Below are 276405 nucleotides of genomic sequence, written 5' to 3' on the forward strand. Positions count from 1 at the left end.
AAAAGTGGTTCCAAAGATCCAAACACTGCCTGCTTTGCTCTCCACACCAGCTCTTGTCACCTCCCCTTTGGGACAGGACTGCCCCAAGGACAGGGACACTCGGGCCAGACCTCCCCAGCTGCAGCTTCCCCTTGACACAAACCAGCCCCAGAAAACTGAACCATGCACTGCTTTCCCCATGTGGATCCTGTAATTAAATCCCATGCAAAACGAAGCAATTACCAAAAAAAAGGCACCGTGTGAGTACAGATAATTATCAGCGTGGAGGCTCCCCAGGTAGCTGGCACAGAGGCTGTGGCAGCTGCCTGCCCTGCCTGGTGCCCACCCCCAGGGATGCTCCTGCTGCCAGGGAGGGGTGGCATGGCCTGGGCACCCCTCTGGCTTTGGGTGGCTCTCACTTCCAGAGCTCCCTGTGGATCCCTGTGGCTCCAGCTGGACCCACCAGTGGGCACAGGGTGCTGTGGGGAAGGAAATGATGCTTGGGGACATGAAGGAATAGCCACAGCTTGGAGTAAAAGCACAGATATCTAATTGAGATTTCCTTGAAACCCACTGGAAATAATTAAAATTGACTTCTAATACTTTACAAACTAATTAGGAGTATTGGACTGGATAACTACATTGAAGTATAAGTGGCATTTAATTGGGATAAACTGAATCATAATTGGAAATAAATGCAGCCCAAAACGATAAACAGCTTGGTAGGAGAGGTTATGGGCAGCTTGTTTCAGTCCAGGGAGTGTGGTGCTGGCTCAGAGGCTGTCCAAGGCACTGGGACATCTCATCTGCTGAGATAGAAGGGACCCAAAAAGAGCCCCAAAGTTTAACCCCAAGCCCTGTACAGACACCCCAACAATCCCTGAGAGCACTGTCCAAACCCTCCTGGAGCTCTGGCAGTCTCTGTGCCCATTCCTGGGCAGCCTGGGCAGTGCTCAGCATCCTCTGGGGGATGAACCTTTCCCAAAATCCAACCTAAACCCCCCTGGCCCAGCTCTAGCCATTCCCTGGATCCCATCCCTCTCATGGGGAGCAGAAGTTGGAGCTGCAGAGCCTGATGAGGTCTGACCTCAGTTCTCTCCAGCTGAACACATTCAGTGCCCTGTACTCCTCATGTGGCCCCTCCAGACCCGTCCCCATCTTTGTAGCCTCCTTTGGGGATTCCTAAATGTGATCTGTGCTGGCATCTCTGCTGGCACTCCCCGAGCAGACACAGAGCCAGGGACCCCCATGCCAGGGCTGCCAGAGGCACTGGGTGCAATCAGAACCATTACAGCCACGCCAGAGGTGCTGCTCCCTCTCCAGAATCCCCAAACTCCATTCCCAGAGCCTGATGTGTGTGAGCAGCCCCCAGCCCGTGCCTGCTGGTTTATTTATCTGAGCTTTAATAACATCACCCTTTCAGTGGTATCAAACAGCCTCGAGCTTCTCATTCCCCTCAATGAGCTGGGAACAAATGAAGTGGGTGCAGAGCTGCCGGCCCTTTGTTCTCCCTCATCTGCTCCACTCATTACTTTGAGGAGCCCTATTTTCTTCTTCTTTACTGCTTTCTTCTCTCGAACAATGGGCTCTGAATGTATTCAAGTAACTCTTTTATCATTCACTTCTGCGCAGATCTTTAAGTTCTCCACCTGAACAGTTGGTATTTCTATTTATGAAAACTTTCTTGCTGACTGCTGAAATTGGGATTTTACTCTTGAAACGACTGGTTAGCTCAATTATGGCCTGTTTCGTTCCCCCCATTTAGATTTAATAGCTACAATTTATAAACGCCAGCCTTCCCTCTTGTTTCCTCATCCCCCACACACAGTCAACAAAGCCAGGAGCCTTCTGATCTCCCTCTGAAGGGGATTCAAGGTGGCCAGGCCATTTTTTGTACACTTTTTGCCCTATTAAAAGAAAACACAAAACAAATTCTGAAAACTCTCAACGCATTCCCTCCCTTTTCATCATTTTCCCAGCAGCAGACCTCACAAAGTGCTTTATGGGATGCAGGAAAGCCCTCACCAGCCTGGGAGCCCCTCGGTTCCCTGGTAATTTAGAGGATGCTCCTTTTCACATGGTTGTTTGTTCTTCCAAGCCTGGCTCAAAATATTAAAAAGCTGAATGGCTTTTTCTTCTCTCATTCATTTTGACAGCTCCTCTGAAGATTGTTCTGCTCCTCTTTTGTTCCTGGAAGTTTTCCCTCACTGGTAATTGTTTGCACTTGTGGCTGGACAGTGCCTGAGTCCAAAACATCCTGCCCTGCTTTTGGAAAATCACCATTTTACAGGCTGTGCTGATGGCAGGCACTGGGTGCCCTGGGTGGCAGTGACAGAGAGTGGGTGCTGGGTGTCCTAGGTGGCAGTGACAGCGGGTACTGGGTGTCCTATGTGCTAGTGACAGGGGTGCTGGGTGCCCTGGGTGGCACTGGCAGTGGGTGCTGGGTGTCTTAGGTGGCAGTGGCAGTGGGTGCTGGGTGTCCTAGGTGGCAGTAACAGCGGGTGCTGGGTGCCCTGGGTGGCAGTGAGAGTGGGTGCTGGGTATCTTAGGTGGCAGTGGCAGTGGGTGCTGGGTGTCCTAGGTGCTGGTGACAGGGGGTGCTGGGTGCCCTGGGTGGCAGTGACAGTGGGTGCTGGATGTCCTAGGTGCTGGTGACAGGGGGTGCTGGGTGCCCTGCCTGCCCAGGGTACTAGTGGTGGCACATGCTGGCTGCCACAAGTGCCCTGGGTGACATTTCCAGAGGATGGTGTGTGCCCTGGGTGCCCTGGGTGTTGGTCACAGGGGGTACAGGGTGTTCTACGTGCCCTGATGGCAGTTGCAGTGATGATGGCAGTGCTTGGTGGCATCACTGGGTTTGCCCAGCAAAGGGGCACGTGGAGCCATGGCTGGAGTTCACCACAGCATTCCCACCTCAGGGCCCCTGGAGCACTGAGAGGAGCTCCAGGGCTGCTCATCCTGGCTCGTGGGCCAGCCCAGCTCCTCAGCTGGAAATAATGCTCTGGTGAGCTCCAGCCCATCTGTTATCCCTCTCCTTTGCTTACAGAGCCCGGGTTCTTTATGGTTTATTAATATTTATTTGGTCTGTTTGAAACCTAAGCCTTTTGCAGGAGACTTGGGATACATCTACAAGGATTTTATCTCCCAGCTCAGGTGCTGCTGCACCATCAGAGGGCAAATGGGGTGTGGCAAAGGGATTCCCCTTGGAGGTGGTGGCTGCTGCTGAAACCCAAGTCCATGGGATCTGCTCCTGCAACAAGGTCACATACCACACCCCACCTCTCCCCAGGGTCTTCTCAGTGCAGGTCTGCTTGCCACCACCCATGCCCTTCCATTTTTAGGCATCTATTCTGGATAAAACCTCAGGGACAGCAAGGGGCATCTACCAGGACACAGAGGGAACAGCATGTGGCAGAGTGACGAGACCCTGACCCACAGCAGAGCGAGCCCTCTTTAGAAAGAGCCTGTCAGTGCCCTGGAAAAGTCAGGGATGGGAAAGGAGATTAATAAAGGAGCTTTTCCATGAGTTTGATAAGCATTAACACGCTGCAGGCTTGAGGTGAGCGGCGCAGACGTCGGCTATAACGAGCTGAGTGGCCTCTCAGGAGACTACAGGAAATCAAGTTTAACATCAATTTTTAACTCTTGCTCTGCATTATTTAATAAGTGGTTTGAAACCTGCCTGGCATCACGAGAGGTTGGAACTCGTTCCCGTGCTGGGAGGAGGAAAAAATAATATTTTGTTTTGCAATTAAAGGAGAGTTCCCTCGGCCACAGAGGCGGCATTGATCGGGGTTTATAAAGAGCCCCTGGCAAAGCTTTTCTGCTCCTTTAATGAGATCGAGCAAAGGTGGAAGATGCAGGAGCTAATCTGAATCAGGGCACCCTGTGCCTGTGCCCTTGGCTGGTGCACACACCTGGAGAGGTTTGGAACAGCCAAAAAATGTGTCCTGTCCTGTCTGGTGCCAGAAGCAGCCACTGCTCTGTGCTTCACCTTCACAGGACTGGGACAAATCACACTTGTTAATTTTCTTCTGCCAAGCTGTTACAACATCACCCAGAACTGCTCTCTGAATCACCATGTTGGGGTGTTTGAGCTGTATTTTCCCTGGCTGGTGGCTTTTCCCTGGAAGGAATGCCTGGCTCTTTGCTGTCTGCAGATCTTCATTGCAAGAACCCCACCTGGAGAGTGCAGCAGTTCACAAAGCTGCTGAGTTGACCCCAAACCAGGGGGGTTTTGGCAAAGAGGCATCTTCCTGCTGCATCAGAGCAGGGATGGTGAGAGGAATCATGTGCAGCATCACTGCTGTCCCCAGAAAGGTGGGGTGTCTGTGTCTCCCCATCAGCAGGCAGGACACAGGCTCTTCTCCAGCTCCTGCTCATGAAGGGTTTGACTTTTCAAAGCTCTCCAGGTATTTCCCAGTTGGAATAAAGCTCACCTTTAACATTTTATGGAGGCATCAAGCCGTTCATGCTTCTCTATCCCTGTTTTAAGGGAAGTTTTATTAGGTCAGCCCATGGATTTTTCAGTTAAAATAATTGGTGTTTTACACCATGAGCATCAATACAAATGTAAACACAAGCAGGAATGGCAGTGATGCATGTCCTGTGTTTGGCTCCCTGGGCTGAGCTGGACTCAGGTTCTCCAAGGAGTGACAGAGGAGTGTAGAACAGGTCTGATCAGCTCTCCATGGATCTTCACCCCCAAAGCTCACCCTGTGCTGATCCTGGAGCTCTCCTCTCCCTGCTGGGACCTGTGAGGTGTGACAAGACCCATCCTGGTGGCAGGAGATGCTCTGAACTGAGGGGACAGGATGGGTACAGCAACTACTCTCAGGTTGGGAGGGCTGAGTAGCTCTTCCATCTTCAGCTGGATAATAGCTTCCAGCAGCTTCTGGAAGCACAATTCCAGCTGGAATGTCACACCAGGACATGGCATTCACTTGTACTGCTGCATCCCTCCCTACCTGGGCAAGTGAACTCACACCAGGCTCTCTGGCAGTAGGGGAGGGAGGCTCTATATGCTATTCCATACTTCCTCCTCCATTTAGATGGATTAATTGACCTTTAAAAATGTGCCCAGAAAATAAATGACCTAATAAAATGAATTATCCTCTTCCACAGTGCTCGAAATCCACTGTAACTTGAGAGGAGACTAATGAAACATTGAAAGCATTGAAGAAACGACTAATGAAAGAAATAACCCTAATAAAGAATAATTGATTAGTCATTTGAAAGCACTGCAAAGGGTGGGGTGAAGGCTCAGCTGGGCCACAGGCCAGAGTGGTGTGGACTGGCTGGGAGACCCATTTTCCCCCCATTTCTGCTCCTCTGGTGACAGGCAGGAAGGTGGGAGCTGCTGCTGAGGCAGGTGTGGGACCTGAGTGACACCAGCACGTGCTCATCTCAAATCATCCTTCCTTGCAAAAAATAAGGGGTTAAAGAAAAGCTGGATGAGACTTCTGGAACTGCTGCCACTTCTTTAATCGTAGTTTCCAAGAATTTAGCAAATTGAGCATGGAAGAGGGAAGCTGGCACTGCTGCCACAGGGAGTGACTTTGTGCTTGGGTTTTGGCACCACAGAGCCCTTATCTCACTGACCTAAGCCTGTGCCTTAATTTTTACGAGCTCCACAGCGAGGCTGCTGGAGCAGAACGACAGCAGTATATCCCAGTTCAGTGAGGGGATATTGTTCCCAGGATGGGAAATAAAAGTGGAAGTGTCCACAGTGAATTTACAGCTGGCGATAAGCAGGGTTTCACCAACAGTCCCCCTGCAAATTCTGTTTATTGCCAACTTCTCACTGCCTGGAGCTGCCTCCAGGACAGAACAATTCAGAGACACTGCAATTGGCTCCCATCAACCTGCCCTGTGCTGCCTGGGAATGCTCCTGCTGCCCCTCCCAGCCTCCTGCTGCTCCTCCTGATGCTCATCCCTCTGGAGCAGTAACAGGACCAAGGAGCCTCTCCCTGAATGCCATCTAGCTCTTGGTAACCCAGCTGGGTCGGGGGCAGAGGAGCATCTCCCTGTCCTGACTCCCTGTGAGTGGCACCTGACACTGCCTTCTCCTCGCTCAGGAGATTCCAGAATTGTGGGAGGGGACGGGGCTGCAGGCTCAGCTCGGACTTAAACAACCCCATTGGCCCTCATGGAAACCCAGAGCACTGGGGATATTTCTGTGCCTGCTCTGGGGTGCCCTGACCCCCAGGGCAGCACTGACTCTGACCCTCATCCATGGAGAAAGTTTCCCAGACTTCAGGAGAGACTGGAACCCACAAAAGTGTGCAATAGATCATAGAGAGCAGTGCAGGTGTGTCACTGGGTGAGAAATTGAGGGTTTGGGATTTTTAGGATGTTGTGGATGGAAGCAAGGTGGAGGGCACAGGGTGCTGTCCTGGGTTTCTTCTTCTTGCTGCTTCTTCCTCCTTCTCCATGGGTTTGGGTGGCATTTTGTAAATGGGCAGAAAAGTCTGCATTGCAGCTCTGTGGGATCAATTCTTGGGTTAAAAGGGAAAATAATCCAGGTGTCAGCTCTTAATTGGATAGTTTAGTCTTAAAAGACCTTGTACCAAGAGATTGTTGACCATTTTTGCGGTGCTTTTCCAGTATGCTGAGCCCGGTGTGGACAGCCTGCAAAACTCTAGGTAAGATAATAATAAACAAGAACTTGAAGACCAAAAAAATCCTGTGGGTCTCCTTTTCCTGACACAGAACTGCTCCAGGAGGGTCTCACCCAACAGGGGAGCCCCCTGGGAAGGCCCAGGAGCAGAGAAACCAACAGTCCTGGCTGAGCCACCCCTGCCACACTCCCACTGGCAGAGCCCTCGGTGTTACCAGCACAGACTGCCAAAGCACGGATGCATATTTACATATTTTTTTAAGCAGTCATTAGAAATTCTGCAAAAGAAGGTCCCTATGAAGTGCTCATTAATAATCCCCCGGCCTGCAGGTTGGTGATGCAGTTGTTTGCACTAGCAGCCATGTTCCACAATCCCACCAGGATGTTCTCCCGCGATGGTGCCATCCATAACTCTGTATTAAAAGTGTCACATGCAGCGTGCTCTCGTTCCTCAAACCTGCTCCTTCTGTTTGTTTATTTGTTCTTCTAGCACAAAACAATTCAACCTCCACAGTTATTTTAAGCAAATCAGGTTTCACTCAGCGTTTCATTTCCATTTTAAAAGATGTCCTTGCAGGAGCTGCAGGGGGTGCGGGCTTTTCCAGCAAATCCATCCATCCTGGTTGAACTGTTTTTGCAAAGGTGTTATTAACACTGGCTCAACAGGATGCCCTCTCTCCCAAAAGATGCCAAATGTGGCAAAAAATGGGGGCATGGGAGCAACCAAGCCAGGGAGTGGAGCCCTCACTGGAACACAGCTCATCATTTCCTCAGCCTGATTTTCTTCTCCTTGTCCCAATCACGACTGCCAGATTAGCTGGAGGTGAAAGGAATATTAAAACTTTAATAAAGTCGTCAAGACTGAGCCACGTCTGGGCTCCGTCCTTGTCTGAGTGTTACCTTTGGTTGGGATTTAAATTTTTATAAAGGAAGTGAGATCTGGACAGAGCTGGGAGGAAGAAATCAGGCTCTCATGTAGTTACTGGTATCCCAAAAGGGAGGTGCAGCAGCACGAGTGAACTCTGTACTGGAGGTGGGAATGCAGCTGGGTCTATCCGGGGATGCTTCTCTGGAAGAAAAGGCTTTGCCCTCTGCCCTAAAGAGTCCACAAATCCCTGTAAATCTATAATTTCATCAGTCAGAGCTTCTGCTGGGAAGATCCATGGCCTGTCTGCACCAGGCCCCTGAGAATTGGCCACAGAAGGCGTCGGGAAGCAGCTCCAGCTGCCGGATCAGTGTCCATAACTTCAGTTCTTGCCATTGATTTTCCTCCTGCATGCTTGGCACATGATGTATCGGGCTAATAAAAGCTAAGTGGGAGCTACTGCTCATTCCACAGAGCCCCAGTGCTGGTATCCCTCAACATCCTTATCCCCAGCTCCTGATGTCTCCAAAGTGACTCACTGACATCTCCTGCATCCTCCGCCCAGGGCTGGTGAGAGGTATCACAGTGCCAGTGATGGTGACCCTGGGATCTCTCACAAGGTGCAGTGGCTCCCCAAAGCTGTTATTAGAATTGAAGGTCCTCACACCCTGCTTAGAACCAAATCCTGGCCTTCTCCAGAGGGAAGGGAGCACTTCTCCTGCAGGTCTGGGATGTGCTGGGGGGTTTGGGATGCAGCAGCTCCAGGTACTCAAGGTGCTGAGCTCTGCACCCAAACACCCTTCCCTAATTCCCCTCCACATCCCTGTTTGTGCAGCCCTGGATGCTCCAGGCCAGTGATTAATCACGTGCTGAGTCCCAAATCACAACAAGCAAAAATTGAACCGTAGCTCAAAACCAGCACTGAGGTCATGGCTTGAGGTATTGAAGAACTGTCTTATGAGGCACCATAAATCCTAATCTGGGTTTGTTAGAGCTTTATTAGGAGGGAACCCTCTTGGCTGGGGTGCTGTGGCTTTGCTGCTGCCCATGTGCCTGCTTTGGCTTCCCTGAGAGCAGGAGAATTCCTCAGCCCTTCAGAGAGAGCACCAAGCCCTCTCCACATGGCCTCAAGAGGAGACTCCTCATATTTCACACAGAAACTCATCTTCAAATCTCAGCATGACGAGAGCACTTGGCACTAATGAAATGAAAAATGTTTCTGTTAAGCAGAGAAGCTGTTAGGACAGCTTGAAGTATTGTGCTCCTCTGTCAACTCCAAAGTGGACCAATTTTCCACGAGGTTCTTACATATATTTGTTCTTAACCTTAAGAATATGATTGCAGGGATAATAACTCAATCCTGCGAGCAGGAGGGAGAGCAAACAAAGAGCTGCCCCACTGTTTGCCTTGGGAAGGAAGAGCCCAGAGCTGCAGCTCTCTTTGCCCTGGGCATCTCCTGAATTCAGCCCTGAAATGGCCTCTTTGGGGGTCCCTGGCTGCAGCCCCCCTTGGCTGATTCTCTGGGGAGAAAAGAGTGTGTTCTCTGTCCTGGAGTGAGTAATGCCAGGAGTGTAGGCACAGTGACAGAGCCTCACTAGAAATGAAACAAGATCATCCAGCAGGTAGAGCGTAGGTAGGGAGCTCCAATTCATCACCACTGAAATGACATTCCAATGCAAATTCCCCAGCTCTGTTGGCAATTCTTAATTGGCCAGTCTATCAAAACAGGTATCAGTGCTGTTCCATCCCAGGGATGTGATACTTCCCTCCAGCTCTCAGAAGTGGCTTTATGTGTTTTCCAAATTGTTCTTCGGCTTTGAAAAACCTAATGTAGCCTGAACAGCTGAAATGAAGGGCTGCAAACAGAGTGCTGGCTCCGTGCAGGATCCAAATCCCTGAGCAGCAGCATCCTCGTGGCTGGGGAGCAATAGCACAGAGCAAGGGTTATAAATTACCCAGGATCTCCTGCTTCTATTTTTTCCCCCCTTTTTTTAACAAAAAAAGTGAATTTATGAACACAGACTTTGAATTATTACCCCAAAAAGGCACATTAGGTATTTTACAGCATATTTCATGTAGTTTCTCATCTAAAAAAGGCAGACAGGCAGAGGAGTGTAAAGAACAAACTGTTCCTCACTAATAAAGTGTCGCCAAAGATAATCGGCAATTTCCTTTCACTGTAGAGCCTGTTCATGGCTGGATATTTATAGTTCCTTGTCCCAAGCTGGGCCCCTCTGTGGTCCCCCAGTTCCAGCCACCACCAGGCCCCCAACCCCACTGGCTGCACTTGTGGGGGGGAATCTTCCTTTCTCCCAAGCTTCTCCAGGGTGACAAAAATCTCTATTAAGCCCTTCAGCAGAGCCTAAAGCCTGTGGATCTGCCTGACATTATGATATAGCTCGGAACAGCTCAAAATCCACCCTCGCAAAGTCCACGGGAGTAAGAGGATTAGAAGTGATGGGAAATTAAATGCCAGTTTCTCCAGAAGATGAGCGGAGGAGGCTCTGCTGGTGCCCTCCTGGTTCTCAGAGATGCTGGTTGACAAAAATGTCCTACCTGGGAGAAGAAGCCAGCGTTGATTCCCTGAACTGTCCCCTCCCTCTTGCCCTTGGGTCTGTCCCAGCTGAGCCTGGCTGGGTTTTGCCTCTCCCAGAGATGTGGCCCTGGCATTTGGCTTTGCCTGCCCAGCCCAAGCTGCTCCTTCAGTATGAAGGGACAAGGTTTGCCTAAAAACATGTGGCTGAGGCAGCAAATGTAAATTGGATGAATCCATCTGCCATGAACCACTTGACCTGGAGAAGAGTTATGGTGGCTTTGGGAGCTGTTGGGGAGAGGAGAAACATTGGGCAGATCGGTTGGAGCAAATGGTAACGAGGATTTATGGGGTCTGCTGGTGGCAGGAGTTTATCTGGGCTCCTACAAAGTGCTCCTGAGAGAGGGGTATGGATGTGTAACTCAACAGGATGGCAGAGGCCACCAGGAGTGTCGCTCAGCCCATCCTGGACACAAGCATTAAACTGGCCTCAACAAGAAATTAATGAAGGTACAAGGCTCCACAGTGGCTTCTCCACGGGAAAGCTGCTCATTTTGGGGTTCTTTGGAGCACACACAGCACACAGGCACCAACTGGGCTGGCTGCAGCTGCCAGCACTGGCGTTTCCTTCTGCTCCTCCGAATCGTGGTGGCTGGAATCCGCCTCCCCATATGTGGCAGCTTCCCAAAACTGTGCAATTAAACAAGTGGCTGGAAACGAAGCAGGAGAAGGGGCAGCTCTGCTGTGGATGCGGAAAGGAAACAAATGTTTTCATATAAAGGGAGTTTACACTGCGTATAAATCTGAATGCCAGAAGCTTAATACATTGTGGACAGAAGCTGTTCCATCATTCCAGGGCTATTAAATTTTTTAATCAAACGCTTTAGCTATTAAACTGCTGAGGGTTGGCAAGGGCTGGCTCTTCCTGTAGGATAAACCCACCGCGGTCCAAACAAATACAAAATTAATTCCAGGTGCCAAAGGAATGGAGGAGTCAATATAACAATTATATTTCCTGGGGCCTGGCTGGTCCCATCCCACTTGCTGGGAGGTGACCTGAGGATTGGGGGCCTGGGTGTCTGTCCAAAGCCACGCAGGGAGCATGTGGCAGACCTTTGCAAGGACTGGGGCTCTCCTGCCCTGCCCTGCCCTGCCCTGACTCCTCCCAGCAGAGCACCTGGGCTCTCTGAGGGGGTGCTAACCACGGCTGTGGCCCAAGTGTCACATCTGGGAGGTCTCACACCAGGAGGACAAGAGCTTCTCCTGGACTGTCACAGACCAGTGGAGGAGCTGCTGGTGCTGGCTGCTCTTATCTGCAGCTTTGCCCTTGCCAGCTGTGCTGCACAGCTGGATGCCCTGCTAGCCCTAACAAAGATATGCCTGTGAAAGTCCATTTTCCTTGTCCAGCAGAGTTCCAGCAAGGCTAGTGCCACAGGACAGCCCATGCTGAGCCTGTCTGGCTCGGGAGTTCTGCTGAGGAGCTGAGAGCAAGGGCACTGACACGCTGCCATGGAAAGAACCAACACAGAGCAAGCAATGGGAAAGAAAATATCTGTAGCCTGGTGGTTAAAGCTGGTTTTAAGGGTACAGAGAAAATTCGTGGCGGGTGAGAAATGTAGAGGTTCACCTTGATTAAGTCACCTGAAACACGGTGGCTTGCTGGACTCCTGCTCTGGAATCTGGGCTGGTCATTACTCCTTGTGACACTGCCCACGTTTCCTGAGCTGAAAAGGTGCTGGGAACAGCTCTCCCACCTTGAGATGTGCCTGCCTGGCCTCTCTGCTGTGTGGCTGAGGCAGGAGCGTGCTCGTCATCCCAGTGTCTTTTTTCCCAAAATAACCCGTAACTGATGGCACAGCAAAGTTTCAGGGAAGGAGGCAGCAGGTAATTATGAATTCCTGCCTGGACCTTGGCTTCTTCCCTCACATACTGATACCCTTGTAGGTTTTCCCTCAGGCAGAGCTGTAGCTGTGGATTCTCTCTTTATCCCTCTAAACACATAATCCACCCCAAACCCCGCTGGTTCCTTGCAGCTCATCCTGACAAGGCAGCACTGCATGTGCCTAATAACCCATTCTTTTAAAAAACATTTGATTTTATCCCTTCTAATTGTTTTTCCCTGCAATCTTGAGGGAAAAAAAAAAAAAAAAACATGTAAATCTGACAGGTTTCAAGCCTAAGAAGCTGGATCCCTGAGCTCCCCAAGTTCAGGTTGTGCAGGTGTGGGATGGGTAGGTGGGCAGATGGATGGACATGGACAGAGCTGAGCTGTGGGGCACACTGGCCTTGCCCTATCTCCTGATGGCTCCATGGGCTCCAAGCCTGCCTGGGTGCCCCAGCAGCCCCAGAACTGCTGGTGTGGTGCAGCAAAGACATGTCTGGGAGGTGACTGGTGATGGCCAAAGTTACTTGCTCACAGCAGCTACAGGAAAAGCAGGAGCCCAGGGCTGGCATTCCCCCACCAGAGCCAGCTGCACACCACTCCCATCAGATCCCTGACTTCTTTTTTTCCTTGCTGACCCCAAAATATATGTCATTCTGTGTCTTTTCACACACATACACACAAAACCCCCAAAAGTTTTTGTCCTGGATTTCCAGGCTTTGAAATAAGTCTGGAGAAGATGAAACCTTATTTTAAGGAGTTGCTTTCTCTACCCTGAACCTTTCTGCAGCTGCTCAACTGCTAAGTTTTAAGTTGTGGTCCTGTGGATCCAATACTTCCCTTGGCCATGCTGGAGAGCCCTGCAGGTGCTGTCACATCCTGATGGTGCCACGTGGCACCTTCCCATCCCTTGTGCCTGCCCCTTTGGGGCTGACATGGTCACCACTTTCATTATCCTGTACAATTCAGCTTAAAAAATACAGAATGTTATCAAATTAGAGTAACAGCCAAGAATAGACGGAGGCACTTAGCTGGGAAATGGAAGCATGAGCGTGGAGCACAGACAGGCCCTGCAGGAAATTGAGCTGAGTTTCAATCACTGTAATGACACCTTGTCCAGCCACACAGGGAGAACTGGAGCTGGAGACTGGAGCAGCCAGCAAACAAAGATCAGCTCTGAAAAATGGCCCTTGCTTATGGGCAGGAGGAGGGATTACCTGGGGAATGCAGGCGAGGGAGTTGAGGTGTGGTATTTTCTGGGGTCTCCGTTGTTGGAAGGAAAGATGAATCTGACTCCATGTTTTTAGAACTAATTTATTATTTTATGATACTGGATTATATTTAAGAATACTATACTAAAACTATACTAAAGAATAGAGAAAAGATACTTACAGAAGGTTTAACAAAATACTAATGAAAAACTCGTGACTCTCTCCTCAGAGTCTGACATAGTTTGACAGCGATTGGTCATTAAGTTAAAACAATTCACATTAAACCAATGAAATAATGACCAGTTGGTAAACAATGTCTAAGCCACATTCCAAAGCAGAAAAACACAGGAGAAGCGAATCAGATAAATATTGTTTTCATTTTTCTCTGAGGCTTCCTAGCTTCCTAGAAGAAAAAATCTTGGCAGAGGGTTTTTTCAGAAAATATGACGATGACCTTGAGGATCTTGGACTTCCAGCAGCTTTCCTTGTCCTTTTTCCTGCATGCACAGACATTGCCAGTTCTCAGCACCCCCCAAAGAAAGGTTGCTCAAGCATCAATGTTTTACCATTCATGGAGCAGCCTTGAGAGCATGGACCACCTCCAGAACCAGGCAGATTCCTGCAGGATGTGTCTCAGGAGCCCTGAGATGGGGGAGAACAGAGTGTGATTATCCTGGAGTGGGAACATCCAGTGGGCTTTGGGATCATGCAGCTCTTGGGTCTGAGCAGCTGCTGCAGCACAAGGGGTGATGCCCTCAGCTCTGGGGATTAAATGGGGGAAGGTTCAGAACACCTTGAGCTGGTGTCACCACTGCACAGGTGACACTGGCTGCTGTTCATGGCTCAGGAAATCAGGGCACTGTGTAATCAGTGTGTGCAAGGAGGGTGATGTGGTTACTGCCTATCAGAGATCTTTGGCTGAGCTGAGGTGTTTCACATGGCTTTAGGGACAGGGGAGTATTTTTCTTTTAAATAACAGCACCTACATGTTTAATTTAGGTAGCACAATAACCATAAACCCTAGAAAGCAATTCTTCCTTTTAATAATTCATCTCCTCAAGTTTTACTGTGATTGATCAAAGATATTAAATTTAATAAGAAAATTTATCAAGGTTATCTGATGTCAAAATAAAAGAGCACCAGGGCTGTGTTCCCTGGCTGGGGGACTTTGTGCATGTCCACACATTGTATATTCAGGCATCACATGGGGGAGAGGGAAAACTGAGGTCAAGCTGCTGCAGCTTCTTGGAAGAATCCTTCAGGAATGTCTCCTTGGGAGAATCCTTCAACTCTAGCTCCAGCTTCTCACCCAGTTCCCAGTGGAGGGGCTGAACCACATCCCTTCTGCCTGCAGACTCTGATCCTGGTGTTATTTTTGCATCAAGGTCAGACCCCTGCATGGTGCCACAGCCCTGCCAGTGTGAAAGTGCCTGCAGATCCAGCAAGGAAGGGAATGCCTCAGGAAATGACAGGGGGAAAGGGCTGACACTGCTGGGGATGCTCACAGGATAAGGCCAGCAAGGAGCAGTCAGGAGCTCACCGAGGGCAGAGCCACAGCCCAGGCTCTCCCCTGGCACTCAGAACTGGATGAGCAGGAGAGCAGGAGCAGAAATCAGGATCCGTAATTAATGTCCCCAAGCACTGGCACTGACACCAGGAGTTTGCATCCATCACCCAGCACTGGTGGTGATTACCATAATTTTGCCTTCAGTGCTGTAGGTGTGACTCGATTACGGAAGGGAAACCCCGCGACTTTAATGCAGTTATCAATCTGAATTACACCGGGCAGTTTCAATCATGTAGCTCATTCCAGGAGCCTTTCCATGCTGGCTTTGGCATCATCATCCTTCCTGCACTTCTAAAAACAGCCCAAAAGGAAGAAACAAGCAGAGTCCATGTTTGCCTGCACACCAGCCCAAGGCAGGAAGGGACAGGTTGGGTGACACTGGCGGTGTCCCCATGCTGGGCAGAGCAGCTCCCTGCTGCACTCCTGCCTGCACACTCAGCCCTGACCAGGAATTATTCTGGTCATGAAGAGGCCAAATTACTTTTTATATTTCTTGTTAATGCTTCATCATCTCCTCTAGCTGAAGGATAAGCTCCCTTTATGAACGAGGTTCAAGACCCATCAAGAATTGTTCAGACAGGTCAAGCAGGAACTGATGTATTCAAATAATGACTGTAAAAAATGTCCATTATCTGTAAATTAAAGCTGGGATGGCCACAACTCCTCTCACCCCTCTGCTCAGGAGCAGTTCTCTTTTGGAAAGTCACATCTTCCAGTCCAGGAGTGAACAAAACCCAGCCTTAATTTGCCTTGCTACAATATTGAATTACCATTACAGCGCTGAATAAATAAAGAATGTGGTTTCTGGAAATTCCCATAGATCACCATAAAATGCCTCATTATTGTCGATGTGGCTTATGACAGGGGCTATTAACAGGGAATGGAATCAATAATGAGAGGGAGTGCAGGGAACAGGCTGTGATGGGAACCCCACAGAGAAAGGTGGGTTTTAGGGGCAGGCAGGGGTGGGTGGGTGACGAGTGGGTGCCTGGGGGCTTCCCTGCTTTGCCACCCTACAATTCCAATCCCTAAAACCTCACAGACAGCACCATCCATTGCTGGCAAGTGTCAGGTGACAGCAGGCTTTGGGCAAAGCTGTTTTTCCAGATGCAGGAGGGGGAATTTGAGGGGAGCTCCTGGGCACCTTTGCCAGCTCACCCAGATAAAGCCACAGCATGGCCCAAGGCTTCCCAGATGCAAGATGTTTTCTAGGGAAGCAGGCCTGCCAGCCAGAGAGGTGGAATCATTAATTTCAAAGTCTAAAGCACATTCTGCTAATCAGGATTACAAAGAGCAGGGATAAAGAAGCCAGCAACAACTCTGTCCTCTAAGTGCTGAATTTGCCCTTGGACACAAAGAACAAATTGATAATTATTGTTCTAATTCTTTTCCCTGAAGGCCTGGCTAGAGAATTAAAGCCTTGAGCTTTCTAGAGACTGAATACCCCAGTTTGTAATTTGCTGCTTCCCAAAGCACATTGTCCTGTGGCTTCCTGCTTGCTCCACCCTCGGCTCCATCAGCTCCCACCACCCTCACTCCTGTTAAGGGGTCACAGGTAGCCCCTTCTAATTTTTCTGTGTTGTAATGAATAAATAAACTCAGCTGGTGTTCCAGACCATGTGGAGACGAAGGGTGAGCACAAAACCTGGCTGCAGCAGGATAGGCACTGCAAGGGCAGGATGCTGGTGACCAGGGAAGGGCTGGTGTCACCAACAGGCAACATTCTTGTTCCATTCCTTAAAAATCTCACTTTGAGAGCCATTTCCAGGCCCACCATTCTTGCAGAGGGGGGAATCAGGTGCATAAAACTCATCCAACTCAGAGGGGCTTGGCATTCTCTGGGGTGCTAACTGCACCTTAGGGTGCTTGGGTAGGGTGTGGCACTCCCTTCCTCTGCCCAGGACACTTCTTACACCAGCAGAGGGAAGTGCTGCTGAAATGTGATTGCTTTTCATGTTGAAAGGGAAGCTCCAAAGTGAGAATTAAGACTGGCTTAAAACCCCTGGAACACAAACACTGAGGTGGCAAAGCATCCATGGCTGAGCAACAGCAGGGACAGCCCCATCCATCTCCAGGCTCAGCCCCTAAAACTCAATTGGGGGTGTTAAAAGACAGTAGATTTGAATGATATGCAGAGTCCAATATTATTTAAAGCCTCATAAGTCAGTAATAACACTTTAAAATCCTTCCTAAATCTTGCCAGTAGCCGGGGCAGGTTGGTTTGGGGCTGGGAGAGGATGAGCTGCTTTTGTTGTGCTGTGAATAGGGATGGAAGGGAGTTGAGAGCATGGGCAGTGACTGGTAGCACTGGGGTGGGGAAGAGAGACAAATCTGAGATGTTGTGGACTGTGGGGAGCTGCTGGTTGGAGGTCTGATGGCTCAACCTGGATGCTGCAACCTTCCCAGAGAGAGGTCCCACAAGAGACAAATTTCTAGGGGTCTCAGGCAGTTCTTCAGCTGCAGGGTAACCTCAGCAAGGGGCAGGCAGTTCAGCTCTTAACAGTGATTTCAGCTCTAAGTGATTTCAGCTCTGCCTTGAAAGGTGTACCCTGGCCAACACAGGGACAAAGAGACAGGAGCACCATGTGGTTGTTCCAAAGAGGTTGCCTTATTCCAGCACCCTGCAAAGGATGCCCGTGATGGCAGCTCCCCCCTGAACAGGGCAGAAACTGGGGGTTTTATGGGGAAAGCAGGGGTGGTACAAAGGGGGAAAACCCAACCAGTCCCAACAAATCTACATGTGGTTCCAAAGCATGCTGGGAATTCACCATGACCAGGAGGATTTCTCCATCCAGGAGAGTTTGAGAAGATCTTTTCATAGCCCATTCCAGGGATACCTCTCCAAGGGACAGGGCTGGCATACCCATCTGTCTCCACAGTGGACAGCTCCTGGTCTGTGTGGGACGGGCTGTGCTGGCACTGGCAGCAGATGCTGATGTGCAGCACTGACATGTCCCAGCTCCTTGGCACCCTCTGCCAGAAGCACATCCAGCTCGGTGTTCCCACCGGCTATGACCGTGCCCTTGTGCTGAGCATGGCCTCACGGGGACAAACTCATTTTCCTCTGGGCTTCGGAGCGCTGCCACCGCCGGGCCCATCACGGCGGTGCCGCGCCGCGACCTGGCTATTTATAGCCTGGAAAGGATGTCAAGCGCCTCGGAGACAAGGGACAGCATCTGGGGATGGAAACAATACGAGTGCATTATGTGGCCTCCCTGGCAGCCAAAGCTGTCTCTTCTCCAGGGGACTGAGGGCAGCAGCTCCTCGTGCTGTGCCCGCGGGCGCTGCGGTGCCGCTGAGGAGCGGCACGCCCGGCGCAGGACACGGCACAGAGCCAGGCGGCTGTCAGGATCCTCACCGCCGCCACTCGCTCGTCACAACGTGGGCTGGAGATGGGAGATCTGTTTTTCCTGGTTAATAAGGTTTATTTTTGTTCTGAATGAATAATACATGATTAGTGTCAAAATAAATTACAGTCCTTCCATTATAAACCACTTTGCTGTTCTGTATCTTCTCCTCTCCCTGTCTTTCTGTTTCTTTCAACTATCTTTCTTTCTCTCTGGCTTCTTCTCTCTCTTTAAAGCTCCCTCTTCCTCTTGTCACCGTCATACCATTCATTTCACAGCAGCAGAACAGAATATAAATGCACTGCCTTAGGGCTCGTCGAAGTTAAGCGCATGTTGCGTGAGGAAGCACTGATTGGCCTAAATTATGTAACAGCAACCCGAAGCTGCTGGGGATTCACTCCTTTGATAGAAACAATAACAATTTCAAGATTTAAATGCCTGCATTTTCCAGCTGCACTGGGGTCCCAGGCTGAGGGAGCGAGTAGGGCTGGGTGCTCTCTCCCACGTGGAGCCCGCCCAGGGGCTGGATCCCCTGGGGTTGGAAGTTCAAGCACACATGTGGCTCTGATGGCATCCTTGAAGCATCCCTGCATCTGCCCTTGGATAGATGAGTTAAATTCCAGGATGGTTTGGTTTGGAATTGACCTTAAAGATCATCCACCCCCCTGACACAGGCAGGGATACCTTCCACTCAACCAGGGTGCTCCAAGCCCTGTCCATCCAGGCCTTGGACACTTCCAGGGCTGGGGCAACCACAGCTTCTCTGGGCTTCCTGTACCAGGGCCTCTTCACCCTCACAGGGAAGAATTTAATCCATTTCTTCCCCTCCTTCAGTTTGAAGCCATTCCCCCTTGTCCTGTGACTCCAGGCTCCTGTAAACAGTGTCTCTCTGTCTTTCCTGTAGTCTCCCACCAGGCACTGGAGGCACTGCTGCCACTTGCATCCCCACAGCCCTTCACACCACCTGGGGTACAGAAAGTGTCTGGAGCTGAGGGGACACACCTCCCCTCCCTGGAGCACACCCTCACCCACCAGCAAGGATGTCCCAAAGCTGTTTGGCCACTTTTGCCAAGGCCATCACCTGCCCGTGCACCAGCACCACTGAGGCAGGAGGGAGCTGCTGACTCTCCCCGGGCAGAGCCAGGGCATGGAAGACTTCAGTCAGAGTCTGCTCACTTGGGCAGCTCTGAGATGTATAATTTAACAGAGGATATTCCATTGCAGACTCCTTGCTAAGATGCCTGGAGCAGGTGACTCAGGTACTGCAGGCTCTGAGGTGGGATTGTTGCATTTCCCACCTGTCACTGAAGAGCCAAGTGGCCGTATTTTTCTTTATTCCCATCATTACAAAAAAGAAGCAGCTTCATAAAATATTTATATTTCTAAAAATAATTGATTTCCTTTTAAGATCCTTGAAGCGAAACCTTAGGGTGTTATAAGAGCTGTCCAGGTCACATTCCAAAGAGAACAAACCATAATGAAACTGCTGGCACAGCCACTTCAGAGGGAGGACCGACGGCTTTATTTAATTACTTTATACAATCCAGGCTCTATTTCTCAGCCTCAAACAATGAGAAATGATCAGAATCTCTGCAAGGACCCACAGCTCTAAGCTCCTGTAGCTCCAGATTGAGCTGCTGAGGCACATGGGGCTTCAGCAGCTTGGAGAGGGTGGGAGAAGGGGAAAGGCAGCTTGAGAATTTGGGAGTCCAAGGGCACCTGGGAACCTCAGGCTGGCTAGGGGAAGCAATGAGGTGGGAACACCCACAAGTTAACTTGTTCCAGGAAGGAAAAAAAAAACCAAAAAAAATCCTTTGGGTGCTCTGAAGTTTCTTCGGAGCAGTTTTCTCACCTTTGGGGGCTGACTGACACATGGCTGGGCAGAAGGTGCTGATCACAGCTTCTGTGAGAGCAGCACAACACACAAACACTGTATTACAGAGATTTTCTCTGCAAAGGGGGGGCTTGCACAGGTTGGCCTCACCTTGCTTTGCCCACACCAACCTGCCCAGAAAAGCCCTGTCCCAGTGAGGGTAATCCATGCCTGCTCTATGCGGAAAACCATGGGATTCTTAAGGCTGCAAAGGTAAAATGGGATGGGAGCAGGCTCAGTAAGGCTGAGGCCCAGCCTCTCGCTCCATCATTTTACCATGAATTTCCTTTCACCTGAAGGTTTTCCAAACAAACACTCGCTCGCACCCCAGGGCAGCTGCCCTTGGTCTTTTGTTCTCTATAAAATGAGGCACACTGTGACCTTTCCCAAAGGGGAAAGACAATCTCAGTTTGATAAATTCCTGGGAACAATGCGCATCTCATTCCGGTTTATTACCCTTGTCAGAAGGTTACAGAAACGCTCGCTCAGATTATGGTGCTTAACCCACTGCCAGCCCCAGCCATAAATCCCAGCCTCTGCCTCTGCTGGTACCTGGGGCAGGGTTTGGGCATCAGATGGATCTTTGGAGCATTGGGGGGCCTGAGCCAGTGGGTCAGAAACCACTGCTGGTTTAACCTCACTCATCCCAATAAATCTCCTTTAGGGCATGAAGATATCAGAGCTGACTGGTTTTTTTACAGGCATGGTATTTCTGCCTTCCTGAGGTACAAACCCAGCCAGGGAAACATCTCCCAGGTTGATTTGTGCCAACAGCTGAGTCATTTAACTGGTGGGATTTATACAGGCAGGGACAAATTGGACACCTGCGCTGAGAAAGCGGAGTTCAAGCCAAAATAAAAATCAGCCCCCAATTGTTCGGAGGTGGCTCCGCTATTATCCATCAAGGGCATTGTCTTCGGGGAGACAATTCCTGCTCTGAGTTCGTCCCCACATCGTCTGTCACAAATTCATGTCCATTGTTCGAGATGACGACATGTACATAATAATCCTGTGAGTTCCAGCGCGTTCCAGCTCTGCTGTTTAAGCAGCAGCAGCCGGTGAGGGATGAAGGTTTAACACACGGATGTTATCTAATGTAAAGCTCTTGCTGCTGTGCAATCCTGAGGCAGATGGCTCCCAAGCTGCAGAGGGCTGTGCTCCTGAATGGCTCTTTTTGAGGATGGCTGCACTGGGGTGTTGGGCAGGAGATGAAAGGTGTCAAGGACTCCTCAGAAAAAATAAAATGTCAGGGCAGAGAGTGGTGGCCACAGGCTCTGATTTCCCCTGCAGAATGGGCTGAGCAGGCTGGAGGATCCTGTGTGGAGCAGGAGGTGCTGGTGAGGGGCAAGATGGGGTCTCTGAGGTCTTGTGCTTCCAACCCACAATGGCTCCAGCCTGCAGTCCCCATACCAGGGCTTCTTGCTTTCCTTTTAATCAAACTTCAAACCCAGGGTAACAACTTAAACATCCGCAAAGGAAGCAGCCAAGGGAGACATAAGGGCTTGTTTGATCTTCTTCTGAAAGGAGAGTAGGAATCAATTCCTAACAGAAAATGCATAAGGACAGTGCTGGAAGGAAAAGCCAGAGCAGAGCTGGGTCCAGTCACACTGGGTGGGTTTGTGCTCCCAGGACACGTTTGGCAACTTGAGGGCATCAGCCAAGAGGGTGGCATGACCAGGATGGGGGTTCAGCACTCATTTCTCCTTGGATTGCACGTGCAGGCAGGGAAAGCTGTGAGGATGAGGCCAAGTTCCCCTGCTGGGGTGGGGGGCCCTACCGGCTGGCAGGCATGTCCATGTCCCAGCCTTCCAAAGGCTGCCTCAGCAGGAGCTGGGGCTGTGTGGAGAAGGAGGAGAAGGAACAGGGGGAGGAGGAAAAGTAGGAGGAGAAGGTGGAGGAGGGTAAACCCATGAAATTCTCGCTGGCAGAGGGGCACTGCAGGGCTGGCAGGGAAGCAGAGCCAGCTCCCCTGGCTGGCCTGAGCACATCCCCTGGGAGCTCCTCGCCGGCACTCCCGTCTCTACCAGCTCGAGCCTCCAGTACTGCCTGGGGTGGTGCTTTTCAGTGCCAGGATTTAGAAGAATGAAATCTAAAAGCTGGCAAGAGACATGAAGGGAAGTCGCTGCCTCCAACAATAACGGCATATTTCAGTAGCTGAATTGAGTGTGACCCTTCCCATGCAGCAGGTCAGCAAACAAAGCAGGGGATTAATTGCTGCTGTCGATACATATCTTAGCAGCATCCAAACATTTATAACTGTGAGTTAGTGCTGTGGTCACACTGCTGGAGCTGGCGTGTCCAGGCCTGGCACTGGCAGCTTCTCCTGATGCTCTCGGGGACGTCGTCTGGGTCACTCCACTCTGCTTCCAGCCCCATGCTGCACTGTGCTCCGGTCTACTTCCAGAGCCAGACATGCTCCAAACAGGGTTTCCCCAAGCTGTTTTTGGCCTTGGATGATTCTCCCTTCTCTCTGCATGCCCACAGCCCACAGCACCTCAGTGGCTGTCCCTGTGTCACCCTGCTAATGACAAGGCTTTCAGAAGGGGGTGGATAATTATCACAGCACGCTGTTTCTCACGTTCTCCTCGGCTGGCAAACTCTGCCAGCAGCCTCAGCCGCTACGTCAGAAGCAGGAAAAGAGCAGAGATGGCTCAGCTGTGTGCTCCGAGTGGAGTTGTGGGCTGGGGAGCAAGGACACTCCAGAGAGCACGGAGGGGAGACGGGGGCTGAGCTGGCAGAGCCAGGCTCTGCTCCACTGGCAGCCCATCCCCATCCCTGTCACCATCACTGCAAGCTGGCCTCAGCAGGGACAGGGACAGCAGGGAGCCTCAGGATGGGTCTACATCCTGGAGAGAGGCTGCAGGCTTCAGGAACACAGTACTGCTTTCCTTTGTTATTTTAATTCTGCACCTCAGATCGTATCACTAATAGAGCCTAACAGTATTGAACTGGAAATGCTGTTTAATTATTTTTCAAAAATAGACCAGGAAGGGCAGTAAATGGAAATACCAGTGAACACGAGCACAGTGCCAGTCTCACAGCAACAAATGGGGCCCAGCTCTCAGGGCAAGTCAGCTGTGACTCCATCGAGCCACTCAACTGCAAATTATTCCTGTCCTCTCGTGACCATCGTCAAGAAATCACAAGCCCTTCTGCTCCTGAAAGAGCTCATAGGCAGCTAGAATGACCTGTTTGTATTCATGTATTCAACATGGGGATTATTAATTAATATGCTTTATTGGTTTTGTTAAAAGCACCTGGGCTAATTTTAGGGGGGATTTCAGCAATATCAGTGCATTAAAGGCAAATAACCTGGAACTAAGGGATTGGTTTTGTGAATGTGGATATTAATGCCTCTCCTGGAGCAGTGCTGTGGTGGGGAGGGGAGGCATTAATGGTCCCATTACGCAGTGTTACACAAATGGCATGTTGCCCTCATGGAGGGGATTTAATGGCTTGGTGCAATAACAGGCTAAAAGCTGGCGAGGGTAAGATAATGGACTGTAAAAAATATATGTTTATTGACACTTTTCTTCATTGTTTGGATTTCTGCAGGGTGAATCTCCTCAGTGTGCCACGCAATGCTGCATGGGAAGATGCTGGAACAGGATGAGACTCTCCTCCAGGGGCTGGGCCAGGTGCAAGGGGCCTGGCATGAGGCCCCTCTGAGGTGCACTTGCCAGGCATGATCCAGCTGGGAAGCCATGGCAAACTCCCCCACGTAGCCCTGAGTGGTGCAATGAGCCCCAACTAAAATCAGATGGATGCACTCCACAAACTGGGGGACACAGCTCAGCCCCCCACACCTGCACGTGAGGGATGATTGCCCATCTCCAAAGGAAGGGCAGGTCCTGATCCCATTTTCCTTTCCCCTGCACACCCAGGGAGGTAGGCAGCAGCCCCCGCCCTGTTGGCAGCCAAAATCTGGCTGGCTCCTCCCTGCAAGCACGAACTGACACTGAGGAGAGGCAGCTTCAGAAACTTGTGCATTGAGTGTTCCAGCACAGGCTTAAAACACCAACTGAGTGAAGAGGCTGTGACACCGCTGGCTCCAGGTCCTCAAAGCCACTTGATCATCTCCTTGCCAAAACACAGAGCCTCCCAAATCACAGCCCTGTGGGCGAGGAGATAAAATCCCCGCTAAAGACGTCACCATCTGGAACTGTCTCATCTCTCCTGCACAATGAGATGTCACCACTTGGCCTCTGAAGCCCAAGATGCATTTTCTAGACTTATCCAGAAGGAAGTTTTGTTAAAGTCCCAGTGCCTGGGCTGCACTCCCAGGCATATTTCCTAACCCACCCATGGTGTCTTCCACCACTGAGGTCCAACTGCAGATAAGGTGTGTTTGTCTTGACCTTCTGAACATGGGCTTACAAGGGGTAGAAATCACTTGGCTGCTTCCCCAAGCAAGAAAACGCTCTCCCAGGGCTCCCCTGGTCCTGACAGCTCTGGTCCCAGGGCTGGCAGCTCTGGTGGGGTATCAGAGCTGTCTGGAGCTGTGCAGTGTGATACAAACCAAGGGGTGGGAGATGTCTGTGGAGACCCAGACCGTCAGTGATACGGCACTTGTGATGATTGCTCTGCCTGGAATCTCATGCATAGGTAATTATTACTCTCCTAATTCCATTATTCACAGTTGTGATAGGTGGTTTCACCTCTATTTCTCTCTCTCACACAAAACCCCTTATTAGCATTCCCTGCAGTGAGAGTATTCCCCACCCTGCAGCCAAAACAAGCCAGGAGCAGGCACAAGATCACCGTGTCACTGTTGCCCTTCTGTGGCTCCCATCTCAAATCCCTGCTTTGGGCCCAAAATTGGTGTCATTGGGGGTGGTGCAGGGCCAAGGCACAGCTGTGGGACACGTGTCCCTTCCCAGGGAAGCAGCAGCTCCCCTCCACCTGTCACTGCTCCCTGCTCCAGACCACACCAAGCCATTCGATTTGGAGTGTTTGATCTGCTTCCAAAAAAATGTAAAAAAAGGAAAACTTCCACTTAGCCTTTCTTATGATCCATAAAACCCTGCTGGAGGCTGAGACAGCTGCTGATATAAAAAAGTTACATTAGGGAAGAAGAACTTAATGTGGCTGCATGGGATGCCTGGGACTATGGATGTCTGGGCTGCTGCTGCTGGAATAGAACACTACTGCTGCTGCTGCCACCCCCAGATGTGCTCCCAGAATGTCATGTGCCAGCAGGGCTGGGTGTCTTGGGACTGCAAAGGTACCCATGGGTTTCTGATTCCCTGGCTGGGATGTCCAGTGCTGTCAGCATGGTGAGTGCAGAATCACAGACTCACAGAATAATTTATTTTGGAAAAAGCCTCCAAGACCATTAAGTCTTTGCCCCAGCTGGAAGAGAAGGGGCAAATAATGGCTGTGTGGAGGCTGAAGGAGAATCCTGCCACCCACCTGGAGGTGAGGCTGGGCAAGGCTACATGCAGATCAAAAAATGTCCCTGCAGCCCTCCCCATCCAAACTGGGGAAGTCAGCAGTCCCCAGACCCATATCCATGATCCATCCCGTTGTTTTGCCTCCTGGCAACTGCAGAGGGGGAGGCATAAGGTGGGAGGAAGGGGTGAGTGGAAGACTAATTGCAGCTACACCTGGGGACCTTGGGCACTGCAGGTATTTCAGACAGAAAAAAAGTAATTTTCAACAGCAAATTGGTAACTGGCTCCTTAATGTCAGCCTTCAGCTCCAGAAAGAGCAGCGACCTGTGGTATTGCCTCAGCACGGTGTGAGCAGCACAAGCTCATGCAGCAGGGCAGGACCAGGACCAGGACCAGGACCAGGACCAGGACCAGGACCAGGACCAGGACCAGGACCAGGACAGGGTCCTGTCATTACTGTAGCCTCAGTGATGATGCTCGCAGGGGGCTAGAGGAGGCCTTGATGCAACAGTTTAACAGCAGTGTTTAAGAAGAGGAGTTGCCATGGCAACTGCTACCCGGGATTTCGTGTCCTGGTACCGGAGGTGTTGGCGCTGCGTGTGCCCCGCAGTCACACTTTCCTGCCCTGAGCCAGCCCGCGGTGCCCGCTGCGCTCCGTGGGCACCCCCGCGGGGCTGCCCTGGGCTCAGCGCTCCGGATGCTCCCGCAGCCCAGCCCGCAGCCAGGCTGCCGCTCACGGCCGCAGCTCCGAGCACGCCAGGCTCTTGCCCGAGCTCTGCAAACAGTTCCTTGCCCTCCCAGCTCCCCAGATGAGCACGGCAGGATGGAGTTTACACTCTTCAGAACACGGTTTTCCACCCTAAAGCAGCGTGTGAAGGTGTGCAGGTGCCCAGCTGCTGCCCTCAGCACAGGGCATGTGGTGACACAAAGGCAATGGGTTATTCCCCATTTGGAATTACCTTGTGAGCTGTGTTAACAGCTCAGCTGCTAACTAAGACTAGATCTCTGGTAGTAATAAAAGCAGTCCCTTGGTGGGTGGGTTTTGGCATTTCATCTCGATTCCAAAATGAATAATTTATACAAGGCTTTATTGGAGCCCAGAGTTATACAATAAATGTTCCATGCAAACACGCTCACATATTTCAATGTTAGTATCTCTCCAGTGAATTTGCCTGGCAGGCCAAGCCAGGCTGGGATTGCCACATTGCTTATTTACGTAAAATATCATAATCTCACTTTTATTTGCATTTCTGAAGTGCCATTAGGGTGATTTGGAACATATGAGCCCAGCCAGACGATTGCAGCTGCAGCTCCTGGGCCAGGGTAGGAATGACTTTCAGGCCTCTGTGGCCAAGAGTAGGAGTGGGTTTTGGCAAGCTGGTGCTGCAGGGAGGCAGAACCCACGGGGTGAACGTCAGGGCACAGGGGATGAGAGCATTTGGGGGTTTTTAGGGGTGGTGTGTTTGCATGGGCTGAGCAGATGGAGATGGGAACAGTGTGTGTCACTGGGGGCTGCTGCCTGAGCCTCCTCCTGTCCTGTTTTGGGGAATGAAGCCTCACAGGCAGGTTAAATCAAAGGCAGTTCTTGAAAGAGAAGGGTGGCAGCTTTCAGCAGCCATGGGCTGCAACCCACCCCTCCCCAAACCAACTCTTGAGGGATTTCTTCCTTTCTCAGTGAGGTGAAATAGAACCCATTTCCAATGATTTCATTGCTGAAAACCCAGTTGTAGCCTCCAGAGACTAATTACTTTCTCCCTGCATTTGCATCGTTTACATTCAAGTCAATTTAAGGGATGTGTCATGTTTTGGAAGAAGATGAGAAACTCAGAGGCAAAAATCTTCTCAGAAGCAAAGGGCTCAGGAGGAAGATGTGGGAACAGGCATGTTGTGATTGCAGCCATTCTGTGAGGGCTTCCACCCTCCCTCCCGTCAGGACAGGGGCAGGGGAGAAGGAGGAGGGTGAGTCCATCCCTGAGCCGAGCCCTTGAGTGGTTCCAGCCACAGAGGAGGATTCTCCAGCGGGAGCGGGGGCGTGCGGCGTGTGCTCCCCCGCATGCCTCGGCAGGAGCTGACAAGCACCAGCCTGGCGGTGCGGTGCCTGTCTGATCCCAGCTGTCTGGCTCCCGCATGGAGCTGCTCTCACAGCACAGAGGCAGCTTTGAGACAGGCAGAGATGATTTCCAAGTTGCTGCTCTGTGCTCTGCTGCCCTCAGACATGCTGGCTGCTGCCGGGGCTCTGTGACATTCCCTGTGAGCCCGGGGTCTCGTCTGAGCTCAGGGATGTGCAGCCACAGGGTGATGGGGAGGAGGGGATGGTCCCCAGCCAGGACAGCTATGGCCATGACCTCTGCTCCATTCTGCTCCAAGGCAGGATTCTCCAGGTGTCTGTGCCTGCCATTTAAACCTCCAAACTTCTTCTGTTGTCATCTGTTTTTCTTCTGTCTCTGTAAATTCTACCTGCCGATGATCCAGCTCAGAGCTTTTCTTGCTCGTGGAGTGAGGGCTCTGCAGAGGGAAAGTGGCAGAATTGTCTCCTACTGTGCCCAGCTGGGTGACCAGCAGCCCCCTGGGACACTGCAGCTCTGCTCCTCCTGGCTATTGTGGCTCTGGGGAATGGGAACTTCAAATGTCATGGGTGAGCTGGATGGGACAGATTCCAATGAAAAGCAGAAAGGGTTGTTTGAGAAAATTAATTGAATTTATTTGACAAATACTTGCAGATCCAGGGAGCAAGTGCACACATACCTGGAAGAATTGCTTCAAAGAAAGCCTATTGTGCTGCTGTCGCTTGTTCTGCTCCTTTTTCTTTTTTTTTTTTTCCTCTTGGAACTGCTCTGAGCTGGAGAGCCGGTGACAGAGGAGTGCATTTCATCCACAGCCAACCCAGCAGCACATGGCCTATTCCGGAGGATCTCCACAGGCCATCATTGTCTGGCCCTGCCGCTGTCTGGGCAAATTTAGCACATAGCCAGTGGGCTGCTTTAACAGGAGTGCTGCGATTTCAGGAGAGCTGAAAATTTATATTCCCCTGTAATTGCCACAGCACACCTTAGTGCTGCTGCTGTAGCAGGAAAATGGTTCTCCCCAGTGCACCGGGGACTCAGCAGAGGTGCTGGCACAAACAGGATAATGAATGCTAAGGTACCTCGCATGTCGCACAGACTGAGCTTAAATATTGAAGGAGCAGCATTCCTGAAAGAGCCACGTCCCCTCCTTGGAGAGGGGCAGGATGTTATCTTAAACCTAGGGAGCATTTTGCCCTCTGCACACTGGGATTTGCACTGAGACCTCATGACAGTGATAATGAGATTTGAGAGTTTGGAACACATCTTAATGCACTGTGTCCCTCATATCTCTTGTCTAAGTAAAATGAGTTTGAATTTTTCATTTTAATTGCAGACTTGTGATCTGGAATAGGCATTCTTGTACTGAAAAGCATCCGCTTTTAGATCCACTCCTTGGGGCATACAATGACACAGGCACCCCGTGTCAGGCACTGCCTGTCAGAGCACAGCTGGATCCCTGTGGTGGGCATAGCTCTGCAGGCACTCCAGCCAGGCAGAACAGCTCAGGAAAGCCTCATGGCTCAGGAATGGCTCCCCTTCTCTGGACAGGCAGATTCAAGCAGGGTTTTTTATGTCATGACTGACTACTGAGTTTGGAACAGCATTCTCAGAGCCCAACCGACCCCAGTGCAGATGAATCACAGAATCCCAGGATGGTTTGGGTTGGAAGCTCATCTTGTTCCAACACCCTGATGTATGTAGCGACACCATCCACCCATCCACATGACCACACTGCTCCCAGCCCCATCCAACCTCGCCTTGGACACTTCCAGGGATCCAGGGGCAGCCACAGCTTCTCAGGAAAACTTGTGCCAGGGCCTCACCACCCCCACAGGGAAAAATTTTTCCAATTATCCCATCTAACTCTGCTCTCTATCAATGTGAAGCCATTCCCCCATGTCCTGTCTCTCCAGGCCCTTGTAAATAGTCTCTCTCCATCTTTCTTGTCAGCTCCCTTCAGGTACTGGAAGGCCACAATTAGGTCACTCCAAAGCCTTTTCCAGGCTGAACAATCCCAATTCTCTCAGCCTTTCCTCCGAGGAGAGGTGCTCCATCCCCAGTGGGGAGTGGTAAAACTGCTGCAGGCTGAATGGCACCAAGCCTGGGGATTCCCTATCCTAGGCCAACCCCTGACCAGCTGTACAGTGTTGGTCAGCTCCTCATATCCCTTGGGATCACACTTCCCTGGCCTCAAAAGCAAGCTCAGGGGTTTGGCTGTTGCTGCTGCCCTGTGAGAGTCCTTAATGTCGTTGCTGTACTGGAATAAGAAGTTATCTCTAACCCTGTAGGGATTTGGCAAAGATGCTGGCACGAAAATAGTTTGTAATGAGCTTTAAGACATATTAATGAAGAGAAGTATAATTATTATTACCAAGTTCAATTACAGCCCTTGGATTACAAATATTCTCCCACAATCCCTCAGGAAAGCAATGCATCTTGTCTCCGCAATTAAATAAACTGAGTGTCAAGGGGAGGGAAGAGGATTAAACTACAGAAGAAAGAATTGCTTCAACTTGACTGTGGTGGCCCCTCTCCTCCTCCCGCCCAGCTCTCCCTGCTTTGAGGAGAAGAATCCTCACTCAGCACAGCCCAATGGTGATAAAATATTCCTTGAGAAACTGGTGGTTGGCTTCCTTCCAAAGACTCCGGCATCTGTAATATAGTAGTTGCCATGCTAGTGGAATCTAATAAACTCTTGTCTGCAGTATTTCTGGAAGTGCACACCTGTACAGTTCTACTGCCCAAAGATGCAACCTAGGCACTTCCTCAGGGTTTTTTCCTTCCGTGGTTACTGAGTGTGGAGACAAAACCGAGGGATGTGCCTGTTCCCCGTGCAGGAGTGTGACCAAAGAGCCCTGAGAACCGCGGAGCTGCAAACGCAGAGATCGCCGCGGGTCATGCGGGGAAGCTGCACACAGAGCGAGGGAAGCTCGACCTTGGCAACACAGCAGGAACATCAGCAATGGTAAAAACAATGATGTCCCCAGGGAGCAGTGAGATGCAGGGGCTGCTCCAGCCTGCTGCCTTGTTGGCTGGAGCAGTTTGTCTCTGGAGAGCTTAGAAGGAGGAGGAGCCAGTGTTCAGCTGTGTGTGAGCAACAAGGGGCACTGCACTGCTTTCCCTTGCTGGAAGAAATCCATTACAGAGAGGATCACCCTGCCATGGATGCTGGCTGGCACAGTGCCAGGCTCACTTCCAGGGACAGAGCAGCTCTGCTGGCTCTGATGCTGGTGGATAAGAGCCTGACAGTGTCTGGAAGGTGGAATGGGCAATCTGCAGGTGGGACAGGAGGTCTGGGAAGAGGGACAGGAGGTCTGGGAAGAGGGACAGGAGGTCTGGGAGGAGAGACAGGAGGTCTGGGAAGAGGGACAGGAGGTCTGAGAGGTGGGACAGTAAGGTGCACAGTTGACAGTGCTGCTGTCTCTGGCCCCTGGAACAGTGCAGGCTGCTCCAAGCTGGCCAGAGCAAGGGTCAGTGCTTTCTCTCTCTCCCCCCTGCTAAAATCTATCCTGGAACACTTCTGATACCAGAATGCACCAAGTTAAGCACAAGAGCAGAAGCCTCTGGTGACGTGGCTGAGTTTTGGCAGGACCTAGACAAACAATGACAAACATTGGCATATGGATGGTCATGGAAACCGTGCCAGTAGTGCACAGGTAAGTTACCTACCACCTTCCTGGGCACTGCTTATGAACTTGGTTTACTTCTTTTCCTATTAAACAGGATAACAAAAGCACAGCCACACAGTGTAGGAGTTTCTCCTTAAACAGTGCTATTATCTGCAGAGGAAGCAGGGCCAACGCTTGTTTTGATTCCCTCAGAACCCTCTCTCTGAATGGGTTTCTTGTGCACCTGATTGTTGTTCAATCTCTCCTACCCAACCCGGTGTACACACGGTTCCAGGGCTTGCTTTTGATCACGTTGGCTGCAGGACACTTGTTCCTCCTGTGAACCCTGCTCCTTTGTTCCTGTGAGTGTGCCACCCATGGGGAAACCTTTGTCCAAATAATCTCAGATTCCCTGAAGAGCGAGAGCTGCCAGCTTTGCTTTCTAGTTGAAATGACAGCAAGGAACATACAGATTTATTCTTCTATTCACTGGTGGCTTTCTATTCGTGTGTCCTCGGATCAAATCAAAGTGTCAAAACAACATCCTCGGCACTCCAGCGGCAGCTCCTGCCCACCAGACGGACATGTGAGGAGCAGGTATTTTTAGCAGAAAAGAATAACCAGCAAGGGGTCATGTAGTGAAGAAAATAACCCAAGACAATGGTAAGAAGAAACCAAGGCATTTCTACTGGAATCTGGGAGGATTGGTATTACACCAGTCACCCCTCTTCCCCAGGAAGAAGAGAAAGGGACAGGAAGATGTGGCAGTCAAGCTCCTGGCTCTGTGACAGTGTTATTAGAACACTCTGAGCCCTAAACCCTCTTCCTGGGTGTTTTTTAATTCTGACTCTGTGTTAAGCATTAAGCACTATCAGTGCATGCAGAAAAGAGCCCTAGAAATGTGCTGCTTGAGCAGGAGTGCCCAGCTGAAATCTTTCTCTGCTTACATGATTAATCTGTCTCTGAAGAGCAGCTATTACACACTGGGACGGTGTCTGGACAGTTGTGTGACATCTTCTGTGAAGGATGCAAGTAGTGTGGATGACAAAGGCACAAAGCCGGCCCTGTGGAGAGGTGGGAGATGACTCAGAGCTGTGGCATCGTGTAATGGAGCTGCTCCTGGAAAACCTGCTTCAAAAGAGTCGGGACACAGGAGATCAGCAGCGGTGCTTGATGGAGGCAATACCTGATGTAGGAAGTACTTAAGCAGATTGTAATGAGGATGTGGGTTCATTACCGGAGCCTCCCAGGGCTGATAAGGGAATCGCTCCTGTTGCACTGCAGTCCCCAGATGGAAGGAATGCGTAAGAGCGCGCCGCACTGGGCCACTGGAGCCGCTGTCCTAGCGTGATTCCTACCCATGGAACAATATTGCTTGCTGTTGCATGAACAGAACATGTCTCCTCTGATTGTTTTTTCCTGCTCTTTTGAAGATAGATGCTGTCTGAGGATCCCCAGTGGTAGAAGGTCCTCTCTGAGGTGCAGTTACAGCTCTTTATATGTAACCTCTGGCACTAAGAACCAGTGGTAAAAAGAAATAAATCCAAATGGGGATATTTTGGCACAGTTTGCTCTGTTTCTGAAAGAAGTCGTGAGAGTGGACAAGAGACTGACCTCAATAGCATGTTCCATGGCCCTGCTCCAGGGTGTTTCAGCTGTAATTATCCCTTTTTAATGCAGGGAGCCACCAAACTGTGATGAGATTCCTGCAGTGGCTTAAACTCCCCCTCCTGCAGGATACCAGGGAAAGAGACACCTCTTCAGGAAAATGCTGATAGCTTCTTGCTCTGCTAAGAAAATGTTACCTGGTCTAGCTGCCTTCTCCATCTCAGGTGCTCATCCATGGGCATGTGCCTTTGCTTGGATCAGCTCTGTCCTGGGAGATTTCCTCTGCCCAGAAATTGACAACTCTTATATGCCAAGAATTAAATTGTTGAAGGGTTTTAAACTTTATGTATTGAATTATTGCAAGACAAGTGACAGAAAGTGAGCAAGAGTTAATTATGTGACAGGGAGAGAAAGTGCCACTGTGCAGCAATCCTTTCAAAGGCAAACAGAAATATTTATAGACTCAGGATGGCACAACTTGCTGTGCTCTGACTCGAGATGTGCTACTGATTCATGGGGCAGCACTTTGGGATGGGGCTCTGATGTGGGCCACAGCTCTGCTGAAAGGTAGGTCTCACCTCAAGCTGTGTTCAGAGGCAAGTGCTAATGAGAGAAAATCTGGTAGGATATTGTCAAATCAGAGTTTAAAAACATCCTGGTAATGTCCTCTTTTCAGTCCCTTGGTGGATTTCCCTTTCATCATGGCTGGCAGAGTGGCTGTGAGTGGTCACTGAGGTGACCCCTGCCCACACCACACCGCCAGCTCTGCGGGGACAGTGCCCTGGCCCCTCCAGATTTGGGGCACATGCACAGCTTGTGCAGGTGCTCATTTCTCGGGTGATTTCCCACCACACCATGATACTTCTGCTCCATTCTGCCTTCCAAGCAGAGCTGCAAAGTACAGAAGCTGGGAGAGGAGACAAACATGAATCAAACCCAATGAACATCTGCAAGCAGCCACCCCACAGTCACCCTCCTGTAGGACACTCCCTGCCCTCCTTCACTGCTCCCAAGGGTTACCCTGGGCAGAGCCACCCTTGGTGGGCACAGCCTTGGCTGTGTGCCCTCCACAGCCTCGGGCCTGGCCCGGGATACTGTCGCTATTTTCAGGGACTGACTAATCCTGACGGGAGCAGGAAGAATCTGCTGTTACCTGCAGAGGACAGAGGGAAGGAGATAATTCATTCCCATCCCCAAAGCAATCCCTGCAGGCAGGTTTTGAGTCAGATTTCCAATCATGTGCCTTTGTGACCACCAAGAAGGCTTAAAAGAAATCTTTATATTTTTAGCAGTAACATAATAGTGGTGGAAATTTAATAAAATTCACCATCAAATATTTATCCCATTACATTGGCTTAAGTAATTTAAGATGCTGAAATCAACATGGTGGGTTTATATTTAATGAGCCTTGTGTAAAACAGCCACTTCCATCCTTGTCAGGTGTGTAGAGAAGACACTTGCATTCACTCAAAGAATTTTTATCTCCCCAAAGATATGGTGTTAAATAATGTACAACACTCACCAAAATGTTACCTGTCACTGGTGGAAAATCAGGCTGGGGCTCAGTGAGCCTGATGTTTGCTGGCATGTAGGACAGTGGAAGGGCATTTTTAAACTATTATTATTTTAAATCTAACTAAGCAAATTATGCTGAGAGCAGCTTGGGCTCAGCTTTTGGATGAAGTTCAGCCTTGCTGAGTATGGTGTTTCCAGCCTGTCCCTCTGACAGCTGGGCAGGGTGGCAATGCCAGGACCAGGCTCAGATACCTGCAGGCAGGGGAGCTAGAGGAAACAGAGAGAAGCTGTTTGTTCCTGAGATGCCCTGTTCCAGCTGGGAGCAGCACACTCAGAGCTGCAGAACACAACTGCTCCAGCTCCCTGGGGTGCCTAGCAAAGCAATCAGGAAATATCCGGGCATCTCTCCCATGGAGACAGGCTGGGAGAACTGGGGATATCCAGCCTGGAGAACAGGAAGTTCTGGGGAGACCTTAGAACCCCTTGCAGCACCTAAAGGGGCTCCAGGAGAGCTGTAGAGGACAATGGATAAGGGCATGGAGTGATGGGACAAGGGGGCATGGCTTTAAACTAAAAGAGGGGAAATATAGATTTGATGTTAGGGAGAAATTCTTCCGTGGGAGGGTGGTGATGCACTGGCACAAGTTTCTCAGAGAAGCAGTGGCTGCCCCATCTCTGGAAGTGTCCAAGGCCAGGTTGGACAAGGTTTGGAGCAGCCTGGGATAGTGGAAGGTGTCCCTGTCCATGGCAAGGGGTCGGAACGGGATAAGCCTTAACGTCCCTCACACCCATCAGGGAGACCGAGCCATCCTGTGTCCCTGATTTGGGCTCCCGGCAGGAGGGCAGACAGGCTTGGTGGGGGCTGAGCCTCTCCCACGAGAACGGAGAGAACTCCTTGTCCCTCCCACATCCTTTATCTCGCCACGTTTCCCCGTATCTCCCCGTGTCGCCCACCCTGCGTGTCCTGCCGTGTCCCCCATGTCCCCCGTGTCCCCGAGTCCACGAGCGGCGCGGCCACACCGCCGGTCTCACACTGACCCCCAGCGTCGGGCGGCGGCTGAGCCCGAGCTGCTGCCCCGGCCGGGAAGTTCGATGGGAATGGAACCCTAATTAATCCCTAATTAGAGCCTGTAGCAAAGCGACTTAACAAAGCGGGAAGCGGAGGGGCGGGAGCGCCTGTTCCCACGGCTACAGTTACTGCAGCCGTTAAATTGAGCCAGGAAAAGGTTTCTGTAGCTGATGCTTTTAACAGCCCGGCCAAGTTGCCAGCAAATCATTAAAATCCTTGTAATCAGTCTCCTGGAGCAAAGGTAAGGATTCGGACCCAGTGAGACGCTTTGTGCTGGGAGAGATTTACTTGTGGTTTGTGAAACACTTTAAAAATCAATATGACAGGAGCAAGAGGGGCTTAGGGAGGGCAGGAGACCTGGGGCAGGTAGAATTCACTGGCAGTGTTTGGAGGTGCCTTGGGAAGGATTTGCCAGGTAAACATTAGAGATGGTGACAAAAAGTGCATCAGTAGCAGGAGGACAACAGCATGAGCAGCAGGGCTCCAGGAAGGGGTTGGGGCAGAGTGCTGGCAGGGCTCCAGCTGTACCTATCCCAGTCCCAAACAGTCCCTCAGACAGGTACTGCAGTCCCCCAGGCTGGGCTGGGTTCTCTGCACTCGCTGTTCTCTGATGTTCCTTATGGTTTGTTGTTAACGAATGTCACAGGTTTCCTCTTTGTTGCTCTTTCTCACAAAGCCCACGTACAGCTCCGTTGTGTTAATTAATTTCTTCAGATACTGCCTTTCCATGTTTGGTCCTTGATAAAACACTTGCTAGAAATCCAAAATAAGACTCAAAGAGATTTCTCACATGGCAAGCATAAAGTTTCATTATGTACTGTAAATTGCCTGTGATTTCTGTGTCAAGGCTCACCAGCTCCTGATGTGAGCACTCCTCTGTGATGGAAATAAGGGGTTTATTCCATGTGAGTGGTGCAAAGGTCCTCAGGTCAGCAGCTGCATGCAGATCCTTGTGAATTTCAGTTCTAGATGGGGTATCAACTCCCAGAGTATTTCCCAGGACACAGTGCCTCTGGGAGCCCAAAATAGCAGTTCACAGAATCATCGTTTGGCTTAGAAGGGGCCTTGAAGATTATCCAGTTCTAACTCCCTGCCATGGGCAGGGACACCTTCCTTAGAACAGGTTACTCAGAGCCCCATCCAGCCTCAATGCTCACCAAGATTACCTGAGCTGGCACACCATGTGATGGAAGGGAACAGCAGCTAAACATTTTTTCTTCAAATCTTCAACACAAGACCAATTCTTCCTGCTGAGGAGGCAGAGGAGGCAGCCAGAAGGATGCAACAGGGAGCAAGGCTCCTGGTCCTGGTTACTGGAAGTGGATCTTCCTCTTGCTTTCTCCACAGAAGAATTCAGCCACTTGAACCCCACCCACCTTTTCTGTGGCAGGAAAAGACCAGCCAGCACTCCTGATGGATGGCTGTTCAGTATGACAGACCTCACATTCAACAGTTAACAGCCAGCATGTTTACAGGCAACATTTTTTTTGGCTGCTGTCCCTGGCATGTCAGTCATGTTTAGCCAAATGAACTAGGAGGATTATAACAGACAGGGACACTGGTGCAAGTGACAGGCGTAGAGACAAGTGCTGCAAGAAGCTCATTTGCACATCAAGTTTCACAGCCCGGCTCTCCCTTCCTGCTCCATAAGCTCATCAGCTGCTGCAGAGCCGCCAGTTTTCACAGGAATGATGGAGCTCAAAAAACCCGCTTTTTATTTTTACTTCCCTGCCTGCTTAGACAATAGATTTTAACATAAACAATTTTTTAATATGGAGAATAAGCCCCCTTTTATGTGGAAATGTGGGTTTAATGTAAATAGCTTGTGCTGCTCTGATTCTCTCAGAGGGCTGTTGGCTGTTGGCAGTCCCCCTGTTGCCTTTCAAGTCACTTGGGAGTCACTGCTGCTGAGATGGGGATGGATCTCAGAGGGATCCACAGTCTCTCCTGGTGCTTCCTGCGCTATGTGACAGTTTTTATCTCAGCCGTATTTCAGAATATGCAGTAACATCTGAAGCTGTGAAATTGTCACTACCTGCCCCCAAAATAACATGGTTAAAGGAGGGAATAGGGAGAGTGTGACATGAGAGCTCTGGACAGAGCCCTGCTATCCCAGCTTCATCTAAACTGCTGTGTCCCTTGTACCCTGTGTCCAAGGCCACCCCACAGAGCCTCATGTGCTTGTAGTTGTGTACCTCACCCCATGCCAGGTCACCGAAGGCCATGGGACTGCTCAAGGCTTTTCCACCCCCTTCTCAGTGCTCAGTCACATCAGCTTTCCAAAGCAGCATAAAACCCCAGAACCATACAGTGTTGTGAAAAGTATTTATTAGAATTAGATTTTCTTTACTATTTTCAGTTTGTTGTGGAAATTAAAACAAGAACCACGTTTTCCAGCTGCAGAAATGTTGCTTTTCAGCCAGCTTTAGTCTGCGGCTGTTTACAAGACAGTATAAGTTTTCACTGCCTAATAAAAACAATCATCTGTATTCCATGGCTGCAAGCAACAACACTGTGAGAGAGTGGAGCAAGTCAAGGAGGCTTTGGAGAAGAATAAGAATTATCTCACCTGGAGAACAAAGCACAGACGGACCCTGAGCACTGAGGGAAATTGCACAACAATGTGCAGGCGAGTCTCCAAACCTGCATGGTTTAACTGGGGGATTTTATACTTTTGAGAAAAAATGTATTTCTTGACTATCCCCATAGGTACAGCCTTGCCACTTATTTCTGCGATTTAAATTGTTGCTTCTGTTTTTTAAAGCCAGGCTGAACGGGCAAGCATTTAATCAGCCAAGTTGGATGGAGGAGCACAGGTACCACTGAGACTCGTGGGACAACTCTGCAATGAGCAAGAACATTAAAGGCTGCTATAAAGAAACAAGTTCCTGTGCCCTCAGATGGACAGAATTATAAAAATCCCCACAGCATCCCCAAAGCACTGAATTAACTGGAGAAGGAGCCGTGTTTAATGTGATGGATGGAGCCCGCGGGCCCCATCGTGGGGACGTGGCCGTCAGGGCACGGGTACCTGCCATCGCTCCCTGCAGCACCTCCCCGGGAACATCAGACAGGATAATTACGTACTTAAATCTGGGTGCTTTACAACACAGAAATTCATCTGCTACCCTCAGAGTCCTTGAAGTTAAAGAGGGATTTGAGTTACTGACATAATTTGTTCCCCGAGGGCTGTGGAAAGCAGAGAGAAGAACATCTGAATAATAACTCTTCGACCACGTCTTGAATGGGAGCGAGTGCTGCTCCAGAGTGAGACACAATGGGAAGCAAATGATTTCAAATGTTTATAAGCTACATAGCTCCCAGGCAGGATGGGGCTGGGTTTTTCCCCAAGCAGCTGGGAGGGAGGTCCTTCAGAAACTGCAATTGCAGCCTTCCAATACTTGAAGGAAACTCATAGGTAAGATGAGGCAAGACTATTTACCAAACCATGTAGTGACAGGACAAGGAGGAATGGGTTTAAACTGATAGAGAATAGGTTTAGATTCGATATTAGGAAGAAATTCTTGGCCGTGAGGGTGGTGAAGCCCTGGCACAGGTTGCCCAGAGAAGCTGTGGCTGCCCTATCCCTGGAAATGCTCAAGGCCAGGCTGCATGGGTCTTGGAGCATCTGGGATAGTGGAAGGTCCCTGCCATGGCAGGCAGTGGGACTTGGTGATCTTCAAGGTCGCTTCCAACCCACCCCATTGTGTGACCTGTGACGACCTGCTTTGTGCTCTCTTTGCCAAAGGTTCCGTTAAGGTGATGCTGTCTGTGGCGGAAGCGAGGGGCTGCTGTGTGTGACGGGCTGTGGCATGTGAGGGGCTGCTGTGTGTGAGGGGGTCGGCGTGCGAGGGCCGTGGCTCCCCGCCCTCAATTGGTGGGATGAGGCTGCCCTTCGCCCGGAGTCCTTTGTCGGTGCCCGGAGCCCTTTGCTCGGTGCCCGGAGCCCGCGCTCGCCCCGGGGTTCCTGAACGGAGCTCCACAAGATGGCGAGCGCGGGCCTGCGCGCGGCCCAAGATGGCGGCGGGCGGCGCGGCGCGGGGTCGGAGGCGCTCGGACACCCGCGGCCCCGCTCGCCCGGCCCGGCCACGGCCACGACAGCGGGCCCGGAGCTCCGCGGAGGTGGCCCCGGCAGCCGACCCCGCACAGCCCGCGGGGGAAACAGCCGACACGGCGAGCCCGGTAGGAGGACGGGGCCGGGTGGGATGGTGTGGAAGGGAAAGGCCGCGGGGCTGAGCGGTCACAGAGCGGGGGGGGGATCGCAGGTGATTATTAACAGCTACAATCTGAGCATCATCATGTGGGAATTATCAGGATAATTGAAGTAAATTTATTGCCGTTTCCTCTCCTCCCACGACGTTGTTTGTGCCGCTGCAGAAATACAGAGCAGATTTAGCCGCTTGCCGTGCTGGGTGCTGACGGGCCTGGCACAGTAATTCCCATTAGCATCATCCTTAAGAAAAATAAGAACATGGTGATTGACCTCTTACGGTGCTAGTTTATTCTCTGAGCCAAGTGTTTTTTTCTTGCTGGTGATGGACTGTACATTGTGGTTTATGTAAGCTGTCTGCTCCTCTTTTCCTCTCTTTACATGTACTTTATACTAATTACTTGTCTTAGAAGGTTTGGATCAAAATGCCACTTTTGTGATGGAGCCCTTCTGTTCCTTTGCAAGTAAAGAGAGGAGGTGATTTTATTCTTCTTTATTTCAAGTGAGCTTTACGATCTTGTCTTTTTTTTTTCTAACAGCGTTCATCACATGGAGCTGCTGAAGGACAACCTGCAAAGAGGATGAAATATGAAGAAAGCAATCTAAAATCAGAGCTAGAGGGACTCACATGTGAAAGTGGAAACCTTGCTACTCTGGGGGAAACACCTAAAACATCTGATGAGGATGGAGGTTCAGAAGATCCAAGAGACAGCAGTGTAATCCAAGAGGAAAAAGATGAAAGCATTCCAGAGACTGATGAAGGGAAGCAGGAGAAGGAGCATGGTGTTTCTCTGGAGACACACACAGTGAAATCCAGCAGCGCCCCATTAAAAATGGGTGGATATCTGCACCACTATCACGTGTTCAGTGAAGAGGAGAGCAGCTGTGGGAGCTTTGACGGGGCCACCTCGGAGGATGCAGAGCACCCGCGGAGGCCGATGCTCCTGGAGCACAGCAGTGGCCTCTCGGATGAGGACAGCAACCAGCCCATGCCAGTGCACCGCTTCTTTGGAGATGTTGAACTGGTGAGATGATGAGTTTGTTCCTGCTTTAGACCCAGCCCTGGTCTGCTTAAAATTTGCTTCAAAACTCTTGGTGAATTTGGCCAGTATTATTGGGCCCTGTACCCCAGATAAAACTGTCTCCATCAGAGATGAAATTATTTGCCCAGCTAAATTAACTTCAGGTGTAAAATCTTTCTTATTTATACTTTTTAGTCCAGTTCCATGAGATAGGTATTTTTACTGATAACTACATTATGGAGACACATAATTGTTGGCAAAATGGATTTTTGCTGGTCTTTGATTCTTAGCAGAATAATAGAACACCTTGGGTTGGAGGGATCTTAGAAATCACCCAGTCCAGCCCTGCTGCATTGGGGTTGTTTCCAGGTTTCTGTCTACCTCAGCTTTTGAACTGACCCAAGGGCCAGAGCTTTACATTTGAATCCCTTTAACAAGCATAACTTTGGGGCAAGTGATGCTGCCACCTTTTAGGTGTTTCTTGTGGTATTTAGTGGGGATTTGTTTAGGGAGCCCTTCACCCTTTGCCAATCCTCCTCATACCAGTGGAAGGAATGCCAGCCCTGAGGCTGCCCATGGATCTGCTTTGGGCAGACTCCCCTCAAAGCCCCACAGCTTTAGCTTCGTGCCACTGCTGCCAAGCTGAGGGTTGGTTCCTGTGTCAGCTGAGGGAGGATGGGAGCTGGTGGAGGTAGGAGTTCTGCCTCCACAGACTTTCCTTGTTGATTTGATCTTTTCCCTCCAGCACCTCCCAGAAGTTGTGCTCCCGAGTGTGACGAGGAGCAGGCGAGAAGCCAGGAAGCTCCATTTCATTGCAAAGGAAGATGATGAAGAGGAGGAGGAAGAGGATGATGTCTAACAACAGACTGTGAACAAATTAAACCCTTCTTCTTTCTCTTTGTAACCACATGGCAGTGGCTGTGGCAGTAACATGACGTGTCTGCTTGCCTTTTCTCAGGGAGAGAACTGGGAGAGTTTGTTTTGCTGGAGTTGGCAGATACAGTATTCCAGTGATTATCTGGGGCAAATACTGAATTTTCAGTGGTTTGGAAATAAAGTATAATTGGGCACTTTACCACTGATATTTAAGAAAAAAACCCAGGGAATATGAAAGTTCTTATGGCTTTTTTGTAAATTTGAGCCTCTATCTTAAGAAAGTATTTGGTTTCACACCTTTTTTTTGCAAAATAGTTAAGAAAATGATGCTGGAGCAAGGTTCTTTTTAATTCTGAAATGTCTGTGGCATCCAGGTAATAAAGAAGCAAACTGACTCCCTGGTACAAAGAAGGTCAAAGGTCTTCCTTGTGTGGGTTGTTTACATCTAACCCAGGACCAATTAAACCTCTAAAATGCAGTTCTGCTGGCAAAATGAAATGCAGGCTGTCAGAATGGATTCAGTGTGCTCATCTCTGCAAGTTCAGCCCCCTTGCATTGCGCGTCAGCTCCCCAAACACCCACCCTGTGGTGCTGCCTCCTCCCTCCACCTGCTGCTCTAAGTGTTGTCCTTCGTTGGTTTCCAGCAGGGATTTTGGAAACAAATGATTTGGTGGTGATACACAACAAATACCGTCCCTTGGATTTGATGGACAGGGGAAGATTGCTGAGGCTGTGGGGCAGCCCCCTCTGCATGTTTAAGAAAAAAAAAGGAGCAACCTCAGCCAATTCCAGAAACTGTTAATTCACCCAGTGTTTGTGGGAATATTTCTTTGAAAGTGTGATTATGCAATAAGCTTCTATATATTTATTGTTATAGCTCCTTCTATGTTTCTAAAAATAGAGAGAAAATGTTATCAGCAGATGGTTTAAATAAATATTAATTTCTACAGCTAGAGCTTGTTAAACATTCAAAAGTTGTAAGGCAAACAAATTGCATATGCATGGCAGGGTAATGCATTCCCATTTCCATTCCAGCTGATGCATTGTTTCTGTCAAAGATATTTTTTGGCTCCTTTTCACTCTAATTCTGTAACACGGAAAAATCCAGATTTTTTAATTGCATATTCATAGTTCCAGCCCAGCTCTGTGTTGCAGCAGCTCCTCCCAGCATTCCTTCAGTGCTGTGTTTGCTGCTGGTTCTTTCTAGCAAACACAGTTTCACACACAGACATTCATTTCCCTTGCAAAATGCATTTTTGGTTTGGAAGACACGTGCCACACAGGTGACACTGGGTTTGTCACCAGAATCCTGCCAGTGCTGCCCTCCCCAGTGTCAAACCATGCAGGAAGGGAAGCTGGAAGGATCAATTGCATGCAGTGGAATTAGAAATCCTGTGTTAAAAATGCACCTCCTTGCTTTTCAGACTGCACTGTTTGGGAGGGGACTGAGTTTGTTGTTTAAAGTAAATCAATACTCTACGTAGCAAAGCTTCCAAAACCCAGTAACTTGGGGCTCAGGCAGAAATATAATTTCCACACAATTTCATGGGCACTAACTGGTCCAGGACCAACAATATGAGGGAAAATAGAATTTCTAGTTATTTACAGAGCAGTAAGTAGCTGGTGCTCAATTCATAAACACATTTCCCTTCATGCTCTATCACACCTGATTAATGTCTCATGAACCTTCATGTACTCACACACACACAGATGCGGGGGCATTTTTTTATTTAAAATGTTCACATGATTTACATTGACAATCCCAAAAGTTCAGTTGCTATCAGCTGGTATTAAAAAAAAAAATTCAAGTAAAAAATTGAACTATTCCTGATTTGTTGCCTGAGGTAGGAAATGTTTTACCAAAGCAATATTCTCCAAGGCAGTGAGTAAACATTAGTGTAAACATGATCATTATAGCTGCCCTTTCTGGTGGTGCATCAAGTGAAACTCAAGCTGGAGGCAGAAAGTGTTAGAAAGGAGAGGGAAATCAGCAGGGAAGATGGCAAAAAAAATGGAAAAAGCAAAAAAAAAAATCTCATGGCCTTGCTCTTCTTTCTAGGAGATGCACATCTGAAGCAATGGCAAAGGGGCAGGTGGGGATGAGGGCAGGAGTTTGGCACAGGTGAAGTGGCAGCTCTGCTGCTGAATCACCTCCTTTGGCATTCCTGAAGCTACCTGCAAAAGGCACAGAGAAAACATGATCTTAAATCCCTCTTTGTTTGGCTTAGTCTCCAGAGGAATAGGAGTTTATGAGCCCCTGCAGGTTAGTTTGTAAAAAATGTTTTCTCCAAGTTTCATTTCTGTGTACTGTGAATTTTGGGCCAACACTGGCCTGAGATGGCAGGGTAGAATCAGAGTCAGCCTCTGGCTCATTTTGTACCTTTATCCCACTTGATTTGAGCTTGATTTAAGGGAAGCTTGTAAGGAGTGGGAAGGCAGGAGAAGATAATTAAATGGGATATTGGAGTGTGCTTTGTGAGGCTCTGGTTGGGTTACCCAGCCAGTTTTGTGCCAGGGATTCTCAAATAGTTCTTATTTAAGAAATTGGAGCTATTTAAAAACAACAGACTGACATGATTGAAAAAAGCAGCAGGTCCCTTCCAGAGACAGCACTAGGAAATCTCATGGGTTTGCTTCCTCTTTCTGTAAATTCTGGTTTTGTCACAGCTGAGGTTATGATTGGTTTTCTTATGGCAAGCAATATGTACGAGTTTTAAATTATCCAGAGTAAACAGCAGCTGATAGAAGTATTCCCAGTTCACTTCTCTCCCGTCTCGTGTTTTGACAGCTTCTGCCAGTTCTGGGACAACAGCACGTTTCTTCTCAATTCTTGGGGACACAAAAGAGAAGACAATATTGCCATCAGGAGTTTTTTCAGAATAATCAAGCCTCCATCTTCCTTTCAGAGCCAGGCAGAACTGGAATTCTTTCTCCATTACTAGGCATACAATTTTTTTCCCCCAAGGAAATTAGTTTAGCAAATCTTGTTTGCTTCACACCAACATTTGATATGGTTCAGAGGGGATTTTGCTGGAGAGGAGAATTCACACAGATAGTGCAGTGAGGAGGGGTTTGCTTCCATACACAGAAAATCTGCACAGAAGCAAAGCAGCTAATGAGAGGCAGCATCTCGTCTGTCTTCAAGGTTTTCTCACAGCACCTGCAGCATCCCAGCACCTTTTCTCACCACGTATTCACAGCAGAGCTGACTGCACAGCAGGGGAAAGGGACTAAGGCTGAACCTTTCTGGTGAAGCTGAAGGCCACAAAGCAGGTAGGTCTAGATTAACAGTTTGTACATACATGTGGTCGAGATTCCAGGTGCTGAAGAGGATCCTGCTTTCCCTGTTGCTGTAGGGGTTGATGGAATGCTTACACGGGCAGTCATCTCTGTCAAATGGTCCCTGTGAAAGGTGTCACACTTGTCACCCCAACCTGGTCCTGCCACATGCCAGTGAACCAGAGACATCCTGCACCCACATCCCCCCCAGCCTAACACTACACCCAGGAAGCTGTTTCCTTCCTCTGATGCTGAGGGAGGAATGGGATCAAACTGATAAAAGGGGAAGTTTAAGTCAGGTGTACAGAAGAAATTCACTGTGAGGGTGGGGAGGCTCTGGCACAGGTTGCCCAGAGAAGCTGTGGCTGCCCCATCCCTGGAAGTGTCTAAGGCCAGGTTGGAGGGGGCTGGGAGCAAACTGGGCTAGTGGAATGTGCCCCTGCCCATGGCAGGGGTGGAATGAGATGATCTTTAAGGTCCCTTCCCACCCAAACCGTTCTGTGATTCTTCAGGAAGGCTGCAGGTACCTGACAGGAGAACCACCCCTCTGCAGTGCACAGGCGTACTGCCTCCTCCTCCTCCCTTCTGTCAAAGTAGCACCCGTTGTACTTCACAGATTTCAGTTTATCTGCCATCAGGTCGATTATCCCTCTGTAGGCATCTCGTGCTGCAGGATGAACATTTGAAATAAAACCAGTAACCTAGAGGGGGGGAAACCCAGCAATCACTCCTCTGTTCCTGTGGCAGCCTGAGGCTCTTTTCTACAGTCACAACTGTAGAAATACTTTATATTCCTGCAGCTACAGAATTACTGTTACAGCTTGACATAAGTTACTTCAACAGAAACTTTTACCTCTCTCATGTAGCCCCGCATTCTGCTCTCACAGCTATGCCGCAGGTAGCTGGATTTGTTCTTGAACCGAGACTCCAGCCCTGGAGGGAATGAGATTATTTTGTACCTCAGCACAGCTCCTGCCCAGCTGGGAGTTCATGCTGGCTTTCCACTACCTCAGGTTGCACAGGTTTTTTAATTTCCCATTTTTATTTTACTGGTTCTTAAACCCTGCTCTTAAGCCCTTAAAAGGATGCTGAAGAGCATCTACTGAGAGAGCAGGAGCTGGTATTGTTATGTTTCTTGTTACTCTGTATATGTGGAACACCAAGAAATTGTGAAAGGAAAGCAATTGATGGGGAAGAACTGCAGTAATAGCTTGGAAATGGGAAGGGAGACTTGTAGATTGTAAAGAGAACATGAAGCTGGCAGAGATGTTGCAATTATCCATATACTATTAGCAAATCATTAGAACATCGTAAATGCAGATTTATATTAATGGAGGAAATGCATTCCAGAGCTATCTTTATTAAACCAGTAGGGAACGCCATTTAAAAAAAAACATTTTAGCTTTGATACTAATCTACTAACACATTTAGCTTTAGATAGTAAATGTGCATGTACTTTAAAGAAACCTAAAGACACGTGCTAATGGAAGAGATAACTAAAGCCCTGACCCAGCACCCAATTCCACCAGCCAGAAGAGCTCCCAAACTTTGCTTTAAAAGCAACAAATCTGACAGAAGTGATTTTTCAGAGCAGAGTAAGACCCGGGAGTCCCGTAGCAGCTTCCTACGGCAACAAACGCACCTTCAAACCATTTCTTGTCGTCTTCCTTGTCCTCGGCCAGGATGTTTTCACTCAGGTTGTGGATGAGATCCGCCAGCAGCTTCTGCCTGTGGGGAGCTCGCTCGTCGGTCAGCAGCCTCCGCGCAGCTTCCACCACAGCGCCCTGCTGGCTGCAGAACGCGGCCAGGAGCCGCTCGATGTCGCTGGCACCTGGGGCAGGTGAGGCGGCACCGGCTGAGCCCCCGCTGCCGGCGCTGCCCCCGCGCCCCCCGCCCGGCCCTGCACTCACAGCCCTGCCAGCTCTCCCCGGGGCCCAGCAGCACCAGCTCCGTCTGCGGCGGCAGCGCTCGGAAGTAGCTCTCGGTCAGCTCCGTGCCGTCCTCGTAGAGGCAGAGGCGGCTGCCTGCCAAGGGAAGCTGCCCCACGGGCGGGTGAGACCCCGGTTCCGGGGGGGATCCCTGCTCCGGGCGGGTGAGACCCCGGCTCCGGGCGGCCCCGACCGCAGCGGCTGCAGCTCCGCACGCGTCTCGGCGGGCAGCTCCAGCCCCGGCCCGGAGCTGCGGCACCCGCTAGTCCCGGTCCCGTCCAGCATCGGCAGATCCGCCCCGCATCTGTAAGCAGCATCCCAGCCTGGTATCGTCCCGTCCCGCACCTGCAGCAGCCGGCAGCCCTTCCTCAGCAACCCGCGCAAGCTCCCGGCCGCCACCCCGAACTTCTGCGGGCTGCCGCACCCGCGCAGGCGGAAGGGCCGCAGCGGCTCCGCCATGGCCGGGCCGGGCTGGTGCCGCTCCCCGGCCGGGGCCGGTGTCGGTGTCGGGGCCGGGGCCGGGGCCGGGGCCGCCCCGCGCAGGCGCCCCGGGGCCGGCAGGGCGGTCGCGCCTGCGCGGCGGGGCCGCGTTGCCATGAGAGCGGCGATGGCGCCGCGCTGAGCCAGGTGGGGCCCGGCCCGGCGCTTCCCCCCGTGCTCCTCTTTCCCTCCGCCCCGGGGACCTGCCAGGTCCTGCCAGGCTCCCCCGTGCTTTGTCCGCCGCCCGGCCTGGCTGTCCTCCCGGAGCGGTGCGGCCGTGACCCTTCCGGGCCTGCGCCGCCTGCGGGGTTGGGGCCAGCGAGGGGAGGGAGGGACGGGGCCGGTGTTGGTGCCATAACGCGGCCCGGGGTGGGCAGCCGTGCTCCCGGGGCTTGTGTCCCCGCCAGTAGCCGCGGTGGGTGCGTGGCTTTCCCAAAAAGACTAAACTGACCTTGTGATTTGCTTTTTGTTCGTCTGACTCCAATGCCCAGAGCATGGTGCAGCTACAGGTTTGATACAGGTTGCTCCTGTATGCATTTGGAACTCTTGGTTTCAAGGTCCATCTTGGGTTAGCAGGTTTAATTTATTGGCAGATTGCTCTGCAAATTATCTAAATCCTCTTTTTGCTCAGCACTAATCAAACCTGTGCCTAAAGAACATTTATGGTGCCAATGTTAATATATTTGCACTCATCATCTACTGACTCAACTGACCTCAGGATGCAATTCTTTGACTGTAGGGCCTCGGTGGGTTTTTGTCACCCTTCCAGGGATGAGTTTAAGCTTGAAGGCCGTGGCTGTGACCAGCTCATCTGCCCAGGATGCCACACAAGATCGGTTTCACGGTGGTCAGCTCGTCAGGACACGAGGATGGGTTCAGTGCTCGGGAGCTGATGGTTCATGCACCGACAGTGAACGGGTGGCGCTCGCCCAGGTACTCTGAGGGGATGGCCTTGGAGCACTGAATTTCTGAAGTACCAGGTTAAAACGAGTGGCAGATGTACCATGCATGGTCAGAGCAGTTTACAGTATCCCAAACCAAACTGATAAAGCAAAAAAAGTTACTTTAATCCCATGGAATTGGGGGAAAAAAAGCACCTCTGTTAACACCTAAAGGCACTACATTGTATTTAAATAAAGTTCTGGAAAATGAAAATGGGAACTGGTTTTGTTCTTGGCAGTCTTTGAGTTTGCAACTGCTCTGGCTTAGTATGAAAAATCCATTTGACTTGGGACATCTTCTAAACTTGTGTGGGGCACCTGAAGATATTCATGCAGTAAAGGGAAGGGAAAAGTGTTTCCACTCTTGGGATTCTTACAATATTTGTAACTTTGGCTTGCAATTAACAGCTTTAAAGTTCCATAATGAGATGTTGCTCAAGTTGGAAGTGAAATCTGCTTTAAAATGATGATTGAATTCAGAAACTGTGTCTCTTTCAGGCTCTGTCAGTACCCCCAGGAAATCACCCTGCAGCTGGTGGAGAGGTGTCGGATCCGGAAGCTGCAGCTGCTCGCTCACCAGTACATGATTGCAAGCAAAATTGAGTTCTACATCAGTGAAAGTCTGCCTGAATACTTTGCTCCCTATCAGTCAGAGAGGTTTCAGAGACTTGGGTGAGACAGAAAGTTCTGAATCACTTTAATGTCTTAATCAGAAAAGCTTCAGGGGAAAATAATAGTGTGGGTTGTGTGTGATGTGGTCATGCTGTGTGAGCAGCTGGGAGATCCTGGACTTGTGTAGATCTTGACAAAGCTGGAGATGCAGGTGAATTGCCTTGCCAAGTGACAGCACACAGTTATTTCAGTTGTGAGGTTATGAGGAAGGTTTCATAGTTGTTTCAGTTATGAGGGAGTTTTAAACCTGAGGGTCAGAAATCCACCTGTGTGTTTGGATGTATCCTCTACTCATGTGTTATGTTTTCCCTCCCAGTTATGTCCCTCTCTCAGACAATGAGAAGACTGATTTCAGAGCTCGAGAGTTGAAATCTGTGTACATGGATGCAGTTGGCCAGTACCTGAAGCTGATTTTCCATAAAAATTATGTCAATAAATACAACTTGTATGGGCAGGTGAGTTAGAAGTCCTTAGCTGGTAGCCTAGGTGACACTTCCATAATAAAGAACAGGCACAGAAATCTGCTCCCTTGATTTATGGAAGCAAAAAATGTTGGTTGAAAGGTCCTGTGTTTATTTAAGTTTGTTTTAAAGCACAAAACACAAATAATAGGTTAGAAGAGAGTTGGTATCAGGTGGATGCACCTCGTCCAGAGCAAACAAGTCAAGGGCACATTCTGTCACTCTTGTTTGTGCTGAGGTTTAGCCCACACAGCAGGGTCTGTGCTGGGGACAAGGAACTCCCTCTGAGAGCAGCTTTGGGGTCACAAAGCCACTCTGAGTGTTTTGGAGGACCTGTTGTGACATTAAGTGAAGATGTTGCACAGCCACCATGGTGCAGACACACAAACACCTGCCTCAGTTCTGCTGGGACTTCTTTCAGACCATGGGGTTGTAGATTTGGTGATACATCTTCAATGGAGCAGGAGGCACATTTAGCACTCAGTGCTTCTCTCTGCTTCCATATCACCCTCCTGACTACAGGCCCTGGTTTTTGTTTCAAGAAAAGAGGAATGAGATTACACATTTCTATTTTCTGTAAATTTCTGCAGGTTGCCCTGGTAGCTGTGAACATCATTGGGGATCCAGCAGACTATGGCATTGACAGCATGAGCAGTGTAAGTCCAAAGCATCCCTGTCCTTTTACTGATGCTCCATTTCTTCAAGTACTGGTTCCTGGAGTAATGGGATGAACTTTTCTTGTGCCAATTCGTCAGCAGAGCTGTGTTACATTAATTTAATTTTAATGTTCTCTTAAAGCAAGAGAGTTGAGCCTAATATGGCAATAAGAAATTTAAAATATAATCAGTTTGGACATTTTCATTGTCTCCAGGTTGTCTTGCTTCAATGTGCCCCAAAACATAAGTGCTTTATGTTGCAAAACTGATGTTGGTTGTGGCAAGTCAGAATTCTGTCTTGAGCACACACCTGATATTGGTGAATGCACATTTAGATTTTCTTTTTCCACCCTTCCAAAGCCTTCCAGAGAGAAGCTGATAGATCACTACTTGGGAATTAAATTGGATGACCCTGCCTTAGATGGAACTTACCTTGGGTAAGTTTGTTCTTTGCATATACCCTGGTAAAACCTGTGCTTGGTGTAAAGCAGTGGTTGATCTCTGTGTTTTGTTAATTCCCTGCTAATGAAAAGACAAACCTGCCTTATTGTGGTTTACTTTATTCATTTTGTGCCTTCAGGAAACGTGACTCCATTTCACCTCTGGACGATTTGGCCTTTGACATGTACCAGGATCCAGAAGTGGCTCAGATAATCCGGAGGCTGGATGAGAAGAAGAGGGAAGCTGTGCGTCTCGAGTGCTATGACCATGCCAAGAAGCTCAAACAGGCCATTGCAGACTTGCAGAAGGTGATATTGGGAGATCTTTGACGCCTAAGTGGAGCAAAGCCCCAGTGGCCCATCAGGGCCTTGCTGTTTGTGTGGAATTGTAATGATTTTTGATATATTTCCCAAAAGATTAATTATAAAATCAATAGCTTGATTGAGTACTTTGTCTGGAAGCAATGAAACAAGTAGAGAAGGGTGATTCCAAGAAGTGCTCAGTAAAATGATTCCAAGAAATGTTCAGTGAGATGATTCCAAGGTGATTTGTACCAATCCTAGGTGGGCGAGCGCCTCGGCCGGTACGAGGTGGAGAAGCGTTACGCCGTGGAGAAGGAGGATTATGACCTTGCCAAGAAGAAGAAGGAGCAGATGGATGAGTACAGGCTGAAGGTGTACCAGCAGCTGGAGCTGCACGACCTCCTGGATGCACAGCTGCTGGTGGGTGCTGTTAGTCCAAACTCAGGAGGGTGTTCTAAATAGAAATGGCAGAGCAGCCAAACTTCATTCACAGGTTAATGGAAATTTTGAGATTTACTAAAACATTTCAGTTTTCTCTTTGGATTGTGGAATTCTCCAACCTAAGACTGACAATGTGGTGTTTTATGAACATGCTTGCTTCTCCATAAATCCCATTAAACTGTTGAGGTCTCAAGAAAATAGCATTAGAATCCTGAATGTTTTGCATAATTTCAAGACTACCTGATGCAGATGAATAAGGTACTTTCTTGTACTTTGGAGAGGTAGAGGAGGCTTAGAGTGGTATCAAGGCTAACCGTACAGAATCCATGTGATTTTTTTATATCCATACAGTTATGTAATGTGCTCAGAAGAGGAAATTTTATAATCTCTCCACACATACACCTACACAGAATTATTTTCTGACTGTTTCATAAAGCTGCATCCAGTGGGAATGATGACACACCTGTGAGACAGGTTCAATGTTTACTTGGAATCACCAGAAGCCCATTGACAGAGTTGTAGCTATACTGAGAGATTTTAGCACATTTTTAGCCTTGCTGTAAAAATCTTCTCCCCTTTCTCAGATCCGAAAATCTGTGTTGCCCTTGGGATCTGTAAGTGGCACTGAGAGCCCCCGGAGCTCCCCTCCTGAGCCTGCAGACCCACCCCAAGGAGAGCCCCCGAGGGCAGAGCCTGTGCTGGAAGGGCAGTTGGTGGATCCCACTTCTTCTGAGCCTGTTGTTCTCTACCAGTCCCCTCTTTCTTCTCAGACTCAGCCCACAACCTTGAAGGAAGCGTTTTCCAAGGAAAATGTGAGTAGTGTTCCCTCTGTTACTACAGAAACCTGTCAGAGCAAACAATCTGATGTCCAACCTTCCAAATAATGTGGTTATTCTCATGGTTAACTGGGGTGTGATGCTGCTTTGATGTGAGAAAATTGCGCTGAGGTGAATCCAATTAGTGATAAAACCACATCTGAGTCATTTCCAGAAAAACAAATTTTATCTTTTCTGCTAGGCTGAAATTTTACCTTATGATGAGAGACCTCTCCCAACCATCTGCAAGCAAATGGATGAAGCTGTTGCCTATGTTGAGCCAGAGGTGACTGAGGAGGATGTGGGTGATGCTCCAAGGACTGGCAATGCTGGGGAGCCTGAACAACTCACACAGAAGGCACTGAGGGAAGCCAGCCCTGTTGTGGAAGTTTTTGGAGAGACTTTGGTAAAAAACAGTAAAACAAACCCAAGACCAGTAAAACAAACCCATGGGTTATTGTGCTCTGTGTTAAGAGGATTTTTATGTGTTTAGAGCTGCTATTTTGAAACCTGAGCTTAAAAATTGACCTTGGCTCTATGAATGCCTGTTTACAGCATTTTTACCAATTTGTAGCTTTGATGATTGATTAGTTGATGTGCTTATAAACAGACAGGATGCAGCAGACTGCTTTAGGGTATGGACCCAGAACACCCATAACTTGCCACTGTCTTTTGGAGGGAGAGAAACCCTCCCTGTGCCTGGAAGGGCTCTATGAGCCTGACCTGTTAATCCCATTTCACTCATCTCATTTCAAAATGTGTGCTTTTAATAAAGCCAGATTCCTGTGGGGAGCACCTGGGGACTTCATGCTTCAATTCATATGTTCTGTTGAGGCTGGTTCTTTATAAAAGTGTTAAATATGAATTGAAATATCTGTAGAGACCTTTTAAGAGTTAGATTGTTCTGTGCTCAGGTTTCAGGAGCATATTCCAGAACTTGGTCATATCGAGAAGAGGCTTTACTGGCTGTGTATGAGAAGCTGATGGAGGTGTCAGTGGACACTCCAAAGGAGGATTTAAGGAACATGCTGAGGGCTGCTGTTTTCCTTGTGAGGAAGGCCATCAAAGACACTGTATCTTCAGTAAGTTGGGATGAGTTTGGTACTCCAGTGAAGAGCTGGCAGCCAAAATTGCAGAACCTTGGGGTTAGGATACTTTGAACAAATAGTTTATAAAGCTACTGTTGAATAAAAAAACCTAAAAATCAAAACAAAGCCCCTCAAAACTCCCATAACAACTGGGCAATGTCTGTCATTGAACAGATGGAGAAAACTGCCCTGGGCTGAGCCATGAGCTGATGCAGTAAATGAGCAGTGAGGTTGAGCCTTTTTCTTTGTTAAATCTGAAATACAACAATGAAATAACTGCTAGTTTCTAGCTCAAAGTACTGCGCTCAGCTGAAGGACACTTGGGCATCAAATAAAACTTAAATAAGAAGAAAAGAAGAAAATTGAGCTGGTACTCTTTATGAAACAATTTCTGAAGCCTTTCACCTAAGTCCTAATAACAGGTTTTCTGGAAGGCAGTTTTCTGAAGTAGCTTCCATCAAGGGTGCTACTGTAATTCCAAGTTAAGAATAGATTTTACTGCATTGTCTGAAAACAGGGGGCTCTGTGTTGGTTGTGCTCAGTGATTCCTTTTTCTTTTTAACTTAGGTTTTTCAGGCTTCCCTGAAACTTCTAAAAATGATCATTACCCAATATATACCAAAACACAAACTGGGGAAGCTAGAAACTTCTCATTGTGTGGAAACAACCCTGCCACATTTGCTTTCTAGAACAGGAGACTCTTCATCCCGTCTTCGTCTTCTGGCTTCAACCTTCATCCAGGTGGGTGTTTCCCTTCAAATTATGGAGCTCCTAGGTGAGAAACACCTGATCAGAATGGACTGTGAGACCAGGGTTGGCTGCTGTGAAGTGTTATAGCTTATCACAGAAATTTATCACAGAATAACTGGAATTTGAAGGGCTCTCTGGACATCATCCAGTCCAACCCCCTGCCAAATCAGGGTCACCTGGAGCAGTCTGGGGGTGCCTGTTGCTGCTGCAGCTGTGACTCTTGTGTTCTTTGCTGCAAGTGACCTACAGAGATGAGAAAGCTCTGCTTTGCAGAGACAGGTAATTGTCCTTATCCAGTGTGCTCACTAACTCTGTGTGTTTCTAGGAAATGGCACTGTGTCCTGAAGTAAAACCTCTCCAGATTATTCCAGTGCACCTGGTTAAAACATTAAAACCAAACTCCCCAACACACCTGGCAATGAGTTATGTGGAACTGGTGGAATCTCTCTTGGGAGCCATGGGGACTGAAAGCTCTGGGTTTACCGTCACCAATGTCATGAAGGTAAGAGGTGAGGTTACAGCACAGGGAGGATTTTCTGATGGTTTTCTGGGGGCTTGTCTGGCTTTTTTTGAGTGCTTGAGAATTCCTGAAGAGGTATATTCCCGTGATCAACAGTGCTGGTAATTTTAGAGCAGGTTGGACAGGGCTTGGAGCGACCTGGTCTAGTAGGAAGTGTCCCTGCCCATGGTATGGGGTGGAATGAGATGAGCTTTAAGATCCATTTCAACCCAAACCATTCTGGGATTCTATGAAGTAAGATGTTAATATCTGGAAAAAAGAACCAATGAGTTTAAAAGTGTTTGCAACAGCCTGTCTTGTAGGAGGATTTCTCCTGCTGCAGAAGACTCTTGGAATAATAAACCAATCCTTAAAAATGTGAGAAAAGAGAGACAATAATTTTTTAATCATTATTTCCAGTTTGCCACGGGAGCTCTGGAGCACAGGGCTCAAGAGGTGCGTGAGGTGGTGCTGAGGATCATCTTTGCCATGTACAGGGAGCACAGGGCAGCTGTGCTGGAGTATTTCCCTCTGGACGACGCCGGCGCCCGCAGGACCGTGCGCTACAAAACTCTCTTTGAGGGCTTTGCCAAAATCGATGGGAAACCTTCTGAAAGTGAAGTGAGGGTATGTAAGGAGAGGCAGAACCTACAGGGCTACTTCAGGCATGGTGGACTGTATTTGTGGGGTTCCCAGACGAAGGAAGGAATGATGAATCTGATTCCATGTTCTCAGAAGGCTCATTTATTAGTTCATAATACTATATTGTATTAAAGAAAACTATACTAAACTATACTAAAGAATACAGAAAGGATACTTAGAGAAGGCTAAAAAGATAATAATGAAAAACATGTGACTCTCCAGAGCCCTGACACAGCTTGACCATGATTGGTCAATAAATCAAAACAATTCACATGAAAACAATGAAACAACCACCTGTGGGTGAACAATCTCCAAACACATTCCAAAGCAGCAAAACACAGGAGAAGCAATGAGATAATATTGTTTTCCTTTTTCTCTGAGGCTTCTCAGCTTCCCAGGATGTAAATCCTAGGCAAAGGGATTTTTCCAGAAAATATGACTGCCACAATGGTGTTAGGCTGAGTGCTGTCCTGATTTCATGGCTGGATTGGAAAGAGCAGGGTAGCACAGTGTAGTATCGCATGAACTCTCTCCCCCAGCCAATTCCCAAGGGCATTGCACCACAGAGTTTATTCCTCCAGTGGGGAAAGACTCCCCTATGGCCCTCTGCCTCCTTCCAGGTGTGTGGTTAGTGTTCCTTACATGGAGAGCTGAGTGTATTCCCAGTGCTCACTCCTGGGAAGAAAGCCAACAAGGAATGCTGAGATGGACAAGCAGTATGGAAAATGCACAAATGCTGTTTTCTGCTGTCAGTCCTTGGGAACAGTAAGCCCAAAAGCTGTGCCAAATGTTCCTTTCAGGTAGTGCAGAGGAACTTGGGAAGAGGGAGGTGTCACTGTATCACACCCATCACTTAACCAAGCAGCACATTTCCTCTCCTGCATCAACCATGAGTTCTGTGCTGATGTGTTTTGCAATCTCTTGTGTATGAGGGATGGTTCCAAAGCTTTTGGAACTGACAGAGTATTTATTTCCTGCCAGGCACAGAGAAAAGCAGCAACAGAAGTAGAGAAACAGACAAAGGAAGAAATGAAAGTTCTCAAAAGCCACCCAGGAGCTCTCAAATTAGTGTTACAGGCAGAGATTGAAGCTGAAGAGGTGAGCATGTTTCAGTTTAAGGTTGTTTTAATCCTTTGCTCCTTGGATATCATGGAGATATCCATGATATGATAATGAGCATTGGTGTTGTCTTATTAAAAAGAGTGAGAAACTCTAGACATACCCTGAGTGACTTTTCTCCTCAGCAGCCCAGCTTAAAACCTGGGGTGTTGTTCTTCCTAAAATAGTGTAAAATTTGGATTCTTTATTATAATACAACAATAATACCTTTATAATACATTAATATATAATATATCTTTATAATATAATATATATATAATACCTTTATAATAAGGCAATAATACCTTTATAATATAAAATAATACCTTAATACAAGAGATTTGCCCTAGAACCAGAAGCACGAATGTTGTAGTGCATTGGCTGTGCTGCTAAATTTTAAATTCCAGACAGAAATCAGAATATAGTGTGTTCCCTTTCTCTCTGGAAGGCAAATTTCTGAGTTAAAATTTTTTGTTTGATAGGAGAAAGAATCTTCTTTTCAGAAGACAGAGAATCAAGGTAGGTGGTTTCAAATAAGAGTTAAGAAATGTAGATTAATTAAAATGTGATCTTGGTTTAATAGTTCTCTCCTTACAGGTTACCAAGTATATGAAGCTTCAGCAGCAAAGATTCAGGAGGAACTTTCCTCTGTTGCAAATTACCTGGATAAGTAAGTGAGATGAGCCTCTAATCACCTTAAGCCCTTGGTGTCCCCTGTGAGCTCCTAACAGTAATAACATTTTTCCAGTAGATCAAAGCTAATTCCTTCAGCAGTGAAACAATAAAGACTAAAATATCTTCTAACAGATTTGAAATGATCACCAGGCAATCCTTTGTGCTTTTCTTTGAAGTTCTTGGATAGTGTGACTTCATACTTTTTTTACTGAGTATTTGCCTGTGGGCTAAGAAATAGCCACAGTTTAATGTTCAGCTGCCAGTGTGAAATAGGGGGGAAATATGGGGTGGCTTTGCTGGGTGTTGTAGGGGGAGGGCGTAGAAGAAGCCCTTGGAAATTCTGGAGCCAGGAAAGCCAGTTTTGATGAGGTGCTCTCAGAACTTCTGTAGAATTAATCATTCTCTAAGAAAAAATGCTCTATAGTTGTATTTACCCTAAATTACAAGCCAGTACCTGCCCCATCCTAAGCTCAGCTCTACACAGGGGAAAGAAACTCTTCAAGATATTGGATGCTTTTGAGAACAGCTTGGAACAGAAGGAACAGGGCTCATCTATTTCTCTCTGATGTCACTGATGTTTGTATTTTTCCCCCAGCTTGTGTATTTTTTGTGGTGAAAGGAACGAGTCCTTCACTGAGGAAGGGTTGGATCTGCATTACTGGAAGCACTGCCCCATGTTAACCCGCTGTGAGCACTGCAAACAGGTCAGACTGAAATTCCAGAGCTGCTAAATCATGGACTGCTGTGATTCTGGTTTAGAGGCACTGCAAGATTTAACACATGGGCAGGTGAATTCTGAACACACCCAAGTGTGTTTTGGGTAGTGCTTTTGGCAAAGAGCACCAATAGAAAATGAGTTAATTGAATTTCCCTTTGTCATTTTGGAAGGTGAGGCTGAGGTGATGAATCCCATCTCTGCTTGCTCAGCACAAACCTTGCTGGCTGTGTTGCAGATGCTGGAGATCTGCAGCCTGACAGAGCACCTGCTGACTGACTGTGACAAAAGGGACAGCTTTGGGAGGTGCCCACGCTGCAGAGAGGCTGTGCCCAGGGATGAGCTGGCCAGACACATAAAGAGCAGGATTTGCAATCGTGAGTAGCTCCAAACAGGGAGGTGGAACATCAGAGGTTCAGATTGCAAACACCAGGGATCTTTGGCAAGTCAGGCTGCTTGTATTTCAGACTTAGGGATCTGAGTAAATCTTCAGGAGGGAAAAGATTTGGGATAAATGCCTGAGTTTTCTGGTGCTTGGCCTCTGTGAGTGTGTGTTGGGAGGGTGAGTGAGAAGGCTGGGAAATCTCTTCCATATCCCTGTAGATTAAGCACTGTCCCAGCACAGAAAGGACATGGCCCTGTTGGAGTGAGTGCAGAGGAGGCACTGAGTTGATCAGAGGGTTGGGTCACCTCTGCTGTGGGGAAAGGCTGAGAGAATTGGGATTGCCTGGAGAAGAAAAGGCTTTGAGGTGACCTAATTGTGGCCTTCCAGTGGGAGCTGAAGGGGCTACAAGATAGGTGGAGAGGGGCTGTTTAGAAGGGCCTGGAGTGACAGGACAAGGGGAAGCAGGGTGATCTTTAAGGTTCCTTCCAATCCATGTGATTCTGGATTCTGAGATTCCTTTTGATCTTGTTTTGATGAAGATGATTAAACACAGGGCTTCTTTGGGAGCAGTGAATGGTAACAGGGAAGGAGTTGGGTTAGACATGGGGTAGTTTTATGCTACTTACTCAGCAGATTCTCTTCTTGTGTCTGAAATTAGCCTCTCTTTTCAATTCTTATATTAATTTTCAAACAATTTCAGCTGCCAAACCAGAACATGTGGCAAACCACTGCCCTTTGTGCCATGAGAACTTTCCTCCTGGAGAAGAGGTGAGGCCACCCTTCACATTGGGCAGATTTTGTTATGGGTTGGTTTAATGTGATGGACCTTTCAGCATATATTAAAATAATGGAGATAATAATTTCTATTTCATAGCAAGGAGCTCATACTTTGAAAAAGCAGATGAAAGTGCTGTTGATATAAAGTCTGTACACAATTAATGCTAATTTTGCTGGAGTTGTGCTATCATTGCTTTTTTAATTGCCTTCAGGCCTGGAGATCTCACCTGATGAGCAGAGATGGCTGCAAAATGAACCAGAGGAGGACATCCCTACTGAACAAAACCATTCTGGTGCAGCCTGGTAAGACATCAGTTAATGATAATAACATTTGTACTTTTTACTGTGTTGCCTTTGCTTAAGGAAAGTGTTAGATCCCCAAGAGCTGGTCTGTGCAGCTCCTGGTTTGCATTTGGGTGAGCTAAGTGATGGTTCTTGTGCTGGAGCAGTGTGCCTGGGGAGCAAATTCCCAAAATCATACAATCACAGTCATGTTCAGAGGAGGACACAAGCTCAGCTGGTGGGGAAAGCTGGTAGATTTGATAAATTGATCAGTTCAGGGATTTTTTTCTGCAGAACAGGATGACCATGAATAGAAGAATCAGCTGAAGAGTGTTCTGGAAAGCTCCTGAATGCTGACACAGGGAACCAGAGCCTGATTTAGCTTTTAGTGTCCAATCAAAGGTTGCTAATCTGATCCTAATTACAGGGTGAACTGAACAGTGAGTGCTTTGCACTGCATTTCCTTTCCAGTCCAGACTCAGGAACCTGACAGATTTATCATTGTGCAGCTTTTTCACCATCAAAGAGACATTGATGATGTCAGGTGGTGTTTTTTTCAACAGTTGCCTTTATGAAGAACATGGAAAGTCCTTTTATTTCCAGAACACAGAAGTTAAACTGCCTGCATCACCAGAACTTTTGGCCAGTAACATCCAAACCTTTCCTACTTCAGACTTTGGAGTTTTCTAGGCAGCTGTGTGTTGAGTTCACATGCTCTGAGCTGTGCTCTGCTCCTGTCTGCATGTCACTATCCCAGGTTCCTGGAAAGAGCTGTGGAATTGCCCATCCCAGCTGACCTGAGTGAATCATGGGGTTTAAACTCAGCACTTTCCAGTGTTAAACTGGTTCCCCAGTCCTGTCTGTCCTTAGATTTGCTGTTTGTACTGACTAATGAGATACCAGTAGCTTCGTAGTTTGTTGGTGCTTAGAATTTGGAAACAGAAGCAAATCCTGGCAGGATAAGCTCTGATTACAGAGCTATTTCCTAGAGGTAGGAAAGGAGCCCTGACCATTCAGTCTGACACTGCTGGTGTGGAGCCTGCTGAGGCTCAGTGCCTGCCAGCTGCTGATTGCTTCAGTCACTCAGACTTAACAGGTCTTGGGAATCAAAACAGTGGATTAAATTCACTCCTGGGACTAGATGTGCTTGTAATAATGATCTCTATTTTTCTCTTTGCAGCCAAAGCAGTTGGCCACTATGTAAGGAGACCAGGTCCTTCAGGAGCAAGGTTTCAATCTCCTTCAATAGGAAGCAAGATCAGAACTCGAGGGGGCCCAAATAAAAACACTGGCAAAACATACTCAAAGCGATGACAGGACAAGTATTTCTTCCTTTATCTGAATAACTGGGCACATGGCTTTTCTGAGCTACTTAAAAATTGTAGGCAGCTTGTATCATCTTTTATGTGGGTTGTTTTTAGCCTTGAGCAGTGCCTGGTGTGATCCCCACGGCGTTGCTGTCACTGCAGCACTGGGCTTTGCTTTGCTAGGAATGCTCATGTTGGAAATACCAAATGTTCTGGGACAAAAACATTATTTTGACAGAAAACTGTGGTCTCCTTTGCAGTCCCATGTAAGTAATTTAATGGGTTCAAAGACATTAATTATGTCAGGGGAGAGAAGTCTCTTTCATGGTGCTCAAGGAACAGGAACCACACATGGGGGAAGCCTGACCTTGTGTGTGTGTCAGATTTAGGGTTCTGAAGGCAGCAGAGCTGTACTCAAAGCACTGCTCAATCCCAGAAATTTGCACCAAATGGGTTACCTGGATGTTTTCCTGGTTGTGCCACTGTGCAGGAGGTGACAGGACATTGTGGCCTCTCTCACTGTGCACCAAGTGCCTTAGGAGCCCACTTGGCAGGAGGGTTAAACTAAATCCTCCCAAATCTGTATCCCTAAGAAATGACCCCTTACAGAGATGAAAAAATTATCTTGGTTGGGTCCTGAAGAGCTTGAATTAGTAAATTTAGCCCTTTTTGCCTGCTTTAGTGCACTTTCAGCTCAAATACTGAGCTCCTCTGGTTAGATATTGATTAAAATAACTATCCACAGACTGGAGCACATGTCTTGAACAGCTTCAGAGAGATAAAGTCTATTAAGACCAAGGCATGAAGCTTTGTACCAAAGCAGCCATTCTCACATCTCTAACATTCTCTCTTTAACATTTCAGCTGTTGCTTTCCAGTGTGGAATTGGTACCATGGGCATGGGAATGAGTGGTCATGATAATATGAGGGGAAATTTGGGGGTTTTTGCTCCCATGGAGTGACTTTGTGGTGGTGTTTTATTTATAGAGCTGATTTTGTAATACAGTTTTTCTAGTTTGCCTGCAGCTTGCATACCAGCTTATGGATTTTCCAGGTAGATCAGTGTGCTTGGATTTCAAAATTCTTTGTATAAATTGTTTCTCTAACTCTTCCAAATACATATTTCAATATTTATACACACATTAGGAACATATATAGGTATTTTTATTTTCCCTTTAGTGACATGGATTCCTATTTGAGGGCCTGATTCTCTATGCTAAATAAATAATAAATATCTCAAAATAGCCATTGATCTTGCTCAGAAGTGTAAGGATGAAAACTACTCTATGGTACAATAAGGAAATAACTTAGTAGTGATAAAATAGCAGTTTTTTAGAATGTGAAAGGACCCTTTTGGAGTACAGTAGTACCACCAGTGTCATGTTTAAAGGTGGATTTACTGGGGTTGCTCCTTAATTAACAAACTGGATTTACTGCAGTGGCAAAATAAACACTGGAGTGAAAAACGCCATGAGGTTTGGTGCTGTGCCACCAAGTCTTGAGCAAAATATTCTAGAGAAAATCCACTGCAGAGGTGTGGGTCTGGGCAGTGAAAGAAGGTCTGCAGAGCATTGGACTGGAGCCTGGATTTGGCTACAATGGGGCCTCAGTAGGAAAGCAAGGAAGGAGTGTGGTCCTGAGTGATCTCTGTCATTTGAGCTGTGCCTGAGTGTCAGCTGAGGTGTTTTCATGTGTCACTGCCCAGATGGTTCTAGAGCAGCCCCTGTCCATGTGTACAGGAGTTGATCTCATCCCAAAAGACCTCTTGGTGTTCCGCTACCCCAAGAGAGCAATTTATACTGATTGCATGTTCCTAAGTGCTGGATGAGCAAATCACATATTGAAATCTGGGAGATTTTATCAGGAAAATGAGTCACTTCTGTTAAATGTCAGCTATTTTTATTGCACATATTTAATAAATTACTTTAGCCAATCTGGAGGGAATGTCTGCATTTTCCACCCGCAACAATGGAACTGGGTACAGAGGGGGGTGAGGCTTTGGTTCCTGCAGCACCTGTGGTACCTGTGAGCCCTGTACCTGTGTGAGCCCTGTACCTGTGTGTGCCCTGTACCTGTGTGTGCTGAATATGTGTGAGCTGCACATGTGTGAGCTGTGACTAGATCTGTGTGACTGATACCAGGGTGTGCTGCACATGTGTGAGCTGTGACTGGACCTGTGACTTGTACGTGTGTGAGCTTTACCGGTGTAAGCTGTGCCTGGACCTGTGCGGCACCGCTGGGGCAGACGCGCGGCTCAGCAGTATGCGGTCCCGTGTTTTGCCCTTGTTTAAGGTATCACTGCTCCTGGATGCAGTGGTCCCATCCCGCCGCATTCCGCTGCTGCGTTCCCGCCGTGGGTTCAGGTGGCGGCGGGACCCTCCCCGAGGGCGGGACCGTGCCGAGGGCGGCCCTTGGACGGCGGCGGCGGCTGCGGGCGGGGTGTCTGCGCGATGGCGGCGGCGGCGGAGCCGTGGCCGGAGCTGGAGGCGGCGGCGCGGGAGCGGCGGCGGGAGCTGTCGCTGGCGGGCGCGGCGGTGGCCGAGCGGGTGGCGGCGGGCGGCGGGCGGCTGCCGGAGGCGCTGCTGGCGCTGCCGCTGCTGCAGTCGCTGGAGCTGAGCGGCTGCGCGGCGCTGCGGGAGCTCGGCCCGGGCGTGGCGGCCGCGCTGCCCGCGCTGCACACGCTGGTGCTGAGCCGCAACGGGCTGGGCCCGGCCGGGCTGGGCGCGGGGCTGGGTGGGCCCCTGCCCGCTCTCCGCCTGCTCGACCTGTCCGGGAACGGACTGGAGGCGCTGCCTGCCGCGCTCGGCGGGACGGGCGGCGGCGCGGGGGACGCAGTCCCGGCCTTCCCGCAGCTGCGCAGCCTCAACCTGAGCGCGAACCGGCTGCGGGAGCTGGGCCCGGGGCTCGCCCGCGCCGCGCCGCAGCTGCAGGAGCTGCTGCTGTCTGGGAACCGGCTGCGGGCGCTGCCCGGAGGGCTCCTGCCCCCCGAGGGGCCGCCCGCGTCCTTCCCGCTGCTCAGCCGGCTGGACGCGGCCGACAACGAGGTGGCCGAGCTGGGCGCGGACATCGCGGCGCTGCCGGCGCTCAAGGTGGGAGCCGAGCCCGCCGCCCCGCACGGGTCCCCCGGCACAGCTCTGACCGCCCCGTCTCTGTCTCCTCCAGAGCCTGGACGTGGCCAACAACCAGCTGCGGGAGCTGCCCGCCGCGCTGGCCGACTGCCCCCGCCTGAAGGAGGCCAACTTCAGGGGCAACCAGCTGAGGGACAAGCGGCTGGAGAAGATGGTCAATGGGTGCCAGACGAAGGCTATTCTGGAGTACCTACGGGCCGGTGGCCGTGGGAAGGGGAAGGCTGAGAGTGGCAGAGACGACGTCAGGAAGAAGAAGAGGGAGAAGCAGCAGAAGAAGGACAGTGGGGATGGGGAGCAGGATGAGGTGGAAGAGGCGAGCAAGCTGCTGGTGAAGGTTCTGCACGTCTCTGAGAACCCTGCGCCTTTGGTGGTCAAAGTGAGCCCGGGTGTCAAAGATGTGCGAGCCTTCATCGTGTGCTGTGTGCTGAAAGGAGTGAACTTAAAGCCGGGAAATGCTCTCAAGAGGTTCCTGACCATGCAGGTAACAGCTGCAGCCTCATGGTACTCATTTGGAGTGGGAATATTGCTGGCAGAGTTGGAAATAGACTCTTCTAGGCCTTTTTCAGCAGATGAGTTTGTGAAACTTAAGGTGAGCTCCTCACCCAGCAGGTGTGAGGGTACAGGGTGAGTTGTCCCTGCCAGCAGCACATGCCCAGTCAGTCTGAAATCAGCAGAACTGGTTTTTGGGAAGGACCCATGAGAGCTCAGGTATTGCTCAGGTATTGTTTTGGGAAGGACCCATGAGAGCTCAGGTATTGTGAGGGCAATGGACACACTCAGATTTGTGTTGTGACTGTAACAGCAGCTTGTTAGTGCTGTGGAACCTGTTAAAAGCTAAAAATAACCTTGTATCCCTGTGTAGAGATCCCCTGGATTGGCTCCAGCTTCCCTGGTCTGTTAAAACCATGTTACACACCCAGCTTCCTGACTGAGGTATCCTGCCCACAGACCTGTCCCTGGGCTTGCTGCTTACCTGTCCCTTAGGTGGCAGGTGGGAGCTGCTTTCAGGTTACAAGGCTTGAGTGTTTGGGATTGCTTTCTGACTTAGAATTTGTTTTCCCTGTAGTGAAACATGTCACCTTTGCTTTGCTACCTTTGCATTTGGGCTGTAATGGAGATACAGATGAAGGGAAGGGCTCTGCTTTAGTCACTTGGCTGGTAGTGCTCGCAGCGTTAAAGTTGGGGAGCACTACCAGCACATAGAAGGGATAAATAGAAGAATCTGCACATAGAAGGGATAAATTACATTGACTTTTTGATCTGTTTTGATGGCATCCTTTGTGTTTCAGACCAAGCTGCACGAGGACATCTGTGAAAAGCGCACAGTGGCCACCATTGCCACCCACGACTTGCAGCTGGTCAAAGCTCCTCTGACATATGATGTTCAGCCTCCTGATGAACTCAAGGTAGGGTCTAAGAGTGCTTTCTTACCTCATAGAACCTAGAAAACAAACTCCAGGAACTTTAGATGTTGTACGGATTTCCTTGCTGTCCTGCTGTACCAGGTGCCTGGTTTATTACTAGTGACTGAGCCTGTTTTTCAAGTGGGTGTTAGCGCAGTCCATGTGAAATGGAAAGTATTTCCATGCTGAAAAAGGCATGACAACATGCAGGAATATTGGTTAACTATTGACTTGCTTACAGGGGGGTGTTGTAACCCTGGTGTTTGAGAGGAATTCAGTTAAAATGTTTTGTTTTCCTGTGTGGTGCAGATCATGCCCCTGGGTCGGAAGGAGATCAAGGCAAAGGATCTTCTCCGCCAGCTGCAGCTGGAGGCTGAGGAGCAGCGGAAGCAGAAGAAGCGTCAGAACGTCTCTGGGCTGCACAAGTCAGTGCCTTGTTGTGGTTTTCCCACATACATTTAGGTGACTGCACTGGGGATGTGACAGATGTGTTAAGAACAGCAGATAGAAGGGAAGCAGAGAGGATTGAAGGGTGTGTGGTGCACATGCTGTGAGCTAAGGGAATCAGGGATGAAGTAAACTTAACGTAGTGGCAGATGGGCTGTAAGGCAGTGTGTGGCCCTGCCCTGTGCTGAGATCACACACTAATTCCTTTTTGTCACTATTTCCTCCCCTTGTGTCCAGCTGCTCTCTCAGTTGCTCACTTCTTGCTGCTTTGTTTCTCGTGGCAGGTACCTGCAGCTGCTGGATGGCAAAGACAACTACCCATGCCTGGTGGATGCTGAAGGTGCTGTGATTTCCTTCCCACCAATAACCAACAGTGAGAAAACAAAGGTACTTGCCATTCATGGAAATACATTAATAATTAAGCAGTTTTCTTTCTATCAAGAGATGTTTAACTCAAAGACATACACAGTTCTGTGAAACTTGTGCTTGTAGTCCAAGTATAAACTCTTACAGTTTATATGGGCTCCACTGTCAAACTGAGAGGGATCTGGGAGTTACAGTTTTACCTTTTTAAATCTGTTCCAAAGCACCAGCCTGCCTGTGCAAAGCCTTTGTTGAAGGGTAAGAATATGGCTTTTGATTTGTAAAGAACAGCAGAGCTTTGCCCCTGATTAAACTGCCCCTGAGTGAAAGCCTTCAGCTCTGTGTGCTGGGACATGTCCAGGGGGCTGCTCTGGGTAAGCTGCTCTGACTCCTGACTTGCTTCATCTCTGAAACTCTTACAGATTAGAAAAGAGACCCGGGACCTGTTTCTGGAAGTCACGAGTGATACCAGTTTACAGATCTGCAAAGATGTGATGGACACACTTATCCTGGTAGGGAGTTCAGGAAAATACTCTTTGGTTTTTGGGGGGGCTCCTACCAAATGTGTTATTGCTCACATGCATTGAGAAGAGCACAGAAGCTGATTTGTATTTTGGTAGTATTGTTACTCCCTCTCTTTGTTCCCTGCCACAGAATTGATGTTGGTCTCTGTACTTTGCTTTTAACAGAAAATTGCAGAGCTGAACAGATCTGCCTTGGAGAACAAGGAAGGCTCTGGTTCAGATATGGAATCAGATGCTCTCTGTGGACCAGGGAATTTGAACCTGCCCTTGGTGGTGGAGCAGGTGCGAGTGGTGGACATGGATGGGAACTTGAAAGTACTTTATCCTTCAAAAACAGACCTGGCCACAGTGTCCTCTCTGCTGACTGTGATCCGTTAGCAGCTGCCTGAGAATCCTGGGAGAGGATTCCATTGCCTTGATTTTGGTTGATTTCTGTATATTCAACAATGCAGCTGGAGCACAGTGAGATGGTTTGGGTTTTTAAAGAAGAGATGTGGAGCATCCTGCTGAGAAAGCAATGGCTTCAGAGTTTGGTGTGCTACAGCAAGGAGAATTGGGATCTTTCATCCTAAACAGAGATCATCCATGTTAGGCCTGTGCAAAAGAGCAGCATCTTCAAACATGGACTGAAGGCAAAGAAGCTGTTGGGTATCAGAATGCAGTAGAGAAAATCATTACAATGTTTAAAAGAAGCACAGTCACATTTTTCTGTAAGATCACTTTTTCCTCCTGGTGTTTCATCTGGATCATTATTGTGGCAGCAGAGAAATCCAGTCAGTGTGGAACTGAGGTCCTCTGCTGGGTACAACCTGGAGTCAGAATGCCAAAGCACTTTGCTGACATCTTGTTCTGCAGAATTTTATCTGGAGTAACTGTGAACGTTTAGTTGCTGTCAGAAGCATTTAATTGCTGTCAGAACTTGAGGGATGCATTTTAAAGTGACGGTTTCTGTGTTCAGGCACGAGCACAGCTTCCATTTTTAAGGGATTTGTTGAGTCAGCTGCTGGGTTTGTGTGTCTCAGTGCATTTCAGGGCCATCCTCCATCCCTGTGGGAATTGTGGTGACCTTGTGTGTGCCCAGAGAGTTACTGTGGTTGAGCACTGGCTTTGTTCTTGCTGAGGAGGTTCAGGTCCATTCAGAGCTGCCTCCAACTGACACTGCTGGACTCCCTGTCCCCCCAGAGTACAGGCACTGATGCCCAGAGTGACCCTCCTGGAGCTTTCTGTCCCACCCATGTATTTTTGCCTTCCAAAATACAGGTGGTTGAAGCAGTTCTTGTTTGGCAGTCTCTGGGTGACCTATATGTGTGGGTGAGCACTGGTGTAAACTCACACCTCTCCCTAAGCCAGGGTGACCCCCAGACTGACTCTCTTCTGGTAAAAGTGATATCTCAGAGCTCTAACTGAACTGCTGCTATGTCAGAGACATCCCCATGTTGGGTCTAGCACATGCAATGGAAAAATAAAACAGCTTTTGCAGCCCTGGCACTGTCCCTCATTTTGGCATTGGGGGACATTCAGTCAGGTCACTTACAAACTTCCCAAGGCAAAAATAGCCAAGCCATTCTTGTGCTTCAGGCTTCTCTGGGAAGTCAAGTGTTACTACAGAACAAGGACTTCCAGTGACTTGTGCTCTGAGTTGGCTGAAACAATTGAATCAGATACTCCCACAGAACTTGGTGTCAGTAAAATGAGTTTAATTTCTTGTAAGGCACCAGCTCCGAGCTGAGAGCCCAGAGTCTGAGCTGGTGATGGGTTCTGGCTCAGCCATCAGAGCTTTTCCATCCTGGAGGATTTCCTTCTCCTTGCTGGTGATGCTGTGCTGCTGTCGCTGCTGAGCAGTGACGTCCTGCTGCTCTTGTTCTTCAGCAGCTGCTGGAACTCTGTCCGCTCGTTGAAGATTTTCTGAAAATCAGCCACATGTGAAGAAGTGGGAAGGCTGGGAGCAGCACTGCAAAGTGTTCTCTTACGTCAGCAGTCCTTCCTGGCTGCTGGAAGCTGTCTGGAAGAGCCACATACCTGCATTGCCTCCAGCACGTCATCATCCGTGAGCTCGCCCTGGGGGTCCTGGCTGCCCTCCACGCTGAACGTAGCCTGGATTATTTTGTTTCTATACCTTTCAAACTTTGGATAAAAGAGGAGAGCAGGTGTGTTCAGGCTTTATGTGCAATTCCTTGGCATTTGCACTGATTTACAGAGACTGTGTTGTCAGGCTTGGGCAAAGGACTGGTGAATGATGATGTGGAAGGTGTTTATATGAAATTATAGGCAGTTTGGGCTTCACTGAAAATGCTGTGGTAATCATGTGGGTCTAGGTGAGCCAAGGCTCTTTCCCTGGCACCAGGCACATCTGCCTGCAGGAGATGACTTTAGGGTGGTTCTTGTTACCTTGGGTCTGGAAGGATGTTAGAAATCTGACCTGAACTCACCTTTGTCAAGTTTCTGGTATTTGAGGTTTCTTTTCTTTTTAAAAGGCACATTTGTCCTCTAGGGAGCAAATGGATTGAGATTCCCAAGTGTGTCCCAAGAGGGAGACAGGGCTCTGAGGTGAAAGAGGCCATGCTTACCTTGCTGCTGATGAGCTCCAGTGCCACTCTGGTTTGCAGCTCCGTCTGCTGCAGTGCCTCACACTTGCTCTGGGTCTCTCTCTGGGCCTGTTTCTGCTCCAGGAATTGGCGGCGGGTGGTCACAACCTCAGCCTGCAACTGGCTGTTTGTCCTCTCTAACTCATGGATGATGTTGTCTTGCTCAGCCAGCCGGACTTCCTGTTCTGTAACAATCTGAGCAGATACAGAAATCAAGCTGTCACTGGGGAGAAGAAAGTAAGCAAGTTTGGCCTCATTTTCCCACTGTTTGGTCCACATGTTTCCTGGGCAGAATCTATGGACTGACAATCTCACCAGTAGTGGTAGCTGTTATTATTTGGTGTTTTCTCTAAAACTACTTGGATTGAGTGGGGGTTTTATATGCCAAATGCCACCAGCCTTAAAACCAGCCCAGTGAAGCAGCAAACACCAGACTTTTTTGTAGAGGCTTAGCACGGATTCACCTCTTGAAGGGTGTAGTTCCTTTCCTCCATCATCATCACCGCTTCTTCCTGCCTCTGTCTTTCTGTCAGTCTGTACAACTGGAAGGAGAATATTTTATACTTCATTTTCACAGCTACAGGTGCCCCTCCTGCCTATGACATGTTGCAAAAACCCCAAATTCCCAGCTGCTGTGTCTCCTGCTAGCCATGGCCACCAAACTCTTGGGCCGTACCCTGTTAGACACAGCTTGGAGCTTGACTTCTCTCAATCTGAGCTGCTTCTGGAGCAATTCCTTTTCAGATCTGATTTTCCTAAGCTCAGATTCTTGGATCTCCATCTGTCTTTGCAAGGAAGAGATGGCACCTGTAAAGTCAGAGAATATTTCTGTTAGCAAAGCAAATCCTTGCTGAATGCCCTGTGGCTGCTTTTTTCAGGTGAGCATAAGCAAAGCCACTGTGGGAACAGTCTGGGACCAGACTTGGGTCACATTAATGCTGCAGCCACAGTAATTCTGGGTGATAATGTGGTTTGTGGGTTTGTACAGCCTGGAGAAGAAAAGGTGGTTTCACTTCAGGGTGACCTAATTGTGGCCTTCCAGTACCACAAAGAGCTGTCAAGAGTGAGACTGTTCACAAAGTCCTGGAGTGACAGGACAAGGGGGAATGGCTTCACACTGATAGAGAGCAGGGTTAGAGCGGATATATGGAAAAAATTCTTCCCTGTGAGAGTGGGGAGGCCCTGGTGCAGGTTTTCCAGAGAAACTGTGGCTGCCCCATCCCTGGAAGTGTCCAAAGCCAGGCTGGACAGGGCTTGGAGCAACCTGGGATAGTGGAAGATGTCCCTGCTCATGGCAGGGGGTGGCACTGGGTGATTTTTAAGCCCAACCATTCTGTTATTCCATATGTATTAAACAACCCAGCTTTGAGGTGGGCACTGCTCTGAGGACACGCAGAGGGGGCACCTCGAGCCCCGCTTTGCCACTCTGCTCAGCGCTTTCTCTGCTGGGCTTTCTCACGTTATTCACTTCCAAGGGCAGAAAGAAAGCGTTTTCAGAACAAGCGGCCTTTTCAGCCTGTGAGCGACACCCTGCAATGTTTCCAAGGTGAAAGGAGCCGAATTGAATGAGACCTAGGCAGGTAAAACTGTGCTCTGGGCACCTCCCGCGGTACCTATGGCCATTTTGTGGTCATCCTTTGCTTTCCGCAGCTCCTCCCGGAGCTGTTCCACGGTTTCGGCGTGAGCTGCTCCCTGCGAGTCCTCGGCTTCCATCGCCCGAGGCTGGGGCTGGGGCTGGGGCTGGGGTCGGGCCGGGTCTGGTCTCTCTCGGCGCTGCAGGGCTCGGAGCGGGGCAGCTGCCAGGCAACGGCGTGAGGCGGGCGGGCCTTCCGCTTCCGAGTCAGCGGGGCCGGGCCATGGGGCGGAGGAGGAAGACGCTGCACGACTACGCGGCCGAGTTCTCGGAGCTGTCGGTGCGGCGGGAGCCGGCGGGGCCGGGCCCGGCGGGCGCCGTGGAGACGCTGTTCTGCACGCCGTGCCAGCTGCCCCTGAGGGTGCGCCGCGACCGCATCCTGGAGCACCTCAGCTCGGGCCGCCACTGCCGCAACCGCCGCCTGCTCCGGCAGCTCGGGCTGCGCGCCCCGGGGCTCCGGTGAGGGACACAGCGCTCCTCGGGCTCACCCGGCCTTTCCCTGCCTCACCCGCCTCATCTCAGCCTCACCCGACCGACCCCTGCTCGGGCTCACCCGGCCTTTCCCAGCCTCACTCACTTCATCTCAGTCTCATCCAACCGACCCCTGCTCGGGCTCACCCGGCCTTTCCCTGCCTCATCGGCCCCATCTCAACCTCACCCGGCCCCAGGACAGTGTCCCCAGCTGGATCAGTGCCCGTCCCCATGTGCTGGGCACTGCTGAGGCCCTTTGAATGCCGTGTGCAGTTCTGTTCCTCACTACAAAACAGACATTGAGGGGCTGGAGTGTGTCTAGAGAAGGGCATAGAGCTGGGGAAGGGGCTGGGGAGTCAGTGCTGTGAGGAGTGGCTGAGGGAGCTGTGGGTAGCACTTAGTGCTGTGGTTTAATTGACAAGGAAGTGCTCAAAGGTTTGCCTTGATGATCTTGGAAATCTTGTCCAGCCTTAATGATTCTTTTAATTATCTGTCTCACCTAACTCCACTCAGGAAGCATTTGGACAACATCCTCAGACATAGGATGGCGTTCTTATGCAGGGTGTTCTTCTCAAGAGTTGGATTTGATGATCCTTGTGGGTCCCTTCCAGCTCAGGATATTCTCTGATCTCTGTCTCCTCAGCTCTGCAGGTCCCGACTCCAGCCTGAGCCTGAGCCTGCCCCTGCCACTCGACATGCCCTCCCTGATCTCCCATCCCTCCTTCCTCATCACCACTGGATCCAGCACTGGCTACAGCATGGTCCCCTCCCAGCCCTCCTACCACAAGCTGCTGGTTCCCCACCACCCCATCCCTGCCACACACAGGGACGACCCAACACCCTCCACCTCCGCCAGCCACCCCTCACCGCTGGCCACCTTCCACACCGGAATTGCACCTCTTGGCCAAAGTGGGCTCACACCTGATGCTTCCAACAGCCCGATGCCCTCCTCATGTCATAGTGGCAGCAGCGTTGGCCTCATGCTCTTCGGCGCAGGGCTCGCGAGCGCAGCCTTGTTGCAAAGCCTGCTGGAGGAAGCTGGCTGCTGCCTGCTCTACGTGCTGGAGGATCAGCTGGAGGAGGTGGAACGTGCCTTTGGCACCGAGATCCCGGCTGGCACCAGGGTGCTGCGGCAGCAGGAGGCCACCATCGCACTCAGTGATCCACGGTACTGACGGCCATCAGCTCCCGGGTGTGGCTCTGCTCAGGGCTTGGGGGTTCCATACAAGCCTTGCCTTTCCCTCTGGGAAGCTCTGTAGCAGCCCCAGACTGTGCCTCTGGCCCTCTGTGTGGGAGTGAGGGGTCCTTTTGTCACCTACCCATGGGTCCTTTAGGAGTCTCTGAGAAGCTTAACTGGGTTTGCACACCCAGATTAATGGAAACTTGGAGGTGTTTAGATACAAGCAGTTTTGTTAAGAAATAAAAAAAAAAATCCTCCATTCCCACAGAAGAGTAATAAATGACACCTTCCCTGCTGCCTGCCAGTTTCCCTGTCTCAGAGCAGTCGGCTGAGTTTGGTAGCTCTTGGTACTCTGAGATAAGCAAGGGTTGTTGTAAATAGGGAGGATTGTGGCATTTTGCTTTACAGTTGAACTGAACAGCTGTAACATCACTAAAGTGCTGTTGCTGTCAGGTCTAAAATATTGCAGGAGCAAAAGGCAGAGCTTTTAGGAAAGGCAGATTTGATACTAGAAAGTAAAGAATCCCAGGAAGCTAAAGTGCATTGATCAGCAGCTCTACCACATAAATACTTTGGATTTCTCTGTGTGTGTTAACTGACAGGATTTAAATCCTTTTTAAAGAAAACCTTTAAAAAACTTTCTCCTTGAAGATACAGGAAGAGCAGTGCAATTCCTTTGTGCCACTTGTGATTTTAACCTGTGTGTGTCACTCTATATTTCATCTTTGAAGCAAGCACTGAGTTCCTTCTATAACCCAGCTGGCTCTTCCAGAGCAATGGGGTTTTAGTGTTTTTTAACTGTAACCAAATAGAGGTTTTGAGCACTGTTTGATCTAGTGAAAACCTTGTCCTTACTGAAGATCTCTCTTGATTCCTGCAGAGTCTCTGGAGCCATTATTTGTTCCCCACCTGACAAAGCCCCTGAGATGGTAAGAGATGTCTTACGAGCAGGTGAGAGGAGCAGCTGCACATTCAGCTTTTCTCTATGCCCATTGATGTGCACTTGTGTGTTTGTGTTTCAGCAGCAGCCCTGGAGCTGTGCACGCTCTCAAATTGTGTAATTAAAGTGCCTGAGATCCCTGCTGATGTTAATGGCTGGACACCAGTGGGGTTTGTGCTATGCTGGTCCCAGTATGACTGGGCAGTGTCTCATCCTATAATCCCACCAGGACTCACAGGAAAGCTGTCACCAAAACAGTCCCACTCCTGGGGTCTGGGACAGCTGAAACCACAGCAGGCAGGCAGAAGGGGGTAAATGCCATCAAAACCAGAAATGTAATGAGCTGTTACTGCAAGATCAAGGTGTTTTGTGCAGCTGTGTCTCCCCTGAGCCCCGTGTGTGTCCTGTTTTGCACAGGTAAAGGTGTGTTCTGCGAGGGGCTGCCCAGCTTGGACAGACAGACAGCAGAAGCCTGTTTTGATGAGGCCGACAGGTGTGGGAGGCCACTTGTGTGTGGGTTCTACAAGTAAGACCATTGGTTTTCCTGTGATTTATTCTTTATAAAATCCCATGTCTGGAAGCAGCACTGGTTCCTCAGGCTCTCCTGCCTTTGTCCTCAAATCAGCTTGGTTTCACCTTGAGAGGAATAGTGGATTTGTCTTTGCAAACAAGCTGTGGGTCTGCTGGTAGATAAAAGAAACAATGGGAAGGATTCCACTGATTGATGAATAGAAAAAGATATTTGCTTTTGCAAATAAACTTTAGGTTTGCTGATAAATGAAATTAGACATTGAAAAATGAAAGAAACAATAGGGAAGAAAAACACCTAAATTCCGTAAGAATTAAAAATGAAAAGGGAGGGTTGTACATTAGAGGGGAACCTTTGGGATCAGGTGTTCTGGAAAGTCTGAACCTCTCAAGTTTCTCAGCCAATGGGGAAAGAGAGAAGGGAAATGTGGCTGTTAAGCTGGGATAAAAAGGAGGCTGTATCCTCCAAAAATTGGAGAGATCCCAGGGGAATGCCCCATGGCCTCTCCCTTTATTGAAATAAAGTAAAAAAAGACTCTTAAGTCTCCTTTTTGGACGTAAACCTCTGATGTTTGTGGATTAATTTTCCTAACAACCTTATCCTTGTTCCCCTTGGAAGGCGCTTTGACCCAGCCCTGCAGTTCCTGTACAAGAAGGTGCGGGACAGCCGGGCCCTGGGCAGGATCCACCGGATATCAACCATCAGCAGCCTCTATCCTGCAGCCTCTCTGAGCCTGCTGAAAGCCTCAGGTACCCAGCAGCTCCCTTCACTCAGAGTCATGGAATGGTTTGGGTGGGAAAGCACCTTTAAGCTGATCTGTTCCACCCCCTGCCATGGGCAGAGACACCGTAACCAGACAAGGTTGATCCAAAGCCTGTCCTGGAAATGTCTCTATGTTCTGTGGGAATTCCCCTGAATTTGTATAGCCTTAAGATCCATGGGGAGGAGTGTTTTTTGAGGAGTGTTTTCTTTACCAAACTTCATTTCTGTGCCTCTTTTGTCCCTTTTTTTCTTCACTTTGGGGGCTTTTTATACCATCCCTGTGCAGTTCAGAAATGTAAATTGGTTGTGGGTTTCAATATGGAGACATTAATGCCCAGTTTTGGTTCTTCCAGGTGGAATTTTTTACAATGCTGCCGTGCATGACATAGATATTATCAGTTTGTTGTTGGGAGAGAGTGTGCCAGATACAGTATTTTCCCTGGGCCATGCCTTCTGTGCAGGTAAGAATGAGTCTTTTGATAGTTTATTGCGTGCCTCTGGACTTCAGGATTAAAACTAGGAAGAAAGAAGGCATGGGAGCATTATAGCCATGACGATTGTTCCATCATGGAGCAGTTGAATAAACAGGCTGGTGGAACATAAGGCAGGTTCCTTGGGGGTACTTGGTGAAGATCTCTGAATCTGATGAATTTCCTCCTGGTGTGAAGCAGTTGCAGTGGAATTATCATGGAACATGACTCTGCAGGATACCAGATTTGGAACCAGAGTGCAGAAAATAACTGAGCAAAGGTTTGAGCTCACAAGAGTGTGAATGAAATGTTCATTCTCTGCTTTCTCTGGCCCTTCTCTGTGGATCCCAGCACAAAGCTGTGCCTTTGCTCTGGGTCACATTGGGCTGCCGTGCACACTCCGCGTTACCACACTCATTTAAATGAACAATAAAAGGTGGAAGCTGCCATTTTTGAAATGGAAATGCAGAGTTTTAATTAAGGTAATTGCAGCAGCTGCCAAGCTTGGCTGGCTGGGGTGAGGAGGGGCAGGATGCAGGGCTCTCTTGCATGCACAGCATTGAAATGCAGCAAACAAGAGCCCTCCAGGAGAGTTCTGTACCCTCTGCCTTGCTCCAGCAACGTGCTGGAAGTTGCCTGATCCTGGAAGCACAGGTGGGTGCCCTCATTAGAGAGCTGCGGGCTGGGAAGGTGGAGTTGGGCCTGGGACTGTGTGTTCCTGCAGAACTGCCTGTGACATCAGGAATGCTGGTGAAGCAGCTGGGGTGCTGTCACCAGTGCGTCCTATGGGAAGCTGTCACAAAGCCAGTGTTGTCTCCCCAAGGAGGAACAGCAGTTTGTAGCCGTAGTTTGTGCTGGTTTGCTGTTCCTGGGGTGAGCCAGGCCTGTTTTGTCCCCAGACATGGGCTGCCTGAGGGATGTGGACACGGTCACCATCAGCATGAAGTTCCCCAGTGGAGCCATTGTCTCTCTGGACATCAGCCAGCACTGCACAAGGAGCTGTGACCAGCGGCTGGAGGTGGGGTCCTGCTGCTCAGTCAAGTCTGTTTTAACTCCTCTGAGTGTGCCTGCAGCACATTTCCCAAAACCCCTTCTGTGACCAAATCATTGAGGTTGAAAAAAACCTCCAGGATCATCAAATCCAACCTGTCACCAATCCCCACCTTGTCACCCAGAGCAGAGCTTTAAGTGCCACATGTTTGTTTGGCTGTTGCCTCAGCAGCAGTGGCTTCTTGTCCTTTTTCAGTCTACAATCCACTTTCTCTTTTCTCACCCAAATTTTCTGTCTGTCCCATGCATTATGTGGTGTTAAGAGCTGCATGAATCATTCCAGAGCGAGAACTGATGTCAGCTCTGCTGAGGCTGAAATTGTGCAGATTTCCTTTGTCCTTTCCAGGGTGGTCTTGGCTGTGTAGCAGGAGTCCAGCATATGAAAGGGGAAGAAAAGTGTAAATTCCTACAGTAATGAATAATTGCAGCTATGGGGGCTGGTCTTGGGGAGGAATTTCTGTTAAGCACTTGTAAAAGGGGCTTTGCTCAGGTGAGGTATCACACAAGTGGAAGTCACCGTACTACAGCACATCCCTGGTGTTTTTGTTGTGTCTGAGCCATACCAGGGCTGGGGCAGATGTGACTCCTCATTTCAGAACCTACTTTTGTCTTGATTTTACAAACCAGGGCTTCTCCAACCTGGCCAAGTGTGTGAGATTGAAAGTGTGATGACTTCAAAATGTTCTTTCTCCTCTCTTTTGCTCCTTCCCTCAGGTTCACGGGTCTCAAGGGACGCTAAGAGTGGACAACCAGAACCCCCTGGGCATCACAGAGCATGGAACTTCTGTGTCCATCTGTCCCCAAACCCAAGCTGAGCGCTACAGAGATGCATACAGGGAGCTCTTCCGGCACTTCCTGAGAGCCCTGAAAGGTGGGACAAAGCTTGAATGGATGGCTGGTGTTGCTTTGGGTTGGCTTTCTTAGGGGATGCACTGTGTCAGGTCATGGAGATGGGTGGGAAATGATGATCTCAAACTCTATGCTGGGAAGAAATGAGAGTTGGGAGGGGAAATTGCCTTGGACCTTACTGCACTTTGTGATGAAAGCAGCTGTTTGTGACAGTCAAGAGATCCTCAGACAGAGTCCTGGCTGCCCAGAAGGGATAAAAATCCCAGAATTATGGAGTGGCTTGGGTAGGAAGAGGCTTTGAAGATCATCTAGTCCAAGCTATTTTTGTTCAACAGTATTTCAGTTGTTGTGGCTGCATTGACAGAGCAGGAGGAGGGGCTGAAATGTTTTAAGTCCTGTGGGCCCCAGTGCTGTGGTGGGATCTGTGCTCACAGGGGACCACGGGTTTCATCTAGTGCTTTGTTCCTGTCCCACAGGCCAGGAGCCCCCCGTGGTCACCAAGGAGCAGTTCCTCTGCACCATCCAGGTCGCTGCAGCAGCCGAGCAGTCCTGGAGGAGTGGATCTGCCGTGGACTTGCACAGCGGTGCTGCAGATCCACCTGGGGTCAAGGCTGAGCAGGTGTGACAGCCACTCCCACCCAGTGGCCTCAACAGAAGCCTGGATGGTGGTTTTGGTGTTCCTACTGGGAATGCCCAGCAGACAGAGGCACTTCTAAACCAGGAGCACTTGGTGCTGGGGCAGGGCAGGGTTCCTACCTTGTCAGCCAGAGCCTGCAAGAAATTCCGTGTGCTTTCATCCAGGGGGGCTTTTCCTCCTGGAGGGTGCTGCCACAGAGCTCTAGGAGAAGAGTGGTGCTCCTCGGGCCAGGCAGGGTGGTGTAGGACCACCAATAGCTGGGATGAGGGAGGAGTCTCCCCTTGGAGAGGGAACAGCCACTGCCTACCTAGAGAAGTCACAAGCAGGCACCTTCCCAGCAGTGCCACAGGGAAGGTGATTTAATGCGCAAAAATCCACAGCAGCATATTTGAATATGTTTAGATTGGATATATGGAAGAGATTCTTCCCTTTAAAGGTGGTGAGGGGCTGGAATGGATTTTCCAGAGGAGCTGTGGCTGCCCCATCCCTGGAAATGTTCAAGGCCAGGTTGGACAGGGCTTGAAGTAACCTGGGATAGTGGAAGGTGTCTCTGCCCATGGCAGGGGGTGGGATGGGATGAGCTGTAAGGTTCCTTCCAAACAAACCAGTCTGGGAGTCCATGATCCTGTTTGGGACACAGGCCCCAGAAGAAAGCAGAGCCACAGGCCAGGCAGTGTCTCTGCCAGGAGCTTTGGACCTTGTCATGTGTGGAGCTCTCTGCAGGTGTGTGGCTCTGACTGTTCCTGTCTGGCTGTCACATGCCAGTTTTCAAGATCTTTTGAAACCATTTTTTTTTTTTGCATTTTTATTGAATTACAACAACATTCTTGACTTCTTCCATTTCAAGGCATTCATTTATAAACTTCTTGCAAGAATCAATTTCCAATTCCTACCTGTGGAATATATGCTCCTAAAACTAGAAATAATGGTGAAATTTGTGTTCTTTTTGGGAAATTGTTTTTAACTGTGTCATTTTTCAAGCTCAGAAAAACTGTCTTAATGCTTGTTCTCCATTCCATTCACTATTTTTTAGCCATTTATTGAGAAAAAAAGTTTTATGTATCCAGAAGCTGGTTTTGCCTCTCTGTACTTGCTATAGCAGATTAGTACACAATGCTGGGTTTCTTTTTTGTTTCAGTAGCTTCAGGCCCTTTCAGGCCCTACAGTTGAAGGTTTACTCTGGGTTAAGAGGGCACTTTCTGTCCAGTTTTAATTTCCAGATGCAAGAATTCCCACATGTGCTTTTATTGTGTTACAAAACAAAAACAAACCAACAAAAAAAAAACAATGCAAAACAAAAAATAGTAACCACAGCTATAAAAATAACACATTTTCCAAAGATAACATTACAAAAAATACAGTTCCTATCACAGAGTGATCCATTAATACTGCCAGGAACAGCCCTGGGAACGCTGGAAATGTGAGTGGTTGTTGCAAAAGCTTTAAAGCATTAAAGTGCTTTACTGAGCCATTTCCTGGGGACACAGATCACTGTCAGCCATGCCAGGGGAGTTCCCAATCCCAAAAGTTCCCAGTCCCTGTGGTGTGAGGGGTGGGATGGCCTGAGGGATAGTGACTGCACCTGCAGCTCACCAGTCCCCGAGGGAGAGGAGGACAAGAGGCAGCCTCTGTGTGCTGAAGGCTCAGAGCTGCTGTGGGACACCCAGACAGGGCCTTGGAGGAGTGTCCCAGCCCAGGGCTGTGGGTGCAGCACATCCAGTGGTCACACTCCTGTCCCCCCTGGAGAGGGAACAGCCACTGCCTGCCTGGAGGAGAAGTCACATCTCAGGTGAGCTCTGCTGGGATTTTAGCACTTCTGCTCTTGCTTAGAGGGTCCAGGGCTTTGGGAAGGGTATCCAGCCCCTTCCCTAGCCTGGGGGTGATGGGAAGCAGGTGCAGGGCTGCCTTTGGAGGCCTCCAGAGGGAGAGTGCAGCAGTGGGAAGGGGCTGGGCAGCATCAACTCTGTGGAGATTCCCTCAGGCTGCCCAAAATCTCCGGTGACCAAGGGCTGAGGGGGCAGATGCAGGAGCTCCCTGCCCTCCCTCCCACAGTGACAGCTCCTGGGACTTCCAGTGCCTTTCCAAGACCTGTTGTGGGACACTGCCTTCCCAAAAGTGTAGGGAATAAACAATCAGGAAGGGAACACACCTATTTGTGTCCTTGCTTTCTGTGAAGGCTTTTTTCCCAGTCTGAATCAACAGAGAAATTGCAGCTGGGGAAAATGACAAGGAACAGAAGAGAATTGGGCAGCCAGTCCATGCTGTGCTCCAAAAGGATGGAATTTACACCATGACATTCCAGCTTGTCAGGTCTGACCTGTCAACAAAACTCCCCAAGGGAGCAGGGAAGGATTATCCAGACCTCTGACTTCCCAGGACAATCACTGGCTTTTCCCTTCCTCTACAACTGCATGCAAGAGACTCAGAGGAGGGAAAAAATTGAGTTTTGAATAGATAAGGCTGGAGACAGGATTGTCTGCATGTTTACATGCTATAACATGGAATTAATTTACTTGACACTGCGGTGTCTCAGGAGTCAGTATCAATTTTTATAGCTTACATGAAAATAAATCTTTCTCTCTCCTTACAGCACAACGAGTTTACTGTATGTACATTCTGTTTATATACACCAAACTTTAAGTACAAGAACACATTGGTAATGGACAAACAGTGTCTTTCTGGCTCTACAGAGGGCTGAGGGAAGGGGTGCATTTGGCAGTCCATGGAAAAGCAGGATGTGGCTTCCACCAGTCCCTGGCAATGCCTGCACAGGCCACGTCAGGGCTGAGTCTGTTGCAGTGACAAAGCCCTCTCAGTTTGGGACACCATGAAGAACACGGATGGCGAGCAGGGATGACAAAAATGTGCTGTCCTTACACTGCTGGATGCAGGGATGCTCCAGGAAAACACAAACCACACAGTGCCTCCTGTGCCATGGGCAGGCAGAAATCCCTGTCTGGCTGCTGAGCTGGCTCGGCTGCCCTCCTCCTTTCCTTCCTCCTCCTCTTACCCTCCAGTTTCCTCCCCAGGCAGGCACCTCCTGCCTGGCTCAGGGCCCGCAGTTCCCCTGGATGTAACAAACCTTAACTTCTCCAGGTGCCCAAGGCTGCAAATACATTTTGAGGGGTGGTGGGGGTTTGTCACCCCACCTGTGTCTCGCTGCCACCTCAGGAGCCCCTCAGTTGATCTCTCCCTCCGTGAACTCCTCCTTTATGGACTGTTTGCGGGATTTGCAGTCCGGGAGGTCGAAGCCGAAGTCGGCCCAGTCGTCGGCGGTGCCGCGGTTGGGGATGGTGATGGTGTGGCGCACGCGGAAGTGCACGGCCTCCATCACCCGCTGCCGCTGCAGCTCGCCCGAGCTGCCGATGGAGATGGTGGAGGCGTTGCTGCTGCTGGAGCGGATCAGCTGCTGGGCCCCGTAGTCGTGGCTCTGCTTGAGTTCCTGCAGACCCCGCCAGATGATCATGCGGTACTGCTCCGGGATCTTCAGTGCTGCGAGATCCTGCAAGGACAACACCACTGAGGCACGGCCGGCAGAGGTGGGGCTGGACCAGCAGGAGAGAGCCCCAGGTTGTTTTGTGGGGGAAAATATGGGTGCAATTCCCAATAGAGTGGGGCTGGACCTCCCGCCATGACCGTAGGTGCATCATGGTGCACCCATGGCCATGGGTGCATCCCCTGGGTTATTTCTCATTTGTGACCAAGTTACTCAATCACAGGTTTGCAGGCTGGAGATTTTTGTTGTTTTGGGAGGGGTTCACATCAAACTGATGTGGAAATGGGAGAGAAGGAAGGCATCATTCCCCTTGAACACATGTTGGCATGGGTATGGGTACCTCATCCCCTGGGTTATTTCTCATTTGTAACCAAGTCACTCAACTGCAGGTTTGCAGGTTGGAGATTTTTGTTGTTTTGGGAGGGGTTCACATCAAACTGACATGGAAATGGTAGGGAAGGAAGGGATCATTCCCCTTGAACACAGGTTGTAGAGCAGTGTGTGGAGCATCCTTGTGGCTGTGCACTTGGGATGGCCTCTGCTCTGGTCCTGGTCCAGGAGGCTGGAGCAGCACCAGCCTCAAGCACTGAGGTGGGTGACAGCAGGAGAGGCAGGTGACCTCAGACTGGGGACATGTGCCAGGACACACAGCAGCACAGGAGGGAGCTGCCAGAGATCCGTGTTAATGCCAGCACAGAGACTCATGGGAGCGTTAACTGGAGCAGACAGTGAGTATGCAATTAGTAGCTACAAACGCCGACTCAAACACACAGCTCTGCCTTGACACAAGTTTTGGCCATTCCTAAATGTTCCCGTGGACAGCTAACAGGCAGTCAGGGAGTTAGTTCAGCAAATGGTCCAGAACCAGGCTCAGGTTACACAACTGGCCCCAGCCACCAGTGACAAATCATCATCTCTCCAGCAGGGATGCTGTAGCTGCCAGGTAGAGACACTGCTACACCTGCCTGGGGCAAAATGAGGTCAAAACAGGGTCGGGCAGGAGCTTTGTCTCAGTCAAAACACCAACTCGGGGATTTACAGGGTTTTCCATGGATCAAAGGGTTCAGGATTATTTTTTGTTTTCCTTTTTCTTGTTCCTTTGATGGGCTTGGGAACAGCTCTGGTGCTGCCCTGGTACCAGTACCAGAGTGTGGCAGCAGCAGAGGCTGATGCTCTGGGCACACACAGGTATTTCCAGCATCCCCTCCAGCCTTTTTCTGACAGCTTTTGCCTGACCTGGGCTATTTCATTCCAGACTTCTGCCTCTTTCATTCTAAAGATTAGCAGGGGAAGATATGAGATCAGATTAAACCTCCTTGAGCTGCACTGGGGTGTCCCTGCTGGCTCCGTGGGATTTGGGGTGTTCCACTGAGCACCTCAGCTGTGTTCTCTGTGTTAGGTGGAAAATCTCTCTGAGCTCTGGCCTGGGGATCTTTGATCCCTGTTGTTTCTGAGAGTCTGGAGGAAGCAGTTGAGACCGATTGTGGTTTTTTGGGACTGGTTATGATTTTCACCAAGGCCTGAGCAATAGCTACCTCCAGAGGACCAACACGGGGGCAGGAATGACAGGCATCAATCCTGGGAACACATTCTCTGTGAGGGGTTGGGGCACAGGTTTCCCTTCCTCCAAAACACTTTCAGTTTTGCTTTTCAGACCAACAGCTGTGGGAAACAAGTGGTAAGAACAGATCTCCCCAAAGCATTTACCTCTATGGATAGGTTCTGCAGGTGGTAAATATTCTGTAACCCTTGTGAGGTGAAATAGTCGATGCAGTTTGGACACCCCAATCCTGTTAAAAAACTGCAGAGAAAGTTTGGAAAATAAAGTGGCATTAAGTTCTCATGAACAACAGCTGTGTCCCATCTCTGTGAGACAGATCATGTCAGGTGGGGGATGTGGAGAGCCCCATGGGTGCTCCACCGGCACTAAGGTCAAAGCACAGTGTGGGGTTGTGTTCATTCCTAAAACTACACATGTTTTTCTCCTGATTGTCTGAGATTTTGGCTCAGGAACTCATAATATGAGGGAGCTCAAGATACTGGGGAGAGGGATCAGGGCATGCCCTGGGCTCTGCCCTGTGCAGATGCTGGCCCAAGGTCTGTCAAAACGTCCGTGGTCTTTTTTAAGGCAAAAACATTAAAAACCTGCAGAGCTGTTAATGCATTTCTGATTGAAATAAGCCACATGGACCCATTTCCAGGTGTTGCTGGAAGGGGAAGGGGGAAGCTCATAAAACTACATGCTATTGGACAGGGAGGACAAGAGCCACTTTAGGATGTACTTAATTTCTAATTGATCAGAGATCAGGGAGGTGTATGAGGGCAGTGGGGGCTCCTGCCTGATTGGTAGCTGGTCTTTGGTTGCTGAGGTGAGAGGAACAGCAGCGATTTCTCAGTTGGGACCAGTGGCCAGTTGACCAGTTGCCAGACAGATGGGAAGGTTAGAGCGAGGGACACAGCAAGGAACAGAGGACAGACAGACAGGACACCAGGTGCCTTGCCTACCTGACGAGGCTGGGGTCGGCGTTGTAGGGTGGAGGGGGGGTGCAGTGTGACCCCGATACCATGGACTGGGAGGAGTGGCCCCCGTTCATTTCTCCATTGGTCTGCATGGAGTGACTGTTCAGCATTCCAGGTCCTGTCAACAAATGCACCCATTAGACACCACCCAGACCTGATAACCTGTGGGAACCCAGGGCACAGGAAATATTTCTCTGTCTGCTCTGACCCCCAGAGATGCACTGGCTTTGACCCTCACCCATGGAGAAAACTTCCAAGATTTTAAGATAGACTAGAGTCTACAAAAGTGTGAAACGGATTATAGAGAGTAGTGTAATATGTCACTTGGGTGAGAAAGTTAGGTTTGGGGATTTTTAGTATGTAGCAGATGGAGGCAAGATAGAGGGCATTGGGCATTATCCCAGGCTTCTCCTTCTTCTTCATCTACTCAATTTTCTGCAGTGTTGGTGGCATAGGGTGATTGGTCAAGGAAAGCTGCAGTTTTAGGTTATGTGGACAGACAAGGGATGAGTTATTGGTAGATAGGTAAAAATAAAGTGTGTTTTAAAAGTTAATTGGATGGGGCAACTTTAAAAGACCTTGAAACTGTACATCTGTAGTCATTTTTGAGGTGCTTTTCCTGTGTGCAAAGTGCGGTGTAGACAGCATGCTGAGGTTTTGATAAGATAATAATATACAACTAGCTGAAGACCAAAAAAATCCAGTGCATCTCCTTTTCCTGACACAGAGCTGCTCCAGGAGGGTTTCCCCCTACAGGGAAACCCCCAGGTAAGGGCCCAGAAATCAAGAAATCAATAATAACCCCACTCCTGGGCAGGGAGAGCCCAGCCTGTTGACAGAGGACGTACCCATGGGGCCCAGGCTGGGCGCAGAACTGGAGCCATGCTGGGCAGGCTGCCCCACCAGCTGGTTCACAGAGGGCAGCTTGTTGATTCCTCCTCCGTGGACTTTATTCATGGGGGAAAGGACTGGGCCGTAGGAGGAAGGTGTCTGCAGCTGGCTCCTGTTTGGGATGGGAACACTCAGGTCAGACTGAGGTGAGTGGGATGGAGCTGCCCTGCTCAGGCCTGGAGCTCCCTCCCAGCCCATCCAGCCTCCCTAGCAAGAGTGCTCAGGGGCTGTGGGGGTCTTGAGGGGCTGCAGGGGTCTGGGGGGCCATAGGGGCCTCAAGGGCTGTGAGGGTGTCAGGAACTGTGGGGGCCTTGAAGAGTTTCAGGTTTCTGGGGGACTGTGCGGATCTTAGGGATGATGGAGGCCTCAGTGATGGTGGAGGTCTCAGAACTGTGGGGGTCTGAGGAGGCTGCAGGGGCCTGGAGAACTGGGGGGTTCTCAGGGATAGGGAGGGTCTCAGGGGCTGTGAGGGTCTTGGGGCCCGTGGGGGCCTTGGGGCCTGTGGGGGCCTTGGGGCCTGTGAGGGTCTGAAGGGCTGTGGGGGTCTCAGGGGCTGTGGGGGTCTCAGGGCTGTGAGGGTCTCAGAGACTGTGAGGGTCTTAGAGCTGTGAGGGCCTCGGGGACTATGGGAGTCTCAGGAGCTGTAGGGGTCCCAGGAACTTTGAGGGTCTTGGGGTCTGTGACGGTCTCGGGAGCTGGGGCAGCACTCACTGCCTCTGATGGAGCTGCTGCTGCTGCTGCCGGTAGGAATCCACCAGCTGCTGTGGGACCAGCTCCACCAGCTCCAGGCTCTCCTTTATTTTCATCAGGATCTCAAAGTTCTCCCGGCCTCGCACCTGGAGGAGGGAACAAGACCAGGACTTTGCTTTATTCCTGTCCCACCTTGCCAGTTCCTCATGCTCCCTTTTTTCCATCCAGACCAACTGTCGCTGTGGCCAGGGACTGTTTGGGATGCCTCAATCCCTTGGACATGTGTGTCCATGGATGCCTTTGCTTCTATTCCCAAGGCCCCTGCTGTCCTACAGGAGCCTGTGCAGCCCCAACCTGCCTGACATCTGCTCCCCAAGGTGTTTCTGGCAGAGGGGACGATGTCCCACCACTGTCCCAAGCGGATTTCTGACCCCATTGCAGCTCACCCACACTTACAGGCACGTAGTACATCTCCTCCTCCCCATGCCTCCGTTTCTTAATGCCAGTGCCCAGTGCTGGGATGCCCTGGGGGCTCTGCTTGAAGGCTGGAAAGGAGAAGGGGAGAGAATTGGTAGAGTCGTGGGAGACAGGACATGGCAGGGAGCACCTCAAGCTGTGCAGGATGCTAAAACCATTCCCTTGGGGCCTGGCATGGGAGTGTCCCCCTGTTATTGTCAATAATGAATAAATATATCTGGCCATAAGAGCCATGCCCAGGCATCTTTGGGCTCTGCGAGGAGAGGGGTGGGGTCCTAATTATGAGATTTAGTGGAGAAAAGGCAAAGCATCATCCCTGAGTGTGGATTTGAGCTCAAACTTGTGGGGCATAGGGATTTCGGGTGCCCTGAGCCTCCCACCCCTGTCAGGGGACTCACTGCGCTTGTTGGCGTTGCCGTTCTTGGCCGTGCTCTCGTTCAGGGCTTGCTGCTCTCGGAAATGATCCTCGTCAGCTTTCCTGTCCCTGCCGGGACAGGCACAGATCCGCCCCTCGAAGGATCTCCTCCCCAGGACCTGGCCGCTGGGAGAACAGTGCAATCAGTGGCCCTGCTTCCCCCTGGGAAGGGCACCGGGGCTCGGTCCGGGCAGAAATCACATCAGCGACCCTCAGTGAGCCCCTGAGCAGCTGGCTCCTGGGGCAGAGGAAAGCTCCAGCTGACCAGTCCCTGGTCCCTCCGTGCCAGCCCCTCTCCAAGCTGGCAGAGGGGAGCATTGCTCTGCAAAGAGCTGGGGCTGCTCCATCCCGTTCCCTGGGGATGCTCCCTGCAGGGGAGGGTTCCTTCCCCAGCCCTCCCTCAGTGGGAGGGATGCTCAACCCTGCTCCCGCAGCCACTCACTCTCTCGTCTCCAGGGTGATGATGATGAGGATGGGCCTCCTGTTCATCCCTCCCACGCAGCTGCTGTTGCACATGAAGTTGTACAGGATGGTGGTGAACTCGGTCCCCACCTGTCCGGGAGGGGAGAGCAGGTGCTGAGTGGGGAGTGATGGGGGGAGGCAGGCTGGGAACCCCCGGGAGTGAAGAAGAAGAGGGGAGGCAGGCTGGGATCCCGGGGAGTGAAGAATCAGGGCTGGACCCTCTGGCACAGGGCTGGTGCTTTGGCAGGATGAGCTGGGGGATGGGGGCAGGGAACAATGGGGATGGTCCCAGCTGGAAAAAGGGGACTTTACAAGGACTGTGGGGGCACCCAGGGAAGGAGTACCTGGGTAAAGGTACTCCCTTCCACAAGTACATGTGGAAGTACCCCAGGGATATCCTGTTACACCCCACTTCCCAAGACTAGGCTGCTCTGGGATGCTTCACAGGGCTGGGAGCTGCAGGTTCTGGAGTGTAGCTGCCACCAGTGCTGGGGACAAGCACAGAATGGTCCCAGATGGGCCAGGGCAAGGGGCACATTGGGCCCAGCAGCCCAAACCAGGGAGGCAGGGGCTGGTCCTTGTCCCCACCACGAGCAGCCGGGTACCTGCGGGGGCTCATAGGGCACCATCACGCTCTGCCTCCCTGTCACCGGGTCATCCACGTACTGGGACAGGTTGTTGCCTTCCACCCGGATGAGGTGGCTGGCAGGGGCTGACTGGCCTGCAAGGAAAACCTGCAGTTAGAGCCATGGCTCATCCTGAGCACACGAGGGAGGTGACACCAGGGACATGCAGCCCGCAGAGCCCTCACCATCATTGAAGTCGCGGCCCAGCTCGTGGTTGGGGCAGCGTTTCACCACCTCGGTGACGTGCTCTGCCTTCTTGTAGACGGGCATGGCCCGGATGATGGTGCCCGGGGGTGGTGAGGTGGACACCTTGATCTGGATGGGGCATGTCTTGGCAATCTGACAGTAGAGCTTCTTCAGCAGTGGGGAGTACTGGAAAACAGGAGACATCCCTCAGGTGAGCATCCCTGGTGGGGTGGAGGGTGCTCCCCTGGCCAACCTCAGCTTCCTCTGCTGCTCTGGGGTAAAGGCAGGGCTTCCTTCTCTTCCCTTTCCCTGGAAATGTTGAAATCTGACAATTTCACCCATACTATGTTTCCATGTGGAAGCAGATACAGCCACCTCTTGGGGCAGAGAAGGGTTTCCCAGATGGGCAAGGGCTCTGGCACCACTGCACTGAGACAGGGGGTATCTCACTGGAAATCACCAAAACCCTCATTTGTGCATCACTCAGCCCATTTTGGAAACAATCCCAAGTCTGTTCTCACACACAGAGCACTCAGAGCACTGACACACCACAGCCTGAGGAAATCATGCTTGTTGCCATTAGCAGTGTCACAGCTGATTAGGCAGGACCAGGGAGTTTAGTTCTGACACAGATGGGTTTGTCCTGATCCTTACTCAATCCTTTGCAGCAGCAGTGGTTCATGGAGGGGACAGGGTAGGGACACAATGGGGACCACTGCCCAGGCTGGCTGTGGGAGGAGGATGCTCTGTGGCAGCTGGAGGCACTCCTGAGTAGAAAATGGTGTGTGGCCACCAAATTACTCCCTGTGAGGGCACAGTGGGCTTCACTTGGTGGCAAACTTGTCTCACAAGGTCCTTGGATGGGGGAAGCTCTGGGGGCTGTGGCGTGTGCCCCTCCAGAGCAGAGCTGGGGAAGAAGAGCCTGTCCTTCATCTTCCAGGAACTGCCCAGGTGTGGGGATGTGCAATTCCCTTCCACCTCAGCCTTGCCATGCTGTTTTCCATCTCACAAGGAATGTGTTTGCTATACACCAGCCCACCCCTGTGCTCGGAGCAGCCCGTCCCTGCATGGCAGGGCATGTTCCTGCTCCAGGTATTTTATCTCATCCCCACAACACAGCGCCCAGTGCCAAAAAAATACCACCGTGCAGAGCGTTTGTGGGGATGTTAAAGCTTGTCCTGAGCCATCCAAATACAGGTGTGCCGAGGGCAGGCTCTGCTCTCCCTGTGCCAGGTGGCTCCTGAGCTGGAGCTGCCCAAAACAGGGGCTCAGCAAAGGGCTGGAGGGTGTTCAGGGGCTCAATGATGGCTCACTCCCCACTTTTCCTGGCTTTGAGCATATCCCAGTGCAGCTGTGGATGAGGCAGGAAGGATTTGTGTCCCAGTCCTGCTGCCCTGGCTGCAGGAGTAGATCCACCTGTGGCTGAGCAAGCTGTTCCCACCACCAGGACAGGGACAGGGCAAACAACAGAAACCATTGCCAGGTTTGTCTCATTTAGGTGGTTTCTGTGGAAGTTCTGGGAAGACAAAAAGGGCAGAGGATCTGCCAAGGCAAACAGCAGCAGCTCCTGCAGCTCCTCCAGCACTGCACAGGTGGTGGCCAGCTGCAGGTACCAGCTCAGCAGTGTGTTCTGGGTGTCCCAAGATCAGAACCTGCTCAGTGCTGGGAGAGCAGGAAGATGCTGTGGTCACTGGAGGATGGTGACTGAGAGGTGTCACAACATGCCCTTGAACCTGACAATAAGAATTAATCCTTATTTTTGTAGGCACGTGGACCCATCCAACAAGAGAGGATGCCTGGAAACCCCTACTGAAACCCCAAAATTTTGCACTCATACCGGATGATGCTGACTACACCTTGACTCCATGGCCAGGTTAGCTTCCTGGGTGTGATCCTGCATCCCCAGCAGGGATTCTCAGGGATCAGGCTTGAGCTGGAAGCATGGGCTCCACTCACAACACGGTGACTCTGCACTGCCTGGCTGGAAACTCCCATGTGGCTACAGCCCACGGGACCCACTCACCCACCACGATGGGGTTTAACACCCTCCTTTAGAGGAGCCACCGTGGCAAAACAAGGGTTATTTGGAGGGGGCTCTTCCTTGCCAGGTGTTAAAATACTGACAACTCCTGTCAAAGGATCTTTTCATGTAGACATTCCCGGGCAGCCCTCAACATGCCTGGGAACTATAACTGCTCTAGAAGAGCAGAGGTGCATTATGGCAAGTTCTTTGGTAACAAATTCTCTCATTATACCATGTTATGACATGGATAAATCTCTGTTAAATAGCAGAGTGATGCCCTGCAGGGGGAAGGCGGCCGCTCCGTGCAGACTTGCCTCTGCTGATAACCTTATCGTGTCCCAACAGCTCCGGGATCGCTTTCAAAGATCCCTCCACAATAACAAACTATTCTTTTAAGGAACTCCCTGCTGATAATTCTGGGCATGAAAAGTCCAGGCTGTGCCCTGGGCAGCCAGGCTCCTGATTCCTCTCTGTGTGGAGCCGTCCTGTGCCACATCTCCAGCTGCAGCCAGGGCTGAGACGTCCCACAGAACCAGGCTGCTCATGGCCACCAGGACAACCAGCATTGTGTTTTTGTGATGCCAGGAGGTTCTGCATGCCCAGCTTGGCAATGCACACTCTCTGTAGAGGACAGCAAACCTGCACTGTGTAGAGTGCCCCTGTGCAGACACCTCTTTCCTCCATTATCTCTATTTGATAATTATCGGCCCCATGCACATCTCTGCTGAGCTGTGCTGCACCACCTGAGGTCCTGGTACCTCCCAGCACATCCATACCCTGCACAGCACCCTGCAGGGACCACAGGTACCATGTGCTCCTCAAGTGTGACAGTGGCAGAGCAGAACCTAGAGATCAAAATGCTGGGATTTAATCTCAAACCAGCAGTGCTGCTTAGCTCTCTGTGTGCCATGGCTGCGTTCCTGCCACCTGCACGGGGGAACCTCAGTCTGTTCACCCACTTCCTTCCCATTCTGCAGTGTTTAGACATACTGACCACTCAGGACTGGCCACATGTGGCAGCTGGGTCACAGCCAAAGCTCAGGTCACTCGAGCTGTGGCCAGCTTGCTGCTGAGCATAGAAACCACTTTTTGGGGCACCTGAACCCCATCCTGGCATGTCAAGACCTCAGCTCCAGGATTCTTTTTCCACCTACAAAGAAGCCAGGGTATGTTCTGCCCTGGGCATCTCCTGCCTGTGTCTCCAAACCCTTTTCTACCCTGGGGACCACTGGTGTCTGTCTCCATGGTTACATTAGGACTCAGGTCATCTCTGTTCCTGGGAAACATTGGAGACGTCTGTTATTGAGTATTACCATGTGTTTGAGGAACACAAATGGTTTCTGTGGCTTGTGGATGCTGAGTTGCTTGAACCAGCACAAAGCAGCAGCAGCACTGACAGTCTCCCCTGGAGCTTATGGAAACATACAAAACCTCTATTCCTTTGGGATTTCCTGCAGCTTTCAGTGTCACCCTCAGCTTCTGGGCTGATGCTGTGATGCCAGCTTTGTCTCTGTCCCTTCCCAGCTACTGCTGTCTGTCCAGAGTAATAGAAATAAGCAAAAAAATGGAAAAAACAAATGATTTAACTCCTTGCAACATATCATCTCTAAACTCTGTTTCTCCAAGAGCTTGGTACCACAAAGGGTCTTTGGATGTGTTTGAAATGCAACTGCTTTTTGGGTGAGATGAGACCATGCTGCACCACTGCCAGATGGAACAGGACATAAACCAGTCACCAGGACTGGTGCCAGGACAAAAACCAGTCACCCCATGGTGCCACCAGTCACCCCATGGTGCCACCAGCCACTGTGAAGCTTCACCATGGTTATCCTGGTGCTGCTGCCCCAAGGAAATCTTCAGGACACCACAAGATTCCACTGAGTAACCTTATCGTGTCCCAACAGCTCCTGGATGCAGTGCTGACATGGAGTCTCAGCTCCCAACAGTGGCTCCTGGATGCAGTGGTGACATGGAGTCTCAGCATCCATCACTGCCCACCGTGAGAGAGCACCAGGAGATGGCTCCAGAGGCTCCTCAGCCCCACAGCTGCCTCCCCAGGCAGGAAATGAGCAGGGAGAGGTGGTTTTCTCCATGGATGCTGACAGCCTCACACAAAAAATAACCTAAGTCCTTGGCTAGAAAGACTTTCTGGCCAAGTCCATCTCGCCTAGCCATCCCTGGGCAGCAGAACCGCTAGGAGGATGTGTCCCAACAGATTTGGAGCTGATAAAATCTTATTTATCTTCAGCTGTTGACACCTAAGCGTCTAGACTTGCCTGTTGGGGAAGGCGCAGCCAAGGCCTCCTTTCCCTCTAGAAGGAAATGATTTGCTCAACAATTGCTTTTTCCACAAATCCTCCCCTCCTCCTCCTCCTCCTCTTCTCCTACATTCCAGGCTTCTCATTAGCTTTACTCAGGACGTGTCCAGGACTGCAGTCAATGGATCCCCAATAAAGCCACTGGCCTGGCAAGGGAGAGAGAAGAAAAGTGCTGCCTCCGGCTGCTAATTTCCTTGCACTCCCCAGCAAGCAGCTGCAGAGCTGCATCCTGGGACAGGTTGGGGCAGATCTCAGGCGAGAGGTGATAATAACGTGTCTGTCATCTTCCCCAGACATGTAGCATCTTGCAAACCGCAAATACCGTTAACCGGCTCGGACGAATCTGTTACGACAGATCCTGGAAGACGTGCCGGCGGCACAGCTAATTTTTTTTTCTCTCTAATTTTTTTTTAATAACTATTTTTTAATCACCGGCCTGTAAACTCCTCACTGAGCTGGAAATTCCTCTCCAAGCTACTTTGTTGCTCATTTACTATAAGCCAGGTTTGAGTACAACCGGTGGCTGAGAGGAGAGGGGAGTGTCCAGCGGGGCCTGAGGTACCTGTCCAGCACACAGGTGGGCTGAACATGGGGATATTGCCCTGGGGATGGCTGTAAGAGGTACCCTGGTGCCCTGTGCACCAGTCCCTGCATCACAGTGCTGATGGATTGAAGTGATGGCCATAAGGATGCCCCAAAATCCATCTCCCCATGTCTCAAGTGCCTGCATCACAGCAGTGATAGATTGGGGTGATGGCCATAGGGATGCCTCAAAACCCATCTCCCCATCCCTGCACCACAGCAGTGATGGATTGGGGTGATGGCCATGAGGAATGCCCCAACACTCACCTCCCTGTGCCTCCAGTCCCTTCATCACAGTGATGATGGATTGAAGTGATGGCCATAGGGATGCCTCAAAACCCATCTCCCCATCCCTGCACCACAGCAGTGATGGATTGGGGCGATGCCATGAGGAATGCCCCAAACCCCATCTCCCCACATCTCCATTCCCTGTGCCACAATAATGATGGGTTTAAGTGATGGCCATAAGGGATTCCCAACACTCACCTCCCTGTGGTCCCAGAACCATGGCAGTAATGCCTTGGGGTGACACTAAGCCACCACCAGCTGTGCCCAGCACAGGGGGTCTCAAGGCACTCAGCAGAGCCCCCTGATCACCCCAGCCATCATCAGCTGCAGGGAACCACTGTCCTCCACAGGTCTCCCAGCCCTACAGACTCTGAGGTCTCAGGGCCCTGCAGCAGAGCAGCACAGGGAGGCTCCCTGTGCTCCAGCCTCTGTTCTTCTACCTTAATTAGCATGCCATTATTGCTAATTAAAATTCCTTGGTTCATCCCCAAAGGACTCCTCTCCCTGCCTTCACCAGTGAGCACATCCTTAAAATAACTTCCAGCAGGGATCTCTCTCACTCACTGCTGATCCAACGCTGGCACTCTGAGGGTTTAATCTCTTCTGGTAGGTCTGACTCCCTCTGTGCGGTGGATACTCAGATCCCCTGTCCAAGCCAGCCCAGAGCTCCCTCCCACTCAAAAAAGGAAGCCACAAATCCAGCAAGGAGGTTACTTCACACTGCCAAGGATGCAGGGAGCAGGCTGGGAGGTGAGGGAAGAGAAAAGGAGGCTGAGCTGGCCTTGGGAATTGCTGCTGGGAAGGAAATGTGAAAACCAGCACAGCAAGAGCAGGATTTAGGGAGAAATCACAGGCTCTGGAGCATCCCAGGAGGGCTGTGCCATGCAGGAGGGGCTGCTCCTTTGCTCTCTCAGCCACTGCCTGGGGTGGGCACGGGCAGTGTGTGGGTTTGCCAAGGGCACACCAGCATCCTTTCCCCCTCCCATGCAGCAGAGATCGGGGCTCCCAGCCCTCTCCCACCTCTCCTGCCAGGGAGCTTTGCCTTCCCCATGGAGCAGCACTGCCAGGAAGCCATTCCCTTGACCTGTGCATACCAGACACGTTCAAGATAGTGGAACTGATAGCGGGATCGTGTTGGAACATCACACACCGAATTCCTTTGCTTTTTTTCTTAATTCCATTGTGTCTGGAGCTCCTGGAGCCTCATCCACACCCTGAGAGAGCTCATGGAAAGCCTCCAGTGGTTGGCTTCCATGGGCTCTGGAGCAGGCTGATGCTGAGGTTGCTTTTCTACTTCTGGCATGCCAAAATATCCACACTCATCTGCACAGCTACTCAGGGTGTCCTCAGCTGTTTCTGCCCAAATCATCTCCAGGCTGTGACTGCTGGACAGCAACCTCCCTGGGATATGGGAAGGTGCCAGAGTTTGCAGAGGGGATTTGAGGTACAGAGATGCTCCTGAAGTATTTTCCCTCCTCTTCATATCTGCCTCTACCCCAAAAGGCCACAGAGAGTTACCAGCAAGGGAGAACCTGCCTCCCATCACACTCCCATCATCCTCCTCATTCAGTCAGGACCAGAGAAAACATTTCAGCTCCCCAGCGCTCATGCTCCAGCTGCAAGATCTATCAAGCAAGTGGAACCAGCTCCACGCTGCCATGTCCCACTGGCAGAGCACTGGGATGTAGACTGGTTTGCTGTGGGTGACTGCTGGACAGCCATCCATGGAAGCAGGAGCAGCTCTCCTGTCCAGCCTTCCCCTCCAGGCTCTTTGCTCCCCAAAACAGCAACACGACCCTGGGTATGGTTCAGACCCTCCATGGCTGTATCAGAGACCCCCCTGCCTGCTTGCTCGGGGGGGGATGTCCATCTCCCCCTGGCTCCAGGGACTCCGTGTGAGCCCCACACCGAGTTGGAGCCCCCACGTCCCTTTGCAGCCCGGCCGCGGGAGGCCAAAGACCCCATTAACACCTCCGCAGCTCTGGCACATGCGACAGCGTCCGGCCTGGAGGGAGCCCTGCTCCGCCGCCAACCAGACTTGAGAAAAATCCTAATTATCCGTCAGTTACCAGCTGGCTGGCGTGGCGAGAGGCTGCGGCGAGAAAACCACGGCGATGGGCTGCGGCTGCAGCGTGTCCGGGCAGCTCCGGGCAGCGGAGCCGCGGTGCCGCCGGGGCCGGGCAGGATGCCGGCGTGTCCCGTCTTGCCGTGCCGCAGCTCCCGGTGCTCTGCCTGCCGGAGGGGGGCTTCCAACCCGCAGGGAAAAGCTTATTTTCGGCATCTGGCCGTTGCTCTCTGCGATAAGAAGGCCATTAAAAATGAAAAGGGAGGTGGAAGCAGCTTGGAGGGCTCCCCACAGGCCGGGAGGGCGCGGCTGCTGCTGTCCAGGGCTGGGCAGAGCTCAGCCCGGGGGTGGGGACACCAGTGTCACCCATCACTGCCCAGAGTCCCTCTGCCAGGACAGAGCTGGGTAATGTCAGTCCCAAGGCTTCACCCTTCTCCATTCACCTCTTTTCTAAAATTAGAAAATCAGCATTTTGAAGCAAGAGCGAGCAGCTGATGATGTTCTGGTCCCACTGCCCACACTGCTACCCTCAGACCCCTTCCTCTTCCTCCTGCATTGAGTCAGGGATGTCTGCTAAAGCACATCTTATCTCTGGAGAGATATGCAGACTCCTCATTTGAATCCTTCTGGAGTTGGGAGAATCCACCACATTCCTTAGTAAATAGTTCCTATGGTTAATTATCCTCACTGCTAAAAAAAAAATATGCCTCCTTGTTTCTAGTCTGAATTTGCCTGGCTTCAGCTTCCAAGTGCTGGATCTCATTATTTCTTTTGCTATTAGATTAAAGAGCTGGCTGCTATCAGGAACCATCTCCTGGGCACACCACGATTGAGCCCCCTTGCTCTTCTTGGGGAGAACTTCCATGCAGAACATTTCTGTGGTATTGCTTTGCAAGGCATCTGTTCCAAATTATTCATTTTCTTCACATCTCCCTCCCTTGCCATGCCTGTTTTGTCAATAGAGGGTTTAAAGTGTAGGCAGGAGCACCATGGGTGGACAGGGCTTGGGGACACCCCTGCCCAGGTGACACTAATTTGCCAGCCCTGCAGAGCAAGGGCTTGTCCAGCACTCTACAGGGGCCAGCTCACCTGGTCCTTAGGAGCTCTATGTGAGGGAGAATGGGTAATGCCACATCTCCCAGAGGGGTTCAAGTCAAAACCCTTCAAAACCAGGAGGCCACTGGGCTACACGCTTCCATCAACCAAAGCTCGTGACTATGTCAAAAAATGATGCCAAATCTTTTGACAAGATGACTCACACAAACCATTTGTTTTGGCATTGCCTGCTCACCAGCTGTCCTTTCCTCTGTGGCCAGACCCTCCATGATTCAACCCCAGATTTCAGGAGACTTTCAGCTGAGGTTCCTTCCAGTGCAGCAGACCCCTCGCTGCTCCAAAATGCCGCCCTGCGTGTTGGCTCTGCCAAGCTTGTGGTCAGTGCTTGGTGGCAATTGATCAAACATCCTGGCATGGATTATTGGGTGCAGCAAAGCTCAGAGTATCCAAAAGCCACGAGGCTTCCCCAGGAGGAACAGGCTGGGTTGGTTCTTCCCAAGTGCTACCCCAAAGCAGAGCACCAGGATGGTTGGTGCTGTTGGGCATGGTGTGGCCATCACTGCCCTGTCAGATGTCCCCTTCTGTCCCCAGCCCTACTGACCAGACATTTACCTCCCATTCCCAAGTGCCTGCATTCCCCAATGGCTTTTCCTTACCTTAGGGGTGTGTTCCCAGCTCGTGTGGAGGCTCACACAGAGTTATTTGTGAGTTCATTGGTAACACAGAACACATTTGTTTTGCTGAGCTCCTTTCCCCATTTAAGCAGGACGAGCTCTCAAGTGTGGCAGTGGCACTGCAGAGCTCACGGTGAGTTGGAGGAAGGCAGTGGCCTCATCTTCTAGCACTGACCATGTCTGTGACAGCCTCAGCCAGGAGGACACCAGGAGGACAGGGAGTGACACCAGCTGTCACTGCAGCAGGACCATTTCTCACGTGGCACCGTGGCATGCTGCACCCGCCTTGGCAATCCTGCAGGAATCACTGCTGCAAATGAAACATCCCCTGTGCTCTCCAGGGTGCCAGATGCTGCCAACCCACTGCTGCTCTCCATGAGGCTCAGCTCTGGTGCAGGTGGGCACTGGCCCTGCAGCCAATCTGCTCTGGGGGATGCAGCCACCTCAGCATTGTGGCTCAGAGGACCACACACCTCTCAGTGAGTGTCCTCCCAAGTGTTAAAGTCACTTCAGGCATTCAAATCCTCACTCTGCACCCTTCCCAGGACCCCTCCTTGCAGCCGTGGGTGGGTCCCATCCCCAGCTGGTGGATGCATCCTCCACAGATGCTCCCAGCCACCCCTGGAACGAGCCCGTTCTCTGGGCAGCTCCCGGGTCCAGCTGCTCTCCCCGAGGCTGGGAGGGCATCGTGTGGCACTGCCTGCCCTGGACTCCCACAAAGGCTTGGGAAAAAACAGCCACAACCTGTTCTGGTGAGCCGAGCTCCCAGTGAGACACAGCTCAAGGGAATGGTCAGCACAGGGTGATGCGAGACAGCCTGAGCTCCCTTTAGTTAGAGCTGAGGAAAGATCCCTGGGAATGGGATGGCTTCCAGGAGGGGAGCCCTGCTGCGCTGGGTCTGCTCCATCCCAAAGCCATCCCACTCCTAGCTGGGGACAGTGGCAAACGAGCACTGGACACGTTCTGGCCCCCATCCCTACGTGCCGGGACAGGACACGCTGCAGTGCCGTGTTTCGGTTTCACCGGGACGCTTTAGAACGGGAATGCCTCCCTTCCCTGGGCAGGTCCTTTTACCTGCGGCTGACAGGAGTTATCCCCCTGCAGGGACAGGAGCGGGCTGGAATCACATCCTGCCCGAGGACCTCCGCTTTACACACTTCCTAATGAAATGCCGCAAGGGAAGAAAGAAAGAGTGGAGATTTAACCATCCCTGCGAGGGCAGGGCACTCAACCACGGCGCTGTCCCGAGTCCCAGGTCCTGTGAAGCAGCAGCCACCGCCCGCGGGGAAGCTGCTGGACTGCACCAGCCGCAATTCGGCTGCTTTCAAACACCCGATCGCTGCTCCTTTCCCACTGCAGGCACCCAATGGCTTCGGCAGGACACAGCCCCAGCGCTGCGGAGCTGCCGGAGCCCGTCCCCTCTCGAATCCCAAGACAGCCCGGGAGCATCCCGTCGGCCGCTGCCCGGGATGTCCCTGCACGACAGCATCCGAGGATGCTTTGTGTCTCCCGCAGGAGGGACTGTCTTGGCAATTAAACACGTCACCTTCCGCAAACAAAGGTCATTATCACAGCCTGGGCTTAAATACCGCGGTGCTGCTCTGCCCGTTCCATGGCAATGTCAAACCGCAGCCCCGGAGGGAGCTCTGCTGCTCCTGCGGGGTGTCAGCGGTCCCATCCCAACCTTCCTGCACTGCCAGTGCTTCCCGAAGGAGAAAACCGCCCGGCTCCAACATGGTCAGCTGCTCCCTCAGAGGCACCGCTGCGGGATTGACACTTGTGCCACTGGCCACAAGTGCTGGCTCTCCTTAAAAACGCCGCGCTGAGCCAGCAGCAGGGCTGCGAACTTAGGACTTTTTGTCACAAAAAGAAAAGCATTTCCCGTGCGCTCTGCCCGGCCCCTGAGTCCCTGCTTGCAGAGCTGCCCCGTGCCGGGCAGCAGGAGCAGCCGTGGAGCAAACCTGCATCCCAGCTCCGGAGAGACAGCAGGGGCTGTGCAGCCACCCCTCCGGGCATCAAAACCTGCTGCGCTTAAAATCCTGCTCTGTTATTTGCTGTGACTTGGAGGGATTAAGTTACCCCTCTCGTACGGGATGAAGAAGGACTGTAAATGACATTTTACAGCACAGCACAGCTGGGGACGGTGCCGGCAGACACGAGCAAAGGTCCCTCTCGCCCACGGCCTCGCCTCTGACAGCACCCGCTGGCAAATACGCCGGGAAGCACCGTGAGAAAAGGCAGGTACTTCCCCAGGACATTCCTTTTCGGAGGACATTTACCCACAATTTAGGGAACCCCCATGAGAGAAGTGACATTCCATCCGCTGTGCTTCACACCCCTTTGGGAGAAACCCCCTGGAAAGCAAGCAGGGATGTTTCCAGCTACTTCCCTTCCCAGGGCCACCACCTGTGCCGGTGAAGTCCCCATCAGTGGTGGCTGCATCCCGCAGCTGCCCTGTGCCACCTCCCCACGGCCACCACCCTGGGTGCTGGCGGTGAGGATGAGGACGCGCTCGGCCATGCTGAGCATCTCCCCAGCCAAGGTAGAAGAACACAACTTACTGTCCAGGTGGCTGATTTGGCGGTGCTGGATTGCTGGAAGGTCACCTCGAAGTGGTGGGGACCAGGGTAGTCGGTGTTGGAGGGGATGACGGGGGCCGGGGACATGGCGTCGAAGGTAGAGCTGGGCTGCGAGTAGGGCGAGTGCGTTGGGACATTGGAGGTGTGCTCGGAGCTGTAGGGGCTGGTGGAGGCTGCTCTGCTGCCGATGCTCTGATCCATGCTGTTGTTCAGCAAATTGAACTGGGACTGGAGGAAGGGAAAAGGGGAGGAGGGAAAAAAGAAAACACCAGCCAGTTTAGAGACAGGGAAACCTCAGCCACCTTTCTCCAGGGCTGGGGTGTCCTGTTACAGCCTCCTTAAAGGGCCAGCGTGCGGGAGGGGAGTCAAAGGAGCTGGTCTGGGTGGCTCGGCTTTTCTGACAGGTCGCCACTTGTGTGAGGGATGAAATCCTTGTGCTTAAATCACCCCTCTCGAGCTGCTCCATCCTCGCTGGAGGCAGCGAGGTGCCCCAATCCCGGATTTCTAGAGCACCTGCCTCGGGAAAGCCACGCTTCTGGCAGTGGGGAGAGGGCAGGGATGTGGTGGGGTTTGCTCAGCCGTGGGAAATGTTCCGCTGCAGGTGGGGAGTGACAGCCCTGTCCTGCACGCAGGGCTCTGCTCCTCGCTGTCCCTTCCAGCAGCCAGAGCGGCACAGCTCGGTGAAGCCACCCTGCCAAGGTGAGCAGCAATCCCTGGGGATGACATTGCTCCATCACCACGGCGATTCCCAGCGACAGTCCCATTTTCCCACCTCTTTTCCAGCCTGTCCCTGGTGTGTTCACTGGTCACTTACACCTCCCCACACCACTCCCGGGAGTGGTTTGTAGCTGGTTTCCCAGCGGGATGGCTGCTCCCAGTGCCTGATGCTGCTCTAATTTGGGGAGAACCTCAAACCTGCAAAGCAGGAGGCTGCGATGCACAGCGCTGCTGCAAAGTCAGAGGGCAAATGGACTCACTTAGGCAGGTCCTGGCTCTTATTGCAGACCTGTTGGACCCAATCATGACTTTTTACATTTTTTTCCTTATTCCTCTTCTGACCAATTACTGTCAGATTCTTCCAATAAGAGCTGGCAGCTCATTTACCCACAGGCACAGCCCAAACACAGTGACATTCCCAAGAGCTCGGTGGCTAAAGAAATCTTAGTATTTCCTTAGAAAATCAGACTCAAATACAACTGTTTCTCAGAGCAATTGGGATGAGGTTTTTCTCCCCAGAAATCTGCAATTCCTGAATTGCTCAGGGGATGGGCTTTTTCCCCCAGAAATCTGCAATTCCCAAATTGCTCTCACCCTGCAGTCCCAGATGCAGTGGCAGTGCTGGTGACCATGCACAGTGTCGGGTGCATTGCCGTGTGTCATCCTGGCTCCTGGCATTGAAACAGGGACACAGCCCCCCTGGCAGGGACTGTCCCTGTCCCCAGCACCCTCTGGGGCAGCTCTGGGGAGCCAAGAGCTGTGGAAGCAGCCGTGGGCACAGCTAGCAGGCTCAGCCTTCTCCAAAGGGCTGCAAGGCTCACGGCTCAGGAATCAGGAGACGTGTTTTAACTTGGGATCCCAACCTCACCCAACCCTCTTCGATGTGGAATGGTTTAAAGGCAATCATCCTTCTCCAGGGAAGTTCTCCTGTTGCCTGCATCTCTCACAAGGTCGTTGGAGCCTGTGACTAACTGGAGGAATGCTGAACAAGATCTGGCTTGCTTTTACGCATCCAGCCATTTTCTCCCCTAAAATATGTGCCTAAATCCCTCTATTCCTCCTCACAGCTCTATAAATAGCCCAGCCAAAGACAAGCCAAGCTCTCCTTAATCCAGGCTTCACCTGGAGAAAAACTTATGAGAAACTCTGGCAAAACAGGCATGTTAGGAAAGCTCTTTCCATCCAACTGGGAAATGCAGCTGCTGCAGGGATTGCGGGCAGGGCAGAGCCTCTGAGGTGGCACAGGCAAAGCTGAGGGATCAACCAGGAGAACAGCAGCAAGGGAAAAGGGATTGCTGCTGGATGGGGCTGCTCACAGCCCAGCTGATCCAGGAGTACCAGGGCTGAGCTGTTTTGCTCCCTGTTTTGGAGGGAGACAGGAGACAGGAGCGCTCATGGCTGCAGCCTGTGGCTGTGAATGGGCAGGTGAAGGGGGACCCCCACCAGAACGGAGCATCCCGAGCTCTGTGTGGGAGAAAACTTTCCCTCAGGAAGAATGGTGAGATGTGAGACCCAGGGTGTCACCTCTGCCAGGCTGAGCTGCCTTAGCACAAAGCAGGAGGCAGCACCCTGAGTGCCCAGACTTTGGGAATCTGCTGGCAGAGACCCCCAGAGTCAGGTGCATGGACAAAATCACAGACTTGCTGTTCAAAATTGATGAAATTGTGGAAACATTCCCCTAAAAGATGAATTGAAGGCAGGAGTGGTTTTTGTAAATATGTACATACACACACAGGGATAATTATTCACACAACTGCAGCAACGACCTCCCGTGGAACAGCCCCAACAATGGGACACACGGGCTTGATACCAACACACTTAAGGTAAAACCAGGAATGAAGGGATTGTCTTCTATCTCCAACTCCTTCTGTGCCTGTGCTGGACTGCTCTGAATCCCAGGGCAGACACAACCCCTTTTCCCTAAGGAAACAATCTCAGCACTTGAGGACAGGGCTGGAAATGTATTACCTGCAGCACAGGTACAGCATCACCTGCCCTGCCCTCCCAGGGATTTCCACCAGGGAGAGGAAGCCTTCCTGGGGAGGCTCAGCTGAGGAGGTCCCCAGTGGATGACAAAGTGGTGCTGGACACCTCCAGCACCTCCAGGTGCTCCGTGGATGGATGCTCTGGCTGAGCCCCTTCCCACCTGTGCACACAGAGCTAAGGGACCCAGCACCCCCAGCACCTGAGCTTTAATTCACACCTTGGGCTCTGCAAGAGGCAGATGGGGCAAAGCAAGAGCAGCAGCGACTGCCTACCGAGGCAGCAGCATCCTGCACCAACACGAGCAGGGCTGGACCAGCTCCAGCTCCTCCAGCAGCTGCAGGACAGGGACAGGAGTGCACTGGGTCAACCCCTGGAGCATCCAGCACCAGGCTGGGCAGGCAGAGCCAGAGCAGAAGTGGAGGCTAATTCTAAGAAGAGCATCAAAGCAAAGCCCACCCGCAGCAAGCAGCACCTACCGTGGTGTAATGCTGCATCGGGTCGCTGATGTAGAGCATTTTAGTTGTCTCGGGGCTCACGGAGCGCGGGGCAGCCTCCTGCCACGGGAGTCATGGGGTCGGGCCGGCCGCCGGGGAGGGGTGGAGGGGGAGGAAGGAGAGCGGGAGCGGGGCCGGGTGGGCAGCGCCAGGGATGCTGCGCTGGCCACCCGTCCGTGTGCCGCCGTCTGTTGGCTTTTTTGCTTTTTTCATCTCCCTTAGTTCTGTCAACTCGCTGCATCCAACAACAAAACGGGGCCCACCCCTTCTGTCCCTCATGACTATTCATTAAAGCACAGGGCAGGCCCCAGCTTGCCCAGTGATGGACTGGGCGATACCAACCATTCCCACTGCAGGGAGAGCAGGGGTCCAGCTCCACCACCAAACCTGCCCGGATCCCATTCCCCAAAGCTTCTTCCAGTCATACGGGGCTGGAGACCTGATGGGCTGGCAGCTGTCACCAACACAATGAGGTGCCTACCCTGGCACTGAGCAGGCAGGGCAGTGGCTCTGTGAGAGCTCCGTGTCTGGGAGATGTGGAGCTGTCTTTGGGTGGATGGATGGATGGATGGATGGATGGATGGATGGATGGATGGATGGATGGATGGATGGATGGATGGATGGATGGATGGATGGATGGATGGATGGATGGATGGATGGATGGATGGATGGATGGATGGATGGATGGATGGATGGATGGATGGATGGATGGATGGATGGATGGATGGATGATCTAGAGGGACAGACAGCAATAGTTAGGGACAGATGCCTGACAGAGCATTGAGGTGACCTGCTCAGTGCCACCGAGCATGAGCACCACTGTGGCACTGATGTGTGCCAAGAGCAGCGGGAATCAGCATGGACTGAGTGGTCCCTCCCCTCTTTTGCCTTCCCCTCAGGCTGTTGGCATGCCGTTACCAGAGCCATTCTTGTCCAGAGCCCTTCTTGTCGCGCACCCCAGGCTGCTCCGGCCCCGCCGGGCTTGGCTTTGCTTACAGCGGCAGCGAGGGGAAAGGCGAGGCTCGCTCAGCGAGGGGCACAGGCACAATTAGCAGCACTCTGCCCTGCTCCTGCCCGCTGTGAAAGGCCGGGGAAGGGAGGGAAAGCGAGCGGAAAGCGAGGGAAAAGGGGCTGGGGGAGGGGAGGCAAGCTGTCGGCGGGGGAAAGAGCGACTTTCTGGAGGGAAACAGCGATTTTCCGGAGGGAAACAGATTTTCCGGAGGGAAAGAGCGACTTTCTGGAGGGAAACAGTGTCTCCCCGCAGGGAGATGCAGCCAACAGCCGGGGCAGCCCCAGGGATGCTCCCGGGCATCGCGGAACACACCCAAGCGGCCGGGATGTCTCGCACGGCGGCGATGCTTTTCCAAGACTGTCTCAGAAAGAAGCAAAGGCTTCTGGCAGGAAGGGCAGCGGCACGGGCCTGGGGCTGTGCTGGGAGCTCGGAGTGCCCCTCCAGCAGCTCTGCCTCCGCAGCGGCTCACAGTGGCTTTTGTCCCCGAACGAACGACACTCCTCTGCTGTCCTGGTACTCCCCGAGGGCCCCGGGGCCCCGCTGCTGCCTGCATTGATGCTATCTAACAGTAAATAGCCGGTTTTACTGACCCTTCTGCCATTGATTAACCCTCCACCAGTGCCAGCAGTGCTGCACCAGCAAGGTTGGTTTCTCCCCCAGAGCCCCCAGCCCACTCCTGTAGGGAATTCCAGTGTATGCCCGGCTCAGGTCCCCCTCCCTGCTGTGTGAGCACACTCACCATCACCGAGTCAGTCATGCCTCTCATCTGGAACACGTCCATCGTGACCTCTGTGCTGTTGGAGACCTCATTGCTGCTGCTGGGGTTGGCTGGAGGCAGGTCAAAGTAGGTGCTGTCTGGTTCCCTGAGCAGAAGGTGAGGGCACAGTCATCTCCCAGCTCTCCAGCACAGCCTGTGCCACCACCACCCCCCCAGAAACTCACAGTACTCTCAAACCTCGTCCCTTTCCCAACTCCTTCCTCCATCCTCTGATTTTATTTCCACCTGGCAGAGCTGTGGATGTAGGAAATTCTGCATCCACCCAGCTACTCCAGCATATCTGTCACCTTGGGGTGTCTTTACGTGACAGCACCAAGGAAGGAAGATTAAATGAAGCACAATCCTTCTCCCTTGCTGGATTAGAGCATGAGGCTCAAAGGCCAGAAGACTTGCAAACATCTTGGTGGGGCTGGAAGATGTTTAATTTTGGCATTAAGGGTCCCAGTTTGAAGGGAGCTCTGCTCTGCCCCTGACACTGCCCCATGCTGCCCTGGAGCATTGCTACCCATGGGACAGACATGGCAAATGGAATGCCATGAGCAGAGTCTGGAAGCAGGAAGCCAAAATTTGCCAGGTGGCAAAGGTGTGTGTGGAAAGGAGAGGATGCAAAAGGAAATTTGTCCTTGTCAAAGAGCCACTGCTGCCTCTGAACACCCCCCATGGGGAGAATGAGCCCACCCCACTTACAGTGAGCTCCAGAGGTGCTCGAAGGTGGGGCCTTCATCAGCTGGGGATGGCTGGGACATCTTCACAGCAGGGGAGTCTGACAGAGGATAGATCACCCTGGGGGAAAGGGAAACAGAAGGGTTAGTGCTGCCAGAGTGCCATTCTGTGCTGTGCCATTCTGTGCTGTGCCATTTTGTGCTGGGCTGTGCTTTGCTGGGCTGTGCCCTTCTGTGCTATGCCATTCTGTGCTGTGCTGTTCCATGCTGTGCTGTGCTGTGCCATTCTGTGCCATTCTGTGCTGTGCTGTTCCATGCTGTGCTGTGCCATCTCACTCCAGCAAAGCAGCTAGCCAAGGAATCCCTCAATCCCAACTCCCTCCCAGCAGCACAGCAGGGACCAGAGAGCCCTGGAGCTTGTGGCAGGGGACACACAGACCAGAGACCCCAGGGTCCCTTGTAGGGGACACACAAGACCAGAGCCCCCAGAACCATCATGGGGACACTCAGGACCAGAGACCCTCAGAGCCATCCTAGGGACACAGAGCACCAAAGACTCCCCGGGGCCATTGTGAAGGACACTCAGGACCAGAGACCTCCAGAGCCCAATGTGGGGGACACCCAGGACCAGAGACCCTCAGAACTGTTGTGGGGACACTCAGGACCAGAACCCTCCAGAACCGAATGTGAAGGACACCCAGGACAAGAGACCCTCAGAGTCATCATGGGGACACAGAGCACCAAAGACCCCCAGAACCAAAATGGAGGACACCCAGAACCAGATTCCCCCAGAACCATCATAGGGACACTTAGGACCAGAGCCCTCCAGAGCCCATCCTGAGTGACCACAGCACTGGCCACCCCCTTGGCCCATGGTGGGGGACAGTGCCCACAGCCCAGCAGCGCAGGCCAGGGCAGCAGGCAGGGATGAGCCAAGCTCAGCTGAATGAATCTGTTTTTCACCCAAACCTCCTGGATGCTGCTGCACAATCATAACCAGAGCCATGCTCAGTCCAGTGCATTCCCCTTGTCCCTGCAGGAGGATTCTTGGAGCAAAGCAGCCCAGCCCAACTCTCCCTGTGTGCTCAGAGCCTCTCAGACCCAGCAGCTGCAGCCGGAAGTTTCACGGAGCCATCTTGAGCCTCGTGCTGCCTTCTCCTCTGGGCAACATCATCCTCCTCCCTCAGCCTCCTTCTGCAAGCAGCAGGACCTCTTCCCTGCCCTGGCTGACACCCCCAGGCACAGCTGGCTGTCCCTTTTCCCCACGCTGGTGTTGGCATCCCATCTCATAGTGAAAACCTGACGCTTCCTGTCTTCCCTCCTTGGGCGGGAGCTGCTGAGAGCAGGTCTGAGCCAGGGATGCTCCCTGAGCCAGGGATGCTCGGGGGGAGTGCAGGGCAGCTGCTCCCTGAGCATGGGATGCTCCAGTGCAGGGCAGCTGCTCCCTGAGCATGGGATGCTCGGGTAGAGCCCCTGGGACTCAGCTGGGGTCCTGCTGGCTGCAGGGGAAGGAGTTGAAATGAAAGCAGGGAAGTTTTCCCCGTCAGTTTTGACAAAGCACAGCATCCGCAGCCACCCTGCCTGGAGGAATTCCCACGGCACAGGAGGGCACAGGAGGGCACAGGAGGGCACAGGAAAGCTCGTTCCCCACGGGTCCCGTGTCAGGGACAGCTAAAAGCAGAGTCTGATGCCCTCCCGTCCCTCCTCACCCCACGTGTGACACACAGAGAGAAATGAAAGGAGCCACGGGCAGCTCTGAGAGAAGCCCAGAACAGATGCAGGTGACAGAACAGGACTGCTGGCGCTCTTACCCTTCTTCCATGCTGCCTTTCCTGGCCGAGAGCAGCTTCAGGAAGTAGCCAGGCCTTTTCCTCCCGAGGAGAAAGCACCTCTGCACCGCCCCGGCTGTGTGGTCATCACGGGTGACACCAGCTCTAACCACGTGGCTGCTCCCGTTTTCAGAAGGGAAGAAATCTGACTATTTTAAGGGCGTTTCAGAAGTTCCCTTTCACTCTTTCAAAGCACAATGTGGCTGTGCAAAGCCAGGCCAGCTTCTTCTCGTGTTTGAGCTCTGAACTGAGGGGTACAAGGGGAAGTTGGGGTGGTGGGTGCTGTTAAAGCACATCCCTGCTGCTCTGATCCCTCCTCATCACCTCTGCAGCAAGAGTGACAGCCCAGCAGCAAGCACCCGGGTTGGTAAAGAATTTGCCAACCAATTTACCTACAAATAGGGTTCCCCAAAATTTGTCTGGTGCTGATCTAATTCCCTCTTAAAGGAGGTGCCATGTTTCAGGGATTGGTGGAGGCATTCACATTTGGGAAGCTGGGAAAGCACTGTGATAGGATAAATAAATGTGATAAATAAATGTTAAAATAGTGATGTGATGGTGAGGTGCTGCAGAAGGAAAAGTCACCCTGTGGGAAGCAGTGGGAGCTTTGTGCAGCACCAAAATCAAAGGTAAATTGGGAGGAGCCTTAGAGCCTAATCCTGCATTGCTCTGGAAGAATTCCTGGTGGCTGGGATGCAATTCCTGTGCCCAAGGCTGAGCAGATGGCACCTGGGGCTGAGCTCAGGAGCAGCCACAGCCCAGCTCAGCTCCCTGCTGTCAGCAGAGGGAACACCTGGGGGGGTTCATCCTCACTTCTTCCAGCAAGAGCTCTCCAGCCAGACTCCCCCAGGAGGATTATCACCTGCAGAGACCCCAAACTGCTCATTAAAGTGGGGATCTCCTCTCCCAGGGAAAGGGTGCAGCAAGGAGAATTCCAGCAAAGAATTCTCCATCCCTCCTACCTCAATGTGCCAGGGAGGCAGTGCGGGATGCTTGGCACGGCTGGCACAGCTTGGGAGGGACCTGCACTGGATTTATTGCAGGTTTCTAAGAGAAAAACAGACCAAAAAGTGCAAACCAGGGGGTTGGTGCTGGGCTCCAGGGCTGCCGGTGGGATTTGCCGGCGTTCATCGGGAGAGCTGCGCTCCAGCGTTCCCTGGGTTGCTGCTTCCCTCTGTTGCTAGTCAGGGCATTGCAGGGAGGCTGCACACGGGAAAAGAGCCCGGCAGCGGGGAGAGAAAACCTGCCAAGAGGCGATGCCCCACCTCTGGGCCCCGTGGGAGCCGGCTCAGCCCCGGGATGCAGGAGCTCCACTTCCCTCTGCCCGTGGAGCTTCCCTGCAAACGGCCACTGAAATAACACCCAAAGATTAGTATGGAAAAGCTCCACGAGCTCAGTTTTCCACGGTGCTGCTGAAACCCAGCCCCAGAGACAGAGGGAGAAGGAAAAGCAGGGAGCAAGGTCCCTACAGCCACCCCAGTATTGGAGAACAACTCCCTGGAGAAGCAGAGGAGATGAACTTCAGTCCATCCAACCATGCCTCACTCACGTGTTGCAACCCCAGAGGTCACATAATAAATAAAATAGAAATTCTAATAAATATTAGAATGATTAATAAGGTCTAGTAGATTATTGGAATGATTATAAGCAATTTTTTTTCATCACAATGAGGTGAAGGGCACTGTGGGCTCTCAGCCTTGCTGGGAACTGGCTGAGTTTGCCCACTGAGTTTCTGCACTCTCTGGAAAGAGCATCTCTGAGCTCACTGTCAACTTCAGGGCTCAGGTTTAGCACCAGAAATGCTCAGAATTTGTTATTCACTGCTATCCCACCACTCCAACAGCCCAGAAGGAAACATGACAGCGTTTTGCAGCCACCTGAAGGGGAGATAAGTGCACAAACCCAATGTAACAGGGTTATAACTAATTCCTAAGGACTCTCCGGGAGAGCAGGAATTCTGAGAGCTGTTTCCACCTCTGACATGGAGCTGCTCCATGACTTGGGAACTGGCCCTGGCCTTTCTCTCCTCCTCACAACGAGACCCATCAGGCTCATCCAGCCCACAGCAAACAATTTAATGTCTGAAAAAAATGCTGCCAGTCCCACGGTGCCAAGGCTGCCCTGTGGTATCATTCATTTGTCCCAGACTGGAAATTCAAAATGAGGTTTGTAAAAGCAATGGAGAGCCAGGGAGCTTTCCTGCAGCACACCCTGAATCTCAGGACCCTTCCATGGGGTCCAGCAGCTTCTCAACAATTTTCTCCCGAGGTGGAGGCAGAAATCCTCTCGTGATGGGGCAGGAGGCTGAGGCTGCTGCTCCCCCTCCCTCCCTGGCAGCCCTGCACAGGGCCCTGGGCCAGCCAGCCCCTGCATACCACCAGCATCCAGCCCCTCCACTGCTTCTCCCATTCAAGGCTCCTCCAAAAGTGTTCTCACTCCAGAGTTAAGGCACTTGGGAGCAAACTTTCCAAACAAGTTTTCCAGAAAAAGCACCAGTCCAGTTGCTATCTGGAGTTTTTTCCTTAAAAGATACAAGCATGGCTTGCTTTTCATTTGTAAAAGCAAGAGGGAAAATAGCATGAAATAGAAACTTCAAAGAAGGCAAACTAATAGAAAACTTTCAGTAGAGAGAAACACTTCAATATTGTGTCACAACCCCACCACAAATCACCCTCCAGCTGCATTACCGAGAAACTCACACACCCCCAGAGCCAGGGGCTTCCTTTTGTAGGTTTTTTTTTTCCTCCTACCTGAGTTTTGAGTTCCCCCGGAGGTCTCCCGGAGGCAGGAGTGGCCTGGGATTGAGGATCTACGTGATTTACTGCCCTGCACGGGAGTAGCGTCCCGGTCGCCAAGGCAATGACATTGGAGCCGCTGAAAGCTGTGTGAAAAGTGAGGCAAAAGCTCCTGCGCTCCTTCCTGCCATAGGAGGCAGCTGCGAAGGGGGTGGGGAGTGCTCAGCCAAGCGTGCCAGGGAATTAGAGCTGGTCACCAGCGCCAGAGTGACGCTGGGGCAAACTGGGCTGTGCGGGATGCAGGAGTGAGGCCACCCGGTGTGGGAACCCAGGGCACTGAAATATTTCTGTGTCTGCTCTGGGGTGCCCTGACCCCCAGGGCAGCACTGACTCTGACCCTCATCCATGGAGAAAGTTTCCCAGACTTCAGGAGAGACTGGAACCCACAAAAGTGTGCAATAGATTACAGAGAGCAGTGTAGGTGTGTCACTGGGTGAGAAATTGAGGGTTTGGGATTTTTAGGGTGTTGTGGATGGCAGCAAGGTGGAGGGCACAGGGTGCTGTCCTGGGTTTCTTCTTCATGCCTCTTCTTCCTCCTTCTCCATGGGTTTGGGTGGCATTTTGGAATTGGGCAGAAAAGTCTGCACTGCAGCTCTGTGGGATCAGTTCTTGGGTTAAAAGGGAAAATAATCCAGGTGTCAGCTCTTAATTGGACAGTTCAGTCTCACAAGCCCTTGGACCAAGAGATTGTTGGGCATTTTGTGCCTTGTAATGAAAAACTGCTGAACTCACAGCAGTGAGATGTTTCACTGATAAGAAATAATAAACACCTGAGTCCAAAGACGAATTACTGTCTCGAGTGCCTTCAGTCCAGACCCAGAGAAACCCACAAGTGGGACCCCCCCAACCCAGCAGCAGCGCTGGGCTTTAGTCAGCCACAGAGTCAGGGCATGGTTTGGGTCAGAGAGCTGCTCAAAGATCATCTGGTTCCACCCCTGCCATGGCAGGAACACTTTTCACTGTCCCAGGTTGCTGCAAACCCAATACCAGAATGATGAGGTTGGAAGAGACCTCCAAGACCTCCAGAGTCCAACCTGTGCCCTAACTCCTCAACGAGACTGTAGCACCAAGGGCCATGTCCAGGCTTTTTTTAAACACATCCAGAGATGGTGATTCTACCACCTCCCTGGGAAGAGCATTCCAGTACTTTATTATTCTTTTGGTGAAAAATTTCTTCCTAATATCCAACCTATCCCTTCCCTGAGGTAGCTGGAGACTGTGTCCTCTGGTTCTGTCAGTGCTGCCCGGTGGGAGAGACTGACCCCACCTGTGTACAGCCTCCCTTCAGGAAGGGAGGGGGCTGTTTCCCAAAGGCATATGCCCCCTGAGAGGGGTTATCTGGGATCTACCCCTAGTGTGCCTATATTTATTAATTAATTAATTGAGTGATTGATTGATTCCAGTCAGTTCATATCCTTTTTCTGGGGTATCTCTATTCCAATTATTAGTTCCTCTGTCCTCTCCGGGGAATCTGGCGGGACATCCCACCTGTGCTCCCATTGCTGTCGGTAATTAGCCGGCAGTAGTGATTAGTCCGAAGAGTTGAATAATTAGCCAGAAGGGCCGGTTAATTAGTCAGGGCTCTTCCGGGCGCGGGACGCTGCCCGCGGAAAGGCGCCAGATAAGGGAGGGATCCCTGAGGATAGGGAGAGAAGGGGGAGCGCGCCCCTCAGCTCATTAACCGCGTCATTACCCGGCTCATTAGCGGCTCATTTGCATACCAATGCGGCTCGCGCGGCGCCTTTCCCGCGCGCTTCCCGCCGCTTGGCGCCCCCTGCCGGGCCGGCGCGGGAACCACAACTCCCGGCGTGCCCCGGGCGGTCCCTCCCGCGCGGCCCCGCCCGTTCCGGCGGGCCCCGGCGGAGCGGAGCGGGGCGGGCGGAGCGCGGCGGGTTCGAATCCCGGCGGCGCCGCGCCCGCCATGAACTTCTCGGAGCTCTTTAAGCTCTCAGGGCTCCTGGGCCGCTTCTCCCCCGACGGAAAATGCCTGGTGAGTTCCGGCAGCGCTCAGCGGGGCCGTGCGGCCCGGGACCGGGCGGTTGGCGCGGCCCCCGAGCGGCCGCTGCGCGGGGCCCCGGGCCGGGCCGGGCTGAGGGCGGACGCTCCGGGGCAGCGATGGAGCCCCGGAGCTTGCGGGCCTGAGCTCAGAGGCTGCTGCCGAGAGGCTTTGAGGCACGAAGGGTCAATACCGGAGACGTGAGTTAGGTTAAATTAACCTTAATCGGTTCGATGAATTAGTACTTTAAATCAAGTAGTACTTGAAGGGAGCCTACAGTGAAGATGCGAGAGGGACATTTACAGCGGTTTGGAGAGGCGGGACAGGGAAAACAGCTTCAAACTGCCAAAGGGCAGAGTTAGGTGGGATATTGGGAAGGAATTCTCTGTGAGGGTGGGCAGGCCCTGGCACAGGGTGCCCAGAGAAGCTGTGGATGTTCCTGGATCCCTGGAAGTGCTCACGGCCAGGTTGGACAGGGCTTGGAGCAGCCTGGGTTATTGGAAGGTGTCCCTGGATGGGCTTTAAGGTCTCTCCCAACCCAAACCATTAAGGGATTCTATTAAATAAAATAAGTTATAAGACAGAAAGTAATGTTTTAAAACTGGCATTACTTGCCCAGCAGTGATGGAGTTGAGGATTCTATTTACTACTTTAAAACCCTCTTTCCCCCTGTGTTAGTTCTCACTGTAGTTTGCAGTGGAGCTCAAACTATAGGATAGCATAGAATACAGAATCCTCGACTGGTTTGGACTGCCAAGGAACTTTAAAGCTCATCCAGTCCCATCCCCTGCCATGGGCAGGGACACCTTCCACTATCCCAGGTTGCTCCAAGCCCTGTCCAGCCTGACCTTGGACACTTCCAGGGATGGGGCAGCCACAGCTTCTCTGGGCACCCTGTGCCAGTGGCTCACCACCCACAGGGAGGAATTTTTCTTTTTTAAACACAACATTGACCCTCTCTGAACTAAACCTGGCATCACAGCGAGCCTGGCAGGGACAGCCCTGGTGGCTCCATCCAGGATCCTGCCCCAGCTCAGCCCTGTCCCCCCCCAGGCCTCATGTGTGCAGCACCGCTTGGTGGTTCGGGATGCCAGCTCCCTGCAGATCCTCCAGCTCTACAGCTGCGTGGATCAGATCCAGTACATCGAGTGGTCCTCGGACTCCCTGTTCATCCTGTGTGCCATGTACAAGCGGGGCATTGTCCAGGTGAGGATGAAAGCAGCGCAGAGCGTGTGTCCTGCTGGGGTTTGGGTGTGATGTGAGTGAGAGCTTAACAACCAGCACTAGTCTGAGGCTTTGCTGAAGCACCTGATGTTATTGATAACACAGTTTGAGGATAACCCAGCGCACCAAGATTTTGAAAGGCATAACAAAAATCTTAGTTTGAAAAAGAATATTTAGGATAAAAATATCTTGCAAAACAGATCAGAATCAGAGATTGTCTTACGGAAATAAACAACATGCAAACTTGTTAAATAGACTAAACCTGTTTAAATATTGGATATTCAGTATATTTATCACAGAAAAAATCCAACCCCACATCATTTGCCATTTCCATGCCCACCCAGAGGTATGGGACTCACTTTTGCAGCGGGATCCAGCGCCAGTCCTTCATGGCTGCGAGTGGTTGGGTGTTGCTGGGCTCCCTGAGCTGGGATGCAGGAGCCTGTTGCCAGCTGCAGGGAATCCTCCTGAGCAGAGGTTTGGCTGAGCTGATGCTTCCTGCGCTGTGTGGTTGCTCCCTGTCCCAGGTCTGGTCCCTGGAGCAGTCGGAGTGGCACTGTAAGATCGACGAGGGCTCCGCGGGATTGGTGGCCTCATGCTGGAGTCCGGACGGGCGTCACATCCTCAACACCACCGAGTTCCATGTGAGTGTGCAGGCAGGCTTGCTCCCCTCGGTGTCAGATGTTGCTGTCTGCCCTTTGCCTCCTAAAATAACCCAGAGCCCTTAAAGCTGCAGAGGTGGTGGAGAGCACGGATGCAGCTCTGTACTCCTGTGTGTAACTCGGGTTTGTTCCAGGTTAGGTGTTGTTTGTTCCAACAAATGTTCCACTAACATTTTGTCCTCTTGCTTCTGGTGAGAAGGTAGAAAATGGAGACTTAAGTTTGAAGGTAAAATTGTGTGGTTTAGAACATATCCTGATGTTTTTGATTTTGATGGCATTCATTACAGCAGTCTTAGAAATCCAATATGTTGTTGCATGGTGAGAGAAGCCCAGGATTTCTAGTTAAAAACCCAAACCATAAACATTTCAGAGTGATTTTAAATTAAAACTTCTAGGCTTATTGACCTATGAGATTTAGATCCAGATCCTGAAAATATTTTCCCAGTTGTTTGATTTGACACACAGGAGCCAGACTGCTGGTGGAACCACTTGTGAAATGAAAATCATAATACCTTTAATGCTTGTTAAGACCCATATTGGGGAATGCTACTAATGTAGAATCCAGATTGGTTTGTGGATGGTCAGTTTGTTGGAAGGCTTGTGGATTCTGACTTTTCCACCTTTTGGATTAGAGCTGATGATTCCTGTTATTAAGTACAACAATGTAGGGTCAGAAAATAGCCAAGAACAGCATGTGAGACACTTTCTTTTTGTGTTTACTCTTTCCAAACCTGAGGAAGGGTTTTATATGACAGGACCTTGTACCATAAACTGGTTAGCACAGAATTCACATGCTGCAGTGCAAGATTCCCCCTTTTTTGGAGCAAATCCCAGTGTTTGTGGGATATGGCTGTGGACAGCAGTGTGTGTGTGTACAGACCCACTCCCCCATCCCTCTAGACAAAAGTGATAAGTTTAGGCCTTGGTTTTCCCAGGTGTGAATTACCCTGATAGCAGCAATAAAAATTAAAACCAAGCCCAGAATTTCAGCCTGGAGGCAGAGCAGCCGTCCCTGCTGGTCAGGCAGCAGCAGAGGAGGCAGAACTGCAGGCTGGGGCTGTGTGAGGCTCCCAGAGAAAATCTTGTGGCACGTGCATGTGGGGGTGGACCAGGGAGGATTTATTGCCTCCCAACAGAACTCGGTTTGACCTTAGAGGATTTCATTAAGCCTTTGCCAAGTTGGCATCTGTGTTGGGATAAGTTTCCTTTCCAGCTGTAAACAGGTTGCTAAATTAGCTGTTGTCAGACAGCTGCCAGGGCCAGGCCGTGGTTGGAGCTGTGTTTATTCCCTCCCTCCTAAATCCACAGTCTGGGGGGATGGATGTGGGCAGTGCTCAGGATATTTAATATCAGTGTCTTATCAAATCCACTGATTTGCCTGGAGGGTTTGGGGGTTCCCTGTCAGCCAGCTCAGCTAGGCTTTGGTCACTTCCAAACAACACCAAGTAACCACTTGTTATTCCTCAGGTCAATGTGTGAACTCCACTGAGAGCTCACAAGGAACTTTCTTATTCCCTGAGTTTTTTAAAGGTTATGGTTGGGCTAATTTCTTTCTAGCAATCTGTGCTTACCAGTGCCTCATAAAAATCATTACAGAATCCCAGAATAGTTGGGGTTGGGAGGGCCCTCTGGAGATCATCCAGTCCAACCCCCCTGCCAAGGGGGGGTTACCTGGAGCAGGTAACACAGAAATGCATCCAGGTGGGTTTGGAATGTCTCCAGAGAGGGAGATTCCCTGCCCTCCCTGGGAAGATGTTCCAGTGCTCTGCCACCATCCATGGAAAGAAATTCTTCCTCAGGTTGAGATAGAAAACTCATGGTTTAGTTTATGGCCATTACTCTTTGTCCTGTCACTGGCGCCTAAAAAAAGGAGTCTGGCACTATTCTTTGACACTTTGAATTCATCAGCTAATTTGTAGGGTTTCTTTATGTTCCTCCTCTACTGAAAGCCACTCTGGGAGTGGGAGTTCCACATTATCAGTGTGTCTGGTGGAAGGTGTTGAACCCCATGTGACTCCTTCCAATGCCAGAATTTACAGGCACAGGTAGAGCTCAACCAACAGCTGCAGGTAAAGGATCTGAAGGAAAGCAAATGGATCCTCTTCACAGTTCTGAGAGTGCTCAAAGCCAGACTGGACAGGACTTAGAGCAGCCTGACCTAGTGGAAGGTGTTCCTGTTCATGGCAAGGGTGGGATAAGATGAGCTGTAAGGTCCCTTCCAACCCAAGCCATCCTGGGATTCTCTGCTTCCTCACGACCCTCACATTTTGGGATAAATAGTGTGAGGACGTTCTGGAGTGTTTCTCTGAAGAGCTGTGCTTACAAACTACATACTTGGTACTTTGTCTCATTCCATGTCAAGTCCTTAAGCATTAAGGAGCTTCTCTGGAGCTCCAGCAGCAGGGAGAAGTGTGTGTTTCTGTGTGTATCCCAGCTAATCCTTAGTAACTGTGCGTGGCTGCGTTGGCTGAAAAATGCTTCCTGGCGAGGAATGTACTCTGAATAATCTTCTGAAATCCAGTGCTGACAGACACTGCTATGTAAGGGGGCTGAGTGACCCAGTCAAGTCTGGGACAAGAGTTGACAGTCATTTGAGCTGTAGGTTGTTTAAAAGTGTGTTTTTGTCTGCTGAAAATCACCAGTCCTACACCTGCCTGGAGCTGTCAACATCGGGCCGTGGTCCTGGGCCACTGTTTATCACGTTACCATCTAAATACTTTTTATTTCTCAGCTGTTTTTAGGCTATTTTAAAAATGCTTCTGCTTTTGGTTTGTTTTTCCACTGCAAAACAACAGCTGAAAACTTTTCAGACACCATTATTGTGAGGATTTGAGTTTGACAACTCCACTCAATTGAGTCATCTATGCTGAAGAGAAAGTATCCCCCAAAAGGAGCAGTGGAGAAGGGCTTGCTGTAGACTTATTTAATCATGGGCTGTTCTCCTTTTATAAAAACAATTGTCCCTTCTCCATGAATTCCCTGAGAAAGGCAATGAGCAGCAATGGAAATTTCCTGTCATTTTTGAAGCGTTTGGTTTCTTTTCTCACCCTCTGTGTTTGCTGTTTCTGTTGCTCCTGATCCTGTCTGCAAGCTGTGACATAATCCTTCTAATCTTCTTCATCTCATTTATGTTGGCAACTTAAATGAGATTTTGGAATGTTCCAGGTGGGAATACGAAGGTTTTCCCTTTCTGTCACAATTCACTTGTAAACACAATGTTAAGGGAAGGGGGTGTGAAATCCATACATTAAGCACATAATGTGAGTTTCTCTGTAGGAATGTCTGAGTGGGCACAAATGGAGCAACAGAAAAGGATCCTACTTTCAGGAAGCAAAATGATTTGGTTTTGAATGTTCCTAGCACTAGACCAAACCATCCAGTTGTGTGAGCTGGATGAGAAGTTACAATGGAATTGTAGAATGTATCTGTGTGCTTCCCTCTGAGCCTGCAGCCCTTGCAGGGGAGAGAGTGGAACAGAACAGGATGAGAGGATACAGCCTCAAGCTTTGCCAGGGGAGGGTCAGGTTGGACATCAGCAGGAATTTCTTCATGGAAAAGGTGGTCAGGCATTGGAAGGTGCTGCCCAGGGAGATGGGTGGTGGAGTCCCCATCCCTGGAGGTGGCACTTGCTGCTCTGGGCTGGGTGACAAGGTGGGGATCAGGCACAGGTTGGATTGGACTTGGTGATCCTGATGGTCTTTTCCAACCTCAATGAATCTGTGAATAGAAGATTTGAAACAACATGATCTTTAAGGTCCCTTCCTGGCTGTGATTCTATGATCTTGTTAGATGTTTAAGGGTGTGTTGTGGCAGACAGATGGAGTGAAGATGAGGTCTTTGCTTTTCAGACACCTAGAGGAGTCTCGTTTAGTTGTAGTCTGGGTTTTTGCGGGTGTATTTTTGTGTGTGTGACTTTGCCACGAAATGTGTGCTGGCCCCCTGAGGCTTTGGAGCAGGCAGTGTGGTCCAGGATGGGAGTGTGTTTGATGCCCAGCAGGCCAGGGGAGCTGTTCATGAGGCTGAGTAGCAGCACTCAGATGCCTTTGTCAGGAAAAATGATGATCCAGCCCTGAGCATTCGAAGCCTGCAGCTGCTAAGCTTGTATTAAGTGGTTGGAGAATGTGTGCTGTGTGTTTTGCTCAGGGGAGGCAGTGCAGCCAGTGCATTTAGGGATGCAATTAATAGTCCCCAGCAGCATTTCAGTGCTGCAGTTGCTGCAGAGGAATGTGTGGAGGCATTGTGTTGGTATTTTTAAAGTAAATCTTGCCTGAGGAGCAGACTGACAGCGCTGGATTTGGGTGGCCGGAAGTGAGCAGCCCCAAGGTCATTAATCAGTAAAAGTTGATTAATGTTCATCTCGTGGGTTCCTCCAGGAGCTGCTGAACTTAGAGGAGGAGGAGGAGGTTCTGTCCCTCTGCCCTGCCCAGGTGAGACCCCACCTGCAGAGCCACCTCCAGCCCTGGGGTCCCAGCATAGGAAGGACTGGAGCTCCTGCAGGGGAGGCCCCAGAGTGATCAGAGGGATGGAGCAGCTCTGCTGGGAGAGCTGGGATTGTCCAGCCTGGAGAGGAGAAGCTTTGGGGTGACCTCATTGTGGCCTTCCAGTGCCTGAAGGGAACTTACAGGAAAGATGGAGAGAGACAATTTCCAAGGGCCTGGAGTGATAGGGCAAGGGGGAATAGCTTGCCACTGACAGAGGGCTGAGTTAGGTGAGATACTGGGAAGAAATTCTTTCCTGTGAGGTTGGGCAGGGCTTGGAGCAACTTGGTCTACTGGAAGGTGTCTGTGTCCATGACAGGGGCTGGGACAAGATGAGCTTTAAGGTCCCTTCCAGCCCAAATCATTCTGTGATGAAAAAGATTGCTGTGTTACTTCTTCATACCTCAGAAGTTTCCTGATGTGTAAGGCAGGAGGGTCTGTTTGGGATTCCATGGATCTCTGGTGGGGAGGCAGTGTTTATTGGGATTCTGAGGCTTGGTTTGAACCCTGTAAATCCCTCGAATTCTGCTTCCCACCAAAACTGATCGTGTCAGCAAGGGAAAAACCTCCAACTTCTGTTGCAACACAGAGCCTGCAGTGTTACCAGTGAAGCACATCCTGCTGCTCCCTCAGCATCCTTTGTCACCATTGAGCAGTGCCAGGTACTTCAGGGAAGGAAAAGCTTTGTCAAGGACAAACCTGCAAAAAGGTGTAGGAGAACCTTCCTCCTGAGGCTGCTGGGCTGCTGCTGGGCTGTGTGGGGTGTGGTAGGAGGAGGAAATGGGCACAATGCTGGTGTTTTTCATAATGGATCAGAATTAATTCTGCTGTTCAATAATTCAGGGGAAGTTTTGTGATAGAGGTGCTTCACTAGAAAAAGTCCTACCTGTAGCTGTTCCTTGGTGCAGTAAAATGCAGAAAAACACAAGTTAAAAACCTGAGCCTGGAAACATTCCTTGCTCCAGCTCCAAATGCAGAGGTTCACGTGCCATCCTGGTGAATGCCCATGTGTCTGGGGCTGCCGTTGCTAAGGGAGAGGGAGTATTTGTTTTTAATTGGGTAATGTGCAGATGGCAAGGCAGAGCCTGCAGTGCAGCTGTGACCTTGGGCAGCTCTGGGGAGGCTGGGTCTGCCTTGGTGCTTGTGGAGGCACAGTTCTCCAGAAATCCCCCAAACACCAGTGTAAAGCCTTGCTTTGCATAGCTGGTTTTGGGTGTCTGAATTTTTCAGTAATTCTGTAAGGCTACTTCCTTCTTTGTGCCTGAGGAGGGAAGAGCAAAACACAAATCAGCCATCAAAGCTGAGGGTTTCTAAATGTTGTAAAATCCAGCTCAATGTTCATACTTGATAGCCTTTTCCCAAGGGATACAGTGTTCTGAAGGGGCTGTAACTTGTCATCCATTCATAAAGGCAGGAAACTCCCCATCTCTCCTCCAGATTCTGTTTTTCCAACTGCACAGTTACTCTGGGAAATAGATTGGGAAGATGTTTGTGCTAATGTCAGGAACTTCAGTGTTTGTGAAGAGGTTTTCTCCATATCAGTGGTGTGAATTTTGTATCCCCATCTAGAGTACTCGTGTAAGATTGGGTAAACTCCCTGCTAACTGCCAGAAATGGGGAAAGAATTCCTCATAGCTGCTTCCCAGGTCATTGTGTTATACAAAACAGCTGCAGAATTAATTAATCACAGAAGTTTCATTGATCCACTCTGTGTTGCTGAATTAGGTTGATGTTTTCCTGTTAATTTTTTTGTTTTAATCTACACAAATAACCAAAACTGCTCCCTGTCTCTGTGCCAGCTGCGAATCACGGTGTGGTCCTTGTGCACCAAGTCTGTGTCTTACATCAAGTACCCCAAAGCATGCCAGCAAGGTAAGTGTCACACACCTGGCTGGGAATGGTCCTTTAATGTGGCAGAAAGGGAAAATGACTTGAATGTGATGACAAACCCCATTTTTGGGAACAGGGTCTGGTCCTGTCCCTTCTGAGCAGCACCTGCAGCCAGGTTGTGGTGTCTGAGTGAAGGATTCCAGCTCATCCATGTGCCTGCTCTTCACTTGTGCATCTGTGTTGTGCTTGCCTCTGAAGGATCCTTTAAGACATTAAATTATGCTGGATGTGCTCGTGATGAAAAACGTTAACCCAAAGTGACTTTTGTCATCTTCTGCATATGGAAAGGCTGGAAAGGGAAGCTTGTGTCAGGGCTGTCAGACCACATGGCTGTGGTGAGCAGTTTTCTGCCCAAGGCTTGTATCCCAGAGATGACAAAGACAATTATGTATTCCATGTAAAATCCAGGAGGATGGGGAGCAATGCCTGGGAGTTGGTGGAGACCTGATGGTTGCATAACTGATCCATTTAGCCAGGCTAAATGAAGTGGTTATTTGAAATCTGTTGGGTTTATATAACAACTGTCAGTGGTTAGATGTGTTTTGAAGCACGCTGGAGCTCTGCATCCTGATAAATTGTACATTCTGAGCTTAAAAATTGCTGACACAATGAATCAGTAACACTGTGGTTTGCCTTGATTAATGTGACCTTCTGTGAAGAGATTCTGTCTCCTCTTTTAGTTCTGCTTTGAATTGGGAGTAACTGTGCCTCACTGGAGACTCATCAGCTCTTCTGCCTTGTTGTCTGATTTCAATTTAAGCCAGTTTTAATTAATCTGTCCCATGGCAGGAGTGGCTTTCACCAAGGACGGGCGCTACATGGCCGTGGCGGAGCGCCGCGACTGCAAGGATTTCATCAGCATCTTCGTGTGCAGAAACTGGCAGCTCCTCAGGGTAAGCACTGCCTCTGCTCCCCCTCTGCTCTGGAGTTACCTGCACATGCTGCACACCACTCCATTAGAAACAGTGAGAGTAGCAAGTGCTTGGTACTTGGGACATGTGTTATAAACTGTTCACACATGGGATCAGTCCATGGAGGGTGGCATTGGCCATGGGCTGGATCTGGGCAATTAAACCTCACTAAGAACTTCTCTTTATCTTGTGTCACCTCTAATTTGGGAATTCTGAGGCTCACCAGAAGCTGAGAGAAAATTTGGGAAATACCCTTAAATGTTTGTCATGTTCCTGAGCTCTTCCCTCATGAACCTTGGAGAGGAAGCTGTGGCTGTCCCATCCTTGGAAGTGTCCAAGACCAGGTTGGATGGAGCTTGGAGCAACCTGGGATAGTGGAAAGTGTCCCTGCCCATAGGATGAGATGAGCTGTAAGGTCCCTTCCAGCTCAGACTGTTCTGGAATTATGTGATCCTCTACTGGGCTTTAAGACAAGGAATTAGGCTTCCTGGATTTTTGACTGATTCAGTGTAACTAATCTAATTGTCTTATGAAATGCTGTTCCTTTGAAGGTATAGAAACTTTCAGCTCTGTAGAGGGAATCAAAGATCCCCTGAATGCAGCGTGTATTACAAGAGGAAATATTTTTGTTGCTACTCTGGCATACAAAAAGCTTTTTTGTGTTTGTGGCAGCCCTTGAAAGGTTAAAACTGAACATTCTGTCAGCTTAGATGCAACAAGATTTGTTGACATGTTTCAAATGGTTTTGTGGTTTCTCTTTTGTGGGCAGCATTTTGACACTGAAACCCAGGATCTGTTTGGGATTGAATGGGCTCCCAATGGCTGTGTGCTGGCAGCATGGGACTCATGCCTGGAGGTAAGAGGAAAAGCAGATTATTTTCTTGAAGAGCTCAAGCTGGTCTTTGGCCATCATGTATAAAGCAGTGACTAAAATAATTAGTGTTTAAAATGTTTCTTTTGAACATAAAAGAATGCGAGTCCAGCTTTTGTTAAATATTACACTTGTGCTGGGGATGGGTGTCCTTGCAAGTGCATGTTGCTGTTCTTTAAACCTTCAATGACAGCAAATTATTTCTAATCTATCTTGTAAAAAAATTGCAAACATTGCAGAAGCTGCTATTGAAATAATGAAAGAACAATGGAAGAGTGTAAGAGTTTTCTACAGCTTTACTGGCATTGCACTGCACAGTGATTTTACAGTTACTGAAAGCACTCATTCAAAAAGGGAGCAACGAAGCCTCTTAACTCATAGATGAGAGACCATTTGTACCTTTGCATTTAACTTGCATGATAAACAGGCAGAGTTTGGCAGGATGATTTGCCTGCCTGTGGTTTCTATCAGCATTGCTGAATTCAGAGTGGCTGTGCTGTGTTTCAGTACAAGGTGCTGCTGTACTCCCTGGATGGGCGGCTGCTCTCCTCCTACCGTGCCTACGAGTGGCCCCTGGGCATCAAATCAATTGCCTGGAGTCCCAGCAGCCAGTTCCTGGCCATTGGCAGCTTTGATGAAAAGGTGAGAAATGTTTCATGCCTCTTTTATCTAAACCATTTGAAGAACTTTGCCCTAACAGTCTCCCCTTGCCACATCTCCTGAGCCAGGTGCGTATCCTGAACCATGTGACCTGGAAGAAGATCACAGAGCTTGAGCATCCAGCAGTCATTACCAGCAAAAACACTGTAAGTGTGGATCCCAAATCCACGGAGTACTTAGCAGAGTTTGGGTGCTGCTGTTTGTATCTGAAGGATGCTGCTGAATCCATTTAATTCTGGAGACTTTTCTTTTTTTTTTCTTGCCAGGGCTTGGGAAATTGCATGGCAACCTGGGAATGTAACAGAAAAGTGGGAATCCTTTCAAATTTGATGGAATACGTGTCTGTGATTATCTCTCTTGAGCAGTAATGTCACATGCCAATGCATTTTGGGTGTAGGTGGTGGCTGCATTACAGATTTGGGTGTGCAGCCAATGGCAAACTGGAAAACTGAACAGGAGAGATTTGTCTCAGCTTTATACAATTCCTACCTTTAAACAGTGCTGGAACTGGATTGTGTTCAGATTTTCCATCCTGTGTGGACAGGCTCATCCAGCTCACCTAAAGGGCATTTCCTGGAACATCTGTCAGCATTGATTTTTATCCTTTATACCTGTACCTGCAAGGCCTGACAGATTCTGGGCTGTTGGCAGCAGGTGCAGAGCTGCTGTTCCCAAAATCCTGAGCTGATCTCATCCCTGGAGGTAATGAGAACAGTGTGTGGTGCTGTTTGCCATTGCAGAGGGACTTAACAGACCTCCTGGAAGAGTTTGTGTGTGGATTGTAAGCCTGCAATATTCACATGACTCTGCCTCTTAGCCAGAAGCTAGACACGAGCCATTAAAGCACCTCAGCAAAGCTTCTCACGGCTGAAAAATGCCTTAACTTCCAGTTAGGTGTAAAATATGTCATGGAAAACAAATGGAAATAGCTCTGTTAATCTCCACTACACAGACAGGAATTGCAGTTGCTGTGTTTTATCCTGGTGCTTGTGTTCAGGAATATGTTGCAGGCACACTAAAATATTTTTGCTATTTTCCTTCTGCAGTGCTGCACTTTGTTTGTGACAGAATGAGATTAAAGATTTTGGGTTGTAAAAATGAGATTCATGTTCCTGCTGTAATGGGGATGATTTAATTTGCTGTCAGAAATGAGCAAGGTGCACTCCTTGGGGCTTATTCTCTGGAATGTTTTTCCTGATCATGGTTCCAAATGGCCCATGATTCACTGGGAATGCTGGATTCCAGATCTGCCTACTGAAGCCCTTTCCTCTGTGGATCAACCAGGGGATGCTGAGGTGTACTAAATGTGCAAATGAGCCAGTGGGATGTGGGTATTTGGTAACAGCCCATGTTCAAACTCTCCAAGGCCCTTCTGTAGAGCTCTCACTTGTTTCTTTGTAGATTGTGTATAAAGAAGTGGAGAAATCCCCAACTCTTGACCCAGAGAGACTTTCTTTCCCTCCAACAAGAGCATTGGCTAGTTCTCTCTTCAGCACACAGAGTAAATGTAAGCCAAAGTTTACTCAAACCAGACACTTGAGTTTGCCTTGGGAAGTCTTTAAATAAACATTGTAGGTGAACTCTGCCCCTTGGATGGTGGAACAGATCCTCTGGATGTTCTCTAGGGCAGTAAAAATCAGTCTCAGTCTTTGTGGCACTGTAAATCACCTTTGATTAACAGTGTTTGAAATACTAGTTAAAAGGTAATAGAAAAATAAATCTCTCCTCATTTTCCTGATTTAATCTCAGTCTTGCCTGAATTTCCAGCCTTTCCTTTTCTGTAGGAGGGCAGGAATAGTAATAGGGTGGCTGTGTGAAGATGTAGTATCTTAAAGCAATTGAAATTTTGATTGGAATATCTTGGAGAAGAGTAAAATGTGGTCCTATCACTTCAGAGATGAGGGGTTTTAGCAGTTGGATATAAATGCATTGTCCATCCAGGCTCACTTAGTGAAATACTTTTATTTCCTGTTCCAGATGACATTTGCCAAGTGCCAGTTTCTTTACACTACATCAAACCAGTTGCTGACAAGCCAAATCCCAAAGTGGGAGTTGGGATGTTGGCCTTCAGTGCAGATAACTGTTTCCTGGCAACCAAAAATGGTAAGTTCCGACTGCCCTGCCTTAGAGGGAAACCATGTGGGGCATGTGGGGCTTTCCTTAGCAGAAATGATCCTTTGCACTATAAAAAGAGTCATGGCCCTGTAAAATCAGCTCTGTTGTGAGATGTGTAACTACAGAGGAATCCCAGCCTGTTTCCTAGTGTGTGTTAACTGTTGTGAGCTGCCAGAACTGCTGATCAGGGCATGAACTTAGCCTTGGCTCTGTATTTAATGAAAATAATGGGGTTTTATATTTCTTCAAATTTGTATGAGCACACTGTACTGAAAATGAAACAAATCTTCCCACTTACAGCCTGGGTCTCTTAAAAGGCAGAACTCTGCACAACCTATAGCAGGAGGAATTGACTTCCTGAATAGTGAAAGTCATGGAATTCATGTTCCGTTTTTCCCTTTGGTCCTGAGGGGCTGTTTGTTTCTGGATGCCAAAGCTCTGGGTCAGGTGCGAAACCCATCAGAAAGACAAATGTGATAAAAGCCAAGGGAGAACTGGGAGATGGACTAGATCACTTTTACCTTTTTTTGCAATATTTCCTGAAGGCTCTGCTTGGCAAAACTCAAGTGGTGCTAACCCTGGGGTGTACCTAAAGGTTTGTGTCGTACAAATTTGTTTGTTCCTGTGCATTTAGAAAAACCTTTAATCCTCCAGCTATCACACAATTGCTGCTTCCTCTGCAGATAACATTCCCAACGCTGTGTGGATCTGGGACATCAGGAAGCTGAAGCTGGCAGTGGTGTTGGAGCAGCTGTACACGGTCCAGGGCTTCCAGTGGGACCCCTGCCAGCCCCGCCTGGCTGTGTGCACGGGCAGCAGCAGAGTGTACCTGTGGTCTCCAGCTGGCTGTGTCGTCGTGAAGGTGCCTGGGGAAGGTGAGCACACAACCTCTTAGCAGCTGCTCAGTTGTTGGAACCCTGGGTGCTGAGAATTTCAGAGTTTCTGTGCTGGAAAAAGTTTCTCCCCAAGAGAATGCTGCATTTGACCTGAGGCCCTGGAGAAGGCTTCCAAAATGGAATTACAGAAGTGGGATTATGGGTGTGGAGTTTGAATAGAAATGTGTAATATTACAGGGTAGAAAACTGAAGAGTTTAAGGTTTTAGAATATAGTGATATATATAAAGCAAGATGGAGGTTTTAGAGTGGAGGCTCCTCCTTTCCTCCTTTCTTTGGTTTAGTGGAATTAGATATAAAACTCTGCATTGCAGGCCATGGGTGGTTGGTTGTTGGGTTAAAAGTAAAAATAATTTAGGTGTCATTTCTTAATTGGACAGTTTTTCTTTAAAAGGCCATGTAGAGGAAGAGATAGAGCTCTATTTTTAGTTTGTCAGAGTGAAGTGCTCTAGAACTTGGGGTTTGTGAGACTGTAATATAGATAAGAACTAATAAACATCTGAGTCCCAACAAGAAATGCCATCTCACACATTTAATCCTGACCCTGACAGAAAAGAAGTAAAGAATCTGGACTCGGTGAAAAATATTATTCCATTTATAAATTGATCTGAGTGTTATCCTGGAAGTAGCTCAGGTGTGTTGTTGGAGGTACTTAAAAACAGGTGTTTTCACCCTCAGGAAAAGAGGAGCTCATGGTCAGACACAGGAAATGTCTCAGGGACAGCACAAGGCCAGCAGGGATTTGTGTGGCTGATTCCAGCTGCCTTTTCCTCCAGCAGGAGGAGGGGCTGCCAGCTCCTGGCTGACACACTGATCTCTTCCTGCAGGTGACTTCCAGATCATGTCTCTCTCCTGGCATTTCAGTGGGGACTCCATGCTGCTCCTGAGTAAGGACCACTTCTGTGTGTGTTACTTGGAAAGAGAAGAGGTAAAATAAAAGAACTAAAATGCATTAAAACTCCCAAGTCTGAGGAAGAAAGAGGAAAGGAGTGAAAACCTGTTGCCCGGTCTGAAGTGTTTGTATTTATAAGTTATTTATTTGAAGGAGCTCAAAGCTCAGTGTGTGAAATACTGTGACTGCATTTGAATGAAGTGATGTAGCAAGTGAAATGTAAGGAATGAGTGTCTTTTGCAAGAAAACCTGAATATTGAGGGAGTTGATCTTTTTCAACTCTGAACCCTTATTTTTTAAAACTGTAGCTCTGTGTATATACAATGTATAGCTATTATTTAAATTTTCTATTTCCAATAAATATTTTGATAGTTACAAACTATAAACCTGCACCTCTGCACTTAAAAGTCTGTTTCAGTGTGATCAGTGATGTGATGATGTAGTGATTTATCCCAGCACAAGGAAACTGTTACTTGCACACAAATAATTTTGGGTGACAGTAACTGTGCCTTGGCCACCGTGCATTTATTACATGGAATCTTTGCCAGAGGGATCACAATTTGACACTTCAAGATGCTGAATTACAGGTAACTGAAATGGGAGTTTTTGTCCCAACTCTGGTGCCAAACAGGAGTGGATGGTTTGGCAGGGAAGGAGCAGTTGGATATCCTTCCTTCTTTTCCCCTGTGTCCTTCCAAGGAGGGAACCTCTTGTTAGGAATTTACTGGATGTTTTTTCTTTTGTTCCCCAATTTCACAGCCTCAGTCTCCAGAAAATAAAGAACAAATACCAAGTAAGAGTTGAAATTTTAACTTTACTGCAAGGTTAATGAAAAATGAACAGGTAACTTAAAAAATGCATGGAGAAGCTTGGAAAGCTGGAGTCAGGACCAACTGCAACAGGAGTTTCACAAACACTCACCAACATTATGATCCACTGTGGCACAGTGTTCATCCAGTTCTGATGAAAGGGCATGGAGAGAAGGTCATGCACAAGGAAAAAGCTTGTTAGAGTCACCTCCTGAGCAATTACAGCTGTAATCTCTTCTGAATTTTATCCCTGGATGAGAGGTTCAGTGCAGGAATGTATGAACTAAGGCTGACACACAGTGCTGAAAGTTTTCTCTGTCTCCATTAAAAAGTCCTGGCCCAAACTAGAGTAGATTTAAGAAAAAATGGCTAAGAGTATCAATCTAACCAAAATAGAATTCCTTTTCAGTTCTACAAAGAACAGCTTTGAAGGCAAATGTGTTTGTGAGGCTTTTGGCAATGTTCTCTCACAACAGTCTTTATTCTGTGGCTGCAGCAAAGAAACAGAAGTAGAGAGGAAGTTCCAGTAGGTTCTTAGAGGGATTTTACAAGAAGCTCAGAAATGCATATTGAGTTCACAAACTGCTGCTGAGCAGGTGGAACAGTGCAGCTTTAGCAAAAGCTAGCAAGTACTGTTAAAGACTGACTGACAGCTTTGAAAATTCCTAACAGGCATTAATCAGAGCTCTGAGATCATGGTGATTGGAACAGCAATTCCTCCTAAACAACACAAAGGAGTCCCAAGCACACAACAGGATTTGACAGCGTACACAGGGATACAGCAGGGCTGTGGCACCAAGGTTCTGCTGTGCTCTGGGGGTTTCAGCAGGTTCCAGTGGCACTTGATGGACTGGGAAGAGCAGGCTCTGGGACACACAACATACCACGGCTCATTCACCCTGCATAAGGACCAGTGAGGGCTGTAAATCAGGTACAAAATTACAAGGCTGACACCACCCTGTGTCTGCTTCAAATCCAGCCTGTGCATTCCCCAAACAACCTGGGAACTGTCCTACAACGTCCCCCTTTCCTTTCTTTTCCTTTCCTTCCACTGACAACTGTACTTTATCACGTGCTCTACCCTCAGCACCTTCTCCCCAGGGCGCCACCAGCAGCAACTCACTTGCCCTTGAACAGGTGACACACAAGGGGGTTTAAAATCCAATTTTGCCTCTTGTCATTGAGTAGCCCAGCTTGGCCTCGTTGTTGATGAAGGACATCAGTCCCAGGTAGGTCTCAATGAGGATGGGACGCTCCAGCACCAACACCCCGTTAGCACTTCCTGGCACTGGGCCCTCCTTGTGGGCTTTCTTCACAGCCTGGATCAGCTGGGTTTGAAAGTTTTCCAGCTGGAAGAAAAGAAATCACCTTGCTTTGGCATTGTTTTACAAGCTATTAAGCAGATAGGGAATGGTGAAGGATTAGCATTAAAGCTGTAGCTGTCAGGGCTCTATGGGCTATGATATTTAACCTCAGTGATTCAGTTAATTTCACACAGGACACTGCTGATGGCTGACTTAAACAGGGTAAAGATTTATCAGTGACCAGGTGCTTATTTCTGAGTGGTTCTGCCCTGCTCACTGATGTGTTTTGCTTAATAGTCTTCTAATTTTAGGCAAACCTTCAGAGGGAAGCACCTATTACAAAAAGAACAGAGAACCACCTCAGTGAAGGTTTTCAGTGAGCAATTAAACTGTCTGTTAATTAGCTGGCAGTCCTAGATGAAAAGTCCATCAGCCTATCAGGTAAGTAAGAGCAGAAACAGCCCAAGATCCATTTTCTTTTGGGCTTTACAGGACTCTGCACCTTTGGAAGTTTTGGCTTCCTCTGTGTTTCATCCAGTTATGGGTGGCTGGCAGAAGTGGGCAGTGGAGGCACCTTGCAAATCAAAATTTGGAGACTGGAGGGATGGAGCTCCCAGTTCCACCTCTGATGTAACTGATTTTGTTTGATCAATTGATGTGTTGAAGTTGTGTGTACCCTACGAGCTCAGTGAGCTGCCTGGAGCAGCTCCTTACCCGGCACAGGGACGAGATCTTCTCGTCAGCGTCTGCCATGGGGTGCTCGGTGAAGGTCACGTAGGGGATGTTGGTGGACCAGGGGTTCCACCTGTTGATGAAGGAGGCTCGGCTTTGCTTGTCCCACTGGATGCGAATACCAACACCTTCCCTCCTGACAGTGCAGAATGAACAGGGTAAAAACTTGGCTTTGAGCAAGGTTAAAATGTTCTGTCTGAAAACTAAAAAATGTTCTGTCTAAACTAGAACTAAAAATGTTCTGTCTGAAAATGACCACTTGGAACCAGAAGCTATCTTGAAATAAAAGTGATAGTAAATTTTACTGAAGGAAAGAAATGCAATAATTCAGCCCCTGGAATGTCCAAAGGGACATTCTTAGGAGCTGAGAGCAAGAAGGTGAAGCACTTGGGACACCCTGGCCATCCTTCACAGCCTGTGACAGCCCCTGTGTGCAGGGGACCTGCCACTCAGAGCTTTCTACTCATGCTGAGGTGGTGTTACTACTACTTACTGGTGATGCTGATGAGTTTCTGCTCCCAAATCTACTCCTCTTATCTTCAAAGTCCTTGAACAATTTGCTGTTAGTGCCAACTACTTACTACCCCAGCAAACTAGCAGCTACCCTGAGGACTAATAGTAAAGCTTCAGGAATTGTTTGCAAAGTTAAGCAAACAAAAGGAAGAATTCTCAGACCACTCCAGTGGTCAGGCTGACAGCTCAATCTATTCCCAATAACCTGTGGCTGCTTACTTGTTGAGAGATTTGGGTGGGAACACAAACTCCCCCACAGAGATGGTGTCCACAGCACTGAGGGCAATCCTGGTGACGTGCTGGCACTGCAGGCTGATGAAGTTGTACTTGCAGACCAGGAGGGACCAGTCCGTGATGAGGACAAGGCGCTCCTTCTCGTTGTTCCAGTGATCGATTCTGGAGAGAGAACATCACTGAGCTTTAAGTGGTTTTGACTCCTGGCTAGAACAAGCCAGAGCTTGGCAGAAAGGAGAATTGCTGAGGAGAACAAATCTGAAGTCTTGGTGACACTGTATTTTCTGTCACTTTGCTTTGTAGCTGCAGGGCTGAGGGTCTGTGCCCTGCTGCACACACGGGGCTTTGGGTCAGTTTGGTAAAGCTATGCCCGTGCTTTACTGCAGCAGTGGGTTCTCTATGGGACTGGATTTGGTAAGGGGTTAACTCAGGAGCGTTGATCTGGAGCCGGAGGGCTGGGTTATAAAGAAATAATGAAATAATGATGGCTGCAGCCAGCCTTGGGCCATTCCGGGCCTTGTGCGCGCGTTAATATTCACCAGGTTTAATACAGAACAAGCGCTGTGGGCTGTGCGGCTCTGGACCAACCCCGCGGGGCCGAGGCAGCCCTGGCTCTCCTCTCCCCCTCCCGCAGCGCCCGTCCCGTCCCGTCCGGCCGCGGAACTCACTCGGTGAGCAGCCACACGCTCTGCACCTCCCCGTCCTCGGCGGGCAGCACGACCACGCGGATCTCGCTCACCGCCTGCTCGATGGTGCCGGGCTGCGGGGGGACAAGGCAGAGGTCAGGGCGTGCGGGCGGTGCCCGCGGCCACCCCCGAGCCCCTCCCGGCGCGCACCCGGAACACGAAGTACTGGCGGAGGCGGCCGGCGCGGCCCGCGGTGCGGACACTGAGCGGCCGCAGCGTCTGCCGGGCCGGCGGCGCTGCCGGCTCGAAGGGCGGCCCGGCCCCCCCCGGCACCAGCGTGGCGGCCCCGGGGCTGCCGGGGCTGCCGGGGCCGCCGGCCGGGCCGGACTCGTCCGCGTCCCGCAGCTGCAGCATCGCGGCGGCGCCGAGCGGGCGCTCGGAGCCTTCCGGGGCGGAGCGGGGCGGGCGGAGCGGCCGGAGCCGCCTCTCGCTCCGCGCAGGGCCGGGAGGCGGCACTGCAGCCCCGCCCGGGATCCTCGCCGCGGCCCGGCGAGGTACGGGTTGCGGGATAAGGCCCTGGTATCGGGTGTTGTCATCGTCACATGCCGGCGGCTGCAGGGACCGTCGCCATCGTACACCCGGGGCTGTACAAAGCGGTGGGTGCTGTCACTGTTCCCTGCTCAGAGCTGATTAGGTACCAGGTACCGTCACTGTCACATGGCCAGGGCTGTGTCAGGTGCTGTGACCATCGGACGCTTGGGTTGTACCAGGTGTCAGGTGCTGTCACCATCGCACAGCAGGGCTATACCAGGCGGTGGGTGCTGTCACTATTGCTGCTCAGAGCTGGGTTAGGTCCCAGATGCCATCACTGTCACACACTGGGGCTGCACCAGGTACTGGGCACTGTCACCATTACAAACCTGGGGCTGTACCAGGTGGTGGGTGCTGTCACATCCCATGTCCAGAGCTGTATCAGGTACCAGGTGTCGTTGCTGTCACACACCTGGGGCTGTATGAGGTACCACGTGCCACCATGGTTGCGCACCCAGAGGTGTTTGAGGCATGTCTCAACCCTGCTGTGGATTTTCAGGGCTAGGACAAGAACCCACCCACATCACACAATGTACAGTGGGAGGCCCTGAGCTCAGCCAAAATTTTGCTCTGCTCTGCCCAGGTGGTCTGGATAAGACTCACATATACCCATAAAGGAACAAGATGTGTGGGTCTACAGAGCTCAGGCAGAGCTGCTGTGAAGCAGATCTGGGTCAGATGTGCACAATCCTTAAATATCATCAGGACAGAGCTCAGGAAGGTACCACAGGAGGGTGGGATAGGGACAGGATTGTGCATGGAGAGCCCTGGCGCCCATATCACATCCAGCACACTGATAGCAAAGATTAAATAATGCTGGGGAATGAATGGCACGTTAATGTTTCAGTTTCTGTGGTCTCTGGCATGACTGTAGATATTATCATCAGTATTTATGGAGCTGTATCATATCTTGGACCACTTTCAGGGCTGTTTCTCACAGAGCCAGAGGATGACATCCTTGGCGGGCGGCTGTGATGGGAAATGATACAAAATTGAAAACATGCTAAATTGACTTCACAGACAGGGTAGGGTTTCAGATATCTGTCTTTCACATGTGTCCCATGAATCCCGTGCTCTCCACAGCCCTTGCTCACATGGGCCTCTTTAGGTGGGAAACCTCACTCCTGGCTTAAAAGGGACTTTAAAAGGACTGCAGAGCTGAGTTTGTGCTGGGTCACTCCTGGCTTAAAAGGGACTTTAAAAGGACTGCAGAGCTGAGTTTGTGCTGGGTCACTCCTCAAAGTGCAGCTCTTCCCACTGGATTTTCCCCTTCTCCCTGCAGGCAGCCTGGCTGGGGTGGCTGTGGCTGGAAGAGTGGCCAGCCAGGCCCCTGCAGTGAGTTGTGTCCCACCTGTGTGACAGCCAGGATTGTCACCTGGGCCAGCATGGGAGCTGTGGCTGGACCAATCAGTCCCCATCCTTGGCCTTGTGCCGTGTCCTGGAGAGGGAGCCCGACTCCCAGCTCTGCCCAGTCCCTGCCCACTGGGAGCAATCCCTGGACGTCTAACTGGGAGCAGCCTGTTTCCTACTGTAAGAAAGTTCTAACTTTTTGATCCCGGACAGAAAAAGAGAGGCCTGGATTTATGGTATCCTGGAGCTCTCTCTGTTGTTGTAAAACATCTTTATGTAGCTGCCTTTCTTCTCAAGGAAGAATGAATGATGTTTTCTTCCCATCCGTTAAGCTTGGCTGACATTTTACTGCTAAGTGGAAGCATTAACCCCCCTCACCTGCTCTTTTCTCTTACTTGAGGATTTATGGCACTGCTGTGACCTTGGGAGGGTTCTGGTGTAAGGAGCAGCTGCTTCAGTTCTTTCCAAGAGCCAGCAGCTTTTGGGCATGGCCCTTGGGGACTTTAGTCTTGATTAATGGTTGTCCTTCAGCCACAAAATATGTCCATGAAACAACCCCAGCCTTCTTCCTTCTTATCCTGCTTCTCTGATGGAAATCAGCACCTGCCCCAGGCCAAGTGAGCTCTGGAGGGCCCTGGGGCAGCTCAGAGGTGCCAGGCTGCTGCTCTGGTTCCTCCTGGCCCTTGGGGAGGGTTTGCTGGCAGGTGCTTGAGATGTTTAGTGCAGCATCCCTGCTCTCCTCCTCCCCATCCCGCTGTGCCAGCTGCTGTGTGCAGTTGGAGGTGTCCCTGCCAGCAGAATTTCCTTGGGAAGCAATCAGTTATTTGCTGGAGTGCATGGGCAAGATTGAATCTCTGTGGGATGTTTCTCGAGCTTCTGGGAAAGGGATTTGGGCACACAGCCTTGGGTAGTGCAGGAGAGCTGCGTGTGGAGAAGCAGCCCCCAGGCACCGCTGCTCCATCCCTGCATCCTCCCCCTCCTCTGCTCGGGGCTGGGCACAGCTCGTGGGAGGGATTTCTGACTGACAGCGAGGAAAGAGGCAGGAGAGCATGTGAGGGAAAGGAGCTGGACCTGGGAAAGGCAGGGGGAAGTTTTGTTACTGCCCTGACCCGCAGGGAAGCCGCTCTGGTGCGTGTGTGTGTGCGGAGTTCCTCTCCCCCGGCTCCGGAGCTGCGGCAGGAGGATGCCCGCACCTCTCTGCATGCAGTGAAGGATCACCCTGCCTGCTTCGGGAAGAGCTCCTGCGAGGTGAGATTCTCCTGCCAGAAGAACACCCCTCCTTCCTCCTTCTCCTTCCCTTTGCCAAGGGCTGGATTTCAAAGTGCCTCGCGAAGGGGATGGCAGCTCCGGAGCAGCTCAGCCCACTTGGGGCTGCTCTGCTGGGCACAACACAGGTCCTGTGAGCCCCCAGGTCCTCGGGCTTTGTCAGGAAGCAAATCCCCGGAGGAAAAGTCACTTCAGTGCATTTCACTGCGAGCAAACGAGCGTGAGAAGCCAGGCTTGGTTTGGGGAAAAATCCAGCTGCAACCTGCGCTGTATTTTCCAATGGAGTGAAGAAAGTCGCTGAGCGGAACCCGAGAGGGAGGAAGCATCCAGGAAGGATAAATCCGCTCTCCTCCTGCCAGGACTCTCCTGTGCTCCCACAGCTTTGTCCTCTGCAGGGACAGACAGACACCGGCACGTTGGGAGCAGGAGCCTGCGTGGGGAGGAGGAACCGTGGAGCTGTGCTGGAGGAGGCTGCGGGATTCCCGGGATAACCGCTGGAAGCACCTGGAGGGAGAGCAGGATGGAGTTTCCTGCCGTGGCACTGTCACTCATCGTGGCGCTGCGAATGTCCCCGCTGGCTGCTGGTAGCAAACTGCAGCCCCACATGTGAGTAGGAAGAAAAGAGCTCCGGAGGGGCTTTGTCGGGCAGGGAGTGGAAAAGCAGGAGCCAAATGCAGTTTTCAAATCAGAGAGTGAAGGGGCAGTGGGGAGGAAGCTGTTGTGGGTTTCTTTATTTTCTTCTAGATGTGCAGAAAGGGGAATAGAAAATTGTAAATGTGGATAGTCTTTTCTTGTAGGAGGAAACTCCTTGGTTTAGCTGAAACTTGTCTGAGGGCAAGAAATGATTCCTGTGTGAATACTTTGCCCTTTCTTCCAAGACCTGCTGCTTTTATTTCACTTCACAAATCTTTCTTATTCCACGTTCCTCCCCGCCTGCTGCTGTTACTCCAGCAGCACGTAGGCTGCTCTTTTTAATTACATTTTACAGTTACAGTTTGGTGTTAATCATTTGGCTGCTCTGGAAGACTTCCTTGCAAATTTGGCCTCCTGCCAGAAGATGGTCTCTCAGAGCCAGGGGATCACTGGAATTCCCTTTGTCCATGGTGAGGGGTGCAGACTCCAAGCCGCCCTCCCTGAGGGGTTTAATTCTTTACAAAAAAGCATGTCCTTTACAAGATAAAGGTTTTGGAAGAAGCAGCTTTTTCTCCCCACGTCAGGGTTTTGTGCTCCTGCCCTGGCAGTTACTTTCAGGACTTCTTGGACCGGGCACTGGGGCAGAGCCCTGTGCCAGCATGCCGGGGTTGGAATTGAGCAGCCTGGAGAAGTCGGATGCCAGCTGTGACCTCTAAGCTTCACCACGTCCAAATGAGTTATTTTCACTTTTTTTTTAATAGAAAGTGTCTCTAAGAAAATTCTGGGTCCCGTTGGAAGCAGCAGAATCAGCCCCAAATAGCAAGTGACTCATGGAGTCAGGGACAAATGTCTCACTCTTCATTCTTACTTAAACCCACTGACTTGTGCTTGGAGAAAGAGTTGGGATTAGAGAAGAAACAAAGTACATTTCTTTGATTTATTGGAATTAGCCTCACAACCCTTAGCTCTGAATGAGCATGAAACCACCCCTGTGGCTGGTGGGCCTGGCACTGTTTCTTTTCCCTGCAGTGATTAACTCCTTGAGGGGGTGGATGCAGGAGGTTGCCCAAGCCCTTCCTGCCCTGCCAGTAGGAAATCCAGGCAGTGGGAACACTGCACCCCTCACAGCTGTGACCCCTGTCTTGGTTTGAAAAGACAGGTGTCTGCTAAGGAGGGCAGGAGCCTTCCTTGAAATGGAAAATGCAACCCCCCTCCCTCTGAATTATTATAATTTTGAAATTAAGGGGCTCTCAGGCAAAGATATGGGAATAGGATAAACAGTTCTTTACTAGGAAAATTAAGAATACAAACGCAAGAGTACCTAAAAATAAAAAGGAAAACAAACCACTGGCAGAGTCAGAACAGGAGCTGACCCCTGTGGGTCAGGGTGGTGGCAGCAGTGCCATTGTGCCATTCCATGGTGGCTCAGCCCTCCTGCAGTGCCAGCTGTGGTTCTGCTGGAGCAGGGATCCTGCACAAGGGGGGAGTTTTCCTCTTTTCCTCTGAAGCACCAGGGCTGCTGGAGATGAGCCTGGTCTTCCTCTGGGGATCCAGCAGGAAAGGCTGTCTCTGTTATTCCAAACCTTAGATTGTATCCAGGTAGGAATGCTTGGCTCCTCCCCTGGGCGGAGCATCTCCCCATGGGATGATGAAGTTTGATCAGCCATGCAGGGACACTCACTCACCATGAACAGATCTCCCAGCTAAACCTGAGGCACTCTCTGCATCCCTCTGCATCCCCTGCATCCCTCCCATCCCTGCATTTTTGTGTTCCAGGACAAATGTGTGTGCAGAGCAGCAGCTGGGGGTCGTGGGGCTGTGGCAGCTGTGACCCCCTGCATCCCTCTGGCTCCCCTCCATCCCTGACACTTCTGCATCCTTGACACCCCTGCATTTTTGTGTTCCAGGACCAATGTTTGTGGGGAGCAGGAGCTGAGGGTCGTGGGGCTGTGGCTGCTGTGACCCCCTGCATCCCTCTGGCTCCCCTGCATCCCTGAGACCCCTGCATTTCTGTGTTCCAGGCCAAATGTGTGTGTGGAGCAGGAACTGGAGGTCATAGGTCTGCAGCAGCCCCTCACAGCTGTAATCCCCTCTACCCCTCTGGATCCCCTGCATCCCTCTGGCTCCCCTGCATCCCTGACACCCCTGTGTTTCTCTTTTCCAGGCCCAATGTGTATGCAGAGCAGGAGCTGTGGGTTGTGGGGCTGTGGCAGCTGTGACCCCCTGCACCCTGCATCCCTCTGGCTCCCCTGCATCCCCGACACCCCTGCATTTCTGTATTCCAGGCCGAATGTTTGTGCAGAGCAGGAGCTAGGGGTCGTGGGGCTGTGGCAGCTGTGACCCCCTGCATCCCCCTGCATCCCCCTGCATCCCTGACACCCCTGCATTTCTCTTTTCCAGGCCGAACGTGTGTGCAGAGCAGCAGCTGGGGGTGGTGGGGCTGCGGCAGCCGTGCGTGCAGGCGCTGAGCCGCGCTGCCCGCGTGTGGCAGCAGGACTGCGGGGGCCGCCGCTGGTGCGCGGGCTACGAGCGCAGGTGGGTGCTCCTCCCTGCTCCTGCTGGGAAATGGAGGGATGGAAACTTCCAGAGGCGCTTCCAAAACATTAAGGATTTCTCTTAGAAGAGTCTTAGTGAAGTAAGAGACTTTAAAGTTGTGTTTTTTTTCTTAACGCTGAGGGAAAAGGGAGTGATTCTAAAACGTTAACCACCTATGATAACGAGAGGTAGTAAATAATAATAATACATAATAAAATAATAAATAATAAATCTGTAGTAGTAGAAAGCCCCTGAATGGCCAATCATGAGTTTTTATTATTATCTTTTTAGCATTGAATAAGTATCTTTTCTGTATTCTTTAGTATAGTATTTAATATAACATAGTATCATAAAGTAATAAATTAGCCTTCTGAGAACTTGGAATCAGATTCATCCTTCCTCCCTGCCACGGGCACCCTGCAAATGCAATGAAAAGGAACTTTTCTTACTTGTGCAGCAGCCAAACTACAACGTGCCCAAGCTGCTTCCACCCTCCACCTGCTCTTCCTCTTCCGGCCTCATTAGGGAGTTACAAGCCTTTGCAGAATAAAAATGGTAGTTGTCGTTTCAAAGAAACATTTTGGACTCAAGACAGCTTTTAAGTCCTGTCTTTAGGAATTCCTCCTAACCTGTAATTGCCAGTAATTACCCTGGTGATGAGATCTGTGTCCTGGTAACAAAGGAGCAAACAGAGTCTGACTCTTGGCTGTGTTTGCAGGGGAGGCTTTGAAAGGATGGGTGCCCTGTCTGCTTCCACTTCAAAGGCTGGGAGTCTTCAGCCCCAGCAGTCCCTTCAGCTCCTTAAAGGATGGGTTTGACATCACAAATCAAGGGACTGAAGTGAAATAACTTTCAGTGCTGCTGCATTACAAATATCAGAACAATCCAGTGCTAAAACTGATCCTGATGGAAGCACAGAAGGGAAGCCACTGAGGGATCTCACCCGAGGAGGTGTGAAATCCAGACAGGGAAAAGACTATCAGCAGAACATTCCCTGGGCAAGGTTTTGTCCCAGATCTGCTCTCTCTAAACTTCTGGGAGTTCCCATTGCAGCAAGCTTTTCCAGGAGCTGGGAGCTGTCCTGCCAAGCTCCCTTGTGCCGGGCATCAGAGCGTGCGGTGTCGGCGCTCGCAGGGATGCTGGAGCTGCTCCAGCTGGACCCAGCTCTGGCAGCTCAGGAGTGCATTCCCAACTCCAGGATCTGGCCTTAAACTGGCCTTTGAGTTCCTGGAGGTGACTGGGAGAAGCAGCATCTGCTCAGCTGGAGCATCCTCGAGCTGTGTTCCTGGGCAAGGGGTGTTTGTGCATCCCTTTGTGCAGCTTCCCAGTGAGTAAAGACAGCAGGTAGCTTTGCTCAGCCCTCCATAACCAAGCTTGAAGGAATCCCAGTGCTATCCCAGAGGGACTGGAAGGGGATTTTCCAGCAGCAGGACACAGCAGGATTCCCTGGGTTCCATTAGTTCTGGCTCATTCCCTGTTTTCTGTGCCAGGGACTCCTTAAAGCACAAAAGAAAAGAGAAACACTGAAGATAAAGTATCTCCTGTGTGGCTCTTTCCCGTCTGCAGCACCCAGATACCCAGAGGCACTGAGGCTGTCACAATATTTGCCTGTCCTGAGGGGCCTGGAGTGTCCAACAGAGCCACCCAGGAGGGTGGGATGTGGCTGCTCAGGGCACTGCTGGGGCACAGGGAGCCCTGAGCTGTCCCACATCACCATTTTGAGCTTTTCCTCCCCATCCTTGTCATGTTCACACCACCCTGCATCCACCATCTCCCCTTCTCCTTCCTGGGCTGGGCTGGAGAGAGCTCCTGGTACCAGGAGGATCTCAGTGGGCTGCAGCCTGGTGCCTGTGAATTGCTTTCTCAGCTGCTTCTGGAACACAGCAATTTCCTTCATAATTTGTTAACAACCCATAGAAAACAAAACAAAACAAATTGGTATCTGCTTTTATATTTCTCATTTGTGTTTCCACGTGCTGCTTGGCACGCAGGAGTTGCTGAAGGTTTCCTTCCCAGGGATTAAAGGTTCACTGTTATTTGGGTTGGTGTTTTTTTGTAGGAACATCCAGACAAAATCAAACAAGTCGACTGAGTTAGGATAAATATTTTCAGTGGACATGCACAACACATCTGCCGTGCCAAATATTTGTTGTTGTTTGCCTGATTCGATTTGGTGGAGCAGTTTCATGTTCTGCCAAGGGAGCTTTTTAAAAATCAGCTTCAGAAGTATTATCTGTGTTTCAATTCTCACAAACACACAACACCAAATTTCCGGGGCAAAAAATGTGTCGCTTTTATTTATTTACGCTTCAGATCAGTCCCTGCTTTACTCCCCCAGCTCCCACCCTGGAGGGAGCTCCTGGGAGTGTTAAAGGGACCCTCAGTGCTCCCTGCCAAGCTGTGGAGCCTTGCTGTGTCCAGCACAGCTCTTGGAGTAGCTTGGAGTAGCCAGCAGGATTATGTTGATTTTTTAGCTCAGCAGCCCCTTAGAGACACCTGCTCCTCCTCACTAAGGCAGAAATACCTGTTCTTAAAATTTACATTTCCTTTGAGAGCAAGCCGTGTAAGGGAGGAGCTCAGAGCTGTGAATAGTCTAGAAAAGGAGAAAAAAAAAATTTGGGGTGTTGTGAAAACCTGGGTGTTGCCTCTTGTGTTTCTAATTAGAGTAAATTAGGAGTATTTTCTTAGCATCAGTGATCACTGCCAGGCCACGTGGAAAACAATGGCAGCACTTTTGCAAATTTCATTTTATTTGCACCCATGGCTACAAATTCTGTTCTTCCCGTTTTCCCTGCCCTGCAGGAGCTGACTTGGGCTGTGTTTTTGTGTTTCAGGGTTGTGTATTACACAGGCTACAGGCAGGTGTACCAGCTGAGGTCCCAGACCACCTACAGGTGCTGCCCAGGATGGTCCCAGCTGGCAGGGGATGCTGGCTGCCTGCACAGTAAGTGTCACTCTGCTCTGCTCAACTTCCTGGGGTTTGGCTCGTTTCAAGTCCTGTGCCTGCAGGAAATGCTCTAAAAATGTCTTTAAAAATGTGCTTAAAAATAACTGTCATGGGATTTTATTAGTTTTTTTCCCTGGTGTAACAACAACAACAACAACAACAACAACAACAATAATAATAATAATAATAATAAATGTAAGAATTATATTATTAATTTATTTATAGTAATAATATGAATAAGCAACAGTGTTAGTATTATCAATAATTGTAAAATTATTATTATCATTAATATTAGCAATAATTATAAAATTATATTATATAAAATTATATTATATTATATTATATTAATCATATTATATATTATTATTATTATTATTATTATTATTATTATTATTATTATTATATTATTATTATTATTATTATTATTATTATTATTATTATTATTTTCTTGCATCACAAGGAAGCTGCTCTGGCTCCCTGGGAAGCACTGTGCAGTGCTTTCCATTCCTGGAGAATTTCTACATTCAGAGTGTCTCAGCCATTCATCCCCTTGCCAAATGCTGCTAAATGTTTAAAATCAAGGCCAGATTGATGTTTCCAATGGTGCCACTGGCAGAAGCTCTGGAAGCTGCTTTGAGAAGGTTTCTCAGGGGCTGGGTTTGTTATTTTAGGGCTGGCTGAGTTGCAGCTGCCCCTGAGAGAGGTTTGGGATCTCTGCATCCTCCCTTTGCCTGCTCCCTCCTGGATCCAGAGGGTGAGCTGGGCTCAGGGTGGTGGTTCTGGTGATTCCAGGGCAGTGGCAGCCTGGAGGAGGGGACACAGCCACAGAGAAGGGGTGGCACTGGTGTGGAGACCCAGAACTTGGGGCTTTGGGATCCTGTGGCTGGATTCCTGCTCTCTTCCAGGGCAATTCCCTTCCAGGCAGGCAGGGGAGCGTGTCCTCCCCAGCTGTGGGGGAAGCTGTGAGATGCATTCAGGTTTGCACATGACGGGGATGTGCAAATATCAGCCTGTAAGATGATTTTCTGCTGTTGTTGAGGAAGACAGAGGCAGCTTTATCCCCGCGGGCCCCACGTTCCCCATTTCCCTCCAGATTCTCTGTCTGACACAGGAGAGCTGCTGTCACTCCCCAGACCCTGCAGCCACGTCCAGCTGGGGAAACATTTCACTGGGAACCTCTTCTGAGGTGCAGAGAGCAAGGAAAAACCTGAATTGAACCAAACTTAGGTTTGGTTCAGCAGCACCAAATGTTGCCTTGTGCAAAGCCCTGCACCCTCCTGGTGCTGTGGGATCAATTATTTTGCTTTTCTAACCCATCACCTTCACTTCCTTCTGCTGCACCCTGGATGTTTTCATCCAATGGCTGCTGTCTCACTTGCACACAGATGCTTCTGTTATAACTTCTCAACTTTTAGCTTATTCCATACAACCTCATGTTCTGCCAAGGGAGCTTTTTAAAAATCAGCTTCAGAAGTATTATCTGTGTTTCAATTCTCACAAACACACAACACCAAATTTCCGGGGCAAAAAATGTGTCGCTTTTATTTATTTACGCTTCAGATCAGTGCCTGCTTCTTCTCTGATTTACACCTTGGAGGTGCTCTCCACCTTCCCCCAGAAAAGCAGCTTTGGATTTTAGTGATTTTAGTGATTTTAGTGATTTTAGTGATTTTAGTGCTAGGCAGGAGAAGCAGCAGAGCATTTTGGGGTCTGGCCTGCCCTGCCATCGGGGGAATCAGAGCCAGCTCCTTGTGGAGGCACTCAGGGTCGGGATTGACCTCCAAGGCAGGAAGGTGTCTCTCACAGCTGCTTGCCTTTTGTTCTGTGCAGAGCCTGTCTGTGCCTTCCCTGGGCTTTGATGCTTGTAGCAAAGCTTTTTTATTTAAAAAAAAAAAAGGATAAAAAGGTGTGTCAAACAACCAGGCTTTATTCTTCCTATCCCAAGCTGTGGCACAGGAGAACAACCCACAGGGGAGAGGAAGCTCCACGGGTGCCTTGTAACCCCTGTCAGTGAGCAGATAATAACCTCAGCTGAACTCAGAAAAGCACCCTCTGTAATGAGTTTTCCTGCCAAGGAAGTGAGTAATTCCATGCAGGAAGGAAGCAGAGAAGAGGAAATAGAGCTGCTCAGGGCACGCTCTGAGCTCATCCTTCCCACCAGCAGGGCTGGGAGTGGTCCTCAGGGGCTGCTCACTGCAGGGTTGGGCTGGAGGGGAGAAGAGAGGGACAAAAGCAGAGTGACACCAGCCCAGAAACTCCTGCAGGAATTGCTGCTGGGGAGGTTGAGGTGGATCATGACCTGGAGATGAGCACAATCCCCACTCAGCTCTTCAAACCCAACTGGATACCCCTGGGTTCCCACCCAGGACATGCTGTAACCCTGTTCCTGGGACACAAAAATAGGTATTTATGTACCTCAGTGCTGCAGGCACAGCAAGGAGCTGATCTCTGCTGGCCCTCAGCACAGGCAGGGGGCATAAAATAAAATTATATTGTTCTGTGAATTGTCTTCTGAGCCCCTGAGAGCAGCAGCAGAGCAGCCAGCAGGTTAGCTGGGGGAATTCACACCTCACCAGGTTGGGGCTCAGGTGGGAATTGTGCTCTCTGCTTCCAGACCCCACAGGCAGCAGCTGGAGGAGCATCCCAGGGGCAAACGGGATTGGATTCTGGTGTGAGTTGTTTTTGACTCTTTGGCCAAACAGGGCCAGGCTGTGTTGGGACTCTGGAGAGAGTCAGGAGTTTTCATTGTTATCTTTTAGCATTCAGTGAGTATCCTTTCAATATATAATATAATATAATATAATATAATATAATATAATATAATATAATATAATATAATATAATAATATAATATAATATATATAATATAATATAATATAATATAATATATATAATAATATAATATAATATAATATAATATAATATAACCTTCGGAGCACATGGAGTCAAATTCATCATTTCTGCACCCCAGTATGCCTGGCCCCTGCAGGTGCCCCAGGGTGCAGGGATTGTTCCCAGCTTTACCGAGATAGGATAACTGAGAGTGTTTTAAAAGATTTTAATTCTATTTCCCGTGTCAGGGAGTGTGCCTGGGCTCTGTGTAACTAAACCCTCATCCCAGGCTCTGGGTTTGCAGGGGTGTGATGGCTTTTCCTGCTGGTGGCTTTGGCCTCCTCAGTGTGTCCTTGTGGAGCAGAGGAGGTGGAGGAAGATCTGGGAGGGAGCTGTGACCATCAGGGAGGTGCTGGGGCAGGGCTGTGTGCATTTATTCCTGCATTTATTCCTGCATTTATGGGTGCTGGAAGCTCCTCTGGTTGGTGTGTGGAGTCTGGGGTCAGGCTGTGCTTGCTGCTGTGGCCCTGCTGAATGCCACAGAGCTGTGCCAGAACATCAGCAGCATCTGTGGCCCTCCCTCTCTGCCTGCAGGGATCATTGGTGGTGTTCCAGGATGGAAGGGCATCTCTGCTGACAGTTTAATTAGGGCTGCTGGGCAGTGGAATCTCTGCAGTGGGGACATCTTGCTCTCCCTTGGGGACTGGCATCTCCTCACTGCAGGGTTCTGTTTGCTCTTTGCTGGCCATCCATTCTCCTCCAAAATAAAAATACCCCACTGTGGGAATGGGAAAGACAGAAACTTCCACAGACACTGAAGGGTTTGAGCTGCAGCCTTGGAAGAAGCTTGGAGTGATGTGAAAACACAATACACAGACATTAGGCAGGAAAATCATAAATTTGTGTTCTATAGTTGTAAGATAGAATATGCCTTAAGTAAGTGGGAAACTGTATTGGTGAGGTGGTGAGGGTTTGTAATGAAGGGGTGTGTTTGTGTAGAATGAGCTAAAATTTTAGAAGTTACAACAGAAGCATCTTTTATATATAAAATATATATATATATATAAGTTATGTATATAGATATATATATGTGTTTTTTATTTATATAACATATATATAACACACACACATATATGTGTGTGTGTTATTTATATGTTATATATATAAACATATACATACAACATATGCTATATATGTTATATACATATAACATGTATACATATATATGTATATAACATATATAACACATATATATGTATATAACATATATAACATATATATAACATACATATATATGTATATATGTGTATATATACATATATATAATATATTTATATATTTATATATATTTATATAAATATATATATATATATATATATATATTTAGTTTTATAGTTATATAACTCTGTGTAAGTGAGACAGAAGCCATTGGACAAAGTATCCACAGTGCAGCAGAAGTAAGTAAAGGTGATGGGTTAGAAAAGCAAAATAAACCCTGTGGCAACTGTCTTTTGGGTTAGAAAGCTCTATATTGTGTTGTAGCAATAAACTTGTGGCTGCTCTTGAGCTTCTATGGCCGAGTGCTTGCTCCTCTAAAATATCACAGCCTCTGAGACTGATGTTGATCTGAGCAATAAATTGTTCTTAGCCCCAAAATAGTCCCATCCCTTCATTTCTGAGGGTGGCAATGGCACCCCAGCCCATGTGAGGGGAAATTTTCAGCAGGGCAGGCTGGTGTGTAACCCCCCTGTGCCAGCCCTGCTTTGAGCTCGTGGCTCTCTCTGACGTTGATGGTGACCCTACACCCTGATATGGGATGGGAGGTCCCAGCACCCTGTCCCAGCTCAGGGGAGCTCTTTGGGCCCTCAGAGCTCTCCTGGTGCCTGGAAGAAGAATTTGCCTTGTTGCAGCCCCTGCACTGGGGGTGTTCCCTGTCAGCACAGGTTGGAGGCTGGCTGAGGCAGGACTGGGCTGTCCTGCCCTTCCTCAGGTGCAATTTGTGAAGAAACATCCCCAGGGCAGTACTGGCAGGCTGTGGGCTCTGCTAGGAGCAAAGAGCTCAGAAAGAGATGGACAATGACACAGAAACAGAGACCTGGCTGCTCTCACAGAATACTTGGATTTGTTCCTCTCCTCTGTGCCCTCTGAAATGGTGACACCCAGCCTTGCTCCTGCCACCCCCAGGGCTGCCAGAGGGGAAGGCAGGGAGCCCTGACCCTGGCAGGGTTTTGTCTTTTGTCCCTTCTCTTCTGGTGGTAGCAGAGGGTGAGGATTTGCTGCCTTGCATTCCCCTCTGTCCTGTTCCTTTGTCCTCTGTTCATCTCTTTGGGAAGGAGAAGGGTCAGAAGTCAAGGCACCCTTTGCATTTTTGGGATGGCATCAGGTTCTTTCCCTGCCTGATCACGGATAGTTTAACTCTCAGACTGAGCTGCCTGCTTTCAAGTGGCCTCTGAGATGCTGCTTAAATTCCACCTGGGTTCAATGACTCAGGTAAAGCCCTCAGTGATTAGGTGAGGGGCCTGCATGTCTGCTAAGCTCTGAGATCTCCACTTTCAGCTGCAGATGTTGAAAAACTGAGTCTGGAACTCTAGATGAGTGTGGTGGAGCTGGAGCTCAGCCACCCTCCAGCCTGTCTGTGCTCTTGGGCCAGCCCCTGGCACCTTCAGAAAGGGCATGGTGAGGCACAAAGGCACCAGGGAGAGCTGTGGAGAGCCTCAAGAGGAATAAACCATGACTAGATTTGGTGTGGGTGACACTGTCACTGTTTTGTTGTGGCCTGGAGAAGCTCAGCCTGAGCTGCTTTTCTCAAGTTGTACTGAAATCAAGTTTTTATCCAGGTGAGGTCCTTCTGTCGTCTGATTTTCAGCTCAGGTGGAGGTAAAGCCTGGCTCTAATTCTCCTCCCTCCTAGGTAGGAAAGAGGTAAAACCTGGCCCTAATTCTCCTCCCTCCTAGGTAGGAAGTGGAATTAATGCTCATTTGAGGAGGCATCAGTCTGAGACATGATGAGAAGTCGTGGGATCATCCCTAGGCTGAGCAGAAAGCAGCTGAATTGTAATCACCCCATTAAAAGAAAAGCTTCTGTTAGTCACAAATGGCCTGTTCAAAGGCTCCAGAGTGAATTACCCCACACTGGACTGGGTTTGTTTCTGCCAGCTCCACTGGGTTTTCACCCATCACCTGGTGAGCAGGAGGAGTGCTCCTGGGATCTGCTGTCCTTGTTTCACTGGCACAACCACGGAGCCTGGCACAGCCCTGGAGCCTGGCACAGCCCTGGAACCTGACAGGGTGCTCAGACCTGGCAGAGCCCTGGAGCCTGGCTTGTCCCTGGAACCTGACACAGCTCTGGACCCTGGCATGGCCTGGAGCCTGGCATGTCCCTGGAGCTGGGCACAGCCCTGAAGCCTGTGACAGCTCTGGAACCTGAGAGAGCTCTGGAACCTGGCATGTCTTGGAGCCTGGCACAGCACTCATGACTGGCACAACCCCAGAGCCTGGCACAGCCTAGAAGCCTGGCTCAGTCCTAGAGCCTGGCACAGCCCTGGAACCTGGCATGTCCCTGCAGCCTGGCATGTCCTTGGAGCCTGGCATGGCCCTGGAGCCTGGCATGGCCCTGGAGCCTGGCAAGGCCCTGGAGCCCAACACAATCCTGGAGCTTGGCATGACCTTAGAGCTCAGCACAACTCTGGAGCCTGGCACAGCCCTGGAACCTGGCACGGCCCTGGAGCCCAACACAATCCTGGAGCCCAGCACGGCCCCAGAGCCCAGCCATGTGCACCATCACGGGGTGGCAGCTCAGGTTTGTGATGCAGGTTGGAAGCTCGGCAGGAAATGTGTCCAGCTGACAGTTTAATTTCCCCGAGAGGCAGCTTTGCTTTGTCCATCACCTCCTGGCTGCTGCAGGCTCTTTGTTTAGTCAGCTGAAAGGTTGTGCTGAACTCCTGAACCTCTCACCCCAGATGGAGCTCAGGGCTGGGTAAAGTCCATCCTGAGCTCCCCTGGGAGCACATCTCTGCCCAGGCAGGGGGCTGCACCTCGGGGAGCCCAAACATTGCTTTTCTTCATGGCTCTTCCTCCTAAATCAGTCTCATGTCTCCTACTTCCCTCGGATCCCGCCTGGCTGAGCTCTCACAAAGGACACAGCCTGGCCTCTGAGCAGAAGGCGGTGATGCTTCCCATAATTTATTCTTTCTCTGAACAGTGTCATTACCCTTTCCCCAAATTTCATCACATTAAACTCTGTCGCTCTGAATTAGGAGCTCGTTTGCAGGAGGCCTGGAGGGCACAGAGGGGGAGACCCGCAGCCCCCACCCACCCCCAGGCTGGGAAGTAGGTTATTATGATTTCCACTCGATATGTGCCAGCCTGCAGCACAGAGCAGGGAATTGTCCAGCTCATTCAGGAAATCTGGGGCACTGCCAAGAATAACACCCCTGTCTTCTAACCCCTGATTTGTGTCGCTGAAATTGCTTCTAATATTTTCCATTGTTGTGCTTTGGGTCTGAGCTGAGCTGCTCTGAGAGCTGAGTGCTGCTGGTGAGTTGGGCTCCCTTGGAGCCAGGCCTGGCTCTGCTGGGACCCTGATGAAAATGTGGTTTTTAGGTGTTTAAGGTGAAAGATTCAGGAAAAACCAAACCACTGTGTAATTTGGCCCGGCAACCCATTCCCTCTTACAGTGCCTGAAGGAAAGGACTGAAAGAAATACCAACCCCTCTTGCATGATCAGAGCTGGGAAATCCTGGAGGCTGCAGCCCTGGAACAGCTTGGCACACACCTGGAGATGGGAAATTGTTGTGCAGGGAAATATTTGCACCCCACAGGCATCAAGATGAGCAGGATGCTTGGCAAAGAGCTTCCCAAGTTCCAGTGCTCTGGAACTGGGATCATTGCAGTCCCCAGGGATCTGTGGCCATGGAAAGCAACTAAAGTGTCAGATGAGAAGATAACCGGCTTTGTGAAGTGAAATGAATAAGGGCAGGAGATTTTTCTCCTTTTTAATGCCTTTATTAAGGTCAGCTGCTCCCAGGAGTGGCACGAAGGAGGAAGTGTGCAGCTTTGTCTGTTGGTGTGCAGGCAGAGCTGGGGCAACCCATTCCCTCTTACAGTGCCTGAAGGAAAGGACTAAGAGAAATACAGCCCCTCTTGCATGATCAGAGCTGGGAAATCCTGGAGGCTGCAGCCCTGGAACAGCTTGGCACACTCCTGGAGATGGGAAGTTGTTCCTGCCTCGCTGTGCAGGGAAGCATTTGCACCCCACAGGCATCAGGATGAGGAGGATGCTTGGCAAGAGCTTCCCAAGTTCCAGTGCTCTGCCAGCAGGGGATTGATCCGGGATCACTGCAGTCCCCAGGGATAGTGGCCATGGAAAGTGACTGAGGTGTCAGATGAGAAGATAACTGGCTTTGTGAAGCAGCATTTCATCACGGGCTCATTAGTTCCAGGAGAGAGTGTTTGGGCTTCAATGCTACCTTTGTGTTGTAAATAATCTTCTCTTCTGGAGGGAGGGGGTTTGAAAAATCATCATGTCCTTAGAAGAGCCAGTGCTGAGGCTCATGGATTTCAGCTCTAGGGCATCAGAGGTGCAAAGTTTGCAGGGTTTGGCCTAACCCAGGGTGTCCCTGTGTGGTGAAAGAATTGATAGAAAAAGGCCCTTTAAGCAGGTCTGGCAGGATGGTGTGTTTTGATGGCAAATGGGAATATTTGGGGAATGGCACATTCACCTAAAACCCTCACCAAACCTCCCTAATCACAAACCCTCCCTAATCACAAACCCTCCCTAATCACAACTTCCCCAGTCAGTGCAGCCTTGGCAGAAGGTGTTGTGTGAGCCAGGAGCAGGATTTAGCACGGAGGAGAAATCAGGAAGTCGATTGTGTTCCTGTAGGAAAAAACAGAGCCAATATTGGATGTATGGGAGATTCAATAGTAGGAACACAGCAACGTGGTTATTAAATTTCCATGTACAGTGGGTTAGAACTGATTTTTTAGGCGTGACAAGCTGACACCCACCAGCTCTGGGGTCCTTTTGGGAAGGTAATCCCCACCCGTTCCCAGCTTGGATTTCGTGTGGCTGCCTCAGACTTTTGAGTTGCCTTTGACAATTGATAACTTTGCAGATTTATCTCCTGGTGTGCACAAGCTGTCCTGCCCCAAAACTGCAAGCCCTGCCTTGCACTGTTTCCATCTGTGATCCCTTTTTCTCTGAGTGCACAATTAGTGTTTTGGAGCCGGCGTGGGCGGTTTTGTGCCAAGAATTTTGGAGCCATTTTGGAAGCCTGCACGGGGTGCCAGTTATAATGACACGAAATGAAATGTGTAATCACAGACCTGCTTTTTCTGTCACTAATTAGTTACAGCTTTAGCTGGAATGGGAAGAGAAGCCAGGGGGGCTCCCAACTTGCAAGCAGGAGGGAGAAGCTGTAGCCAGCTCAGCCCACGTGCGTGGGGGACCCTCGGTTCAGCCAGTGCTGCTGTAATTGCTGCCAGGTGGTCCCAGATTGTACAAGGGGCTGTAATTTAATCACAGCTCTGAATGTTTAGTTGGTAACTGACCTGAAGGCCCTGTGACACCATTGGTGGCTGCAGTGTGCTCCTTCCTGGGATCCATCAGTTGGAATAGATTGGTGCCCGGGGCTCTCCACAGCCCTGGGCTCAGCAGAGGGTTAGGGTGGGTGAGAGGGAGCTGCTGGGCCAGGGGCCACCACTGTGTATCTTGCTCTGTGTCATCAGTTGATGCTCTTTGCCCCAGGTTTGCCAGGTTTTTGTGAGATGTATTCCTACCAGTCCCATTGCTCTTGGAGCTTGGAGCAGTTTCTTCAATGAAAAGTGGGAGGAAAGGAGGAGGTGAGGGGAAAAAGAATGAAGAGAGGAGCTGGCCATCACCACAGCTCTGTCCAGATCAGTGAACAGAGAGAAAATTTCATTGTGCAAATCTTTAAACAGATTTAGAGAGGAAGATGGATGCTTGTTCTGCATCCTTACTCCCCAACAAAGCACCACACACATGACAGTGCCCCTGTTCACAACGTTTCTGCTTTTGACATCAGCATTCCCCAGTGGGAAATATAAACCATGTCTGCATTTCATGAGTTATGAGAAGCACACACTCCCCTGGAGGAACCATAACCTTGTTAGTGGGTTTATGGGACGATTTGGAAAGGTGGATTTCAGAAGCCTAATTGAGCATTCTGTGTCTCCGTGTCCATTTTACACTCGGCTGGGTGAGAACAGAGAAACGTGGCTGCTCAGCCTTACTTACAGTTTAGCTCCATTTCACCCTCTGGGCTGCCCGAAGGTGACGCCACGATGGGGCAGCCAGCTCCCAGGGAAGCTCAGTGCAGAGGTGGGAGCAGCTCCCAGTGGACTGTTCTAGAAAGATCCCTCCAGTTTCAGAACAAGTAACTTGTGTTTGTTGCCTCGAGATCTTGCATGAGTTTTTTCCTGACTGTTTCACCCACTTGTTGGCTGGAAAAGCATCATTTCACCACAGCCCTGATGTTTTCCTGTGATTCTCAAGGAAAGCTCTTGGGCATTCCCTGAGGAAATTTCCTTCCTATCCTAAATTTTGAGACTTTGTGCGTTGAGCACTGCACTGTCAAGCAAAAGAAAAAATCAGCTTTCCAAAATGGTTAAATGTCAAGTCTTAACTTCTTTCTGCCAGGGTAAGGATTAAATGTGTGAGAGGGTATTTCTTGTTGGGACTCAGATGTTTGTTAGTTCTCATCTCTGTTACAGTCTCACAAACCCTGAGTTCTGCAGCACTTCACTCCAACAAACTAAAAATGGAGCTCTATCTCTCTCTCTACAAGGCCTTTTAAGGATAAACTGTCCAGTTAAGAAATGACACCTAAATTATTTGTAGTTTTAACCCAGTAACCAACCACCCGTGCCTGCAATGTGAACTTTTTTATCCAATTCCACAAAACCACCCAAACCCGTGGAGAAGAAGGTGAAGAGGAAGAACAAGGTGAAAAAGGAGAGAAGAAGGTGAAGAAGGAGAAGAAGAAGGACCAGCCTCCACCCTAAAACCTCCATCTTGTTTGACATATATTCCTATATTCTAAAACCCCAAACTCTCAGTTTTCCACCCTGTGATATTACACACATCTGTTCAAACTCCACTCCCACAATCCCAGTGCTATCAGTCAATTTTGGAAGCTTCTCCATAGCCTCAGGTCAAATGCAGTGTTCTCCTGGGGGTCAGTGTCTGCCAGCACAGAAAGTCTGAAATTCTCAGTGACCAGGGTTCCAACCACAGTTAAACAGTGTTTTTTAATGACTATTCCAGTGTTCTCTGGAGCTTTGGGCATATCACCAGGGATGGGGTGTTTGCCCTTCTGATGGTGAGTGCGGGATCATCCTCATCCTCCTCCTTGCAGCCACATGTGGTTATGGTGTTTGTCTCAAGGCTGGGAGTTGCCAAGAGGGATCCTTGCAGCTCTGTCACTGCTCCTCTGGCTTCCAGGGCCCTCACTGCCAGCACAGTAAGCAGCCCTGCCAAATTCCTCCTTTAATTCCGAGCTGGAAGAGGAGAGGCCTTGGAGCGAGGGATGCCCTGATTTATTTACGTTTTACCGTCGCCGTTGTTTTATCTGCAAAACTCCAACAATCTCCTCTTGGCTTTTGTGGTGCTTGGGGAGCTGGGATGTTTGGAAAGGAAATACTTATCATGGCTTGCTGTGAAACACAGCTCCGTGCTGTACAATAGCCTTTATTCCTGGCTGCCATCCGTGGCGGGATTTGCTGGAATCAGAGAAGGAAGCTGATTAAAGTTGGGTCAAACAAAGGAACCGCGGGGTCACAGCCCGTGGGGTGAGCTAGCCCAGGGCAGCGTGGCCACCTCGGAAAGGAACTTCATCTCTTTGGCCAGGCTGCATTTTGGGGCTGCTAAGCTTTATTTAATTAACCTTTGTGAGATATACAAGCTCCCTCTTGAAGGTTATTGAGTTTCCTGTATTTGGTGGCTCACAGATGTTCTGGGTTGGGAACATGATAGTCCACAGCAAACAACCCCTAAAAGCTGGAATGTTCCTTGGGCTGAGAACTTGTTCCTTGGGCTGCAGGGACACAGGGTTGTGTCTCTCCTCCCTCTCACTGCTGAGTCTGCAAGGTGCAGTGTGGTGTTTTATCTTTTTATTTTTTAATTAGGGTTGGGATTAAATGTGTGAGATGGTATTTTTTGTTGGGACTCAGATGTTTATTAGTTTTTATCAATATTACAGTCTTACATACTGGGAGTTCTACAGCACTTCACTCTAACAAACTGAAAATGGAGCTGTATCTCTTTTTCTACAAGGTTTTTAAAGGATAAACTGTCCAATTAAGAAGTGACACCTAAATTCTTTGTACTTTTAACCCAATAACCAACCACCCATGCCCCCCAATGCAGACTTTTTAATCCAATTGCACAAAACCACCCAAACCCATGGAGGAGAAGGTGAAGGAGGATCAGCTTGATTGGAGTGGTTGGCTTGATTTGGAGGAGAGGAAAACACTGCAGTGGCACTGATGTTACTCACCTTGCACAAGGGACCTGAAGTTGGGGCTTTGGGTGTCATATTTTAAATCAAGGTCTGAGATCCTGAATATCTCTTGTCAGATCCCACTGTCACCATTTTGACAGAGTGTTGGGAATATCTTAAATATTTTAAATAAAAGTCTGTCATATTTTAAATAAAAGTCTGAGATCCTGAATATCTCTTGTCAGAGCCCACTGTCACCATTTTGGCAGAGTGGTGGGAATATCTTAAATATTTTAAATAAAAGTCTGTCATATTTTAAATAAAAGTCTGAGATCCTGAATATCTCTTGTCAGAGCCCACTGTCACCATTTTGGCAGAGTGGTGGGAATATTTTAAATAGAATATTTTAAATAAAAGTCTGAGACCCTGAATATCTGTTGTCAGATCCCACTGTCACCATTTTGCAGAGTGGTGGGAATGGGCTGTGAAAAAGGGATGTCCAAGGAGACACAAGGACACAAATTATGGCTCTGCTACCTGAAGTTAAAGGCAGTAAGCAGTCCAAACTCTGGTGTTTTGGAGTGAACTAATTACAAGGAACAGGCAAGAATGTGAAGTGGAGGGGATAAATCATTCTTTGTGCAGCTTGTCCTGAGTTTGTAAAGCATTAATTGCCCTGTTGCCTCCTGGCAGAGGAAAGCTCAGCTGAACCAGGAGCATTCCTCTGCATTTGCAACCTCAAATTATTTTCATTCCAGGGTGATTTATATTTCACAGCCAGGGCAGAGATGACCCCCTGCCATCCCCTTCTGCCAGACAGCACTTTGCTCTTTCCCAGCCCTATCATTTGTAAAGGTTGGAGCATTTTCATTGCCTGCAGGTGAAGGACAGATAGGGGCACAGGGGACTGGGGACAGTGATCATTTTGCAAGCACCTTCAGACAGCTTTCCTGACTTTCCAGTTTCATTTTAACTGTGGTTTCCATCCTGCTTTTAAAGAGATGTTGCCCCTGAAGAATTCCAGAAGACCAATGAAACAGCTGTGTTAGCCTTAGCTTGCAGAAAATTTGTGTTATTTTTTTTCTTTTTCTTGATGCCTTTGGTTATTTGTAGCATTTTTCAAACCTCACATTGCCACAGAGAATGTGCTGATTTAGGATACAGCAAGGCCCCAGTCACAAGATCATCCTTCCCTTCATCTTAATTTCTTACTGACTCCTGTCAATGGTTCTCTTTGGTAAAAGAGAACTTTTGTTGGACAAATAAAGATACTTTAAAAAGATACTCCAAAAATGATACTGTTTTTGGACAAATTTCTGGTGAAATACCTAATAGTCTGGATTTTCATCTTCTTTTTCACTGTTAAAAGTGCTCTGGGTGGTTGGCTTTGCTCATCAGTCAACATTTGTGCTGGATTTTCCTAATAGGATGAGAGACTGCTGTGGGGAGGGACCCCTCATCAGTGACTCATTCTTTCCTTATCTGCCACCTGTCAGAGGAGCCATCCTGCTGTGTGAGATGATGGTTCCTCCTTGAGAAAGGATGGAGTGAGTCCTGGGCTGGAGTGGCTCTGCATGTGGGCAGGACGAGGCTCTTTGGTGAAAAGGACATGAAAATAACCCATGTGAGCAGAGCTGTGCTACTCCATGCCTCACTCATCCCCAAGAAATCCGGGTCTGATCCGAGTGGAACCGTTTTTCCTTGCCTGGAAAGAAATACAGATGTGTTTTCTTTAGAGGCAGGACGCTCCCTGCCCTGGCCAGACTCCTATCAGAGCTTTCAGCACGGGATATTTTTGCTGGCCAGCCCCGAGCAGCAGCAGCTGGGTGTTTACCCTGGCTGGGCAGGCAGCAGCTCCCCAGTGCTCTCCTTCCAGGGTGAGGTGCTGTCCTTCCTGCTCTCCTGAGCTGCTGACAGGCAGAACATTCACTCGTCCTCTGGTTCAATCACCCCGTGGTGAAGGCACAGCCCTCGCTGGGGCTGTGTGAGCTCTTGTAGGAAGCTCTGCATGTGCCTGTCCAGGTTTCAACACCTTTTCTGCTGCCTCTTAGTGGCTTTTTGGTCCTGTCAGTGTAGAAATTGATGTTTTTTTCCCCTGCTCTGCTTGTCCACCTGCCATCAGGTGAGCTTTGTTTTGCAGCAAACTGCAGCAGAGGTTGAGCTGGACAATAGTCCAGTCTCAAGTTGCACCAAGGGAAATAGAGGTTGGATATTAGGGAAAGGTTTTTTACATAAAGAGGCTGTGTGAGCTCTTGTAGGAAGCTCTGAATGTGCCTGTCCAGGTTTCAGCACCTTTTTCTGCTGCCTCTTAGTGGCTTTTTGATCCTGTCAGTGTAGAAATTGATGTTTTTTTCCCCTGCTCTGCTTGTCCACCTGCCATCAGGTGAGCTTTGTTTTGCAGCAAACTGCAGCAGAGGTTGAGCTGGACAATAGTCCAGTCTCAAGTTGCACCAAGGGAAATAGAGGTTGGATATTAGGGAAAGGTTTTTACAGAAAGAGTGATAAAGTTCTGGACTGGCTGCCCATGGAGGTGGTGCAGTCCCCATCCCTGGTGTGTTTAACAAAGCCTGGATGTGGCACTGGGTGCCAGGGTTGAGTTGAGGTGTTGGGGCTGGCTTGGACTCGATGATCTTGAAGGTCTCTTCCAACCTGGGGATTTTGTGAATTCTGTGAATATTACAGTGACCACAGACTGAGGAAGCAGCTGAGTTGTCCTGAGCTCCTTTGGTATCTTCTATCCTAGATAGATGAAAGTGTTGTAAATGGATCATTCAGAGTTTGGGGTGAGGCTCCCTTTAGGGCTCCCTTTTGGGGGGTGGATGTAAATGACCTTTCAGTGCAGGCTCATTGCTGCAGGGAGGGGGTGTCAGGGAGCCTGGGCTCTGCTCCAAGCCTGCCCAGCCTTCCTGGCAATCCTTGGACCACCCAGAGCTCTGGGGTCTGGGGCTGGTGAGCCCGTCAGACCCCGGTGAGTGCATCAGGACAGGACCTGTGTGTGCTGGGGCTGGGAAGGTGGGTGTTACTGGTGTTATTTACTGGTGTGTCCTGCTGGAAATCAGCTGCTGGGCTTCACCCTTCTCTCCCTGGAGCCTCCCAGCAGAGTGGGTTGTTTCAGCAACACTCAGGCTCCCGGGGCTCTGATGGGGGAACTGTGCTGTTCCTAATTAGCCTGGCTGTGTTTTGAAGCATGGGCCAGCACAAACCTCCTTTTGCTGGCACAAAGGAGAGGTCAGCTGTGGCAGCAGGGCTGTGATCAGTGCCTGGAGGCCTGCTTGGGTGGCTTTGTCACCCTGTGAGTGACACGGCACAAAGCGCCAAGACTCCATCAGAAGGGTGCTTAAGAGGGATTTATTAGAGCAACAGGTTGATGTTGCTTTTATAGCTTTTCAAGATTGTAGGAGCGTCGGGGGTAGGATGGTGGGGATGGACAGAGACGAGAGATCTCTGCAGCCAGGTTTTGGAACTTGGGGTTTATTGCAAAGGGCCTGGCTGCAGGGCACTGCTGGGAGCTGCCAGCCACAGCTCAGAGCAGGCTTTAAAGAGGGAGAGAGGTAAAGTGAGTGGTAAAGAGGGTGAGAGAGAGAGAGAGAGGATGAGAGGATAAGAGCATAAGAGGGTAAGAGAGCAAGGTTCCTGTTACAATACCATAAATCTTCTTCTGTGCTGAATATTCTAATTCTCACTAACCAATCTAATACAAGCTACAAATCCTACAGCATTTACACACAGTCTATAAGAATCATTACATTACCATACTGTGTTACATTTTAAACCCTAAAAACTCCTCTTTGGGCCCTTCTCCCAAGCCAGCAGGGTCTGCTCTGACCCTTGGAGCTGCCTGCAAGCAGAGGGTGTTGTTCCATCCAAAGGGGATTCCCTTCAGCCAGCCACACCATCGTTTTCCAGGTGTTCAGTAACTGAGGGATGTCAAAGCTTGCTTTCATTTCAATCTCGCTTATAGTTTCTATATCCTCAAAATCTTTTGCCAGGCAATCATATTTGTAAGGCTTTCCTGTCTCACCTTCCCCAACACAAGATATTTACATTCCCTTAACAGACACATTCACTGCCCATTAGTCATAAGAAAGAAACAAAGTTCTCTATAGGTGAACAAGGAGCCACGTCACTCTGTGAGCCACCTAGAGTTTTTAACTTTCTCTCCTTCATCACGTCTCCATGGTGACAACCTTGGTGTCTTCCTCGAGAGAGATACGGGGCTTTCCTTATCTTCAGGAAGCCTTTGCTGGCTCACTAGAACAGCACAGAATGCCTTTCCTACAACCCTGCTTCAGGAGACCAGTATTGTCCCTTTCTCTTACAGCACTGCCCTCATTTGCCCAGCCTTTGAGGTGTTGTTTGATGGACTGAGGACCTGATGTCTCCTGCTAATCTCTCTGGAGCTGTTCACTTGGAAGCCTTTGGATGTGCTAGGGGTGGGAGAGAGGGGTTTGCTGGAGGCCAGAGCAACGTGGGACTGCGAAACACTCCGAGGTGTTGGAAGCTGAAACGGGAAGGGTTTAGCCTTTGGAAGCAAAGGAAAGCACAGGCAGTATTTTCTTGGATCCAGGAGCCAGATGCTTTTTCCAAGACAGAGAGACTCGCGTGACAGCGCCAGTTCAGACTCAGGTGACTTCCCCAGCCTGGTGCAGACCTCAGAGTGACGGTAGCAAGAGCCTGTGATCGATGCTTCCAGTGCATGAGGCCAATGTAAAATCCGTTTTGTGGAATTAAATGGCTGCAATTGTTCTTCAGCTGTCAGCTCATTGGAGAGAATCCACGGTTAATAATACCAGGGCTAAATTAAGCAGAGCACTTCTTCCAGCAGCCAAGAAGTCCGAATACTTTTATTTATAAGCAGCCTCCTGATTCACAAGGTTAGCCTTCTGCTGGGGAGGGGAGAGGAGTGCGAGGCCAGAGGAGATTCCTGCAGGGATTTTCTTGTATTTTGGCTCAGGAAGGCAGTGGAACAAGGGCAGCTTGTGCAGAGCTTGGCCACGTCCTGTGCTATCGGCTTGTCCATCGGCCAAGCATGGTATTTAAGAGCTGGCAAACAGGTAGGGCTGAGCTCTTTGAAGAAATCTGTGTGAGGAAACAAGCCAAGGCGATGCAGGGGCTTATTCAGCTAAAAACCAGCTTTTGTAAAGGCAGTTTGGAAGAAAAGAGGGAGTGTGCTGGAGCCAGGGGAATGCCTGTTGTTGTACCTGAAAAAGAAATGTCCTGGGACTTGTACCTGCAGGATGAAGGTCCAGAGTCCTTCACTGAGATGTGCTGGTCAAACATGGTGCTGTTCATCACACCCAGCACCACCTCCTGCAGGGCAATACCTCTGTGAATAACAGAGTAGTTCCTATGATTTGAGCTTCTAAAGGTGATCTGGAGTACACCCGCAGCCTTTTGGATGTGTGTGATGTTGTCCAGCTCTGTGCAGCTCCATTGGTGAGTGATGGAGAGCGTGGAGGCAAAAGTATTGCTGGCCATTTGTTTAAAGGAACACGATAGTGGGTGAAGCAGAGCTCAGATCTGATGGGCTCTGCTGGGTTTGAAATATGGCTGGCTTTGTTCTTTTCAGGCTTTCCTTGGGCTGAGCTCAAGAACTAAGGATTTCATGATCATTTAAAAGAGATTATCATATTGGGATGAAGAAAATATACGGCTCAAGTCCTTTGGATGAGTTGTAGCCCTCTGCTTAGGTTTTGGCAAATAAATCAGAGTGGAATCTTTTCCACTGATTTGAAAGGTTCACACAGATCTTAACTGCTCCTCATGTTAAGATCTGCCAAGGGTAAGAAAACTTGGGAGGAAATGACTCATTGAGCCACCTGAAGAAGAAAAAACCCCTGCTTTGTTGTGAGGGATGGGTCCCTTGGGCCAAGTCATGTGAAGTGCAGGATGGCATCTTCAAAGCTCTGCATCCCCTTCGGTGAGAGCTGGAGCTCCCAGCACCTCCCGTGATCCCTCCTCTGCCACAGCCCCTGCTCTAATCTCCCTACAAGGAGATTCCCAGCCAGCTGTGACCAATTAAACAGGGGCCAGGGCTGCAAAACCCCAGCTGGGTGAGGGCTGGGCAGAGTTTATGGCTCTGAGAGCGGCAGAGTCTGCCCGAGGTGTTTTCTTCCTGTAAATCACCCAGGGAAAGCCAGGCTTGTGAACTCAAAGGTGAGTCAAGGGACATTTATGGAGGAGAATGGATTGTTTTCCAGGCAATGTGAAATGCTCCAGTGTAACTGGACCGCTGGGATCCCATCGTGTAATTGGTAATAAGAAGGATTTGTTACACAAATGCAAAGGAGACTGAATTAAAGCTGAATTCTCGGATTGTTTCTGGAGAGGACTGAGCCCATCCCCCTGGTCAGGTAGCCAAGGACCGTTCCAAGCCCACAGTTCCTCACCAATTACTGGTTTCTTGCAATGAGAGAGAACATGGTTGTGAGAGAGAGACTAAAATCTTCAGGTCTTCAGTGGATTCACAAAAGAAAAATTACAGGAAGGAGCTTGACTCCCTGACTATGACAGAACCATCAAATCCTTTAGTTTGGAAAAGACCTTTAAGACCATAAAATCCAATCATTCACCAAATCTTCCCCTGCTTTCAAAGGATCTGCTGCAAATCAGTGGTGGGGGAGCCACACTAGCCATGGGCACAAGGGCCAGGTTCCAAGTGAAATAGGAGGGTTGGAGAGGGAGATGAGGAGTGAGGGCAACAGCAGGAGCAAGGAGCATTGCTGCAAAGCTGCCTGGAATTTGTAGAATTAATTTATGCTTAAACACACAGCCCACACTGCAATAAATCCTTGGTATGTTATGCTTTCCGTTTCTGGCCTTGGAAAGGCTGGAGAAAACATTTTTTTAATTCATTAAGTGCTGCTTTCTCTGGGGCATCGTTTGAAAGCCCTGTTCTCTGGCAGGTGATAACATCTTTCAAGCAGCCTCTCCCCACCTCAGCAACAGGTTTGCTTTTCATTTTTTCCTTGTTTGTTGTGTTTCTGTTTCGTCTCCCATGCTGCATGGGCTCAGCACAGCACAATAATGGGTTTAATAATTCAGAAACAAACACATGTGGAGATTCCAGTCATTACAAATACCTTTTCTTTTTCTGGGAAGATGCTCAGAGGGTTCCCTCCCCAGAGGTCTAATCCATGTGGGTTACGTGAGGAGAGGAGGACACTTGTTCTTGATCCAGGTTTCAGTGCCTGCAAGTTCCTGTTTTGTTTTTCCCTTGAGCTGAAGCTTGATGTTCTGGGCAGCCTGGATCCCAACTGAGTTGATTGATAGTGGAGAAGGAAGAAAATCTCCCACTAACAACCCCCACAGAGAAATCCAGGTGGCACCAGCCAGTGAAGGAGTTTTTTATGGTCACTTTTTACTGTTCTACAAAGTTCAAATGGAAAATGTTGCCTTGGAAAATGGGACTCCTCTTGCATCAGTGGCACCAGGATCAAAGCAGCAGCTCAGGGAATTTGCTCCTCTGCAGCTTCTTTATCATGGAATTACAGAATTATAGAATTACTATAGAATTATTACAAAATTACAGAGCATCCTGGGTTGGAAGGGACCCACAAGAACCATCAAAGCTGTGCTGGGGCTGGGCTGTGGCCCTGGGACTGGTTCTCCCTGCACATTCCTCAGCAGAGGAATCTCTAGACTGAAAGGAGAGTCCAGGGGACCCTCACCATTCTGGGCTGAGATTCCCCAGCCCCAGCATGGCTGGTTTCCTCCCAGACACACTTAATTTTATGGGGCTGCAGTTTCCCGTGGCTCAGCTTGCAGACAGTGACACATGCGCTGCGTGGAACGCTTTTCCCTTCCACCATTCCATATTTGTGGGGCCTCTGCACCCCCTCAACGTTCCTGCTGGCCACAGGGGCACCTGTTCCACCCTTGCTCTCTGTAAACCAGCCAAAACCCAGCTCTGGAGGCCAACAGGTGTTTCTAGTTTGCGGCACATTAATGGATATTGACTGCCTGTCTTCCCGCCTCTCCAAGCCAATAAAGCCCTGGATCTGGAAATCCTCCACTCCCCGCTGCAGCAGCAGGCCCAGCACGGGATGCCAAGAGGCCAAGCGAGCTCAGGGGCTGGGTGCTGGGGCTGCTGGCCCCGAGCTGCTCTCTGAAGTCATTCCTTTGTGTTTCACTTTCCATTTATCCCGGGGTGTTGGCTGGAAAGCCGGGCACGCTGCAGCTGTCCGGGCACCGCTGAGTTATTCTGTACGCGGAATAAACAGACTCCACCACTCTCGGGGCTTCTGCCGCTCACAGTGACCCCCAGATGTGTCACAAAGTCTCTTTTCCCACCCCAGCAGTCAAAGAAGGAGTCAGAGCTCTTCAGTTCTTGTTCTCAAGGTGGTTTATTGTTTCTAATCTATAAAATTCTTTCTCCTGTCCAGCCAAAGTCTGTTCAGCAGGACAGACAGAGGCACTCTGCCCGTCCTCAGGGTGGTGTTATCTTTTTACACTAAAAACTATGTGTACATTATTTACAATTACTTTCTAATACCTATCACCTATATTAGACAGTGAGCTTCTACTCTAAACCAATCCAAAAGTGCCACCATTACCCAGAAGATGGAGGCTAAGAAGAAGAACAAGGCATGCCCAAATCCCTCCACCATGAAAAAACCCTTTTGGCTTCCTTACCCTGGACTTTTTAGCAGCTATTTCAGCTGCAACAGTTTGTGGTGGTTTTCACCCCCCTAAGGAAGTCTGCCTTTCTTCAATCATGGCATCTCCACGAGGTCTTGTAGGTGGCAGAGCCTTGGTTTGAGGTGGGACGCCGCTGCAGATGCAAAAAGAAGCAGAATAACCCACGTTTGCCAGTTCAAATACGGATTCTTTCCCTTTAGAAATTTATGTGGCTTGCTTAAAGACTGGCTAGACCATTCCCAGAGGTCCAACCCAGCTCCCCTGGCCAGGAGCTGTTTCGAATCAGGGATAATGGGAGTCAGTTCTGTGATTCATGGTCCTGATGTGACTGTCAGAGATCAAAGGGCCAAAATAACCCAGCCCGGTGTAAGAAAGGCAGTGGAGGAAGGGCCAGGAGGGTTCCCAGCAGTTAAAGAGGATCCGGGGATGCCGTGCCTTTCCTTGGCATGCCATTGCGCTGTGTGAGGGGTGTTGGGTTTCAGCCCCGCCGATGGATGCCAGATGTGTGTCATTAGAGGATACCTCTCCTCACCAGCTGCAAATTGTCCATCGCTTCCTCTGCTGTTTTCACCGGGAGAAGCTTGAATTCCCGCTATTTCCTGCCATCTCAGATGTTGTCAGCCTGCTCTTTAGCTGGATTTCTGCAGCCCAAACCAGTCACGTGTGGCAAAATCAGGCGTTCTGTCTTGATTTGTATTTTTGCAGGAGCTCGGTGAGGGTTTGCCTTGATAAACTCGCCCATAAAATTGCATTTTATATTTAGCTTGCAAAATGAATCCCCAGAAAACTCCAAGGATTTTACTGGAAGAATGCTGGAGATGGTTTTGTACTTATGTGAGAAGAAGACATGGCTTTTCACTTTGTGGTCTCTGGTGCAACAGGATATGCTCCTAAAAAATGTGTGTTCTTAAACTGAAGAAATGGTTAAAAAAACAGGAATACAGAATGCTCTGGGTTAGGGATAAATTCATTAGGAAAATGTTCACACTTTACCCAGACTTTTCTTCAGCAGGAATCTGAGGTTTCTGTGAGGTCCCATGTGTTTGATACCTCCCTTGTGGAGTTTTGTGAACACACCATTTTCCTTGGCAGCTCATTCCTTCCTGCCTGTATCTCCCAGACAGAGAACTTTAGCAAGCTCCCTTCTAGAAATGGCCTGAAATGTCTTTTTCACTTTTTCACTCCTAAAAGCAAGATTCATTATAAGGAAAACAAGGACAACAGCTCCCTTTCCTGGGCACTTCCCGTGGCTGTTCCCACCTGGCTGGCCGTGCCTTGGGGCTGGCTCTGGATGAGGAGGAGGAAGGTGAGGAGCATTCCATGGGCTCCTGTGGCAGAGATGCAGGAAAGGAGAGGGGAAAAGACCTGGATCTCTTCTAAGGAATGTATTTGTCCCTGTCCTTTCCATGCCACCATCCTGGCACATTCCATGATTGGAAATGCAGCATTGGCTTTGACCTTTCCCAATATTCAGCAGAGAGTGGGGGTGTTTGAAATACCCAGGAGAAACAGATGTAGAAAATGAGTTTTGGGAAGCAGCAGACCAGGTAATTTTTCTGGTTTAAAATGATTTAGGCATTATCCCCCTCTGTACGGGCTGGGAACCTGCCTTGGATTGCACAGCAGAGTAGTGACTCCTGGCAAAAAAATACATTATTTCAGCCTCCTTTTCCCCCAGTTGCTCAGGATCTCACCTCATTAATAGTGGAGATTTTGGAATGTCAGATATTTGGCGTATCTGGCTATTGGAGCTGTACAATAGGTCCCTCTGGCTGGCTGTCACTGAGCCCCATCTTTCTGTGGGAAGGTGTTTGATCTGCACTTGGTTGTGCTGGCACTGGCCCTGCCCAGGAAACCTCTCTCACCTGAAACAACTGCTCCTTCGAGGAGGTGAATTTCCAGTTTAAAACATTACATTTATGCTTTTTTTTTTTTTTTTTAAACTCATGAATCTCCCCAGAAGCGAGTAGCCCTGACCCTTTCATTAGAGACAAAAGGGAGTGTGTATAAATGTCTTTTGTGGCTTGGCAGTAAACTTGCTGAGGACGACATAAAACGTGCTCATTAAACGCTCTTTACCCAGCATTGCTTTTTGTTTTCAGCAGCACTGTGATGTTTCATCCCACCATTAATTGCCTAATACCAATTATGGCATAAACAAGCCATTTGCTAGTGTAACTTTTTCCATTTATTTTCCAAGGTTCTTACCTTTTCCCGTTATGCATCTGGGAACGTGAGGGGCAATATTTGAGGGGAAATATAAATCACGAGATGGGTGATCAATAGTTTTACACAGACCCTCCTGTGCTACAAACGTGACTGTGGCTCTTGAGAGCCCTCCAACACGCTCCCCCCACTTGGCTGCTTTGTTGTATTGAGCTTAATTATATGGAGACAAAGAGACTTGGAGAAGGCTCTTTTTTCCCAGGGATGTGCCAGTTTTTCAGTGTAAGACACGGACTGCTGTTGTGTGCTGGCAGCTCTCGAGGGAGAGGTGGGCACTGCCTGGGTGTCACAGACACCCCAAACGCTGCCAAGTGCCTCGAAGGGCTGGGCACAGGCAGAGGGGCAGAGCTGACCCCTCCTTGCAGCCCTTCTGCTCGAGGTCATCGTCTTCTTTGTGGCATTTCAGCTCCTGGCTCTGTTCTGGCCAAAATCTGGGAGCTGGCTGGGGCAAGCAGAACTTTGAAAGGTTCTGGTTTAGGATTCCCTTTGGAATAAAGAGTGTGGCTTCTGGAGCTTTCTATCCACATGAGTGAGTTTAAACCTGATAGGTGAATGTCTTGGTTGGAACAGCCAGGTGTCTGCTAAGGAAGGCAGGAGCCTCCCCTGAAATGGAAAATGTAAACCCCCTCCCTCTGAATTATTGTGATTTTGAAATTAAGGGCTCTCAGGCAAAGATATGGGAGCAGGAATAACAGTTCTTAAATTAGGGAAGAAAAGAAAGATAAAAAAAAAAAAGCAGGAATACAGAACAGAGTCAGAATAGACCTGACAGCCTGTGGGTCAGGGTGATGGCACAGTCCCATCCCAGGGGGGCTCAGGGTGGTGGCACAGTCCCATCCCAGGGGCTCAGGGTGGTGGCACAGTCCCATCCCAGGGGGGCTCAGGGTGGTGGCACAGTCCCATCAGGGGGCCAGTCCTCCCAGGGGCTCAGGGTGGTGGCACAGTCCCATCCCAGGGGGGCTCAGGGTGGTGGCACAGTCCCCCCAGGGGGCTCCCAGGGTGGTGGCACAGTCCCATCCCAGGGGGGCTCAGGGTGGTGGCACAGTCCCATCCCAGGGGGGCTCAGGGTGGTGGCACAGTCCCATCCCAGGGGGCTCAGGGTGGTGGCACAGTCCCATCCCAGGGGGCTCAGGGTGGTGGCACAGTCCCATCCCAGGGGGCTCAGCCCTCCTGCAGTGCCAGCTGTGGTTCTGCTGGAGCAGGGATCCTGCACAAGGGGGGAGTTTTCCTCTGCAGCTCCAGGGCTGCTGGAGTTGGGCCTGCTCTCCCTCTGGGAATGCAGGGCAGCAGAAAGCTGCTCCTCTGGGAATGCAGGGGGCAAAGGGTTTCCGGGCTGTTCCCAGGGCAGATTGGATCCAGGTAGGAATGCTTGGCTCCTCCCCTGGGCAGGGCATCTCCCATGGGATGGTGGAATTTGATCAGCCCTGCAGGGACACTCAAAGGCCCATTAACAGAAGCTAATTAGTAACTAACGGCCCATGGACAGCAGAGATCTCCTGGAGGGAGGGTTGGCTGTGGGAGAAATAAAGAAAACTGCCCAGTTTTTTAAATTAAATAAATTTAAATAAACAGAGATAACTGCCCCAGCTCTGACAGATGATAACAGAATACACACCCCCACCCACATCTTGCAATCCAGGACAGTGAATATCTGGATCTCACACTGACTCTTGCCATGCCTGTAGCTCTCATTTCTCACTCAGGTAGCAGAGATTTATCCTTTGTCATTGCTGCTCCTGGAAACACAGTGTCAAGCCTGCTCCCCCCAGGGCAGAGATGGGCACTGACAGGCTCCTTGAGTGAGGAATCACAGCTAGAAGGACTCAGGAGGAAGGAGAGACTTTTGATGTTTAGCTGGAGAAATGGAAGTGTGCCAGAGTTGTGAGCCCTGGCTGTGGGAATGAGCCCAGGGATGTGTCTGGAGCCCAGATCTGCTGCCTGGGGCACGTGTGGTGCTCAGAGCCATCCCCTCCTCCAGCCCCTGTTGAACCCTTTACAGCTTAGCCTGGTGCTGCAGCATTTCTTCTGAACACTCCAACTAACTAGATCTTGCTAATTTTCCCCCCTTAATTCTGTGTGAATCTCTCTGGCTTTGTAAGCAGTGAGAAGGAAGCTTTGTGTTTTTCTCCCTGCCGTGCTGGCAGCAGATCTTGGCCACTCAGAAGCCACCTGCCATGGGGACACCCCACTGAAGGTCACCAGGTGAGCACAGAGCTTCACCCTGGCACAGATTTTGCTGTGAGAAACTACTAAAAATGGGACAAACCTGCTGGAGACACTTAAACCTCCCTATGCTCAGCTTTGGCAAAGCCTCTGTGATGTCACAGAGCTGAGGTTGCTTCAAAGGGTTGGAAACTTTGAAGGAAGTCTCTTCACTTCTCTATAAGAGGAATACAGGTTCTTTCCCAGGAGAGTCATTCCCCGTCTTCCCATTAAATACAGTTTTGGCCATACAGTGGAAAAAAATCATCAAAGCCCAGCCTGTGCTCTGAGCTCCTGAAGGGAAGCCTCGGAAAGGCTGCCAGGCACAGTATATTTTTTATTGCATCCATTATATAATGTGTCAAAAAAGAATTCTCTCCTCTATGGGGGGATATTTATAGTCCACAGGGTTTCATGGCAGGAGTGGAGTGTCTCAGGTTACCCTGGCTAAGCCAAGCCAGGCTGCTGCCTCTGGCTCCGTGGGAGCAGCTCTGGGAGCCTGAGGGTGTCCTGGGGAATGGAGCAGCTCTTCTGTCCCACCTCTCCATCTCCTGAGGAACCTCGGCAGGACCAGGCAGAAATTTTCCTAAACTCTCAACACATTGGGCATGGCAGCAGGTAGAAACCAGTGGCTGGATTTAGGAGTGGGCAGGAGGAGGAGGATGTCTCTGCTGAGTCTGCCTGAGGCTCACGTTGGTCAAGGAGCTGAGAAAACAACAAATAATGTGACATCCATAGGAAAAAAGTGTGATCTGAGTGGAGAGGGGACATTTGGTGACATCTCTGCCTCGCCCATGAACAGAAGCTGTGTGGAGGACACCTGGCACAGGTATGGGGATGCTGTTGGTTCCATTTCAGCTGGTCTCTCTTGTGGATGTTCCCCCAGAACGTCTGCACAGCCCAAAGGAGCTCCTTGCCCTGACCTGGTACACACATTCCAGTGGGATGGAGGCAGGTGAAGAGGTCCCAGAAGTCTCCTTTAGGTTGGGAAGATTCCAGTGGCAGTTTCCCTGGAAGTGTGGTTACCTCGCCTTGCAGGAGGTAGCTGGCAAAGAGATGAGCAGAAATGTGTTAACCCAGACTGAACCACTGAAATATTTGAGCTCAGTTTTCCTCTTCTTTAAAAAATAAATACCTCAAAGAGCAGATAAAACCCTGCACAACTTCACACCTAAACCTCCGTGTCAAGGAGTCGAGTTCCAAAAGACCTGCAAAGTTTACAGACAGCTTGCTTGTGCAACTCTTAACTTCATCAGGATTGAAAGCCCTGACTATGGTATTGATTAAACCTTATTTGGCCCTCTGACATATTTATATTTGTGAGGAGTTTAGAGGGAGCCAAGACTGATCATGCAGTCGCTCTGGGGAGGCTGGCTCACGCTGAGGAGGGGGTGTCAGGTTGCACATGCACGGCTGGTATGTGTGGGAATGATGCCATGTGATAAAGTGAGCCTGTGGTCCCCTCTTCACCTCTCCTGGGACTCCCCAAACCCAGACAGGGCACGTCCATTTGTGTGTTTGTGGGATCTCTCCACGTGTGGGGCTGTGTTTTCCTGCATCCACCCAGCATCCCCAAAGTGCCTCACGCTGCCCTTCCTGCCACAGCAGGTACAGCCCTGGCCGTGCATGGGGAAAACATCACAGAATCACAGGATCACTCATCTTGGAAAAGAACTTCAAGATCATCCAGTCCAAGCTGTGCCCAATCCCCACCTTGTCACTGAGTGCCACATCCAGGGATGGGCACTCCAAACCTCCCTGGGCAGCCCCTACTAAGACCTGACCACCCTTTCCATGGAGAAATTCCTCCTGATATCCAGCCCGACCCTCCCCTGGCACAGCCCTTGTTCCCTGTGACCTCCACCTGGCTGCAGCCTCCTGTCAGGTTCAAGGCCATGATAACCAAAAAGCACCAGATACATCAGCAGTGCTTGAAAAGCTACCCCAAAGATGACAGATGACATCAGTTTGGATGGGAAATTGAGGAAGAAATGAGGGGTGAAGGAAGAAGCAGTGCCTGTGGCACGGAGTCAGCCTTATCTGAGCACCACAGGAAGCTGCAGAGCTGGGCTGATAATCTGCTCCCTGCACACCACGCAGCTCCCAGCAGGCACAGGCTCCTTTTATTCCCAAAAAAAAGGAGAATTCCTGGAGGTGCTGTCTGTCAGGGCTGTTTTGTGATGTCTCTGTTACTGCAGGTCAGGAGGAGCCAGTTTGGGCTTGTCTCAGCATCTGATAAAATCCATAGAAAGGCATTGGATTTATGGATTTACAATTGGGTTCACAGAGTGTTGGATTAATAAGGAGGAGAACCTGGATAGGAACTGTGGAGATCTGGGAAAATCTAAAATATATCCTTACAGTTTCTCTTTTTCACCACTCTGGTTACAGCTTTGTATCTTGCAATTTGTCTTTGCCACCCCTGCTGGTGGATCTCCTGGAGGCACCGTGGGATTCAGGGATGGAAATCCCAGAGGGTGCTGAGCTGGAGAGAGGGGAAACAACACAAAAAGGAAGGAGGAACACAACAAAGAAACAAAAAACCCCACGGAGCCTGGATTTTGTGTGCTGGCAAACTTCAGCAGAGCCCCAACACTGGGAGGATTGTGCAGCCTCATCCCCCTGGCACAATTTCAGAGAAACGAGGGACAGGCTCCTCTTTCATCCCAAATTCAGCCACGCAGAAGTGCCTGCAGGACCCACAGCATCCTGCCAGTCCTGTGCCTAACTCCTTAGTTCAGCACTTCAGTGCTGGAGAGAGAGAATTGTCTGATTTCCTTTGTGTTGTCAGGAGGGAGTGTTCCTGGGGGAATATTGATGAGTTTTTGAGGGCTCAGATCCCCAGGATGTCACAGCCTTTCTCCCAGTACAGCTGGTTCCACAAAGATCTCCTACAGCAGCCTCATTTTTAGGGAATAATCACCCAAAGCTTCTCTCTGAGAGTGTGTGTGGTGTCCTCTCGGCCAGAGGGAGGGGGTAGAGCATCTCTGCTGGGCTCTGCTCTGCTGATCTGTCCCTGGAGCTGCTCTCTTTGCACTGCCTGTCTCCCATTCAAAACCTGCAGAGTTATCCATTTGGAATGAGAGAAAAAAAAACATTTTACCCCAGTTTTAATCACTTCTAGTCTATATAAATTTTAGTGGGTTTTTTCCTTTTTTTTTTTTTTGTCAAACAAAATGCAGAAATCTTTGTTTACTTTTTTGTCTTATGAAAAGTTACCCACTTACCAAAAAACCCAACAAAAAACAAACCAAGGAAAAAAAAACCCAAAAACCAAAACCAACACCCCACAAAAACAAAACCAAAACCACCATCCACCCAAGGCCCCCCAAACCTGGTCCTCCTTCCCCAGGGAATTGGACCCTGGTCCTCCTTCCCCAGGGAATCGGACCCTGGTCCTCCTTCCCCAGGGAATTGGACCCTGGTCTTTTTTCCCCAAGGAATTGGACCCTGGTCCTCTTTCAGAGGGAATTGGACCTTGGTTCTCCTTTCCCAGGGAATTGGATCTTGATCCTCTTTTCCAAGGAAGTGGACCCTGGTCCTCCTTCCTAGGGAATTGGACCTTGATCCTTTTTCCCAAAGAATTGGATCCTGGTTCTCCTTTCCCAGGGAATTGGATCCTGGTCCTCCTTTCCCAGAGAACTGGACCCTGCTCCTCTTTTCCAGGGAACTGGATCCTGGTCCTTTTTCCCAAGGAATTGGACCCTGGTCCTCGTTCCCAGGGAATTGCCAGCATGCAGGTGGTTGAGGTGCCCGGTGTGCTCTGGAGAGCTCTCCCCTTTCGAGGTCACCAGTATCATGCACAGAAATTCCTTTTTCCCTGCCCTGAGTCCCGGATCTGAGGTGTGTGCTCTGGAGCTGGGGATGACTGTCACTTTCTGGGAAAGCTGGGAATTTGTTCAAGCCAAAGCCAGATGCTTCCAAACCGGGGCCTCTGGCATTTCAGCTTCCTTCAGACCTTTTTTTTACCAGAGCTGTAAAATCACCTGACAACAGGCCATGAATATTAATGGACTTTAGCCCCCAGGCAGAGGGAGAAGTGGGGGTTTGTTATCAGGTTAAAAGTGGACGGCTGCTTTCATGTGGGAGTGTGTAACTTCCATAAATAAAACACCAGATGTGCTTGGGTTCTGTTTTCCTTTAGACGACTTGGGAATTCTCATAAAGAACAGGAATACCAGGACTTTATTTCAGCCCTTTCCTGGCAGGAGTCACTGTCTTGGACAGACAGGTGCCTGCTGAGGAAGGCAGGAGCCTCCCCTGAAATGGAGAGTGCAAACCCTCCCCACCCCTCTGAATTGCTGCAAATTTTAAATTAAGGGGTCTCAGGCAAAAATATGGGAGCAGGTATAAGAGTTCTTTACTAGGGAAGAAAATAAAAAGATAAAATAAACAATGGAGTAAACAAAAACAACCCTGGCAGAGCCAGAGCACAGCCTGACACCCTGTGGGTCAGGGGGCTGGCAGCAGTGCCACTGGAATTGTGGCTCAGCCCTCCTGCAGTGCCAGGGCTGGTTCTGCTGGAGCAGGGATCCTGGAGAAGGGAGCACTCTGCCTCTGAAGGGCCAGGGGAAGAGGCAGCTGCTGCTCCTCTGGGAAATCCAGTGGAGAAGCTGTGCTGGTGTTCCAGAATCTCAGATTCTATCCAGGTAGGAGTGCCTGGCTCCTCCCTCTGGGCTCACATCTCCCACTGGGATGCTGCAGTTCTTATCAGCCATGCAGGGACAGTCAATGGCCTCTTATCAGCAGGTGTCCCCTCCCCAGGGAGGAGTGGGTGTGATCACTCAGAGAGAGATAAGGAAAACTGCCCACTCGGCAAAAGACAACTTCCGTCACAGACACATTCATTTTTCACATTCATGAAAAATCCTTTCCTTAGGATTATTTCTCCCGAGAAGCTGAGAGGCCTCAGGAACAAGATGTGAACAATGATTCTCTGCTGCTGTGGGATGCAACAGGTGGATCTGGGATTGGTCTCACCTGGTTGTTTCTAATTAATGGCCAATCCCAGCCCAGCTGTTTTGGACTCTCTGCTCAGTCACAAGATTTTATTATCATTCCATTCTCTTCCTTCTTAGCCAGCCTTCTGATGAAATCCTTTCTTCTATTCTTTTAGTACAGTTTTAATATAATATATATCATAAAATAATAAATCAAGCCTTCTGAAGCATGGAGTCAGATCCTCATCTCTTCCCCCATCCTGGGACCCCTGTGAACACCACCACAAGCTGCCACACCGATGGTAACAGAACAACCTGGAACAGTCACACAGGGGGAGCTGCTGGGTGCCAGGATGCTGCAGGGTGGGTACCACATCCAGCATCGGGGCTCCTGATGCTCTGAACCCTCCAGATTAGGCCAGGCTTACCTGTAAATCCTCCCAAACCAGACCTGTCTGCTGACAGGATGTTGGTGCAGGTGTTGCAGGAGGATGGTGGAGCACACCCAGCCCTGTGCCCCAGGGAGGGGATGATGCAGTCAGTCCCTTCCTCGGCAGGGATTTGTGCTCAGAATATATTTGAAACAAATCTTGCACAGGTGCAAGGCTGGAGGAGCAGGATGGGATTCTTCCAAAGAAGAATTTTTCGTTTTTAAATGAGCGTGGATTATCTGTAAAAAAATGTGCTGTATAGGTGAAAGTTGAGAGCAGTGTTCTCTTTCCTAGCTCTTCCTTGAAAACAAAAAGCAAATGTAGGTATTTCACAAGCAGATTATCTGAAACAGTTTTGACAGAATTCATGGAGGAAGTTTCCTATTGAATTTATTTGTGTTTCCACCGCCCTTTGATTAAAACTAAGAAGTTTTCCAGGAGCTCCTAAACATCCACTGTGTGTGACCTTGGAGATCAGGCTTTAGTGGAGCCTGTGGGGTGATTTGAGGCGTCCCATGCTTGGTTTCAAGGCTCAGTGGGAGTCTCCAGGAGGAGTGAGCAGTGCTCTGTGCCTGCTGCAGTTCCTTTGGTGTCTCACCACCACAAACATGTGAGCACAAGAAAAACCAACAATTTGGTTTTTCCTCTCTGCTGAGGATCTAGGTGGTGCATAGCATTCTTGAACACTGGCTTGTTTTTGTTTGAAAAATCACCTGAAAATTACATTTCTGGGTGATGTGAAGGGTAGGAGTGATCAGGACACTGCAGCTGCCCCTGAATCATCTGAGCTGTGAGTCCAAGCCAGGATCAATCCCCCAGCTTGGATTTGAACTGCAGAGTTTGTCCAAAGCTCACAGAGCTCAGCCCTAAAATGATGACAGGAAAATCCTCACCCTCAGGCAGTGATGCTGAGCCTGTGGTGAGCTGGGGGATGAGGAACACTCCTCCTTTTATTTATGGATGGTGTGTTTGGGTCAGGGAGGAAGGAAGTTCCATAATGCTTCCATAAATACAAGCTCTGGGGAGCTGCAGGAGTGTTTGCAGAGCCCAACCACAAAGCTTATTTTGACAAAACGTGGAGGCAAGGATCATTCCAGCTCTGGAGAAACTCAGGGCTTGCAGGGGAACCTGCTGAGACTGGGTCTGGTTGAAAGATTAAAGGGAATTTTATATGAAAGCTGCAGTTAAACATAATAATAATAATAATAATAATAATAATAATAATAATAATAATAATAATAATAATAATAATAATAATAATAAGTATAAGTATAAGTATAAGTATAAGTATAAGTATAAGTATATAATATAATATAATATAATATAATATAATATAATATAATATAATATAATATAATATAATATAATATAATATAATATAATATACTATACTATACTATACTATACTATAATATAATATAATATAATATAATATAATATAATATAATATAATATAATATAATATAATATAATATATAATACATTAATAATAACATTAATAATAACAATAACAATAACAATAACAATAACAATAACAATAATAATAATAATAATATTTTCAGGTGTGCTGGGCTTCATGTGGATCTATACCTCCCCTCAAATAGACTCTGCATTTAGGCACTTGCTCTGAAAATTTAATTAGAATTTATGAAATTCTAATGTGAAAATGTAATTAGGATTTATGGAATCCATACTTTTAAGGCTCTGCAGAGTGCAGACTGCCCAGAGCCCTCCTCCAGCTCCCTGCCTGGACCCTGCCCTGCCCAGAGCCCTTGGAATGAGCCCCTGTCTGCAGGTTGCTGCAGAGAGGGGATTAAGCAAATATAAACCCTTGGGGATTTCATTAAGCTCTATCAGGTCTTAGGATTTCTGAAAATAAAACAAAACTTGCAGGGTCTGGTGTTTGTGAGCAGCCAGGGTGCTCTGAGCCCAGACAGGACCGAATTAGAAGAGGCTGAGGGAATTAAACTCCGGGGCTCTTTGATCACATCAGCTTTGTTTTGATTGCTGTCCCTCTCCAGCTCTGTTCTTGGCTGGGAATACCTTTAATTCTTCATGACCTGGCAGGTTGGTGTGCTGCCTGCAGACACCTTTCCTTGCTGCTGTTGCAGGGCTGACCTGGGGCTGGGTGGATGCAGAATAGAAGTGTCACTTCCAGGCATGGCCCTGCAAGAGCCTCCCTGCCACCACCCACGTTCTGCCACCCTTCCATCCCATGGATGCCACAGGATTCCCTCTGCAGCAGAGATCTGGCAGCGATGGCAATGGGGCTGGCTCTGGGTGAGCAAGGGTAAAACCAAGATTTATCTGCAGTAGCAGAAGGAAACCCTGAGCACGGCGTGGCTGAAGCTCATTCCTGGCACAGCTGCAGCCCATTCTTCTTCCATCCAGCCCTAAACCCTTCAAACCCTATTTGTCTCCATTTTTTCTGCTCTCTTGTAAGAAGGAAATGCTGCTTTACAGAGAAAAAAAAAAAGAAACAAACCCAAAAAACCCCAACTTCTTAAGCACAGATACATTTTTGAAGTGCCTCGCTCGGTGCCAAACGTCAGAAATTTGCCAGCAGCTGATAAATCTTTTTGAAACCGCCCCATATATTCCACACATCCAGCTGAAACTTGGAATTCCCTAAACTTTGGGTGATTTTGATCTGTATCCGAAAATAAAGGAGTGGTCTAGCAGCGATGCAGGGGTGGGAGCATCTCCAGGGCTGGTTCGTGGCTCCCGGGGGGATTTGGGGGAGGATGGAGGATGCTGCAGGGCTGAGACTCAGGGTTTAGCTCCTTCAGCTCCCCAGTGGAATCCGTGCGAGCCGCTGAGGAGGGGAAGGAGGGATCCGGTAACAAGGGGTGGCGATTCCTCCCTTCTCACCTGGTGATTAGTCACTCTCCCTAATAAAAGGTAATTTGAGAAAAGTGCTCTCTGTGCCTTCGAGGTCTGGCCCACGCCCTGCTCTGGGGTTGGGAGAGCTCTGGTTTCCGTGGGGGAACGTTCCTCGTTCTCGACTTGAGTTACAAAAATTGGTAGAAAATTCATAAAGGTGTCTATTTTGTGTTTTTCAACCTTTTAGTTTAGATTTCTGTGGATTGATGCTATCCAGGGTACTCGTGTGTGTTTATTTGAAGGAATTTTAGTGGAAAGCGATAACAGTTCTAAGACAAGAGGGAAAACCTTTAAAACAACAGGTCTACAATGCAGAGGAGTTTTGTCCTCTCATTTTCATGAACAAGAGGATTGTTATAAAATAAACCAGAGGGTTGGGATATCATGGGTGTTCTTATCCATGGGAGCCCCTCCAGGGCAGGAATCTTTTGGGTGACATCTGGAGTGTTTGGGCAGGGAAGGAGTGGGAATGTTTTGTACCTGTTAATGTTGCATTTCCTTATTGCACTGAAAGCTCCAAATGGGGAAAAGAGCTGCAGCAAAAGCAAAAAGCAGTTGGGTTTGGGTCGGTGCAGCACCTCCAGCACAGGCAGGAGGTTGTGGTGATCAAGGGGGGAATTGTGGCCATGCCCTGTATTTTTGTTGCTTCAAAAATGAGATTTTTTTCCTTCCCAGTTTGTTCCCTGTTCTGCCTCAAACCTGCTCCTGAAATGGAGTGGAAGAGGAGCCCCAGTGTGTCTGGAAATGGAAACTCCCAGTGCCAGCTGTGCTCCAGGTGCCCTTTGGGCTCCCACAGCTGGAACCAGCCCTGCCTTGCTCTGGGTGGGATTTCCATCCGTGTGAGTGCTGCTGGTTCAGCTCAGAGCCAGAGAAATGCAAAAAGCTCTTTGCCCATCAGGGCCAAGAACAAGATGACAGTTTCTGGATGGTGTCACAGCTCCAGATTCATGGCAAGCACCTTCCCCAGGCTCCCCCAAAGCCCTGGAGTCCCTGGGCAGACATTGAAACACCCACCCAGGGCACTCTGGGGCTTGCTTGGGATGGTCATGGCTTTGTGGCAGAGCTCTTGCATGTTTGCAGCATTGGTTTGCTTAGCAGAAGACCAAAAGTATTCAAATAATTAACCAAGATTGCTGACAAACAGGGAAAGAGCTGTTTGCTGTGGATATCTGCTTGGACATTAAAGAATTCCACAGAAAAATGTCACTTTCTTGCCAATTTGGTACATTTGTCTTGTTTTGTTGAAAATAACTGAAAAGTATTTCCTGGCTCTGTACCACTGTAGAGATGTGTGAAATAAACAGCTCTGCCCTTATCTTAGCCAAGTGAAAATATTTCCAGTTTCCCCAGAATTCCCCTGATGAGGATTAGCTTCTCTGATGATTAAGAGGTTCAGGATTTTGGTGGAAACAAGCAATGCTTTTTAAAATCTTTTCTTTTCTGTTGGTTTTTTTTTTTTTTTTTTTTTTTTTTTTTTTTTTTTTTTTTGTCTTTATTTCTTATACTTTTAGGGGGTCACAGTGTGAATCCCTTTGCAGATATTCTTGGAATAATTTGTAGCTCTTTGCTCCCTGTTTCTCCCTCATTGCCTCTGACTCTGCCTGGGGTGCCCTGAGTGCATCCTGCAGCCCCTTATCCATCCTGTGTGGGTTTGCAGGTCTCATCATGCCAAAACAGGACACTTAATGAAGATTAAGCCTTAAATGAAGTGAGAGTGGAGTTTGCACTGAGCTGCCTCACTCCTGCTTTGCTGGAGTGTAAATCTTTCCAGCCCAGCCAAGCTGGTGTTGAGTTATTCCCCCATGGCTGCACTTCTCAAACAACCCCACTACTGTGTCAGCGAGGGCACCCTGCTGTCCTCACCCTTTTTTTACATTAATTTCTGTTTTTTACATCAGATAAGAAGCTCTTTCCAAACTCCCCACATGCTCTCACATGAGAGGACAGGCTTGGATCTGTGTTTGTGCAGACAGGGAGAGTTTAAGGCACTGATTAATGTTTACAGTTTGCAAAAATATTCAGCTTGTGTTGGTCAGAGTCCTGATGGAGCCTGAATAAAGCTGCAAACCACGGGGTCAGGTATTTGGAGGCCTGTGCTGGCTGGGAGGGTTTGGAGCCCACACCTCTCCTGAGGGTGGCCCAGGAAGAGGAGCTGGGGGTTCAGAGGTCAGCACTTCAAAGGCTTTGTCCTTGGGATTTGATTCCTGGCTTGGAGTGACATCGAGCTGGGACTTTCAGAGTTCTCTCTGAGGTGCCTGCTAAACAAACTGCTCTGCAGTAGCATCAGCTTTGTGTGGAGAGGCAGGAAAATACCAGAGTGTTGGGACCAGGTTTTGAAGGAAAAAAACTTCATCTCAGCCACTCAGGAACTTCCAACCTGAGCTGTGGTCAGAAGGAGAAGGATGTTGTGGCTCAGTGTCCCACTTTTCCTGCCCAGAATTGCCCAAACTGTGCTGGTTCACTGCCAGCAGAAGCACAGACAGTGGGTGGGTGTCCCAGCTGCTGTGGTTTGTGAGGCATGGCAGGTTCTGGGGGAGCTCAGGTGGGGATGGGGCTCTGCTCCAGGAGCAGGCACGTTGGGACAGTGCAGTGGAGAGCTCCTAGAACAAACATCACAAACCAACTCCTAAACCACAATTCCCACAAGCTCTTGTTTATTTTATCCCTCTAAGCACCACTTGACATAGAGAAGGATATTTGCACTTTGCATGGCCTTCATAGGACAAGGGGATTAGCTCCAAAAGTGAATGAAAATTCCCATTTGAGCTGGATTGTGCACAAACATAAACCTGATTCAGCACATGGGGCTCCCAGTTTAGTTCCCAGCTGATGTTACACATAGAGAAATTCAAAAACCTGAATATATTTGAGCATGCAGTCCAGGATGTGCTGGCCCCAAACCACAGACCTCATCCTTCAGCTTGTTCCTTTCCTCACCTCTTCCATGCTCCATCTCCTGCATGTTTCTGTTTCCCAGTCTCCATCTGGCCATTTCCTTTTATCTGGAGTCCCTTTATTTTTTTAATGTCAGAAGAAACATGGTTGAGGGTTTGGGGGTTTTTTTAGGTTCATGGTTTAGGTTTAGGGATGTTTTTTTTAGTTTTGGTTTTAGGTTTAGTTTCATTTTTGGTTTTAGGTTTTAGTTTTGGTTTAGGATGAAGATTCCAGCACTCCTGTTTACCTGGGCAGGTTGACTGTGCCTGTGCAGGGATGAATTAACTCTGGTCCTCACCATGCTGTTGAGCTGTGGAGCACCACATTGCCAGCTCTGATCTGTTTGGCTCCATACAAGAATTTTAAGACTGAATCTGAATGAAATCCTGTGAGAGGCAGAGGCCCAGCCCATCCCCGTCCCTGTTAAAGGATGCTGCTGCTCTCCTGGCTGGTTCCCAGCTGCAGAAATGACCTGCTGCAGATCCTCATGTGTTGCCACACTCCAAACAACTCTTGGTACTTAATCAGCTGAAGTAAATTAGGTGAGGAGGAAGCTGGAGCTGGCTCTGACCTGGCCAAGCATAACTTATTACATATGCAGGGCTCAGTCTGTGTTTGAGCCTGATGTGCTCTGGATGCCTGTGCTGAGCCCCTGAGCTGTCTCCAGGAGTCTGAGCCTGGAGTCAGCCCAGCCTGGAGGAGGCTCAGTTTTGTGACCAACCTTGCAGGACACATGAAGCCACAACCTAAATGAGATAGGGTTTATGACTTTCTGTCAGTTTATCAATCTGTTCAGTAATTCTGGCCTCTTTGATTAGCTATTCCAGCATCTCTGATTTCAAGTATTAGTTAACTGCTATTAATATGGATGGGTGACTGTTCATTTCCCACCTGTGACTCTGCATAGTCTCATTTCCAGTTTGGCAGCTGGCAGTGTGACTTCACAAGGTGCTGCCAAGCACAGGAGCTGACCATCCTTAATTATCACTGTCCCTCCCATCCCTAAATAGAAAGGACATGTGCAGCAGCACAAGCATTATATATTATAATATATTACATATTATATTTTTCATTGTATATTACATTACATTATACATTACATTACATTATATATTACTTTATATATTATATTTTACATTATAATTTATGTTATATTATATATTATATTTTACATTATATTATATATTACGTTATATATTCCATTATATTACATCATAATTATATCATTATATCATTGGATATCATATTTTATATCCTGTTTTCCTCACTGTGCTGAGGTTCTTATCACAGTCCAAGGAAAGGGAATTGAGCAGGTTTGTCACAGAAGTCCCACTTGTTTTGGGAGCTGCAGGAGGAGTTCCCAGGTCCTGGAAGGTCCCTTTGGTGGCTGTCTGAGGAGTCAGGGACTCCCTGAAAAACTGCTCACTGTGACCCATCTGCATTCCAGACAAGGCTAATTGAAGACAGACAAGTCTTGGTAACATTTCTGAGCAGCAGAACCCAGCCCGGCCCATTTCTCACAGCTCTGTTCATTTCTGCTTGTCAGCACCTCGGTGTCAGAGTTCCCCATGGCACTGCCTGGGGCTGGGGGCAGCATTCCCAGCACCTGCTCTGGGCCAGCAAGGACAATCCATGTCTCTCCAGGGATGTATGAAGGATTTAATAATTCCAAGTGGCTCCTGGCAGGGTGGCAGCGTGTCTGTGCACAGCAAGGGCTGCTGGAATCACAGAATTTCTAGGTTGGAAGGGACCTTTAAGATCATCGAGTCCAACCCATGTTCTAACAGCTCAACTAGGTCATGGCACTAAGTGCCACATCCAGTCTTTTTTTGAACACATCCAGGGAAGGTGACTCCACCACCTCCCTGGGCAGATGATTCCAGTATTTGATCACTCTTTCTGTGAAAAAGTTCCTCCTTAATTCTAGCCTGTATCTCCCTTGGCACAGCTTGAGACTGTGTCCTCTTGTTCTGTCTGTTGGTGCCCGGAGAAAGAGACCGACCCCAGCTCAGCACAGCCACCCTTCAGGAAGGTGAAGAGAGGGATAAGGTCACCTCTGAGTCTCCTTTTCTCCAGGCTGAACAATCCCAGCTCTCTCAGTTGCTCCTCATACGGTTTGTGTTCCAAGCCCCTCACCAGCCTTGTTGCTCTCCTTTGGACACACTTTGGAAGGCAGCACCGTGGGACATGGGGAGTGCAGGTGGAATTGCTGGGGGCTCTCAGTGACATTTCCCCTTCTCCTGTCCCATCTCTTTGCTCCCTTGTGGCATTCACATTCTCTGAAAAAATTCCCTTTAGCCAGGATTTTCCTCCTGGGAAGCTGAGAAGCCTCAGAGAAAAGGAAAACAATTCTGATCTCATTTGCTTCTCCTGTGTTGTGCCCATGTGGAATGTGTTTGGAGATTGTTCACCCACGGGAGATTGTTTCATTGGATTCTGCTGGGAGTTGTTTTGGCTCATTGGCCAATTGGGGCCAAGCTGTGTCAAGACTCTGGAAAGATATATAATAATATAATAATAGAATATTATAATAATGCATTAAAAGATATATAATAATATAATAATGTATTAAAAGATATATAATAATATACTAAATTAGCTAATTTATTATATTATTAGCTAATAATGAAAGAGTTTTCATTATTATCTTTTTAGCCTTCTGTAAGTATCCTTTCTGTATTCTTTAGTACAGTTTAGTTAATATTCTTCAATATGATACAGTATCATAAAATAACAAATTAGCTTTCTGAGAGCATGGAGTCAGACTCTTCATTCCTCCCTGCAAATACAATAATCCCTCAGTGCTCAGCATCTCCCTGGGGGCTCTGCTGGACCCAGCAGGCATCTTGAGCAAGGTGTGTGTGCACCACATCAGGCTGAACTTCTCCAGACCATTTCCAAACATTCACAGCATCCTTCAGAGAGGCCACTTTTTTCTTTTTTTCCTCCACAAAGCAACTGACCCAAAATTTGGTCTGTTATTTTTGTTAAAATCAAAATAATAACGAGAAGCATGAGGGCTGTTGCCTTGTGTAAATATTAAGACGAGCTGAAGTGGTCCCTGAAATGTTAGGAAGCTGCTCTTGGAACAGTCAGCAAAGGGGACTCGTGACTTGAGTCCACCTTCCTTTGGAAATTGCTGCAGCAATAGCATGAAATCCCTATTTTCCTCCTGGATTCAGCTTGTTTCAAAATTTTTGGTGGAATGCTATTCATTGCAGCCTAAACCACAAGTTTTAATTTGGAATTTTACTATGGCCAAATAATACTGTGAAAACGTCTCGGAGTAGCAGGGCCTGCTCCCCCCAGCTCAGCCCTGCAAGCACATTGTTTCAAAACATTCCAGAAAGTTAAATGAGGCTTTGGAGCTTGCCTCTGGAAAATCCAATAAGCTATTCCTACTTCTTATTTAATGAAAAAGGTAAAATAAAATTCCCTTGCTTGCAGGAAACGGGAATGAGCGTTATGGTTTTCTTTGGAGCAGCCACAGTGGCTGTTCCTCATTTCAGCTTAAATTTGGTGATTAAGCTTTGCTTTTTTTCCTTATTTTAAGAACAGAATTTTGGTGTTGGGTGCTGTTTCAGCAGCTGGCGTTGTTTTGGGGAGGTGTGATGGTAACGAGGCACTTCCACAGTGAAATACTCCCTGCTTGGTGTAACTCTGGAGTTGTGTAACTTGTGTGGTGTGGTGTAACCACAGCAGCCTGGTGCTCCAGGGGGAGATCCTGATCCCCCCTGCCCTCCTTCCATCCCTCCTCAGCCTGGTTTGGGGCAAATCCACGGGTTCATTTCAGGGTGGATGATTAACCCGAGCTTCGGGGCTGGCCGGGCATAATGAAAACCAAAACAAAATTCCTAGCAATAACAAACAAAAATTTCACAACTATTTATCTACTATTAAAGAAAAAAATTAAACATTACAAAAATTAAAGAAATTAAAAATTACATTACTAAATTATTCAAATATCTATCCAATAGTTTTCCAAACCCCAGCCTGCTGCTCCAGGGGGAGATCCTGATCCCCCTGCCCGCCTTCCCTCCCTCCTTAGCCGGGTTTGGGGCAAATCCACGGGTTCATTTCAGGGTGAAGGACCAGCCCCAGTCCCGGGTGGATGCAGCCGTGGCTCCCTCGCCCCGGGACGGTCGCGTTTCTCCACGCATGGGCTGCGGGGGCGGCTCCGGGCCGGGGCAGCCCCGACAGCTCCCGCCCGTGCCGGGGGGGTCCGGGGCGCTCCCGGGCCCTGCGGTACCTGCGGGGGGCGGAGCGGGACCGCCCCCACGGCTGAACCGCCCGCACCGCCCCGCGCATCCCTCTGCTCCGGCCCGCCGCGGCGGCAGCGGCCGCGTCCCGTCCCTGCTGTGTCCCGTCCCTGCTGTGTCCCGTCCCTGCTCCGTCCCTGCCGCGTCCCGTCCCTGCTCCGTCCCTGCCTTGTCCCGTTCTGTCCCTGCTCCATCCCTGCCGTGTCCCGTCCCTGCCGTGTCCCGCTCCATCCCTGCTCCATCCCTGCCCCGTCTCGTTCCATCCCCCGCCGTGTCCCGCTCCATCCCTGCTCCATCTCTGCCCCGTCCCTACTCCATCCCGGCCCCGTCCCGTTCCAACCCTGTTCAGTCCCGCTCCGTCCGCACTCTGTCCCTGCTCCATCCTCGCTCCGTCCCGTTCCATCTCTTCTCCCTCCCCACTCCGTGCCGCTCCATCTCTGCCCCGTCCCGTCCCGCTCCGTCCGCACTCTGTCCCCGCTCCGTCCTGCCCCATCCCCGCTCCGTGCCGCGCTCATGGGCCGGCCCTGGGCGCTGCTGTGGTGCCTGGGCTGCCTGGGCGGCATCCCGGGCAGCTCCGGCGAGCACTACCGCTACCTGTGGAGGAGCTGCTACCCCTGCTACCTGGGGCGAGCGGGGTACCCCGACCTGCGGCCAGGTACGTGGGTGCCCTGGGAAGGTCCCGCTAGAACCAGGCTCTTGGAGGATTCCGTGTGCCGGGCTGGGGCTCCCTGCAGGGCTCTGCCTCGAGGGGTTTGTCCCCGGATCCCCCAGCTGCAGCATGGAGGGCCCAGGCTGGCGGCCACGCAAGTGACAGACTGGTGACCTGGCTGTATATGTGCCTGTACTATGCAATATTATATTTATTTTTACATTATTATTATTATTATTATTATTATTATTATTATTATTACTATTATTACTATTATTCCTATTATTATTATTGCTGTTATTACTATTGTTATTGGTATTATTATTCTTCAGTGCATTTCTTACTCTGAAAAGTCAGTTCTGGCAGAGGGGGAGAGAAACAGGGGTTTCTTCACATCTGTTGCTGTCCAGCTGGGTTAAAGATAGCTCCTGTGCCACATTCCTTAAAAAGCCAAATGCATGCATTTTGCTGGGGTGTGTAGATTCTTTTTTTCCTCAGATCCAAAGGACCTCGCCCCAGTGCAGGGCAAAAAGTGAAATTTTCCTGTTTTTAACGTGAAAAAATGGTGCCTTTCTCTCTGGGTGAGGTTTGCTGGGGCTGTGTGAATGTTGCTCAGCAGATTCTCCCCCAGGACAGGGCTCGGTGTTTTTTGGGGTTGGGTTTGTGCAAGGGGAATCCTGTGGAAGCAGCAGAGCTGGGCACGGCTGGGGGATGAGGCAGAGGAGCCGTGTCAGGGATCACTGCCCTGGAACATTCAGCCTCAGTGTCTTTGGAAGCAATTCCCAGCCTGCTGCAGCGTGGGAAGAGCTTGGCCAGACTTCCCATGGAGCAGGTGGAGGGGATGGAGCCCTCAGTGCTCCCACTGCATGTGGCTCACGTGGGATGGCATTTGGGGACACGGAGCCAGGTGTGGGTTCTGCCACTGCGCCCTCCCTTCCTCCTCTGGGTGTGCTCAGCTGCCTCCACGGCAGGAAAAGCTTGTGGGGATTCAGGAAATAATAGAGAATATGTGAAGGTTGCTGAAGAATTGGGATGCTTGGGTGTAATGCAGACATCAAGGAATGCATTATCTCATCCTGGGATAATGCTGATAAATAAATAAATGCCCCAAGCAGTGATATCAGAAGAGTTGTGAGATAGAGCTTTGGAAAGGGGCGAGTTGCTGCCTTGTTATTTATAGATCAGATGTTTGTCTCAAGCTCACATCGTGTTTGCTGTCTTCATCCAACTGTGTTGGCTCAGAGTAACTCTCCAAATCAAGCTCCTGAGGTCCAGCTTTGTGCTGGATCCAGCCTTCCCTTCCCTAGTGCAGAATTCCTCAGATCCTCATCCTGAGGATCCTGATCCTGTTTCTGCTCCTCTCAGCTCCGTGGACAGGCAGCTCTCTGCAGGCTTGGCTTTATCTTTATCCTTGGTGTGAGGTGCCTCTGGCCCTGCACAGCTGGGGCTTTCCTGATGGATTCTTTATCCACCTCGTGACTCACCCTAAACTGGTATCACTGTGGGTTTGCTTAATTGGGGTAATTTCTGCTTTGCTGCCTGAGCTTCTCTGTGACAGGTAAGAGGAGCTCTCTTGGTGCGATTTCAGAGTCCCAGATGTTGTCTTGGTGTGATTTTTAGGGTCAGTGTGCTGCTTTCCCTGCAGCTCCATCTGCCCAGCCAGCACACACGTCCCCACAGCCGTGTCCCCTCAGCTGGCAGCTGCCACAAGGCACAAAGCTCTGCTGTGTGCACATCACCGGCAGCTCTGTGCGTGCCAGGAGAGGGAGGAGGTGCTCTCTGCAGCGCCGTGTGGCTCTCGCTGAGCTCTGGGCTCCTTGATGTGCCCCGTGTGTGCAGACAGGGCTCTGCTGGGGCCGGTGGCAGCGCTGGGTGTTGTGTCCTTACACAGCCGCCCCTACAGGAGGAGCTTTGTGCTCTGCTGGGCACTCACAATCCATCATCCCGGTGAGGTGGGTGCTGTGATATCCTCTCTGAAGCAGCCAGAAACCAGCAGAGCTGTTGTTTGATCCTGCTCCATTCGCTCCTGCAACGGCGACCTGCATTTCCAGCCCGGGGTGTGGGATTCACATTCTCTGAACAGAGAGAATTCTCTCTCTCAGGTTTTTTCCTGGAGAACCGAGAATAGAATGATCAAAACAATTCTTACCTCATTGGCTGCTCCTGTGTTTGTGCACAAGTGGAATGCACTGTGGAATTGTTTACCTGAAGGGGTTTGGTAACTGGATTCTGGTGTGAGTGTTTTGTTTTCTTGGCCAATCTCTCCAAGCTGTGTCCTGACAGTCAGTGAGGAGAGAGTCACGAGGTTTTGTTCAGTTTTGAGTTCTTGTTCAGTTTCAGTTTAGATTTTGTATAATATAATACAGAACAATAGAGTATAATAAAATGATTAATTAGCCTTCTGATATCATGGAGTGTAAGAGTGTGCTTCTTGTTGAAGGAGTGACAAAATTATTTTTTGTCTCCTTAAAAGGAAGGAAGTCCAGAAATTTCTTTCTTTGATTAAGTGAAAAGACACTTCATAGGACTTAGGGGATTTCATTTCAGATTTAAGGATAGCTAACTGGGCAGAAGCTAAAAAGTCTTGCCTAGACAATTAACTAAAAAAAGGAGTGAACAAAGAAACTAAACTGCTTTTGTGAGGTGTTTTTATTAGAAGCAGGAACGTCTAGCACCTGGCTTAGTTTTTCTGTTTGTGATTTTGCCTTTTATTAAACCTTTTCCTAACACTGCCACAAAAGCCATCCTGCTAATTATTGTGCCTCTAAGAATAGCTGAACTACCTTAAATATGTCATAGGCCTCCTAGAGCTCATTAGACCTAACTGGAAGAAGTTATTACAACAGTCCTGCTCATCACTCTTCTTGCCAGTCAGGCAAAATTACACCAATACAGGGGCTCCATTCCCAGCTCTGTGTCTGGGCATCCACAGGGAGATCTTTCACTCAGAGTGACAGCCTGCACAGGGGTAAAAAACAGTGATGAGAGAAGGGTGGAGAGGGTGAGAGCAGCAGCAAGTCCAGAGCACGTCCAGGTGCTTGTTGCTGCGTGCACCTCTGCTCTGTGCTGAGTAATCCCTAATTACAGCCCCATCCCCAGGCACTCTGGGGAGCACAAGTGGGAGCTGGGCCACTCTTCCAGCCCCACTGCTCAGGGGCAGGAAAAGGTGAGCTGAGGACAGAGCCAGGAACTGAGGCAGAGCAGAGTTTTCAGTGCAGCAGAGTGTTCTGAAGCCGATGCATCCATTGCTGAGGTGCCCTTGGAATCCTCTGCTGGGGATGGCTCAGGTGATGTGGGACAGCCCTGGGCGTCTCCCACCTGCAGTGGAAGGAATTCTGGCCTCAATACCTCCCTGCAGCTCTTGAAGGGCTCTCTCAGGTGCCTGGTTTAGGATGAGATGAAAGCTGAGGGTGTGGAGGTGCTCTGCCTGCCCCAAATGGCCTTTTCCTTCCCTCCAGTGAGCCACTCACCTTCCTCAGCCTAGAGGAGGGAAAAACTTCCAGGCTATCAGAGAGGAGTTGAGGCATTGTCCTCTCCCGTGGTCTCCATGCACTGCTGGACCTTGCCATGGCTGTCTTGTCTGCCCACAGGGAGTGTGGGATAACAGGGCATCCGAATTCCTCAGGTTATTCATGTTGGGGCTGTGTGACACATGCAAGAGATGGAGTAATGCAGAGGGTTTTTTCATTCTAATCTGTGTCCATAGTGTGGGATTGGCTGTGCTCCCCTGCCCAGGAGCAGGGACTGTTGGGTCCTCTCCATGCACTCTTTTTACTCCTTGAAATTGCTGAATTATCTTCCACAAACTGGTACTGGAAAGATAAACTCACTAAATCCCACACATGCTCATCTCCATGGATTTTAATTAACCTTTTCCCTGCAGCCCTGCTCTGTAATCCAGGCTAATTGCTGCAGGAATTAGAGCCTGGCACTGCTGCTCAGCCAGACAGAGCAAACCTTAGCAGTGCTCTCCTGCCTGTGCTCCCAGCTGGGCTCCATCGCCTCCTCCTCAGCCCTGCAAGGAGATAAACTGCCTCCCTAGCAAATATTTAATACTTTGCAGAGCTGCTGTTGCCACTTTCTTCCCCCTGACGTGTAGCTCTTGCTGGAGATAAATCAGTATTCCTTTTGGGTTAGTGTTCATCTTCCCTATGTTTGATTGCTGTGTTCCCTCTGTTAGTCCATCTAGGTGTCTAAACAAACATTCTTTATGGGTTTGTGTTCACCTTCCCTATGTTTGATTGCTGTGTTCCCTCTGTTAGTCCATCTAGGTGTCTAACCAAACATTCTTTATGGGTTTGTGTTCACCTTCCCTATGTTTGATTGCTGTGTTCCCTCTGTTAGTCCATCTAGGTGTCTAACCAAACATTTTTGGCTTTGTGTTCACTTTCCCTTTTTTTGATTGCTCTATTCCCTGTGTTAGTCCATGTAGGTGTCTAATCAAACCTTTTTTGTGGTTTTGTGTTCATCCTCCATCTGTTTGATTGCTGTTTTCCCTGTGTAGGTCCATGTAGGTGTCTAACCAAACCTTATTTTGTGGTTTTGTGTTCATCCTCCATCTGTTTGATTGCTGTTTTCCCTGTGTAGGTCCATGTAGGTGTCTAACCAAACCCTTGTTTTGGCTTTGTGTTCATCTTCCCTGTGTTTGATTGCTGTTTTCCCTGTGTTAGTCCATATAAGTGTGTAACCAAACCCTTTTTTTTGGTTTTGTGTTCATTTTCCCTATTTTTGATTGCTGTTTTCCCTGTGTTAGTCCCTGTAGGTGTCTGAGGTTTCAGGGATTGTTTCTGCTCAGGGAAGAGGCTGGGATGAGCCTTCCTTGCAGAACTCCAGTTTCTTTACACTTAGATCAATACCTCTGCTATCTCATTGATCCAAACCCCATCCCCAGCCCTTGCTGTGCTGGGCTCCTCCTCAGCTGGCTTTTCCTGGTACCCAGTGCCCTGTGCATGCAGAGCAGGGCTTGGCAAACCCTGTCCTGGCACGGCTCTGCCTTGCTCAGAGTCAGCTGAAGAGAAGCCTGTATGCTTCTCATTTGCTCTCCTTTGGAATTATTAATTCCAACCAGATTTTGTCAGCTCTCCAGGAGGAAAAGAGCCCCGTGCCACGAAGCACAGCTCGCACGGTGTCACGTAGGGCTGGGGCTCCTGCTGCCAGGACCTGCCCCAGAACATTCCCAGAGCTGCTCCTCCTGGCCCTGGGAGCAGCTCCTGTGGCTTCCCAGTCTATTGCATTTGTAGGGAGGAATGATGAGTCTGACTCCCTGTTCTCAGGAGGCTAAGTTATTATTTTATGATACTATATTATATTAAAGAATATAGAATATATTATTTTATTATACTATATTAAAGAATATAGATTGTATTCTGATACTATATTATATTAAAGAATATAGAATATGTTATTATATATATGGTAGAATATGCTATATACGAATTGATATTAAAGAATATAGTTATATTAAAGAATATAGACTATATTATTTTCTGAAACTATATTTTATTAAAGAATGTAGTTATATTAAAGAACATAAAATATGTTATTATATATATGGTAGAATATGCTATATACTAATTGATATTAAAGAATATAATTATATTAAAGAATATAGAATATATTATTTTCTAATACTATATTATATAAAAGAATGTAGTTATATTAAGGAATATAGAATATGTTATTATATATATGGTAGAATATGCTATATACTAATTGATATTAAAGAATATAGTTATATTAAAGAATATAGAATATGTTATTATATATATGGTAGAATATGCTATATACTATATGATAATAAAGAATATAGAATTGTAATAAAGAATATAGAATATATTATATATTAAAAAATATAGAATACTAAACTATACTGAAGAATACAGAAGGGATACTTACAGAATGCTAAAAAGATAATAATGAAAACTCGTGACTCTCTCCAGAGCCCTGACACAGCTTGGCCCTGATTGGCCAATGAGTCAAAACAATTCCCATGAAACCAATGAAACAATCTCCAAACACATTCCACAGGAGCAAAACACAGGAGAAGCAAATGAGATAATAATTGTTTTCCTTTTCTCTGAGGCTCCACAGCTTCCCAGGAGGAAAATCCTGGGCAAAGGGAATTTTTTCAGAGAGGTGAATGCCACACCAGTCCATGCTCCCAGCTGACTCACTGCCTGCAGGTGCTGCTGCTGCCAGGGCTGGCTGGTGGATCTGCCCCTGGGGACAGATTTGTTTTGGTCACACCCTGGTGCAGGGTGTCCCAAAATCTCCCTGGTGCTGCAGAGGAGATGAGGGAGGCTCCAGGAGGGACTCTGGGGTTTGGGGGTGGCAGGGAAGGTGGTGGGTGATTCTATGGCCTCTCTCCCCAGCCAGGAGGGGGTTGGGATGGGGACAGCCCTCTGCAATCACGGAGATTTAGAGGGTGAAAAGTACAAAGGGGGAAGAGGAGCCACGGAGAGAGGAGATGTAAAATTACTGAGTGTGAGTAATGGGGTGAAAGTAAAAAGTTTACTCAACACATCACTAAGTTTCTTGGACAGTGAATTCTCAACAGTTTCAGATTAGAGTTGAAGGGAAGCAGTGGAATAGTCATTTAAATTCAGACCAAAAAACTTTATTATGCTGCATGAAACCTTCCCAAACCCCAGTTTTCCTGTTCTTGAGCTGAACAGAGCCAGTTCTGTGTATTAATAGCTAATCCTGCCCACAGAGATGAGCAGGGAGTGCCTCAGGGGCTCTAGGGCTCTGCAGTGTCCCAAGTGTGTGCAGAGGAAAATGATTTAATCAGAATTAGGTTGCTTTGACCAGCCTCTCAGACTCATGCCATCACATTTTTCCCCTTGAAAAGCCACTTTGGCTTTGGCTCACTCTTCATAGAGCATCACTCAAAGCTTATGTTTCACCTCAAAAACCGATTCATTTTCCTTTCTTCCAGTATTAAGTGTCTTGGAAAAAAAAAAAAACAGGAAGAAAATACCAAAACCTCCTAAAAGGCTCAGTCCACTGAAAAAAAGCAAAGGCTGGCATTGCAGAAATGAGCATTTTGCTGGGTTAATGGAGAGCACAGCTGCAGTGGGAGCTCTGCAGGAGGAGCCCAGCACTGCCAGTGCAGCAGGAGACCCCAAGACAAGGTTGGGGGATTCCCTGGAATCAGAGGAGGGGTTTTTATGATCTCTGAGCTTTAGGCTTTAATGCTTTAGGTTTTAATGCTTTACTCCCTGCTAAGAAAAGTGCTCCGAGAAAAGATTTTGTATGTGCATGCAATTTGTATTTTGTGTGTAATTCTGTATTATCACTGCACAGCTCAGGAGACTCAAACAGACAACACCTTTCCCACTTTTCCCCTTCCACCCCTGACCCAGACCTTCCCTTGCTGCTGGCTGACTTTCTTGGCAATTAATCTGACGAATGTAACATTTGGCTCAGCCAAGGCTGTGTTTCTCCCTTTTCTTGGTGCCCTTTTCCTGCCCAGTGGGGGCTGTGGGTGAAGCAGAGCTGGGCTGGGGCACCGGGCACGTTCCTGCACCTCTGGCGTGCGAGGACACGGCCGGGTCCCCGCCCTGCCTGCCGTGATTCACTCAGGAAATGTTTCTTTATCTTCTCACTAACACTCCTGGATGGGAGCTGAGCTGGGAACTGAGCTGGCTCAGGGCTGGCCTTGCTGGGAAGGGCCTGGGGGAGCTGGAGGTGAAGAAAGCGCAAAGAGAAACGCAAAGAAAAACCCAAATGGAGACACCCAAGCTGCTGAAGTTTTTCTCTCCGTGGGGAAGTGGGGTGGTGTTCACAGGGGTCCCAGGATGAGGGAAGAGATGAGAATCTTGACTCCATGTTTCAGAAGGCTGATTTATTATTTTATGATATATATTACATTAAAAGAAAATGATATACTAAAACTATACGAAAAGAATAGAAGAAAGGATTTAATCAGAAGGCTTGAAAGGAATAGGAAAGGAATGATAATAAAATCTTGTGGCTGCTCACAGCCTCGACACACGTGGCTGTCATTGGTCATCAAGTAAAAACAATTCACATGCTGGGTAAACAATTCTCCAAATCTCATTCCAAAGCAGCAAAACACAAAGAAGCTGAATTTTTCCAGCTTCTCGGGAGAAAAGATCCTGTCAAAAGGATTTTCCATAAAATATGTCTGTGACAGGGCAGGGAATGGCTGGTTGGGTGTTTTGCTGTTCCTGGGGTGGGATCTGGTTGCCCCCTCTGATCCTTTCCAGTCTCAAAGGTTGTGTAGGTGCACAACTGTGCACACCCAAAAATGGCAGGAATTAAGGAACTGTGCAGCTGTGTCCTCATCATCTCCATGTTTCTGATCATGGCACAGGGAGAAATCTGCCTCAGAAACTTAACATTTCCTTTGACAAGCAAGGGAGTGTAAAATATGAATAATCCATTATCCTGGAGTCAGTGGGAAAGGTGACCATTGGCAGGTGATCAGATGAGGATGGTTTGTGCTGACTGACAGATCAAACTGGGTTTTTGTGGTTGTTGTTCACTGGTTGCAGGTTTGTCCCTGGAATTTCACAAACAGCTTGACTGACTGAACATAACAAAACGGCCAATCTTGTTCCCTTTGCTTTCATTCCTCAGATCCAGAGTCGGGCAGCAGAGGATAAATATTCCTGAGCTCAAACACCCTCCTGAGCTTTCCCCCTTGTTTTTTTGCAGATGTTGACGAGTGCCAGGTGCACAATGGGGGCTGCCAGCACCGGTGTGTGAACACCCTGGGCTCCTTCTACTGCGAGTGCCAGCCCGGATTCCGCCTGCACACGGATGGCAGGACCTGCCTCGGTAAGGCTGCCCTGCAAACCCCCTGGCAATCTCTCCTTCCAGCCCTTTTCCTACCAGGAAATCCATGGCAGTGAACAGAAAACCTTGATTTCCTCACTGCCTCCCATGCTCTGTGCCCTGAATGTGAGGTAATGCTGATGGGTTTGGGTTCCTCTGTGCCCCTGTGTCTTCCCTCACAGTTTCTGTCCCTGGGTTCAACACATTTCCATGTGGTCACATAAAACTGGGGCTGCTTTGCTGTCCCTGAGTTTATTCTGGTTCAGGAGAAGTAACTCCCAAGTGCTTTGGTGCTTCTGCTTTTGGTTCAGGATATATCAGATATGGCATTCTCAGAACAGATGCATAAATAAAATGATGAGGATTTTCAAGTCAGGCTTCATTTTGACCTCAGTATTTCCCCAAAATTTCAATTTTTTCACAGTATTGCTGTGAGCATCAGGTGTGACAGACAAGTGACAGTAAATGTGGCTGTGTTTGGAACTGTGGCCATAATAATCCAAAACCTTTTCCTCTGGGATGCTGGTTTTGCATTCTCTTGGATGGTGCTTGTTCAAACATCACCATCCAGGCACCAGGTTTGCCCTGCAGCTGATTTTGGGGCCAGTTCCTTGAAATGTTGTTGTCTGCCTTCCCCAAGCTGGAGCTCAGGGTGGAACTCAGTCTGCCTCCAGCATCTGTGGCTGTTTTAATTAAACCACTTCTCCCCCACAGCCTCATTTGACACATTTTTCCACTATTTGAGGGATATTTTCATGCAATTGGAAAGAATTCCCGGGCCATGGGGTTTGCAGAGTTTTCTCGGAACACAGTCACGCTCCAGAGTCTGCCTGTGTGTTCCAGTTGGGAATGGTGATGTGAGCAGGAAAAATCCATCCAGGGAAGCTGTGCCCAGCTCTGCACTGACACCCATCTGGCCACAGCTGCCTCCAGTCCATAGTGACACCCAACCAAGTGAGATTTAAGGTGCAGGATCCCCTTATTTCGCTGGAAAAATCCAGAAGGAAAAGGAGGGCAAGGAAGGGACAAAGCCAAGCCTGGTAGCCAGCACTGAACTCCACACTCGTGTCGGGGTGAGGAGCTGCTGCTGCTCACATGTAAGTGTGCTGTGGTCTGTCATCTCCTAATTGTCTCTGGGATATGTTGCTCCCTTTCTTGTGGCGAGCAGCGATCCCGTGTCACCACATTTCACAGGGAAAAGCAAGGCACAGTTCTTCCCAAGGATATTGCTGGGTTTCACATTCTCCATACCTCAGAGAATGGAAAACAATTCTTATCTCATTTGCTGTGCCAAAGTAGAATGCAGTGTGGAGATTGTTTACCCACAGTGATGGTGTTTTGTTTCCTTGGCCCACCAGGGCCAGGTGTGTGTGTGTGTTGGGACTGTCACTGACAATCACAAAAAGAGTAGAGTCATGTACAGAGTCGAGTTCTTAACAGATTCAGTTCAGATGCAATGTAATACAGTGCAATATAATATAGAATAATATAGTGTAATAAAGTAATTTATTAGCCTTCTGATGTGCATAGAGTCCTCATCATTCCTCTCTTTTGGGGGCAAAAATATCAACGACAATCCCGCAGCCGCCCGCGCCATGCAGAGCAAAACGTGGGACAGGCTGAGACCAGGAGTGCTCAGCACTCCAGAAGGTGGAACAGCTCTCAGGGAAACCATTAAAAGGATCTCTAGAGGGAGGAATCTCTTCTTTAAGAGGAGTTTCCATGATTTTCTTTCGCTCTCCAGGCTTCCCTGCTGGCGTAGCTGAGCATTCCCACAGGATCTAGCCCTGTTCCTGCTGCCCATGCCCAGCGCTGCAAATCTGCTTTGCATTAAATTTGTGAGCAAATATTAGCCATAAAGTGCAGTGCTGGAATTTGTCTGCCAAAAGTGAGAGGTCTCTGTTCATGAAATCTGATCATGAGTGAGCGGGGCAGTTCCTGGAGCCCTGGGGAGCCTGCAGGATCTGCAGTGAGTTTGTGGTGCTGGTACCCCTGGGATCCAGAGCATCCAGGAAAGCAAAGCACACCAGGCAGTGCAAGTAGAAACTTCTCACTGCATAATTATTAATGTTTCTAAAATGGCTCTAAACTGAGGCTTCCTTATTTCAGGACTGGTGGCTTTTTCTCTTTACACATTTGTGCCTGTCCATGTGTGTATGTGACACCTTCACAGAACTCTGTACTAACCCAGGTGCGAGGAGGGGTGGAACATCTTTTCCTTAGAAAAGCTCAGAACAGCCAGGGGTGACTCCTCTGCTGGTGTTTGTGGCTGTCCTGTTGAACCCACAGGCACCAGGTTGCCTTGTGGTCAGTTCTGAGGGATTTGGGGTTAACAGCTCTAAGCTGTTTTTCTCCTCAAGTTGGGATGTCCTTTCATTTTCTGTAGAGATTCTGTGCTGTTAAAACACAAAATATTGCCACTAGATATAGAGACAGTGAGCATCTATCCATCCCTCCATCCATCCATCCATCCATCCATCCATCCCTCCGTCCATCCATCCATCCATCCCTCCATCCATCCATCCATCCATCCATCCATCCATCCATCCATCCATCCATCCATCCATCCATCCATCCATCCATCCATCCATCCATCCATCCATCCATCCATCCATCCATCCATCCATCATCCCTCCATCCATCCCTCCATCCATCCTTTTCCTTCTGCTGAGGGAAGCTCGCAGCTCCACGCTGGGACAAGCACAATTTTGGGTGGTAGGAAGCTCCTGACAGCCCCAGCCAGGGTGTTCTGGGTACAGAAAGAGGCCTTGCAGTCAAGTTTCTCATTAAGGGCTGTCAAATCATGGATCTCATTCTTTAAATGCCTTTTGGTCCCCACAAAACCCACAGAGGCTCCGATGATGGATCGGCAGCGCTGAGCTGGAGCTCCACAATTCCCCCACAATGTGCTGGCATGGCCAAGGGTTAGCTGGTACCTGGGGCTGTCACTCAGGAGAGCCCAAAAATGGCTTAAAACCCCCTTCCTATGCCCAGCTCTCAGCTGGGGCTCTGCAGCTCCGTTGTGCTGGATGCTTTTGTTGTGTCTTTGTTCCAAACGCTGCTGAGAGAGGAGAAAAGGAGCAGCAGTTTCCACTGCGAGTGAAACAGAACAAAGAGAGGCCTTGGGCGTCCTGAAATCACCTCTCTCTTTATCAGAACCACATGGGCAGGAGGCAGGAAGCTGACATCTCCAGGTCCTTCTCCACTGTTTGAGCCGAGGGATGCAGGCCAGGCTGAGGCAGAGGGGTTTAATGGGAGCCAATTGCTTTTCTTGGCCTGAGGAGCAGAGAGATGGTCTGGATTAACACACAGCATGTTTCTGGAAGTTGTCTGAGGTTAGGAGAAATCACTTTGGGATTACATGATGGAGCCCTGTTTGTATGAGGAGAAGAGATTAATTCTTCAAATGAAGAAATCTCAGTGAGAGGGGTGATCTAGTGAACAGAAGGACCACGCCAGGAGGTTTGTGTGGGCCTGAGCTTTGTGTGTGCAGGGACCACGTGTGCTTGGTGGGGCTTTCCACTTTGCAGACAACTCGCACATTTTAGGGAATTTGACCTTTTCTTTGCCCAGTCACACATTTTTCGGCCTTTTCTTAGAATTGCTGGGTTTTTGTGACACTGCAGAAGGAACATCCTGCTCAGTTCTGGTTACAGCTGCTCACAGTCACTCTGAGGGCATCGCTGCTCCTGGAGGCAAATCACTTCTCTCTGAGGGAAAGGTGAGAGAGAGGAAAGAGGAGAAGTGAGAAGAGAGAGGAAAAGTCAGAAGGGCAGCTGGAGGGTGCAGAGATCAGATCTTAAATCAACTCCTCTGTTAGGCTGCTGCTGCTGCACAAATCCACTTCCCAGGTGTAATCAGCAGCAAAAATCTCCTTTGCATCCCTCTTTATCCACTTCCCAGGCCTGAGAAGGTCAGAATCTGGGAGCAGCATCTTCCAGCAGCCCTGCACTCCCCCCAGACAGCGGGGCTGGAAGGAACCTCCCTCTCTCAGACACTGAAATATCATCTGTGGAAAATCTGTCTGCGCTGTAATTACAAAAATCTGTGTGATGTACAGGATGACACTGGGCTTGGCAGCCTCGTCACAGAAATGTTAAGCTCGGGCAGAGCATCTGGGAATGGAAATATTTTTAGAGTGGTTCTGTAAACAGAATAAAAACCCCGAGCAGTAATTAAAACAAGGCCAGCAGCGAGGTCTGCTGGCTGTGACTGTGAGGAGCCAGCTGAGGAGACCCAGCCTCAGACGGGCTCTCTCTCCTGAAATCTTGTGTGGAAGAACCCAGACTTTCGATTTTTTTTTCTGTTGTCTTGTAGGAATTTGGTTATATTTCAAATTAATCCGAATAACTGCATCCTGGGAGGTTATTTTAGACACAAGATGCATTGGCTTGTTCCATGTTGGCCCAGTGCTTTTCCCAGATGAAGGAATGTTTTGGCAGGCATCAGCATTGTTTGACTTGTTTTCTTTTTTTTTATTTTAAAAAAAGGCTCTCTCCAACAAGCACATTATTTATGGCTATTTTTGAATATATGTTATTAAACACTTTTATATATTGGAATATTTTTAAATGACCACCCATCTCTGCTAGAGCTTGAGTAGTGTAACTCTGACCCAGAGCTTTTCAGGAACGTTAAGTATTTCTGTTGTTTCCTTCCAAATGGATTAAAGGAAACAATGCCAGCACAACTAACATAAACCCCGAGTTCTTATGTTTTATATGGCAAAATCTTGACCCTGTCAAGCTGCTTTTATTCCCCCAAATGTTGTTTAGCTGATTAGAGGCATAAAATGAGAAGTTGAGTTATTTTAACATTTGGAATGAGAGTGATCCTCAGCTCTGAGTCAAAGCATATTTTATTTTTTTTTTTAATGGGGAAGGGTGTACAGAAAAGAAAAGAAAATATATATATTTGCCTTTATTTTTGTCCTGAGCCAAATATTTGTTTTCACTCATGTGCAAGAGCAAGGACCCAACTTGCCTTGGGATTCAGAGGTGTGTTACAAGCAGACACTTCTGCTGGCAGCTGCCTTCCAGGCTCTCCTGCTTCCCAAGCTCTGGAGTTGTGGAGGGCACTGTGATCACCTGCAGGATCAGTCTGGGGAGAGATGGTTTTCATTAGAGATATTTTTAGCTTTCCTATAAGATTCCTCTGAGCCAGCACATTAGTTTATTCTGGACTTTGAAAAACAGGTCAGAAACGTGTGAGAGCAGAGCTGATGGTTCTGCTCAGCTCATGGAGCCAGGGCTGCGTTTCCATCCTGGGTTTCCCTCCTGGGGTTCCTTCCTGGGTTTCCATCCTGGGTTTCCATCCTGGGTTTCCATCCTGGGTTTCCATCCTGGGTTTCCTTCCTGGGTTTCCATCCTGGGTTTCCATCCTGGGTTTCCCTCCTGGGTTTCCATCCTGGGTTTCCCTCCTGGGTTTCCAGCCTGGGTTTCCATCCTGGGTTTCCCTCCTGGGTTTCCCTCCTGGGTTTCCATCCTGGGTTTCCATCCTGGGTTTCCAGCCTGAGCCATGTTCCACCAGCCCAGAGGGTTGGGACACTTTGGTGGCTCCTGAGAGACAGGACAGGGTTTAAAGGCCAATTTCCCAATCCTCATAAGAGACATTACAAAAATGTAAACATCAGAAGGCTCAGAAAAACTTGGAAAAACAGAGTGACACCCTGGTCCTGTGTGAGACGTGCCCTTCCCTCACACAGGTGCCAAACCTCATGTCCCCAGGTGCCACCCAAACTCCTTTTGTGCCAAACCTTGTGTCCCCAGGTACCACCCAAGCTCCTTTTGTGCAAAACCTCGTGTCCCCAGGTGCCACCCAATCTCCTTCTGTGCCAAACCTTGTGTCCCCAGGTACCACCCAAGCTCCTTTTGTGCCAAACCTTGTGTCCCTGTGCCCCTAGGTGCCACCCAAGCTCCCTTTGTGCCAAACCTCGTGTCCCCAGGTGCCACCCAATCTCCTTCTGTGCCAAACCTTGTGTCCCCAGGTGCCACCCAAGCTCCTTCTGTGCCAAACCTTGTGTCCCCAGGTGCCACCCAAGCTCCCTTTGTGCCAAACCTTGTGTCCCCAGATGCCACCCAAACTCCCTTTGTGCCAAACCTCGTGTCCCTGTGCCCCTAGGTGCCACCCAATCTCCTTCTGTGCCAAACCTTGTGTCCCCAGGTGCCACCCAAGCTCCTTCTGTGCCAAACCTTGTGTCCCCAGGTGCCACTCAAACTCCTTTTGTGCCAAACCTTGTGTCCCCAGGTGCCACCCAGTCTCCTTCTGTGCCAAACCTTGTGTCCCCAGGTGCCACCCAATCTCCTTCTGTGCCAAACCTTGTGTCCCCAGATGCCACCCAATCTCCTTCTGTGCCAAACCTTGTGTCCCTGTGTCCCCGGGTGCCACCCAAGCTCCTTTTGTGCCACCCCTTGTGTCCCTGCAGCTCTGAACTCGTGTGCCCTGAACAATGGGGGCTGTGAGCACGACTGTGTGCAGGTGACCCTGGCCCAGCACCGCTGCCAGTGCAGGCAGCCCCACCAGCTGCACGAGGATGGCAAACGCTGCATCCGTGAGTGCTGGGGAGCCCTGGGTGCCAGCTGGGAGCTGTGGGATGGTTGGTGGTGTTCACAGGGGCCCCAGGAGGAGGGAAGAGATGAGAATCTTGACTCCATGTTTCTGAAGGCTGATTTGTTATTTTGTGATGTATGTTATATTAAAAGAAAATGATATATTAAACTATATGGAAAGAATAGAAGAAAGGATTTCAACAGAAGGCTGGCAAGGAATAGAAAGGAATGATAATAAAATCTTGTGGCTGCTCACAGCCTCGACACAGGTGGCTGTCATTGTCATCAAGTAAAAACAACTCACATGGACCAATCCAAGATGCACCTGTTGCACCCCACAGCAGCAGATAATTATTGTTTTTCTTTTCCTCTGAGGCTTCTCAGCTTCTCAGGAGAAAAAATCCTGTCAAAAGGATTTTTCATAAAATATGTCTGTGACAGGATGGGGATGCTCAGATGTCCAGCAGATCAGACTGGGGGATTTCCAGTAAAAGCTCTGTGTGTTTGGTTGTCATGGACATATCCTGTGGTTTATTCCAAGGGATGGGAAGAGCTGGAGGAGTTGTAGCCAACAAAAATGAAATTGTATGAAGGCACAGGCTGCTGTGGGAGTGGAAGGACAGCAGAGTGTGGCAGTGGGGTGGGATGTTCTCCCTCTCTGGCTGATCTGCTCCTGGCTCAGGAGGGAGAGAAGCTGAAGGGGACAGAACACAAGGTTGTTCTCGTTGATGGCAGCTGGCATTCAAAAGGCAGGAAGGAGGGAAGTCCTGAGCTGTGAAGTTGCTACAGGAAAAGGAACAACTGGGATGTTCCAAACACAGCAGCCAGAGGGGTTTGGAACATCTCTCCTGGTCCTGGGGCAGGTCAGAGATTGGCAAACCTCTGGGTAGCAGCACTTGGAGCAAACTGCCAGCACTGGCTGTGTAATCGCTGCAGAGGGACGTGCCCGTGCCAAGCTTCTGCTGGAAGGGTTTCACCCAGCTTGGTGCCAGCCTTCTGCAGGATCTCCTGCTGGAAGGGTTTCACCCAGCTTGGTGCCAGCCTTCTGCAGGATCTCCTGCTGGAAGGGTTTCACCCAGATTAATGCCAGCCTTCTGCAGGATCTCCTGCTGGAAGGGTCTCACCCAGATTAATGCCAGCCTTCTGCAGGATCTCCTGCTGGAAGGGTTTCACCCAGTTTGGTGCCAGCCTTCTGCAGGATCTCCTGCTGGAAGGGTTTCACCCAGCTTGGTGCCAGCCTTCTGCAGGATCTCACAGTGTGCACATCCCCCCGAACGGGTGGAGCAGGGATTTTCTGCCTGGGATTTTCAGACTGCAGGCTTTCCTGCTGCTCTGTGCAGGATCTGTGTAGGCTGACCCAGGCTCTGTGCTCTGTCTGCAGTGAGGAACCCGTGCTCTGACAGGAACGGGGGCTGCATGCAGCGCTGCCACAGCCACCGCGGCCGCGCGCGCTGCGAGTGCCACCCCGGCTACCAGCTGGCCCCTGATGGCAAGGCCTGTGAAGGTGAGTGCCCTGCAGGGCTCCCCTGCAGGAAAAACTCTCTGTCTGATGGCTGAGGGAGTGCTTGGTGGGGACAGAGTGGAGGGAAGGACGTGCCTACCCTTGGGTGGCTCAGGTGGTGTCTGTGCCCTGCTGGGGCTCTCTCCCCTGCTCCAGGGGAGGTTTAGGCTGGGCATTAAGGGGAGGTTCTTCCCTGAAAGGGGAATCAGGCACTGGAATAGTCTGTCCAAGGAGGTGGTGGAGTCACCATCTTTTATTTTTTATTTAAGAATAAACTGGATGTGGTGCTGGGTGCTGTGGTCTGGTGACAAGGGTTGTTGTAGGTCAGAGGTTGGACTCGATGATCTCAGAGGTCTTTTCCAGCCTAATTGAATTTGTGAATCTGTGTGTCCCACTGTCATGTGATCCCATCTCCTGGAAGCTTTACAGCAATTCCAAACTCTTAACTCCGTGTCTTTGTTGGTCTGGACCCCAACAAAGAGTTCAGGGTGCAGAACTCAAATACCATAACGACAGTCCTTTGGAAGGATGCTTAAAGTTCAGCCTACTGATCTTCGGTGTTCTCCCTCTCCCAGATGTGAACGAGTGCCTGACAGGGCTGGCCATGTGTGCACACCAGTGCCTCAACACCCGGGGCTCCTTCAAGTGCACCTGTAACCCGGGCTACGAGCTGGGGGCGGACGGCAAGCGCTGCTACCGTGAGTACTGCGGGCTCAGCTTCCAGCCTGGGCCTCCTCTCTGCCAGGGTCAGGACTGAATGTGTCAGATGGAATTTCTTGTTGGGACTCAGATGTTTGTTAGTTCTTATCTGTGTTACAGTCTCACAGAGCCTGAGTTCTGCAGCACTTCACTCCAACAAACTAAAAATGGAGCTGTAGCTCTCTCTCCAAGGCCTTTTAAGGATAAACTGTCCAATTAAGAAATGACACCTAAATTATCTTTACTTTTAACCCAATAACCAACCCCCCATGGCATGAAATGCGAACTTTTTTATCCAATTACACAAAACCACCCAAACCCGTGGAGAAGGAGGTGAAGAAGAAGGAGAAGAAGAAAGAGAAGAAGGAGAAGAAGAAGCTGAAAAGGTGAAGAAGGAGGTGCAGAGGAAGGAGATAAAGGAGGAGAAGAAAAAGGAGAGAAGAAGGTGAAGAAGAAGGACCAGCCTCCAACCTAAAACCTCCACCTTGCTCTATATGTATATTCCTGTATTCTAAAACTTTAAACAGTTTTCCACCCTGTGATATCACACACTTCTATTCAAACTCCACACCCACAATCCCAGTTCTGTCATTCCATTCTGGAAGCTTCTCCACGGCCTCAGGTCAATGCAGTGTTCTCCTGGGGGTCAGTGTCTGTCAGCACAGAAAGTCTAAAATTTTCAGTAGTGAGGGTTCCAACACTCAGCCCTGCCCAGCAGGACAGGGCACACCTGGGCTGCTGCAGGCACGCGTTTGTCACTGCCCTCTGGGAATTGCCAGGGCCAAGCTGTGGCAATCTCTGCTGAAGGATTTCACAAGCAGTTTTGAGGCTATTTACTCCCCCATCAAGATAAAAATCTCGGTCTGATCTTTAAAGTCACCACAAAGCCACTTTAGCTGGTTAAGGCAATTGATTTGGAGCCATTTGGCTTCAAATTAGCCAACTTCTGCTCTTGGGGAGTCTGCGGGACAAGCTCAGTCAGATGCAGATGTGTCACTGGAGGAATGGAGCCAGTGAAGGGATCACATCTGCTCCCATCAAGGAAAGAAATAAACTCTGTGATGCAAGAGTGAGCTGGACTGTCCTCCCAGCTTCGTGCAGCTGCTGCACCCCAGCAGGGCCAGGCTGAGCCAGAGCCACCAGCCCCTGACAGATGACAGCCACCGTGGCAGTCCCAGCTGGCAGCTGGTGGTACTGGGAGCTGTGAGGGTCCCCTTGTGCAGCTGCTGGAGCTTGGCAAGGCTTGGCAGGCCATAAACAGGTCCTGAAAGGCACCAAACAGAGCGATATGGGGCACCAGGATGATGGCACGAGGTTGAAGAGCCTAAGTATGTACACAGCTGTCTTCTTAGGGACACAGCCAGTCTCACACCGTGACACTGACATTGCCCTGGGGTCAGCAGAGCAGCCTTTCCACATGAAAGGTTCCTCCCTGCCCTTCCTAGCACGTTTCTTTTAAGCAAAACCCTGTTTTGTGCTGCTTTAATAAGGAAAGGGAAGAGAGAGATGACAATCACGTTGTGAAATCTGGAAAAAGTCTTTCACTGTGGCCCAGCTTTTGTTTTTGACAAGCACAAATCCATTGGGAAGCATCAAGCTCCCTTTCTTTCATCCTCCTTGGGTCTGAATGCACGGAAAACTCAGCGCTCTTGAAGGCAGAAATTGTTTTCCTGAGGTTCAGGACTGAGTCAAAGCTCCATGAAACAAGTTCCTTTTAGTTTAAGAAAGCTTAATTAACTAGACAAGTTTACAGAAACCTTGCCAAGCTGGGATGATCTATGGCTGCAATTGATGTTTGCGCCGACCGCTTTTGACATGTCAGGAGCTAACGATGCTGGCTGCAGGCATCTGGATGTTTCCCTACTTTGCTGTGTTCTGCTGCTCCCATTTCTGCCTGGCACCAGAACAACTCTGCTCTGAGGCTGAGCCAACTTTTGGTTGGCAGCACACGCTGCTGCTTGGCAGGAGTGGGAGCAGTTTCATCCTCAGCCTGTTCATCCCAGAGACTGTCCAGAGCCTGCTCCGCTGAGAGGCTGCGTGAGATCCAGAGGTTTCTTTTTATACCTCCCAGCCCAGCAGTGGCCTCTGTGCTGAGCTATTTCCATCCTTTCCCACTGCAGATCCCCCTCCTCAGCAGGGATGCAGTGCCAGGAGCTGGTGGGGGCAGGCAGGGGCCAGCTGTGTGTGCAGCTGTGTCCCACAGGATCCTAACCAGGCTGCCTTTTCCAGGGATAGAGATGGAGATTGTGAACAGCTGTGAGACCAACAATGGGGGCTGTTCCCACATGTGCCACCACACCAGCTCTGGCCCAGTCTGCACCTGTAACTTTGGCTTTAGGCTGGAAGAGGACCAGAAGTCGTGCACTGGTAAGGAGCAGGAAAAGGCCACACCTTGATTTCCATCCCAGGTAATTGTGAGGATCCCTCTCGGAATCTTAGGTCAGGATCCCTCTTGGCTACTTCAGACAGGATAAAGAGGATAGAAACTGATGGAAAGTGAGAGCAGATGAAATATTGCTCTGCTCAGAGATATCCCCAGACTTCCCTCAGGATATACTTGGACAGCACTTGTGACTTGGACAGTAATTATGACTTCCAAACTAATTAGTTTCTCCTGCATTAAACTGCCCCAAGCAGGAGCCAGTCAGCTGGAATCACCCTGCTTGTAAGGACACAAAACCTGTAACCACCATCCCCAGCTGGGAATCACAATGAGCTTCACCCAAGGACTCAGGATTCCTCCCTGGATGGGGAGGACGATCTGTTAACACAAACTCCCTGATTTCAGGAGGAACCGAAATTCTGAATTCTGGCTCAGCTTTTGGCAGCAGACCAGTAAAAGCTCCCCAGAACTAGTCAGGGAGCAGGGTAACAGCTCCTGCCACCACTCTGCAGTGCATTAACCCCCTTTGTTTCCCATTTAGATATCAATGAGTGTGACACGGGCTCTCACTGCTGTCAGCAAGACTGTTACAACTACCCTGGGGGCTACGAGTGCTCCTGCCACGCTGGGTACAGGCTCAGCACGGATGGCTGTGGCTGTGACGGTGAGTGCCAGCACCTCCCTGGGCTCCAGGCAGGGCCAGGGACACACAGGGTCCCTCTACTTCTAATTAGCCTGTTGTCACTCTCCTCAGCTTGTTTAGTGCTGGGCAGCTGGGTTCTAACCCCTGTGCTAAGCCCAGCCCAAGTGGAGAGGATTTTTGAGCACATCAAGGTCAGACTGTGCTAACTCAGAGTGAGCTGGCTCAGGCTTGACCCCATTAATTCACAGAAACCATTTGATGTTCAGCCCCTGAGGGCAACACTGCCCATCACTTTCACCCAGGGGATAAAGAGAAATAACAGTGTCTGTACAAAACACAGCCAAGACGGTGACTAATGAAGCTTTTAATTAGGAGAACAAGAAATTGTCCTACCTGGTTGCCAACAGCCAGGCATTTCTTCCAGTTTCTCCCAGCTCCTACCAGTTTTCCTGCCAGCTTTCTGATGAGTCACCTTCCCAACAGAAAGAATGTGGGGAAAAATCCCCCTAATAATTGTTCTCACTTCCAAAGCTCTCAACATTTCCCAGGGGAAGGAGCCAAACACACCCACCTGTTCCTGCACAGTTAATAATGGATGGGAACTGAAGCCCAGCACGTTTTTTATTGAAACCCAGGCATCCCTAATCCCTGAAGTGGTTTAACTCCATTTTTAGAGCTGATGGCTTCACACATTTAGCAGAGAGGATGCCACCAGCCTATTTCTGCTGCACAGCCCTGTCACTGCTCCTGTCCCACTGGGGTGTCCCCTGTTTTGTAGATGTGAATGAGTGCTCTGCAAACAACGGTGGGTGTGAACACACGTGCCAAAACCTGCCGGGCTCCTTCCAGTGTGGCTGTGACATTGGGCACAAGCTGGATGAAGACAGAAGGAGCTGCATCTGTAAGTGCCTCGTCCCAGCTGCCTCAGGCTGGGCAGTGGGTCCCTCCTCTGCCTCCTGTCCGAGCCAGGAGCACACAGATTGGAGCTCCTTAGCCCTGCACCTCACCTCTTTCAGCTCCCTCACAGACCTGAGCTGTGGCAGTGCCTCAGCCCAGCCCTGGAGAGCTTTCCCAGACAGGACCAGTGCTGTTTCAGCCTGGTTCACAGCACTGGCCAGAGAAGTGCAGGGAGTTGTGGCACAGCTCCACCTCCAACAGCTACACAGCCTGCAGTGTTAAACACTGCCTCCATGCTCAACACAGAGCCAGAGCCCCTTCCACAGTCACCAGCCCCTACAGCTTTTCCTTGTAACAAATAATAGATTATTTATCTATAGCAGTGCAGAGATCTTGAGGTCACACACTTGACCTGGGCCAAAAAATCCTTGAACAAACAACCTGGGAAAGCTTTAGAGGTGTCAAAACAGGGCAGGATCAGCGCTGCAAGCTGAGAACTGCAGAGTTCTGGTTTCCCTTTGCTGCTACAGAGGTCCTGTCCCACTGTCCCTGCTCCCAGAGACCCTGCAGAGGTCCTGTCCCACCTTTCACCTGTCCCACTGTTCACCTGTCCCACTGTCCCCTCCCAGAGACCCTGCAGGGGTCCTGTCCCCCTGCTCACCCCCCAAAGTCCTTGTCTCGTTCCCGCTGTGACGCTGTCCCCTCTGTCCCTGCTCCCAGCCCTCGAGGACACAGTGGAGGCCCTGGATGGCCGGCGCCCCGTCATCCGCCCCATCCCTCACGTGGCCATCCTGCGGGACGAGCTCACCCAGCTCTTCAGCGATGACTACGAGGAGGAGGAGGAGGAGCTGGAAGCACGAGGGGAGCACACGCTGTCGGAGAAGTTCGGTGGGCATTGCGCAGCCGCGGTCGGGGCCGTGCTTTGGTTGGAACTTGTGAGAGCCTGAATGAGGGATGTGGGACTCCAGGGGCTCACCAAAATGCAGTTTGTTACATCCAAGGTGTCACATCAGCCCAGGGTCATGGGTGACAAAGCTGTGCCTACAGCTGTCAGCTCCAGCTGCAGGCAGGCCTGGAAACCCTTTAATTTTGGTTACATTGCTTTATATACTTTTCTTTGCTGAGCATCTTCATGCAGTAGAACCAATCTATACCTTTACTTTTACCTATAGCCTATCATAACTACTGTAATTACCATATTCATGTTACTGTTCTCCAATCACTAAAAGTTAGTACATTACAGTTTAAGCTAGAAGTTGTTTTTCAGTTTTCTTGCAGTGGAAAATTCTGAGACCTTTTTTCTACTTGCAACATTTGCTGACTTGCTTGCCTGTGCTCTCTCTCTGCTTGGTAAAAACATCTTCTTGTTTGAGGTGGGTTTATCCTTTGCTCTAAGCCATACAAACCCTTCTAACTAACATCCCCTTTGCCTTCTTGGTTATCCAGTAAGACTGGCTCAGCAATTCTTTTCTTCTATATCAAAACTTGCTTCCATTTCTATTCCTTCATCAGACTCTACATTCAAAACTCTTTCTGCCAAGCACACATACCTGTGAGACTCTTGTCAAACTTTCATCCTTCCCAACAGAACTCTTCAGGAATGATGGTGCAGGCTGGGCTTAATTGTTTGGTGAGCACAGCAAGCCTGTTGAATATTTGTTTGGTGTTTAGCTCTTTTGCAGTTCTCTTGGTTTGGAAAGACGGATGTCTGCTAAGGAAGGCAGGAGCCTCCCCTGAAATGGAAAAATGTAAACCCCCTCCCTCCAAATTGTTATGAATTTGAAATTAAGGGGGGCTCTCAGGCAAAAATATGGGAGTAGGAATAACAGTTCTTTAATAGGGGAAGAAAAATAAACAATTCACTAAACCAAAACAACACTGCCAGAGTCAGAAAACAACCTGACACCCTGTGGGTCAGGGTGCTGGCAGCAGTCCCACTGGAATTGTGGCTCAGCCCTCCTGCAGTGCCAGGGCTGGTTCTGCTGGAGCAGGGATCCTGGAGAAAGGTGCACTCTGCCTCTGAAGGTCCAGGGGAAGAGGCAGCTGCTGCTTTTCTGGGAAATCCAGTGAAGAAGCTGTCTTGCTGTCCCAGGATCTCAGATTATATCTGGGTAGGAGTACCTGGCTCCTCCCTCTGGGCTCACACCTCCCAGTGGGATGCTGTAGTTCTTATCAGCCATGCAGTGACATTCAGTAGCCTGTTATCAGCAGATGTCTCCCAGAGGGTGGATTGTTTGTGGAGGAGATAAAGAAAACTGCCCAACTAACAGAAGACAACTGCCACACCTCTAACAGATGGCAAATAGAATATACACATTGCCTTGCAATCTGAACAGCAGCCTCCACATGGGGGGGCTCCAAACTGCCCAGGGTGCTGCAGCAGCCTCGGGGTGTTCTCACCCGTGGTGCCTCTCGTTGCAGTCTGCCTGGAGCACACCTTTGGCCCTGACTGCAGCCTGACCTGCGATGACTGCCAGAACGGAGCCACCTGCAGCGCCGAGGGCAGCGGCTGCCTCTGCGCGGCCGGCTGGACCGGCGTGCTCTGCAACCAGAGTGAGTGCAGCTCTGTCCTCTGCTCCAGGCTGTGCTCTGGGGGCAGCCCTGCGAGGCTGTGGCCGGGCTGAGCCTCATCTTCCTCTCCCTCCCCAGCTTGCCCAGCCGGCACCTTCGGCAGCAACTGCAGCCAGAGCTGCCGGTGCCAGAACGGCGGCACCTGCGACCCTGCCAGCGGTGCCTGCCGGTGCCCGCCCGGCGTGGCTGGAGAGCTCTGCCAGGACGGTGAGTGCAGCATCCCCTCACCCTCTCTGTGCTGCTGGGGGCCATCCCTGGCCTCCTCTTTCCTGCAGAGATTTGCCATCACTTGGTGTGGTGATGGATTTTCCCCAGCCGGCTCCTGCGCCAAGAGGAGAGGGCTGTTCCCAGAAAAGCTTTCTGGGCTGTTCCCTGAAAGCAGCACAGGCTGGGATACAGCTGTAGGGCTTAAACTCTGTGGCACAGGTTGGTGAGTGTCCAGAGCAGGAGCAAGGATAAGAGAGAGGTCTTCAGATTGGTTTCCAAAAGGATTTGTTCCATGGAAGGGTCAGGGACCAAAGGCACAGAAGGTGGATGTGTAGGGGTTTTAATGGGGGCAGTTTTAAGGGGAGGGCATAAATCAGCAGCTAATTGGAGATATCCTGGTCAGGGGTGAAGGGCAGAGCTCACAAAAGCATCTTCCAATGAGAGAGGTAGGGGAGGGCTTTGGGTCACATGGACTAATGGGATATTGAACTTTAAGGGATTTCTGAAAAGGAATTCCAGGCAGGGGGTTGGCATCAGTTAGGATTGACAGGGATCTCAGAATAGATTGACAGTGAGGTGGGAGGGTGTAATTTGGACCAAAGCATTACCTTGGACAATAACAGAACATACCATTAGGAGTAAAAACACACCACAACAATCACTGGATAAATGGCTGGTCTGGCCATCCCTGGTGCCACTCTCAGATGGGTTTCTCTGAAACCTGGAAGTGTTTCCTGTGGGGTTCCCTCCTTCTGTAGCTGCTCATCAGCAGCATCTTTCAGCTCTCTTGTTGAACCATCCCAGAGAGAGCAGCTTGAGCACACTCCTGTTCCAAGTCCATCAGCCACTGAGTCTTGTGTGGAAAAATGTCATTTTAAACAGCAAAAGGAGTGCTAAATGGCACTCTTCCTCCACAAAACAGCGCTTCAGGTGTTCTGTGTTTGCACTCAAAGACCTTTGCAGTCCCTGTTCACTGCTCATCCATGACTGGGGGCAGAGATCTCTGTTTCATGGGGCATTCAGTGGCAGACACTGAAAGAATGAAAGAATGAAAGAATGTCAACCCCACCATTTCCATGGTTGATTTCTGTGGAAACCGTGGAAGTATTTTCCACCCAAAGCATTGGAAAGCTGTGACAGCAGTAGTTACCCAAAGTACCCAGAGTACCCAAAGGAGGTGTCACTGCTCATTTCTTGCTCCCAAAGGGTTAAAATTTGGGGGACATAATTTGAAAACCAGAAAGAGGAAGACAATCAGAGATTCAGACAAAAGGACTTCAGTCACATGTTGGAAGCATATGGGAGCTATTACTGAAGGAGGAGAGTGAAGCAGAATGCAAATGAACACAAGAGATACCCAGACCTCTTCTTTCTGTAGGAAGGAGGTGATTGAGGGGGACAGAGAGAAAACAGGAAGGTAAAATGAAAATAAACAATGCAGAATTGCTCTGTTGTCCCAAGGTGGCATTTCCTCTGCTCCTCTGTTCCTAGGGACAAGGCACGTGCTGCTGGGCAGCTGCTGGCCAGAGCACTCTGCTGACACAGCCTGTCTGCCATGTGCTTCCAATATCAAGGTCTTTAGCATAACAGAGAAAAAACAATAATTTTATTCACTTAATAGTGCAAATATCCCTGTGGCTTTTCAACAGGAGCAGCCTCGTGGGTTGCTTTCTCACGGAGGACAGCCTTGACCTCTCAGAGCCCTGTGGGTGGATTATTTCTGTCCCAGCCAGCAGAGTTGCTGGTGACAGTGAGTGCAGAGCAGATGGGTGCCCTGGAGCACCACAAAGTGACATCCCCTGTGACACTGCACAGCTGATTTGGAGCTGGTGCAGGGAATCTGATCTCTCTCCCCCTGGCTGCATCCCTTCCCTCATTGCATCCCTGCTCCTGTTCCCAGAACTGAACACAGCTCTGTTTTGGTGTGTTTCTCTCAATTAAAACGACCTGCTGAAACTGGCTCATCTTCCCAGGAAACCTCTCTCTGTTCCCAGGGTGCCCCAAGGGATTTTACGGGAAGCACTGCAGGAAGAAGTGCAACTGTGCCAACCGGGGTCACTGCCATCGGATCTACGGCGCCTGCCTGTGCGATCCCGGCTTGTACGGCCGGTTCTGCCACCTGGGTACGCTCGGATTACCCCGAATCCCAGCCTTTCTGGGAAGGAGCTCTCTGCCCCTGGCTGACCAGCTCTTCCCTCTCCCTGCAGCGTGCCCCAAGTGGGTGTTTGGGGCTGGATGCTCGGAGGAGTGTCAGTGCCTGCAGCGCAACTCGCGGGACTGCGACGCCAGGGACGGCTCCTGCCGCTGCAAACCCGGCTACCGCGGCCAGCGCTGCCAGGACAGTGAGTGGGGCACATGGTCACACGTCCAGCTGGCTTGGGAGACACCTCTGAGGCCATCAAACCCAACCCATGAGCCAACAGCACCTTGGCACCCCGACCTGGATGAGCTGAGTGCCACATCCAGGCTTTTCTGGAACACCTCCAGGGATGGTGACTCCACCACTTCCCTGGGCAGCAATTCCAATGCCCAGTCACCCTTTCAGTGAAGAATTTCTTCTTAATCAGCCCATTCCAATGTCCAGTCACCCTTTCAGTGAAGAATTTCTTCCTAATGTCCCACCTAAACCTCCCCTGGTGCAGCTTAAGGCTGTGTGCTCTTGTTTCTGATCCCCCCTGGCTGCACCCTCCTGTCAGGGAGTTGTAGAGAGTGGTAAGATCTCCCCTGAGCCTTCTTTCTTCCAGGCTCAACAACCCCAGTTCCCTCAGCTGCTCCTCACAGGACTTGTGCTCCAGACCCCTCCCCAGCCTTGTTGCCCTTCTCTGGACACGCTCCAGCTCCTCCATGTCCTTCCTAAACTGGGGGCCCAGAACTGGACACAGTCCTCGAGGTGCTGCCCAGCCAGTGCTGAGCACAGGGGAAGAATCACTGCCCTGCTCCTGCTGGCCACACCATTCCTGAGCCAGGCCAGGAGCCATTGGCCTTCTTGGCCACCTGGGCACACTGCTGGCTCATGTCCAGTTGCTGTCCATCAGTGCCCCCAGGTCCCTTTCTTCCTGTCACTCTGTCCCCAGCCTGTAGCCCTGCAGGGATTGTTGTGACCAAAGTGCAGGACCCAGCACTTGGACTTGTTAATCCTCATATCCCTGGATTTATCCCATCTATCCAGCATGTCCAGGTCCCTCTGCAGAGCCCTCCCTCCCTTCAGCAGATCCATGCTCACACTGGTGTCATTCTGTCCCCACGAATCCCCCAGAATCCCTCCCCCTTTCTCCTCCCATGGCCTCCTTCCCCCATTAATTTCCTCAGGAGAAAGCTCTGCTTGCTTTCCACCCTCCCAGGCTCTCTCACCTCTTGCTCACTCAGGAGCATGGCCATGCTCACACTCAGCCACGTTCAGTGGTCAGCAGGAGCTGTGGGGTGGGTGGGGACAGCTGTGACAGGGATGGTGGGACAGCTGTGACAGTGGATGGTGGGGACAGCTGTGACAGGGATGATGGGACAGCTGTGACAGGGATGGTGGGGACAGCTGTGATAGGGATGATGGGACAGCTGTGACAGTGGATGATGGGACAGCTGTGACAGTGGATGGTGGGACAGCTGTGACAGGGATGATGGGACAGCTGTGACAGGGATGATGGGACAGCTGTGACAGGGATGGTGGGACAGCTGTGATAGGGATGATGGGACAGCTGTGACAGTGGATGGTGGGACAGCTGTGATAGTGGGTGGTAGGACAGCTGTGACAGTGGATGGTGGGACAGCTGTGACAGTGGATGGTGGGACAGCTGTGACAGTGGATGGTGGGACAGCTGTGTTAGTGGATGATGAGACAGCTGTGTTAGGGATGGTGGGACAGCTGTGACAGGGGTGGTAGGACAGCTGTGACAGTGGGTGGTGGAACTTGGAAGGGTGCTCAGCACCCAGGGGGCAAGGAGTCATTTCAGAGCTTCTTTCTCTCTAATTCTGGCTGTTCACAGGCTGTGACCCTGGCTATTATGGGGATGGCTGCAGGAAGAAGTGCAGCTGCTCTCCAGGAGTGCCCTGTGACCCTGTCACTGGGGAGTGTCACAAGGAGTGTCCCCCAGGCTACCACGGCGAGCACTGTGACCAAGGTAAGGCAGGGCTGTGTGTGCTGGAAACTCAGCAGTCCTCAGCACTTTGCTTCACAAAACGACACAAAAGCACTTCCAGAACCCCTGAGAGCCCCAGCCCACTGCAGGTGATCTGATGGGTGGCCAGCAGAGACTTCAGGGGACACAGGAGCTGCCATCCACAGGTCTCTGTGAGATGCTGCTGCCTCTTTAAAGTGGGAGAGAGAATTCCTGGTGGAAAATGAGCCTGATTCACAAAAGGAGAACAAGGTCTCTCTTCACCCTGCCCCTGGACATCTCTGTGTGGGTAGATGGAGGTGATTGGGATCTAATTATCTTTCCCTGGCCTTGATGTCTTTTCCCTTCCAGGCAATCCCTGCCCAGCACAACATTATCACATTTTCTGCTCTGTTCTCTATTTTTTGTTGAAAACTTTGTTTCATCTGCAAGTGCAAAGGAGTATTTTACATTTAATTTACACGAGGATTCAAACTTCTGCCTCTGTATGAGCCTCCTAGAGCAGTTTTGTGCTCTTCCATGCAGGGCCAGTTGATGGGATGGTGACTGGGCTGCCCAGCTCTGTGTATGTCTAACTGTGTCAAACACTCTGAGGGTGCAGATTTCAAGATTCTGGGGGTGGTTTGTGTGCCAGAGAGCTTCACTTTGGGCAGACAAAGGTGCTTTGAGAGAACCTAAAGGCAGTGAGTCATTGGCCCGAGGTGATGATTACAAAATATGAACGCAGTGTTTGGAAAAGCATAAGTTCTGCCAACCACAGAGCTGAGTGGCGACTGAAAAGTCAACCCACTCCTGCTCTTGTGAGGCTGGGGCCTCCTGAACCCACTTCAGCTGGTTGGGACCTGCAGAAAATGCAAAAAGTTGGGCACTTGGAGACAGACTGCAGCAGCAGAAGGCGCTGCATGGAGAGGTTGGAAGTGGCCAGCATCTGGATTTGGATTGGAGCATCCCGGGGGTTTCTGCACTAACTGATGTTCAGCCAAGCACTGCTTCACCCCAGCCCAGAAGCTGCAACCATCAGCCTCATTATCTGCCAGCAAAGGGTGGTGGTGCAGAGCCCCATCTCTGACAGAACCAGAGCTGCAGAAAGCAGCAAAAACCCCAATGCAATTGCTCCCATAGTGCTGGAAGGAGAGGTGGGAGCAGCTCCTGCAGGGCTGTGCTCCCTGGCAGGGTCTGAGAGCCCTGAGCCCCCCGTGTGGGGGGCTGCTGTGGCCCCTGGAGCCCCTGGAGCCTTGTCAGGCTGGGTGCTCCCGCTCAGGATATTTTTAAAAAGGGTAAGAAAGGAGCTGAAGGCTGTAGGGGGGAGTCACAGGAAATAACACAAATATTTGTATAGAAATAGTAGGCTCTTGGCTGTTGTTCGGATCTGGAAATTATTAAAGGGTGAAGACAAACATCTGCCATCAATTAGCAAAGAGGAGGAATAACAAAAACTCCACTGTGTCGCTGGAAACGGAGGCGCTGCGTTTCCTCCGCGGTTTGTCAGTGCCCGTGTGCTCCCCTCTGCTGAAGCTTTTCAGAACATTGGCTTTGCTGAGCCTGGAGCTCTCATGGGGGACCCAGAGAGGATTTAGGGATCTTTGCTCTGGGGCCCTCAGTTTGCACGTCAGCAGCTCGTTGCTAAATTGTGGCATGGGGTGCAAAGATCAAAGCGAGCTGGGATCAGCAGAACCACGCTGGCATCCAGAGCAGAGGGATGGAAAAACACTTCTTCCTCCTGTGCATGAGGATGTTTCTTCTTTCCTGCTTTCCATCTGTGTCCTGCTGCAAACCTGGCTGCTTCTTAAAATCCTGGTGCTCAGATCCTGGAGGCATTCAGCCAGGGAGGTAAAAACCCTCAGAGCACCTTGGAAAAGCCAAGGGGTGGTTTGGTGTGGGGCTGTCCTGCACCCCAGCCCAGAGACAGCAGGGTGGCTTGGGCAGAGTCCTTGTCCAAAGACTGCAGATCAGTTTGGCCTCAGTTTTTGGGGATGTGAGTGGTCACTCTTGCACAAAGAAATCCTTGTTGAAAGGACACACAGCAGGCAGACAGACCAGGGCAATGCTGGAGGTGACCAGAGTGGCTCACAGAGGGGTCACACCCAGACTCACAGAATCACTGATGTTGGAAAAGACCTCCAAGATCACCAAGTCCAACCTTTGAGCAAACACCACCATGCCCACCAAACCGTGAGCACAGGTGGGAACCTCTCACAGCTGTGGGAACCCCCCAAAACCCAGAGGCTCTTTCAGCCTGCAGGGCCAGGTTGGTAAAATGCTCTTGGATATCTTGGGGGGGATGTTCTGACCCTGCTGTTCTCCTACAGAGTGCCCTGAGGGGACATTTGGGCCAGGCTGTCAGCATCCCTGTGCCTGTGGAGAAGCATCCTGTGACAGGAGCACGGGGCAGTGCCACTGCCCACCTGGCTGGACAGGACACGACTGTGCCCAAGGTGAGCACGGGCAGCAGAACACCCAGGGATTTCAGTGTGGAGGGAGGGATTTAGGTGTAGACCTCTTGCTTTTCTTTTACTAAAACTCATTTTGAAAACACCCACTGCAGTTAGAATCATCTTTGTGGAAAATTAGAGAAAATTGCAGCTTTTGATGGCGAGTCTTAAACAACATGATGGAAAAGATGAAGATTTTTTTGTTGTTGTTGCAGTTCTCAGTGTAGAAGAGGAACCTTTCTTTATTGATGCATGTTTTTAATTGCCTTCACCAGATTACTCTTTAACTGCTGGAAAACTAGAGAGTCTGAAATTGAAAGGTTTTGCATGATTCTGCAGTATTGCAGCAGCTGGAAGGTATTAGTCACATAGAGATGTCCTGCTCCTAAGAGTTTGGCTGAGCAATGAAACTACGTGTGCACAGTGCTTACCATACATTTCAAGCTGCCTTTTTTCCAGGCCCTGGAGCAGCTTAGGAGCAGTTGGAGAAGGATTCTTGCCCTGGTTTTAGCAGTTTAGCCTTTTGCTCCTTCTTTGCAGCTCCCAGTGGGTCGTGGAGCAGTGACTGATGTGCTGTCCATGGTGTGACGGCAGCTGTGGAGCCCCTGTGCCAGCAGCACCATTTCCCACTGAGGAGCTCTTGGAGCTCCCTGCAAGTGGCTGCAAATCCAAAATTGGCATGAAAATGCTGGAGTGAGCTCAGAATAGCACTTAGAGAGTGCCTGTGGAGCAGGCAGGGCCACGCTGTGCTCGCTGGTAGCCACGTGCTGTGAACAAAATCCACGTCTCACATGAGCACAGCACTGCTGGCCAGAGGGAGCCCAAAAGGTCTCACATTTCCCTCTGCCACCTCAGCTCTGATCCCTGTGCTGTGTGTTCTCTGTCTGCTCACACTCCAGCCTGCCCTGAGGGTCTCTGGGGGCCGGGCTGCCAGGAGATCTGCCCTGATTGTGCCAACAATGCCAGCTGTGACCACGCCACCGGAGCCTGTCTGTGCCCACCTGGCTACACCGGGCAGCGCTGCCAGGATGGTGAGTGCAGGATGGTGAGAGCAGGATGGTGAGTGCAGGATGGGATGGGCAGGATGGTGAGAGCAGGATGGTGAGTGCAGGATGGGATGGACAGGATGGTGAGTGCAGGATGGTGAGTGCAGGATGGGATGGGCAGGATGGTGAGTGCAGGATGGTGAGTGCAGGATGGTGAGTGCAGGATGGTGAGTGCAGGCTGGGATGGGCAGGATGGTGAGTGCAGGCTGGGATGGGCAGGATGGTGAGTGCAGGCTCATCTCCAGCGGGAATGGGGTTATCTCAGCTGAGCTGGAGCATCTGCTGGAGCATGCAGTGACCCACCAAGCAGTGCCACGCTCAGCACTGTGCACATCTCTGTTCCCTCACTCGTTGGGGTGCAGCCTGGGGACTTCAAAGTCCCTCTAGCCCCATCTCCACTGTAGTAACTTCTGCAGCAGGAGAAAAGAAGGAAAGATGCCGAGCCCCTTGTCCCGTTCAGCCCCTGCACTCGGGGTGTGAGAGCTCTGCCGGAGCACCGCGGTACCCAGCGGCTCCGCCCAGAGCCGGGATTCCAGCAGCCACCTGCAGTCCCTCCCTGTTTCCCTTGGCAGTGTGTCCGCCCGGCTGGTTCGGCCCCGCCTGCCAGCTGAGCTGCAGCTGTGGCAACGAGGGACATTGCCATCCGGTGACGGGGACGTGCAGCTGCCCGCCTGGCTGGACGGGGCACCACTGCCAGCGAGGTACAGCACCTGTGCTCTGCCACCCTGGCCCGTGCCAAGCTATGCTGCCGTCGCTCCATTCTCGTCTTCCTGCAGGAAATCCCCGGCAGGTTTCTTCTGCTTCTGCCAGGGAAATCTCTCTGAAATCCTTTTGGTTTCTTTGCTGTGTCTGGTGCTGGCAGTGCCTCTGGTCTCTCTGCTGTCTCTCTGGTCTTCATTGGCTGAGCAATGACACTATGTGTGCACAGTACCATACATTTCCAGCTGCCTTTTTTCCAGGCCCTGGAGCAGCTTAGGACCAGTTGGAGAAGGATTCTTGCCCTGGTTTTAGCAGTTTAGCCTTTTGCTCCTTCTGGGAGCCACTCATTCCTGGGCCACTCTGACCCACGCCATCTCTCCATTCTCATTTTCATGCAGGAAATCCCTGGCAGATTTCCTGCCTCTGCCAGGGAAATCTCTCTGAAATCCTTTTGGCTTCTTTGCTGTGTCTGTCTAGTGCTGGCAGTGCCTCTGGCTTCTCTGTAGACGTGTTTGTCCCTGTGCCCAGGGGACGTTGTGCCCGCTGGTGAAGGCAGCGCTGTGCCCATGCCATGCTCTCAGGTACTCACCAGTGATGGGCTCCTGCTGTGTTTTTCCAGCCTGTGACCTGGGGCGTTGGGGCCCTGACTGTGCCCACGCCTGCAACTGCAGCAACAGCGACGGCAGCTGCAGCGCCGAGAGCGGGCAGTGCCTGTGCGAGGCCGGCTACACGGGCACCCGCTGTGAGCAGAGTGAGTGCTGCCCTGCCCTGCCTGCCCCTCACCCACCAGGGCTCCCAGGGAAGGGCATTGCTCCAGCCCAGTCCCCTTCCCTGGCTGTGATGCTGATCCAGTCCCCAGGGTGAGGTGGGTACACACCTGTAAGGGGCACAGCCCACTGGTTGTGGGTACACACCTGTAAGGGGCACAGCCCACTGGCTGTGGGTACACACCCGTAGGGGGCACAGCCCACTGGCTGTGGGTACACACCCGTAGGGGGCACAGCCCACTGGTTGTGGGTACACACCTGTAGGGGGCACAGCCCACTGGTTGGGGGTACACACCTGTAAGGGGCACAGCCCACTGGCTGTGGGTACACACCTGTAAGGGGCACAGCCCACTGGTTGTGGGTACACACCTGTAAGGGGCACAGCCCACTGGTTGTGGGTACACACCTGTAAGGGGCACAGCCCACTGGTTGGGGGTACACACCTGTAAGGGGCACAGCCCACTGGCTGGGGGTACACACCTGTAAGGGGCACAGCCCACTGGTTGTGGGTACACACCCGTAAGGGGCACAGCCCACTGGTTGTGGGTACACACCTGTAAGGGGCACAGCCCACTGGTTGTGGGTTCAGCTGTCAGATATCTTTATTCCATTCAGAATCCAAGCTCCTGCCTTAGGATAGCTTCTCTGGGACCCAGGAAGGGACAGACTCCTCAGTCTCATTTCTTTCAGAGTGCCCAGAGGGGTGGTTTGGGCTGAGCTGTCGGCACCAGTGCCAGTGTGACAATGGAGCCACCTGTGACCACGTCAGTGGGGCCTGTACCTGCAGCCCAGGCTGGCGAGGAACATTCTGTGAGCATGGTGAGTACCTGACCCTGGGCACCAGGTCTCCCTCCCAGAGGGTTTGTGCTCCCTGTCTGGCTTTGTCATCCCGTTACAGCAAAGAGAATTCCTCAGCATGGCCATGGGGGGAACAACAAGACTGCAAGCTGCTGCCTCTGGTTTTATTTCTGGAGGGAAAAGGTTTAGGGGGAAAAAAAGACTATGAAAATGTAAATAGTAGGTGACCCAGTGGTTGCACAGCTGCTGTGGTCGCCTGAGTGGGTACATGTTGCACACAGGGTCTTGGAGCAGCCTCTTGGAGGATCCCTGGATGCAGGGATCCAGCTCCCCCAGCAGCCTCTCCGTGGTCAGGAACCTCAAGCCATCACTCTCCTGATCCACCACTGCCCTCTCCTGTACCTGGAATGTCCAGAGTGGACTTGCATCCAGTATCTGCTGCCCTCAGCAGCACTGTCCCACTGGTGCAGCCTCACACTGGCCACAAAGGCCACCAAGGGGCAGGCACCTTTTCCCACTGGGAGGGCTCCAGCTCTGCATTCTGTGTGGATTTCTCCTTTGTTTTCCACAGCCTGCCCTGATGGATTTTATGGACTGGAGTGTCGGCAAGCCTGTGACTGCCTGAATGGTGCCCACTGTGACCCTGTGACAGGACAGTGCCAGTGTCCCCCGGGCTGGACTGGTGCCCGCTGTGCCCAGGGTAGGTGTCTGTGCCCAGGGCAGGTGTCTGTGGGGGGTGCCCACCCTGCCCTCCATGGCACTCTGGAGCCAGGGCTGTCTCTGCTGCCAGGTCATGGGAACTGGAGTTCTGGGTTGTTCATTCCCCATTTGTGTTTTTCTCTGTGTGGAATTTAATTTGGGTTCAGACTGGGGGGTTCTACCTGAGCATTTGTGGTTGGATGCAATGAAGGCTTGGGCATCCAGCAAAACTGCTTCGACATAGATGAAGGATGGAACACTGATGGTAGCAGTGTCTGCTTGGATGTCACATTATTTCCCTGTAACCCCACTAAACCCCCTCCCAGAGCAGCCAAGCACCCCTGACACATCCCCTCCCAGCCCTGGGGAGGGTTGGCAGGAGCCTGGCTGCTGTAATTCCCACCCAGTGCCCACCACTCCTGCCTGCTCTGCTCCCCTGCAGCCTGCCCGGAGAACAGCTACGGCCAGAACTGCAGCCACACCTGCCACTGCTTCAACAACGCCACCTGCAGCCCCGTCAGCGGCCGCTGCCTCTGCCCCGAGGGGTGGACAGGACCCTCGTGCCAGCAAGGTAACTCTGACCACACCCTGCTTCCCCAGCAAGGTGACCCTTCCCACAGCACCTCCTTCCTCATCAAGGTGACCCTTCCCACACCACCTCTATCCCAGCAAGGTGACCCTTCCCACACCCTGCTTCCCCAGCAAGGTCACCCTTCCCACAGCACCTCCTTCCTCATCAAGGTGACCCTTCCCACACCACCTCTATCCCAGCAAGGTGACCCTTCCCACACCCTGCTTCCCCAGCAAGGTGACCCTTCCCACACCCTGCTTCCTCAACAAGGTAACCCTTCCCACACCACTTCTACCCCAGCAAGGTGACCCTTCCCACAGCACCTCTATCCCAGCAAGGTGACCCTTCCCACACCCTGCTTCCTCAACAAGGTAACCCTTCCCACACCACTTCTACCCCAGCAAGGTGACCCTTCCCACAGCACCTCTACCCCAGCAAGGTGACCCTGCCCACACCCTGCTTCCCCAGCAAGGTGACCCCACAGCACCTCTACCCCAGCATGGTGACCCTTCCCACAGCACCTCTACCCCAGCAAGGTGACCCTGCCCACACCCTGCTTCCCCAGCAAGGTCACCCTTCCCACCCTGCTCCCCAGCATGGTGACCCTTCCCACAGCACCTCTACCCCAGCAAGGTGACCCTGCCCACACCCTGCTTCCCCAGCAAGGTCACCCTTCCCACACCCTGCTTCCCCAGCAAGGTGACCCTTCCCACAGACCTCCACCCCATCAAGGTGACCCTTTCCACACCCTGCTTCCCCTGCCAGCATGGGGAGCAATGCCACTCCTCAGGGTGGGCAGAACGCTGCTGCCTCTTACCTGAGCAGGTGACACACCTCAAGTTGTCATTGCATCAAAATCGGTGTTGCTGTGTACCAGACCATCCACCCACGGCTCTGGCAGCGTGGCACAAGCCTCCAGAGCTGTGTCCTGACTGGGATGTCTGTCCTGTTTGTCCCTCAGCCTGCCTAGCAGGGTTTTATGGGAAGAACTGCCAGCAGCGCTGCCTCTGCCACAACGGCGGCACCTGCGACCCGGCCACGGGGACCTGCGCTTGCCCTGCGGGCTGGACGGGGCTGGCCTGTGAGCTGGGTGAGGAAACAGCTGGGAAATGGCTCTGGGGCAGACAGGGCCAGCTTTGGAATGCTTTTCTGCCCATTTTCAGCTTCCTTTTTCTACCTCTGTCGGTGTCAGGATTCACTTTCCTGAATAGTTTGGGTTCTGGCTTAGATCTTTATTATTTCTTATCAATGTTGCAGCCTCACAGCAGTGAGTTCTGCAGCCTTTCACTAGCAAGGCACAAAATGGCCAACTGTCTCTTGTAACAAGGTCTTTTAAGGCTAAACTATCCAGTTAAGAAATGACACCTAAATTATTTTCACATTTAACCCAATAATGGATCACTCAGAGTCTGCAATGCGGACTTTTCTGTCCAGTTACAAAATACCACCCAAACCCATGGAGAAGAAGGAAGAAGAAGGTGAAGAAGATGGTAAAGAAGGAGGACCAGCCTCCACCCTAAAACCTCCATCTTGCTTTATATATATTCCTATATTCTAAAACCCCAAACTCTAAGTTTTCCACCCTGTGATATCACACACTTCTAATCAACTCCACACCCACAATCCCAGTGCTATCAATCAATTCTGGAAGCTTTTCCACAGCCTCAGGTTAAATGCAGTGCTCTCCTGAGAGTCTGCCAGTACAGAAAGTCTAAAATTCTCAGCATCCAGAGCTCCACCAGTTTTCCTGTGGAGGTTGGAGGTGACATGCGAGGGGTTGGGGTGCTCGGTCCTTCCTGCGCCTGTGGGGAGCTGGGAGGGTGGGAGCTGGCAGGGTGGGTACCAGGGCAGTGTCTCACCCTGTCCCCTGCCAGCCTGTGCCCAGGGCCAGCACGGCCTGGAGTGCCAGCAGAGCTGTGAGTGCCAGCACGGGGGGCTCTGCGACCGCCGCACCGGGCACTGCCACTGCCAGCCCGGCTGGACCGGTGACAAGTGTGACACAGGTAAGGGGGGCTGATCTGGGCACTGTGGCACTGCCAGCACCTGGTGCTGCACAGGGAGGGTCTGGGGGCTTAAGCAAAGACAGGAAATTCCGATTTCAGCAAGCAGGGAGCTGGCAGTGCTGTGGTTTTGGTTGTGCCCCTGTTTTGCTCTGCCCTTTCTCCTTCCATTGAATCACAGAGGGGTTTGGGTGGGAAGGGACCATAAAGATCATCCAGTTCCACCCCACCTGGCTCCTGTCTTCTGAGGGCTGTCCTGAAAGTGCTGGTGCACACCCAGAGCAGCCTCCTCCTCCTCCTATATTCTAAAACCCCAAACTCTGAGTTTTCCACCCTGTGACATCACACACTTCTAATCAACTCCACACCCACAATCCCAGTACTATCAATCAATTTTGGAAGCTTCTCCATAGCCTCAGGTCAAATGCAGTGCTCTCCTGGGAGTCAGAGTCTGTCAGTGCACAAAGTCTAAAATTCCAAACTCTTAAGTTTTCCACCCTGTGATAAGTTTTCCACCCAGTGCTGGTGGGAGGGGGATGGGATTGCCTCAGCAGCACGGGGCACCAGGCAGTGTAAAGCACTTCTGTCATTTCTTCCAATATAAATTAATGAAGAAACCCACCCAAAAGGTAGAAATTATGTTGTTTTTGTTTAAAAAGAACCAAGTTAGGGTCCTGTCAGCTCCCCATGGCTGTACTTCAAGCTGTCTGTGTGTGCACGAGATCCAGACCAAGTCAGCTGTGGAACCACTGGGAAAAAGCCCCCAAAAGTCACCTTTTTTTTGTGCAACTTGTCCTTTCTGCTGTGTTTTCATCCCTGAAGCTTGTCCGGAGGGGCAGTTTGGGGCACGCTGTGAGGAGCTCTGTGACTGTGGGGACAATGTCTCGTGCCACCACGTCACCGGAGCCTGTGAGTGCCCCCGGGGCTGGAGGGGCCGGCGCTGTGAGAAAGGTGAGGAACTCCCTGGCTGAGGGAAACCAGGGGAACATCTGCTGCTCCAGAGCCTGGGAAAAGGGAAACTTCATTTTACATGAGAATTACAGGTTGTGGCAAAATATTTTGAGGCTGTGATGGAAGATGCTGCTGGGCTGGTTCAGCACTGGGGCAGGAGCCCCTCAGAGGAGGCTCTGATGCCTTCCAGGCATAGCAACCACTTAAATCCAGGCAGAATGCCCATTTTCAGCTTCCTTTTTCCTCTGTTGAGGTAGGGATTGAAGGCACTTGGGGCAATGGTTCATGTTCAGAGTCAGGTGTTTGTTATTTATCAATGTTCCATCCTCGCAGCAGTGAGTTCTGCAGCCTTTCATCAGCAAGGCACAAAATGGCCAACTATCTTTCATTACAAGGTCTTTTAAAGCTAAATTATCCAATTGAGAAATTTCACCTAAATTATTTTCATTTTTAACCCAATAACCAATCCCTCAGAGTCCTCAATGTGGACTTTTCTGTCCAATCACACAAAACCACCCAAACCCATGGAGAAGAAGGTAAAGGAGGAGGAGCAGCCTCCACCCTAAAACCTCCATCTTGCTTTATATATATCACTATATTCTAAAACCCCAAGTTTTAAGTTTCCCACCATGTGATGTTACACAGTTATAACCAACTCCACACCCATAATCCCAGTGCTATTAATCAATTTTGGAAGCTTTCTCCACGGCCTCAGGTCAATGCAGTGTTCTCTTGGGGGTCAGCACAGAAAGTCTCAAACTCTCCAGAACTCCAACAGCAGCAGACTCACATTCCACTGTTTGTTTTCCCACAGCCTGCCTGCCAGGTTTCTTTGGGAAGAACTGTGCCAGTCGCTGTGGCTGTCCCCTGGGAGTGCCCTGTCACCATGTCACCGGGCAGTGCGGCTGCCCGCCAGGACTGACGGGCTCTGGATGTGAAAAACGTACGGAGATGGGAATGATCCTCCTGCAGCTCTGCTGGCAGGCTCTGGGAACGGGCTGGGCCGAGCCATTCCTACAGAAAATAGAAGGGGGAAAAAAGATAAACAAGGAGAAACAGCCCAAGAGCAGAGCTGTGCCAAGGAGCAGCTCCCAGGCTGGCAGCTGGGTGCATGCCTGTGGAGTGTTAGCGGGGCAGAGGGAGCCAAGTGGGAAATCAGAGCTGGGTATTTAGTCAGGGGATTTGCAATAAATGGCTGCTAAAATGAGCTCCTGTGGGTATGAGCAAGTCTGGAAGAGACAGAGGTGTGTGAGCACGTTCCTTACACAGAGGACAGTGCTGGATTTGCCATGTCTGTGTGTGGAGCTTGCAGAAATGTGAGGGCAGGAAGGGCTGGCACAGCAAAAGGCATTTAATGCCTTTAAGTACTTGCCTTTCCTTTCAATCCAAGTATTTCCTGGAGTGAATGAACCCTTTGCACGAGAGTCCCTTTGCTTTTTGGGTGGCGGAGAATTTTACTGCCATAAAAGGCTCTCTAAATCCTGACTTAAAATAAAATGTTTTAAAAAAAGCCTTGCAGAGAGGGGTGGGATGGCTCCTGAGCCACCTTGGTGCCCTGTCTCCTCACAGCCTGCCTGCCAGGGACCTTCGGGGAGGGCTGTGCTCAGATCTGCCAGTGCTCCGGGGCCACCCAGGAATGTCACCCTGTCACCGGGGCCTGTGTCTGTCCCCCTGGCTTCCACGGTCCTGCCTGCCAGCTGGGTGAGTCCTGCTCTGCTCCCTCTCCCTGTGCCATCCTGAGATCCTGCTGCCATGTGTGTGTGTGCGAGTTGAGTTCTGGGTGCTTTGGGGCTGGCACAGGCAGAGCTCTCTGCCTCCTCCCGGCTGAAACATCCATGCACATCCACCTGGTGGGTTTCCCCAGCTGTCTGGACCTTCTCCTTGCGTTTGTAGCCGCTGTTTGTTGTCCCCTCAGAGTGCTCCCCGGGCTGGTACGGCCGGGACTGCAAGCGGCGGTGCCAGTGCAGGAACGGGGGACGCTGTGACAGTGCCACGGGAATGTGCCACTGCCCGCCGGGCTTCATCGGCGCCGACTGCGCCATCGGTGAGCTCTGCTCCAGCCACGGGGGCTGGGAAAGCAGGGGAGCCTCCTCAGAGGGGGCTGAGGGGTGGGAGAGGCAGACCCTGCCCGCAGAAAGGCTGCTGACCGTCCAGGGATGGGCAGCAGACCAAGGACTGACTCCTGGGAAAAGCTCCCTGTGTCCTTTGTCCATCTGTCCTGGCAGCAGTGTCCTCCTGCTGTGTCCCAGGGCAGGAGCCTGCAGATGACCGTGTTTGCTGTCTGCCTTAGCCACGGAAATGTTTTCCTGCTCTGTTTATTTTATGATAAAGTGATTTCTCCTGACACACCGTGCCCTCGCTGTATTGCTGTACAGCCACAGCTGGGCAGGGCTTGGAGCAGCCTGGCTTAGTGGGAGATGTCCCTGCCCATGACAGAGGGGTTGGAAACAGATGATCTTTAAGCTCTATTCCAACCCAAACCATTCCATGATCCTATGGCACAGCAGGGCAGGGCTGGAGTCTCCTTCTCATCCCATCACTGAGCTCCAGTGCTGTGCAAAACTTTCCCTGTCCCACCTCCCACCTCCCAGACAGATGACCTTTAAGGTCTCTTCCAACCCAAACCATTCCATGATCCTATGGCACAGCAGGGCAGGACTGGAGGGCTCCTTCTCATCCCATTGCTCAGCTCCAGTGCTGTGCAAAACTTTCCCTCTCCCACCTCCCACCTCCCCAGCCCTGCTTTGGCCTGACCCAGGTTTTCCTCCCTCCAGGATGCCCCGCTGGCCGCTACGGCCAGGACTGTGCAGGGCTGTGCCCCTGTGGGGCCGGTGTCCCCTGTCACCCTGTCACTGGAGACTGTGTGTGCCCTCCGGGCAGAGCTGGCCCCACGTGTGAGCAAGGCAAGTGCTGTGCATCGGGGCTGTCAGGGGGTGCGTTGGGAAAGATCCTGGGCAGGAAATTATTTCCTTGCCCTGAGATCTCTGTTCCTGCTCCCTGTGCCTGTGGTGGTGTTCACAGGGGTCCCAGGGCAAGGGAAGAGATGAGAATCTTGGCTCCATGTTCCAGAAGGCTGATTTATTATTTTATTATATATATTATATTAAAATATATATATATATTAAAACTATAATAATAGAAGAAAGGATTTAATCAGAAGGCTAGCAAGGAATAGAAAGGAATGGAATGATAATAAAATCTTGTGACCGACCAGAGAGTCAGAGACAGCCAGACTGTGATTGGCCATTAATTAAAAACAACCACATGAGACCAATCCAAGATGCACCTGGTGCATTCCACAGCAGCAGATAATTATTGTTTACATTTCCTTTCTGAGGCCTCTCAGCTTCTCGGGAGAAAAAGACCCTAATGAAAGGATTTTTCATAAAATGTATCTGTGACTCTGTGCCCACTGCTGCTCCTCTGTCCCTGCAGGTTGTGAGAGGCACCACTACGGGCCGGGCTGCCAGCAGCGCTGCTCCTGCCGCAACGGGGGGCTCTGCCACCCCGCCGATGGCTCCTGCTCCTGTGCCCCAGGGTGGACGGGCAAATCCTGCGAATCAGGTAACCCTGGACTGGATCCTGTCTGATTGTGGAGCTCACACCCTGGGTCCACTTTCTGTCATCCCACCCGTGCCAGTCCTGCCTCAGCCCAGCCCTCCGGAGCGTGGCTGTGGGGATGCTGAGCAGCTCTGCTGCTCCCTCTGCCTGCAAATCTGATTTGCAAATCCTGCGAATCAGGTAACCCTGGCCCTGTTTGACTGTGGAGCTCACACCCTGGGTTCACTTTCTGTCATCCCACCCGTGCCAGCCCTGCCTCAGCCCAGCCCTCCTAAGCTCGGCTGTGGGTTGCTGAGCTCTGCTGCTCCCTGTGCCCACAGAGTGCCCTCCAGGAAGCTTCGGTGCCGCCTGCCAGCTGCGCTGCCCCTGCCTGCACAACGCCACCTGCCACCCGGCCACCGGCGCCTGCCGCTGTCCCCACGGCCACTACGGGCCCCTGTGCGAGCACAGTGAGTGCTACACCCTCAGCTTGGGGCATGGGAAGGTCTCTAGATCTCGGCTAGAGAGCAGGAGCACAGGACATGGGTGTTCTCAGGGTCTGTGTTGCTGAAATGGCTCCTGAGGTATTAAAGTCTCTTTTTTCCTGCCCTGCACTCAAAGAAGTCGAGGTTCCTCGGCTCTGATTTTCAAGGTTGTTTATTTTCTCTTATCTATGACATTCTTTCTCCAACCTGCTGAGATCTGTCCAGCAGGTCAGGCTGTGGCTCAGCCCCTGCCCTTGGCCTGGTGCTGGCTTTTTATACTAAGAACTACCTGTGCTTTATTTACAATAATTTCCCAATACCTATCACCTGTGCTAGACAGTCTGTCTGTGCTCTAAACCATTCCAGAAGTGTCACCATCACAGCACAAGAAGAAGAAGAAGAAGGACAGGACATGCCCTCCATCTTGCCTTTTGAACCCTCATTCTAAATCCCAAAAATTCCACTTTTTCAAACTAACTATTATTCTACTCAAACTCTTGTGGCTTGTAACTCTTCACACAAAGTTGGGAATTGTTTCCACGGGTTAAAATTGAAGGCACAGGTGTCTTTGACTCCATGCCAAGGTCTCTGAGCCCCCTGCCAGGGTCTCAAGTCCTCCAGGGCAGCCAGAGGAATGTCCTGGGTCCCAACAGGGTGTGACTGTTGCTACAGGTCACGAAATAAAATGATGTGGACATGCAGCTCTCCAAGGCAAAAAGAAGAGCTTTTAATTCCTGACTCCAACATTTATAGATTTCCAAAAGTGACAGTGGATTGGAGGGTGACAGCGCCACCTCTCCAATGACACTGGACAAACCAACAGTCCATCAAATTTCTCCTTCTCCATAAAGGAATGCAAAACAATAAGTTGTTTAAAAATAAAGCATGTGAGAAAGTTTGTTACAATAATGTAAACATCAGAAGGGTCAGAAAAACTTGAAAAACCACGTGACAGCAGTGTCACACTGCACGGGGCTCTCTCTTTTCCAAGGGTGATTTCTGATCCCTGTGTGACCCCACGGGCACAGCAGTGCCCTCGCAAGGCACACAGGTCTGCAGTGCCCGGCAGTGTTGGGCACTGAGCAAACCCCGTGGAGCTAAACATGGGGCTTGGAGCTCTGGGCACAAGTCGGGCACAATTTGGGCACAATTTGGGCACAATTTGGGCACAAGTCGGGCCCTGTGCTCCTCCCTGCTGGGCTGGCTGAGGCTCTGCTGCAGAGTTGTGCTCCCCCCGTCTCTAACGAGCTTCTCCCGTCCCAGGCTGTCCCCCGGGGTTCCATGGAGAGGGCTGCCAGCAGCGCTGTGACTGCCAGCACGGAGCAGGCTGTGACCCCGCCACCGGGCGCTGCCGCTGTCCCCCAGGGCTGCGGGGCGAGCGCTGTCACACAGGTACCCCCATCCTCCTCCTCGCCCTTCCTGAGGGCATCCCGAGGGCCTGGCACGCAGAGCAGGGGCTGATTCTGTCTCACACAGGCTGCAAGGAAGGGACGTACGGCGAGGGGTGCCAGCATCTCTGCGACTGCCCCAGCGATGTCCCCTGTGACCCGGTGACAGGACGCTGCCTGTGCCCCCCGGGCAGAACCGGCCCCAGGTGTGCTGCAGGTGAGCTGAGCCCCGGCTGGGCAGGGCAGGAAGGGGGCTGTGTGGTGGGGGTTTGCTCCCAGGAGGCTGGGAGAGGCTTTTTTCTGGTGGGTGTCACCTCACAGAGCGAGAGGGGCAGTGGCATATTGTATTTGAGGGGTTCCCAGATGAAGGAAGGAATGATGAATCTGACTCCATGTTCTCAGAATTTTTTATTTTATTTTTATTTTATTATATTTTATTTTATTTTAATTTTATTTTTTAATTTTTTAATTTTAATTATTTTATTTTTAAATTTCATTTATATTCATATCTATTATCGTATCATATCATATCATCTCTATTCATATCATATCATATTATACTGAACTATACTAAAGAATACAGAAAGGATACTTTCAGAAGGCTAGAAAGATAATAATGAAAACTTGTGACTTCTTCCAGAGTCCTGACAAAGATTGACTTTGATTGGTCATTAAGTCAAAACAATTCACATGAAACCATTGACACAATCACCTGTTGGATAAACAATCTCCAAACACATTCCAAAGCAGCACAACACAGGAAAAGCAAATGAGATAAGAAGTGTTTTCCTTTTTCTCTGAGGCTTCTCAGCTTCCCAGGAGAAGAATCCTGGGAAGGGGATTTTTCCAGAAAATCTGATGGTGACAGTGGCACTCATCTCTCTGGCCCCTGTTCACAGCCAGATCTGAATGCAAATTCTCCCCCAGTCTCCAGAGCCCCTGTGTTCAGACTGACACAGTCAAAGGCTGAAGGGACATCCTGGTGGCCTGGGGTGCTCTGGTGTCCTGTGTCACCACAGCAAAAAGCTCCCTGCCCTCTCCTGCACCCGGCTCTGCCTGAGCATCCCGGGAGAGCTCTGAGCCTTCCTGCTCAGTGCTGCCACGGGCATCATCCTGAGTCTTGGGGTTTCTGCTGCTCACAGTGACCCCCAGATGTGTCACAAAGTCTCTTTTCCCAGCCCGGCAGTCAAAGAAGGGGTTAGAACTCTTCTATTCTCACTGTCAAGGTGGTTTATTGTTTCTAATCTACAAAATTCTTTCTCTGGCCTGCTGAGGTCCATTCAGCAGGACAGACAGAGGCACTCTGCCTGCCCCTGGGGCGGTGTTATCTTTTTATACTAAAAACTACCTGTACAATATGTACAGTAACTTCCCAATCCCCATCACCTGTGTTAGACAGTGAGCTCCTACTCTAAACCAATCCAAAAGTGCCACCATTGCAGCAGGAGATGGAGGCCAAGAAAAAGAAAGACTGGACATGCCCAGATCTCTCTATCTTGCCTCCTGAACCCCCATTCTAAAAACCCCAAAAATCTATTTTTCACCTTGTGACTAATTATTATTCTACTTAGACTTTGGTGGCTTGCAGATCCTCATATAAGGTTGGCAATTTTTTCCATGGGTCATAATCAAAGTCACAGGTGTCTTGGGCTCTGTGCCAGGGTCTCTGAGCCCCCTAGCAGGGGTTTGGGCAATCCAGGACAGCCAGAGGGATGTCCTGAATTCCAACCCCTGAGCAGCTCTGTGCCCTCTGCAGAGTGCCAGCCCACCCAGTTCGGGCCCGAGTGCCGCCTGGCGTGCCAGTGTGCCCCCAGCAGCTCCTACTGCAACGCCAGGAATGGGCAGTGCCTGTGCCTGCACGGCCACACGGGACCCACCTGCCGTGAAGGTGAGGCCATGGAAGGTACAGAACCCAAGGGGAGGCTGTGCCTGTGCCAGGGGTGGGGTTGGGAGCAGTAAATCAGCTCAGTGCAGTCACTTAGGGCAGCACCTGCCTGGTGCCAAGCGCCTCAGTTGGTCTCACCTGTTTGCTGTCACTGTGGGCACCAGGGAGGTTTATGGAGTCTCAGAATTGAAGGTGTTTAACAGCCTGGCCATAAATGTGCCCTGGGACAGCCAGGGCACAAATCCCACTCTGAGCGTGAGCTGGGATGTTGATCCCATGCACCAACCACAGTGAAACCCACCCACTCCTCATCTCTGCCCAAACCTGTGGGCTCAGAGTGACCCCCGTGGGGGGCAGGAGGGTCTGACCCAAACCCACAGGCTGGGACCAGTGCTCCCAGCACCCAGAGGGGAGGGGAATGGGGAGGGAATGTGTCCCCAGGCAGGGCAGCATTGTGGAGGGTCAGCCCCACAGCAGGGCTGCCCACAGCAAGGACTGACCTGTCCTGGATCTGTCCTGTCCTCTTTTCCAGCCACGCAGTCCCTGCCACCCACCAGGCCACCACCAGCCCCGGAGGGGCTCCGGCCAGCAGAGAAGTAGGTCCTGCTCTGGTTCCACCAAGCAGCCACCTGAAGAAGCCAATGACTTGTAATGAACTCATTTTTGAGCCACATGAGCAGCTCTCGCCTCCTGACAGCCCCAGCTGCTGCTTTTGGGGTGTCTGAGTGAGGCTGAAGCACCCAGTATAACCAGTTCACTGTGCCAGCGCGGGCTGGCCCTGAGGACTCGTGTGCCCTGCCCACACCAGGGTGTGCCCTTGGCCAGAGACCAGGTGACCACTCCAGGAGGGATCAGTTCTGCTCAGGGGACAGTGGACTTGGACAGCTTGTGACACATTGCTGGCCTTCAACTTTTGGGTGCTGGGCTTGGGGAGGGGGCTGAAATCGTGGTCCAAATCAGGTATTTATGCATCAATATTTATGGGAAGCTGCACCACAGTGCTGTCAGGACTGATGGCTGACAGTGCCCAGCTCTCCTGAGACTGGGCCTCCTGTGGATGCACCACCTCACTTGAATTATTTTTTTTTAATTTGAATTTTCCATGTTGTTTTACTGTAAGTGACAATTTGCCAGAGGAAAACACACAGGGCTCCAGCACTCACCTGCAGAGTTGGTGCCTCCTGACAGAACAGGCGGTGCTGGACAAGCTTCTCAGGGGCTTGGAGCCTGTTCTTCATGCCAGGAGTTTGCCAGCCCATGGTGCTGCCCATGTCACTTACTCCAAGAAGAAGGAAACCTAAATCGAGTGTGGAAGTCAGAGATTCTGCATGGATGGAGACAAAGAGCTGGCTCATCTGGTCAAGGCAAATCCCAGTTGGAATGGCCTCTCCCAGCCCTGAATCCTGAGTTATTTTGCCATGCCAGTCGTAGTCAGGAGCTGGCCACCTGAAGCAGTGGGGAATGTCACCACTCCATTGTCACCACATCGCCCTGGTCAGAGCCCAGGGCCCCCTTTGTCTGTTTGCACAAAGCTCCTGAAGCCACTGCCAGAGGAAATACAGCTCTGCAGAGAAGAGGGACAGCCCTGTCCCGTCCTGTCCCGTCCCATCCCATCCCATCCCATCCCATCCCATCCCATCCCATCCCATCCCATCCCATCCCATCCCATCCCATCCCGTCCCGTCCCATCCCATCCCATCCCATCCCATCCCATCCCATCCCATCCCATCCCATCCCATCCCCACAGGCTGCAGCACAGCCCTGCCCAGGCACTTGGCCTTTAAATTATTCCCACAGGGGCCAACTGAAAATAATAAAAGAATTGTTTCTTTTCCTGATGGAATTTATTTTAATCTGTACAGAACTTGTCATTTTGGGCTAATTCCTTTCTTATTTTATTTCTTCCTTAACAGTATTGTTTTTACATTAGCTATCATTCTTGTGCAGAAATGCTGTTAATATGAGTGTGTAGTGAAGGACCAAAATGGTGCTGCTGAGGTTGGATGTTGGATGAGCAGGGAGCAGGAAGATTTTGTCCATGTGCCAAATGAGCCCAGTCAGTGCTGCCAGTGGTGCTGCTCCTCTCCAGACAATCAGCCCTCAGCTCCCCTTTGCCTTGCCAGGCTCCCTCCTGGGCCATTAGAGGAAGGTTCCAGTGACTGGGAGCAGCACAGGAGGAGGAGGAGGCCAGTGGAGATGCTCTGCCTCGATGGCCTTGCTCCAGGAGAACGTGGGAACAACCTTAAACTTGGGGATGGATCCATCCTGTCCCATTCCAGCTGCAGCTCCTGGACTCCTGGCAGCTGCTCAGAGCAAGCCCTGTACCTGTATTTTTATATAATGTTCTTTTCCTGTTCGTACTTCTTAATCCAGTTTGTTTGCTTCCTCTTTTCTTGTACTGTCCCCCTTTTTGGATCTTTAATTTAGCACTGATGTAAAATGTTACTTTCTCCACAGTTAAAAGAAATAAACGGAAAGCCTGGCTGAATTTCTACTTATCTTGTCTGTCTCAGTCAAATGCACCTGACAGCTGCTCCAGGTGACAGCAGGCTGGCAGGGGCCCTGGAAGGTGTTTTATGAGGTGTACATATTGTGTCGGAACATGCAATGCCACCAGCAGAATGAAGCTTCATTTTAGGGCTCATGGTTGGGACAACCTTGGAGTTCTCATGCCCAGGGACACTCAGCACTAACAGAGCACACACGGTTCATTGGTACCTAAGAATTTATTGTTACCATAATTTACAGTTGAACAGTTTGATCAGAACAGTGAATGTGAAGTTTGGCACCCCAAAATTGTAGCTGCCATGTGCCCTGCACGGGCTGTGAGGGGCTGAGCCCAGGGCAGAGCCCCCTCCCCAGCTGGGAGGAGGGAAAGGCAGGTGGGAGCTGCAGCGCTGCTCCTCATCCTGCCCCTGCTTCACCCCCTGCCTGGAGCATATCCCAGTCCTGGCCCCAGAGCTGACTCCATGGGAACAACTCTGGCATCAACTATTTTATCGAGTGACCAAAAGGTGTCTGGCATCACCTCACCTGTGCAGGGCATGGCTCTGCCCAAAGGGCCCAAGAATTACTGTGGGGGGGAGAGACAGAAAAAAGAGAAACAGGAGCAAAACTGGGTGGAGGAATAAGCCAAGCACTTGGATTTAGGCTCCAAACAAAGCCTGACTGGGGTGTGCTCTCCCCACACCAGGTGTGCAGCAGGCGCTGGCCCAGCTGCCAGCAGGGACGGAGACGGTGGCACAGACACTTCAGAGCCCAGAACAGCTCCAACTTTCCAATCTGAGCCAAGCCCTTGGCTGCTCCCAGAGCCAGTTCCGGGTCACCAGTGCCAGCCCTGCCAGGAGTGCCCGATGCCAGCTCTCACAGCTGTGTCACTGCTGTGTCACAAACCCATCCTGGCTGATGAGATCTGCCGCCTGGCACAAGCACAGTTCAAGAAGAAAGGCTCTGCTGCTGCCTCCTCTCCGTGGGCTCAGTCTGCAGAGGTCTGGTGCTCCCTGAGGCAGAGGCTCCCCTCTGGGCTGTCCCTACACGTCGGTCTCGATGCGCAGCCGCTCCATGCGCCGCACGTTGCCCTCGGCGGCCACACGGCTGGTGATGGGCCTGGCACAGGCCTGGGGGAACCAGCCCCGCTCCCCATCCCGCAAACGCTCCCCCCAGCACCAGCCTAGGAGAGAACAGAGCTCTGACAGGGCCTGGAAGGGCCATGGAACCTTGGGAAACCAGCCCTGCTCTCCATCCCACAGCCACTCCCCCTTAGGAGAGAACAGAGCTCTGACAGGGCCTGGAAGGGCCATGGAACCTTGGGAAACCAGCCCTGCTCCCCATCCCGCAAATGCTCCCCCCAGCACCAGCCTAGGAGAGAACAGAGCTCTGACAGGGCCAGGATGGGCCATGGAACCTTGGAGAACCAGCCCCGCTCCCTGACCCAGAGCCACTCCCCCCAGCACCAGCCTAGGGAGAACAGAGCTGCTGACAGGGCCAGGAAGGTCTGTGCATCCTGGGGGAACCAGCCTTGCTCCCCATCCCACAGCTGATCCCCCCAGCACCAGCCTAGGGAGAACAGAGTGGGTGACAGAGCCAGGAAGGACCCTTGGCAGTGCCACCTCCCTCAGCCCCCCAGGAGCCCACTGTCACCTGCTGGGACACAGCACCAGCCAGTGCCACAGGTCTCACCAGCAGCCTGGGAGCTTCTGCAATTGCTAAAACCCAGTCCCCAGGATCACTGAAGGCTCCCTCTGCCCCAGCTCTGCCCCACACCCAGCCCCACGTTCCCTGGCACTCACCATCCTCTTCCCCCAGCACCAGGACAACATCTGCCTGCTGCAGGGACAGCTCATCCGCCTCCTTGGCCAGGTAGGCACGGGTGATCTCCACCTGGCTCAGATCTGCAGGACAGGGGACAGCAGGGACAGTGAGCAGGCACTGCCCCCTGCTCAGCCGTGACCCCCAGCTGCCCACCCAGTGCTCCACAGCACAGCACGCTCCATTCCCTCCTGTCCCTGCCCCTTATCCCTCCAAGCTTGTCAAACCTCCTCTAACAACAGCTGAAGGCATTCCTGGAATTCCACTGTGCCTCCCAGGAAATGTATTTAAGGTCAATTGTGACTGATAACTTGATGGGAGGCAACTCCCAGGGAGCAAGGTGTGGTGTTTTCCTCTCCATTGGCAGGAGTGGAGGAGAACCAGGCAGAAACCTGGGCCTGCAAATGCTCTGGTGTGACAGGGCATCCCAGCAGAGCCAGGCTGCCCTCTGGCACACGGTACCTCCTTTGGGAGTGGTGTCAGGCTTTTCCTTCTCCCTGTGCATCAGAGCTGCAATCCACCGAGCCCGGTCACTCCTGCCAGAGGGAAACACAAAGAGAGCCTTAGCACAGCACCCCTGTGGCCAGCAGCAACTGGGACATTCCCAGCAGGATGAATGCTTTCAGGGCAGTCAGATTGATCAGACTGTTGAGTGTAAGGACACTTCCCAGGTGGCACACATGGCCCAGCTGCTTTGCTTTGCTTGGACAGGGGAAGCTGATATGGGAATTACATGGGAGATACAAGAGAGAGGAAGGAACAGAGCCTGGGAGAAGGCTGTGCACATCCCCATTTCCAGAAGGAGGAGCGTGGGGGTAAAGGGAGATCTGCAGAAGCCTCAGAGGATTCCCAGCTCATACCACGGGGTGGAGCAAAATCCCAGCGTGGCACTCACAGCGTCTCTGCTGACAGCACCACCTCCTCCCGCCGGCCCTCGCTGTCCTTCTCCAGCACCACTCGCAGCAGGTGCCCCCCAGCCTTGCCAGGAGGAGGGGAGGGTGGGTCTGAGCTCTCCACCTTCTCCACGGTGACCTGGTCCAGCGTGGCGTAGTTCATGACTGTGTAGCTCTCCTCACTGTGGCACAGACAGGATCAGTGCCCAGCTGTGGGGTCTGGGCCACTTCCCAGCTCCCAGCCCGGCACAGGAGGCTCAGCAGGCATTGCCAGAGCAGCCTGGAGCTGATGCTCAGGGTGGGACATGGCTCTGGGGACTTGCTGGCCACCCACCCACCAAGGCAAAGCCACCAGTGGGACTCTTCTGGCTGACAAGGGACAGCTCACAAAGGTGGAAACAGGGAAATCTCACAGATTTCTCTGTTGTTGAGTTGCGATTTCACGGTTTACCTCAGAACCTTGGGTCCCTCCCCTGATAATTCCCTGCCAGGTATGTCAGTCACCTCTCCTTTCCCCTCCCTGACTCCTGCCAAATAGTGTCAGTCCTGGAATTCCAGAAGGGCAGATTCAAAAGATGCCCTCTACCCCTGGGGGGCATTGAGCCATCCAGGTGTCCTTTGTCCCTTGAGACCTCCCCTCCTGTACCTGGTTGGTGGCTCCCTCCCCCTCTCCCCAGAGTTAAAAAGAACAGCACCCACGCAGTCAGGGACTTCTGTTGGAGCTGTTGCTGGATTCAGGGGCCTGTGGGCCAGAACCCTCTGGATCCAAACCCTCCATCAGAACTGACTCCTTTCCTTCCCCATCACCTTAAAGCTTCTCCACCAGAGGTAACCCTGAGGAGCAGACCCTCCACGGGAGGAGGCTCCATCCCACCACCACCAGAGCTCCTGCATGCCTGGACTTGTCTCCAAGCACCCAGCTGCAGCACCCAGCCAGCCAAAAGTGTCTCTGGTGTGAAACACCACAGTGCTGCTGTTTGGTCCAGCACCAAGGGCCAGACAAGCTCAGGCACGTCCCATCTGGCTAGATTGGTAAATATTCCAATATTCTGCTGGGGAAATTGGAGTTTAATCCCCCTAGCTGCTCTTCAGGGAAAGGCAGGGCCCTCACCTCTTCTTCTTGGTGATGATCAGGACGTCGTTGAAGAGGAAGAGGTGGCAGAGGCGGCCGGCGCCGCGGCGGAATTTGCCGGCCTCCTCCGAGAGCAGCAGGTGCAGCTCCCCCCGCTTCAGCAGCCACCGGGACACCGAGATCAGCGGGAAAGGCTGGAACAGCACCAGAAAAGGCTCAGTCCCTGCCCTCCTCACCAGCAGCAGGCAAAATCAAGGCAGGAAGTGAACCTGCAGTGGCCCTGGGGTCAATTGGGATGGAAACACCAGATGTGTTTAAGGGTCTTTTAAAAAGGATTTTTCAGGGGGCAGTGAAAGGCAGAGCAGCTGTGCATCCCATCCCAGCACACCCAGAGAGGCAGGCCCTGGACCCCAGCAGTGGGTGACACTGTCATGGCTTTACTGCACTCTTTAGAAACTGCCTGCATCCATCAGTCACAGAACCACAGAATCACAGAATGATGAGGTTGGAGGAGACCTCTAAGATTGAGTCCAACCTGTGCCCTAATACCTCAACTAGACTGTAGCACCAAGGGCCATGTCCAGACTTTTTTTAAACACATCCAGAGATGGTGATTCTACCACCTCCCTGGGAAGAGCATTCCAGTACTTTATTATTCTTTTGGTGAAAAATTTATTCCTAATATCCAACCTATCCCTTCCCTGAGGTAGCTGGAGACTGTGTCCTCTGGTTCTGTAAGTTGCTGTCCGGTGGAAGACCACTCCAGGCTTCCCAGAAGGATTCCCAGCACGGGTCTGACCAGCCTAAACAAGCCCCAGAAGACTTCCCACCATCACTTCCACAAGACCTCACCTTCTTCTTCCCGAATTCCAGCTGTTTCTGCAAGGTGTACATCTGCTCTGTCCTCTCCATAGCCCGAGCTCCCTCATTGCAGCTCTTGACCAGCTGGAAAGAGAAAAACATCCCAAGGGAAATGCAGAAGAGTCCGACACTGAGCCCATCCATCTCCCATGCCACCCCCAGCATTAGGGACTGTCCTGCTGCCCTGAGCAGGAGAGACAGACAGACAATTCCTGGCACAGGCTTCATGCCAGGTTGGGAAAAGGGAGTGGGATGCTGGCCTGCAGAGAGAGATGCTCTCCTGCACATGGGCTCTGCCTGGAGAAGGACTCAAGTGAACCTGCACCAGAACTGAGGAGCAACAGGAGGAAGAATTAATCATCTGAGAAGAGCTCAAGGCAGGAGGATGGACAATCACAGAGAGGAGAAGACTCTGCTCAGATGTGAGAGCAGGACAGACTGGGAGCAGCAGGAATGTGCTACCAAGAGCTGCTCCTCAGGGGATGAAAGGAAGAGTCACCACTGGCACGGTGGTGGCTGCAGGCTCTGTGGCCCTTTGGCCTGTGTGACTGAGCAGTGGATGGGAAAACACAGGGAGATGAAATCCAGGAGCACACACAGGGCACAGCTCGTGACTACTGCACTCCACACTTCCCGCTCTGCTTCATTCACTGCCCTTTGCCCAAATCCCCAAAAACCGTGGTGAGAACTGCCTCAGGAAGGACAAAGATGGGCCAAAGAGGCAAGAAGAAAAGAGGACAAGAAAAAGGAACAAACCAAGATCAGGTGACAAAGTTGAGAAGGGAAAAGATGTGTTCATCCGGCAGCTGTTTGGAGCAGAGGAACCTCGAGTGAACTGATGCTGGGAGGGAAATGAGAGGCCAGAATGGCAGCATTGGATCAGTGCTCCAGAGGGCTGAGCTGGCAGGAGGAGAGGTGGAGGGCTGGCAGCTGGGCCTCACCTTGCTGATGGCCTTCACAGCGCGGGTGGCAGCTCCGTACGCTGCGGTGCGCGCGTTTGTTTTTTGCTGGACGGTCTGGAATTCCAAGATAAGAAGCTTTAGTGACATTGCACGCCAGAGAAGGGAGCATCAGCTGCTTCCCAGGGATTTCAGGATGCCACACGTTGATTGAGCTGTCCCCACTGGTCACAGGAAGGTCTAACAGTGCTGGGAGCTGTGAACCTGGGGCTTTCATGGCTGACACAGGCCTGGCCACCCCCTGGCCCTCAGCCCTGCAACCCCCCCAGACTGGGAGCAGTCACTGGAAATCCTACATCCAGCAGCTTGGCCATTCAGAGTAGAATTCCATGAAGAATGCAAGACCTGATTTCCACTCCTGGGCTGCCTGACCAGGACACTTGTGCCACCCGGCCTGGGACCCAGATATGGCACAGAAGAAGCTCAGGTTGCTCAGGTGGTTGGCACCAAGACATGAAGTGTTATTCACAGAGCTTAAAGCTGCACACCAGACACCCCCCAGAGAAGCAGATTGCTCTGGATATTAATCACAGAATATGCTGAGTTGGGAGGGACCCATTAAGATCAACTCCTGGCTCTGCACAGGACACCCCAAGAATCCCACCATGTGCCTGAGAGTTATCCAAAAGCTTCTCCTGAATACAGGATCACCCAGGGCCCAGCTCCAGAGCACTGGAAGTCCAAGCAGAGGCTGTTCCAGGCTCAGCAAACAAAGGGAATAGCAGAGCCACCTCTTCAGAGGTGCCAAGCAGTGCCACTGTGTGACTACTTACATCTAAGAGCAGAGGAAGTCGTGTTACCCTCTGCATGGGCAGAATGAGAAATGAGATCATTGGCAGGCCTCCACACTCTGGTTTCCTTTCAATTTGTTTCAAGGTTTCTTTAAATAAGGGGTTTGTGGTTCTGGAACAGGATAAGAAAGCTCCATTAACTCTGTTCTTCTGCTGTCAGGATTTTCCAGCAGCTCTGCACACACACTGGAAATACAGAGCAGTGATGGCACTGCCTGGGGTGCTCTGCTAGGCTTGGAGTGCCCACCTGGGCAGAAACAGGACTGCTCCCACAGCAGGTGGTGGAAAAGCACCCAGAGAGAGATGGTGAGCCCACCAAAAGGTGGGTAAAGCCACAGATGTACCAACAACAGACTCAGACCTGGCCTGGAGATGAACAAGGCCCATCCATGTCCCTACAGGCTATGGACCTCTGCAGTCCCTGGAGCCCAGACCCCTCAGAGGGAACTCCTTGGCCAGCCCAGGCCCTGTACTCACAGCAGCTTATCCAGTGTCCTCTGCTGATACACCTCATTGGAGCAGTAGCTGATGTAGGGGTTGAAGTGTTTCGAGGCGTGCTCCTCCACGATGTCACTGATGTCAGGGATCAGGAGGTGCTCCTGGTGTCGCTTCTCCAAGTCCTCAAAGAAGCTGAGGAGAGAATTTAAACAAGCTCACCACATGACTCACCAGGGCTGGACAAACTGAATGTTCCCAGTGCTGCTTTTCCCCAGTATTCCCAGAGGAGAAGGGGCCTGGATCCCTTCTGGCACGGCAGCTCCAGCAGTTGAGACACCCACGCCTTCCCCAGAGGCACACGCTTCCTCCATTCCTGCACGGGATCCCTCCTCCACCTCAACCCTCCAGGAGTTTACTTTCTACCCCATCAGGAAGCCCTCAACACCCCCACAGCCATTCCCAGGGCTGCTGCATCCTCCTCCTGCTGCCTTCCCACACAGACACAGCTCCCAAGGCATTTCCTCCCCACCTCCCAGTGAGTCCCTTCAACAATCCAAGGGATGGTTGGTTTAGCACTACAAATAAAAAGCTCAGGGTCCCCTCCCAGGCCTGCCTGGTCCCAGCCCAGGCCCCACTTGCCTCTTACTGACTGTCAGGATGTCCCCAATGTTGGAGAAGAGGTGGTGGTGCTCTGTCTGAGTCATGGTCTCCTTCAGCTCCTCTGACCTCATGAAGTGGCTCACCAGGATGTTCAGGCTGTGCATGTAGGAGTACTCAGAAGTGATGATCTCAAACATTGCCTGGAGAAAGCAGGGAAGATGCAACAGCATAAACTGACTGGACAAAGCTGGGAATTAATTGTTAAATCTTGTTTATACTCTTTGGCACAGAGCCACTGGAAATGACTTGGCTCCATGTTGGTTCTCTGTGTCACCTCATGCACGGCCTGGCCAATACCAATAACCTCAGTGTGTTTTAGGACACTCAGTCATTAAAAAGCCACAGCATGAAGATGTTTTCCCTTCCCATCAGCACCCAATGGAGCTGCCTGTTTCCCCACCAATTAGTGCAGCTGAGCCCTCCCAGCCCTGTCCAGTCCTGGAGCAGCTGGAAGCAGCAGCACCATGAGCTGAGCCCAGCCCAGCTCCACCTGGAGCTGACCCTGCAGAGCCATGTGTGTCCCACAGCCTCTGTGCCCTGCTGAGCTCCCGGGCACAGCCAGGGCTGCTCTCTCACCTCCTGCCGCTTGCGCTCCTCGGGGGAGATCCTCTGCAGGATGCCCGACTCCAGGACCTGGGGATGAGCAGGAACCACGGTCCTTGCACGCCCTCTAGTGCGGTCTGGGGCTGTGTCAGCCACCCCACGGCCCATCCCACCAGCACACGCCAAGGGAACCCATCACAAACCATCACACACTGGGACACACCAGCACACCCCATCAGAACCCATCAGAAACCATCACAAATCATTACACACTGTGACACGCCACCACAAACCATCACAAACTATTAGAAACCATTACACATTATCACACACCATCACAACCCATCAGAAACCACAACACACCAGCACACACCATCACAAACCATTACAAACTATCAGAATCCATCACAAACCATTACACACTGTAACACACCACCACAGACCATCACAACCCATCACAAACCCTCACACACTGTAGCACACCAGCACTCACCAAAGGAACCCATCACAAACCATCAGAAACCACCACAACCCATCAGAAACCATCACACACTGCAACACACCACCACACACCAAAGGAACACATTACAAACCTCAGACACCACCACTACTGTCCACCACCACTCACTCCTTCACCACCCCCTGCAGCATCACCCAGGCCCCCCAGCCCCCAGCAGCTGCTGCCACTCCCTGGATGAAGATTATTCTCCCCAAAGTCCACAGGGAAAGCCCAGCAAGGAGCACCTGCCTTCCCTCAGTGGTGGGTGAAGCCCAACCACAGCAGCACCACCTGCACCAACAGCTCTGGGCAGACCCTGTGTGTCCCAGCCAGCCCAGAACAGCCCAGTGCAAGCACTAATGATGTGGAATTATCCCCTCAGAGCTCTCAGACGCCCCAGGCTGCTGCCCCTACCTCTGGGAGCTGGCTCCAGGTCACCTGGGCCGGGCGGTAGCTCTGCACCACGATGGCAGCACCCAGAGGAGATGGCTCCTCTGGCAGGGCCTCCTCCAGCAAGTCCTCGTCTGACTCATGGCTGACAGAGTTCAGGCCTCTCTCACGGATCTCCTGATACAGCCGGGGCTCTGCAGAGGACAAGACACGAGGTCAGCACAGCACAGCAGCCTCTCCCAGCTCATGGCTTCCCTTCCCACCACGGCTGCCTTGCCCTGTTGGCCACGAGCCGCAAGTTCCGGGCCAAAAAACTCCCTGATGAGGTTGGACTTTGCACTGCACTGATTACCCAGCGGCTCCTGCTCCCAGCAGCCTCCCACAGCTCTCCCATTTTCCCTGGGAGCCATCCATCTGTGAGCAGGGCAGCAACCGGAGCGTTTTCAGCCCCGGGAGCAGGAAAGCAGGGCAGAAATGCTGCTGTTGCTTTGGGGAAGCAGAGACAAAAGCCATGGCCCCGGGCCATGGGCAGGGAGCAGCACAGTGGGGAAAGCCTGGCAGGGATTTGCTTGGCTGAGGCACAGGGGACAGGGACAGGAGCACTCACGGTCCTTGAATGAGCCACCACGCTTCTCCACCCGCTTCCGCCCGAGGGTTCTCTGCAAGGGCAAGAGGAGAGCCTGCTGTGGTTACCACACTTCTGAGGCCCTGGGAAAACTCCTTCGGGAGAAGGGGGAGTTACCTGTGCCAGTTGGCCCACACCACCCTGTTCCTTCAGCCAGCCTTTTGTGTGGGCTCTGTTTGCCTTACCCAGGTGACTCAGCTTTCACCTCCCATATAACCAGGGTCACGCTCAGAACCATTCTGTACTTGCACTGCCGCTGTCAAATCTCTCTCACACCTGGACTTTGCCTGCTCTGGAGTCTCCCTTTCCCTAGACGTGCTTCACCCATGTTTGTGTACGACTGGAGCCGCTCTCCCGGCCAGCCCCACCCTGCAAACATCCCGCAGCCGCCTGCCAAGAGTCCAGCTCCACTCCCCACGAAAACCATGTCAGCTATTCCCAGCCTCTCCAGGGAGCTGCAGCATCTGCTGGTGACACGGAGATTCCCAAGGCATCAGTCACCACACCAGGCTCAGCAAACCAGCTCCAGCACTGTCTGCAGCTGAGGGCGCCGCAGCTCCTCTGTCACCACCAGGAAAGCAGGACCCCATCCCTGCCTGACAGGGGTGACAGCGGGGGCTGAACCCACCTTGCTCCTGCCGGGGCTGCGGTCGGGCAGGGCGCTGCCATCCTCAGACACGGGTTTCAGTGAGGGAGAGGCCTTGGCTGGCTCCGTCTCAGCCCCCAGCCCCTTCATGGCCGCACGGTAGGACATGTTCCTCAGGTTGCGCTTGAGGGCCCCTCCGCCATCATCCTCATCCTCCCCTTCCAGGGCCAGGATGGGGACGGCCGCCCGCTTCGGGTCGGGGCTCAGGGGCTCCCGGCTTGCCCCAAAGCTCTGGGGCCGGGAGGGGCTGTTCTTGGGCTTGGAGGAGACGGCCAAGCTTTTGGGGATGAGCTGCTGCGTCCCCACCTTCAGCGCGGCGGGGCTGTGCGTGCTGAGGACGATGCGACGGGGCTCGGCCGAGGTGGGGGAGCCCAGGGGTGACAGCGGGGTGGCACTGGGAGCTGTGGTGGGGCTGCGCTTCCCAGGGACACACGTCGGGCTGGGCGGCTCTGGCCGCACTGGGTGGCATCGGTACTCCAGGAGTAAGGTCTTGTCATCCACAGAGGTAGCAGAGGAGCCCCGAGACATGGCGGTGGCCGGGAGAGTAGCAAGCTGAGGAGGACAGACAGGCAGACACACAGGTGGCTGAACACCTCCCAGTAAGGCTGCAGGAATTCACAGAGCCACGGGAACCTTGGGACAGCAGAGGACACGGCCTCCGCCTTCCCAGGGTGCTCCTCAGGCAGGGCCTGTATGGACACACTGGGGATGCTGTCACCACCCCACTCCTTCTGGGGCCACCCATGTGCCAGGGACGGGTTGGGGGCTCCAGGACATAGTCAGAAACCAGGAGCAGCCAGGCCCAGGAGCAGTCAGGCCCAGGAGCAGCCAGGCCATGGGAGCAGCCAGGCCATGGAGCAGCCAGGCCATGGAGCAGCCAGGCCATGGGAGCAGCCAGGCCATGGGAGCAGCCAGGCCATGAAACAGCCAGGACCAGGAGCAGCCAGGCCATGGAGCAGCCAGGCCACAGGAGCAGCCAGAACACAGAAGCAGCCAGGCCATGGAGCAGCCAGGCCATGGAGCAGCCAGACCATGGGAGCAGCCAGGCCATGGGAGCAGCCAGGCCATGGAGTAGCCAGGCCATGGGAGCAGCCAGGCCATGGGAGCAGCCAGGCCATGGGAGCAGCCAGGCCCAGGAGCAGCCAGGCCATAGGAGCAGCCAGGCCATAGAGTAGCCAGGCCATGAGAGCAGCCAGGCCATGAGAGCAGCCAGGCCATGGGAGCAGCCAGGCCATGGGAGCAGCCAGGCCATGGGAGCAGCCAGGCCATGGAGCAGTCAGGACCAGGAGCAGCCAGGACCAGGAGCAGCCAGGCCATGGGAGCAGCCAGGCCATGGGAGCAGCCAGGCCCAGGAGCAGCCAGGCCATGGAACAGCCAGGCCATGGAGCAGCCAGAACCAGAAGCAGCCAGGCCATGGAGCAGCCAGGCCATGGGAGCAGCCAGGCCCAGGAGCAGCCAGGCCCAGGAGCAGCCAGGCCATGGAGCAGCCAGAACCAGAAGCAGCCAGGCCATGGAGCAGCCAGGCCATGGAGCAGCCAGGCCCAGGAGCAGCCAGGCCATGGAGCAGCCAGGCCATGGAGCAGCCAGGCCATGGAACAGCCAGACCATGGAACAGCCAGACCCTGGAGCAGGCACAGGGCAGGCTCAGACCTGAGCCAGGCAGGCCTGGAGCCTCCCCAGCCCGGCTGCTGCCACACCTCTGTGTCCCCTCATTCCCCTTTGAGGTGCTGCCAGCCACCACAGCCAGTCTGCACCCTCCTGAACGCCACCTCCCTCAGGCTGTGGAATCTCTGTCTGTGAACCCTGTGCTTCTCCAAGCTTGTACCTGCCCCAAACCACTCTGCCCACAGAACACCTGCTCCACTCCCTGGGGCTTCCCAGGTGGGGTTAAGGTCACTCATCCCCTCCTGTGCCACACACAGAACCATGCACCTCCAGAACTCTGCCCCTACAGAACAGACAGAGCGTTTCATGCCCTCTGCCTATTACATAACTTCAGGAGAAATTATGGTTTAGCTGTCCTCAACTGAGATGCCATTGTGTGCCAGGGCCATCTCCAAGCTGTTCCCTTTCAAAGATCAGGAAACAAACCAAGGCTGGACCGTGCTTTTCCCAGCATGAATGACTGGCAGGAGGACAGCACAGACCCATCAACAACAGCTCGTTTGACAGAGATGCTGCTCATTCCACTGTCCTCGGAAGCGGGAAACATGCTCTGTGTCCAGAGGTCTGCCAAGTGTCCCTCGGACGAGCAAAGCGCCACATTCCGCTCTTAACCCCATCCTGCCTGAGGACGAAGCTTACCCTAAGCCCTGGTGGCAATAAACAAGCCTGAACCCAGAAGGTTTGGAGGCGGCAGAATGCACACCTCTCGGTGCTGGGAGGCTCGGTGGCCGCACAGGCCACCGACCACCGTGTCACTGCCCGCGGGGGCACACGGGCACGGGCACCGTAACTCGGTACCAGGGCTGCGGTGCAGGGGCAGGGCGGGATACAGCCCTGGGAAGCACTCAAACCCCTCTGCCGTGGACCCAACCACCCCTCGGCACCGCTGAGACCCTCGGGGACAGCGAGGACAGAGCCGCGGGAGGACGAGCCCGGCTGCGCCCCGGAGGGACGGCACAGCCGGTCCCCGCCGTCCCCTCCCCGGAAGGCGCTCGGTAGCCGCTCGCTCGGGGCCGCCGCCCGCACGGCTGCCCTGGAGCCCCAGGGCCGGTCCCGGTGGCGGTGGCGGTGCCGATCCCTCCCCGGGCTCCCCGGTCCCTCCGCGGCGCCCCCGCCCCGACCCCCCCGTGCCCGCACCTACCCGCGCCCCTCGGAGCCAGCGCGGCGTCGACGGCGGCGGGAGGGATGGGAGGGACCGGGAGGGATGGGAGGGACCGGGGGCGGCACCGGGGGAGGTGTCGGTCCGGCCCCCGGGGCCGTGCCGGGATGGAGGTGTGGGGTGTCCAGCGCATCCCGGCTCCGAGCAGCGCTCTGCTCCCGTCCTGGGGTCACCCCGGCTTCCCGGGGGTGAAAAATTAATTTAGCGTCTCTAGGAATAGCGTTTTGCTTCTTCTTGATGAGTGATCGTCAGGTGTGTGCGCCCCTGGAATCTCGGCATTGCCCATCCCCTAAAGCCGCCTCTGCAAGGTCGCTGAAGGCGGGGGGATTATTCGGTGTCGTTCTCCTGTCACGTTAGCAGCTGACAAACGAGTGTGCCCCGGCTGTCCTCGGGGTCTGGCCGACACACACTCGGTATTTCAGCATTCCCTTACTACAGGCATGTCTGATGCTTTATTTGGGTCTTCAGTGGTCAAAGGTAACCTCGGGCGATCCCTCCGGATGTACAAAACATAATTTCTGCTGCTTTTGGGCGCTGCAGCTACTGGGAAAGAGGATCTGAGGGTCAGGCTGCTGACAGCTGCCCAGTAAGGCTCAACAGTGCTCTGTGTCTTTACTGGGAACAGACTTTTCCTTGACCTTCTCTTTTGCCCCCCTGTTCTGCTCCTCCCCATCCTCCAAATGGGGCCTTTTTCTCACTTGTTTTTGGTGAATCTCAAGCACTTTGTGCATGACAAAGTCCACTTGTCAGCAATATTCTTTGAAATGCTTCTGTTCTCTCCACTCCGGGGCCTGCCTGACAATCGCCCCATTATCACAGCTTTCTTGTCCCATGGATTTTTTATCCTTTCCCTCCGGGGCTAATAAGGAGAAAGGCTCCAGCGAGAGGAGGGCTCCTACTCAAGGGTTCAGCTCGGACTGAAACCCTCCCGAACTCCGGGGAAGAGCCATTATCCCGAATGTGGGACACCATCATTTGATCACCATGAATGACTTTTTGAAGCGAGGCCATTCATCAGTTGTGTAATGGGGTTTTTAGCTCAAAGACCCAGCTTTCAAGTAATTTCTGCTCCCAGGGTCCCCTGGAGCTGAACCATCTGACCGCTATCACTGGGCAGTTCACTCGCTCTGGCTCTGCTTGTGAAAGGAAATATGTTTGAAATTTTCCATCAGGTCACCGATGCCCCATCCCAACACTTTCTCCCACCCTGGAATGTCTCACTCCTCTCTGTGCAAGCATCCCATCCCTTCAGTGGGATGTGGTGTGCCTGCTGGGGAGGCTCTGTCCAACTCTGGGTCCCTCACAACAAGAGAAACATTAAGAGGCTGAAACATTTCCAGAGAAGGGCCCAGAGCTGGAGAAGGGGCTGGAGAAGTCCTGTGAGGAGAGGGTAAAGGAGCTGGGGGGGCTCAGCCTGGAGAAAAGGAGGTCCAGGGGGGACCTCTGGCTCTGCCCAACTCCCTGACACGAGGACAAGAAACAGCCTCAAGTTGTGCCAGGGGAGGTTCAGGTTGGATATGAGGAAGAATTTTTTTATGGAAAAGGTGCTCAGGCCTTGGCAGGGGCTGCCCAGGGAGGTTTGGAGTCCTCATCCCTGGAGGTGTCCAAGGAAGGCCTGGATGTGGCACTCAGTGCTCTCTTCTGGGTGACAAGGTGGGGATTGGGCTGAACTGGATGGTCTTGCAGATCTTTTCCAACCTTAATCATTCTGTGATTCCATGATTCTGACCTCAGCAGCAAGTGGGGTGGCCATCATTTAATTTTTGAAGCTGTTTTGAGTATTACAAACCACACACACACAACATCAGACCCCAGAGGTACCACAGAGCAGCAAAGCCAGACAGTGACACACCAATGTGCCATTACTGGGGACATTCTCCATGGTTATTCCATGAAAAGAAGCTCACGGGACCACTGCTTATAAAAGCACACAGGTTTATTGCATATCAATCTCATGTATAAATTCATTGTAGCATTGGAAAGATTACATTTGGTATACATTCCTATTCTACAGCATTAACCTCAAAATCAGCTTTTTCTATTCATTATTTTAAAGGAATTTCTCTACACAAGTACATTTGTCTTTTATCACAAGCATCAAAATGAAATTTGTAAAATTGCCTTTTTTTTTTAATTATTTTCTACACTTCATATCTTTTATTTCATTATGCTCCCAACAAAGCGATTCCATATTAATTAATAACTGCCAACACTTTTTCTTTCTTCCTTGGCAGTTCAAGGCTTCGAGCCTCGGACGCAAAATCTAATCACATATACAATAAGTGCATCTACGGAATTTTTTCTTTTTAATAAAAATTTCACAAACGGACACAATAATGACTGCTAAACACAAGTCATGCACAGTTTACTTATAAACATAACAGAAGCAATATACAATCAAGAATGATATGGAACAAGCACCATCCTCTTTCTCAATGTTTTTTAAACATTATATGAAAACCAGACATTTACAATTGATTTAAAAAAACACTATACAGGTCTAAAGGAAAAAAAAAATCCAACCTAAATCATATCTGTATTGTAACAATGGGAAAAGGAATGACATAGGATGCACAGATTTATGATTCTTGCAAGCACAATATATATATGTTTTAAATTACATCTTCTGCAGGCTGGAAATGACATCAGGGCAAAACATCTCTTGCTTTGAAGAGAGCAATGAGAATGTAAAATACACTGAGAATTACTTTCAGAATTACTTTGTTCACATGTGAATTGCACATTTGGAAAATCAAAGCTGCCTTTTTTTTCTTTTTCGTTCTTTTTTTTTTTAAATTTTTTTAATTTTTTTTTTAAATTTTATTTTTAAATTTCTTCTTCCAAAGTGGTAATAAGAATTAACGACAGAAGAAAGAGGAAAAAAAGAACCTCGGAATCATTCAAGAACGTTTTAGTCACAGTTTCACTCAACACTATGGAGAAGTTTCATGGCTTTGTGAGAACACTACTGACCACCAGCGAGGAGCAGAGGCTTTTGCCCTTGTGTTGCCAGCACTGACCCGAGCGATGCCACTCCTGCCCTTGGGGACAGCGCTGTCCCAAGGGTCAGGATCCCCCCAAAAAGGGGCAGGGTCCCCCACCTCCCACCACACACACACACACACAGTACAGCACGTAAAAACCGAGTGGGAATTCAGCAGATTGGCCTGGCTGGGGGGCACGGGGGGCTCATGATCCAGTGCTTCGATGCTCAGCGCCAAACTCATTCACCTCGTTGTGCAAGTGCTTCCAAAAGGCTCCGTCTGCACCACAGCAGCCAGGAGCTGCTCCCAAGGGCAGCCACTGAGGGCCTAAGTGCTGATTGGGGAGGGGGAAAAAGCTTCCTCTGGCTGTGTGAGGGAGGACAGGAGCCCAGCAGGGTGTTTGTCCTGGGATCAGCCGAGCACACCCGCAGGTGTTTGCTCAGCCCCCTTTGGGTTTGGGGTCCCGCACATCGATGCCCCGTGGTGCCCGGCTAGGCACGGCCTGCTGGCCTGGGACACCTTGGAAAGGCACCCAGAGCAGCCTGAGCACCAGAGAGAACATCCCAGGGAAGAACCCAGCGGCCCAGCAGGAGAACTGGGTGCCTCAACGTGTCCTGCAGGACCTGGCACCTCAGCACATCCCATGGGACAACCTCAGCTCATCCCTCTGGAGAGCTCCCAGCTGGCTACACCAGCCACAGCGATCACAGCAGGACCAGCTCTGAGCTGGTGGGAAGCAGGGAATGCACAGACACAAGACCCACATCCTCGTCCCTGGCCAGCTCAGGCAGGAAAGTCCAGCCCTGGCCAAAGCGAGGGCCCTTCACAGAACACCAACACCTCAGCCCTGCACAGCTACCAGCCCCACCTGAGCACTCCAAAAATCCCCAGGGTTTCTCCTTCTCCCCTCTGTGCTGTTGCAGCTGTGAAAATACTTTAAATAAATAGATCCTACACAAAGCTCTGGGTTTAAACCACACCTGGAGCAGTGCCCTGGCTACTGGACACACCACAGCCACTTCCCATCCCTGCCACCCTCACCTGTCCTGGATCCCAGCGTGTCCATGGGGCTGGACACCACAGCTCCATGTCTCACCAAAGCTCCCAGAGCTTCCCCAGCACTGGGAAGCCAGCAGTGCTCTGCTAGAACATCCTGGAAACACAAACCTCTCAGGAAGCAGCCTTGAAAAGGTGAGATTCTCTGCTAAAGCAGCAAAATGGAACCTCCACCCCTGCTGTGAGCTGCAGCATGTCCCAGGTGCAATCCAATGAAAGGCAGAGGTTAACAGAAGTTTGGTGAGGCTTCCTGTTTCTTTATCTTAACGGGAAAAACTGAAACTTGTAATCAGTGCTAAATTAGAGGAGTCAGGAGATCCTACAACACAAGCTAGAGAAAAGGGGGAGAAATTGGGAAATATGAAAAAAAAAATCATTATTTTAAATCCTATATTTTTAATGTCCTCAATCCCTGGCTGGATAATACCTGGCTGGATAATCCCTCCTTGGCCAGGGGCCCTCAGGAGATCCATGGAGAGCCAGGATGAGTCTGGGGAGGGGGACAGTGACAGTGTGAGCTCAGTCAGAGCAAGGACCTGACCAACTGCTTCTGGAGAACTGACACAACTGGCAGCAGGGCTGAGAGTGGGATGGGGAAACCATAAATACCCCGAATAAATCCCCACAGTAACACTTGCATTCCTTAGTATTGGCCCACATTTTGGGGTCCAGCTCAGCGCCACTCCCTCGGCTGCTCTGACACCTCCCTGTGCTGTGGAGTGCAGTGCTGACCTGCCCTGAGGTTTCTTCAAGGGTGAACAAACCATGGTCAGAGCACACAAACACTCACTGCTGCCCACAGGTCCTGTTCCAGCACGGCAGAGAGATGCTCAGATGCGTGGTTTGCTCTGAGCAGCTGCCAGGAGTCCAGGAGCTGCAGCTGGAGTGGAACAGGATGGATCCATCCCCAAGTTTAAGGTTGTTCCCATGTTCTGGAGCAAGGCCATCGAGGCAGAGCATCTCCACTGGCCTCCTCCTCCTCCTGTGCTGCTCCCAGTCACTGGAACCTTCCTCTAATGGCCCAGGAGGGAGCCTGGCAAGGCAAAGGGGAGCTGAGGGCTGATTGTCTGGAGAGGAGCAGCACCACTGGCAGCACTGACTGGGCTCATTTGGCACATGGACAAAATCTTCCTGCTCCCTGCTCATCCAACATCCAACCTCAGCAGCACCATTTTGGTCCTTCACTACACACTCATATTAACAGCATTTCTGCACAAGAATGATAGCTAATGTAAAAAAAATACTGTTAAGGAAGAAATAAAATAAGAAAGGAATTAGCCCAAAATGACAAGTTCTATACAGATTAAAATAAATTCCATCAGGAAAAGAAACAATTCTTTTATTATTTTCAGTTGGCCCCTGTGGGAATAATTTAAAGGCCAAGTGCCTGGGCAGGGCTGTGCTGCAGCCTGTGGGGATGGGATGGGATGGGATGGGATGGGATGGGATGGGATGGGATGGGATGGGATGGGATGGGATGGGATGGGATGGGATGGGATGGGATGGGATGGGATGGGATGGGATGGGATGGGATGGGATGGGATGGGATGGGATGGGATGGGATGGGATGGGACAGGGCTGTCCCTCTCCTCCACAGAGCCAGGATTCCCCCAGCAGAGTTGGCTCTCCTACCCAGGAGCTTTGTGCAAATACATGAAGCAGCTCACTCACACTGCCTGGTGCTCTCAGAGCCTTGGGCACTTTCACAGGATGTTGTGGAAAACCAAAAAGGGGAGGGTGAATTCTCTTGGGAAAACACACTGGTGCTGCTAATTTACCTTTTGTTCCCTCTGTACCAAAGCCACCCTGGATGCATTCCTTTGGGGCACTCTGAGGCTCCCCAAAATCAGCCTCACGTGTGCTCTTGGGTGCAAAGCTGACTTGCAAAGGTGTCACACCACGCTCTGACTCTGCTTTGCTCAGGGAGCTGGTTCCGTTGTTTTGGCCTTCTGGAATGAGGCTTCCCACACGAGACTGGCTTAGAACCCTCCATCTGCCCTTCTCCATGGCTTTCCTAACCATTCCAAAAAGGAATGTCATCTCCAAATTCCCTGCTCCAACAGCAGATGGGAATTGCAGTGGAGAACAGCACAAAGCCCACAGGATTTGTGGAGGCTGCTGTGTATCAGTAGACAAGATGAGGTTTGGAAGTGATTGGAAATCACTCATAAAATCTCTATGAGAAATTTTAGAGTCAGAGAGACAGCTGGCTTCTTATCTCTGTGCTCTGCACCCTTCAGGCTGCTGGAGCATGGAAATGTTCATCTTTCTACTTAAATTACAGGCCAAGCAGCAGCAGGTGGCACAGAGGGAAAAACCAGGCCAAAACAACGGTGTGAATCAGAGATCTGTGCCACAGATACCACCAGCACAGGGTGATGTCACCCTGAAACCCTGACACACGAGCAGACGTGTCTGAGCTGCCCTGGCTTTGCCCAACACACATTTCCTTATGCACAACCAGGGAAGGCTTTGCCCTGTGACCTCTCTGCTTGGGCAAATCCAAGCATTTCCAGGAGCTCTACCAGCCTGGCTCTGTCCCAGGCACTCCCAGCTCGTGCTGGCCTCACAGGAACCAGGAGGGGCAGGGAGCTCTCCCAGCCTTGCTGAGGGCACGTCCATGTCCATGTGACACATCTGTCAGCCCAGCCTCAGCACTGTTCCAGCCTGGGAGCTGCATGTGGCTCACGATGACTGCAGGCAACGTGGCCTCACCTTGGAGGAGCTTTGCACTGTGCCAGTGTTTGCTGGGAGCAAAGGACAGGATGGTGCTTCTGTGGGAGTGCAGAATTCTTTGGGGAGGGTCAGTTAAGTGGGTTGAATTTGTCTTTCCCTGGCATAACTCCAGTGGCTGTGTCACAGTTGCACCAGGGACAGGTCACACCTGGCTCTCATTCCTTGGTGCTTCACCATTCAGCTGGAAGGGAAGGAAATGCTGCCCTGTGGTTCCAAGCTGTCATTCCTGCTCAGGCTGTGCTGGCTCAGTGACACTGGTTTGGAAGGTTGGAAGGGCCAATCTTTGATTGCACTGTTGCAATTTGTGTCTTGCTCATGCTGTTCCTACAGGCTGTGAAATCCTGGGGCTGCTTCAGGGTTATCCAGTTTGGGAGAGGTTCATTGTGATAAATTAGAAAGGAAAACTCTAGAGAGATAAAAATTCAGGACATGTAGGTCAGATGTGACAGGTTTCCTTCTCAGCCCAAAGTCCAGACGACTCCCTGAGGCCCTCTCATCCATCTTCTGCTCGCTGGGATTTTGCTGGGATGGCTGCAGCACCACCACTGCCTCACCTGGGCTCTGGCCAGTGCCTTGTGGACCTCTCAGAGGTGGTTGATGGGGTTAAAGGTCCCCGACTCTGAAGCTGCTCCTGCCATGTCCAGCCAAGCCCCCAGAGAGTTCTGGGAGGACGTGTGGAGGGGAGCGTTCTCAGACAGGGACAGCATCATTGCATAAGCCTGGGGAGAGAGGGGTGCAAGGGCATGGTGAGAACACAGCGTGGAGGAACATTGTGTAAAACACAGCAACACCCAACCCTGCCCACCTGGGCCAGCAGCATCCTCTGTGCTGGGCTCAACTCACAGCCATCTGCCTCTCAGAAAAACCCAGATTTGTCTTGGTTTATAGGGAGAGTCAGACCATCATTCCCACTGGTTTTCACAGGACTGAACCCATCCTGCACTGCCTGTGCTCAGTCACAAACCTCCACATGATTCCAGGCTCTGCTCCCAGGGGAAAGCAGCTTTAACTGGGGTTTGTTATTAAAAAACCACATCCCCAGAGATCAGTGAGGCTGGGCTGGGGCAGCAGTGCCCTGCATAAGCCTGGGGGAGAGAGGGTGCAAGGGCACACAGGATGGAGGAACATTGTGTAAAACACAGCACCACCCAACCCTGCCCACCTGGGCCAGCAGCATCCTCTGTGCTGGGCTCAGCTCACATCCACACTCTGGGATGTCACCCATCTCTCAAAAACCCAGATTTGTCATGGTTTATAGGGACAGTCAGGAGAGACCACCATTGCCACTGGTTTTCACAGGAGTGAACCCATCCTGCACTGCCTGTGCTCAGTCACAAACCTCCACATGATTCCAGGCTCTGCTCCCAGGGGAAAGCAGCTGCTACTGGGGATTGTTAATAAAAAACCACATCCCCAGAGATCAGTGAGGCTGGGCTGGGGCAGCAGTGCCTTGGCAATGGGGCAGCAGTGCCCAGTGGGAAGTGGTGAGCAGCTGCTGATCCTGCCTGGCATGGCCCCACTGGTGATGCCAGTGTGGATATTTAGGGATGTGGAATTCTCGATGGCATGACCAGTGTGCTCAGGGTGGGTTTATTGCTGCAGTGAAACCCTTGAAGGTGTCTGGTGAGAGAAATGCAGTGAGATTTGTTTGTCCTCTAACAAACTGCTGGTTCCTTGGAACCTGGCTGCTCTCCCTCCACCAGGACACAAGATTTGCCTCACACACCTCTCTGTGCCCTTTCTCGGCCCACACGAGTGATGTGAGGGCTCAGGCAGATATCACCTCACACAGCAGAGGGGAAAACCAATGTCATTGTCAGCCATGGCCTGAAAAAGAGGAGGACACAGTCCCCACCCTCCCCACCTCCGTGGCCCAGGGAAGAAGTACAGTTTTTGGGTTTTGTAGACACACTTCTAAAATTGCTTAAAGCTAAGCCAAAGGAGTGCTCTGCTGCTCACACCAAGGTTTTATATTACCTGCCAAAAGATGGGTCAAATTAGTCAAGTTGCTTATTGTGACTCCAGTAAAACAGAGTCAAAAATCAAAAATACCTTCCCCCATCCAAGCACAGGCTGTACCAGGGGGTACATTGGAAAAGAGCAAGCTGCTCCCAAAGAGTTAGTGCATTTGGGATGTTAGTGACAGGACACAGGGGAGAGTCAGGCAAGTGGCTTGTGGTTAAATGGGTGTCACCCCAAAAAACTGCTGAGCTCTGTCCTCCAGCAGCCCCTCCCCAGCCTCACTACTGGCACCCACTATGAAGGAGTTAAAAACATTTCCCAAGTTTTGGATGATGCTAATTCAAAAATCATGTTCTGCGTGGTAGCTGCACTATGCTACTGCTCTGCTGGGCATTTGAAATAGATTTTGGGATAAATTCTGTTGCTTTAGGGTCAGAAAGGGCCCCTGAGGTGAGAGCTGTACTCGTCCCCCAGCGGGGCTGTGTCCTCTCTCCAGCCCAGCCTGCTGAGGTAACTCCACTGAACAGTTCTTTTGTGAGAATCCTCGTGGAGGGATCAAGAGATCAACTCCACAAACCCAGACTGGGTATTGTGGCTAATGAAAAAAAAGAAAGCACACACAGACCTGCCCCAAACCTTCAGATTTCTCTCAGAGCTCCAGTGATTCTGAGATGCCATTCTGATGGTTTTTGGTGAGCCTAAACTGGTCTGGCTCACAGGGGTGGGATTTTTCATTTCCATTTTCTGGTTTACTTTTAGAAATCAAGGAAATAAACAAGGATTCCCTCTAGACATGCTGGGTTGCAAGTCCTGGATATATTCTTGTCTTTCACACCTGTTTTAATCAAACCCAAGGGCACTTTGTTGCTGTTTCTGCAGACCAAACCTCAGTGGTTACCTCCAGAAGAGCCACCCCAAAGTATAAATAAATAAGGAGTTATAAAAACATTTATACAGACAGATAAAAACACACAAATGCCTCTCTCTTCCTGTATAGCTCCATTCTCACTGCAAAGGCTGAGATAAATCCATATAAAGGTGATGCCCACTCCCTTCCTCCTCTATTTCAACTTAGTCGCAACAAGACACATTCATGTGTGTGCTAGAATTCCTACTGGAAAGGGGGAATAACCTTCTGGAGGGGAAAATAACCCACTGGAAAGAGGAATAACCTTCTGGAAGGGGAAAATAACCCACTGGAAAGAGGAATAACCTTCTGGAAGGGGAAAATAACCCACTGGAAAGGGAAAATAAGCCTTGGTTGGAGGAGGCCAGCTGCTCCCTAATCCTGCTGTACACGCTGGTGGCAAGCTAGGAAAATGTTCTGGATATACCCACCTGGTTTTTAGCCTGCCTGTACAGAGTCTGTTTTATTGCCTCAGAGTCTAAGGTGGAATTAAACACATCTTTAACTTCAAACGCTTCCTCGGCCGCTTTGCGGAGATCCAGCCCCTTCCCAAAATTCGGCATCTGCTCCAAATCTAACAGGCCGGCTTCGTCCTCCTCAACACACCTGTACCAATGACCAGGGGAAGGGGTGACCTGTGTTAGCTCGTCTGGCCCACAGCCTGCATGCACCACCCACGGGGGCTCACCAGCCACATGCGTGAAGGGATGGACAGACGGACACGGACACGGCATGGGATGGGGAGGAGTGAGGAGGAAGTGGTGGGGCAGGCAAGGGTCTGCAATGCCTCCCTGGCAGTCAGCAGCCTAAGATGGGAAATGCCTAGTCATGACTGGATCTAAGAAATCCCTTTTTCCACCTTCAGACCCTTGCTTATCTCTCTGTATGACTACAGGTCACATTCCCCTCGACCCCTACTATCAGACAATTCCTAAACTCCTGTACCCTATATAAAGGGTATATAAAGATATACTCCTATACCCTATATAACTCCTATACCCTATATAACTCCTATGCTCTATATAACTCCAATACCCTATATAAAGGGTATATAAAGATATACTCCTATACCCTATATAACTCCTATACCCTATATAACTCCTATGCTCTATATAACTCCAATACCGTATATAAAGGGGTTTTTTATAAAGATATACTCCTACACCCTATAAAACTCCTATACTCTAAATAACTCCTGTACCCTATATCCTATATAACTCCTATACTCCTATATCCTATATAACTCCTATACTCTATATAACTCCTATACCCCTATATTCTATATAACTCCTATACCCTATATAACTCCTGTACTTTATATAACTCCTGCACTCTATATAATTCCTATACCCTATATAACTCCTAAATCCTATATAACTCCTCTACTCCTATACCCTATACAACTCCTATACTCTATATAACTCCTATACCCCTATATCCTATGTAACTCCTATACCCTATATAACTCCTGTACTTTATATAACTCCTATACCCCTATATCCTATATAACTCCTATACCCTATATAACTCCTGTACTTTATATAACTCCTGCACTCTATATAACTCCTATACCCTATATAACTCCTATACCCCTATATCCTATATAACTCCTATACCCTATATAACTCCTAAATCCTATATAACTCCTATACTCCTATACCCTATATAACTCCTATACCCTATATAAAGGGTATATAAAGAGCTACTTTTGCCCAGCTCAGCTGTCCCTGAGACCTTTGCAGAAGGCATCAATGAAGACACCCCTGTGGAACCTCACACAGCCTGCTCCTCTCTCTCCCTGTGTCTGCCCAAAGCAAGCTAAAGAGCTGAAATCACAAATGAGCTGATAATCACTAAAGAGCAGATCTCACTAAGAGCGGAGCTGCTAAGGCACCCTGCAGCTCTGGAGCCTACCTGAGGGGCCCCGACAGGTTATGCTTAATTGGACTGCTCTGTCTTGGGCACCCACATTAGCCAGGGTCAGGGGGACCCCAAAACGCCAGAATTGCCTCCAAGTGGAAAGCAACAAGCAGCAGGTTCTGCCTGAGGTTTGTGTCACCACATTTCTCTTCACAGAGAAAAGCAAGGCACGACTTCCCAAGAATATTTCTGGGATTCACATTCTCTGAACCTCAGAGAAAGGAAAGACAATTCTTATCTCATTTGCTTCTCCTGTGTTTGTTCACAAGTGGAATGCATGGTGGAAGATTGTTTACCTGAAGGGACTTGATAATTGGATTCTGGTGTGAGTTTTTTTATTCACTGACCAATTGGATCCAGGTGTGTGTGTCTGGACTGTTGGGACAGTCACGAGATGCTGTGCACTTGGAGGGATTGGCAGATTCAGTTTAGATGTAATGTAAAATAATGTAATATAATATATAATAATGTAGTATATAATAAAGTGATTAATTAGCTCTCAGTGACAGTTCTGCACCAAAACCAGTGGTGCTTTTCAAGCTGAGGAAGGCATCACTTGGTGTTGTGTGGCTTGTGCTGGCAGTACCCCCAGAATCTGGGGCAAGCTGCAGCAGAAAGAGAGCTGGGCCTCTGCTGTGTGCAGCAATCTTTCCTTTTGAAGGTGTTCAGACATGGCTTGATCTTGGGGGAAAAATCCTTCACTTTTTATAGAACAATGGGATCTGGTTTGGGTTGGGAGGGACCTTAAAGATCATCTCATTTTACCCTCTGCTATGGGCTGTCCCAGGGTGCTCCAAGCCCTGTCCAGCCTGGCCTTGGACTCTTCCAGGGATCCAGGGGCAGCCACAGCTTCTCTGGGCACCTGTGCCAGGGCCCCACCACCCTCACAGGGAAGGATTTTCCTTGAAGATCAAACCTATATCTCTCCTCTTTCAGTGTAAATCCATTCCCCTTGCTCTGTCACTCCAGGCCCTTGGGAAGAGTCTCCCTTCATATTTCCAGCAGCTTCCTTCAGGCACTGGAAGGTCACCTTGGTGCCTTTTCTCCTCCAGGCTGACCAATCCCAGTTCCCTCAGCCTTTCCTGCCAGCAGAGCTGCTCCATCCCTCTGATTATCCTGGGGCCTCCTCTGGACTCTCTGCAGCAGCTCCAGGTCCTGCCTGTGCTGGAACCCCAGCGCTGGAGGCAGCTCTGCAGGTGGGGTCTCACCTGGGCAGGGCAGAGGGACAGAATCCCCTTTTTGCCAGAGCTCCAAGAACATTTTCCTCCAACTCAAGGGGCCACAGCAGCACCAAAGGCATTGCACAGATGCCTCTTCCCTTGCCCTGACCAGAGTGTTGGAGAGAAATGACGTCTGCTGAGCTGTGGTACCCTGAAAACTCTGGGGTTTGTGTCTGTTCTCCTGCTGCAGACTCCTCTTCCCTTGCCCAAAACAGAGTTTTGGAGAGAAATGACATCTGCTGAGCTGTGGTACCCTGAAAACTCTGGGGTTTGTGTCTGTTCTCCTGTTTAGACCCCTCAAGCCTTGGATATCATTCCAGCCTCTCCGTGCAGTCCACTTGTCTCATGTCTCCCCCCAGAATGATGAAATGAAATCTGGAGTGAAGGTTTGGATCCAACCTGAGGCATGGCATGGCTTGGAGAACAAACCAACAGCACTCACGATGCACCACAGACACGGGCAGGGGGCTGAGCCCCTCAGGGATGGGCCCCTCACCTTCGGGTGTGGTCAAAGCTCATGGTGAGAGACGTGGGCTCCTCATCCTCCTCATCCTCGAACGCTCCCCGGGGCTCCGCCGTGGGCGACGCCGTCTCGTCCTGGGACTTCCCAGTCAGGCTGTCATCATCTTCCTCTTCCAGTTCTTCGTCCTCATCGTCCACATCTTCTGTCTTCTCGTTTGCCAGTCCGTGGCACTGGGAATTGCCATCAATATCCTGGATTTCTGGCCTGAAATGTTTGGTTGAAGGGCAGGGAGGAGAAGAAGAAGAAGAAAGAAAGAAAAGGGAAAAAAAAAAAGGCAAATGTTTAAGTTCTGTATTTCCATGGGATGCAAGACTTTGATAATGTCATACACAGATATGAACACAGAGACACATTTATACACATGTTTAGATTATTTAAAATGGTAAAAAGAAGAAAGCCAATGTGCTTCAGGCATTTAAAAATCACCCTTCACTGTTCCCAAGGGCCAATGAGCATGTTGAGAATGCACCAACCCCAAGGCTTTGTGAACTACAAAAATTGATTTAAATGCTGGTTTTTCATCTCTTAAAATTAACATCTGTGGGACAAGAAGCCTTCCTCCTTCTCTGGGCTCTGTCCATTTGAGCAAAGAGCAGGAGGAAGCTTCTACCAGCCAGCCTGAATTCCCTCTTGCATTACTCTGCTGTCCATGCCAGTCCTGTCAGCAGATAATTTTATTTCCTTGCCTACCTTTTATCTGCTAAAGCTGACGCTTGATTCATCTCGCTGTTGGCAATAAAATTTCTGATTTCTGAGAAGTAGGAATCCTCTTTTTCATCTAAAAGTGCATGGTTGTCTGATTCCGAGTTGGGGGAGGAGGCGCTGGTCCCGAGGTGGTTGGTGATGACTCCGGAGTGCTGGCTCACTGTGGGGCAGGAGCAACAACAGCAGAGACAACAGGAGACTCCATCAGGTGCTGGCAAGGCCAGGGTTATGGGGAAACATGAAGTGAGAATGTTCCCAACAGCCCTCTCACTTCATACTGATGGTTTAATACTCAAGAGGAAAGTCATGGAGCAAAGATCCCAGGGGAAGATTGTGTTTTCCAGACCAAAGTACAGGTGATATTTAGCGTTTATGGACACTACACACAATTTAACAGCCATTGCAGAGCTGGTTTTGCCTACAACTTTTCCATAATACATCTTTTTACCCATGCTAGGAAATCACTTCATCACAGCAATTCCTTTCTTTCACTTTTTTATGTTAAAACAAACCCTATTTATCTTGAACTTCCAAGAAAACCCTACAAACAAACCTACAAACTCATCCTTAGGGGGACAGTGCATTCCAGGGAGGCTTCCCAAGGGCCAGGAGTCTCCTCTCTCCAGAGATCCCCTGAGTGTTTCCTACCTGGAATGTTCTAGCAAAGGTCCTAGAGGAAGATTGTGTTTTCCAGACCAAAGTACAGGTGATATTTAGCTTTTATGGACAGTACACACAATTTAACAACCAGGGCAGAGCTGTTTGCCTACAACTTTTCCATAATGTTTTTACCCATGCTGGGAAATCACTCCACAGCAATTCCTTCCTTTTTATTTTTTTATGTCAAAACCTATTTATCCTCCTGAACTTCCAAAAAAAAACAACTCTACAAACAACCCTACAAACTCATCCTTGGGGGGACAGTGCATTCCAGGGAGGCTCCACAAGGAGCAGGACCATGGAGTCTCCTCTCACCAGTGGTGCCCAGGGTGTTTTCCTACCTGGAACGTTCTCGTGCTCGTGCTTCTTCAGGTGCCTGTCGAGGTTGGTCTGCTGCCCGAAGCACCTGTTGCACAGGTGGCACTTGAATGGCTTCTCCTTGTTGTGGATGTTCCTGACGTGCCTCTGCAGGTTGGAGGAAATGCTGAATGACCTGTCACAGTATTTACACCTGGAAAACAACAAAGCAAAGGGTGCAACGTGAGGAAAAAAAAACCAAAAAACCCAAAAAAACCCCCCCCAAAAAAAACCAAAGAGAAAAATCTGATTATCAAAACCCCAGGAAATGTTGGTCTATAAATCTTTACCCAGGAGTAAAGATTGTGCTGGAGGAAGCACAAAGCATTCATCATCCCAGACAAATCTGATATTATTGTTACTCAAGGAGCACAAAGAAAGGATTAGGATTAATTAGGAAGTGAGTGGCCCAAACAAATAAGGGTTTGAAACAAAATAATTACTTTTCCATGCATGGGTGTAGGAATTGAGAGAGGTGGATTTATTCCTTCCACTTTTTTTGAGAGGAATCAGGTGAAATATGGCTGAGGAGGGAGGAAAAGGAAGACAGAAGAAGAAAGAAGGGAGGTGAAATGTATAAAATAGTTATTAACTGGCAAATCCCTGCATGACAGTTAGCTGGACACACAGAAAATTCTGGCTTTATTTGTGAAATTCCTTGTGGTACTGGACGTGCAGGGATTACAGTATGGCTTTAAAGGTAATTATAACAGTTCTTATAGCAAAGCAGCTCCTAAGAAATCCACCATCCTTTCCAAACAGGGTAAGATTTACTCCTTGGAGGGAATATCTGCTCTGTGATGAAAAGCTGGAAGGCAAGGAGCCAAGCCAGGATGTTCAGGGGAGCTGCTGAGTGAAGAGATGTTCCCTCTCTGAGCTCACTCTCTGCAGGACCCCAGCAGATGGGCTGGGGGCTTGTTCAAAGCCACCACCCCCCTTTTTTTGGGTTTAGATTCCCTCCAAATAAATGGGAATTGCTGGGGGTGGTGGTGCGAGGGCTCCCAGCTCCCAGCGCGGAGCGGGAGCCGCTGATGGACTCAAGGTGGCAGCTCCGAGCTGCGGTGGAGGGTTTGGGTCTAAAACTCCTGAAAACCTCATTCCTGCCCGAATCCCTCGTTCCATCTCCCTTTAAACACGTCACTTGTACCTCGGCAAAGCTGCTCCCCCACGGCTCTGCTTCCAAAACCCACGAGCAGCAGAATCTGCCTCTGCCACAGAGCTCCGCAAATCCTGGACGCTTCCAAAATTCCAGCTCTTCCCGAGCCCTTGTAATCCCAGAATAAATCCATTCCAGCAGGCTCCAGATTCTGGATTTAATCCAGAATAAATCCACTCTGAGCACCTCTAACCCACAGCAACACCTGCCCCACGGAGCTGAACTACTCTTCCATGGGAATCCTGGAATTCCAGAATGGTTTTGGGACTCTAAACCCCCTCCAGTGCCACCCCTGCCATGGGCAGGGACAACTTCCACTGTCCCAGGGTGCTCCAAGCCCTGTCCAACCTGGCCTTGGACACTGCCAGGGATGGGGCAGCCTGTGCCAGAGCCCCCCCAGCACTCCAGGACATGGAGATGGAGATTTTGGGCATATCAGCAGCTCCTGATGTGCACGGACTCACCCCATGCCTGCCTCACTCCAGGATGGAGCTGGATGTCCCTGGACACTGAGGACATGGGATTCTTCCCTACAGACACAACAGTGGAGTGGAAAAGATCCCTGCTGTGAAACACACACACCCCATTTCCAGATGTGCTCCAGCTGGGATTTTTATTCGGTCTCTAAAAATAAATCAATATTATTTTTGGAAAAAGAGGGGATACATTTATGAAACACTCTCTCTTGCTGAATGTTTATGGATTCCATGTCCACCTCCGAATTTCCTACTGCTAAATCTCCAACAAGAATAAAGATATTTCAAATAATGGGCCTTTATTAGGATTAAGCAAGGCAGAGAGCAAAACTTTTAAACCACAGCATTTCCAGACTTCCAAAGTATTTAGTTTCCCCCTTTTATTTTTTTTTTAAACCCCAAATAACTCTAGAAAACACAAAGTTATTTGAACATCGGCAAGAACAATCACAGGGAGATTTATCAAGAACAATCTGTACAGAGAGTTAAAGCTGGATTTCCAGCACCAAGGAATTTGCTCTCAGATTCCTGTTCAGCACTCCAGCAAAATACAATATCCAAACCTGTCAATATCCCAATATTCCTGCAATTCCATGAGACTTTCATGAGTGGTTTTATCCAGCTTAGACCGGGAGTTCCCTTCTCATCCTTGATGATGCCAGGGCTTTTCTCTCCCTGCCTGTCCTCACCAGCTCCTAAAAAACCCTTTCTTGGTGAGTCCCAGTGCCTGGCACAGGGAACACCTGGCACAGTGGGCACCAGGATAACCCCTGCTCCCAGCCTGGCTGTCCCTGCCAGGAGCAGCTCCAGACATTTAAAAGCAAATCAAGGCAAGGAACGACCTGGCCTCCTCCACATCCATTTATTTAGATGTTCAGGAAGCCTTTGAAAAGTTCCCTGTGACAGGTCCTGGCCCTAACCATGAGCTATGTGGATGCAGGGTGGGGATAAAGAGCTTGTTAAAAAAATAGGAACCAGAGGGGCACTGGCAAGGAGCAGGGAATGCAAAGGGATGAGGGAGATGTCCAGCGTTATTTGTGGTCCCAGAGGGGTCAGTGCTGGGAGCTCTGCTGGTTTTAATCTAAATAAATGGCCCAGGCAGAGGAACCAGCTGAAATTCAGGGAAAGGGGTGAACAGGGAGGGAGGAGGAGAATAAAACTCAAAGGCAGCGGTGTTTGCTCTGCAAACAGCCCGACAAAGCTTCTCCCTTATCGGCTGAAAGGGCTGAAAACATCCAAAGTGGGAGGGTGGGACAGGGCTGGGGAGCTCGGACAGGAAATCCTGGGAGCTGCAGGAGCTCGGGTACCTGGGACAAAGCAGGGAGCAAACCCTGGGAATGCGGGGAGGATTTCCCGAGTCCCTCTCATGAAGTTTTGCACTGATCAGGGTGAGCTGGAGAGGCAGAATTGCAGGAAAAAACAAAAAAATGAATGGCAACTCTCCCTCTGAGTGACTCCTCAGCCTCAAGTGCATTTTTAGCAGGGGTGAGCTCAAACTGCCTTTTGAATACCAGAAAATGAGAAATATCTTCAGTATTTATTGAACTATGTGCAATTTAAATGACATGGTAGATGTCAGCTGTGGCTCCTAATGCAGATAACAGGAAACGAGGCCTCCAAGGGCCTTTTTATTCTGAATTCTGAAATACATAGTCCAGAATTTCAGGTTTGGTGCAGAAAAATAAAAAGAGTGGAAAGAAACATGCTGAATTTCACTGTAGGGCACAGGGGCTCAGAGTGTTTTCAAATGATTTGATTTTTAGGAAGTGCATCACCAGGTATTTCTCCCTCTTCAGAAAACATGGTGCATTTTCTCTTTATAAAAAGAATTTGCCTCTTTATTACTCATGTGCTATTAATGCCTATTTTATACATAATTAGACTTCTTAATTGGAAGTTTGAGTGACTTCATAGCCCCCACAAAAAAACCTCCAAAAAATTTAATCAGTGGCCATCAGGAATCAAACCTAAACCACTTTATTTTCTAGCCTGTTGTCTTTAAGAACATAATAATTAATATTTGGATTATTCCTTAAATTATTATATATAAAAATATTTTATTGGGTAAAAAAAAATTAAACAATCAAAAACAAAGTAGCAAAGAAGACAACAGTAAAACACTGAGAAATCAGCAAGCTCCTTGTACCTGCCTGAAGTCAGCACTTAAAAACCAAGCTTTCAAAACAAGTCTGGCTGCCAAAGCTGCAAATCTCAGTTCTCAGAGAGGAAAAGCAAATCAATGATAATTAAAGCTCGTCTGTGAACGCAGCCCCGGCTCTCCGGAGTGCTGTTAGAATGCAACATTGTCCAGGAGTCAGACCTCTAAAAAACCCACACAGGCTATTTTCTGGGAGAAGACCAGATCAAATAAATCTTTATTTTCCTAACCTTTGTTAAGTTGCAAATCTCCTTTTTTGGAAGAAAACCGAACTAAGGATCTCGGAATAATCAGGAGCGAGAGTTGCAGTGGACAGGGAGCACACAGGCATATCAAATAACACAACCCCAAACATCACAGCAGGGGTATAATCCAAAATATATGTCTGCTTTGGGGGGTGGTGGTGGTGTATTTTTAATTTACCTAATGTCTGCACTAAAAATGCTGGATGGAAAATAAACGTGATCCTCAGCGTAGCGGGGATTACAATGTGGGAGAGTCAATTCTTAGGTTAAACTGAGCATAAAAATGTGATGTGTTTGACCACATGGCCTTTTGCTGCTCATAAATTTGTGTTTCTCTTTATTTAATAACTGCTCCATTTGCTTTGTTGTGAACTTATGGCTGTGTATGGAACGCTGCAATATCAGCTACCCAAAACGGAATGGAACTGTTACCATTGTTTGACAACCTGCAAAACACTCCTCACATCGTGGCAAACACAAGGCTGGATTTGCAGCAAGCTCTCGATTCATCATTCCTTCAGGTTTGCTCATTTCTGGACTTCATTCTAACAAAAAAAGGCTTTTTTTCCCCCAATTTTTTTAAAACTGCTTGCAACTCGCTGGGAGAAAATGCAGGGGGGAAGGATTTCCATGAGAAATAGTTATTTATGTACCTAGCCACACTTACTGCATGTATTTTCTTGTGAGTTTTATTCAGATTTAAAGCTTTGACTTGGGCAGGAGCCACAGAACCCACTGGGCTGGGACACTGTCCCTGTGCACACTAAAGCATCAAAATCACATCACCTTGTCCCCAGCTAACAGAAAATAGCTCAGCCTTTTGCCTTAAACACTCACAAACGTGTGAGATCTGTGTGAATCCCCCCACCCAGCTCTCCCTTTAAACTCCATGATTTAAGCTCAGACACTTCCAAAATTCAGTTTTAAATTCAGTCTTAAGGCAGGTAAACCGACAGGTTTTTGCATGTTGCATTTTCTCTTTATAAAAAGAATTTGCCTCGTGTATATTATGTATAAAGTAGGAATTAATGGCACACTGTTCATGTGCTATTAATTCCTACTTTATACATAATTAGACTTCTTAAGCAGAAGTTTGAGTGACTTCATAGCCCCCCCCAAAAAAAACTCCAAAAAATTTAATCAGTGACCATCAGGAATCAAACCCAAGCCTTTGTTTTTTGATCCCCTACTCCAGGCACCTCCGATGTGCATTAAGAAAAGAAAAAAAACCAACCCAGCCAGCCCCAGCAGTGAAGGTCCTGGCAAGCCCTTCAAACCAGCCTGAATTTCAGAGCCATTCAGCACCTTCAGCTGTCCTTGAGATGAATGGTTAACGTGAGTGTGAAACAACACTGCAAATCAGAGCCCTCATTTGCCAGCATACATCTAAATATAAGTTAAGTGTCTATCTTCGAGCTGCCAAGCCTGATTATTTTTGGCTGGTACACATAATATACAACCCTATGAATCACTCTGTGTAATGCTCCAGGCCTGTGGTATTCTGCTGGCACAGCTTTATAGAGGAGGGGGGGAAATACCAGAGTGGTGAGTGAGGAGTGTTTGGGAAAGGGTTTTTTATGGGGGACAACATCACCTGTAAGGCTGCTCCCCAGTGTGTGTCCGCAGATGCCTCGTCAGGTTGGCTGAGCGTGGGAAGATCTTGCCACAGTACCTGGACAGGGAGAGCCAAAGGAAACCATCAGGTGAACCAAAGGAAACCATCAGGAGAACCAAAGGAAACCATCAGGAGAGCCCACGGATGCTGTGGGAAATGGATTTCTCCAAGGGAATTCTCCAAGCCTGACAGGAGGCTCACACAGTGTGCAAACCTGGAGATGAGAAATGCTGACTTGGAAATGCCATGGGATGGGACAGACATTGCTGAGAGAGAAATGGAGCTAGAGACAAGTTTCAAAGGATGGCCTTGCAAATAAAAATGGATACTTTGGAGAAACAGAACTGTGAAAGATGCCACAGCACCATGTGTGCTCTGACACCACTCCCAAAATCCCTTTGTGTGCTCACATCATGAGCTCATCCCTGATGGGGAGGACAAATCTCCCACCCCAGGGTCACAGCATTACAGAGCACCAGGAGCAGCTGAGGGAGCTGGAGGGCTCAGCCTGGAGAAAAGGAAGCTCAGGAAGAACATTCCCACTCCTACAACTCCTTGACAGGAGGGTGCAGCCAGGTGGGGTCGGGCTCTGCTCCCACAGAATGGGGGACAGGACAATAGGAAACAACCTCAAGTTGCACCAGAGGAGGTTTAGATGGGATACTTGGGATTTTTTTTCACAGAAAGGCTTGTCAGACGTTGGAATGGGATACCCAGGGAGGTGATGGAATCACTATCCCTGGAAGTGTTCAAAGGAAGTGTGGACAAGGCACTTGAAGACAGGGTCTGACTACAGCATTCCTGCATCAGGGTACAGAGGGTTTTATCACTGCCTGGGCAGATTGGCACTTGAGATGTTTCTGCATCTCCTTTATAGCCCTGTTGATGTGCTCATCAAACAGAATCTGCTCTTTCATCCTTGGAATTCACAGAATTTTCTCTGGATAAAGGCTGCAGTGCTATGGGTTAGGAGGCTGGCAGCTGCTTAGAGCAAGGAAATGCAGCCGTAGAAAATTAATAAAGGAAGGAATTGTGTTCCCCCATAAATCCAGGTCACAGTAAAATCAAAAAGGTATAAATAAAAACACTAATTGGGAAATAACAGCTCCTATTGTAGGAGGAAGCCATGACAGACTTTCCTTATTTCAGAGACCTTCAGCTGTCCTGAAGATGAACAGTTAATGAGAGTGTTCCCCAGCAATGAAAATCCAAATGTTAACTTGTGAGTGTGCATCTAAAATTTAAGTTTAGTCTCTTTTGTAAGTAGAAACCTCAAATTTCTAAATACTCAACTGAAATCCGAGCCTGCAGCTCTTGTGGCAAAGTTGAACATAAGAGACACATCAGATAAAGTTTGTACCCACTTTCTGCACCCAAAAAATCCCCTCAGCAGGAGCCACCATGAGAACCTTGAGGTAAAACTGTGACAGCAGACAGAGGTTTATTAATAAATACCCTTGATCTGCTCCAGCTTGGACCTGGATGGGTACATGACGAGTTCTGTGGATAGAACAGTTTGAAAATTTGTTTCCTGCATGCCATTTTATAAAATTCAATCATTTTTCCATAGCTGAGGTTGGCTATAGCTGGGACTGGCATTGGGAACGGCCGCTGCACGCCAGAGACTTGGCCTGGGGAGCTGGGTTTGCTTGAGAATCTCCAGATCTGCTCCCAAGGTTATTCAAAATTACAAAGCAAACAGAAGATGCTGATTTCCTACCAGACAAAACAAGCTATTTCAGAGGGAATTAGTCATCCCAGCTCTGCTCTAATTCCACCGCTCCTTGTTTTCCCTCCTGGCGGAGATGTCGGTGTGGAGCTGCTGCACTCCCTGCTGGTGCCCAGTGCAGCTGCCCAGCTGGGATGGCACATCCTGGGCTATTGCCACATCCCGGGGTGTTTCCATGCCCAGGGGGTCAGTGTGGGTGCTGTGGGATGCCTGGCTCACCTGCAGGTGTAGCGCTCCTTGCCCTTGCGCAGGATGGGGTCGGAGAGCGTGGGCGGCGGCGATCGGAAGTTGAAGGGGTGGTGGGGAAGGGGCTGCAGGGACGAGCCAGAGTCCGCCTTCATGGCTGCAAAGCTCTCCAGTTTCTCTGTCATCGTCTCAATGGCTGACATCTGCAAGGACAAGGAGATAGCTCCTGTCAGACTAAGGGCAAGATCTGATGCACGGTTTTGGTTGGGCAAAGCCTCCTGCTGGTGTTGGCTCTCTTGGGAGTTGGAGGCACAGTGGGAAATGGAGCCACTGGATCCAGCCAGGAAAGACTGGAGTAGTGCATTGGTCATGGAGAAAGCAGGAAAGCTACAACTGGCAAAGCCAGGCATTTAGGTCCCAGAAATGAGCACTTGTTCACTTTCTGCAGTGTGCATGTGCTCACTTTCAGCACTTTGGATCAAAAATTACCTCAGAATACACCTGAGACATCCATTTTTACTGGGAGAACACTGAAACTAAACACCATGGTCAGATGCCTGAGGTAGAACTCAGTACCCAAGTCCAAACCAAAGTCTTGGGAGGTCTGATTTCTCCTACAACATCCTGGGGGCTCAGAAGGACAGGGCAGTGAGGGGTGGGTGGGCAGACAGGGACACAAGCCCAGGAGAGGGGGAGCAGGGAAGTTTTGGGCCCAAAGCAGAAGAATCCTGGCTAGAGTGGAGTGGGAGGGATGTGTGATGTTTGCTCAGGGAGCTGAGAGAGGAGAGGAGAGGTGGAAGGGGTGAAGAGGGGAAGAGGAGGAGTTAGGATTGGGCTCAGGATGGAGTGGATCCACAGGGAGCTTGCTGGTGAAGAGGCCAACATTTTAATTATGGGTAGGAAAGGTTCAGCTGCTCCTAAAGGTGATGGAAGGATGGGTGGGAGGTGGCTGAGTTTCCTGGAGTGAAAGGGAGCTCCAGCCAAACCCCTGGATGTGAGCAGTGGCTGGGTGAGTTACAGTCAGGAGGGGCAACACCTTCACATCCCTTTGGGGTGGGAGCAGCTGGCATGCAGGCCTGGAGCTCGGACACCAAGCAGAATGTCCCTGGATGCTTGATCAGATTTAGTTTGTATGACTTGGCCTTGTTCTCACAGACATGAGATTAAACACCACAGCAGAAAGAGGGAGAAAGGGAAAACCCTGGAGATGCAGGAGAAGGAGAAAGCAGAAAAGGAAAGAATGAAGCTGGACCATGTGCAAAAAGGAGAAAAATGGATCTATGTGAAAATCCTGCCTAAAGAACAGCACTTTTACTTTCATTGCAGCACAACAGGAAATCCAATCCAAGAGAGCAGCGCGGCTCAGAGGACGACGCCGACCCCTCCGACGTCCAGCTTCGTGCACTCCTGAGAGCACTTTGGAGATACCAGGGGCAGAAGAGAGGGCTAAAACAAACAAGGCAGCAATAAAGCTGCCTCCTGGCCGGGCTGACATCAGTGGGACAGGCGGAGGCAGCCGGGGCGGCAGCGAGGAGCGGAAGGCAGTAGGAAGCCATACATCACCCCGAGATGCTCGATTGTACAGGAAGGGCTGACCTTTTGCACGTTTACACTTTATTAAACTGGGCTTTAAAAGGATTGGGGGGGGCAGAGGGGGAAGAGAGCCAAGATATTGTTTAAAAATATATGGCTATGAAAAAAAAAGTTGTCTTAATCACCCCCGAAGACATTGTGAGGGCTGACAAGCATTCATAAGCTGTAAAAAAAGAGGAGTAGTAACCCCCATTTCTCGATAATAGATCCACAGCCCCTTAGCTGGAGGCTCCCAGCCCATGATAAATAGTAAGTAATACTTAGCACCAGCCACTTGAAAAGGTTACTTGATCATTTACAGCACCAGCTCTGCCCCAGCTGCCAGTCATGCAACAAAACCATCACGTTAAAAAGCTCTCTGGACCTTTCAGAGCCGAGCTCTCAGCCCTTTGCCGAGGTACCTGGAGCTCTCCTTTGTTGTGCCCTGTTCTTTAGGCACTTAGTCAGAGATGTTTGCTGGCTTGAGAGCCGTAGGCTGGTTTTAAAATTCTAAACACTGGCCACGGCCTCTCCAGTGGCAAAGGCACTTTGCTATTTAGGGAACAACTGCCTGGTTATAATAAAGCAGAAAGGGGGAAGAAAAGGAACTTAACAGGTGAGGAAAGGCTTTCCATTAAGTTATCAAAAAGTTACATTGGTTATTTATGTTGTCCAGAGTTTCATTTGGAATAGACAATGTAGAAAAACTCCCAGGGAGCAAAGGAACTTCTGCCAACGACTGGCTAAGAAATAAGAGCTGCCTGAAATTAATTTTGAGAGAGGAAACATCTCCTGAATGCTTCTATCACATCTTCTGGCTTCATCACATCCCAGTGAGGGCACTCTGAGAGAGCTGGGGATTAGTCACAGAGGAAAAGGCTGAGACCAGACTCGTGTTTGGAGTGAGAAAAGCCTGGCTTGAACGTGACTCTGACTGACCAGGCACAGGAACGTTGGTCCTAATGAAGAAAGCAGAAGCAGGAACCCTGAAAATGTGATTTCTTAGGAAAAGATCCAGGATCCAGAATTCTTAGCAGTGCTGGATCCAGGGAATGGTCATGGCCTCAAGGCTGCCAGAGCTCTCAGACACAGGGTGGGATTGTTGGGCTGTCCTGGGCAGGGCACAGGTTGGACTGGATGATCCTTCCAGCTCAGGATATTAATACTGGAGATTCTGTGATAAAACTGGAAGGGGATCTGGTGGTACAAGTCTCCCATGTTCTGGAACAAATGCCTCGTGTTCCTTTGCTGTGTCTGAAATACCTGATTGACTGCAGCATGGGAACGGCGCCTCTCCAGATCAAGTGATCTGAGCACAGCGCCCGCCTTATTAAAAATCATTATTAAAAATCAGTTATCAGGAAGCTTTGGGCTGGAGTGATTGTGGATTTGAGGCTATTCTGTGTGATAAGCTGCTAGAGATAACCAGACCTTCCAGATCTTTTCACTGCCATGGGAAGAGGACGTGGTCAGGGTTTCAGGAACAATGTTAACAACCTTCCACCCAGAGCTTGCTCCTGCTTGGGGTCTGAATGTTTCTCATCGTCTCCTTGGGTTGCTTTGCCACGCTGGCTCCTCCCTGCTATCAGATTCTTTACAGGCAGATATCCCCACTATTCTAAGCCACACAAACACAGGATGTTCCTGGCCAGCCTGTCACCATTATCCAGCCTGGATGAAGGAAAAATCAGGGGAAGTTATTAACCAAACTCTGAGGCTGGTGCGAAACAATGCGGGAACTAAGTTTAGCTGTGAAAGCAACCAGGACCCAGATTTCACAAACCTGCGAGTTATTTATCTAAGGTGGGAAACATTATCAGGGGAGAACAATGCTTGTGAATATAAAGGAGAGCACAATGAGGAGCAGGGAGCTGGGATCCCAGCCTGGGCACGGCAGGAGGGACAGGGATAGCTGGGGACTGTCACACGCACGGCTGAACCCACTGCCCTGCGCTGCCACACACTCCTCATGATGTGGGAACTTCAGGAAGGTGGAAAATGTGGGAACTTCAGGAAGGTGGAAAATGCTGCTGCCTTGGGGCTGGGCAGTCCTTCTCCACCTTCTACCACTGCAAATGACACCCCCCAGGTGTTCCCAAAGGAAAAACCACACGGGCACTGTGGGCTGTGGAAGGGGAGTTTGGCAGAGCCTGTGAGCTGCCCAGACCTCATCCCTGGTTTTTTTTTTGGTAATGCAAAGGAAGCAGCAAGGCAGAGCTGCCATCATCCTCAAACTGGGAATTAAATGTGTCTGGAAGGAACTGGTGGAGAACAGTGGAGTTTCCAGCCAGGCCCTTAGGATGAGGAGAAGCCTGATCCCAGTGATCCCAGTGTGTACCAGCTCCAGCCCAGCATTCCATCAACAGTGTCACTGCCTTTACCTGGGGGTGAAAAAGCAGCGGGGAGGGTCGCAGGTACTTCTCCTTGAGGGCACCCACGGGGTCTGTCACCTTCCGCTTCTCCACCCTGCTGGACAACAACACAGAGGGTTACATACCTCACAGGCAGCCCCACACAGCCACTCTGGGCTGAAATTGCACACAGGGTTATTCTCTTATACAAACGTCTTCCACCCCCTTCTCCTGGACACTACAGATTCTGATGCACAATTGCCCCGCAGAAAGCACTGGAAAAACATGAACACCAATCCTCTCCTTTGGGCAGTAATTTTTTTAGCCTTCAGGCTGATGACTAAGAAAACATTTTGCTCCTGCTCTGCTGCAGTGGTTTGTAAACCTCTGCTGTTGTGAAAGGTCATGGAAAACCTTGCATTTAGAGCAAAACTGTCTGAGCAGGAGAAGCTCTAGGGTCCACAGCAGGCAGGCCCTGCATGGAAAAAAAAATTGTCTTTGAGAGTTTTTTTATCTGAAGAGTTAACACTGGGCCAGACTCTGCAGCCCCAAGCGTGCTGAAATCATTAGGTGTTTCATATTTGTTTCCTCCCTCACAGCTGAGACATAATTTGCATTGAGTTTCTTTGGCAAGCCCATATGAACAAAGATTTAAAAAGTGAGACACTGGTGGGAGAATTCTGAAGTGGCTCAGAAGCCTGAGTTGTTCTGATATCACCTTGGCCCACTCAAACATTTCATGTTTAAGCATCTGAGATGCAGAAATGACCCTAAAGTGAGGCTCCTATTTTTGAAAATATTGGCTTTGCTTCCACAAAATATTCTACTTGCAGGGAAATGGAGGTGTGGAATCACAAAAAAGACAAACTGAGATGTTCTCTAAGGGGAAAAAAGTGTTGAGGAAGTAACTCCAACAAACACAGCTGCATCTTTAAACGGCTGGAATTGAGTCCATCCAGCAGAAATCCAAGAGTAAGAGTGATTTTAACTACATTAGTCTAGCATAAATTGAGAGCAAATTATTTTTGCTGCATTTCAGCTGATTGGTGTGTGGATCAAATTACCAAAGAGTTTAAAGAAGAGCCCTGCCGAGTGCAGTCAGTGAACTGTGCTTAATCTGCATTTAATTCTTCTTGGGTAGAGGGAAAGAGAAGAGCAGGATTGGAAACACAGCCAGAATTAGGGGGCTTTGGAAGGTACGTGCTTTTATGGGTCTGAGTTGCCAGAAAAACCAAAGAATGAGTAAAAAGTTGCTCCCTGAGCCCCCCTGACCAGCCCAGCTTTGCTCTCCGTGAGGCACTGAACTACCCAAGGGGACATCCCTGATCCCAGCAGAGCCATCTGGGGAGAGCCCTGCCTGCTCCGTGTGCGTAAAACCTGGTGAACTGACAGCATTTCCCCAGCTCTGCCATCTCCCAGCACCAGGAATGGAAACACAAGGTCCAAATGTCCCCGTCAGAGCCGAATTCCGCAGCGCCTGGAGGATTAAGCCGATGGTTTCAGCCCAGTGCCTGAGAACGTCACCCCCACGGGCTGAGCTAAAAACTGCCCCCATGTCAGACTGTCTGGCCGCATTAAATTATATCACCAGGAGAAAATGTCAAGGATTTAAGTGGCCTTTGGGAGAAAAAAATGAAGGAGCCAAATGATGTGAGAGAGTCTGATAAAGGGAAGTTTAGAAAGAAAATATTTCCATATTTTTCAAGCTGGGACTTGGAAGCTGGGCTGTTTCGCTCATTACATCAGAAGTCTGATTCGCAAGCAACGCCACCGCTGACTTTCTATTTTAACACATGACTAAAACTATGTGCATCCCATGGAATGCAACAAACGATGCCCCCATCCTTCACTTCCATCTGTCTTCTGGGCCTTTACGGCTTTCCCGAGGCCGCTGTTTGAACTGGCAATGGCTTTTCCAAGCCGTGTTATTTCAGCATTCCTGCTGAGAATGCCCAGAGGTGGCAGGACCCTACAAGGATTCTTTTGCCTTTCTATCCCATTTATTGATTTTTTTTTTCCCCCAGGAGTACTTTTTATGAACACTGTCCACACCATGCCTGATTTCTCCAGGAGGAGATGGCCACAGCACCTCCCTGAGCTGGGAGGTGTTCCCATCCCAGATGGCACAGTGTGGGCATGTCACCCCTGTGAGCTGGCAGAGGCAGAGACGCTCATTGAGCCAGCAGTGAGGGCTCACTAATCCTCATCCCAGCCGACAGCTCCTTGGCCTGGCCAGACACTGACATCACTTTTTCCCACAGTTATCAGCCCTGTGACAGCGGCCCGTGGTGACATCTGGGCTGTCGTGGTGCTCACTGCCCTCTGAATGCCCATCCCACCGTCACACCACGGTGGCTCTGAGACTTTCCAGTGCCAGGGACAAGGCAGATCCTGCAGGAGAACAGCCAGAAACCTTGCAGCAGGCTGGGCACAGCAAGGATCACCACGCATTCAGCACAAGGAATGCAAGGACAAAGCATTCACCTCCATGAACTGAATCCAGGAATGCTCCAGGACAAGCACACATATCCAGATGGATGCTGTGGAGCATTTAGACATGATAATGGCTAATTTAGATGTGTTAATGTCTAAATCAAACTAGTTCAGGACATGCCTTATCACTGGACTTTGCTAAAATTAAATGTGCCATGTCCACCTTTTCCAAAGGCAATGCCTGGATGGGTAACAGACAAATTTACTGTTACCCTCACCACAAAGTTATAATAGTTTTCCTTTGGGAACAGGTTTTATAAAAAGATCTCAAGCAACAAGAGGCCAAAGTCTTCCCTTTTTGCTTCCTCCTGAATTGATTCCTTCTGGAAGTTTAGCTGACATTTGGATAACTTCACCCCGCCTGCTCTACACACGCCTCCCATGTTCAGCTCATGCTGACGTAACGCATCAGGCCCTCCTCAGAACCATCTGTTCAAGTGACACCAGAAAGGCCTTGTTATCTCCCAAGAAAGATAAATCTGTGAGAAATCTATCTGGGAGAGATCTGGGTAGTAACACGGTACCATGTGTTTACACAGTACTTGTTACTCCAAGAGTAACATGTTTGGCAGGTTGGGTCTGCACCAGCAGCTCCTCCGAACGGAAAAAGACCCAAGAAAAGGCATTAGAAAGGAAAAGGGAGGGAGGGAGAAAGAAAGGTGAAGTGGCTCACAAAAGGCCCTCGAGTCAGTCAGTGGGAGAGCTGCATTTCCAGGCTCCCAGGGCTCCTGACTCATTCCCAAGCCATGAGAGCCCAGGGCTCCAAGGCAATCTGAACTCTGCATTCTTATCGAATCAAACCTCTGGAATTTCTCCAGCAGAAGTGCCATCTTAGCGATGGCTCGTGGGAGAGTCCTTAAATAGGTCAAGTTTCTTCTTTATCAAAATAAGGATGTGTTCCTTACACACTGATTACAAGGGCTCCTCGAAATTACTCAGGCCTTTCCATTCAGGAAATTCAATGTGCCGAGAAGTACAAACAACAACGGGAGATGTTCAACTGTTCTTCCCAACCAACCTGCATCCTCCCCTGCCTCAGGGTGTGGTGTCAGCTGGAAAAGGAGCTGGTTAGGGAAAGGCTTAAGGCAGGGTATGTTAATACCTGTAGATGGGGTCCATGAAAAAGGGCGATGGCTTAGCGTAGTGCAGGGAAGGCTGCTGAGGCAGCTGGGACTGGGAAATCTTAGGTAAGACCTCACTTGCCATCAGCTTCCTCTCCCCATAAATGTGGTTTTTCCGTGGCTCTCTCCCTCCGTTCTGGCTGGCTCGGATGCGGTTGCCAATGCTCAGATCCAGTGGCTGCTCCTCCCCTGAGGACGGGGCTGGGAGGACCTTGGGGGGCGGCAGGATTGGCTTAATCTCTTTTGGCTTCGTGGTGAGATCGAAGGGGGACTCCGAGCTGGTGCCACCGACTTTGTGGAGGTCCCTGGGTGACTTTGGTTCTGCCTTGACCAGCAAGTTGTGATTGAGGGTCCGCTCCGTGAAAGGGTAGAGGGAGTGGGGGAAATTGGGGAGGAACTGGAAGGGGAACATGGAATGATACGGGAGTGAACCCATCTTTTTCTCCTGCATCCCCATAAAGCCAGGCCCAAAATACTTCTCTGCGATGGAGGCGATGGCTTTAATGGAGTCATTGGCAGCGCCCGTGGTGGGCAGCAGGTGCTCCTCGGGGGGAGGAAAGAAGGAATGCTGAGAATAGAAGAGAGGGATCTCGCTCGTGGTGTTGGTGGAGCTGGCAGACACCGAGCTGCTGACAAAATCTGGCTTGGTCTCCATTTGTTTGCTCTTGTCTTTCGTTTTGTCCCTGTCACTCTCCGCGTCACTGTCCAGGTCAGAGCCCGTGCCGGTCGTGGTGTCCAGATCCGTGCCCGTGGTGGTATTGACATCCTCAAAGTCACTGCCATCGGACATGTCACTGTTCCTGGCTTTTAGCTTCTCCAGGTAGGAGTTTTCCAGGCTGCTTTCACATTTCTCCTCCCCTGAGGGAGCCTGGTTGCTGTTGCTCACTGCAGAGATCAGGGGCAACGCCGGGTTCCCGAGGGGGCTGGGGAGCTTCGCGTCCGGAGTGTGGTTGAGGGGACTTTTGAGCAGCTGCGTGGGCGGTAACAAGGGGGGCCTGGGGTACAGAGAAGGTGGAAAAATCCCCGGGAATCCCGGGGTGAGGGCGGGGAATGCTGGAGGGGCTGGCGAGAACGGGAGCCCGCCGGGGTGCGGGCGGGATGGGAAATACTCGTTAAAGCCCAGGCTGGCGTGGTTGAGGTTGGGAGAGGGCTTGGATTTGTCCATGATGGAGGTGGGCGTGAGGGGCAGCCCGGGGGCGAAGATGCCGGCGGGGCTGTAATGGTTCTTGCCCTCGCAGAAGCGCCGGTGCTTGTTGAGGGAGGAGGTAGTGCTGAACATCTGCCCGCAGTCCTTGCACTTGATCTGGGTGCGGCAGTCCGCGTGCATCCGCTTGTGGCGGCACAGGTTGGAGAACTGCGTGTAGGATTTGTGACAGACCTCACCTAAAGCGTCAACAGGAACCAACAACAAAAGCCATATGAAATTAACAGGAAAAAAAATGGCAGGGATTCGCCCTGGGATTCACCAGCCCGCCCCCAGGCTGCCCCATCTGCCCCATCCCTGGGATCTCCCGACCCCGAAGAGCAGTGGAACGCCACCGCCTTTCCCTTTGGATGAAGCCCATCCTGGAGAATCTCTCAATCCACAGAAATCTGAGGGGTTGTGCTAGCACTGCTCAAAGTCTGGGGGAATTTTCAGGAAAGATTATCATGGAATCACAGAATGGTTTGGTTGGGAGGGGCATAAAGCCCATCTCATCCCACCCCCTGCCATGGGCTGTCCCAGGTTACTCCAAGCCCTGTCCAGCCTAGCCTTGGACACTTCCAGGGATCCAGGACCATCCACAGCTTCTCTGGACAGCCTGTGCCAGGGCCTGCCCACCCTCCCAGGGAAGAATTCTGTACATCCAACTTACATTCAAATTTCAGTTTGAATGCATTCCCCCTTGCCCTGTCACTCCAAAGTCCCTCTCCAGCTTCCTTGCTGCTCCTGCAGGTCCTGGAAGGTGCTGTGAGACCTCCACACAACCTTCTCCAGGCTGAAGAAATCTCTCAGCCCAGATCCAGAGGGAAGATGCTCCAGTCCCCTCAGAACATCTTTGTCCTAATCATACATTTTTAATGATAACATCTATTTATCCCAGCTCATCTGCTTCCCGTTAGTCCTAGCATGGCTGGAAGCACTGGGGGCTGGAGGGAGAAGAACTTTACCTCATTTAATCAAACCTGCCCTTCCTTAATGCCCTCAGTGGTACATAACCCCTGCAGGGGGATGCTCTATAAATCCCCTGCCAACCAGGCCTGGCTTCTGCCAGGACTGGGATCTCTTTTTTTAATCCTTTAAATCAGCCCAACACCCCTGCCCAGCTAACTGAAGCCACATCAGCGTTTTCTCTAACAACCTGTAAATACCAAGCTTTCAAAACATGGATTTTTTATGACCCCTTTTCACCTCCAGACTTGCTGCTGTGGAAGAAACAGGGCAAAGCGAGACAGAAATCCCACCCCAAACTTTTCTACACATCAAAACACCGTGACTTTTTATTATCTGGTGCCTCTTTCAACATGGGAATAAATGTGGTGGTGAGTTAACACACTCCTTCCCCCGGGGACCGGCTGTTATCACCCTTTTGTGAGCAGGGAAACTGAGACAAAGCAGGGGAAGGACATTGTTTGGGCTTGGACAGGCAAGGACATGAATCCAAGTTCTGACACTCCAGCTCAGGGACTGCTCAGGGCTCCTCCCTCCTCCCAGCTTTACTGATAGGTGCCTGTCAGCATGATTTTCCCTGTAGTTTCTCCTAAATCTTTAGGATTTCCTTCAGTGCTTGAATATCGAATGACTGGTGGGAGAGAATTTCACTGGCAGCTCTGAAAATACAATAAAATAATAAATTCCAATTGAAATTCAAAGCAGAGATGGATAAAATTCAATGAATTTGACATTTCAGTTCGGATGAGCACCCCAAAATCCAAAGGAGTGTCACTGAAGGCTCTGCTTGCTGAGTGCACTGTGAATTCAGGCTGCACTGTCTTGTCCCCAGAGTATTTAATTGTTTGGCCCTGCCTCAGCCCAGAGCTGCAGGGAAACACAAACAGGACAAGAAAGTCATCACAAGAGTTTGGATGTTTGAGCCAATCCTAATTTTTGGATTATTTGGATTATTATTGAGCCAATCCTAATAACTTTAAAATCTTGGATCAGGTCTCCTGAATTGCTCTTAGTGCACACAGAGTTTTATGGCTGTTCTAAGTATTATTTCAGCTACTTGCAAAGAAAAGGTTTACTTGGCCTTTTTACTCCATTTTAAAGGCTTTTCTTAAAAAATATCCAAGCAGAGCTCTTAAAAGGAGCACTACTGAATTTATTTTCCATGAAAATTCAGCACTACTGAATTTTATTTCCATGAAAATTCAGCACTACTGAATTTATTTTCCATGAAAATTCAGCACTACTGAATTTTATTTCCATGATAGTCTCTTAAATACAACAATCTCTGGTTTTTTTTTTTTATTTTAGAAGGGAGTCAGTGATCATCATGCCTGGAATTGCTCGAAAAACCTGTGGATGTGGCAGTTAGGGATGTGGTTTAGTGGTGGCACAGCAGTCCAAGGGTTGGACTTGATGATCTCAGAGGGCTTTCCCAACTGTAACCATTCTATGATTCCAGGATTTTTCCATTTTTCACCCCAGGAGTTTTTGCTAGATATATAAATACTGCACAAAATTCCCTAAAGAGAAGTGCTAGAGCTCTGAGAGCTCACATCAGCCTTCTAAAATAAGGAAAACTGGAAAATTTCTGTTAAATCTCCAGTTATCCAATGATTTAGTAATTCCTTGTGGAACAGCCTCTCTTGCCCTCCTGATTTCTGCAGTGATAGTTACAGGTTTGGGGTCTTTTGAAAGCCAAATATAATATTGTAAAAAAATAAACACAAACACACATAGACCCCTTTTCTTCCACTGAACAGGGAAAAAAAAAAAGAACCAATTTCCTGGTGAATCCTGCCTGTGGATTTGAAGTTGTTAATGGATTCCACATTGATGGACAAAACAACCTGACCCATCTGTCCAGGCAGGATCCCTCTGCAGTTGTTCCACACTCTGATTTGCTCTGACAACTCCCTAATTCTGATGAGGTGAGAGTGAGGAGATTATGAGGAGAAACTCCTCATCTCCCTGCAGCAATCCTGGGAGCCAAATTATCCCTTTCATGTGCCCAGTGAAAGATTGCAGCAAAATGAGCGAGAGGAGCGTTTCTTCTTCCTCTGCTGACACCCAGCTGATTATCTCAGGACTCTGATTACCTCGGGACATTAATGAAATGAGTCTCCCAGGATATTCCTGCATGCTGTTCCCATTATTCCAACAGGGGAAAAAAGGCAGGAGTGGGTTCAGTGGCTTCCCTACCGTAACATCAAAGCCTGGAATCAAACCCAGATCCCAGCCCGTGCCTGAGCAACGTGTCCTGAAGTGTCAGGAAGTGATCCCTAAAGTTCCTGGAGCTTTGTTGTGACACCATCCACCTCCCTGCACAGTTATCCAAACCCAATGGGTGCTGTGTCAATTAAAAAAATATACAGCCCTGGGAATGACAAGGGCTGAGAGGGGTGGCTCTCCAGGGAAAATGCCCTTCTGGAAATATCCCACCGAGGAGAACACTGAGGACACAGTTCATCAGCTGTTTCTTTGGCTCCCAGCATTATCTAGATGAATCATGCAGTAAATAAAGAAGAAAAAAACTTTCTTTAAAAAAAAAAAACACCTTCTCATCTCTGTGATTATTCCAAGCTCTTTACAACGGCTCCAGGATTTGAGGCACCCCTGTAAAACATTTCGATCAGGCTGTGCCAGCTATTTATTTATGTCACCAACAGGAACATTCGAAAGCGATTAAGGCAAAAAAAAAAAAGAGGAGAGAAAGAAAAGATATGAGAAAATGGCATCGCTGTGACCGCTGAGAGACTCAGCTTTTAACTTGTCAAGAAAGTCAAAAACTGCCATGAATGTTTACTGAAAAAACAGGGAGCATGCAAAAAAAAAAAAAAAAAAAAAAAAAAAAAGAAAAAAAAATTCATCTTGTTCTCTGAGCTATAAAATTACAGCGGCCAGGGATGGGAGGGCTGGGGGGCCCCTGCAGGATCC

General features: G+C 50.4%; 12 protein-coding genes across 24 annotated transcripts in view; 6 read left to right on the top strand and 6 right to left on the bottom strand.

Moving 5' to 3' along the window:
• The first annotated feature begins 38999 nt into the window (after positions 1-38999).
• On the top strand, positions 39000-42189 carry C21H1orf174 (chromosome 21 C1orf174 homolog). The gene is made up of 3 exons (XM_018920410.3): positions 39000-39314; positions 39882-40367; positions 41110-42189. The coding sequence occupies exons 1-3, from the start codon at positions 39015-39017 to the stop codon at positions 41221-41223; spliced, it is 900 nt and encodes a 299-aa protein (XP_018775955.3). The 5' UTR covers positions 39000-39014; the 3' UTR covers positions 41224-42189.
• Positions 42190-42951: 762 nt separating this feature from the next.
• On the bottom strand, positions 42952-46974 carry DFFB (DNA fragmentation factor subunit beta). 2 transcript variants are annotated; one of them, XM_030232932.2, is made up of 8 exons: positions 46793-46974; positions 46430-46556; positions 46162-46350; positions 45373-45452; positions 45047-45220; positions 44543-44643; positions 43814-44069; positions 42952-43415 (listed from the first exon to the last, which is right to left on the bottom strand). In XM_030232932.2, exons 1-7 carry the CDS (start codon positions 46904-46906, stop codon positions 43853-43855), a joined length of 1002 nt encoding a protein of 333 aa, XP_030088792.2. In that variant the 5' UTR covers positions 46907-46974; the 3' UTR covers positions 42952-43415; positions 43814-43852. The 2 variants fall into 2 exon arrangements, with proteins under 2 accessions (XP_030088792.2, XP_030088791.2); XM_030232931.2 differs by lacking the exon at positions 42952-43415 and having other exon boundaries at positions 43675-44069; positions 46793-46973.
• Positions 46975-46995: 21 nt separating this feature from the next.
• On the top strand, positions 46996-61812 carry CEP104 (centrosomal protein 104). Of its 2 annotated transcripts, none has more exons than XM_030232923.2 (22): positions 46996-47074; positions 47697-47860; positions 48367-48540; positions 48857-48995; positions 49592-49657; positions 50018-50094; positions 50238-50406; positions 50662-50820; positions 51426-51653; positions 51859-52062; positions 52571-52738; positions 53312-53485; positions 53820-53996; positions 54414-54620; positions 55617-55733; positions 56216-56252; positions 56331-56403; positions 57004-57112; positions 57362-57500; positions 58209-58276; positions 58498-58588; positions 59748-61812. In XM_030232923.2, the coding sequence occupies exons 2-22, from the start codon at positions 47748-47750 to the stop codon at positions 59879-59881; spliced, it is 2823 nt and encodes a 940-aa protein (XP_030088783.2). In that variant the 5' UTR covers positions 46996-47074; positions 47697-47747; the 3' UTR covers positions 59882-61812. The 2 variants fall into 2 exon arrangements, with proteins under 2 accessions (XP_030088783.2, XP_030088782.2); XM_030232922.2 differs by having other exon boundaries at positions 47001-47074; positions 47667-47860.
• A 498-nt stretch (positions 61813-62310) lies between these two features.
• On the top strand, positions 62311-67223 carry LRRC47 (leucine rich repeat containing 47). The gene is made up of 7 exons (XM_009095702.4): positions 62311-62962; positions 63036-63482; positions 64291-64407; positions 64714-64829; positions 65136-65238; positions 65637-65726; positions 65904-67223. The coding sequence occupies exons 1-7, from the start codon at positions 62324-62326 to the stop codon at positions 66114-66116; spliced, it is 1725 nt and encodes a 574-aa protein (XP_009093950.4). The 5' UTR covers positions 62311-62323; the 3' UTR covers positions 66117-67223.
• CCDC27 (coiled-coil domain containing 27) lies at positions 66788-70146 on the bottom strand. 2 transcript variants are annotated; one of them, XM_018920407.3, is made up of 6 exons: positions 69937-70146; positions 69000-69130; positions 68788-68865; positions 68306-68518; positions 67758-67862; positions 66788-67643 (listed from the first exon to the last, which is right to left on the bottom strand). In XM_018920407.3, exons 1-6 carry the CDS (start codon positions 70034-70036, stop codon positions 67509-67511), a joined length of 762 nt encoding a protein of 253 aa, XP_018775952.1. In that variant the 5' UTR covers positions 70037-70146; the 3' UTR covers positions 66788-67508. The 2 variants fall into 2 exon arrangements, with proteins under 2 accessions (XP_018775952.1, XP_018775953.1); XM_018920408.3 differs by lacking the exon at positions 68788-68865 and having other exon boundaries at positions 69937-70144.
• A 28-nt stretch (positions 70147-70174) lies between these two features.
• Positions 70175-77918, top strand: LOC108962844 (myo-inositol 2-dehydrogenase-like). The gene is made up of 9 exons (XM_018920406.3): positions 70175-70415; positions 71071-71595; positions 72488-72558; positions 72965-73073; positions 73695-73825; positions 74192-74299; positions 75208-75326; positions 76073-76229; positions 76684-77918. Exons 1-9 carry the CDS (start codon positions 70180-70182, stop codon positions 76830-76832), a joined length of 1605 nt encoding a protein of 534 aa, XP_018775951.3. The 5' UTR covers positions 70175-70179; the 3' UTR covers positions 76833-77918.
• Positions 77919-79373: 1455 nt separating this feature from the next.
• Positions 79374-105762, bottom strand: TP73 (tumor protein p73). 4 transcript variants are annotated; one of them, XM_018920403.3, is made up of 14 exons: positions 105653-105762; positions 103867-103962; positions 103141-103264; positions 98175-98420; positions 86607-86793; positions 86401-86516; positions 85776-85885; positions 85317-85459; positions 84898-84986; positions 84463-84587; positions 83709-83863; positions 82846-82978; positions 82048-82141; positions 79374-80346 (listed from the first exon to the last, which is right to left on the bottom strand). In XM_018920403.3, exons 1-14 carry the CDS (start codon positions 105661-105663, stop codon positions 80023-80025), a joined length of 1953 nt encoding a protein of 650 aa, XP_018775948.1. In that variant the 5' UTR covers positions 105664-105762; the 3' UTR covers positions 79374-80022. The 4 variants fall into 4 exon arrangements, with proteins under 4 accessions (XP_018775948.1, XP_030087038.1, XP_030087037.2 ...); XM_018920405.3 differs by lacking the exon at positions 82048-82141 and having other exon boundaries at positions 80194-80346; positions 105653-105756; XM_030231178.2 differs by lacking the exons at positions 103141-103264; positions 103867-103962; positions 105653-105762 and adding an exon at positions 101372-101429.
• A 4559-nt stretch (positions 105763-110321) lies between these two features.
• WRAP73 (WD repeat containing, antisense to TP73) lies at positions 110322-126358 on the top strand. The gene is made up of 12 exons (XM_050982512.1): positions 110322-110455; positions 111515-111667; positions 112213-112329; positions 118625-118697; positions 119505-119608; positions 120396-120482; positions 121005-121139; positions 121226-121303; positions 122559-122664; positions 123135-123260; positions 123956-124147; positions 124994-126358. Exons 1-12 carry the CDS (start codon positions 110387-110389, stop codon positions 125101-125103), a joined length of 1350 nt encoding a protein of 449 aa, XP_050838469.1. The 5' UTR covers positions 110322-110386; the 3' UTR covers positions 125104-126358.
• TPRG1L (tumor protein p63 regulated 1 like) lies at positions 125853-129705 on the bottom strand. 2 transcript variants are annotated; one of them, XM_050982513.1, is made up of 6 exons: positions 129487-129705; positions 129319-129410; positions 128636-128812; positions 127886-128039; positions 126991-127216; positions 125853-126766 (listed from the first exon to the last, which is right to left on the bottom strand). In XM_050982513.1, the coding sequence occupies exons 1-5, from the start codon at positions 129688-129690 to the stop codon at positions 127022-127024; spliced, it is 822 nt and encodes a 273-aa protein (XP_050838470.1). In that variant the 5' UTR covers positions 129691-129705; the 3' UTR covers positions 125853-126766; positions 126991-127021. The 2 variants fall into 2 exon arrangements, with proteins under 2 accessions (XP_050838470.1, XP_030087040.2); XM_030231180.2 differs by having other exon boundaries at positions 125853-127216.
• A 2444-nt stretch (positions 129706-132149) lies between these two features.
• MEGF6 (multiple EGF like domains 6) lies at positions 132150-228172 on the top strand. 5 transcript variants are annotated; one of them, XM_030231176.2, is made up of 37 exons: positions 132150-132465; positions 132879-133089; positions 135517-135651; positions 138486-138595; positions 188737-188859; positions 195281-195406; positions 196786-196908; positions 197481-197603; positions 199834-199971; positions 200529-200651; positions 201409-201531; positions 202248-202415; positions 203949-204080; positions 204177-204305; positions 206300-206428; positions 206513-206647; positions 208286-208420; positions 210727-210852; positions 211749-211880; positions 212468-212596; positions 213214-213345; positions 214052-214180; positions 214731-214859; positions 215301-215429; positions 216391-216519; positions 217304-217432; positions 218252-218380; positions 219195-219323; positions 219950-220081; positions 220296-220424; positions 221155-221283; positions 221816-221944; positions 222262-222390; positions 223669-223797; positions 223882-224010; positions 225550-225681; positions 226211-228172. In XM_030231176.2, the coding sequence occupies exons 2-37, from the start codon at positions 133004-133006 to the stop codon at positions 226276-226278; spliced, it is 4566 nt and encodes a 1521-aa protein (XP_030087036.2). In that variant the 5' UTR covers positions 132150-132465; positions 132879-133003; the 3' UTR covers positions 226279-228172. The 5 variants fall into 5 exon arrangements, with proteins under 5 accessions (XP_030087036.2, XP_050838271.1, XP_050838272.1 ...); XM_050982314.1 differs by having other exon boundaries at positions 132150-133089; XM_050982315.1 differs by lacking the exon at positions 195281-195406 and having other exon boundaries at positions 132150-133089.
• Positions 228173-228385: 213 nt separating this feature from the next.
• On the bottom strand, positions 228386-241229 carry ARHGEF16 (Rho guanine nucleotide exchange factor 16). 2 transcript variants are annotated; one of them, XM_050982318.1, is made up of 16 exons: positions 241170-241229; positions 238346-238915; positions 237700-237751; positions 237117-237286; positions 236237-236293; positions 235640-235800; positions 235040-235192; positions 234545-234674; positions 233754-233828; positions 232804-232896; positions 231991-232145; positions 230882-231061; positions 230449-230522; positions 229968-230069; positions 229484-229536; positions 228386-229394 (listed from the first exon to the last, which is right to left on the bottom strand). In XM_050982318.1, exons 2-16 carry the CDS (start codon positions 238889-238891, stop codon positions 229209-229211), a joined length of 2187 nt encoding a protein of 728 aa, XP_050838275.1. In that variant the 5' UTR covers positions 238892-238915; positions 241170-241229; the 3' UTR covers positions 228386-229208. The 2 variants fall into 2 exon arrangements, with proteins under 2 accessions (XP_050838275.1, XP_018775947.3); XM_018920402.3 differs by lacking the exon at positions 229484-229536 and having other exon boundaries at positions 228386-229348.
• Positions 241230-246833: 5604 nt separating this feature from the next.
• PRDM16 (PR/SET domain 16) overlaps positions 246834-276405 on the bottom strand; it is a 323710-nt gene continuing 294138 nt past the window's right edge. Inside the window, exons 9-17 of the mRNA XM_030233622.2 lie at positions 271301-272702; positions 267736-267823; positions 263816-263985; positions 261847-261924; positions 256202-256371; positions 255186-255360; positions 254469-254699; positions 251264-251438; positions 246834-248682 (exon numbers count right to left, since the gene is read on the bottom strand). Of these exons, the coding sequence (XP_030089482.2) occupies positions 248548-248682; positions 251264-251438; positions 254469-254699; positions 255186-255360; positions 256202-256371; positions 261847-261924; positions 263816-263985; positions 267736-267823; positions 271301-272702 (2624 nt within the window). The 3' untranslated portion in view covers positions 246834-248547. The remainder of the gene's footprint in view (positions 248683-251263; positions 251439-254468; positions 254700-255185; positions 255361-256201; positions 256372-261846; positions 261925-263815; positions 263986-267735; positions 267824-271300; positions 272703-276405) is intronic.

This window comes from Serinus canaria, chromosome 21 (genome assembly GCF_022539315.1).
Source record: "Serinus canaria isolate serCan28SL12 chromosome 21, serCan2020, whole genome shotgun sequence".
Classification (NCBI taxonomy): domain Eukaryota; kingdom Metazoa; phylum Chordata; class Aves; order Passeriformes; family Fringillidae; genus Serinus; species Serinus canaria.

What these genes read in the sequence shown, in the direction of transcription:
- C21H1orf174 (XM_018920410.3), top strand. Translation starts at nt 39,015, where the DNA reads ATGAGGCTGCCCTTCGCCCGGAGTCCTTTGTCGGTGCCCGGAGCCCTT. An exon ending in CAGCCGACACGGCGAGCCCG is followed by an intron (nt 39,315 to 39,881) that starts GTAGGAGGACGG and finishes TTTTTCTAACAG; the next exon opens with CGTTCATCACATGGAGCTGC. An exon ending in TCTTTGGAGATGTTGAACTG is followed by an intron (nt 40,368 to 41,109) that starts GTGAGATGATGA and finishes TTTTCCCTCCAG; the next exon opens with CACCTCCCAGAAGTTGTGCT.
- DFFB (XM_030232932.2), bottom strand. Translation starts at nt 46,906, where the DNA reads ATGGCGGAGCCGCTGCGGCCCTTCCGCCTGCGCGGGTGCGGCAGCCCG. An exon ending in AGGGCTGCCGGCTGCTGCAG is followed by an intron (nt 46,557 to 46,792) that starts GTGCGGGACGGG and finishes CCCGTGGGGCAG; the next exon opens with CTTCCCTTGGCAGGCAGCCG. An exon ending in CGGGGAGAGCTGGCAGGGCT is followed by an intron (nt 46,351 to 46,429) that starts GTGAGTGCAGGG and finishes CACCTGCCCCAG; the next exon opens with GTGCCAGCGACATCGAGCGG.
- CEP104 (XM_030232923.2), top strand. Translation starts at nt 47,748, where the DNA reads ATGCCACACAAGATCGGTTTCACGGTGGTCAGCTCGTCAGGACACGAG. An exon ending in CTTCTGAAAGTGAAGTGAGG is followed by an intron (nt 54,621 to 55,616) that starts GTATGTAAGGAG and finishes ATTTCCTGCCAG; the next exon opens with GCACAGAGAAAAGCAGCAAC. An exon ending in GCTGTGAGCACTGCAAACAG is followed by an intron (nt 57,113 to 57,361) that starts GTCAGACTGAAA and finishes GCTGTGTTGCAG; the next exon opens with ATGCTGGAGATCTGCAGCCT.
- LRRC47 (XM_009095702.4), top strand. Translation starts at nt 62,324, where the DNA reads ATGGCGGCGGCGGCGGAGCCGTGGCCGGAGCTGGAGGCGGCGGCGCGG. An exon ending in AGAGGTTCCTGACCATGCAG is followed by an intron (nt 63,483 to 64,290) that starts GTAACAGCTGCA and finishes TTTGTGTTTCAG; the next exon opens with ACCAAGCTGCACGAGGACAT. An exon ending in AACGTCTCTGGGCTGCACAA is followed by an intron (nt 64,830 to 65,135) that starts GTCAGTGCCTTG and finishes TTCTCGTGGCAG; the next exon opens with GTACCTGCAGCTGCTGGATG.
- CCDC27 (XM_018920407.3), bottom strand. Translation starts at nt 70,036, where the DNA reads ATGGAAGCCGAGGACTCGCAGGGAGCAGCTCACGCCGAAACCGTGGAA. An exon ending in TGGAGCTCATCAGCAGCAAG is followed by an intron (nt 67,863 to 68,305) that starts GTAAGCATGGCC and finishes TTTTATCCAAAG; the next exon opens with TTTGAAAGGTATAGAAACAA. An exon ending in ACGTGCTGGAGGCAATGCAG is followed by an intron (nt 67,644 to 67,757) that starts GTATGTGGCTCT and finishes GCTGATTTTCAG; the next exon opens with AAAATCTTCAACGAGCGGAC.
- LOC108962844 (XM_018920406.3), top strand. Translation starts at nt 70,180, where the DNA reads ATGGGGCGGAGGAGGAAGACGCTGCACGACTACGCGGCCGAGTTCTCG. An exon ending in GGGCCATGCCTTCTGTGCAG is followed by an intron (nt 74,300 to 75,207) that starts GTAAGAATGAGT and finishes TTTTGTCCCCAG; the next exon opens with ACATGGGCTGCCTGAGGGAT. An exon ending in GCTGTGACCAGCGGCTGGAG is followed by an intron (nt 75,327 to 76,072) that starts GTGGGGTCCTGC and finishes TCCTTCCCTCAG; the next exon opens with GTTCACGGGTCTCAAGGGAC.
- TP73 (XM_018920403.3), bottom strand. An exon ending in GCATGACTGACTCGGTGATG is followed by an intron (nt 98,421 to 103,140) that starts GTGAGTGTGCTC and finishes CCCTTCCTCCAG; the next exon opens with TCCCAGTTCAATTTGCTGAA. An exon ending in TGCCCTATGAGCCCCCGCAG is followed by an intron (nt 85,886 to 86,400) that starts GTACCCGGCTGC and finishes CCTCCCGGACAG; the next exon opens with GTGGGGACCGAGTTCACCAC.
- WRAP73 (XM_050982512.1), top strand. Translation starts at nt 110,387, where the DNA reads ATGAACTTCTCGGAGCTCTTTAAGCTCTCAGGGCTCCTGGGCCGCTTC. An exon ending in TCAACACCACCGAGTTCCAT is followed by an intron (nt 112,330 to 118,624) that starts GTGAGTGTGCAG and finishes TCTCTGTGCCAG; the next exon opens with CTGCGAATCACGGTGTGGTC. An exon ending in CTTCAGCACACAGAGTAAAT is followed by an intron (nt 122,665 to 123,134) that starts GTAAGCCAAAGT and finishes TTCCTGTTCCAG; the next exon opens with ATGACATTTGCCAAGTGCCA.
- TPRG1L (XM_050982513.1), bottom strand. Translation starts at nt 129,690, where the DNA reads ATGCTGCAGCTGCGGGACGCGGACGAGTCCGGCCCGGCCGGCGGCCCC. An exon ending in GCCAGTACTTCGTGTTCCGG is followed by an intron (nt 129,411 to 129,486) that starts GTGCGCGCCGGG and finishes GTCCCCCCGCAG; the next exon opens with CCCGGCACCATCGAGCAGGC. An exon ending in AGATCTCGTCCCTGTGCCGG is followed by an intron (nt 127,217 to 127,885) that starts GTAAGGAGCTGC and finishes CTTTTCTTCCAG; the next exon opens with CTGGAAAACTTTCAAACCCA.
- MEGF6 (XM_050982314.1), top strand. Translation starts at nt 133,004, where the DNA reads ATGGAGTTTCCTGCCGTGGCACTGTCACTCATCGTGGCGCTGCGAATG. An exon ending in GGATGGCTGTGGCTGTGACG is followed by an intron (nt 200,652 to 201,408) that starts GTGAGTGCCAGC and finishes CCTGTTTTGTAG; the next exon opens with ATGTGAATGAGTGCTCTGCA. An exon ending in TGGTGCCCGCTGTGCCCAGG is followed by an intron (nt 214,860 to 215,300) that starts GTAGGTGTCTGT and finishes GCTCCCCTGCAG; the next exon opens with CCTGCCCGGAGAACAGCTAC.
- ARHGEF16 (XM_050982318.1), bottom strand. Translation starts at nt 238,891, where the DNA reads ATGTCTCGGGGCTCCTCTGCTACCTCTGTGGATGACAAGACCTTACTC. An exon ending in GGTGCTGGGGGAAGAGGATG is followed by an intron (nt 229,537 to 229,967) that starts GTGAGTGCCAGG and finishes GTTCTCTCCTAG; the next exon opens with GCTGGTGCTGGGGGGAGCAT. An exon ending in AGCAGGGCTGGTTTCCCAAG is followed by an intron (nt 229,395 to 229,483) that starts GTTCCATGGCCC and finishes TGGTTTCCCAAG; the next exon opens with GTTCCATGGCCCTTCCAGGC.